This window comes from Coenobita brevimanus, chromosome 71 (genome assembly GCF_032717465.1).
Source record: "Coenobita brevimanus isolate Jiangsu-jjx chromosome 71, ASM3271746v2, whole genome shotgun sequence".
Classification (NCBI taxonomy): Eukaryota; Metazoa; Arthropoda; class Malacostraca; order Decapoda; family Coenobitidae; genus Coenobita; species Coenobita brevimanus.
In genome coordinates this window covers 1,108,938-1,348,937 of record NC_137024.1, presented here as the reverse complement: position 1 = coordinate 1,348,937, position 240,000 = coordinate 1,108,938, and the positions used below count along the sequence as shown (strand labels likewise).

Here is a 240,000-nt window from a genome sequence, read left to right as displayed (position 1 = left end):
CGTGTGAGTGAGTGAGTGAGCGTGTGAGTGAGTGAGTGAGAGCGTGTGAGTGAGCGTGTGAGTGAGTGAGCGTGTGAGTGAGTGAGTGAGTGAGTGAGCGTGTGAGTGAGCGTGTGAGTGATCGTGTGAGTGAGTGAGTGAGCGTGTGAGTGAGTGAGTGAGCGTGTGAGTGAGTGAGTGAGCGTGTGAGTGAGCGTGTGAGTGAGCGAGTGAGCGTGTGAGTGAGTGAGTGAGTGAGCGTGTGAGTGAGCGTGAGTGAGCGTGTGAGTGAGTGAGCGTGTGAGTGAGCGTGTGAGTGAGTGAGCGTGTGAGTGAGCGTGTGAGTGAGTGAGTGAGCGTGTGAGTGAGCGTGTGAGTGAGTGAGTGAGCGTGTGAGTGAGTGAGCGTGTGAGTGAGTGAGTGAGTGAGCGTGTGAGTGAGCGTGTGAGTGAGTGAGCGTGTGAGTGAGTGAGCGTGTGAGTGATCGTGTGAGTGAGTGAGTGAGCGTGTGAGTGAGTGAGTGAGCGTGTGAGTGAGCGTGTGAGTGAGCGTGTGAGTGTGAGTGAGCGTGTGAGTGAGCGTGTGAGTGAGTGTGTGAGTGAGCGTGTGAGTGAGCGAGTGAGCGTGTGAGTGAGTGAGTGAGCGTGTGAGTGAGCGTGTGAGTGAGTGAGTGAGCGTGTGAGTGAGCGTGTGAGTGAGCGTGTGACTGAGTGAGTGAGTGAGCGTGAGTGAGCGAGTGAGCGTGTGAGTGAGTGAGTGTGTGAGTGAGTGAGCGTGTGAGTGAGTGTGTGAGTGAGCGTGTGAGTGAGTGAGCGAGTGAGTGTGTGAGTGAGCGAGTGAGTGAGTGAGCGAGTGAGTGTGTGAGTGAGCGAGTGAGTGTGTGAGTGAGCGTGTGAGTGAGTGAGCGTGTGAGTGAGTGAGTGAGTGAGTGAGCGTGTGAGTGAGCGTGTGAGTGAGTGAGCGTGTGAGTGAGTGAGCGAGTGAACGTGTGAGTGAGCGTGTGAGTGAGCGAGTGAGTGAGCGTGTGAGTGAGTGAGTGAGCGTGTGAGTGAGCGAGTGAGCGTGTGAGTGAGTGAGCGTGTGAGTGAGTGAGCGTGTGAGTGAGCGAGTGAGTGAGCGTGTGAGTGAGCGTGTGAGTGAGTGAGCGTGTGTGTGTGTGAGTGAGCGAGTGAGCGTGTGAGTGAGCGAGTGAGTGAGCGTGTGAGTGAGCGTGTGAGTGAGTGAGCGTGTGAGTGAGTGAGCGTGTGAGTGAGCGAGTGAGCGTGTGGGTGAGCGTGTGAGTGAGTGAGTGAGCGTGTGAGTGAGCGTGTGAGTGAGTGAGTGAGTGAGTGAGCGTGTGAGTGAGTGAGTGAGCGTGTGAGTGAGTGAGTGTGTGAGTGAGTGAGTGAGCGTGTGAGTGAGTGAGTAAGTGAGTGAGCGTGTGAGCGTGTGAGTGAGTGAGTGAGTGAGCGTGTGAGTGAGTGAGTGAGCGTGTGAGTGAGTGAGTGAGAGCGTGTGAGTGAGCGTGTGAGTGAGTGAGTGAGTGAGTGAGCGTGTGAGTGAGCGTGTGAGTGATCGTGTGAGTGAGTGAGTGAGCGTGTGAGTGAGTGAGTGAGCGTGTGAGTGAGCGTGTGAGTGAGCGAGTGAGCGTGTGAGTGAGCGTGTGAGTGAGCGAGTGAGCGTGTGAGTGAGCGTGTGAGTGAGTGAGTGAGTGAGCGTGTGAGTGAGTGAGTGAGTGAGCGTGTGAGTGAGCGTGAGTGAGCGTGTGAGTGAGTGAGCGTGTGAGTGAGCGTGTGAGTGAGTGAGCGTGTGAGTGAGCGTGTGAGTGAGTGAGTGAGCGTGTGAGTGAGTGAGCGTGTGAGTGAGTGAGTGAGTGAGCGTGTGAGTGAGTGAGCGTGTGAGTGAGCGTGTGAGTGAGTGAGCGTGTGAGTGAGTGAGCGTGTGAGTGAGCGTGTGAGTGAGTGAGTGAGCGTGTGAGTGAGTGAGTGAGCGTGTGAGTGAGCGTGTGAGTGAGCGTGTGAGTGAGTGAGTGAGCGTGTGAGTGAGCGTGTGAGTGAGTGTGTGAGTGAGCGTGTGAGTGAGCGAGTGAGCGTGTGAGTGAGTGAGTGAGCGTGTGAGTGAGCGTGTGAGTGAGTGAGCGTGTGAGTGAGTGAGCGTGTGAGTGAGCGTGTGAGTGAGTGAGCGTGTGAGTGAGTGAGTGAGCGTGTGAGCGTGTGAGTGAGTGAGTGAGCGTGTGAGTGAGTGAGCGTGTGAGTGAGTGAGTGAGCGTGTGAGTGAGTGAGTGAGCGTGTGAGTGAGTGAGCGTGTGAGTGAGTGAGTGAGTGAGCGTGTGAGTGAGTGAGTGAGCGTGTGAGTGATCGTGTGAGTGAGTGAGTGAGCGTGTGAGTGAGTGAGCGTGTGAGTGAGTGAGTGAGCGTGTGAGTGAGCGTGTGAGTGGGCGAGTGAGCGTGTGAGTGAGTGAGTGAGCGTGTGAGTGAGCGTGAGTGAGCGTGTGAGTGAGTGAGTGAGTGAGCGTGTGAGTGAGCGTGTGAGTGAGTGAGCGTGTGAGTGAGCGTGTGAGTGAGTGAGTGAGCGTGTGAGTGAGCGTGTGAGTGAGTGAGTGAGCGTGTGAGTGAGCGTGTGAGTGAGTGAGCGTGTGAGTGAGTGAGTGAGTGAGCGTGTGAGTGAGTGAGCGTGTGAGTGAGTGAGCGTGTGAGTGAGTGAGTGAGTGAGCGTGTGAGTGAGTGAGCGTGTGAGTGATCGTGTGAGTGAGTGAGTGAGCGTGTGGGTGAGTGAGTGAGCGTGTGAGTGAGTGAGTGAGCGTGTGAGTGAGCGCGTGAGTGAGCGTGTGAGTGAGCGTGTGAGTGAGTGTGTGAGTGAGCGTGTGTGAGCGAGTGAGCGTGTGAGTGAGTGAGTGAGCGTGTGAGTGAGTGAGCGTGTGAGTGAGCGTGTGAGTGAGTGAGCGTGTGAGTGAGAGTGAGTGAGCGTGTGAGTGAGCGTGTGAGTGAGTGAGTGAGCGTGTGAGTGAGTAAGTGAGCGTGTGAGTGAGTGAGTGAGCGTGTGAGTGAGTGAGCGTGTGAGTGAGTGAGTGAGTGAGCGTGTGAGTGAGTGAGTGAGCGAGTGAGTGAGTGAGCGAGTGAGTGAGTGAGCGAGTGAGCGAGTGAGTGAGTGAGTGAGCGAGTGAGTGAGTGAGTGAGCGTGTGAGTGAGTGAGAGAGTGCGTGAGCGAGTGAGCGAGCGAGTGAGTGAGTGAGTGAGTGAGCGAGTGAGTGAGTGAGCGTGTGAGTGAGTGAGTGAGCGAGTGAGTGAGTGAGCGAGTGAGTGAGTGAGCGTGTGAGTGAGTGAGCGTGTGAGTGAGTGAGCGAGTGAGTGAGTGAGCGAGTGAGTGAGTGAGTGAGCGAGTGAGTGAGTGAGCGAGTGAGTGAGTGAGTGAGTGGGTGAGCGAGTGAGTGAGTGAGCGAGTGAGTGAGTGAGTGAGTGAGCGAGTGAGTGAGCGAGTGAGTGAGTGAGTGGGTGAGCGAGTGAGTGAGCGAGTGAGTGAGTTAAACCAATTGACACCTTAATTCCAAACTCAGTAACTCATAAATATGTGTGTTTTTTGCGATAATTCTAATGTTTGTGTGTTTGTCCCACAGTTCGCTCTCGCCACAGTGGGTGTGGTTGAAGGTCTACCACAAGAACGCGCTGCCATCCTCCTCCCAGACACCAGGATTCACTTTGGGAATGAGGTGAGAGGCGGTCCGAATTCTATACTCCTTTCCCTTAAACTTGGCCCAGATTTTCGTCCTTTTGGAGTCTTTATTTTACATGGTTAATTGGCAAAAAAATGAAAAAAAAGAATATCCTATGTAGTTTTAGGATTTAAGATGGTGATGACCCCGCCTGACCCTACCTGACCTCACTTGACCCCCACACAACCCCTTATGACCCCACCTGACCCCCACACAATCCCCTGTGACCCCACCTGACCTCCACACAACCCCCTGTGACCCCACCTGACCCCTTCACAACCCCCTATGACCCCACCTGACCCCTACACAACCCCCTATGACCCCACCTTACCCCCACACAACCTCCTATGACCCTACCTGACCCCCACACAACTCCGTATGACCCCACCTAACCTCCACACAACCTCCTATGACCCCACCTGACCCCCACACAACCACCTATGACCCCACCTGATCCCCACACAACCCCCTATGACCCCACCTGACCCCCACACAACCCCCTGTGACCCCAGCTGACCCCACTTAACCTCCTATGACCCCACCTGACCTCCACACAACCCCCTGTGACCCCACCTGACCCCACACAACCCCCTGTGACCCCACCTGACCCCCACACAACCACCTATGACCCCACCTGACCCCCACACAGCCCCCTATGACCCCACCTGACCCCGTATGACCCCCCGCTGACCTCTTACAACCCCCTCCCCCCAGAGCCTCTTCCAGCAGGCCCCCAAAACTCTGCGGACCATGACCCCCCCACCCTGCGCCACTGGGGGTGTCGAGCCGGAGGAGCCGTGTGTGGAGGACGCCGAGTACAACAACCACGTCAGGTAGGTGGTGAGGCAGGTGTGTAGGCAGGTGTAATGATAATAATAATAATAATAATAATAATAATGATGATTATAGGAAGGGTTAGGCAGGTAGGTGGAGTAGGCAAATATGTGGGTGAGGCAGGTGTGTTAGAAAGGTGTGTTTGATAGGCAGGTGGTGATACAGGTGTGTTAGGTAGGTGTTGAGGCAGGTGTGTCAGGCAGGTGGTGAGGCAGGTGTTACAAGCAGGTGGTGAGGCAGGTGTGTTTGATAGGCAGGTGGTGAGGCAGGTGTGTTAGATAGGAAGGGTTAGGCAGGTAGGTGTGTTAGTAGGTGGATTAGGCAGATATGTGAGTGAGGCAGGTGTGTTAGGCAGGTATGTGGGGTAGGCAGGTATGTGAGTAAGGTAGGCGGTCTAGGCTGGAGGTGAGGTTAGGAGGATAGGTAGATTTATCATGGTTATAAGTTAGGGAGGAACGTGAGTGTGGTTAGAGAGGTAGGCAAGTGGGTGAGGCTAGGTAGGCAGGTGGGTGAGGTTAGGTAAGCAGGTGGGTGAGGTTAGGTAGATGGGTGGGTGAGGTTAGGTAGGCAGGTGGATGAGGTTAGGTAGGTGGGTGGGTGAGGTAAGTGGGTGGATGAGGTTAGGTAGGTGGGTGGATGAGGTGAGGTAGGTGAGTGGATGAGGTGAGGCTGGTGAGTTAGGAGGGTGATATGTTTTTGTAGTTAGAACACACACACACACACACACACACACACATTTCAGAGTACTACATTTTCCTTTTTTATTTTTCCAGTGGCTACGTTCAATATCTTCTCGCGAGGGATAAAACTGTCAACTCTCTAGTGAAGGATCCGGAGCTAAAATTTTTACTGAGTGACGTGAGTATAAGGGGCGATGGCGATGGGGGTGGGAAGGAGGAAGAGGAGAAATTGTGGTAGGAGTGGTAGGAGATTGTGGTATGGTGAAGGAGGGGAGGGGAGAAGCAGGATACGGTACGAGTAGACGGTGGGAGGTAGTGTGATGATTTGGTGGTGGTGGTGGTGGTGGTGGAGGTGGTGGTGATGATGATGATGATGATGGGTAGGTACTTTCTCTTCACTGGATGCTTTCTTCAGTGAATGCTGTCTTTATTCATGGTCTTTAATTCATTCGTACAAACTCCCTCTTTAGTAGTCATCATTACTGTCTCTCTTTCTCTCTCTCTCTCTCTCTCTCACTCTCTCTCTCTCTCTCTCTATTTATCTATCCACCCATCCATCCATATCTATTTTCCCAGCTGTTTGTCTATCCTTCCATCCATTCTTCTATCAATATATGTAATCTGCCTATCCATCCGTCCATCCATCCACCCATCCATCCATCCGTCCGTCCGTCCATCCATCCATCCATTCATCCATCCGTCCATCCATCCATCCATCCATCCATCCATCCATCCGTCCATCCATCCATCCATCCATCCATCCGTCCATCCATCCATCCATCCATCCGTCCATCCATCTATCCATCCGTCCATCCATCCATCCGTCCATCCATCCATCCATCCGTCCATCCATCCATCCATCCATCCATCCGTCCATCCATCCATCCTTCCATCCATCCATCCTTCCATCCATCCATCCTTCCATCCATCCATCCATCCATCCGTCCATCCATCCGTCCATCCATCCATCCGTCCATCCATCCATCCATCCATCCGTCCATCCATCCATCCATCCATCCATCCGTCCATCCATCCATCCATCCATCCATCCATCCATCCATCCGTCCATCCATCCATCCATCCGTCCATCCATCCAGCCGTCCATCCATCCATCCATCCGTCCATCCATCTATCCATCCATCCATCCATCCATCCATCCAACCATCCATCCATCCGTCCATCCATCCATCCATCCATCCATCCATCCTTCCATCATCCATCAATGTGAATCTGTATCTTCCTTCCCATCATCCATCCGTCCATCTTTCTATCTATTTATTCGCATATCTATCTATCTATCTATCGCTCTATCTATCTCCCCCACAGTCCACAACCAGCCTCCAGGACCTCTCCACCCGCTTCGCCAACTTCCCCCAAGAGAGTCCAGTTTGTGCTGCCCAGGAGACTCTGATCCACCCTAAGAGAGCCAAGGTAAATAAATCAGGAGTCCAGGTATACAGGTAGGGCCCAGGTAAGTTCATTAGAAGACCAGGTAAACTCATTAGCACTAGGAGACCAACTATTCAGGTCGGGCCCTTGTAAGTTCATTAGCACTAGGAGACCAGGTATACAGGTGATGTGGTTTTGTATGTTTGTAATGATGATGATAATAATAATAATAATAATAATAATAGTAGTAGTAGTAGTAAGTAGTAGTAGTAGTAAGTAGTAGTAGTAGTAAGTAGTAGTAGTAGTAGTAGTAGTAGTAGCAGTAGTAATAATAATAATAATAATAATAATGATAATATTAATGATAATGAAAATAATAATGACGACGAGATGAGGGCAATTATGATGAAATAATGACGATGATGACTAGATTGATAATGATAATAGTGATGATAATGATAGTGATGATGACAATAATGACGATGATGATGATAATGATGAATAATGACGATAATAATGATGATGAAGATTATGATATTAACAGTGATGACGAGGACAATGATGATGTTGACAATAATAATAATAATGATGATGATTGGGACAGCGCGACTTGGAGGCGATTTGTTTGTGGCCACCCCAAACGGGATTGAGGCGTCTGGCAATAGATAGATAGATAGATAGATAGATAATGATGATGATGATGATGATGATGAACCCCTTTCCTCAGAACCCCCTTGGCGAGTGGATCTTCGTGGTGAACCAGGACGAGGTGAAGCAAGCCATCAGGGTGGAGAAGTGCATCAGGTGAGTGGATGGCCATAACACCAGCCCTTTACCGATTTCGTCCGCATATCATACCTTAACTTTGTCTATTCGTAACACCTCTCCCTTACCGATTTCGTCTGCATATTATACCTTAACTTTGTCTATTCGTAACACCTCTCCCTTACCGATTTCGTCTGCATATTATACCTTAACTTTGTCTATTCGTAACACCTCTCCCTTACCGATTTCGTCTGCATATTATACCTTAACTTTGTCTATTCGTAACACCTCTCCCTTACCGATTTCGTCTGCATATTATACCTTAACTTTGTCTATTCGTAACACCTCTCCCTTACCGATTTCGTTTGCATATTATACCTTAACTTTGTCTATTCGTAACACCTCTCTCTTACCTATTTTGTTTGCATAATACACCTTAACATTATTTTTGTTTTTATGATTCTAAATAGCATATAAGCGTAACATTTTTCCCATAGCGATTATCTTCATATTACTCCTATACATTATATTATAGGAGGCTACTTAGCACCTTTTCTGTAGCGATTTAGCCTCGATCTTAAACCCGTCTTTTTTTCAACAGAGAGGGGAGCCCGTGCAACATGGGCATGAAGCTGCCGAGCGGTGCAACAACAATATGCCGCCAGAAATACGTGTACCGGAGACTGCTGACGGTGGGCACGAACAAACTGCAGCCGGAGGAGGTGTTAATGCCGTCCTGCTGCGTCTGCTATGCCAAGTGAGGGACAGCACTCAGTTTTCCTCATTTCCTTGTCACGTTTCCTCTCTCGTCTGCTTCATTTCCTCTTCGTCGTCATCGTCTTCGCAGTATCTTCCTCTTCTTCGTCGTCGTCTTCGCAATATCTTCCTCTTCGTCGTTGTCTTCTTCGTTGTCGTCTGCTTCCTGTATCGTCCTCTTCGTCATCGTCTTCGCAGTATCTTCCTCTTCATCATCGTCTTCTCTGTATCTTCCTCTTCATCGTCGTCTTTCTGTATCTTCCTCTTCGTCATCGTCTTCTCTATCTTCCTCTTCGTCATCGTCTTCTCTGTCTATTCCTCTTCGTCATCGTCTTTTCTGTATCGTCCTCTTCATCATCGTCTTCCTGTATCTTCCTCTTCATCATCGTCTTTCTGTATCTTCCTCTTCATCATCGTCTTCTCTGTACCTTCCTCTTCGTCGTCGTCTTCTCTGTCTCTTCCTCTTCGTCATCGTCTTTGTTGTCGTCATCTTTGTCATTTTTCATTATTTTCATCTCATTTCCTCTCGTCTTCATTTCTTTAAATCTCCTCCTCCTCATCATCTTTTCATTTTTCTTGTTTTTTTTTTTATCCTCATTATTTTTAGTTATTTTAGTACATAATCCCTAATTTTCTTTCGTCTTCAGTTACCTCTTGCGAGTTTTGAGGAACAAGGAAGTTCAAAATATCGACATTGATTATATTTTGGTAATAAGCATGAATTGTGTTTTAAATAGATAAGTGAAAATAACTTTGACATAATAATCAGTGTTCTGCTTCGATTTAGTTGTAAGGGAGATGATACGCATTTTCTTTTCCGTACTTCACCTGCAGTATCTGTTCTTCACCCCTGCTATAAGTAATCTCCAGTACTTCACCCTTGCTGTATGTAATCTTTTGTACTTCACCTCTGCTATATGTAATTCTTTGTACTTCACCCCTGCTATATGTAATCTTTCGTACTTCGCCTCTGCTATATGTAATTCTTTGTATTTCCCCCCTGCTTTATGTAATCCTTTGTACTTCACTCCTGCTATATGTAATTCTCTGTCTTTCACCCACACAGCCAATCTGAGTTCGATGTAATCCTTTGTATTTCACCCTTGCTTTATGTAATCCTTGTACTTCACCCGTGCTCTATGTAATCCTATGTGCTTCACCCCTGCTTTGTGTAATCCTTTGTACTTCACCCCTGCTATATGTAACTCTCTGTCTTTCACCCATGCAGCCAGTCTGAGTTCGACATCACCTCCCGTGTCGCCAACGCCACTGGCAGTGCCAACGAACCCAACCCCTCCCCGGAGCCCACCCTTGCCCTCTCCTCGCCCACCAACCCCAGGCAGCCCGTCCTCCCCGCCGCCGGCAGAACTGCACCTGTAGGCTTCCCGAACAACCTCAACGACGGCCGCCACTCCATTACGTATCAACGGGACCCTGTGCCTAACCCCGGGGGCTCGCTCTTTGGCATCCACGGTTAAAAATAACAGACTTGTGGAATCCGGATTCAAGAACGGATTTAAGATCATCCCCCGCTTGTAACTCGTATTTTTATTTGTAGGAAGAACAAGGATTTAAGTTTTGTAGGAAGAACAAGGATTTAAGTTTTGTAGGAAGAACAAGGATTTAAGTTTTGTAGGAAGAACAAGGATTTTCGATAGTAGGAAGAAGAAGGTTATTAGAATCATCCTTGTATTCATATTTTTATTTATAGGAAGAACAATTTTTTTGTTTTTTTGTAAGAAAACAAGGGTTTTTATTTGTAAGAAGGACAAGGCTATAGAATCTTCCCATTCCTTAGTTAGAGTTTTGTTCGCAGGAAGAATAAGGATAAACAGTTACTCCCATCTCCCCTGTTCTTGAAAAAAATGCCATCATCATCATCATCATCATCACCATCATCATCATCTAATCCCAGTTTGACCCATTCAAACAGGAGCATAGGGTTAAGGGACCCAGGTCTAAAAAAGAGAAAAGAAGAAAGGAAAAATACAAAGAAAAGGAAGCAAGAGGAATAACAGCAAGAGAAGAACAAGTAGAAGAAGGCCTGGTCAAGAAAGAGGTAAAGTTATTCCGTTTTGCGGGAAGAAAATGAAAATCTGAATCTTATTTTGTTCTTCCTACAATAAATAAATAAATAAGTTGATAAATATGTGTTACGACGGGAATTCGATCGTAAACACGTCAAAAAATCTCACCTTTGGCTCGTAAGTGGCTGTGGAGATTCTGTAACGTCTTTGCCATAGCGATTTATTCTGCGTGTTAGTATCCCCTTCATTATTATTAATGTAAACTAAATCGACCTTGAAATCGTAAAAGAGAATGTTAAGGTGTAACATGAAAAATACGTCGCTGAAAATTGGGTGCCACGAAGCTCCCTGAGTTCCTTTGCCACCTAGATTACGGGCCAAAACCAATACTCCTTTCATCCTAAATTGGCAGAGTGATCATGCTGCCATCCCTCTTAGCCCCCGACGCATATGGTCAGTGTACAATCAATGACAAAAGTTGGTTTGCAATTCCACTGCGTCTTCACACTTAGGGCATGTCTGTCACTTTCCTCCCTGATGCATCATATCAAAGAGAATCATCTGTGGCCAGAGAACCATTCAAAGTTTCTCTCAGCTTAGGATTGTTAGCCAGCCGAGGAAAGTGTGTAGTGCTGAAATACTGTAAGGTGAAATATTGTAACTTTAGCCAGAGAATCATACCAAGCTTCTCTCCGCTAAGGAATGTTATCCAGCAGAGGAGACATGAAGCAGAGGTGATACATAGGCTAACTGTTTGTTGTCTCGATTGTACAACTGTTTCTTATTTCAAATAATTATATATCTTTAGTGTACTTTATTCGTTTTAATATGACCCTCGATTTAGTATCCACAATTATCTTCATTTTCTGTGGCACACAAAGCACAGAAGTCGATGGAACAGGAAATGGAGTATTATATATATATATATATATATATATATATATATATATTGTATAATATGAAACAAGAAGGAAAGGAATCTGTGGGAAAGTAGCTAAGCAAATGAATGAATTCTGTAACTGGCATAGTTATCCTAATAATATACGTTTTCTGTGGTAGAAAGAAATATAGAAAACAATATGGAGCTATAACTTTTTTTGCTTCTATGCTTCCCGAAAAACAAAGCATACATAAAACGCCAGAAAATACAGTAGCTGAAGATCTGGATATATGTTTTTTCTCTAATTACTCAGCCTCTGTATATTCTTAATAGTTTTTTGTTGAGTATTCCTCCAAATATGATCATTCAAAAATCTGTTTTGACTTAATACATTGGCATTAATTAATTGATTGGTCAGGTTATATTTCATTTTATTACTAAGGTACTGAAAATAATAATGTGGAGAAAAGAAATTAGGATCCCTTTGAATGACATTATATTCATGATATTAATTACAAAATATTGGACTGGAGAAATGGCGACTGGGGTAGTGGATTAAGTACTTCAAGCTTTTACTTTTTTCTAATTCTTAGCGACTTTAATTCTTCTTCGCATTATTTTCACAAACTAGGATAAACTTTGAACTGGAAATAAGCTTATATTTAGCTCAAAATGCATCGTTATGGGTTGTACTGCGACGAAACGAAGGGAAATGGATCCGTGCACGTTTTTGGCCTGAGGTAATTATGTCATTGAAGGTCAGCAAGAGCAAGGTGATGGAGGAATCTTCAGCATCCTACAATCACACCCTTCGAGGTAAGACGTACTTTCATCTGTTTTGCTTATCTTGCATTTAAAGTTTTAATTACAACTCGGTGATATCCATTGGGCTTAGTGCCGTGGATCGGTGTCTCGTATAGAATCTGCTGTTAAATATCCAGTAATGGGTCAGTGCGGGACCAAAGAGTGAGATTTAAGTCCTTTTCGAATAAATACCATACTAGGACCGCAATATGGTTGTTAGGTATTTGGACAAAAAAAAAAAAAAATAGGTTTTATACGGCAAGTCTGAAGGTGAAAGATGGCCGGAGATTCTAGTATATTTTTCGACAGTCAGATCATGAAAATTAGTTGGATAGGTAAATTTTTAGAAGTAACCAACGTTTTCTTTTATTATTTTTTTTATGTTTTCCAATACAAAATACTGTGCTTTAATTAGTTTTGACCCTCATTTTGGGGGGAAAATCCCCCTTTTGGAATTCTGAGTAAGATTTCCAAAAGTGGGTTTATCCCCCAAAATCAAGATCAATATTAATTAAAAATACACTATTTTGCATTAAACTAACCCAAACTAACCTAACCTAACCTAACCTAGGCCTGATCTAGAGCCTGACATAGACCGAATGCACACGCCTGCACCAGCCAATATGGCGCAACATTCATCCGTTACTGAGCGACAGCCTAACCTAAGTCATTATATCACTATCCCTACAAAATTTGCTCCCCCAACTGAAACTAGGCTTAAAGGGTAAGTCTTAGTTAGAATAGTTCAGGGACGTAATATAATGAAAATTGGTAACGTTGGTTACTTCTAAAGTTATACCGTTGGATAAAAAAGAGAGACATAGAAGGTTTTGTTGAAGGTCACTCCTCTCGCACCCACGTCCAGATTTGGCAGAATTCGTCATTAAACTACATTGTGGTAGTGACAAGATCCTGGCCATAGTTAAAATAGAAATTAGGATGGGTGGTTTGATAGTGAAAAATCCAAAAAATGTTGAATTGTTATATGAAAGTTCACCTCGCACCCACACAAAACACATATGGTACCGAAAGAGTTATAGATGGAGGATGAAAGACTGACGAAGAGAGTGTATGTGAGTGAGGTGGAGGGGGGAAGAGGGAGGGGGAGGCCGAGGATGAGATGGAGGGATGGGGTGGAGAGGTATATGAGAGAGGGGGGTGTGAGTTAGGAGCAGGGCAGTGAAATGGCGAGGGACAGAGCGATGTGGAGGCAATTTGTTTGTGGCCACCCTGAATAAGATTAAGGCATCTGGCAATAGATAGATAGATAGAAGAGTTATAGACGAATAGTGACAAGGTTCACTGGGATCTAAATTGGAATCATAAGCACAATAAAACCCTGGTAACTATTTTTGTCAAAAGAATTTACCAAAACAGGTTCCATAGTCACTTTTTAAACACTGGCTCCGGGAAGTAGCCGCCTAATCGACATCTTGAGAAAAACACAGCATAACTTGGTAAGAGCAGACTAAAGCGTTGAGTGCTGGCATAGGAAGCCTTCTCTGACTATGGGTTGCCAGCCGGCCCTAAGGTACTGTACTTGTATTAATAAGGCCATGCACTTGGCTAGAAATACATATTGCAGAGATGAGGGAAGGGGTCTATCATAGGTAAAAATAAAACCCGATTCAATGATGCAGTGTATAATGCCCCAGTGGTGAGGTTATGACACTGGCAAAAAAGACCCAGACTGTTTTTTTCATTTTTTTTTTTTTTTTTTTAGTACCATGATCAGCTGGGCACTGTATTTATAGTTCTGCGGCTTTTATGTTTTCCTGTTCCTGTTTCTGGATTTTAGCCATCCAATTTTGAAGGGAAAATGGGTTTATGATAATTGTGGATGTAGAATGTCAACATAACTCTTTCTGTATGCAGTAACTTTCAATTAAATGTTGCCACCTGTTCCATCATACATAACTAGCCATCACAGGAAATGGCTGAATTAAATAAGATTCCCTGGTTAACTCTGTCTACAGGGGTTGGGTATACATTGTGTATGGTGTACAGTAAAGTACAGTGACATTTATAGCAGGGTGATTTCATTCTGTTTCCGAGCAGTTATACAGAACAGGTATATATAGGGTTTCCATCAGACACACCCTTGGCTGCTGAATGCCGGATACAAGAGAGTTTACAGTACGGAACAGTGCTGAGCAATACTTAACTTGTTCCTCCCTCCACAGTTTGCCAGATTATCAGTGAATAGCTAGACATCACTTAGGAAATAGGTTTAAAATGACGATTGTGGACATAAACCTTATCTATATACAGTACTGTACACACTCACTGGTACTAAACATTGCTTGCCTCTTTCCATCTCCACAGTGTATCATATTTTTAGTGAACTACATCAATTGCTCTGCAGGTTGTTAGAGAGGAAAGTATTTCCAGCTTTTTTTACTGGCTTAAGCTGGTTTTTAAAATATTGATTGTGTTATCTGGTGTTAAGTACACAATATTTGGATACAGTCCTTGCACAGTGTTCATGTAAACTAAATTTGATACAGGGATTAGGTAGGTAGTGTTTTACAGCATTTTAGTATTTTTAGTCACTTCAGGTTAGGTCAATTTATCCATTCTTTTATCCAGTTCTCTATTGCCATGTCAGGTGTGTAGGGATCTACAGCTAGCTGTTCATCCCTGATGTTTTTGGTGAGAGTTAACACTCACCTAACCCTGAGTGGAAGTATGTGAGCAGAAACCCTAAGACACCCATTAGAAAACCCTTATTAGCCTATCTGATTGGAGCTGTCTTAACATGCCAGGCATCCATACTTTGGTTAGCTACATATATATATATATATATATATATATATATATATATATATATATATATATATATATATAAAGCATAGTATACATTGTTTTCATGGGTCACAGAGAACTCTTTATCTTGTTTTTCCATGTAGAGTAACTCAAAGGTAGCATTACATCAGATCAATGGATGGTGAATGCCCCACTTACTGCTATTATCAGATCAAATATCCAACCATCCATCACCCAGTCCTCTTTTGCGTCATCAGGAGTGAAGGAGCCTGGGGCTAGGCTACTCAGGCAGGCATTTAAGGCATGGATGACCAATCTTTGTTCATCCATAAATGACATAGTGTGAGCAGTAAGCACTAACACTCTGACTGGAGTGCCTTAGCTTGCCTTGTCTTTTGGTTATATACCGTAGTTGCTATCCAGCGTAGTAAATGGTGTCATATTTTACTAGAAACCATTTGGCTTTCAGTCAGTATAGTCAACAAAGCAGTACTACATCAGAAGGGTGAATGGTGGATTTCCCCACGTATCAGATCAGCTCAGATATACATACTGAAAGATGTAAAACCATTCATAAGTTATATCAGTACAGGAAGTCAATTAAATTAGATTATAATGTTTCAGAAGTGGTGATATGTCTTTGGATATTATTGTTTTTGAAGAATAAATTTATTCTGAATAGATGTTACCGTACTCTATTTATATGGTACTTAGCTGATGCATTTCAAAGATTGGAAGCTACAGTTTTGCTAGTTATATATGTACAAGTAGGTTAATTATCAGTAAATATGCTGTATGTTATTCAGATAATGTCAGGTTGTCATTGAATTGACTTTTTTTTTTTTTTTTTTTTTTTTTTTTAGTCTAACCCTGTGTCCAAGTAATAAATGCAGATAAATAAGATGGGTAGCATCTAGGGGAAAAGAAAAAAAGCATAGGAGAGCGTAACAGTGGGAAATTAGTCACAGTAACCAGTGAAAAGACTCATCAGTTCATTAACTTTAATTTTTTTTTCCCTTCCTGTAAAACAAATAACTCAGAGTCAAATGGCCACCCCTAACGGGATTATGGCATCAGGCAATAGATAGATAGATAGATAGATTTTATTTATTTATTTATTTTTTCAGGTATTGCCATGTGGAGAGATTTAAGACTGAGAGATCGACTGGGAGAGTGTGCACCATGTCAACAACGGGAAGGAGGCGGCTGAAGATAAGGTGTTCCGGTAAGTATGGACTGTAGAGGTACATTCTATGAATAAAGGTAGCTTGAACTGGAGGGAGAGCATCCTGGTTGCAGAGTATATGGTGGCATGCTGGTGTTTTGTTTGTTTTCACCCCTTGTGGATATAAATGGATAGACTTTCATCAAACCTTTGAAATTCTTTGCTCATCATCACAGGCACACACTTTTTCACACTGTCTTCCATTTGATTTAGCTTCATTCTCAACACCTGTGAGGTAGAAACCACTGTGCCAAGTGTAATATAAGTGATGTAATTATTTTTGTGTGCATCAGTAATGGGGTGTACAAGAGCCTGTATTGCTACCAGGCACATATTGTACTTGTCTCTCCCCAGTGGTCTGTGTTTCACACTTGTGTTATGCTGGACTCAGATCAAAACCTGGCTGGTACAGTAATTAATTTGGTAAGTTTTGTACCTGGTACTGCATTTGCATTGGTTGACATCACTGATCAGTCAATTGATGTGAATTAAGACTTGGTTAGCAGTATGATCAGATGTGAGGTCCTGGTCTGAACTGGCACCATCCTTGTCCTTACTTCTTGGGGATGGACTGCAGGTTCTGTCACCCAGCATCCCCACTAGTGGCCTCCAGTGTTATGTTACCATGTGTGTGTTTTTAAAATGCCAGATTAATAACTAGGGAAAAAACAGCTGTGTGATAACATAGCTGATATAAAAATGAAGCCATGCTTCCTGTTAAGGAATCACTGAATTGGGGTTGGCTATGATGCAGCTGATGTTTTCTATGGACTGGAAGCTAAATCAAGTACCTAAACTGGCTTAATTACTTCCCACCAATTGCTGGATGCTGTTGGGGAAAAATCTAGGTGTATAATAAGCTTGTAACAATGTGAAAGTCTCAGCTTGGGCTTTGACTCTGTGTAGTCACTCAAAAGAAAGATCACCAATTGACCATACTTGTGACTGAATGTTTCCTGCCTGATAGTGATGATTGTGTGGCTAGGTACCAAGCTTGCAGCCACATCTTACTCTCATTATAGTTCCTCCCAGGGTCAGTGGTAGCCTTGCATCTACCACTTGACTAAAAGTAGTATAATGTGATATATAAAAACCAGCAGAGCTATCATGATCGCAGGGTACCTCTCTTGCCTCAGTGCTCCAGTGTTCATGTTGTACTGGGTCCAGGATCAGATTCCAGCTCCTACAGTGCTTAAAGTGATAAGTCTCTTTCAGCCTTTACACACCTCCATACATCAGTAGTCCACCCATTCATTCTTTGATCAGTTGTTTTTGTCTACAATATTAAACCATTTTCATTTCTTCCATAGCTGACATCAGTTATCCTTTCCAGAGTGGTGTGAAGCAGTGCACTTCCTAATGATGTCAGCCTGAGCATACTGAAGTACCAGCACTGTTTGACATCCCACATGTTTCTGCCTGAGCATACTGAAATGCCAATACTTTTGTGGCCAAGAGTGTCCAGATCACCTCACATCTTGCTGCAGTTGTCCCTCACAGTGTGAGTTCCATCAGCACCGAGACTTCAGTACAGTACTGAGCTCCAGGTAGATTAATATGGTGATCTTATCAGGTAAATACATTGTTGCTCTGTGGAAGACCTCAGTATGTCAAGGTCAAGGTAGGCTGATGACTAAATACACTGTTGCTTTGAATAAAGTTACAAAAACTAGGGAATGAATACAGTATGTTGCTTTTTCATCATATTTCATCTCATATTTCGTTAGCTCACTTTGATTGAGGTGGTCTAGTGGTTTAAGAGTCTCCAACAACTAGGCCACAAGAAGCCATTAATGTCTTCCTTTACACATACTGTACTGTGTATATATTTAGAACATACTCATCCATTTCAGATCCCCTACAGTAGGAGGAAATGAAGGTGGGATGATGATGATGATGATAGTTAACATATACAGTATATACATGTTTCTTCCATTGCTGATATTTGGATCATACTTACCCCTCTGAATTACAGTAGGCTAATGGAAACAAAGATGTGATGATGATGATGATGATGATTAATAGAAATCCTTTACATTGGTGTGGTCACATGATGATTGAAAGAATGACAGAATACAGTAGGTAAACTGACAATCCTTGTTTATAAGTCAGGATTGCACTCCAATATAATAACTGTTTTGTATGCAAGTCTATCTATCTATCTATTGCCAGACGCCTCAATCCCGTTTGGGGTGGCCACAAACAAATCGCCTCCAAGTCGCCCTGTCCCCCGCCATTTCACTGCCCTGCTCCCAACTCACACCCCCCTCTCTCATGTACCTCTCCACCCCATCCCTCCATTTCATCCTCGGCCTCCCCCTCCCTCTTCCCCCCTCTACCTCACTCACATACACTCTTCATCAGTCTTTCACCCTCCATCCTCTCCACATCACCAAACTACATGCACAGTACACACTACACTTCCTATTCAAAATTTACCAAAAATGGCATCAATTTATCAAGCCTCGGAGTCCCCAGGGGGGGGGACCATAAATGCCCCCACCATCTGCCCCTCTCCCGGTGATGACTCAAGGTGCCTGGAACCACAATCTGACTCTCTTCTTCTTCATTTCTGCAACATTCGCGGCCTTTCCTCTAACTTTCGCTCTGTTGAGCACCACCTCTCCTCCTCTAAACCTCACCTTCTTTTTCTAACGGAGACTCAGCTGTTTGAGGCAACTGACAGCAAACCCTTTTCTGTATCCTCCTACTTTCTCTATACTCATTTCAAAGCCAAAGGTGGCTGTTGTGTATATATACGCAACGACTTATCTTGCTCTCGTGTTCCTGAACTTGATTCTTCTGAATTCTCCACACTCTGGCTTCGGCTTTCCTGTCATTCTCTGACTAAATATATCTGTGCTGTTTACTTATCCCCTAATTCTACTGACTATCAAAAATTCTTCGACTATCTTCTACGATGGAACACATTCTATCCATTTCTCCTTTCTCTGAAATCTCCATTCTTGGAGATTTCAATGTTCACCACCACCTTTGGCTCTCCTCTCCTGTCACGGATCCACCTGGTGAACAAGCCTACATCTTTACTATCCTTAATGACCTAGAGCAGCTTGTACAGCACCCTACCCGTATCCCTGACCGCCTTGGAGAGAGCTCCAACATACTTGACCTCTTCCTCACAACTAATCCTTCTGCTTACTCTGTTAATCTTTTCTCTCCGTTGGGCTCCTCCGATCACAACCTTATTACCTTAACCTGTCCTATCACTCCGGTACGGCCTGTGGACCCTCCAGGGAAACGTCGTCTGTGGCATTTTGGAGCCACGAACTGGGAGGCCCTCAGGCAGTACTTCTTTGATTTTCCCTGGAATGATTATTGCTTCCATGGCTGTGAGCCATCTGAGTGTGCCTTGCGCATTACGGAGGTTATTCTCTCGGGCATGGAAGCATACATTCCTTTCTCATATCCTTTGACTAACGCAAGAAAGCCTTGGTTTAATCACGCTTGTTCTAATGCTGTGCGCAACAAGGAGAGGGCCTACAAAAGGTACTGGAGCCAACTCACCACTGAATCACATCATCTTTACGTTTCTGCCCGGAATCGTGCTAAGTCTGTTCTTCGCTCTACTAAAAATAATTTCATCCATACTAAATGCTCTCAACTCTCCAACTCGAATTCTTCCCGCTCCTTCTGGCATCTTGCCAAAAATCTTTCTGACAACTTTACCTCATCATCCTTCCCTCCTCTTTTCTACTCTGATGGTTCTTTAGCTATATCTTCTACTAATAAAGCAGATCTCTTCGCACAGACTTTTTCCTCCAATTCTACCTTAGACGATTCCGGTGCTGTTCCTCCATCACTTCCCCCCTCTGACTTCCTCATGGCTGACATTAAAATTTCTTCAGTTGATGTATTTTCTGCCATCACTGGCCTCAGTACTAACAAGGCATATGGGCCTGATGGGGTCCCTCCTGTTGTTCTCAAGAACTGTGCTTCTGTGCTTACACCCTGCCTAGGCAAACTCTTTCGCCTTTGTCTGTCAACTTGTACCTTTCCTTCTTGCTGGAAGTTTGCTCTCATTCAGCCAGTCCCAAAGACCACTCCCAACCCTCCAACTATCATCCAATTGCTTTAACGTCCTGTATTTCAAAAGTTTTCGAGTCAATTCTTAATAGAAAAATTTTAAGGCATCTTTCCTATCACAACCTTCTTTCCGATCGTCAGTATGGGTTCCGTCAGGGACGCTCCACTGGCGATCTTCTCACCTACCTTTCAGACTCCTGGTCATCCTCCTTTCGGGACTTTGGCGAAAGCTTTGCCGTTGCACTTGACATCTCAAAGGCTTTCGATCGAGTCTGGCCTAAATCTTTAATTTCCAAACTGCCCTCCTACGGTTTCTATCCTTCTATCTGTGCCTTCATCGCTAGCTTCCTTTCTGGTCGTTCTATAGCCGCTGTTGTAGACGGCCATCGTTCTTCTCCTAGATCTGTCAACAGTGGTGTTCCTCAGGGCTCTGTCCTATCACCAACTCTCTTCCTTTTATTCATCAGTGATCTTCTAAGCTATACATCTAACCCTATCCACTCATACGCTGATGACTCCACCCTTCACCTTTCCATACGGTTCCCGCAACGCCCATCTCAACAGTTACTTCAACAAACAAGGGATGAGGCTATGGCACACCTAATGTCTGACTTGGCTCATATCTCTGACCTATCAACCCGACAAAATCTTCCACAGACATACCCACTAATGTTTAATAATATTCAGCTTAATCCTGCATCATCCTTGAACATGCTTGGGGTTTCATTTACTCGGGACTTATCTTGGAAAGATCATATTACATCTCTTGTAAAATCTGCTTCCAAGAGATTGGGTGTGCTAAGCCGACTCCGCTCTTTCTTTACCCCTGCACAATTGTTGACTCTATACAGGGGTTTTATCCGCCCCTGTGTGGAGTACAACTCTCATGTGTGGGGAGGCTCCCCACATACAGCTCTTCTCAATAGGGTGGAGTCAAAGGCTTTTCGTCTCATTAACTCTCCTCCTCTTACTGACTCCCTTCAACCTCTGTCTCTTCGCCGCACTGTTGCATCTTTATCTCTTTTTCTATCGCTACTTTAATGGTCACTGCTCCTCTGAACTGTCTGCTTGCATTCCTCCACCTCTACGTCGGGCGCGTAGCACCCGTCTGGCAGCAAACTCTCATCCTTTTTCTGTCCAACTCTCTAATGCAAGAGTTAACCGTTACTCCCAGTCTTTCATTTATGCAACAGGTCAGCTCTGGAACTGTCTCCCTCTGTCTGTATTTCCTGCTGCCTATGATCTCCAGTCTTTCAAACGCAGTGTGTCCAGGCATCTCAAAATGATCGGATCTTGAATTTGGCTCTATATTGTATTTTGTTTTTCTCTTGGAGGGAACTGTTACTGCGGGCTCATGGCCGTTGGTTCCTTCTTCCTCGCATTAAAAAAAAAAAAAAAAAAACAGCTCTGTGTTTCTCATAACGCTTCCTATCACATCCACATCCACACCACAACGCTCCTTTATATCCTCATTCGTCAGCCTGTCTCTCCATGTGACTCCACAGGCTCCTCTTAAATAACTCATTTCCACTGCTCTCACTCTTGACTTGTGTCCTTCCAACAACGACCAAGCTTCACTTCCGTACGTTAGAGTTGGTATCACAATACTGTCATGTAGTAACTTTTTCACTTCCATGCTCACTTCCCTCTTTCTTATCACTGCTTTCAAAGAACCAGCAACATTTCTTCCCTGCTGTACCCTTTCAAGCACTTCACCCTCCAAACCTCCATCCTTACTCATCACACTACCCAAGTACTTAAACGTACTCACATTTTCCAATTCCTCACCATCCAACCTCGCTGTACATTCACTGACTTCACCTCTCTCAAAGACCATCACTTTACTCTTCCCTACATTCACCTTTAGATTCCGTTTCTTACACACTCTCAAACTCATCCACCAAGCCTTGCAGCTCTCCTTCATCTTCACTCAACAACACAGTATCATCTGCAAACAACAGTACAAGGAGTTTCCATACACTATCCTCTCTCACCAGGGCCACTCCAACATCCACTACCCTACCTTGTACCTCTTTTATTACCCCATCCATGTACAGATTGAACAACCATGGAGACATGACACATCCCTGTTTCAAACCAACTTTCAAAGAGAAAAATTCACTTAGTTCACCATCCACACGCACTGCAGCCTTCACACCATCGTACATACTCTTCACAGCATTCTACAACTTCCCATCTACTCCATATATTCTTAACACTTTCCACAATCCTTGTCTATCCACCCTGTCATATGCTTTCTCCAAATCCATGAAAGCCGCATATAACTTCTTTCCCTTCTCTAGAAAGTTTTCCACTAAAGATCTAAGAATGAATATCTGATCTACACAACCTTTTCCCTTTCTAAAGCCTCCCTGTTCTTCTCCAACTAATTTCTCTGTTCTTTCTCTAACTCTGTCAATAAGTATCCTACCATACACTTTTCCTATTATACTAAGAAGACAAATGCCCCTCTGATTACCACACACTTCTTTTTCCCCTATTCCTTTGTACAAGGGAATAATTATACCCGACTTCCAATCCTCCGGGACTCTACCTTCCTCCCAGGCCAATCTGCACATCTTCCACATCCATTCTACTACTATCTCTCTCCCATGCTTCAGCATTTCACCACACACTCCATCAATTCCTGGGGCTTTCCCCGATTTAACTTTCTTCATTGCTTCCACAACTTCTATCCAACTGATTTCTTCCTGTCTTATCACCTCCCTCCTTCTCCCTTATACTCACATTACTTCCATCCTCTACGCTCAACAATTCCTTAAAGTGTTCTCTCCATCTGCTCACTTTTTCTCCCTTCTCCACTAGTAATCTACCATTTTTATCTTTCACTCCCCTGCTAACTTCACTTCCACCCTGTCTTACTCTTTTCACCTCTCTCCAGAACATTTTCTTACAGTCCCTCCACTTTACACTCAAATTCCTTCCAAATTCCTCATCCACTCTCTTCTTACTCTCTCTTACTAATCTTTTCACCTCTCTCTTTCTTTCTGCATATAACTCTCTCTTCCGCCTCTCAACTTCTTCCACGCCCCTATTTCTCATCCATTCATTGTATGCTTTCTTCTTTTGTGCCACAGCCTGTTTCACCTCTTCAGTCCACCACGCTGTTCCTTGCACCCCCCTCCGTCTTCTCTTCCTTCCACGCACCACATCACGTGCTGCACATATTTCTTCTGTAAATATCCTACACACACCTTCCACGTCTCCCATCTGCTCCAATTCATATTTGCCCAATTGTTCCTCCACTTCTCTCTTATACTCTGCCCTTTTCTCATCCTCTTGTAACCTTTCCACTCTCCTTGCAACTACTCCTTTCTCTCATCTTTCCCTTCTTCTATTCCTCCATCTTACTTGAATTTTAAATTCTGGCCACCACCAGGTAGTGGTCAGAAAGTCCACTCCCCCAACCTCTATAAACTCTTGCATCCATTACACATCTTCGCATCCTTTCATCCACACACACATAATTAATCATTGCCTTCCTTTCATTCAGTTCACCACCCACCCTTCTCATCACTCGCCATGTATACCTGTGGATCATTTTATGCCTGAAGAGGGTATTGGCTATCACCAACCCCTTCCCAGCACAAATGTCCACTAACGCACTCCCATTCTCATCTATCTCAGCAGGCACACCCCACTCACCAACTATTCCATCCACCTTCACATTCCCAACTTTACCATTCATATCACCAATCAAAAACACTCTCCCATTCCTTCCAAACTTTTCCATGCACACTTCTACATTTGTCCAGAACTCTTCTCTCACTCTTCTAGCACTGTATGCAAGTGATATTATGAAATGCAAGAAATTGGCAATTGAGCTTCATAAGTGGCAATAGCACTTAAATAAGCACTTCCTCTTTAGTATACTGCAAAGTTAATACCAAACAGTGTCAAAAAATGCAACTTTAATGAGGATGTAGAGTATTGTAGTGCGTTAGGTTAGAGGAGATGCAGACTGCACAGGTGGAAGGGTAACACTAGGGTGTACTGTACTGAGTGTAATGATGTACCATGAGGAGGAATGGTAAGGTTTGGGTGTACTGTTATGAGTGTAGTGTTTTCCTGTGAGTGGGTTGCGTGGGATGGAATGAAGAGTCGCAATTCAGTAAGTCAGATGATGCCATGCTTCTGCCTTAAGGATCCGCACATTGAGGTTGGCTGTGGTACTACCCATTTCCCTCTATGGATTTTGAAGGAGAGTCTGATGAATCTGATGGAAATGACACTAGCCACATAAAGTTATCAGTTTCAGTTGCTATGGATTCATGAGGCTGATTATCCATGGAGAGAGAGAGCCATGAGAGGTGACTTTTTTTTTAATGTATTTTTTTTATTTATTTTTTTTTAGGTGATATTTTCTGTGGACAGGAAGGTAACCAATTGCCATAAACTAGTTAAGTACTTTCCAAACATTTGCAGGAAACCATCGATAAAAGAGAAATTTCAGGTGTGTGATTCAATATGTAACTGCATATACGGCTTAACATAGGCTTTCACACTCTTTACTTCTGCCTAAATGTTTCCTGCCTGAAAGTTTAGAGGATGAAGTGCATGAAAGGGTATAGCAGAGAATTAAGGTTGCTGGTTCACTGAAAACTGATCAGGAATAGGGAGGTAAGTACTGTATGGAAGTTGTGTGACAGTACCTGTACTGGCATGCCTGTTGTAATGTGTGGGATTGAAACCTGGACTGTGCTGCAAGGACATAAGAGTAAGGGCATTGGAAAAGAGTTAGAGAGGAGAATGAAGAGACAGACAAATGAGAAAGTACCATAAAGGAGCACTGTGTCATCGATGTGTGACGGTGTTAAGAGATTTTCTCGTGAGTGATTTGGACGTGTGTAGAGGATGGAGGATGAAAGTCTGACTAGAAGGGTGTATACAGTTTTAGTATGGTGCAGGGAGGAAGGAGAGAGAGAGAGAGAGACTGAGGATAGGATGGAGGGGTGGAATGGAGAGATATGAGAGAGGGGTGTTTGTGAGTCAGAGGAACTGTCTCCCTCTGTCTACTTCCTACTTCCTATGATCAGTCTTTCAAACGCAGTGTGTCCAGGCAACTTGAATTTAACGGATCTTGAATTTGGTTCTGTTTTATATTGTTTTTGTTTTATGTTTTTCTTGGAAGGAACGGTTTGCAGGCTCCTGGCCTTTGGTTCCTTCTTCCTTGTAAAAAAAAAAAAAAAAATACAGGGCAATGTGGAGACAGTTTGCTTGTGGCTGCCCCTTATGGGATTTAGGCATCTGGCTTTAGGTTGGTAGGTAGACATTACTCCCTTAACTGATTGAGTTGAGAGGACGCATGACATATTTTTAATGTGATAGTAGTGTAAGACACATCTAACCCATCGACTATGAAAAATCTCATCTAACAGAACAAGCTTTATGGAAGGAGCAAGAATATAGGAAAAGCAATCATCAGGCTTAACATCATGGGTATAGATTCTAGGGGGCAGGGAGAAGTTAAATCTCCCAGCAAATAGGTCAGGAGAATATCCATTATTATCATCCCTTCCGATAATTTATGCTCTTGAAAGTATATGCAAGGTTAACCATACAATTTCCTGCAAAACACACAATCGTGACACTGAAAATGCAGTTATTTCAAAACAGGAGAAAGAAGAAAGCATAACTTGATCCAGTGTACCATGCGAAGATTTAAAATGGATAGCTCAGGAACTGCCATAACCTCCATCCCCTACAATCCCCTTGACCTACAACCTTCTGTAAACTTACTCAGAAAAATAGCAGCAATGAAGACCACTATGTATACAGTGGGGCACCAATTTTCGCGCCTAATTGGGTCCAAAAATAATGCGCGAAAGTGGAATTAGCGAAAGTTGGGGCATTGTCTTTATGGCAAAAAGGCTAATTGGTTCCCAGTTATCCTAAAGTAACATCAGATTTTCATTTTCACTTGCAATACAGTACATCAAATCACTATTGTACATTGCATTGTGAGATACAAACAATAAAAACTGTACAGTATACATTATATGAGGAGAAACATACCACAGCGACCAGGTTGAGGTGTTTAATGGATGTTGGGGGTAAGTATCCGAGGCGCGTGGCAGGCTTATTTAGCCACGCCAGACATATTGGCGCCACCTCTTGCTGCCTCGCTACCACCATGCTGTTTCCTCATACTACGCACTGTCGATTCTGGGATGTTAAATATACGGCAGATTTCACTGTTTTTTGCGCCCTTGTCCATGTGCTCAACTATCTTCCTTTTCAGTTCATTATTATACTGCCGTTTCTTCACTCCAACACGATACTCTCTTTTAGCCTTGGCCTTTCCTCCCGACTTTGAATGTCCCGGCCACTTTTCATCACCACCACTGCCTCCCGGCCCTCCCCCTACACCACCAGGCTCTCCCCCCACACCACCAGGCCCTTTCCCCACACTACCAGGTATAGTAGAGGCCATTGAACCGTGAGAATCCAACACAATGGAGCTAGCACGCTCGTACACAATGGCGGGAATGGGTGGACAGAGTGTTGACATGACGTCATTCAAGATGGCGGTGGGTTGCGGGCGGGCGGTGCAGGAAATTCAAAGTTCAAAATATTATCCCAAACCCAAAATTTGTGCGCGAAAATCGATTTTTTTCAAGCGAAAGTGGAAGTTAGGGAATATTTGGTGCATGCCGCGAAAGTGGATTCCGCGAATCCTGCTGTAGCGAAAGTTGGTGCACTACTGTATTGCCTTAAGGACTGGCAAGCCATCAGGTACCTACTATAACTACTGTTTAGCGAATTCTGTGTAGCATATTTACTGACCGTGAATTGTCATATTTTCAGAAAGTCACCAGTAAAGCAAGGCGGACTGGGTGGTAAGGAACGGACTCGATCTTCTTTTCCCTTCAGTTACAGTGTTCAGTACAGCCTGGATGGTGGGAACAGAATGGAGCAAAGTTGTACAGTCGAACAGCCTCTTCTCTTTGTTCAGTCCAAGGGCCTCCAGTACTACAGGAAGTTGAGTAGAGTTTTAAAAAGTGAACAGAATGTAATGGTGTCATCATTATCTGTAGCCAGTCATCAACACATACAGGTAGAGGAAAGTGCAGTATGAAGGTTACATTACTCGTGATGTGTTGTATGTATAGCTTAGTGCAATGCCATTCTGTAAATTGCAATAGGACAATATAATGGAAAATGAATGGTTAGAATTCCAATGCAGTTTAGCTGATTGGTAACTCAGGGATGGAGGGAAAGGAACGGGCAGGCAGAGAGCAAGATGGTGAGAGGAGAGTAGGATGTTTGCTGGGATTGGATTGCACAGGCTAACAGCCAATAAGTCATAGTAATTAAAGTTTGGCAAGGCCTTGGTCCAGAAGTAGACTGACTCTGGTTGATGGTGGTGGTGATGATTGATGTCACCATAGACTATCTTGAGGTTGGAGTAACTGTCAGAGTTATAATGATAGTGTTGAGAGAAAAAGACGGGTAAGAGTGTAGAGGAATTGGAGAGTAGAGTGGCACAAGAAAGAAATTTTACCAGTATTGTGAAGGCTGATTAAAAAAAAAAAAGAAAAACAAAAAACAGAGACTGCAAGAAAACTAGGGAAGCACGGAAGGTCAAGGAGGTAGATGTACAAGTATGTGGTAAATGTATTGCAGGCAGTCTCATAACTCCTACAGCACGGTAGTCATCTACAAAGATCATGTCAGTGATGCTGGCTGCACTTTCACCCTCAAACGCCCCATCTCACACCTTCGGGTTCACGCTAACCCACAGGGTCGTATTTTGGATGGCATAGGAGTCTTCAGAGCATTTCATCTTAGTTATTTGTCTTGTATATTACTCCTTAACATTTTCTTCTGTGTTATGTTGTTTTTTCGTAAACATAGCATCAGTTACATACAATATTGGAGTTTAATATCCAGAATATATTGGTAAGGAGTAAGGCCCATATTCACATCAACTAAGGGAGCATCTTACCACCCTCTCAAGTGATTTATTTTGTTTATTACACTTCACTCTCCTCTTCAGTATTACGTGAATCCTTCCATTGTCGCCATATTCTGCATTAGTAACGTACAAAATGATACAGTATTAACTAACCACGTCCAAATATAAATTGCTAAGGAAGAGGTGTTAGGGAGCTTCGTTAACCCATGAGAATTTGAGCCAAAGTGTTAAAAAATTGCCTGAAAGGTGCTTAGAATAGCCTACTCCTATTTACATTGCAACCACAGATGTTGTTCTCTTTACTTTTTCCATCCATCCATCCATCATCCAATCCTGTGATGCCCCATGAGGAATGTAGGAGCCCAGGGCTAGGCAAATTGGTCCTGTCATTTAGATGAGAGTGACCAGCATCACTCATCCCTGAGTGTCATTACATGAGCAATAAACCCCAACCACCCCATGGATATAAACCTGCCCAGGCTCTATCTGATTGGAGTGCCCTAATTACCCATTATATCGCCAGGTGCCATAATTTGGTCACATGGTTACCACCCATCGTAGTACAGTAAATGGTTTCCTGGTGTACCGGAAGCCATTTGGCCTGTCACTCAATGTAGAATCACCCATAGACAAAAGGAAGAGGAAAGAATGAAGGAAAGAAAGACAGAAGAGGAAGGAAGAAAGGAAAGGGCAGTTACCCAAGAGTAGCACTACTTGAAGTGAGTGGATGGTGAGCACCTCCACCTACTGTTTCATATTAACATATTTCATATTAAGGATGGCAGTTGAGTGTGGCTGGTGAGAAGTGTGAATGTCGTGGGTAATGTTACAAGAGGCAGACTGAAAAAGACGTTGGACGAGGTCATAGAGTGTGACCTCGGGGATAAGAGACTGAATGGGGAGGCTGCCAGATATCAAGCAGCATATGGAAAGCCACCATTAGGTGACCAACCCAGTGTATATAAGCAGCTTTGGAGCCTTTATAACGATATGATATTAAGCACCTGGTGTTGTGAACCCCCTACTCAGAGATACGGTCAGCCTTAAGTTTTTAGAGGTGGGTGGAGGTTTTGAAATCATGTAATGCCATTGAGGGAAGTTGACTGATCCATTACCCATATAATCTGGAATTTGGTAGCCAAGTTTTGAACCCCTACATCTCAGAGGAGGTATAATGACCTGGTTAGTGGTGTTTACGTTGTCATGGTTCACAGCAAATCAAAATTGTCGACACTTGTGAATGAGTGTATTTTCCCCTTCATGCGTCATTGTTCTTACTATGTAATTTTTCTCACCAGTAGCTACCCATCATAGTCACTCTCTCTCTCTCTCTCTCTCTCTCTCTCTCTCTCTCTCTCTCTCTCTCATTTATACCCCACTGTGTACCTCTCGCCTCCCTTTGTTATTCCCTTTCGTTTTCCTTTCTCGGTATTTTTTTTCCCCTAGTGTCTTGATTTCCTTCTTTACCACTATGTTGCTTCCTCTCCTCTCATTCTTCTCTTCCTCATTTACTTCATGTCACTATCTCTTCTTATATTTTTCTTATGTTCTCCCTTTTTATTTTCCCCTCCTTAACTTCCTTATGCCTCCTCCTCCTCCATCTTCCCTATGCATCTCTGCTTCCTCCTTCCCCTCCTTTTCGTTTCACATTCCTCCTCCTCCCCTTGCACATCTTAATGTCATCTCTCTCCTCCACCACCTTTTACTCATCTTCCCCATATCTCTCCACCTCCTTCTTCCTCTCCTTATCGTCTAATCTTTCTTCCTCTTTTTGCTTCTCCTCCTCTTTCGAATCCATTTCTTCATCTTCCTTTTCCTCCATTTCTCCTCCTCCTCTTTTGAATCCATTTCTTCTTCATCCTCCTCTTCCTTCTTCTCCTCCCTCCTGATCTTCCCTTGCACTCGTCTTCCTGTTCCTCCTCCTTTTCTTTTCCTCTTGTCATCTCTCCATTCCCTTTTATCCTTCATATACCTCTCCCACCGCGTCCATTATATCTTCCTGTCACGCCTCCTCCTCCTCCTGCTCTCCCTCCGTTTTTAGTTTCTCCCTCCTTCCAGTTCGCTTTATCTTCCGCACATCCTCCTATCTTCCTCAGATGCTCTCTCTCTCTCTCTCTCTCTCTCTCTCTCTCTCTCTCTCTCTCTCTCTCTCTCTCTCTCTCTCTCACGTACAGTACCTCTTCCTCATCTCCCATCTGCATTTTCTTTAGTACGCTTCTTAATCCTAGTTTTCTCCCAACCACGCTTCATACCTCTTCACATCATTTTTTTGGTTTATTGTTGCTGCTTCCAGACTGTTTTGAAAGGGTTAATAAGAATGTATCTTTAATAATGAATGTCTCTAACCATTTCAGTTCGGGAGGAAAAAATCTGAAATACTGTACAATAATACGGTAGTCAGGAAAAAAAAAATGAAAAAGCAGTATTCGTGCAAAAGGGGTTGTCATCTAAATACTGTACTTGTTTTAAGGTCACAAATAAAATTAATAAATTATACTACTCTGTTTTATCCTCAGTTCATTTTGTACTTTGATCCTAGTTATATCTAATAATCACCATGAAAAGTTGGAAAGGAGTACAAAGGAACATGTCAAAGAGTATGAGTGGTGCCATGTATTGGGTCATGCCACCTGGTGGGATTATTTTAGGCAATTAGTTCACATTTTTCCCACCAGATAGCAGCACCAGTCTTCTCAGGAACAGCAAAACATAAGACCCCTTCCCTGTACAACGGAACATAGTTCAAAGGTTCTCCAATAGATGGCGCCACCAACATTCAAGGTGGGTCTGGAAATGACTGGTGGCGCGATCTATTGGGGAACTTTTGAACTATGTTCCGTTGCACAGGGAAGGGGTCTTATGTTTTGCTGTTCCTGAGAAGACTGGTGCTGCCATCTGGTAGGAAAAAAAAAAAAAAAGGGCAATTAGTTCGCATTTTTCCCACCAGATGGCAGCACAAGTCTTCTCAGGAACAGCAAAACATAAGACCCCTTCCCTGTGCAATGGATCATAGTTCAAAAAGTTCCCCAATAGATGGCGCCACCAGTCATTTTCAGACCCACCTTGAATGTTGGTGGCGCCATCTATTGGAGAACCTATGTACTATGTTTTGTTGCACAGGGGAGCGGCCTTATGTTTTGCTGTTCCTGAGAAGACTGGTGCTGCCATCTGGTAGAAATATTTGAACTAACAATGTCCTCCTCATCCTGTGTTCTCGTGGTTATTGCGCCACTAGCTTATTTTCGTGCCAACTTATCGTTCCTCTGAAAACTTCATGGAGTCATTTAATGCTTTTATAGAGTTTTCTCCATGCTTGTCTATTGTATCAGCATGGAAAATGGTACATCATGTAAATAAAACATTGTTACCTGAACATTTTATTTTTCATATAAAACGGGATAATTAAGAACCTTTTTTGTGTGTCATAATATTGAAAGCATAACTGCTGGTAAGGCGAAATAACAATATTAATAGAACATATAGAGAAAATAAGGGGAATATGAGGAGACAGAGGATATGAAAACGACGTGGATAAGATGAGAAGAGAGGATAAGAGGAAGAGTGCAGCAAATGATGAATAGGAAGAAGGTACATATGGTGAGGAGGAAAAGGGTACACATGGTGAATAGGACGATATGGGGAAAGGCACAAGGGGCAGAGGCTGGGCATTAGAAGACAAGGAGCACAGACGGAGGGGGGTGGGGGCAAAAAGGGGATGAAGGAGAATGATAAGAGAAGATATGGGGAAGGGGATAAGGAGGGGGATAGTGGAAAGAGGAGAGGCATAACGGGAGGAATAGATGAGGGAGGGGAGAGGGGAAAAAGAAGAGGAGAGGAAAGACAAGAAAAGAAGATGGGAAATACCAAAAGGGGAAGGAAGTGTACAAGTGGGAGAGTAGAAGAGGTGGAGTAGCAGTAGGAGAAAGAGGAGCGCAGGAAGGAAGCAAGAGAGGAGGAGGAGGAGGAAGGTGAGGGGTAGGAGGAAGATGGGGAGGGGTAGAAAGAGGGGGAAGGGGAAGAGTATGAAGAGGGGGAGGGGGAAGGGGAAGAGTATGAGGAGGAGGAAGGGGAGGAGGAAGGGGAGGAGTACAAGGAGGAAGAAAGGGAGGGGTAGGAGAAGGAATGGGATGAGTAGGAAGAAGGGGAGGGGTAGGAGGAAGAAGGGGTGGGGTAGGAGGAAGACGGGGAGGGGTAGGAGGAAGAAGGGGTGAGGTAGGAGGAAGAAGGGGAGGGGTAGGAGGAAGAAGGGGAGGGGTAGGAGGAAGAAGGGGTGGGGTAGGAGGAAGAAGGGGAGGGGTAGGAGGAAGAAGGGGTGGGGTAGGAGGAAGAAGGGGAGGGGTAGGAGGAGGAAGGGGAGGGGTAGGAGGAGGAAGGGGAGGGGTAGAAGGAGGAAGGGGAGGGGTAGAAGGAGGAAGGGGAGGGGTAGAAGGAAGGGGAGGGGTAGGAGGAGGAGGAAGGAGAGGGATTGGAGGAGGAGGAAGGAGAGGGATTGGAGGAGGAGGAAGGGGACGGGTAGGAGGAGGAGGAAGGGGACGGGTAGGAGGAGGAGGAAGGGGAGGGGTAGGAGGAAGAAGGGGAGGGGTAGGAGGAAGAAGGGGAGGGGTAGGAGGAGGAAGGGGAGGGGTAGGAGGAGGAGGAAGGAGAGGGATTGGAGGTGGAGGAAGGGGAGGGGTAGGAGGTGGAGGAAGGGGAGGGGTAGGAGGAGGAGGAAGGGGAGGGGGTAGGATGAGGAGGAGGAAGGGAAGGGGGTAGGAGGAGGAGGAAGGGGAGGGGGTAAGAGCAGGAGGAAGGGGAGGGATAGGAGGAGGAGGAAGGGGAGGGGGTAGGAGCAGGAGGAAGGGGAGGGATAGGAGAAGGAAGAAGGGAAGGGGTAGGAGAAGAAGGAAGAGATGGGATAGAAGAATGGAGAAGGGTAGGAGAAGGAAGGGGAGGGGTAGGGGAAGGAAAGAAAGGGACACGAAGGGGAGAGGTAGCAGGAGGAAAGGTAGCAGGAGAAGGAGGAGGTTTTGAAACATAAACCTGGTGGACAGCAAGCTGATGTCGCCCTTCGGCAGTGCTCCATCCCCCATCAAGGGTCTGGGAGTGGAGGTACATTTGTACGAGTAAAACCAGGCAGGACCCCCAGGCTATATTGATACCTCTGCACGAAGGCATCCTTCACCCACACCAGAGGATCACTAATAAACTGTACATACAGGAAAAACTAATCTATGGTCACAGTTTACACCTCACTGCTGCCACCAATACAGTCAACAGTATCCTCTCTAGATGGGAACTCTTAATATTTCCAATAAACAGATGCATTTTATATCGGATATGGGCTAGGAAACTGCTGAATTTAGATATTCTCCAAAAGGCAGGCATCCGTACAGGAGAACTGCCTAAATGAACCAGTTAGAGCAACACACTCTACAAGGACATGTTTGTACAGTAACTATGGGAAAACAAATCCAGACAGTGAAAACTGATGAAGATAAATCTACCTAAATCAGAATATACCAGGATTAATAAAAATACTACACATTATTCTGCCAGTGACAACACAGCTACAGCAGGAGTTGGTAAAATGTTCAAACACAGAGACATACTACTTCTCAGTCTATGACTCACAAAGAAGACTACTAATGGTTGGTTATGGAGGCTCCCTAATGCCTTTCTTTCCTGCTTATTTCTGTATCTGGTACATTAACATCATCTGGTTTTATAATGAAGTTTACAATATGTCACTATAAAAAAAAAAAAATCAAACAATACACAAAAGAATAAGCATATGCAATAGGAAAAATAAATTAAGCAAGAAAGTGAAGTGACGAACATCCATCACCAATGAAAAAACAGACTTAAGTGAATTGTGATGCGACAGGCAAGCTCCCAATTATTTCCAGGATGAAAGTTTCCATCAGTCTGTTTACACTCTACAGGCTGCAGTTGTGGAATCATTCTGACAACTGAGTATTGAATGAATCCTCCCCACATGATGGTGAGTCCTCATCAGAGTTGTCAACACGTAAGAGTTAACCACAACGTCTCAACTGCCAATTTTTCATTTACAGGAGTATAAGAATCCACTGGTATCAATGAAAAGAGTATTCAAAATGCAGTACTTTAAGCCTTCATCAAAATTTTTATACAACCCATGGGAAATCAACAAATTCCAAAGATCTTTAAATATGTGCCTGTGCTGCTGCCTCATTAAGTATGGGAAAGCAATGGGTGAGGGGTAAAGATGTGCAGTAGGTGTGAGTGTGGGTGTGGGTGAGTTGGTGAGGGTGAGGATGTTGGAGTGGGTGTTGGTGAATGTAAGGGATTTTGATGATGTGGGCATAACTGTGGCTGTGCGTGTGGGTGTAGGTGTGGTTGTGGCTGGGCTGCAACTGTCGCCATGGGTGTCACTGTGACTAGTGTGGGTGAAGGTATGGCTGTTAGAGTGAAGATGCAGGAGTGATTGTGGCTGTGAGCGGGGTGTGTGGCTGGGGGTGTGTGTGGGTGTGGCTGTGAGTGTGGGTGGGTGTGGTTGTGGATAAGGGTGATGGTATGATTCTGGCTGCAAGGGCTGATGGGGCTGTGGGTGGGTGTGGTTGTGAGTGTGAGTGGGTGTGACTGTGAGTGAGGATGATGGTGTGATTATGGCTGCAAGAGTTGATGAGGCTGTGGCTGGGGTTGTGGCTGTAAGTGTGAATGTGGATGTACCTGTGTGTGAGTGTGGATGTGACTGTAAATGCTGGTGAGGGTGTGGCTGTAGCTTAGTGTAGGTGTGGATGTGGTCGTAAGTGTGGGTGCAGCTGCTAATGAGGGTGTGACTCTGGCTGAATATAGGTGTGGCTGTAGCTGTGTGTGTGGGTGTGGGTTTTCAAGAACTTAAGGTTGTGGGTGTAGGTGAGGGTGCTGGTTAGGGTTACCTTGCATCTTCATACCTCCCAGCAATAGGATTACATAATCTACACGTCACAAAACACACGATGAGCACATACAATGAATCTGATGGACATGACAAGGATCATATGCATGTTCTTCTTGGGATCCTACCATGGCAACATACAGCTAGTATATGATCTTTGCACATGGCGATGACAGAACGTCCCTGATTTCTCTACACTGTTCACCGACTACCCTGTGTAGTGTAGAACGCATGTTAATCACACCTAATAAAAACAAACATTCCATAAGTACAGTAAGTATAAAATTTGGGGCCTGTCTTCTCTGCTGCTATTTGAAGATTATGCATACATTCATAAAATACACAAGTCCTGACCTTCCCACGTTGTGTGGTGTGACATAAGTGCAGGACGTTTTCAAAGTTCCAGGGATGCCCAGTCACAATTATGATCAAATATGATAACAGTAAGTGCAATAATGATGATAACATTTACTAAAACAAGTTCGCATTACAACAAAGATACTATACGAAACTTCAAAACATCATCATTATAAATTAACCCTTACAATGATTAAAAAAAGACTGAGGTACAATAATTACAGACAATACCTTCTTTGGTCAATTATGAAACTCTTACTCAACATTCTGAAAAGTGCTGTGCCCTATAAATCACAGCACAGCACTGGATTTTCAAAGTCACTGCTTACTACCATATCTTGTTATTTTTCATAAAAGAGTGTACTGATATTTAAGTCTGCAGCAAAATTATTGGCAAAATTAAAATCTCTATCTACCTATCTATCTATTGCCAGACACCTTAATCCCATAAGGGGTGGCCACAAACAAATTGCCTCCATGTCGTCCTGTTCACTGCCATTTCACTGCCCTGCTCCCACCTCACATTCCCCTCTCTCATATACCTTTCCACTCCATCCCTCCATCTCATCCTTGGCCTCCCCCTCCCTCTACCCCCCTCCACCTCACTCACATACACTCTCTTCGTCAGACTCTCGCGCTCCATCGTCTCCACATGGACAAACCACCTCAAGTAAAATGCAGTACTGTATTTTAAAACAAAGAAAAAGGGTAAATGCTAATCATCATCATCGTCATCCAGACCTCTTTTCCCAGCTTACGGCAGGGTGAGGAGAAGCAATATCCAGACAGCCCAAATTTGTCCAATCCAATGGGCCACACTTCCACTCGCTCACTAATGCTAATGACATCACAAATTAATTTTAAAATGCTGCAGATCTTGAAAACTGCAAATAAAGTACACAGTATAACCAAGGCTACTTCGGGCTCCCATAAAAGATAACATTGCAAGTTTAAAACTGGAACAAAAACAAAACCAGAAAAAAAAAAGGTTGGACTATTCAACCCTGTCACAAAAATGATATATATATATTTTATTCTTGCTAACTCCAGGTGAATCTGTGAAGCAATGGAGACTATTTTTAGTGACAGACAGGGAAAACACCTACATTAACCCCTTCACAACCTGATTCACTCTCTACGCTGCATAAACTAACCTCAAAGAAGCAAGAATATGGGTGGACAGAATAACCTTGATATTTTCATATAACCTACTTTTCTTTATGCATTCCCTGACTTGTGTCTCTCATATATACAATCCACAGGCAATGCTCATTCAAGTTTAGGATCTGTGCAGAATAAATGTTGCATTAAGTGAAACAGCTGTATGTGGTAACAGTAAAGCCCTCTAGTCAGAAATTACTGCAGCTATGAGTTGTGTCCCAGAGGCTTCCAGAGGTTTTTAAATCATGTAAATGCTACCAGGGACACAGCTAAGTCTCCTAATCTTAAATGATCTGGAGTAAGGTGGCCTAGTCTTGGGCCCTTATCCTCCAACATGAGCAACTTCGGAGTCACAGTTTACAGTAATTACACTCCACTGGTTCACATCGGAGTGGATTCAACACAAGCAACAATTATTCTGAATTCAAAATATCTTCACACTTAGTTCTGACCATCTTCAACTGAAAAAAAAAGGAGTGGGGAAAGTAATGATCTCGAGAACTGGAAAACGCCCAAATGGTCGGATATTTACCTCAAATGATATCCAGGTAACTTTGTCTACACTAAAGCCTAATAAAAAATAAATAAATAAATAAATAAACATTGTTACACTGGCTACACCACATCAGGGTATTTACAAATGCCAAACTGACACTGCAGTTGATCAAGCTCCATTACTGACACAACTTCTACACTGAGGAAAAACATATGCAGCCTCCTCCTTGACTATGCCATACTCAGGACTGTAACCCCTGAAGTGGGGCCTGAAGGAGCCTGGCTGGTTAAACATGGCCTTGAGCTCCTTTTGCTGCACTTCTCCATGACCACCTAACTGTGCACATGAACGACGTGACGGCATGCTACAGCTCACTGCCACCTGTGGAAACAGAAAGATAAATAATTACTCTTTTTCCCACCTAAAAAAGAAGGAAGTCTATCAATAGCATTCCCACTGAAATGACCAAAACAATCTTCAACACATTACACAAACCTCAAGAATCCTGGCTCCACTTCACAAACCACACCAATATCATCATAATTATCCTTTTCCCACCTACGGATGAGGTGAGGAAGGATCCAGGAAAAGAACACGAAAACTTGTATGTGGAAGACCTATCAGCAACATAAAGTGTGAAATGGGCCAGTCATTCACACATCATTTAAGCTCTGAGAATAAACAACAATGCAAAATAGTCAAGTAACCACAAAGATGGATACAGGCAGCTCTTGTCAAATGTATGCATCAAAACACACACACACACACAACATTTTCTATACTACTTGTACTGTAAACTGACGGAAACTGGCAAAGCTTTATGGGTATCCTTCATGCCAGGCAACTCGTTCATACACCTGTATCTGTAGGCCATCATCCAGCACTCACAGGTCAGTTTGAAATTTGTGAATAAATATGAACAATGTGACACAGACCACATTTTATCAGCAGGAAGAAATTTACCCCTGCCAATCAGAGACAAGTGTTAGGACAAGATGTGAATATAATAACAAGTTGGCTAATATGGAGTATAACAACAGACCTTTAACAGACAAAACATTTGAACTTAAAAGTGGCCTTGTCCCCTTCAATCCAGCAATGCACTGTATTATTTTGGGGGTTGTGAATAGACAATACGATACAGTTAAAGGAAGAGCTCTTGTAATGAAGGGGTTAATACTGACAATACCTAACCCTTCCCGTTAAAAAAGTATCCTAAAGGGAAGAAAGACATCTGGAAAGAGTAAGAATAATGAATGTACCAAGAGAATGAAGGAGCTGACAGAAAAATATACAATGTCTAAAAGCTGACTTACAGTATATGGAGGGCCTATAGTAAATCTAACAGCTTTAATCAATCAACCAATCAGTTCAAAATAATCCATGCTTCTTCTTTCAGGGATTCTCATACTGAGGTATGGCCGTGGTAAGGCTAACATTCTCTATGGACAGAAGCTAAACCAAGTGCCAAACCCAAATGACCACCTCCCAACAATTCCTGGAAACTGTTGGTAAAAAAAAATAATAATAATAAAAAAAAAAAAATACAGAAAAGTCGCAACTTGTGAGTTAGCTTAGAAGCTGACTCAACTATCAAGTTATTAAACACACACACACACACACACACACACACACACACACACACAAACACACACACACACCACTTGCTGGTGCAGTGGTAACGCTCTCGCCCAGCATCTGCTAAGACGGGGGTTCGCGCCTTGCTTGGGATGCGAAAAGCTTCAATGACAAAGCAGGTGGTCACTGTCCTCCTTGAGCAGAGGATGGGTGTGTGCGTGTGTGAAGGTCAAGGCTTTGCCCTTAGATCGGACTATATGAGCTCTCAGCTCTCTTCCGGGAAGGTAAAATGCCGATGATCACAAACCATCACGTGATCCTGACCGACCCAGTGAATTACACACACACACACACACACACACACACACACAAAATAAAATCTGCTCCAAGCTCACCATTCATAGGTATTCTTTTGTCTGAGGCAAAGAACAATGACTTGGTATTTGCCATACTGTTGCCTGCCACCCCCTCCTCCAGCACCACCACTGCCAAACTCTGTCAGTAAGGCACCGCTATGGCCTGCTCCTCAGTGTCCTGGGTGTGTGGGTTCAGGTCAGGCTCTCTGTGGGAAATTATTACAACAGTCAAATTTTACTCTTCTTAAACCTTTCAACACAATGACCCACTTCTCTAGTTTATTCATGTTAATGAAGAGATTTTTAGTGACCAGAGAGAAAGATAACTGGGAGTGAGAAGATTAACTGGACTACAAATGGTTTCTCCAGTCAACAAAACTGTCCTGGGGTCTCAAATGTATAATGAAAAAATATGTCTTTGAGTTAACATGGCTCTACAGAGAACTTAGGCAAAACCTACAGTCACATTACAGTATTTGTAAATATGCTGATATCTACAAGGACTCCTTTAGTCATGTAACATCTTCAGGGACGAGCACAAAATTACTCAGGAAATCCGGAGTTTAATTCTCTCTTATGAACCTCAACATGTTTATGAATTTAATACACCTATTGATTTATTTGCACTGGTTAATTCTATAATAATTTAAGGTGCTGGTGAGGGAAGCCTTCATGAGGCAACTCCATAAAACAGGACAGACTGCCTCATTATACAAATGTCCCTCAACCCCCTGTCTGTTCCCTGAAAGGAGGATGGTGGACTGCAGGAAAAGAGCTACTTCAGCCTACGATCTATTGACCTCATGTTGTAATAAGCCTAGCATCACACCAACAATATACATTTACCAATTTAACATGAATATGTTAAAAAATACAGCAGCTTCAATATAACTATACCACAATGCATAATGCATTTAATAACCTGAATCTGGAGGCAGCACTGCAAGAATTTGCATGGTTATTTCTCTGAACCTAATCTACTACAAAAATTTGATAAAGAGAGCACTGAACATGAGAAAACAGTAATTCCCAACTCAAGTGTCTTGGAAAAGTGATATCACTTTAAGTGATACATGTCTCCAACTCATGTTTACAGGGTTACAACTATGCACAAACAACTTACAATAACTCTACACCATGTGTACAGAGTATTATAACCAACTTTATGTGAAAACAGAAACCAACTTATAAGCAAGTTAATCCATCTGAATTCTTTATCATTCAATCAAGTCTGGTCAGGTTGGGTGGGATGTGTGTTTCAGGATCCTGGGTTCCTATTCCCCACTACACTCCCATTCAGGTGTTGGAGAGGGTCAGCTTCACATGGTAGCACCATCATAAGCGGGCAGAGAATCTCTCTCAGTGCTCTCCGTATCCCTCATAAAGAGGATGGTCAACTGCAGAGGAAGGGCAACTTCAGCCTGCACTCCACCAGGGAGTCTAGGGCCACAACAACAAAATCCCAGGGCTACACCATCTAGTCCAGATATTTAAGGATAGGGTGAAAAATGACATGACCCTGAGAAGCACTGTGAACAATAAACCTCAACCAACCCTTTGACTCAAACCCTTATGGGCCACATTAGCTTGGAGTGCCTTAACTCACTACTGTAAATCAACAGGCATCCACTTACTGATCAAATTATTACCACCTACCATAATACTGTATCATAATTAAAAATCTTGACTACCTCCAGAATATTTCTCCAAAACATTTTATCTCTGTCAATCCAGCAATGGGATTTACTAAGTTATTTCACCCCAAACCCCCCCAGCCCCTCACGGGGCTCGAGTACCTGGGAGTGGCTTCGGTCGCCCGGGCAAGTACCACATCTCCCAACACAACACACACAACAACACCGTTTTTTCTACACCGAGAAATGACTCCCGGCTGTCATTTCTCAACGACTTCTTCTAGCCGAGGACACTGAGAGCAATCCAGGACCCACCAACAAATACATATGTCCAACATGCTCAAAACCTATCATGTCAAGCAGACAGACAAAGGGTTCAGTTCAGTGCAATTCATGCAAGAACTGGACCCATTACTGTACACCTGCACAACATTTGCATCCAGAAAACACTACACAAACACCTGGACCTGCTCCTTATGCTCCTTCCCCCTACCCACCAACCCCCCTACCAATCCTACTCCTACTTCCTTCACACCTCCACAGCCAAACCCACCGATCCTTTCCCCACCATCCAGTCTCCGAACTCCTCCCATTCCAACCCATCCCAATCCACCTCAACCCTTACCTACATCACAACGTCCTCCTACCTCTTCCCCTCCACCCACACCACCTCCCCCCCGTGCTGCAGCAGCCAACACACATCGCACACACAACATAAACATCCTTCAGTTAAACATAGATGGCATAAACACCAAAAAACAAGAACTCACACAATTCATCAAACAACAGAACATACACATTGCCATCTTACAAGAAACAAAACTACAGAGCACAGAAAACACCGACATTTCATAACTTCACCACCATTCGACAAGACCGTGCCGACGACAGTGGTGGTGGACTCGTCAACATGGTACACAAATCCATCAACTTTGCAGATACCAGTGCACACACAAAGTCACTCCTCCCCCCACATGACACCACAATAGAAATACAATCAGTTAAAATAAGCACTGGTAACAAATCACACATAACAATCGCTAACACATACATTCCCCCCCCAGTTGTCCCTCATAGTACCACACACTTACTCTCCACAGATACACCACATCACTAACATACCCAACATCATCCAGGGTGGTGATTTCAATGCTAAGTCGTCAGCCTGGCATGTCAACAACCCTGACACAGACAGAGGGCTGGTACTACAATCCCAGACAGATCATCTTTTCATACTGAACAATCTAGACCAACATACCCATATCCCATACCAAGCCCTCTTCCTCCCATCATCTCCAGACATCACTTTCTGCTCCCCAAACCTCGCCCTCACTACATCATGGAGAGTGGTCAAAACCCTAGGTTCTGATCACCTCCCAATCATCCCTACCAAAACCAGAATCACCCCAGCTGGCCACAAACAAACATACAATAATTATAAGAAAGCCAATTGGGAGGCCTTTGTAACTGAAACAGAACAACATTTTGAAACACTAAACAGTACACCCATCACAAACATCAACACCGTCATGCACACTTTCAATACAATTATACAAAACGCAGACAAAAGACACATCCCTAGAGGCAACAGAAAGAGACACAACCCCAACTTCACACCAGAAATTCAAGGCCTCATCAGACAACAGGACACACTGCGACACTCCCCAACACCCCACACACAAGACACCATACAACAAATACAAGAACTCAACACTCAAATAAACAATAAAATATCAGAACAGCAAACACTAAACTGGAAAAATTACCTCCAAACACTTGACCACAAAACAAACATCAGCAAACTCTACAAAACACTAAACAGCATCACACTTTCCAACAGCAACACCACACAATCACACGCTGCCATCACAACAACAGACACCATACCCTCAAACAAACAACAAGCGAACATTCTCATCAATCACTTTTCACAAGCCAGTCATCTAAACCCCCATCCCGAAGACCGATGTATCATCCAATGTAAGAGACAGTTCCCCACAGACCCAGACTACGCACCTTTCACTTACAACCAGACGAAGCACATCATTAACAACCTCAAGCACTCATCTGCCTGTGGACCAGACAACATAAGCAACATTCACCTTAAACACCTTGGACCACAAGGCACACAAGCACTCACCAATGTATCAAACTACAGCTACTCACACAACATAATACCCAACATCTGGAAACATGGCATTATCATCACTACCCCTAAACCCAACAAAGACCCCATGTCACCCTCCTCACATCGCCCCATCACACTCCTCTGCACCCCCTCCAAAGTCACTGAACGACTGGTATTACAACTAGTCACACCTCACATTCCCCTAGCCCAGTCACAACATGGCTTTAGGCCACTACATTCCACAAACACCCTTCTTACAGACCTTATACAGTTTTCGATGGCATGAAATCAGCTAGGCCACCACACAGAACACTCCTAATCACACTAGACATTAGCAAAGCATTTGATGCCATCTCCCGCCACAACCTCACAAACAAAATACTCAACACAAACATGCACAATAACACAAAAAGATGGCTGGAAAACTACTTAGCAGGCAGATGTGCACACGTAACATTTGCCAGTCAGTCTTCTAACATCAGAAACTTCACAAACGGTGTCCCCAAGGATCTGTTTTGTCCCCTACACTCTTTAACCTATACATGCACGACATACCCACACCCCACACACCACAGATACACATAGCTTCCTATGCAGATGATATAACACTTACATGTATGCACCAAAACGCAAACACAGCTGCACACATCATTCGACCTTACCTCAACACACTACATGAATGGTTCACCACAAACAGGCTCAAAATAGCCCCAGCCAAATCTACAGTGACCCTTCTCACAAACTGGATAGCAGAACACAGTCACATCCCACACCTCACCATAAACAACACTCCCCTACCACACACACACACACACACACACACACAAAATCCTTGGTGTAACGTACAATACATCAATGTCCTTTAAACAACACATCACAAACATTAAATATAAAATAACACCAAGACTCAATGCTTTGAGGTCACTTGCCCATACAACATTCGGACACAACAAAGAAACCACCACCACAGTATACAAACAATACATACGTTCAGTGATGAATTATGCAAGCCTTGCCTGGGCTTCTAACCTCACCAAAACACACTACAGACCATACAGAACAAGGCCCTAAAAATAATCACAGGCTGCACAGCTACTACACCCATAGACCACCTACATCAAGAAACCAAAGTCCTCAAAGTCAAGGATCACCTAGACATGAGAGGCATCCAGTTTCTTGCTGCAGCCTCCACAAACCCACAACATCCACTATACAGTATTACATGGCAGCACATCCACCCACACCAAGGAACATCAAAACAACACCCAGCACACGATACCATACACAAATACTGTCATCTCTCCCCCCTCGCCCACCTCAGACCAGCTTCCAGAAGCATATCCACACTCAGATCACTTGCCGCTCCATTCAGTCACTTAAAGACAACACACAGCTGCATGCACGGCCTCCTGACATCCACCCTTCTGAATCCTATGTCCCTCGTGAGGACAGGGTCCACCTGGCCAGGCTGAGATGTGGGCACCATCCAGCCCTCTTAAGCTACCAAAAGAGGCTGGATGACTCCGTCACTGATGCCTGTCCTGGATGAAACACAGCACCCCATACTATTAAGCACATCATGGAAGACTGCATTGCACACCATCACCTACACCAACAACACAAAATACACTCTTTGAGAGCTCTGTGGGAAAGCCCAGTCTCGGCCACGGCCTTCCTAAGGGACTCGGGGCTGTTTGGCCAGACTACCTAGGGAACAACTACTACTACTACTAAGTTATTCTTTCTACCTTCATATGATTCTATTCAGCTCTCTCTAGCAACACCTCTGTAGGCAAAGGGGTAATGAAGTCTATATTTAAACCCTCCAGTTCATAAAGTCTCCCTTGAGCTTAATAAAACTGTTTGGATACAGCGAGAGTAAAATTAAATTAGGTCTTCAGATTGAGGGGGTTAACCTTTTCAAGCTGATAACATAATTACATTTTATTCTTGCTACAGCCAGACAATTTTACACAACATAAGCCCTCTATGTGGTGAAGGGAAGAAATGAAGGCCAAACAGTATCTAACCCCCAGTTTAAAAGGCTCTCTCTTAAAAATAAAATCATCTGGACATACTGTAATACAGTAAGCTTAAACAAACAAAATACATAAATGGAATTAAGGTTATGTGTTATTATGAGAAAAAGTTTGCTGACTATCCACAGCCAGCATTATGTCCTGCCCTTTATACAGTATTTCTCATTCCTCCCTCAACATCAGTCTCCTTCCTTCTTATACTTTTGGTGTGTGATTCTTCTTCATATCACCAAAATATTTCAAGCAATACCCAGGGCTCTTGCTAACTGCCGATGCTTGCGAGCCATCTGGGTCCTAAGGTTTCAGATTTACAAGCCAAATAAATTTTTAGTAGCCAAACTGTCTACGAGCTGAAATATTTTACAAGCAATAAATATATTTATTTATTTACTCATTGTGATTATTAAAATCACAGAATGAGGTTTTAAACATTCACAATGGCGACAAGAAAAGACTTGATAATCCATCACAACATGCTTTTTTGTTCATTTAAGTGAGATTTACTTATTTTGTAGTTTACTGGGTTTTGAAATGGATGTATTTTCTCCTCGCCAAAGGGCGACGTGCATGCAAAATTTGTTCGCCTAAGGGAAAAAATACTCGCATTTGCAAGCTATGGCTCGCCATACAAGAGTCCTGATGCCTTCCATCACCACAGCCAGGGCAGAAATGTCAGTGATCTTTTGATCACAACAGTACAGTATGTGAATCAGGGACACATTGAAGGTTGTAATAGAATAATGTTGTTGCTGTTATGGCATTGGGCTCATATGAATGTGAACCTCATGAACTGCAGGCTGAAGCTGCCCTGCAGTCCACCATCTTCTTGTCAGGGAACAGGGAAAGAGCTGAGGGACATTTGAATACCCAGGCAGCAAAACCTCCCAGTTATATCAGTGCCACTCTCTGAAGGTGAACAAAAGCATCAGCACCATAACAAGACAAAGATACTGACCTGGAGTCTGCTCTGAGTGACAAGATGGCGTCCCTCACCAACTGTAGCACCTCCCTCAACCCACTTCCTCCTCCCCCATGCTCTCCTGGACTCCACCACACACACCACCTCTCTTCCCATCCTGCAATGGAGAAAGACAATCATCATCATCGTTATATCTAAACCACTTTTGTGTAGTTCTCCACAGCCTGTCTACTCAGTTCACAATACAGACAGCAAACAACACCAGGATTTCAACTGAACCAGTCATCACCTTCATTATATAATACTGTACAGTCATGGCCTGGTTTATGTGTGACAGTTTGGTATGCAATAAACTGACAGAATGATAAAAGGTTATGCCCAGTTTCAGGTTAATGACAGCAGAATTTGTTAATACAATAATTGCAGTGACCACATACAATTGCCCGGTGTGTACACAGTGCTGCCAGCTCAAGCTGACAGTCAGCAGTTTGTGCCAAGATGGCTGCCCAGGGTTTAAAGGCACTGTGATCATCTCCCTTTCATTTCCTCTTGCAAATGCACGGCCACTGAAACACCACTGCTATCATAAAATAATAATGCAAGTGTGCAATGACTAGTCTATTTATCTATTGCCAGACACCTCAATCCCATACGAGGTGGCCACAAACAAATCGCCTCCACGTCACCCTGTCCCCCGCCATTTCACTGCCCTGCTCCCAACTCACATCCTCATCTCTCACAGACCTCTCCACCCCATCTCTCCATCTCATCCTCGGCCTCCCCCTCCCTCTCATCCCCTCCACCTCACTCACATACACTCTCCTCATCAGTCTCTCACCCTCCATCCTCTCCACGTGGCCAAACCACCTCAGTGTGTTCCTCCTAATGCTTCCTATTACATCCACATCCACACCACAAAGCTCCTTTATATCCTCATTTGTCAGCCTGTCTCTTCATGTGACTCCACAGGCTCCTCTTAAATACATTCATTTCCACTGCTCTCACTCTTGACTCGTGTCCTTCCAACAACGTCCATGCTTCACTATAGTGCAATGTGCAATATAACTTTTTTGTGTGAAATACTGACACTCGTGATTTGGAAATTATCTCTGGCAAGGATGCTACCCCTAGTGGAAAGCACGGTGCCACTGAGGGCACTTATGGCATGCCTAAGAGTAAGGTTTTTTGAGAGATGGGAGTGTGAGCTGGGAGCAGGGCAATGAAATGGCGGGGGACAGGGCAACATGGAGGCGACATGTTTGTGGCCACCCCTTACGGGATTATGGCGACAGGCAATAGACAGATACATAGGTTACATGGCCCTTGACTCCCAACATATCCCCACTGAACCTATGTTAAATCATTATGGATTTACGATAAATCAGTATGCAATAGGTTTTCACTTAACGTAACTCCAATGCATAACAGCTCGTGACCGTACAGTATCTGAAGTGTGCGCAGTAAGGTGCACAAGTGCTCAAACAAGCCATTACAAATAAAAAACAATACAAAATGCAGATGTGTATACTAAAGTACAAAAATATATATATCACCATTAACATCAACTGTAATGGTACAAGCTCAATGAACAACAAAGGAAGGTTACAGTGTTATTCTCATTTCACCACATAATCAATCTGGTTATTTGTGACTGTCCTATAGTTAGATCTCATATGTGCAAACACCATTTCTTCTTTAACACTTCTATAACAAAATATACCTGTACAGCATTTTTTAACCTTGCCAACTATTGGCAACCAGGAAGAGTCATATGATATATAGAGTAGTACTCTGGCCAACCACCAACTGAGTTGCTGCCTGACCCTGCCCTCTGTGAGTAATGGGCACTCTCCCATTCCTGCTCTTGTTTTTCTGAAATATGAGCCTGATATCTAAAGTATAGCTGAAATTTGTTTGATAAGGACTGAACTGTCTGTGGTCTGGGTTAGAATAAATGGAGAAAGGGTTGTTTATGCATAAAATGGCTTGGACACCCTATTCAAGATTATGGCATCTGGCTATAGACAAATGGATACCAGTAGATATTCACTCATTTCAGTGGGTGGGGGATATATATCTATCTATCTATCTATAGCCCAACGCCCTAATCCCACAAAGGGTGGCCACAGACAAAACGCCTCCAAGTCGCTCTGTCACCCACCATTTAACTACCCTCCCCTCCCTCATATACCTCTCAACTCCATCCCTCCACCTCATCCTCGGTCTACCCCTCCCGCTCCCTCCCTCCACCTCACCTACATACACCCTCTTAGTCAGTCTCTCATTCTCCATTCTCTCCACATGTCCAAACCACCTCAGTGTATTTCTCCTACTCTTCTCAACCACATCCACATCCACTCCACAATGTTCCTTCACTTCTTCATTCGTCAACCTGTCCCTCCATGTCACTCCACATGCTCCTCTCAAGTAGCTCATGTCCACTGCTCTCACTCTTGACTTGTTACCCTCTTGCAAGGTCCATGCCTCGTTTCCATACGTCAGGGTTGGGATCACAATACTATCATGCAGTGACTTCTTAACTTCCATACTCACCTCCCTATTTCTCATCACTGCTTTCAGTGAACCAACAACCTTCCTTCCCTGTTGTACCCTTTCATGCACTTCATCCCCCAAAGTTCCATCCTTACTCATCACACTACCCAAGTACTTGAATGCACTCACATTCTCCATATCCTCACCATCCAACCTCACTGTACATTCTGTGACTTCATTCCTCTCAAACACCATAACTTTACTTTTGTTTACATTAACTTTCAGCTTCCTCCTCCTACACACTGTCCCAAATTCATTCACCAAACCTTGCAACTCCCATTCATCTTCACTCAGCAATACTGTATCATCAGCAAACAGCAACACCGGAATCTTCCAAATCTCACCCTCATTCATTAGAGCCACCCCCACATCCACTGCCCTACCTTGCACCTCCTTTACAACCCCATCCATGTATATATTAAACAGCCATGGAGACATCACACAACCCTGTTTCAGTCCCACATTGAGATCAAAGAACTCACTCAGCTCACCATCCACTCGCAACGTAGCCCTAGCTCCCTCGTACATACTCTTCACAGCACTCAACAATTTCCCCTCCACTCCATATATCCTTAATACCTTCCACATACCTTGCCTATCTATTGTTATAAGCTTTCTCCAAGTCCATGAAGGCAGCATACACTTTCTTTCCGTTCTCTAGATATTTCTCCACTAAACATCTTAGAACAAATATCTGATCTAAGCACCCTCTTCCCTTCCTAAATCCCTCTTGCTCTTCTCCAACTAGCTCCTCTGTCATATGCCTAACCCTATCAATGAGTATTTTACCATATATTTTACCAGTCACACTAAGAAGGCAAATACCCCTACGGTTACCACATACTTCTCTCTCCCTTTTTCCTTTGTATAAAGGAACAATTATACCTGATTTCCAGTCCTCTGGAACCTTTCCCTCTTCCCAAGCCAATCTACACAACTTCCATATCCACTCCACAACAATCTCACCCCCATACCTCAGCATTTCACCACACACTCCATCAATTCCTAGGGCCTTTCCCAACTTGATCTTCATTGCTTCCACTACTTCCACCCTACTGATCTCTTCCTCCCTCCTCTCATCTCTTCTTCTCCCAGCCATTCCCCAACCACTTATACTCGCACTGCTGCCACTCTCTACATTCAACAAATCCTCAAAGTGCTCCTTCCATCTCCTCAATTTCTCTCTCTTCTCCACCAACAATCTATTGTTCCTATCTTTCACTCCCCTACTATTTCCTCTTTCACACCGCCTTACTTTCTTTACCTCCTTCCAAAACAATTTCTTGCTCTCCCTCCATTTCACACTCAGATTCCTCCCAAACTCTTCATCCACCTTCTTCTTACTCTCCTTCACCAGTCTCTTCACATCCCTTCTCCTGCTCACATATACCTCTCTCTTCTCTCTCTCATCTTCTCCCCTACTTCTACTCGCTAACCATTCACTATATGCCTTCTTCTTTTGTTCCACAGCTCGTTTCACCTCATCATTCCACTATGCTGTCCCTTGCACACCCTTGCATCTCCTCCTTACTCCACAAACCACCTCACACGCTGCGCCTATCTCTTCCGTAAATATCTTACATACGTCTTCCATCCCGTCCATCTGCTCTAGCTCATAACTTCCCAATCTTTCTTCCACTATGCTCTTATACTCTGCCACTTTCTCACTATCTTGCAAAATCTCTACTCTTCTCACAGAAGCTGTTTCCTCCTGTTTTCCCCTTCGTCTCCTCAACCATTTTCTTTGCACCTTTACCTTGGCCATCACTAGGTGATGGTCCGAGACTCCATTCCCCCACCCTCTCCACACTCTTGCATCCAACACTTGTCTTTTCATTTGCTCATCCACACACACATAGTTTATCATTGACTTTCGTTCAACAAGTTCACCATCCATCCTCCTCATTACTCTCCATGTATATATATCTCCACACCTAAAATCTCCAACTGAAAAAAAGGTAAAATTAGAACATATCTAATTAAAAGATATGGGAAACAAAAGCAGATTCATTGTCAATTTGAATATGGACTGAATGAGAATATTACCCACGTTACTGTAGCTACCGCCTAAGGTGTCTACAGGCAAAAGTATTGAAGTAGTTCAATTTCTAGACACAAACTATTATATTCTTCTACGTGTCAACAAGTGGGTTGGTGAAGGGTTAGTGGCCCTCCCCGTAAAACAAATAACTCAAAGTCAAACGGCCACCCCTTATGGGATTATGGCGTCTGGCAATAGGTATAGGTAGATATCCACAGTGCATGCTGCACATACACCCAGTAATGCAATAAAACAGCCACACTTATTCCAATAACTTGCTATTAATTACCAGTATGGTCCATTCAGAATACCTGTACGGTACTGTACTTCCATGGACAAAAGTGGGCAGACATGTCATTCATTGGGTCTGACATTACAGTACAGTACAGTTAAGTACATGTACAAACTTGCAGTGACTACACACATTTGCACTGCATGAATGTTGCATGTTGTACAACTTAGCTCTTGGGTGGGCAACTCTTGCAAGAAGGTCAATGGTATGGTTGCAAGAGGCAGACTAAAACAGATGCAGTCAATAAATGTGACCTCAGGGATAAGAAACTGAATACGAAGGCTGCCAGAGACCGAGCAGCACAGAGTGCCGCCATTAGGTGACAAAGGTCGATGCAGGCAAGTACGTTGGTGCAATTATAAATGATACAATGATTTCAACCTTTTGACAGCATTTCTGACATCAGTGAGTGAGGGGCTCATGATATTTAAGCACCCATCAAGTGTTCCAGCTTGCAGCAAATGTGCTAAGAAAACAAGAAAAATACTTTGTGTATACAAAAATAAAAACCTTATTACATAAAACCCTTATTTCAAACTAGTACACACCCTCACAGCTAAAACATATTTGGATATTTCATCTTGATTGCTTTGTTTACATATTTTCCGAGCGACAATGGAATAATACGACACTTACAATATCAGGACCAAAATCACCAAAATGAAATGTTCAAAAAGCGTCATGGTAAGTTGATATAGCCTACTATTACCAGAAGGCAAGTTACTCAAAAATATCTGGAAAAAAAAAAAAAATCAAGGGAGGTGTTGCTCATGACAGCAATAATACACTTTTATACACACATTTTTGCAGGACACATGCCTCTTGCCACCAAATTTAATGTGCACTAAAAGGCTGCACTGTACTGGTACCATAATCATATAACTTTGTGCACATTATGGATATAACTCAAACAGGTTCTTCAACACTTGAGTCAGTGTACAGTGGGGCCGTGGGCAAAGTTGAAGGATTTTATATATTGGCTAAAACTTATCATTCAGAGTGAGTTTCATTCTGGACAAAACTGAGACCATTCAAGGGCTTAGAAAGTGTACTACCTTGGCTACTGGTAAAAATGAATCTATCTATCTATTGCCAGACGTAAAAATGAATAGCTGACCAAAAATCTGTCGACTACCCTACCAGCGTTTCTAGGTACTACATACACCTTGCCATTGCAGTACTATTACAACACACACGTTACTCACCTACAGTTTCAGCCTCGCGGTAATAGATATAATCCAAATGGTCTTCCTTTTCAGTTTTTCAGCACTTCTACAACACATTCCACAAGTCAAATGGCTCAGGTTTGTTATGGTCCGGATACCTCTATAAATCCGGCTTCCATAACCTAGTGATTGACAAGACTTTATTTATTTTGGATATTCTTCTTGGCAATGGCAGAAAGGCGTATAGAGGTCCAATGGGGGTAAAATATATGGAATCGTTTACAACATCCAATGAAACGAAATAAAGAGTCAGGGTGGTTGTGGTGGTGGTGGTGGTGCTTGGTGTGATGTTTCCATGGCAACCAGAGATGTGGGAAAGCAGAGAGGGATGGCGGCAATATTCGAGAGACTAAAGAGAGATGTAAAATACAGTAGAGGGCTGGAGGACAGTTGACTGCTTCATAAGGAGAGAAGGATGTTATCGTTTTTCCAGTCAACCAATATGGCCCAAGTTGTGACAAATGAAGGACGAGTTAAGATCAGAAGGCTTCAAATAGAGAGATGAGTGTAAAGGTGGATGAATGTGACTATAGGAGCTTAGCAAACACTTTAAAAAAGAGTTCGCCAAAGGGGGTACCCAGCTTAAACATAGGAAGGCTCAAGGAGAACATCTCGGGAGGTACCTATTGACCTCGGAAGTTTGGGATGGCCAGTGCAATAGTCAGACATAGATGAGGGATGATCAGAGCCACACATCTGACTACGCGAAGTCTCCTAGCAACCAGAGGCTGGCCAGCCTTGATGACACCTGTCTCACCTTCATCCAGATATACAGGTGTTTTCTAACAAAAGTAGAAGGCTTCGTTCCATACCTTCCTTAACGATTTAGCCTATTTTTACGTATTATGCCTCCAGAAGCACTTATAATGCGACGTATAAAAAGAAAACAATGAATATAAAGTGTTATACTTGTGAAGGTGTTAGGGGAGCCATTGGTGTAGGTGCTCACTCAGCGATGGTCGGGGCACAAATGAGAGTTTTGGATTGTATATTGACTCTGGACACGATTCTTTGGTGTGGCCTTTTGTACAACTTGTTATTGTGATCATTTCAACAGTTAGTTATTCTGTTTAAAGATATTTAAGTGAATTAGAGGTGAAAAACAGTGGAAGTCAGTGTTGCCAGGTCACAGATTCAACCAACATCGCAAGCAGTTCTCAGCAAATATTCAAAATAAACAGTAAACGATTTGTATTATATCTGCAAACTGTTCTTATCAAATAAAAACATTTTGCATTGCTTGATATGCGTTCAAAGGTCTTAATTCAAGCTTATAATTTCATATATTACCAACCCATATCAAGCAAGGATATGGCAGTCCAGGCTCCAGGTTGAATGATAGGTAAGACAACTCACTTTTGTTGCTAAGAAGGGTGACTGTAATTTGCCAGAATTAATTATTTACGTCACCTTTATGCCATTATACCAGCCTTAATTCTACCCAGTTATGTGACTGAACGCATTAGGATAATGTTGCCTGTGATATAACACCATAATGTAATGACAACGGAGTCTTGGATAAATTTCGCTATGATAAATGACTGACAAAAATCTAACGAAGAGCCGCTGTCCCACTGTCTGTTGTGGGCCCCGAGACGGTGATGTGACGTCATGTTGGTGTAGTTGCTATATATCAACACAAACTTCTCTTACAAAAGAAAAATATCATGTCTAGGCATTCCTGTATCGAAAATAAATCTTTTATCTACATACTTGTTACTTTTCCCAATGCACAATAAAGACGTAGGAATATATAAAGGCTTCAGATTTAGCCAGCTTGTTATCCAGTAAATGAGGAATTGATTACTTGGGGGTGTGGAGTTACCTTTTTGTGAATACTACGGTAAGATCTGTAGGTTTTTAATTTACCAATAGTAGTTTTGGGACGTTTTTGCTCACATGTGTCGGCATTAATTTCAATATTATAACACAATGGTTATATTCTTTTATGCGTAGCGACACTCAAGCAACTTCTTTGGACATGTTTAGCGACTTTTGTGGAGTCATTTGGCACCTCTGGAACCTCTAACCTCTGATGCATTGGGAGGCTGAGTGAGGAGGGGCTCTCATCGAAGGGTTAATAACCTAACTTTGACCCAAATCTCATATGTATATTGATTATTATAAATTTAGGGAAGGGTTTGGAATGGTACAAAGGCCTGAATGTGTCTAGTACGTAATATAATTGAGGGAATCGTGTACAACAAGGTGTGAAACAAAATGTGACGCATTGGTGATGGTGGTGGTGGGGGTGAGGGTGATGTAGCCATGGCAACCAGTGGAGATGTCATGGAGAGAGGGAGGAGAGATATGAACAGATGACCGGAGGGAGGAATAGAGGAAAAATTCGAAAGACTGAACAGAGAAAAGCTATGCATGGAGGAAAATAAGATAGATGAAAATTCCTCGAGGATGAAACGCTATAAATGCTGCGCAAGTCAACCAATATATTGCTCATAAAGATGTTAGGAATGAAGGATGAGTTGCGACTGGAGGGATACGAATGATGCGATCAGAGGGATTGAGGAAGGGTTGGTATGTAGGAGTGGAGGAAAGGTGAAAATGGTGGGATGGGAGTGGGAGTGAGGAGTGAGACTTGGGACGTAGCTACAAGTCGTGTGTGTGTAATTCACCTGGTCGGTCAGGATCACCTGATGGTCGTGATCGTTAGCTTTTTTACTCTCCCGGAAGGGAGCTGAGAGCTCATATAGTCCAATCTAAGGGCAAGGCTGTGACCTTCACACACGCACACACCCGTCCCCTTGCTCCAGGGGGACAGTAACCACCAACTTCGTCAGTGAAACTTTTCGCAACCTGAGCGAGGCGCGAACTCCCTTCTACCAGGTGGCAAGCGAGAACGTTCCCACTGCACCAGCGAGCGGTGTGTGTGTGTGTGTGTGTGTGTGTGTGTGTGTGTGTTGGTCAAGGGTTACCCAGCATTTATATTTCTTCAATGAGAAAACCTTACTGGGATATGTGGGTATTCTCTCGGAAATACTAGATGGCCAGGGAAATAGTCACATAGATGAGGAATGGTCAGTGCCACCCCTCTGGCTACGCCACTGAGTGTGACGTCTCCTAGCAACCAGAGGCTGGCCAGCGGGGATGACATCTGTCTCACTTTCATCCAGATATACAGGTGTTTTATAGTTGAAGTAGATGGTTTCGTTGCATATTTTCCTTATCGATTTAGCCTATTTTTACATACTATGCCTTCAGAACCATGTATAATACGACCCATAGCAAGAAAACCATGAATATAAGGTGTTGGTTGTGAAGGTGTTAAGGGAGCCATTGGTGTAGGTGCTCACTCAGCGATGGTCGGGACACAAATGACGGTTTCGGATTATATATTGACTCTGGACACGATTCTTTGGTGTGGCCGGCTGTAAAACTTGTTATTTTGATCATTACATCAGTTAGTTGTCGTGTTTAAAGATATTCAAGTTAATTAGAGGCGAAAAACAGTGAAGGTCAGTGTTGCCAGGTCACAGGTTCAACCAACATCGCAAGTAGTTCTAACGAAACCTTACAAATAAACATTAAACGATGTGTATTGTATCTCCAGACTGCTTATTATCAAATACAAACATATTGCACTGGTAGACATGCGTTCAAAGGTCTTAATTCTAGCTTATAATTTCATATATTACCAACCCATATTAAGCCAGGATATGGCAGTCCAGGCTCCAGGTTGAATGATAGGTAAGACAACTCACTTTTGCTGCTAAGAAGGGTGACTGTAATTTGCCAGAATTAATGATTTACGTCACCTCTATGCCTTTATACCAGCCTTAATTCTACCCAGTTATATCACTGAACGCATTAGGATAATGTTGCCTGTGATATTACACCATAATGTAATGACAACGGAGTCTTGGATAAATTTCGCTATGATAAATGACTGACGAAAATCTAACGAAGAGCCGCTACCCCACTGTCTGTTGTGGGCCCGAGACGGTGATGTGACGTCATGTTGGTGTAGTTGCTATATATCAACACAAACTTCTCTTACAAAAGAAAAATATCATGTCCAGTCATTCCTGTATCGAAAATAAACCTTTGATCTCCATGCTTGTTCCTTTTCCCAATGCACAATAAGGACGTAGAAATATATAAAGCTTCAGATTTACCCAGCTTGTTATCCAGTAAATGAGGAATTGATTACTTGGGGGTATGGAGTTACCTTTTTGTGAATACTACGGCAAGATCTGTATATTTTTAATTAACCAATAGCAGTTTTGGGGCGATTTTGTTCACTCGTGCCGGCATTAACTTCAATATTTTAGTACAATGGTTGTATTCTTCTGTGCGTAGCGACACTCAAGCAGCTTCTTTGGACATGTTTAGCGATTTTTGTGGAGTCATTTGGCACCTCTGGAACCTCTAACCTCTGATGCATTGGGAGGCTGAGTGAGGAGGGGCTCTCATCGAAGGGTTAATAACCTCCCTTTGACCCAAATCTCAAATGTATATTGATTATTATAAATTTAAGGAAGGGTTTGGAATCGTACAAAGGCCTGAAAGTGTCTAATACGTAATATAATTGAGGGAATCGTGTACAAGAAGGAGTGAAACAAAATGCGACGTCTTGGTGATGGTGGTGGTGGGGGTGATGTAGCCATGGCAACCAGTGGAGATGTCATGGAGAGAGGGAGGAAAGATATGAACAGATGAACGGAGGGAGGGATCGAGGAAAAATGATGCGATCAGATGGATTGAGAGAGAATTGGTATGTAGGAGTGGAGGAATGGTGAAAATGGTGGGCTTGGAGTGGGAGTGAGGAGTGAGACTTGGGACGTAGCTACAAGTCGTGTGTGTGTGTGTGTGTGTGTGTGTGTGTGTGTGTGTGTGTGTTTTCTTTCTTTTTTACGCAAGGGAGAAGGAACCAAAGGCCAGGAGCGCGCAAACCGTTCTGTCAGAGGAAAAAAAAAAATACAACAGAGAGCCAAAGTCAAGATCCGTTCGTTTCGAGATGCCTGGGCACACTGCGTTTGAAGACTGGAGATCATAGGAAGTAGGAAATACAGACAGAGGGAGACAGTTCCAAAGTTAACCTGTTGCATGAATGTGTGTGTGTGTGTGTGTGTGTGTGTGTGTGTGTGTGTGTGTGTGTGTGTTGGCCAAGGGTTACCTAGCATTTATATTTCTTCATTGAGAAAACCTTATTAGGATATGTGGTATTGCCTCAGAAATTTAGGATTACCAGTGGAATAGTCAGGCATAGATGAGGGATGGTCAGTGCCACCCCTCTGGCTACGCCACTGAGTGTGACGTCTCCTAGCAACCAGAGGCTGGCCAGCGGGGATGACATCTGTCCCACCTTCATCCAGATATACTGAACAGGTGTTTTTTTCGTTGGAGTAAGAGGCTTCGTTGGATGTTTTCCTTACCGATATAGCCTATTTTTACGTACCATGCCTTCAAAACCATTTATCATGCGACCCATAACAAGAAAACAATGAATAGAAGGTGATGGTTGTGAAGGTGTTAAGGGAGCCATTGGTGTAGGTGCTCACTCAGCGATGGTCGGGACACAAATGACGGTTTCAGATTATATATTGACTCTGGACACGATTCTTTTGTGTGGCTGGCTGTAAAACTTGTTATTTTCATCATTACATCAGTTAGTTGTCGTGTTTAAAGATATTCAAGTTATTTAGAGGCGAAAAACGGTGAAGGTCAGTGTTGCCAGGTCACAGGTTCAACCAACATCGCAAGTAGTTCTAACGAAACCTTACAAATAAACATTAAATGATGTGTATTGTATCTCCAGACTGCTTATTATCAAATACAAACCTATTGCATTGGTAGACATGCGTTCATAGGTCTTTATTGCAGCTTATAATTTTATATATAACGATCCCATATTAAGCCAGGATATGGCAGTCCAGGCTCCAGGTTGAATGATAGGTAAGACAACTCACTTTTCCTGCTAAGAAGGGTGACTGTAATTTGCCAGAATTAATTATTTACGTCTCCTCTATGCCTTTATACCAGCCTTAATTCTACCCAGTTATATCACTGAACGCATTAGGATAATGTTGCCTGTGATATTACACCATAATGTAATGACAACGAAGTCTTGGATAAATTTCGCTATGATAAATGACTGACGAAAATCTAACGAAGAGCCGCTACCCCACTGTCTGTTATGGGCCCGAGACGGTGATGTGACGTCATGTTGGTGTAGTTGCTATATATCAACAGAAACTTCTCTTACAAAAGAAAAATATCATGTCTAGGCATTCCTGTATCGAAAATAAACCTTTTAACCCCATGCTTGTTCCTTTTCCCAATGCACAATAAGGACGCAGAAATATATAAAGGCTTCAGATTTAGCCAGCTTGTTATCCAGTAAATGAGGAATTGATTACTTGGCGGTGTGGTGTTAACTTTTTGTGAATACTACGGCAAGATATGGATGTTTTTAATTAACCAATAGCAGTTTTGGGGCGATTTTGTTCACACGTACCGGCATTAATTTCAATATCATAACACATTGGTTATATTCTTTTATGCGTAGCGACATTGAAGCAGCTTCTTTGGACATGTTTAGCGATTTTTGTGGAGTCATTTGGCACCTCTGGAACCTCAAATCTCTGATGCATTGGGAGGCTGAGTGAGGAGGGGCTCTCATCGAAGGGTTAATAACCTCCCTTTGACCCAAATCTCAAATGTATATTGATTATTATAAATTTAGGGAAGGGTTTGGAATCGTACAAAGGCCTGAAAGTGTCTAATACGATATATAATTGAGGGAATCGCGTACAACAAGGAGTGAAACAAAATGTGACGTCTTGGTGATGGTGGTGGTGGGGGTGAGGGTGATGTAGCCATGGCAACCAGTGGAGATGTCATGGAGAGAGGGAGGAAAGATATGAATAGATGAACAGAGGGAGGGATCGAGGAAAAAAAATCGAGAGACTGAACAGTGAAAAGCTATGCCTAGAGGTATATACGACAGATGAATGTTCCGCGAAGGTGAGAAGCAAAAAAAAGTCCTCAACCAACCAATATTGCTCTTAGAAATGGAATGCATGAAGAAGGAGTTACGACTGAAGGGATACGAATGATGCGATCAGATGGATAGAGAGAGAACTGGTATGTAGGAGTGGAGGAAAGGTGAAAATGGAGGGCTGAGAGTGGGAGTGGATAAAAGTGACTACGGATTTAGTTTTTTTTTTTTTTTTTTTTAATGTCTTTACCAAGAGTTAGGCAGTATATAAATGGGGTGGCTCAAGAGGAAAACCCTATTAGGATATGTGGTATTGCCTCAGAAATTTAGTATTACCAGTGGAATAGTCAGGCATAGATGAGGGATGGTCAGTGCCACCCCTCTGGCTACGCCACTGAGTGTGACGTCTCCTAGCAACCAGAGGCTGGCCAGCAGGGATGACATCTGTCTTACCTTCATCCACATATACTGAACAGGTGTTTTTTTCGTTGGAGTAATAGGCTTCGTTGGATGTTTTCCTTACCGATATAGCCTATTTTTACGTACCATGCCTTCAAAACCATTTATCATGCGACCCATAACAAGAAAACAATGAATAGAAGGTGATGGCTGTGAAGGTGTTAAGGGAGCCATTGGTGTAGGTGCTCACTCAGCGATGGTCGGGACACAAATGACGGTTTTCGATTATATATTGACTCTGGACACGATTCTTTTGTGTGGCCGGCTGTAAAACTTGTTATTTTCATCATTACATCAGTTAGTTGTCGTGTTTAAAGATATTCAAGTTAATTAGAGGCGAAAAACAGTGAAGGTCAGTGTTGCCAGGTCACAGGTTCAACCAACATCGCAAGTAGTTCTAACGAAACCTTACAAATAAACATTAAACGATGTGTATTGTATCTCCAGACTGCTTATTATCAAATACAAACCTATTGCATTGGTAGACATGCGTTATAGGTCTTTATTGTAGCTTATAATTTCATATATTACCAACCCATATTATGCCAGGATATGGCAGTCCAGGCTCCAGGTTGAATGATAGGTAAGACAACTCACTTTTGCTGCTAAGAAGGATGACTGTAATTTTTTCTATTCTATTCTATAGCCCGACGCCCTAATCCCGCAAAGGGTGGCCGCAGACAAAACGCCTCCAAGTCACTCTGTCACCCACCATTTGACTCCCCTCCCCCCAACTCATCCCCCCCTCCCTCATATACCTCTCAACTCCATCCCTCCACCTCATCCTCGGTCTACCCCTCTCTCTCCCTCCCTCCACCTCACCTACATACACCCTCTTAGTCAGTCTTTCATTCTCCATCCTCTCCACATGTCCAAACCACCTCAGTGTATTTCTCCTAATCTTTTCAACCACATCCACATCTACCCCACAACGTTCCTTCACTTCTTCATTCGTCAACCTGTCCCTCCACGTCACTCCACATGCTCCTCTCAAGTAACTCATGTCCATTGCTCTCACTCTTGACTTGTTCCCCTCTTGCAAGGTCCACGCCTCGCTTCCATACGTCAGGGTAGGGATCACAATACCATCATGCAGTGACTTCTTAACTTCCATACTCACCTCCCTATTTCTCATCACTGCTTTCAGTGTACCAACAACCTTTCTTCCCTGCTGTACCCTTTCACGTACTTCATCCCCCAAAGTTCCATCCTTACTCATCACACTACCCAAGTACTTGAATGCACTCACATTCTCCATATCCTCACCATCCAACCTCACTGCACGCTCTGTGACTTCATTCCTCTCAAACACCATAACTTTACTTTTGTTTACATTAACTTTCAGCTTCCTCCTCCTACACACTGTCCCAAATTCATTCACCAAACCTTGCAACTCCCATTCATCTTCACTCAACAATACTGTATCATCAGCAAACAGCAACACCGGAAGCTTCCAAATCTCACCCTCATTCATTAGGGCCACCCCCACATCCACTGCCCTACCTTGCACCTCCTTTACAACCCCATCCATATATATATTAAACAGCCATGGAGACATCACACACCCCTGTTTCAGTCCCACATTGAGATCAAAGAACTCACTCAGCTCACCATCCACTCGCACCGTAGCCCCTAGCTCCCTCGTACATACTCTTCACAGCACTCAACAATTTCCCCTCCACTCCATATATTCTTAATACCTTCCACATACCTTGCCTATCTATTCTGTCATAAGCTTTCTCCAAGTCCATGAAGGCAGCATACACTTTTCTTCCCTTCTCTAGATACTTCTCCACTAAACATCTTAGAACAAATATCTGATCTACACACCCTTTTCCCTTCCTAAATCCCCCTTGTTCTTCTCCAACTAGCTCCTCTGTCAGATGCCTAACCCTATCAATGAGTATTCTACCATATATTTTACCAGTCACACTAAGAAGGCAAATACCCCTATGGTTACCACATACTTCTCTCTCCCCTTTTCCTTTGTACAGAGGAACAATTATACCTGATTTCCAGTCCTCTGGAACCCTTCCCTCTTCCCAAGCCAATCTACACAACTTCCATATCCACTCCACAACAATCTCACCCCCATACCTAAGCATTTCACCACACACTCCATCAATTCCTGGGGCCTTTCCCAGCTTAATCTTCTTCATCGCTTCCACTACTTCCGACCTACTGATCTCTTCCTCCCTCCTCTCATCTCTTCTTCTCCCAGCCATTCCCCAACCACTTATACTCACACTGCTTTCACTCTCTATGTTCAACAAATCCTCAAAGTGCTCCTTCCATCTCCTCAATTTCTCTCTCTTCTCCAACAATCTATTATTCCTATCTTTCACTCCCCTACTATTTCCCCTTTCACACTGCCTTACTTTCTTTACCTCCTTCCAAAACAATTTCTTACTCTCCCTCCATTTCACACTCAGATTCCTCCCAAACTCTTCATCCACTTTCTTCTTACTCTCCTTCACCAGTCTCTTAACCTCACTTCTCCTGCTCACATATACCTCTCTCTTCTCTCTCTCATCTTCTCCCCTACCTCTACTCGCCAACCATTCACCATATGCCTTCTTCTTTTGTTCCACAGCTCGTTTCACCTCATCATTCCACCATGCTGTCCCTTGCACACCCTGTAATTTGCCAGAATTAATTACTTACGTCACTTCTATGCCTTTATACCAGCCTCAGTTCTACCCAGTTATGTCACTGAACGCATTAGGATAATGTTGCCTGTGATATTACACCATAATGTAATGACAACGGAGTCTTCGATAAATTTCGCTATGATAAATGACTGACGAAAATCTAACGAAGAGCCGCTACCCCACTGTCTGTTGTGGGCCCGAGACGGTGATGTGACGTCATGTGGGTGTAGTTGCTATATATCAACAGAAACTTCTCTTACAAAAGAAAAATATCATGTCTAGGCATTCCTGTATCGAAAATAAACCTTTTATCTACATGCTTGTTACTTTTCCCAATGCACAATAAGGACGTAGAAATATATAAAGCTTCAGATTTACCCAGCTTGTTATCCAGTAAATGAGGAATTGATTACTTGGGGGTATGGAGTTACCTTTTTGTGAATACTACGGCAAGATCTGTATATTTTTAATTAACCAATAGCAGTTTTGGGGCGATTTTGTTCACTCGTGCCGGCATTAACTTCAATATTATAGCACAATGGTTGTATTCTTCTGTGCGTAGCGACACTCAAGCAGATTCTTTGGACATGTTTAGCGATTTTTGTGGAGTCATTTGGCACCACTGGAACCTCTAACCTCCGATGCACTGGGAGGCTGAGTGAGGAGGGGCTCTCATCAAAGGAATAATAACCTTCCTTTGACCCAAATCCCTAATGTATATTGATTATTATAAATTTAGGGAAGGGTTTGCAATGGTACAAAGGCGTGAAGGTGTCTAATACGTAATATAATTGAGGGAATCGTGTACAACAAAGGAATGAAACAAAATGTGACGTCTTGGTGATGGTGGCGGTGGGGGTGAGGGTGATGTAGCCATGGCAACCAGTGGAGATGTCATGGAGAGAGGGGGGAGAGATATGAACAGATTCACGGAGGGAGGAATAGAGGAAAAATTCGAAAGATTGAACAGAGAAAAGCAATTCATGGAGGAATATAAGACAGATTAAATTTCCTCGAGGGTGAAACGCTATAAATGCTCCAGTAGTCAACCAATATTGTTCATAAAGATGTTAGGAATGAAGGATGAGTTACGACTGGAGGGATATGAATGATGCGACCAGAGGGATAGAGGAAGGGTTGGTATATAGGAGCGGAGAATAGGTGAAAATGGTGGGCTGGGAGTGGGAGTGAGGAGTGAGACTTGGGACGTAGGTATAAGTAGTGTGTGTGTGTGTGTGTGTGTGTGTGTGTGTGTTGGCCATGGGTTACCCAGCATAAATATGAGGTTGCTCAAAAAGATAACCTTATTAGGATATGTGGGTACTGCTGCAGAAAATAGGGATGACCAGTGGAATAGTCAGGCATAGATGAGGGATGGTCAGTGCCACCCCTCTGGCTACGCCACTGAGTGTGACGTCTCCTAGCAACCAGAGGCTGGCCAGCGGGGATGACATCTGTCTCACTTTCTTCCAGATATACTGTACAGGTGTTTTTTCGTTGGAGTAGAAAGGTTCGTTGCATATTTTCCTTATCGATTTAGCCTATTTTTACGTACCATGCCTTCAAAACCATGTATAATACGACCCATAACAAGAAAACAATGAATAGAAGGTGATGGCTGTGAAGGTGTTAAGGGAGCCATTGGTGTAGATGCTCACTCAGCGATGGTCGGGACACAAATGACGGTTTTCGATTATATATTGACTCTGGACACGATTCTTTTGTGTGGCCGGCTGTAAAACTTGTTATTTTCATCATTACATCAGTTAGTTGTCGTGTTTAAAGATATTCAAGTTAATTAGAGGCGAAAAACAGCGAAGGTCAGTGTTGCCAGGTCACAGGTTCATCTAACATCGCAAGTAGTTCTAACGAAACCTTACAAATAAACATTAAACGATGTGTATTGTATCTCCAGACTGCTTATTATCAAATACAAACATATTGCATTGGTAGACATGCGTTCATAGGTCTTAATTGTAGCTTATAATTTCATATATAACCAACCCATATTAAGCCAGGATATGGCAATCCAGGCTCCAGGTTGAATGATAGGTAAGACAACTCACTTTTGCTGCTAAGAAGGGTGACTGTAATTTGCCAGAATTAATTATTTACGTCACCTCTATGCTTTTATACCGGCCTTAATTCTACCCAGGTATGTGACTAAACGCATTAGGATAATGTTGCCTGTGATACAACACCATAATGTAATGACAACGGAGTCTTGGATATATTTCGCTATGATAAATGACTGACGAAAATCTAACGAAGAGCCGCTACCCCACTGTCTATTGTGGGGCCGAGACGGTGATGTGACGTCATGTTGGTGTAGTTGCTATATATCAACAGAAACTTCTCTTACAAAAGAAAAATATCATGTCTAGGCATTCCTGTATCGAAAATAAACCTTTTATCTACATGCTTGTTCCTTTTCCCGATGCACAATAAAGAAGTAGGAATATATAAAGCTTCAGATTTAGCCAGCTTGTTATCCAGTAAATGAGGAATTGATTACTTGGGGGTGTGGAGTTACCTTTTTGTGAATACTACGGCAAGATCTGTATGTTTTTAATTAACCAATAGTAGTTTTGGGGCGATTTTGTTCACTCGTGCCGACATTAACTTCAATATTATAGCACAATGGTTGTATTCTTTTGTGCGTAGCGACGCTCCAGCAGCTTCTTTGGACATGTTTAGCGACTTTTGTGGAGTCATTTGGCACCTCTGGAACCTCAAACCTCTGATGCATTGGGAGGCTGAATGAGGAGGGGCTCTCATCGAAGGGTTAATAACATCCCTTTGACCCAAATCCCTAATGTATATTGATAATTATAAATTTAGGGAAGGGTTTGGAATGGTACAAAGGCCTGAAGGTGTCTAATTCGCAATATAATTGAGGGAATCGTGTACAACAAGGAGTGAAACAAAATGTGACGTCTTGGTGATGGTGGTGGTGGGGGTGAGGGTGATGTAGCCATGGCAACCAGTGGAGATGTCATGGAGAGAGGGAGGAGAGCTAAGAACAGATGAACGGAGGGAGGAATCGAGGAAAAATTCGAAAGATTGAACAGAGAAAAGCGATGCAAGGAGGAATATATGACAGATGAAAATTCCACGAGGATAAAACGCTATAAATGCTCCAGTAGTCAACCAATATTGCTCATAAAGATGTTAGGAATGAAGGATGAGTTACGACTGGAGGGATATGAATGATGCGATCAGAGGGATAGAGGAAGGGTTGGTATGTTGGAGTGGAGGAAAGGTGAAAATGGAGGGCTGGGAGTGGGAGTGAGGAGTGAGACTTGGGACGTAGCTACAAGACGTGTGTGTGTGTGTGTGTGTGTGTGTGTGTGTGTGTTGGCCATGGGTTACCCAGCATATATATGAGGTTGCTCAAAATGATAACCTTATTAGGATACGTGGGTACTGCCTCAGAAATTAGGGATGACCAGTGAGATAGTCAGGCATAGATGAGGGATGGTCAGTGCCACCCCTCTGGCTACGCCACTGAGTGTGACATCTCCTAGCAACCAGAGGCTGGCCAGCGGGGATGACACTGTCCCACCTTCTGACAGGTGTTTTTTCGTTGGAGTAGAAGGGTTCGTTGCATATTTTCCTTAACGATTTAGCCTATTTTTACGTACCATGCTTACAAAACCATTTACAATGCGACCCACAACGACAAAACAATGAATATAATATGTTGGCTGTGAAGGTGTTAGGGGAGCCATTGGTGTAGGTGCTCACTCAGCGATGGTCGGGACACAAATGACGACTTTAGATTATGTATTGACTCTGGACACGATTCTTTGGCGTGGCCGGCTGTAAAACTTGTTATTTTGATCATTACATTAGTTAGTTGTGGTGTTTAAAGATACTCAAGTTAATTAGAGGCGAAAAACAGCGAAGGTCAGTGTTGCCAGGTCACAGGTTCAACCAACATCGCAATTAGTTCTAACGAAACCTTACAAATAAACATTAAACGATGTGCATTGTATCTCCAGACTGCGTATTATCAAATACAAACATATTGCATTGGTAGACAATGCGTTCATAGGTCTTTATTGCAGCTTATAATTTCATATAACCATCCCATATTAAGCCAGGATATGGCAGTCCAGGCTCCAGGTTGAATGATAGGTAAGACAATTCACTTTTGGAGCTAAGAAGGGTGACTGTAATTTGTCAGAATTAATTATTTACGTCACCTCTATGCTTTTATACCGGCCTTAATTCTACCCAGGTATGTCACTGAACGCATTAGAATAATGTTGCCTGTGATATAACACCATAATGTAATGACAACGGAGTCTTGGATATATTTCGCTATGATAAATGACTGACGAAAATCTAACGAAGAGCCGCTACCCCACTGTCTGTTGTTGGCCCGAGACGGTGATGTGACGTTATGTTGGTGTAGTTGCTTTTTATCAGCAGAAACTTCTCATACAAAAGAAAAATATCATGTCTAGGCATTCCTGTATCGAAAATAAGCCTTTTATCTCCATGCTTGTTCCTTTTCCCAATGCACAATAAGGACGTAGGAATATATAAAGCTTCAGATTTAGCCAGTTTGTTATCCAGTAAATGCGGAATTGATTACTTGGCGGTGTGGAGTTACCTTTTTGTTAATACTACGGCAAGATCTGTAGGTTTTTAATTTACCAAGAGCAGTTTCTTGGCGATTTTGTTCACTCGTGCCGGCATTAATTTCAATATTATAGCACAATGGTTGTATTCTTCTGTGCGTAGCGACACTCAAGCAGCTTCTTTGGACATGTTTAGCGATTTTTGTGGAGTCATTTGGCACCACTGGAACCTCTAACCTCCGATGCACTGGGAGGCTGAGTGAGGAGGGGCTCTCATCGAAGGGTTAATAACCTCCCTTTGACCCAAATCTCAAATGTATATTGATTATTATAAATTTAGGGAAGGGTTTGGAATGGTACAAAGACGTGAAGGTGTCTAGTACGTAATATAATTGAGGGAATCGTGTACAACAAGGAGTGAAACAAAATGTGACGTCTTGGTGATGGTGGTGGTGGGGGTGGGGGTGATGTAGCCATGGCAACCAGTGGAGATGTCATGGAGAGAGGGAGGAGAGCTAAGAAGAGATGGACGGAGGGAGGGATCCAGGAAAAAGTCGAAAGACTGAACAGAGAAAAGCTATTCATGGAGGAATATAAGACAGAAAAAAATTCCACGAGGGTGAAACGCTATAAATGCTCCACCAGTGAGCCAATATTGCTCATAATGATGTTAAGAATGAAGGACGAGTTACGACTGGAGGGATACGAATGATGCGATCAGAGGGATAGAGGAAGAACTAGGATGTAGGAGTGGAGGAAAGGTGAAAATGGAGGGCTGGGAGTGGCAGTGGATGAAAGTGACTACGGATTTAGTTTTTTTTTTTTTTTTTTAATGTCTTTACCAAGGGTTAGGCAGTGTATAAATGGGGTGGCTCAAGAAGAAAACCTTATTAGGATATGTGGTATTGCCTCAGAAATTTAGGATTACCAGTGGAATAGTCAGGCATAGATGAGGGATGGTCAGTGCCACCCCTCTGGCTACGCCACTGAGTGTGACATCTCCTAGCAACCAGAGGCTGGCCAGCTGGGATGACATCTGTCTCACCTTCATCCAGATATACAGATGTTTTCTCGCTGGAGTAGAAGGCTTCGTTACATACCTTCCTTAACGATTTAACCGACTTTTACGCACCATGCCTTCAGAACCATTTACAGTTGAATGGGAATATAAAGACTATACAGTACTGCAGCTATACATACTTTCCATAGACAGCACTTCCTCGTGACTAGCACCATATTCCAGTGTTAGTGTCTTGATACATCTTATTGGTAGATTAAGACAATACTACAACTCTGCACCCTTTTGATAACACTTCTTCGTGACTGTGACCAACTCTAGTGTTAATTTCTTTGGCAGCTCAGTAGTAGAAAATGACACTGCTGTTGTTGCCTTACCAGAACATCTTTTATATAGCTCTTCTTTGTGACTAACACCGTATTCTGGTGTAAATCTCTTAGTACTTCAGAATTCAAGAGGAAGCGATGGCAATTTTAGATAAAGTGGAGAGAGTATATTATATTATGTAGGTATTTGATGGCAACTATCTATCCGCTCTCTGTCTGTATGTCTGCGTGTCTACCGTATAACCAATTTAATCTTGGAAGGGATGGCCACAAATGAATCACCTCCCTGTCATTCTGTTCCCTACCTTCAGGCTGTCTTTTCTCCAGCTCACATCCCCTCCCACTCATATACCTCTCCACTTCTAATATACTATAGCAGTAGGCGTGTGTGTGTGTGTGTTTTGGGCAGCCGAAACTACACATTCAAATAGCACCAAAATTGGCATAAAAATCGCAAAAAATTCGCTGATGTGAAAAAACTTGGTCCCATCACGATTGAAAAACTTTTACTATATTTAATGCGCGATCACATTTTGACCAAAAACGACGCTTCCGAAGCCCGGCATAGGATCTCCGTAGAATTTTTTGCCCACAGGTACATCTAAAATAAACTGGGTTCCATTCCCGAAGCTGCAAATAACACGATCGACTGGTTAGCTGCAAAAAATCCAAGTGACAACGTTACACTACTGTAGAACAGCACATGAACGCAATAGCCCTCCGCAGGAGCAAGTGCGAGGGGTCCGAAGGGCCCACGAGCACTTGTAGTCTCTACATCATTTGTCCATCACATCCTTTGTCTCCTCCTTCCCCCCCCCCACCTCACTCACATACATCTCCTAGTCAGTCTCCAAGATTCTACACATGACCAAATCATCCCAAAGTACTTGTCCTAATGCTTTCCAGAATATCCTCATCAACACCATAATGCTTCTTCACTTCCTCTGACTCCCTCATCTGACTACTCATGTTCCTCTCAAATATAATACATAACCACCTCTCCCACTATTGTTTCTTGTCGTTTCAACAGTTTCACATGTTAGAGTTGGGATCACATTACAATCATGCAGTGACTTTTTTTTTTTTTTTTTTTTCCCATTCTCACTTCCCCATTCCATAACACGTAATTTTTCAGTAGACGTGCAACCTTTCTTCCCTGTTGTACCCTTTCATGCACTTCATCCTCTAAACTTCTGTCTTCGCTAGAGGCAGATTAAGAGTTGTGGGGGCCTTGGGGGACAGCATCTTATGGAGGCTCCTTAATAGGCCGAGAAAGTGTGAGCCAAAAGGTTACTGGTTCTGGGATATGTGAAACTCCCCGTGTGTGGGTCTACGGCTCTCCTCTATCCACAGATGAGTATGGTATTTCGGAGATGAGTCTGGGGTGTTTTAGGAGAGGGGAAGTACAATTGTTTCCTTAATCTGTACGGGTACAAGTACACAATTTTCTCCTTAGACACGCACCACATTTTAAGCTACCTAGCCTGAACAGGACACACAGCAGTGAAATTTCTAAGATAAGGATTCAATCTTGTGGAGGCCTCTTATGTGAGGGGATTCCCAGAGCTATAGCCCCAGTAGCCCTCCTCCCTTAAAAAAAAAAAAAAAAAAAAAAAAAGTCTTGTCACATGCCCTTTGGCAAATAGAGATGGAGTAATATATATTTAGTAGATCTAGTATATGCTATAAAATATAAAGAAATTCGTAAGATATATCACATACAAGACTGCGAAGTAGCACCAATACACCTTAATATTACCGTGTATTTCATATAATGTTAAAATCAGCATAGTTTGCATCAGCAACATATAAGAGGATGTTGAGGTGTAATATATATATATATATATATATATATATATATATATATATATATATATATATATATATAAAGTATTGTCCTCATTGTGAAATATCTGTATAGAAACAAACTTATTACGCTGACCGAGCAAATTTCGTGGTTAATCAATGAAAATGTGTTAATTTTTATTCTCCGTGAATATCCTGAATTTGTTCCAAGGTTCTAGAAAGCATCACATGCATTGCATGTATAGTTACATATACAAATAGCTGGTATTCTTCAATCGCTCGTATACTGACACCGTGGACAACGGCGTCCATGGCCTAGACACAGCCGCTCACAAATATACTGCTTAAGCCAGTATAAGAGTAAGCACTAGAGTGTACCCGTGAAGGACATGTATAATTAAAAAAAAAAAAAATACAAACAGAAGTTGAGAGAGTGAGAGAGGGTGATGTCATGTAGGTAGGTGTGCTTCGCCAACATTCACCGACACCATATAACGTAGTGACCCATCAGGGCCTCTGATATGACCCAGTGATAAGGCAGTGTGATGTCATCCCAGGCTGTGGCAAGTGCTGCTGTACTTATGCTTCTATGCCGCTCTAGGGGTACTTGTCTCTCCTGTGTGTGATATATCTTATGAATTCCTTTACATTTTACGGTATATACTGTGTGTTACTCCATGTCTATTTACTGAAGGGGTGTGTGGTAAGACCCACTGTTTCCCTTTGTTGTATATGTTCGGTACTCTATACAGCAATAAATAATTTAATCAGTTAAATAGGGAAGAGGTGATAGGACGCTCCAGGACCAACCATATGATCCTCAAGGCCATATTACTGTACTCTGCGTACTTCAGCTAGGCCTAAAATTGCCATCTTCACATCTTAAATGCTGAACTACTAGAACAACTAAACACTAGAAAATGATGCTAGTCATGAAGAAGCATTATGGAAAGGATGTAGACCCGTAGCACTCTTATTTTGCCATTGAACTACAGGAAATAGGCTGCGAGATGACGGAAATATGGGCCAGGTGAAAGTGAATAATAGTTGGCTTTGATGACTTCGTAACGCCTTTTCCGTTGCGATTTATTCCCAACTAATTTCTTGTTTGTTTCTCATGTAAGCTTTCTCGACATTAATTCCAAATATCATGCAAGAGAAAGCTGAGGAATAGGTGTTGCGGACCCTCCTGTACCACCGTCAGTCACAGAGGCTACATGGGCGTCCTTGGCGAGACTTCCACGCATCATCATGACAAGCGCGTCTCATCACCCTGACTTGCGTTTTTGTGTTTTGTTAATCAGCTGTAGACCTTTCACCTTTACTTGGCCCATATTGTCATGCTTATGTAGCTTTTTTTCACGTAACTCAGTGGTAGAAACGGACACTAGGCTGCTACCAGTTTACTTCCTTTCCATAGCACTTCTGCGTGACTGTCATCATATTCAAATGTTAATCTCTTGTTGCTGTACTGTACCCAAGATGGAGAGATGGTAATTAGGGTCATGCTAGAGTGATGAGAGTTTATTTAGTGCATCTGTCGCAGCGTCACAGCGTTCACCAACAGAGCGCCACACAAATTATGCTCGTTTAGTTAGATCGTGTTTATTCCCCGTTTAGAAGTGTGTGTGTTTGGTAAGATCCTGTATTCCCCGCTCAGAAGTACTGTATGTTTGTTTGGTAAGATAATTCCCATTGCAGAGTGAGTCACGCCCCCAGCTCCCTTCCCGTATGTGTGACCTTGGTAACATTAGTGCCATCCTGGGGCGTATCTATAAACATTTTTAATCCTTCTGGGGGAGGCTGCTAAGATATCGTTACATCTTTTCCATAGCGATTTATTTTGAACATTGCGCCTTAGTATCCGCTTGTGTACTCTTGATACAAACTACTCTGTGAAAACTATATAAATAACACATGAGGATATGTTAAGGTTTCCTAAGGGTCCTATTTTAAGTTGCGCGGGATGGTTCGTAGCACCTCCTCCTCAGTGATTTATTTTGCATATTACGCTTTAAAATTCTCCTGAAAGTTATGGTTTGCTTTAATACCGGCGTAGCTCGAATCAATAATGTACCGTCGGATATAAGGGGGTGATGTGCAGAATAAATCGCCAAGAAAGATGCGTTACGTAATCTCCATAGCCTCTAATATTACGACCCCTCTTCACTTACACAGCTGCCCAACATTTGTATTTCTGTAATTTAGGAAGCTGTCTTGTCTATACTGTATATGAAATGTTGTTGTTCACTCGTTCGGTATCAGATGTATTGGTGTTTGAAGGATGTAGGCGGCTTGAAAGAAAATACTGAGGTTTATTGCCAGGATAAACCGCTAGAGAAAAAGTGTTAAAAGCAATTAAGTCCCCTAGATAGTCAAGAGTGCTGGCGTTTTATCTAATCAAGTATCGTAACACACACACACACACACACACACACACACACACACACACACACACGACGTACAAAAGGATACTAATCACACACATCCAAAAATAAATCGCTTAGGAAGATAGAGGTTTTACGGAGCTTCTTGAACCGACGAGAACACCAGAGCGAGTGAACAGTATCCCCAAAAGCATCATTAATACTGTGCGAATACTTGTAAGCGACTTGTAAGCGTTGTGTGTGTGTGTGTGTGTGTGTCCACATTTGACTCCCTCGGATTTCGACGCGCCATACATCAAAAGACGCTGAACGCCGAGCAGGCAGTGATGGTGTAAATTTTAAATCCGTGCCAGCCACCCCCACTTTTGTGCCCGACTTTTCGCCAGACATTGGGAATCCTGTACAGGCCATACCGCTGGGAAATGAGACTTCTCTAGAGTAATGCACTGTAAAATATTCAACTCTGACGTGTTTACCCGTGGCTCCTTCCCCCTTCTTCCTCAGTTTACGCTTTTATCTCTACCTTTATATATTTTTGTAGGTTAAATATCCAACAGTTGTCGATATAATGCAAGGGGATAAGAAGTTATGCAAAAAAAAAAAAAAAAATCGCTGAGGATGACGTGTTTGGAATCTCTAAGTTGATGAGATCCGACCTTTGAATACTAGCCTCAAAGGTCGATGGATATTCAGAGTGCCTTTTCCGAGCGATTTATTTTGCTTGTCGCACCTCAATATCCTCCTGTATGCGACTGTTACAAATTATTCCGATATTAAGTAGATACAGATAACACACTAAAGACTTTAAAGTAAAAGGAGAGATAAATCGCCAAGGAAAAAGAACTGCAACAACTCCAATGGCAGCTGAAATGAAAAAGGCACGCTTGGCAACTGTCCTCCTCATCTATGGCCTTGGTGGTCTCACTTCTCAGCCTTTCACTGTCACTGGAGCCGCGGACGCAGGGAGTAGTGCAACGCGACATCTCATTGCCACTAGTCAAAGAGTAAGTGTAGCAGTTATTTGAGTGAGGCATATTACGTCACATCACGGCGCGAAAGTGTAATGTCTGCTGAAAACTTAAACTTGTCATATTTGCTGAGATAAACGTAACACATAATTAAAACAAGGATGCATGTTGTTTTTACGTACTTTGCACGTTAACTGCTCACATTAGTTTTGTTGCGCAAGTGAAGAGAAACGTATACACAAACAATCTTTTACAGCGTAGGAGATTAATTATGTGACTCATCTACGGTTTTCACATTAACTGGGTCGAAAATAACCTCTTCGTCTTCAGTGCTGAAATTTTGTAGCAACAGATGAACCCTAGAGTAGGCTCTGGTGCTAGTCAGGACGATGTAGAAAGGAAGTGATGTAACCACATGAGAGCCGAAGTATTTTCCTACTCTGCCACTGAGCTACGTGTTCCATGATACAAAATGTGGAAATCTGGCCAAATGATGATGAATGAAGTCTAGTTATGATATTGAACTGATCGTAAGTATTTTTGTGAATACTAGGGAGGGATTCTTAAATAAACTTGCAGTCCCTTCGCAGTAGTGATGCAATTTGTTTTGGCGGAAGTGACGTAATTTGTTTCGGCTGAGTGACTCAATGTCTGGCGGGAAGTGCGGGGACGTAGAATCTTTGCTGCGAGAGGAAAATATACGTGAAAATACTGTATAATTTTAGTAGGAAGGGCAAGGGAAGGAGAGTTACGAGGGCGATTCGACCGTATGTTCCAGAATACCACGTCTGGCCCTTGTTGGCGGCTGTTGTGACGGAGGCAAGGGACGGAAATGGCAGGGTTTCCGATGGTCGAGTAGTGGTAGCAGTAGTTGTGGTGGTATGGCGGTAGTAGTAGTGGCGGTGGTAGTACTGATGGTGGTGGCGATAGTAGTTTTTTTTGTTGTAGCCCCAGGTTCATCTGGAATGTGAACCCAGTGGGCTACAGGCTTGAATTTTCTTCCTGCAGTTCCCCATCCTCCATTTGTGCGATAGAGAAGTAGCTGAGGGACGTATGTATAACCGAGCAGTTGAGCCGCCTGGTCATATCAGTGCCACCACGTGAAGGCGTCCCTCTCCAGCACCTTTGGTTGTCGAGAAAATAATTTGTGAAATATATTATAATGTAAATACTGACGGCTGTATTTTAAGTGGCATTTTGGACTCCGTAGTAGCCTACCTTTGTGCGATTTATTTTGTACATTACGCCTTAACATTCTCGTGCATAAAGAGTCGTCCGTAAAAAGCGCTCCATTATGAGCTCAGCTGGTGGTATATTATACACAGCGAGAATGGCTCTGGCTGCTGGTGTAGGGTGGGGTGTGTGTGTGTGTGTGTCAGTGGATGTAAAAGATCGTTCGATGATATGTAATATGAGAACAATCGGCTGGAGGTCAAGGTCACAGGGCAACGGTCATATTTGGCAATTAGAACGAGTTCAGGGCATGGGTGTTGCACTCGCTGCCCCTTGTGCGTTCCGAAAGTAATGAATATCTGATTATTATTATTATTATTGGCCAGGCCCATGCTGCCCTTATTATTAGTTGCATTTTCTTTCATCTGTTCTTTATTTCTTGTTTAATTGTGGCAGGCACTTCTACCCTTCAGAATTAACCAATTCCGACCAAACTCGGACATAATGACCAGCCTATGACCTAGTTGTATCCGCAAGATTTTGGTTACTAGGCAACAAGTAGTTGCCTAGCAATCGCCGAAAACCCGCTGTTTTCGTACTTTTCACGTTCTGAGCTGTAGAAGCATTACTAATGGGCATAGAATGCTCTGACTTCTTTAAGCGTAATCTTGAGGTCTTTTCCTATCAGAAGTGTGGCATCTATTTTTCCCTTCTCTCTAGTTTTCGAGTGCCAACTCTGCAAAGATTGGCCTCAGAGACCCTAGCAACCAGTACTGGTTTTCAGAAATGCCTCTTAGTTCCTCAGCAGCTTGATGGAATTGAATGAAACAGCATGCTTTTAGGTACTGACAAGTACTACAACTTCCTATTGTACACCTATGTGCTACATGAACCAGGTCAGGGGTCAGTGGTCATCAAATGCAAAAATGGTGAAAATGGCTAAATTCACGACTATGTTCGTGTGAACTGCTAAAGCGCCGAAGATTATTAAGCCAGGGTCATGATTCTTGGGTGGAATGTTGCACTGGAGTACCTCCATACCAAAATGACATATGGTGTCAAAACTCACTTCTAATTGCTGGCAGCGCCTCTTAGAAGTTGTACCTCTTGTGGGCCATTCCACAAACTTCAAGTTCCCTAGCTCCACAGTGGGAGGATGGAATCGAATGAAACTTTGCATGCTTATAGAGGTTAATGAGTACTACAAATTTGCTTCGTACATGCATGACCTAATTCAGCCAGGTCAGGGATCAAAAGTCATCAAGTGCAGAAAATACGAAAAGCGCTAAAATTAAGACCTTCCTTGCGTGAAATGCTAAGGTTCCAAAGATCATTAAGCAAGGGCCATGATTCTTGGGTGGAATGTTGCACTGGAGTACCTCCATATAGAAATGACTTTTAGTGTCGAAACTCACTTCCACTCGCTAGCAAAGCTTGGTCCACTTAGAGCTGGCCATCATCGCCTACTGGCTTGTTATTATTTTTATTATTATTATTATTATTATTATTATTACTATAACTACTACTACTACTACTACTACTACTACTGACACCACCACCACCACCACCACTACCATCACCCCACCACTGCTACTGTGACTTCTACAACTACTACTACTACTATTACCACTACCACTATTACTACTACTTCTACTACTACTACTACTACTACTACTGCTACTAAGGTTAACATGATCTGTATAATTATGAAACAGATATTGAACTGCTTAGGCAATTTATGATTAAGGATGGTCTGTTACAGTAACTCAAAGGCAACATAAATATCACCGTTTATTATGCACATCCTCAGTGTCTGCGGCACCCACCACCAACAACCGATGCCTGGTGACGGAGGCGCTGGTGAAGGCCACACTGAAAGCAGACAAGGGGGACTCTGCCAGCTTGGTCTCCTTCAGGGTGGAGGATTTCACGAAGAAGGGCGACAACTATGCGTGTATCGTGACAGGCGTGATGGTGCGGTACAGAGAGGGTGAAGAGGAGAAGGAGACCAGTTACGTAGCTAAAATCACACATCCTTTGCCTCAGGACCAGACTTTCAGCATGGGGGACATGATACATGATATATTCGTGAAGGAATCGACGTGCTACTTGGAAATAGCGGGAAAACTTAATGAGGCTTTGAGACAGCATGGGATTACGGACCTACGGTAAGAATTTATTATTATTATTGTTATTATTATTATTATTATTATTATTATTAATATTATTATTGACATTTAAATTGTTTTCCAGTTATTACAAGCTCTATGATGTTTTTAGTTAATGAAAGTCATATTGAATGTGGCAAAACGATATAAATCTATTAAACAAAAAACTGTGTCCCACGGCACTGTCAGGTTTCCCAGGGGGTTCGCCTCGTGTCTGGAGAAGTGGAAGGAGGCAATAATGTTGGAAGATTTACGGCCTCGAGGATTTAAGATGTATGACAGACGGCGAGGGATGGATGTGCCCCACGCCACGCTGGTGTTGCAGGAAATGGGTAAGCTACACGCTGCGTCTGTCCTCATGGAAGCAGCACTGCCCAACAAAGACATGCAGAAAACTTGGCCAATTCTTGTTGACAAGTGGATAATGGATGAGAGTATCCACGTGCTTTTCAAGAAAATGATGGAAGGGCAGATGGAAGCTGCAGCTATGATTATGGAAAAGGTTAGTATTCCTAATTGCTCTTACCCTTCTCTCTTTCTCTCTGTTATTATTATCATTATTATTATTATTATTATTATTATTACTACTACTACTACTAATTCTGGAAATGAAGTATGTAATGTTGATCTTATATTACAATTTTGTCACATAATATTTGTGTATTTATTTATTTATTTATCTGAACACAAGCTACACAATTTCGTCTGTTGTTGAGGCCACTCAGATGCTCTCACTGGAAGGTTTAAATCACCTCTCACTTTTTACACTCATTTTCCATTTCTTTCCAGTTATTATTTATTTTGTCTTGATTGTGTGTGTGTGTGTGTGTGTATCTGTGTGTGTGTGTGTGTGTGTGTGTGTGTGTGTGTGTGAGAGAGAGAGAGAGAGAGAGAGAGAGAGTTTGTGTGTATGTGTGTGTGTGTTTTTTAAGTGAGAGTTCCATACAGCAGCATGTATAGGTATTGGTTAAAATTTTCCTGGAGTTGTAGCCATCCACTCTTCTGCTAAAGCGATAATCTGGTGTCTTTGGTTCTGTCCCTGCATTAAAAAATAAATAAATAAATAAAAAGGCCTAAAATATCCATCTCTCCAATTTGAATTCTGAGCTGCAACACTAGAGTAACTTTAAATTCTGGTGCTAGTCACGAAGAAGTGCAAAGGAGAGTATGTACTGTAGAGCCGCAGTATAGTCCTTTCCTGGCACTGAGCTACGTAACTTGCGAAGGGAAAAAATTTGAGCCAAATTAGATTTAAAAAGTACAACGAATTTTCCTATCAGTGATCGGAAGCTCCCTAACACCATTTTCTAAGCGATTTATTTTGTTTATTACACCTTACTCTTCTGTGATATATAAACCCTTCCAATCTGGCCATAATCTACGTAGGTAAATTACAGAAAGATATTAACCAGTCATATCCAAAAACAAATCGCTAAGGAAGAGGGGTTAGGGAGCTCCCTTATCCAATGAGAGTATGAGGCCTTGTTCACGTTATCTTATCCAATCAATTACCAGGGGCAGTAGTCTCGTTGAGTAAGGAGGCTCCCTATCACCTCTTCTTTAACGATTTATTTTCCAAACCCATTAATGTGCTATGTTCTTGCTGCATATATCTTTCCAATATCGATATAGATTGCACGAATAACACACAGGAATATGTTGCGTGGCAGAATCAAAACTAAATCGGTAAGGAAGAGTTGTTAGTGAGCTTCCTAACAACACGAGAATACCGCCTCAAGACTGATAATTCAACCCCTTGACGTATCACTTATGCAAATTTCGTGACGCCTTTTCTGTACCGATTTACTCTGCAATCGGTTATCCTCTCATTATCCTCTTGTTTGAGAATACTGTATCGCACTATACTCCGTTCACCTTAACCCGGTCTAGATTTTCGTCCTGTTGTAGCAGCCTATATAACTCAGTGACAGACGAAGACAGTGCTGTGGAGTTAACATCCTTTCCATAGCACTTCTTCGTGACTATACTCTTTTTACTCTAACTTGCCCTAAAACTGCTATCTCCCCGTCTTGAATGCTGAATTGTAGCAATAGATTAGCACAAAAACATGGTCTTAGTCACGGTACAGTCCTGTGGAAAGGATGCAGAGCCGTAGCATTGTCTTTTGTCTGCCACTGAGCTACGGGAAATAAGCCGAAGAGAACGAAAATCTAGGCCAAGTTGGAGTAAGAAGAGTATAGCAACATATTCTAACATTAATCTGTACCAGTAAATCAGTATTCAAGACTGAGAGATGCCAGTTTTAGGCCAAGATAAAGAAGGTATATTTGTGTGTCTGGCTATAATTTCTTCATCTTAATTTGACAGATTTTCATACAGTATTTTTTCCGTACTTCAGGGAGAGGAATAACAAAAAACAATACTACATCTCTGCGTCTTTTCCATAGCACTTCTTCGTGACTTTAACTTGACCTAGATTTTCGTACATATGCGGCTTTTGTTTATGAAGCTCAGTGACAGAAAAAAAAAAAATGCAGTTCTTCCCAGTAATATATTTTTTCTCCCTCGAGGTTCCGAATTATGAGAACGTGGCGAAGTGGATCAGGGACACCAAGGAGGCTACTATGGATACATTTTTGGAATTGTTTCATGTGGATTCCAAGTTTGCAGTTTTAACACACGGGGACTGCTGGAACAACAATGTTTTGTTCAGGTACGAAGCATCGGCATCATCGTTACCATCATCATCGTCGCTGTTGTCTCCGTTATCATCATCATCATCAACACCATCATCGCCATCTTTGTCATCACTGCTATTGTCATCATCATTATCATCGTCGTAGTCGTCGCCATCATCGTCACTATCATCATCTTCATCATCATCATCATCATTATCATCGTCGTTGTCGTCATCATCATCATCGTCATCGTCGTCGTCATCATCATCATCATCATCATCATCGTCGTCGTCGTCGTTGTCGTAATGATCAGCATCATCGTCACCATCATCATCGTCATCGTCGTTGTCATCATTATCATCGTCGTAGTCCTCGCCATCATCATCGTCATCATCATCATCATCATCATCATCATTATCATCATCATCTTTATTATTATTATTATTAAGGGATGTCCACGAAGTTGAAGTCCTGAATTTTCATACTACCAACCTTGCCTCATGGTTCTTTTGAGGATGATAGGCTATAGGAAAGTGTCTCGATGATATTGGTCAGTATTTAGAGGGGATCCGAGTATTTTGAAATTCGTTGATTAACTGGCAAACTGCAGCAACCCCAAAGCAGAATCTTATGACTGTTGAAATCAAACATTTTCAAGTATACGTGCAACAGATAGGAAGCAGCTGATTAGCATTTGGGTCCCTCCCCCCCCAAAAAAAAAAAAAAAAATAGATGCTCAATTGGGTGTTCCATAATCGTAAACACCACGGAATGTAGGTGTTGGGTGTACAAGGCAGTGCTGGGACAACTCTTCCAGAAAAGAACCAAAAGAATTGGAGCTAGTGTTCATTCTTCATGTGCCGTCCACGGTGCTCCTGATTCAGTACAACTCCTCAGTCATCATCATCATTCTGAGTATTTCTTGTCCCTTTACATACCTTTAATTTTCTCCCCAAGTTTCCGGGTCGTCATGCAAGTATCCCAGTGGAATCTGCGGTTTTTGTAGTAGCATTTTTGAACTGACTTACAAAAGACTCCAGTGTAGTCCTTGGAACACAACCAGGTGCACCCACATCACTCACGTAAAAGCTGCGTGGACAGGTGTGCCGTGTACAAATGCACCCACACAGCTCCAACACACATTACCAGCTGGGACGTGAACCAGCCACATCGCACTTGCTTCACCTACATTGGATGCGCCTTGATCGCCCGCTCATACTGTAGGTGTCTGCCTCCACTGAGTGTAGGTGTGCCCACCTTGCCAAAGGTGTGGGCAAAACTCACGTGGCTGCCGCCATGCCTCGCTGGCAGTTGGAAGAAGATCAATCAAGCCCATAGCCACCTGGCAGGGAGACTCCTCCTCTCACCTTGTCGAAACCCCATCTCCTGTCAGCCCCCCACCCTCGTTGACCAGACCATATCCAGCCCTATGAATGAATGAATAGACAAGGGGAATTCTTTCCCACCCTTTCCCACCTACCATTATCACTCGCTTCCTTTCTGTCTCATGCACATTCATGCTCATGATTTCTCTCACACACGTTGAACTCACCAGATATGTATCCCTCAGTCTCAGTTTCATCTGCTCTTTATCATTCTCATTCACTTGATTGTTTGTGCTCACACTTATCCTCATTCACTGACGCAACGCTTATTCACACTTTTTTTTTTCTATCTGCGGTCACCCAGTCAGTCATAAGTACTTACAGACACAGATAAAACCCCACATTAATTTTTCAACTTGTGCCCGCCAGATATGATGATGATGGTAAACCCGTGGAGGTGATGCTGGTGGACCTGCAGGTTATGCGAAAAGTCTCTCCTGCCCTCGACCTTAACTACTTCTTGTACTCCAGCTTCAATGGCCCTGTTCGTAAAGACAACCTGCAGGAGTTCCTCAAGACCTACTACGATTCGTTCAGTGGGGTATTGGCCGATGCTGACTTTCCTGTTCCCTTTACGCATCAAGAGCTTCAAGAAGAGTTTCGGCGCCGGATGATCTTCGGCTGTTTGTCTGGGTTATTCCTTATTCCAATTGTCTTAAGTGAACCTGAAGACGCTCCTGACATGATGAACATCACGGATGAAAGTATAGAAAAGTTTTCTGAGGAAAGAAAAGACGTTATGCTGAAAATGAGTGAGAGGTCTGATGGACTGTTGAGACCTCGATTCCTTGACATGTTCGACGAAATGATGGAAGCTGGAATTATAGCAGCGTAACTTAACAGGGGGACATAAGCTGTATGTCATTTGACAGGAGTGTGTAATTTGCGGGGAGGGCAGAGAAATGGCAGGGGACAGGGCGATGTGGAGGCAATTTGTCTGTGTTCACCCCTTACGGGATTGAGGCGCCTGACTGTGGATAGATAGATAACAACAACGGCACACATATATAAGCAATAATGTATGTGTATTTAGATTGTAGTTCTGACTTAAGAAAATGTTTATATATTGAAATTAAGAGGGCATTTTTGGCATGAATGCTGCATCTACCCAATTGTTATCTCTACACAAGTAAAAAAGACTATAACATTTATACCAGTAAATATATAACAACATATTCTGAAGAGTATGCCTCGATATCCTCTTGTTTGTTATCAATATGAACTATATCAATACTATTTTTTTTAATTCATTGAAGAAAAAAACCAAAGGCCAGGAACCTGCAAATTGTTTCCTCCAAGAAAAAAACAAAAACAAAATAGCAGAGAGTCAAATTCAAAATCCGTTCATTTCGAAATGCCTGGATACACTGCTTTTGAAAGACTGGAGATCATTGGCAGTAGGAAATGCAGACAGAGGGAGATAGTTCCAGAGTTAACCTGTTGCATTCATGAAAGACTGGGAGCAACGGTTAACTCTTGCATTAGAGAGCTGGACAGAAAAGGGATGAGAGTTTGTTACTAGGCGGGTGCTACGCGCCCGTCTTGGTGGTGGAGGGATGTAAGCAGACAGTTCAGAGGAGTAGTGACCATTGAAGTACCAATTGAAAAGAAAGGAAGATATTAACCACACATATCCAAAAATAAACAGCTGAGGAAGGGGTGCTAGGAAGCCTCCTCAAGCGACCAAAATACTGGTCATAGAAATGTTTTGAACACTGCTTTCCTGGTCCTTCTTTCAAATGATAATAATAATAATAATATAATGGATACGACAGGGAACTTATTGTAAATACCTTTGAGAATCCCGCCTCTATCATCACTCCTTAGCTTTCTCGTCCTGCTCTTAACCTTTCCCAGGAACCAGACGGCAAAGGACTTTCTGTATCATATCAGCAGTGAGTTTAGAATATTATTCCCTTATAAAAATATGAGCATATAAGGTATATCCTCATAAAAATATAAGGAGGATGCCATCTGGTGCTAGCAGACTCACTGTTTGTTCTGGTGCCATTATTGTTTCCCATGACTAGTTGTAATTTCACACTATTGTTGCATATAAAGTTGTTTATTCAATTAACAATATGCAACATAGTATGAATGATAAACAACAAACGCCATTTCACTGTAAAGTGTGGCTTGGGATAGGATGCGCAGTCAGAACATCTTCTTTTAATCAAACCCTAGAGTAAAGGGAAGGCGATAGGGAAATATGAACTGTATATATGTTTAAAGTCTTGGGGGGAATATTTGCCTTGTTTGTATACTTTAATGTAATCAATACTATTTTATTGAGGTGTATAATGTACATGGTATAGTTATGATGCTTCTATTCATGTATAAATCCCTGTTGTCTGTGGAGGTTTAGCACCTCTGATTTAGCTGATTCGGCGCCACACCCAGAGGGGATGGCGGCCAGCTAAGGCAGAACGCATTTATCATTCAAACGAGAGGGACGTATAACTCTGAGCCCTCTCAGTGTCGCAGTTGTATCTTTCTGTGGCCAATAAAGACAGATTTAATTTGCTCAGTCTCAGTTCACCTGCACACGCTACCTTCTAAGTTCCTTCAACAGGATTCTACACCGATTCCCACCATCTCCAGTGTGTGAGAAGACGTTTTGGTGGAGTGTGTCAGCCGGAAGTAACTTCGACCAGGAGCAACGTTACCTTGCTTATCAACTGTGAGGTCACGACTCAGCTGATATATAAATTGGTGATCAGCTGTGGGGTTCCAAGCTGATATATTAGTGACTAGTTGAGAAATCCATACAGCCGAAACATATTTTTGGTGGTTGCAGTGGCGGGATTCCTGCCTGCTGTTACGTGTTGCACGGGCAGCTAAAACACCAGATTTGTCTTCTTAAGACAGGCCCCTTACTTCTGTGGTAGTAAAACGCACCAGATTTGTTCTTTAGACGGTTACCCATACTTCTGTGGTAGTAAAACACACCAAATTTGTTCTTTAGACGGGTACCCTTACTTCTGTGGTAGGCTAATTATCCCTCACTGCCCAACATTTCATCAGACTGCACTCGTTTTAACAGGTGCTGCGGATGGTTATGGATAATGACAGACAAATAAGGCTTTCCAGGCCAGCAGTCAACGTCTTGGATTGATTTTACCACATTATGCTGTGTGTCCTCAGGATTAACCTGAAGTACACTGAGGCCACTGTGTAGGTACTTCCCCACGTCTTGGTTTATGGGCCGATACTGGTGCCTTCCTGGGCTGCACTGGCAAATTAACATCTTTCGAAAACTAGTGTAGGTATTTTGTTGTTTGCCAGTTTTGTTTCACATCGAATGCACTTCATCAACAATGTCCCAGAAGTGATTAGGCATGATGTCCTCTCGGAAATCGGGCAACACAAATCAGTTCAATGTTCTCAGGATTTTTTTTTTTTTTTTCCCACAAAAGCACCCTCTTCAGCTTTAACACTTGCAATGGTGCTACGGCTACATTTCAGTTTAATCATTATATCAGCTGCATCTGGATGTGGGTGTAAGAGGAGGGATGCTCTGTTAACACGAAGGTCATAGAGTTGTCCTCTTTGACCCATTTACTTTTATCCTCGTTCTCATGGGCATGCCCGGGATGTCAAATCAGGACATGTCAAGTTTAGTGTCAGAGCGTGTCCATGCACTGGGAAGCCTGATAAGCGCTTGTGCAATACTACGGTGATCGATGGTTTCACAGCGAGGATTGTTGCACTTCCAAAATTTAGTTAGGCAAATGTTTTCGAAAGCACACTGTAATACGTTATATAATCTTGCATCTTATTACTGCAACACTGGAAATAATAATCGTTCACATTAGTAAGTGAGTGGAGAATATTTCATAATTTCAAGTATTTCAAAATGTTTAGACGGAAGAATGTAAGGAGAGTTCTCCAGGGCAATGCACTATAAAATATTTAACTGACGTGTTTACTCGTGGACTAAGAAGGCTCCCTCGCCCCTCTTCCTCAGTTTACGTCTTTATCTCTACGTTTGTATATTTTTGTAGGTAAAGTATTCACTATTTGTCGATATACAGAGGTATAATCCATACAAGGGAATAACAAGCAGTTATGCACAAATAAATCGCTGAGGAAGACGTGCTAGGAAATTCCAAAGTCGATGAGATCCGATCTTTGAACACTAGCCTCAAGGGTGCTTGGAGATTCAGAGCGCCATTTCCTTAGCGGTTTATTTTGCTTGTTGCGCCTCAATACCCTCCTGCAAGTGACTGTTACAAATTATGACGATATTAAGTCGATACAGGCAACATAGGCTACTAGGGACTTAGAAGTAAAAGGAGAGATAAATCGCCAAGGAAGAGGAACTGCAACACCTCAATGACAGCTGAATTACCGGCGAAAAAGACACACTCGGCAACTGTCCTCCTCATCTACGACCTTGATGTGCAGCGGGCTGGATGTGCTTTCAGCTTTTCATTGTCATTGGAGCCGTGAACGTATAGGGTTGTGCATCGCGATCTCTCACTGCTACTAGTTTAAGAGTAAGTACATTAGTTATTTGGGAACCGAAATAGGTTACGTCACATCACGGCGCGAATGTGTAACGTCTGCAGAAATTTGAGTATAATAAGGATGTGTGTTGTTCTTACGTATTGTACACGTTACTGCTCACTGCGCAAGCGGAGAGCAACGTAAACAATCCTATACTTCGAAGGAGGGTTGATAAACATGATCCATCTGCGATATTCACATTAACTTGAAATAACCATCACTGCGTCTCCAGTGCTGAGTTGTAACAATCGATTAACCCTAGAATATGCAAGTCAGGATGAAGCGATCAGGAAATCATGCAACTTGATCCTGCAGTATTTTCCAATTCCGCCACTGAGCTACGTGATCCAAGATACAAAATGAGGAAATCTGGGCCAAGTGATGGTGAATAAAGTACAGTTACGATATTGAACCGGTCGTAAGTATTTTTGTGAATACTAGGGATGGATTCTTAAATAAACTTAAAATTCCTTCGCTGCATGACGCAGTTTGTTTCGGCGGAGTGACACAGGCATGATTTTGGCGGGAAGTACGGAGGCGTAGAATCTTTCCAAATCTCTCATTTCCGAAAAAAAAAAAAAAAAAAAAAGCTACGAGAGGAAAATATTCTTGAAAATACTGTATATTTCTTTTAGCTGGAAGGGTAAAGGAAGGAGGGAGATTGGACCGATTGCTGGCGGCTATTGTGTCGAAAGCAAGGGGCGGGAATGTCAGGGTTTCCGGTTGTCGAGTAGCAGTAGTAGTAGTAGTAATAGTGTGGTAGGAAGTGTAATAGTTGTGGTGGTAGTGGTAGTAGCTTTCTGTTGTTGTAGCCCCAGGTTCATCTGAAATACGAACCCAGGCTTGAAATCCCCTCCTGCAGTTCCCCATCCTCCATTTGTGGGATAGAGAAGTAGTTGAGGGACGTATGTATAACCGAGCAGTTGAGCCGCCTGGTTATATCAGTGCCACCACGTGAAGGCGTCCCTCTTTGGTTGTCGAGAAAATAATGTGCAAAATAAATTATAATGTAAATACTGACGGCTGTATTGTAAGTGGCATTTTGGGCTCCGTAGCACCTTTGTCTGTGCAATTTATTTTGCATATTACCTCTAAACATCCGCCTTGTATACATGGTGGTCAGTAAACAGCGCCCCACTAAGTACTCAGCTAGTGATTAATGCGCGGGAGGATGGCTCAAGCTGCTGGTGTGTGTGTGTGTGTGTGTGTGTGTGTGATAGACATGCAGGTTTAAAGATCGTATGGTGGTGATGTAATATGAGAATATTCGGCTGGAGGTTAAGGTCACAGGACAAAGGTCATCGATTGACCCTTTTAACAGGTGTGGGGAGTGGGTGTTTACTTGCTTCTCCTTGTGCGTTTTGAAAGTAATGGATGTTTACCTTCGCCGAGGAGGTTGTATGTATTACCTGGCGTTTGTATTTTTGTTTGTCTGTCTGTCAGCAGGATTACTCAAAAATTTATGGACGGATTTTGGTGAAATTTTTGAAAGGGTGGGCCATGAGCCAAGGAAGAAATTATTAAATTTTGGGGCGGATCCGGATCCGGGTTCTTTGTATGCTGCACAATATCTCCAAAAGTTCTCAATGAATTTCAATGAAATATTGTGGAAAGGTGGACCATGGATCAAGAAAGACTTTATTAAATTTGGGGGCAGATCTGGATCTGGATCCGGGATTGCTAAAAAAAAAAACACTATGAACGGATTTTCATGAAATTTTGTGAAAAGGTGGGCCATGGGCCATGGAAGAAATAATTAAATTTTGGGCCGGATTAGGATCCGGAGTGTCCCACACAGTATTTCCCAAAGTTCTCAATTAATTTTAATGAAATTTTGTGGAAATGTGGGCCATGGACCAAGAGAGAATTGATTAAATTGGGGGGCAGATCCCGGTCCTACGCCCAAAGATCCTGATCCGGATCCATTTCAATGGCAGTCGCATTGGCGGAGGTATGCACTCTCTGAATGCTTTCTAGTTCATTATTATTATTATTATTATTATTGTTGTTGTTGTTACTACCACTACCACCACTGTTACTACTGCAACTACTTCTTGTCACATACTGCTACTGCTACTACGACTACTACTACTACTACTGCCACCATCACTTCCACTACCACTACTATTACGGCAAATGTTAACATGATGTGTATATAAAACATATATAAAGCTGCTTAGGCAAATTATTGGAGGACTAGCTGAAAAGGTCCGCCCTCTGGTCGGGCTTTTTCGGCTAGTTCCTGCTGAGGGCTGATTGTGCCTTCAGCCAATATACCTAATGTAACTTTTCAACATAAAATTAATCCTAATGAATTATATACCAAAGCACTCCCTGGATCATGCTGATTCAGAATATGTATCATATGTGGGGGTAGACCCTAAGGGAGTCCAGTTTATAGGTAACAAACATAAAAACACTTGCCTTTATTATTATATGTGTTTCAATGACTTGAAAGGCAACATAAATATCACCGTTTATTTTGCACATCCTCAGTGTCTGCGGCACCCACCACCGACAACCGATGCCTGGTGACGGAGGCGCTGGTGAAGGCCACACTGAAAGCAGACAAGGGGGACTCTGCCAGCCTGGTCTCCTTCAGGGTGGAGGATTTCACGAACAAGGGCGACAACTATGCGTGTATCGTGACGGGCGTGGCGGTGCGGTACAGAGAGGGTGAAGAGGAGAAGGAGACCAGTTACGTAGCTAAAATCACACATCCTTTGTCCCAGGTCCAGTCTGACACCATGGGGGACTTGGTACACGATATTTTTGTGAAGGAATCGATGTGCTACATTGAAATAGCAAGCAAACTTAATGAGGCTCTGAGACAGCATGGGATTACGGACCTACGGTAAGAATTTATTATTATTATTATTATGAAGATGATGATGATGATGCATTGTCTTCAGGTTATTGGAAGCTCTATGAATGTCATATTGAACGTGACAAAACGATATCCGTCCATTGCGCAAAAAACTAATAACTGTCCCACGGCACTGTCAGGTTTCCCAAGGGGATCGCCTCTTGTATGGAGACGAGGAAGGAGGCAATAATGGTGGAAGACTTACGGCCACGAGGATTTAAGATGTATGACAGACGGCGAGGGATGGATGTGCCCCACGCCACGCTGGTGCTGCAGGAGATGGGTAGGCTACACGCTGCATCTGTCCTCATGGAAGCAGCACTGCCCAACAAAGACATGCAGAAAACTTGGCCACTTCTTATTGAGAGGTGGATAGAAGATGAAGATTTCTTCCCAATTTTCAAAAAAATGATGGAGGAGCAGATGAAAGCTGGAGCTATGGTCATGGATAAGGTTAGTATTCCTAATCTCTCTCTCACTCATTATTATTACTAGCTGCAGTAGTTAAGCTGGTATTGTTTCCAGTTTGTCTGTCTGTTTGTCTGTCTGTCTGTTAGCATGATAACTTTGCAACTGCTCAAGATATCGTCACAAAATTATACGGGTGTGCCATAGGGATGAAAACCTCCTACGGGTTCGAAATTGGCGTAAGTAGGTCATGATCTGTGTGTCTGTTATAGTCGGCCTTGCGCCCGTAAGCGCCTGTGGTGTGGCTCGCACCTGTTTACAATGGTGCCACGTTTCCTCAACTTGCGATGTGAAACGGAAGCTATTTATGTACAAGGCATCACAAATTCGATAAATTCAGATGAATAAAACTTACACTTGTGTATTTTGATGGATGAATCAACAGTAATCTAATTATGCATAAAATATTTATACAGTAACACAGAAACATGGCATACATATTGTACAGTGTTGCTAAAAGAAATAGCAGTCACTTTTAATGTTTTTTAGCGTAGTTTTAGGGTGGTTAATAATATTACAGTTATGGATATAATAGAATGAGCCTGAAAAAAGAAGAAATATGCCAATATCCAAAGTAAAAGAAATAATTCATATAATTCTTGTGAGTGGCAGCACTGACAGATAGCTTCCCTACAGAGAGAGAGAGAGAGAGAGAGAGAGAGAGGCAGGAGAGGGGCATGCATTGAATGCATTGTCGGCATCACTAAATATAACAAAACCAAATTAACAAATGAAAGCACAATTATAAATAACTTATAAAAGAATCAAAAGTACTCAGGGTGGCTCACATTTCCCGCCATGTGGTAGGTGAATCTAGCCCCCCCTTCCCCTTTCCTCCCTTCTTAATCCCTCCTGGGTGTCTCAGGTCAAATCCCCCTTCACACTTCCCCTCCCCCCTGGACCACCACCCCAACAAACCCACATCCACACTCCCACCCACACCTACACCCACACCCCACTACGTCGGGGTGTATGAATCAGTAACGTAACAAACCTCTCAGCAGACAGTAACTTTGACACTCCATCTACTACTAAATATAACAAAACCAAATTAACAGATGAAAGCACAATTATAAATAACCTATAAAAGAATCAAAAGTACTCAGGGTGGCTCACATTTCCCGCCAGGAGAGAGAGAGAGAGAGAGAGAGAGAGAGATAACGGTATAGAAAACGTGGCAACACTGTACACAGGTGCGGACCACACCACAGCCGCAAACGTGCGCGAGTCCTACTATAGTATGATATTCGCAGCCGTTCAAGATATCATCACAAAATGTTACGGGTGTGTAGTAGTGATGAAAATCTCATACGAGTTCGAAATTGGTGAGAGTAGGTCAAGGCCAAGGTCATATTCTGAGCCGTGCTAGATATGTATTGGCTCGCAGCTGGTGTGATTTCCCCTTGGCCTTTGGTTATTATTATTATTATTTTACCACTATAGTCACGGCACATGACTCTGAGGTTGTCAGTATCGCACCCTGACAGCCTACCATTGAACAGTGTGTCCGATTTCGTATCATACACAAATCATATTATGCACGAATGTTATACACGAATATTATTATACACGAACATATTATACACGAATCACATACGTCTCATATTATACACGAAATCAGACGCACTTTTGAATGATAAGTCGCCAGGGCACGATAATAACAACCTTAGAGTCGTGTACCGCCACTGATGCTGGATGTGAAGTATGTAATGTCCGTCTTATATTACTATTTTATCATTTTATTTGTGCATTTCTTTATTTATTTGGGCACAAGCTACACAGTTTCGTCTATTGTTGGGTCCACTCTGATGCTCTCACGGGAAGGTTTAAATCACCTCTTAATTTTTACAGACTTTTCCTTTTCTTTCCAGTTATTATTTAGTTTGTCTTTTGTATTGTGTGTGTGTTTGTGTGTATGTGTGTGTGGTAGAAAGAGAGAGAGAGAGAGAGTTTTATGTATGTGCGTGCGTGTGCTGCAAGTGAGAGTTCCCTACAGCAGCATGTATAGGTATTGGTTTAAAATCTACCTGGAGTTGTAGCCATCCACTCATCTGCTAAAGCAGTAATCTGGGGTGTTTTGGTTTTGTCCCTGTTTAAAAAAAAAAAAAAAAATCTAGTCTTACCCTGGCCTGAAATTGCCATCTCTTCAATTTGAATCCTGAGCTGCAACATTAAATTAACACTAGATTTTGGTACTAGTCACGAAGAAGTGCTAAGGATATATTAAATCTCCCAGTACGGCCATAATCTGCAAAGATAAATTACAGAAAGTTGTTAACCAGCCATATCCAAAAATAAATCGCTACGGAAGAGGTGTTAGGGAGCTTCCTTATCCAACGAGAATACGTGGCTTATTTGTTCACGTTATCTTATCCAATCAGTTACCAGGGGCAGCAGTCCCGCTGAGCAAGGGGGCTTCCCATCACCTCTTCCTTAACGATTTATTTTCCAAACTACCCATTAATAGCCTATGTTTTTGCTGCATATATCTTTTTAATATCGACATAGATTGCACGAATAACACACAAGAATATAGCTACGTGGCAGAATCAGAAATAAACCAGTAAGAAAGAGGTGTTAGTGAGCTTCCTAACAACACAAGAATACTGCTCCAAGACTGATAAATTTGATAATCTACCCCTTGACGTAGCACTTTTGCTTGTAAACGGTGACAGGAGATTTCGTGACGCCCTTGCTTTACCGATTTACTCTACACAGTTCACCCCAGTATCCTCTTGTTTGAGAATATCACACAATACTTTGTTCACCTCAGCGTGGAGTAGATTTTTCGTCCTGTTACAGCCTATATCACGTGGCTGAATTACGGACACTGCTGCGGAGTTACTTCCATTTCATGGCACTTCTTCGTGACTAGCAACATATTCTAGTGTTAATCTTGACCAATAAATCAGTATTCAAGGCAGAGATGTTGTTTTACCCTAGAATGCATATGTGGGTGTGTCACACCCGATACTATCTTGTGTTTACGTGACCTACGCGTGGGTCATTGTCCCAGGCCGCTGCGTGACCCATATACCCTCATTGCATGAGTTGCTCTGGCAGGGAGAGGAACCGTTGGTACACTCTCTCTATAGGAAATTCCCAAAGTGACGTGTCTGGGCGTCTCACACCCGACATATGCACTGCCGTACATCTTTGACAACGGGTTTGTCAAACCCACTGTAAGTGTTAATAGTTTAGAGTAAGGTGTTTTTCCTTGATAGGAGTGAATATTTGTTATAACGGACAATTTAGTGCACAGACTGTAAATATGGCCCACCATTTGTGAGTGACGAAGAACTAGACCATACGATGAATACCGCAGGCCTTTTCGATGTAGTTGGTCGTGATGAAAGTGATCACGAACAGGAGGCCCATGATGATGAAAAAAGTGGCAGTGTTGAACATGCAGGGGTCCATGATAGTGACACTGATAAAGATTACGCTCCCTCATCTAGTTAGGAAAATTCCACTGACAATAACGAGCGTCCCCACAAACCTAAACAAAGGCGCACATCCACCCCAGTCAACCCACGCGTCATAGAATTCTTAGTAATTAATTCCCTTACGCCCCAAAATATAAAAGAAGTGACAAATAACAACAATTTTGGGTTAAAAATTAATATTTTTAGCAATTGGGAGGCATCAGTAGCATATTAACATTGTACACACCTCAAGTAATGTCCATTTACAGGTGAACGTATGTTTTATTTAAGTTACGCCCCCCCCAAAATAGGGGGAGGGTATGGTTCTAAATCAGTGGGATTAGCCCCTGGAACGTCCAAATACCATGTAGTGTTCAATTTCAGGGGCAAATGATTACATGAAAAATCACTATTTTTCGTTTGTCCGTCCGATCAGCGAAGTTAAGCAACGTTGGGTCTGGTTAGTACTTGGATGGGTGACCGCCTGGGAACACCAGATGCTGTTGGCATCCCTACGTGTCAAGTGGGGTTGGTGGAGGATTAGTGCCCCTCCCCGTAAAACAATTAACTCTAAGCCCTTGGCCACCCCGTCTGGGATACATGGCGTCTGGCAATGGATGGATGGATGGATTTTTTTTTACTAACAAATGTCGCTTTTTTTGTTGACCTCTACCACAGCCAGTTTGAGTCACTACAAGTTTTGGCGCAATGAGCTGCAGCGCCCTTGATCAAGGAGAGTGTGTGCAAGTGGAGAAGTCCACAGCTGCAGTGATAACCCTACCTCAGATTTTTTTTTTTTTTTCTTTCTTTCTTTTAAGTTGCATTGCACATGTTCCCCATTTTTGGTGTTTTCTTCTGAGTTACCCCTTCACCCTTAAGTTTTCTTTTACAGTCAATTATTATATGTGGAAATGCAAGTACAAGGCTTATATTTTGTATGTATATTTTTAGTTTTATTATATTTTGATCTAACTTCGGTGTTCTATTTTCCGAAAAATGGGTTTCTCACACCCACCATATGTATTAGTGACAATTTTTGAACGTATGTATTTAAGGGTTTGGGCCAAGTTAAAGAGGGTATATGTATGTCTTTATGGTTGTAGTATTTTCATATTAATTTGGCAAAGCTTTTTCATAAATTTGGAAAATCTTCTTTCTTTAACTTAGTGAGAGGAAGGAAAGGCAAAAAATATATAGCCTACATCACTACACCCTTTCCACAGCACTTCTTCGTGACTTTAACTTGGCCAAGATTTTCGTGCAGTTTTTGTTTATGTAGCATAGTGAAAAAAAAAAAAAAAAAAAAATTGCAGTATTTCTCAGTGCACTTTTTTCCCCTTGAAGGTTCCAAATTATGAGAACGTGGTCAAGTGGATCAAGGACACCAAGGAGGCTACCGTGGACATCCTTTTGGACTGTCTTCGTGTGGAGTCTAAATTTGCAGTGTTAAACCACGGGGACTGCTGGAACAACAATATTTTGTTCAGGTACGTAGCATCATCATCATCATCGACGATGATTCATCGTTATCATCATCATTGTCGTCGTTGTTGTCGTCATCATTGTCATTATCATTGTTATCATCGTCATCGCCATCATCCTTGTTGTCGTCGTCGTTGTTAACATTATCATCATCATGGTAGTCGTCGTTGTTACCATCATCATTATCATCATCATCATCATAATTCCACCAGTACAGTGCCACATTAGATCCCCTGCATAACCACATCACCCAGGTAAAAGCTGCGGGGACAGGTGTGCCGTGTACCTATGCATACCTACAACTCCAACACTCACTACCAGCTGGGACGTGAGCCAGTCAGATCGCACTTGCTTCACCTACATTGGATGCGCCTTGATCACCTGCATATAGGTGTCCACTGAGAGTAGGTGTCCCCACTTTGCCAAAGGTGTGGGCACATCTCACGTGGCTGCCACCAAGCGTCGCTGGCAACTGACAGGAGATAAAGCAAGCCCATAGCCACCTGACAGGCAGACTCCTCTTCTCCCTTCTACCCTCCACCTTCGCTGACTTAACCATACCCATCCCTATCTACCTTGCATTTACCTGCTTTTCCAGATGCACAATGAATATCGTTTGATAAGGGCGTCGTCGAGTACGTGAAAAATGCCGAGTTAGATAAGTTTTTATTTTTATCTTTATGACTAAATGTTTAAAATGGCATTTGAACATCAACATTAAATTGAAATAAAAAGGGGAATTCTTTCACACCCTTTCCCACCTACCGTTATCACTCGCTCCCTTTCTGTCTCATGCACATTCATGCTCACGATTTCTCTCACACACGCTGAACTCACCAGATATGTATCCCCCAGTCTCAGTTTCATCTGCTCTTTGTCAGTCTCACTCACCTGATTGTTTGTGCTCACACTTATCCTCATTCACTGACGTAATGTCACTTGAAAAAACTCATTCTGTAACTCTTATTACCACCGCCAAGGAGGTTATGCTTTCACTCCTGTCCGTTTGTTTGTTGGTTGGGTGGATTGTGAGCAAGATTACACAAAAACTACTGGATGGATTTCCACGAAACTTGGTACAAGAATGGGCCTTGGCCCAGAATAGACTCCATTAAATTTTGGTGCGGATCCGGATAAAGGTGCGGATCCAGGAATTTTTTTTCTCTTTCTTTAACATTGCGAGATAGGGAGTTTTTCGACATTTTCGTAAAATTTTCAGTGAATATTACATGGATCTTGATGAAAAAAATCAAACATATTTAGGATGTTGGAATCTACGAATGTGTACAGTTTGGTGCGGATCCATATAAAATTCCGGATATAGCGGATTTAAATATGCTTTTATAGGAAGGTAGTCTTTTTCCAGCTGCCGTACAGTAACAAATAGGACTTGATTGAATTAAAAAGAACTGCATGTTGGGCCCTGGGGGAAGTATGTGCTCTACTGAGTGCCATTCTAGTCTTGTTCACACTTTTTTTTTCCGTCTCAAGTCACGCAGTCAGTCATAAGTACTTACTGACATATAAAACCCCATATTAATTTTTCAACTTGTACCCGCCAGATATGACGATGATGGTAAACCTGTGGAGGTGATGCTGGTGGACCTGCAGATTATGCGTAAAGCCTCTCCTGCCCTCGACCTTAACTACTTCTTGTACTCCAGCTTCAATGGCCCTGTTCGTAAAGACAACCTGCAGGAGTTCCTCAAGACCTACTACGATTCGTTCAGTGGGGTATTGGCCGATGCTGACTTTCCTGTTCCCTTCACACTTCAAGAGCTTCAAGAAGAGTTTCGGCGCCGGATGATCTTCGGCTGTGTGTGGGGGTTATTGCTCATTCCAATTGTCTTGAGTGAACCTGAAGACGTTGCTGACATGATGGAAATGCTGGACGATAATGGAGATAAGTTTTTTGAGGAAAGAAAAGACGTTATAATGAAAATGAGTGAGAGGTCTGATGGACTGCTGAGACCTCGATTGCTTGACATGTTCGACGAAATGGTGGAAGCTGGAATTATACCAGCGTAACTTAACAGGGGGACGTAAGCTGTATGTAATTAGACAAGAGGGTGTAAGATGGGGGGAGGGCAGCGAAATCGCAGGGGATAGGGCGACATGGAGGCAATTTACCTGTGTTCACCCCTTACGGGATTGAGGCGTCTGGCTGTGGATAGATAGATAGATAACAAACAACAGCACACATATATAAGCAATAATGTATGTGTATTTAGATTGTAGTTCTGACTTAAGAAAATGTTTATACATTGAAATTAAGAGGGTATTTTTGGCATAAATGCTGCATCTACCCAAATGTGATCTCTGCACCAGTAAATAAAGACTATAACATGTATACCAGTAAATATATAACAACATATTCTGAAGTGTATGCCTCGATATCCTCATGTTTGTTATTAATATGAACTATATCAATACTATTGTTTTTATTAATTTAATAAAGAACCAAAAGCCAGGAACCTGCAAATTCTTTCCTCCAAGAAAAAATAAAAACGATAGCAGAGAGCCAAATTCAAAATCTGTTTATTTCGAAATGCCTGGACACTGCGTTTGAAAGACTGGAAATCATAGGCAGTAGGACAAAGTACAGACAAAGGGAGATAGTTCCAGAGTTGACCTGTTGCATTCATGAAGGACTGGGAGTAACGGTTAAATCTTGCATTAGAGTTGGACAGAAAAGGGATGAGAGTCTTTTAACTATGCGCCCGCCTTAGTGGTGGTGGGATGCAAGCAGACAGTTCAGCGGAGCAGTGACCACTGAAGCAGCGACAGAAAAGAGATAAAGGATATTAACCACTTATATCTAAAAATATATAGCTAAGGAAAAGGTGCTAGGAAGCCTCCTTAAGCGACCAAAATACTGGTCATAGAAATGTTTTGCACACTGCTTTCCAGGTCCTTCTCTCAAATAATAATAATATAATAATGGATACGACAGGGAATTCATTGTAATACCTTTGAGAATCCCGCCCGTATCATCACTCCTTAGCTTTCTCGTTAACCTTTCCCAGGAACCAGAGGGCAAACGCACTTTCTGTACCATATCAATGGTGAGTTCAGAATATTACTCCCTTATAAATATGTGAGCATATAAGGTGTGCCCTCCTAAAAATATAAGGAGAGGGTGCCATCTATGGTGCCAGCACACTCACTGTTGCCCGGACAGCTAAACGAGCCAGATTTGTGTTTTTTAGACGGACCCCTTACTTCTGTGGTAGTAAAACACACCACAGGTACCCTTGCTTCGGTGGTGTGTCACTCCCCACTGTCCAACATTTCATCAGACTGCACTCGTTTTAACAGGTGCTGTGGGTAATGACAGACAAATAAGGCTTCCCAGGCCAGCAGTCAACGTCTTGGCTTGATTTTACCACATTATGCTGTTTGTCCTCAGGATGAAGCTGAAGTACACTGAGGCCACTGTGCAGGTACTTCCCCACGTCTTGGTTTATGGGTCGATACTGGTGCCTCCCTGGGCTGCACTGGCAAAGTAACCTCTTTCAAAAAGTAGTGTAGGTATTTGTTGTTTCCCAGTTTTGTTCCACTTCCAATGCACTTCATCAACAATGTCCCAAAAGTGATTAGGCATGATGTCCTTTCGGAAATCGGGCAACACAAATCAGTTCAATGATCTCAGGATTTTTTTTTTTTTCTCCTACAAAAGCACCCTTCTCAGTTTGTACTTGTTATGCTGGGTGTTTTTAGTCCGACTTCTCGTCCTAAGAACACCAGCGACTGAGCGGGGTCCTCTTTCCGGACCGGAAGTAAAGCACCCACAAAGGAACAGGATATAAAAACCAGGCAGTACACCTTAACACATCTATTGCCTTAATTCCTACACCGTTACAATATAAAGCAGAGAGGTACTGGATATACAGTAGACAGGGACACAGAGTTAGCCTTTAACACCAAGGTTGACAGTTACACTTGAGACACAGTACTCTTCATTTGCACTTAGGTAATTAATTACAATATCGTGATACCCGTATTTCATATATAAGCAGAACTGGTATTATATAGTTTGAGTCCGATGCACTAGGAGTGGACAGGGCCAAGAGTTAGTGCGGTGAATATTACTATAACTGGATAGGGTGCGGGTCGCGACACTTGATGGAGTCACTTAGTTGCGACGACACTTATTCGTAGACTTTTAATTCTCCCACGCACCCTAGTCTTGGTCCACAATTTCTATAAGTTCTTTTGTCTGGGATTTAGGCTATTTCCTATTCTGCCGGGCATCGGGCCTTAGTAGATTATTGGTAACTTTGTCACTGGTATTATTCTGGCCCTCACTTTGTCACTGCTCACTGTTACCTTCCCGTCTCGACTGTTCACAACAACACAATGTCACTATTTACCCGTGTTTACTGGGTATGGTTCACTACAGCGTCCGGGCGTGAGGGGGAGGCCCTACGGGAAGCCTTCCTGCAGGGGGCAATACACTGCCCGGAGGGGAGTCACTGCCCGGGTCCTGGTCGTCGGTGGAGTGCAGGGAGGCCCTCCTGTCTGGGGGCCTCGACCTGAGAGGAGGCCCTCGTACTGTAGCCTCGTCGGTGGGGTGCAGGGACGGCCCTCCGGTCTGGGGGCCTCGACCTGAGAGGTGGCCCTCGGGACTGGGGCCAAACAGCTGTAGGAGGCGGGCCTGTTGCCTCTGGCTCTGTGGAGAGAGAGAGCCTGGGTTGCCCGGACATGGGGTCTGCTGGCCGAGCCTGGTGGTCCTGGAACTGCGGTCGCCTGTAGGGGGAGGCGCCGACAGGGGTGAGCTGCGGCACCGTCTCCATCGGGTGTCCAGCAGGGGCAGGGATTTCCCAGGGGTAGATGGTATGACCTGTATTGGGCCCACTCCACCACTCTGGCAGCACCTCCAGGGCAACACTCCCGGAAGGGGACAAAGGGCATCCCACGCAGCCAAGAGGGAGAGGGTCGGCCGCGCAAGGGACTTCCTGCGTTGGGAGGGCCTTTGGAATCACGAGTGAAGGGCGTACAGTGGGCGTGAGCGTGGTTTCGTGACTCCTAGGGCTCGCAGCTGAAGGGCGTACAGTGGCCGCTCCTTCCCCCACACGTACAGTGGCCGTGCTGGCGGTGCTGCTCCCGAAGGAGGAAAAGGCAAGAGAAGGGTACACGGAGTCCGCGCCCTCTCCAGTACATACTGAGGCCGTAGCCTTGGGTCTATCTACCCTAGTACGTACAGCGGCTGTAGCCGTTGGCCTATCCGCCCTTTGGGAGGCAACGGAAGGGCGTACAGTGGTCGCTCCTTCCCCGTCACGTACAGCAGCCATGAACGCGGTGTTGCTCCCGTAGGGGAGAAAAGCAGGAGAGGGGTGCACAGAGGCCGCGCCCTCTCCAGTACGTACTGAGGCCGTAGCCAAGGGTCAATCTACCCTGGTATGTACTTTGGCCATGGCCGTAAGCCTGTCTGCCCTTTGGGAAGCAACTGAAGGGCGTACAGTGGCCGCTCCTTCCCCGTCATGTACAGTGGCCGTGAACGCGGTGTTGCTCCCGTAGGAGAGAAAGGCAGGAGAGGGGTGCACAGAGGCCGCACCCTCTCCAGTACGTACTGAGGCCGTAGCCGTAGGTCTGTCTACCCTGGTACGTACTTTGACCGTAGCCTTGGGCCTGCCTGCCCTTCGGGAGGTAACTGAAGGGCGTACAGTGGCCGCTCCTTACCCGTCACGTACAGTGGCCGTGAACGTGGTGTCACCTGGGACTGAATCTAGTTCAGTCCCACCCCGATTCTAGTGACGGCTGTCCTGCTCGCAGGGTCGTTGTCTCTTCCCGCTTACCTGGTGTTGGGATAGTGCGGGGAAGAGGGACTCAGGACAGTAGTGTCCCGGTGACCCTCTTGTTCCGGGTCACTAGCCCGACCGTGGTGTCCTCCTGGAGTGGTGGTGTGGTAGCGGCTCGGTGGTGGGGTGGGGGGTGGCGGGGTGGGGGGTCCGGCGGCGGCGGGTATTTTAGTACTTTAACACTTGCAATGGTTCTACGGCTACATTTCAGTTTAATCATTATATCAGCTGCATCTGGATGTGGGTGTAAGAGGAGGGGTGCTCTGTTAACACGAAGGTCATAGACTTGTCCTCTCTGACCCATTTATTTTTATCCTCGTTCTCATGGGCATGCCCGGTATGTCAGAACAGGACATGTCATGTTTAGTGTCGTAGCGTGTCCATGCACTGAGATGCCCGATATGCGCTTGTGCAATACTACGGTGATCGATGGTTTCACAGCGAGCATTGTTGCCCTTCCAAACTTTAGTTAGGCAAATGTTTCCGAATGCGCACTGTAATACGTACGTTATGTAATCTTCCATCTTATTACTGTAACACTAGCAATAATAATTAATCGTTCACATTAATGAGTGGAGAATATTTCATAATTTCAAGTATTTCAAAATGTTATGACGGAAAAATGTACGGAGACTTCTCTAGGGGAATGCACTGTAAAATATATAACTCTGACGTATTTACTCGTGGACTAAGAAGGCTCCCTCGCCCGTCTTCCTCAGTTTACGTCTTTATCTCTACGTTTATATATTTTCGTAGGTTAAATATTCACTATTTGTCGATATAAGCAGATATATAACGTACAAGGGAATAAGAAGCTGTTATGCACAAATAAATCGCTGAGGAAGACGTGCTAGGAAATCTCTTAAGTCGATGAGATCCGACCTTTGAACACTTGCCTCAAAGGTGCTTGGAGATTCAGAGCGCCTTTTCCTTAGCGATTTATTTTGCTTGTCGCGCCTCAATACCCTCCTGCAAGTGACTGTTACAAATTATGACGATATTAAGTCGATACAGGCAACATAGGCTACTAGAGACTTAGAAGTAAAAGGAGAGATAAATCGCCAAGGAAGAGGAACTGCAACTCTTCAATGACAGCTGAATTACCGGCGAAAAAGGCACACTCGGAAACTGTCCTCCTCATCTACGACCTTGATGTGCAGCGGGCTGGATGTGCTTTCAGCTTTTCATTGTCATTGGAGCCGTGAACGCATAAGGTTGTGCATCGCGATCTCTCACTGCTACTAGTTTAAGAGTAAGTACATTAGTTATTTGGGAACCGAAATAGGCTACTTCACATCACGGCGCGAATGTGTAATGTCTGCAGAAATTTGAGTATAATAAGGATGTGTGTTGTTCTTACGTATTGAAGCCTACACGTTACTTAAAATTCCTTCGCTGCATGACGCAGTTTGTTTCGGCGGAGTGACACAGGCATGATTTTGGCGGGAAGTTCGGAGGCGTAGAATCTTTCCAAATCTCTCGTCATTTCCGAAAAAAAAAAAAAAATAGCCACGAGAGGAAAATATACATGAAAATACTGTATATTTCTTTTAGTTGGAAGGGCAAGGGAAGGAGGGTTAGGAGGGGGATTCGACCGATTGCTGGCGGCTATTGTGTCGAAAGCAAGGGGCGGAAATGTCAGGGTTTCCGGTTGTCGAGTAGCAGTAGTAGTAGTAGTATAACAGTAATAGTGTGGTAGGAATAGTAATAGTTGTGGTGGTAGTGGTAGTAGCTTTCTGTTGTTGTAGCCCCAGGTTCATCTGGAGTAAGAACCCAGTGGACTACAGGCTTGAAATCCCCTCCTGCAGTTCCCCATCCTCCATTTGTGGGATAGAGAAGTAGTTGAGGGACGTATGTATAACTGAGCAGTTGAGCCGCCTGGTTATATCAGTGCCACCACGTGAAGGCGTCCCTCTTTGGTTGTCGAGAAAATAATGTGCAGAATAAATTATAATGTAAATACTAACGGCTGTATTGTAAGTGGCATTTTGGACTTCGTAGCACCTTTGTCTTTGCGATTTATTTTGCATATTACCTCTAAACATCCGCCTTGTATACACACTGGTCAGTAAACAGCGCCCCACAAAGAACTCAGGTAGCGATATTTTATGCGCGGGAGGATGGCCAGTGTTACCATATCTAGCATAATTTTATTCTTTTAGCATAATTCTGATCAAACTTTCGAGTCTGGAATATTTTTTAGCATATTACAAGTTTTAGCATAATTTAGAATGGAATAGAATAACTTGGGAATAATTTTATAAAAGCCATAAATTAGAGAGAGAGAGAGAGAGAGAGAGAGAGAGAGCTGGGCGGGTAGCTGATTGGCGAATGTGTTGCCATACTGATACCTTAAGGACGATATTATGAGAGTACTCTGTACCTCAGCCAACCATCTATGAGAAACCATGAGGCAGTTGACTGCCATTCTTTGATTCTTTTTAAATAAAAAAAAAAAAGTTACACCAGTAGTGGAGTACCACTCCATGCAGTAACCTAGCTATTTCATAATGTCGGGCAAGAGGAAGAAAGTTTGTCAAGAGGATCCAGGATCTAGTACTTCAAAAGCTTCATTTGGCAGTGATTCCTGAATAGCAGTGACCATGATTCTGACGTACCCGAGAAGAAAAAAGAAGCTAGTAAAAAAAAGTTACACACACACGACGTACAAAAGGATACTAATCACACACATCCAAAAATAAATCGCTTAGGAAGATAGAGGTTTTACGGAGCTTCTTGAACGGACGAGAACACTAGAGCGAGTGAACAATGCCCCCAGAAGTACCATTAATACTGTACGAATACTTGTAAGCGTTTGTGTGTGTGTGTGTTCTTACCTAATTGTTCTTACCTAATTGTATCTTTACAGGAATGAGTCAAGCTTGTATTGTCCCGTGTCTTAGACCATATTTATCGTACATATCCTTAAATTTGTGAATTGTTTTGGCACACACTATTTCATTCGGTAGTGCATTCCATTGATCAATTGCTCTGTTTGGGAAACTGAATTTCCTTACGTCTTTATCACCTCTCTTCTTATGCAGTTTTTTGCAGTGTCCTCTTGCTGATGCTTCTCCATATGTTAAGTAATCATTTATGTCTATTTTCTCCTTTCCTGATATGCACTTATATAGCATTATCATGTCACCTCTTTTCCTTCTCTCCTGTAGTGTTGGTAGATTCAGTTTATTTAGTCTTTCTTCATAGCTTAGGTCCCTCAAGCTTGGTATCCATCTTGTAGCGGCCCTTTGAACTTTTTCAATCTTGTCCATATGCTTTTTGAGATGAGGACTCCAGACTACTGATGCATATTCCAGGGTTGGTCTAATGAATGATGTTATTATCCTTTTTAGCATGTCTTCATTTATGTATGTGAATGCTATTCTCATATTTGCAAGCAGTGTATACATGTTCCGTACCTTCTCGCTGATGTGGTCAGCCGGAGATAGTCTGTTATTGATAATCACACCTAGGTCTTTCTCTCTTTCTGATGTGTATAGGGTTTTATTTCCTAACTTATAATCCCAATCAGGTCTTTTTCCACTTTTACCAAACTTGATTACATGACACTTGTCCACATTGAATTCCATTTGCCATGTACTACTCCATTCATGAAGTTTATTTAATTCTTCTTGTAGCTCCCTACAAGAGTCTGTGCTAGTAATTCTCCTTTGTATTTTTGCATCATCTGCAAACATATTCAGATAACTCTCATTTCCAGTGTTACTGTTTATATCAATTATGTACACTAAAAACATGATTGGTGCCAGCACCGAACCCTGTGGTACTCCACTAGTCACTTCTTTCCATGATGAGTAGTTTCCTCTTAGTACTGTCCTCATTTCTCTTTTTATGAGAAAGTCTTGCATCCAACAAAACAGTTTGCCTCGAATTCCTCCTTGATGGTACAGCTTCCATAAAAGTCTTTGGTGTGGTACTGTGTCAAAAGTTTTCTTGAAATCTAAATAGATACTGTCCACCCATCCTTCCCTTTCTTGTATTGTGTTTGTTACTCTGTCATAGTAGCTCAACAGATTAGTAACACATGATTGTCCTTTTCTGAAACCAAACTGTCTTTCTGTTATCATACTGTGTTCTTCTAGATGATTTACCCAAGCTTTTCTTATAAGTTTTTCTAATACCTTGCTTACAACACTAGTCAGTGATACTGGTCGGTAGTTGAGAGGATTTTGTCTATTTCCTTTCTTGAATAAGGGGACTATATTTGCTTTTTTCCAAATATCAGGTAGTTTCCCTTGACTCAAAGATTTCTTGAAAATTAAAAATAATGGTTTACTTAACTCCTTTGCACATTCTCGTAACACCCAACATGAAATTTCATCAGGACCACTTGCTTTTCCTCTGTCTAATCTACTTAACTCCTCTTGTATTACTTTTTCTGCTATTTGTATATCTGGTAGTATGTGTGGACATGCGTGTTCCACATAGTCCCTCTCAAAATTTTTTTCTTCTGTAAAAACTAATTGAAAATTCTTATTTAGTGCTTCACAAATATCTTTCTCTTGTGTGTGATTCCCTCGTCCGTGATGGATTGTATTATATCTTTTACTTTGGTTTTGCTTCTGATATAGCTGTAAAACAGCTTTGGTTGATCACTAATTTTATTTATTATATCCTCCTCAAATTGTTTTTGGGCTTCCCTCCTTATTCTTGTATAGTCGTTTCTTGCCTGTTTGTAATTATTATACGCCCTTTCACTATTGTGTCTTCTGTATCTATTCCACAACAAATCTCTTCTTTCTTTTGATTTTTTACATTCTGTATTGAACCATTTCTGTATTTTCTTATCTGCTTCTTTGTGCTGTGGGATGTAATTCTGGACTCCTGTTTCATAAAATTCACACAATTTTTTATATACAACATTTAAAACTTGTCCTCTAAGCTCATTTTCCCAATCAACTTCTAAGAAATACTTCTTTAGGTCTTGATAATTTCCCTTTTTATAGTTTAGTCTTTTTTTGTAACTGTCAGTGCTGTTTACTATGTCATATGCTATCCTGAAGTTATAATTTAGTACTGCATGATCGCTTTTGCCGAGTGGAGGGTGATATATTAAACTGTCAATGTCATTTTCTTGCCTAGTAAATATTAGATCTAGCACTGAAGGTACATCAAGTCCTCTTTTTCTAGTGGTTTCCCTCACGTGTTGCGTTAAGAAAAACTCTTGTACGAGATCCAGGAGCATTTGGTCCCAGCAGCTTTCTTGGCTATTTATATCTAGAGTATTCCAATTTATATTTGTATTGAAATCCCCCGTTAGTATAATTCTTTCCGATTTCTCTTCCATTTTACGTAGCAAGGATCTTAAACTCTGCATTGTACTCTCTGCTAGGTCCTCATATTCGTCTCTTTCCCATGTGTTTGATTTGGGTGGCATATACAAATTGGCTACAATTACTTTACCTTCAGATGTGTCGATCTCTGCTGCAATCAGTTCTACTTGTGATGGTATATCTAGGTTTATTTCCTTGACTTTTAGATTTTTCTTGGTTAATATTATAATTCCTCCTCCTTTTTTTAAATTTCTGTCTCTTCTCCATATATTGTATTCCTCTAAGTTTAGTATGTCATTGGATATCCTTGGTGTTAATTTTGTCTCAGTTAGGCATATTATTTGTGGTTCATTTTCTCTGACATAATCATTCATCTCTAGTAATTTAGATACCATTCCATCCACATTTGAGTACATCAACTTTATCATCTTGTTTATATACTTGTCATGACATGGTTCTACTAACTTCCTCCTTTTTCTTCCATCCTGTTTGTGTACCACTTTCGTACCTGCAATCCTATTACTTTGTAAAAAAAATTTCTTCTTGTCCTCTTCTGATCTTCCCTCATTTTTTGTTTTTGATTCCTCCCTTTCTCTTTCAGTAATTCCAGTTCCTCTTGTGTTAGACATCTTTTTATCCATACATTTTTGAACTCCTCTTTTTCCATAAGATTCTTTGCATTTTTTAGTATCTCTTCCACAGTGTTTACACTCTGGAAAGTCACCTTTAGAGGTCTTGTCTTGCTTTTCTCGTATTTCCCTAACCTTTTGTGTTCCTCTATGTCTTTACTACAGATTTCCTCTGATACTTCTTTCAGTAAGCTCATTACATTTGCCATCTCCTTTTTGTCTCTAGTGATTTTGTTTTTAATTTCTTCCTCTTCTATACCAGTGATTACTGTTGATTTATTTATTTCTACTGAATCTCTGACTAACTTTGGATTGTTTTGGATTATTCTTTTCACTTCCTTTTTAATGCTTTTTTCCTCCACCCTTGTTTCTAAGTCTTTCTTTACTTTCACCATTTCAGCATACGTGATTTCTACATCATTTTTGTAGCTTTGCACAGCTTCATTCACCTGTGTTATCTTCTCCTCAATATCACTGCTCTGGTCCATAAGACTGCTTGCTTGTCTAATTGTCTCCGTGTCATTTTTTAACTCTTCCATAACACTCTCGTGATTGACTACTGTACTTCCCATTTCACTCACTTTCTTCCTAAGGGTATTCAATTCCACTGTTAGTTCACTGATGGTTGTGTCTTTCTTATTGGCCTCCCTTCCTAGTTTTTCTATCTCTTCCTTTTGCAAGTGCATTTGCTTCTTTATTTCATCCATTTCATTTTTGAAAGCCATTTCTAGTTTGTGTACACGTTCAACCAGTCTATTGTGAGTCTCCACTTCAACTAGTTCTTGGTAGAAATCATCATTTTGCTTTTTACTTTTATCCCTTTTCTTTTCCAAATTTGTTTTACTGAAGTATGTATCCATTTTGTAATACTAAATGAACAGAGTATGTACTTACAGTGTGCACGCTTTGCCTGTCTTTCTGTAGTATAAACAAACCCAGCTGACTCAACGCATCGTGGTTCTTTGTTGTTTGAAAGTCTTATTTAAACTTATTATTTCTTTTCCTTTTAATAATGAAAAATCATTTAGTCTAACCTGGTACAGAGCTTGACTCATTCAAAGATACTTATTTAGGTAATGCCTCTGGCCGTGTTGAGCTTGTATGGAGCGCCGGTACAGACGTCCACCTCCGACGATGCCGTGTGTGTGTGTGTGTGTGTGTGTGTCCACATTTGACCCCCTCGGATTTCGACGTGCAACGACGAGCAGACAGTGATGGTGTAAATTATAAATGCCTGCGAGCCATGCCCACTTTTGTGCCCAACTTTTCACCAGACATTGAGGACCTTATACTCGACCTGCAGGTAATTATAGGTCCATATGTTGATATATACAAATAAATATATATATATATATATATATATATATATATATATATATATATATATATATATATATATATATATATATATATATATGTAACAGGCAGATTGTGAAATTAGTGTTTGGAAACTCCCTGTACTGTTGTTTGCAGATGATACTGTGTTGTTGAGTGAAGACGAAGGGGAGCTGCAAGGTTTGGTTGATGAGTTTGGGAGAGTGTGTAAGAAAACGAATCTTAAGGTGAATGTAGGGAAGAGTAAAGTTATGGTCTTCGAGAGATGTGAAGTCAGTGAATGTACGGTGAGGTTGGATGAGGAGGAAATGGAAAATGTGCGTACGTTTAAGTACTTGGGTAGTGTGATGAGTAAGGATGGAAGTTTGGAGGGTGAAGTGCTTGAAAGGGTACAACAAGGAAGAAAGGTTGCTGGTTCCTTGAAAGCAGTGGTAAGAAGCAGGGAAGTGAGCATGGTAGTGAAAAAGTTGCTACATGACAGTATTGTGATACCAACTCTAACCTATGGAAGCGAAGCTTGGGCCTTGTTGGAGGGACCCAAGTCAAGAGTGAGAGCAGTGGAAATGAGTTATTTGAGAGGAGCCTGTGGAGTCACATGGAGAGACAGACTGACAAATGAGGATATAAAGGAGCGTTTGTAGTATGGATGTGGATGTGATAGGCGTTAGGAGAAACACACAGAGGTAGTTTGGCCATGTGGAGAGGATGGAGAGTGAGACACTGACGAGGAGAGTGTATGTGAGTGAGGTGGAGAGGGAGGGGGAGGCCAAGGATGAGATGGAGGGATGGAGTGGAGAGGTATATGAGGGAGGGGTGTGTGAGCTGGGAGCAGGCAGTGAAATGGCGGGGGACAGGGCAACGTGGAGGCGATATGTTTGTGGCCACCCCGTATGGGATTAAGGCGTCTGGCAATAGATAGGCCTAGATAGTGTTTACTCGTGGCTCCCTCCCCCTTCTTCCTTAATTACGTCGTTATCTCTACGTTTATATATTTTGTAGGCTAAATATTCAACATTTGTCGATATAATTCAAGGAGATAAGCTGTTATGCAAAATTAAATCGCTAAGGAAGACGTGCTTGGAAATCTCTAAGTTGATGAGATCCGACCTTTGAATACTAGCCTCAAATGTCGATGGATATTTAGAGTGCCTTTTCTTAGCGATTTATTTTGCTTGTCGCACCTAAACATCCTCCTGTATGCGACTGTTACAAATTATTCCGATATTAAATCGATATAGATAACACACTAGAGACTTAAAAGTAAAAGGAGATAAATCGCCAAGGAAGAGGAACCGCAACAACTCCAATGGCAGCTGAAATGAAAAAGGCACGCTCGGCAACTGTCCTCCTCATCTATGGCCTTGGTGGTCTCACTTCAGCCTTTCACTCACTGGAGCCGCGGACGCAGGGAGTAGTGCAACGCGACATCTCATTGCCACTATACCTCATACCAATTAATCTGGCCAGGCATGTATGGCAACATTGTTTCTGCCGAGATTCTGATTGGCTGGAGGTATTTGTTCGATTTCGTTGTTGCTAACACTGATACTCTTTTTATTATCAGATGTGATACTAAGTTTCTCGACAATACAATAGTCAAAAGCAATACGAAATCCGTTATATACTTATCAACAACGAATTTTTCGTAGGTATGAGGTATAGTCAAAGAGTAAGTGCAGAAGTTATTTGAGAGCGGCATATTACGTCACATCACGGCGCGAAAGTGTAATGTCTGCTGAAACTTGAACTTGTCCGTATTTGCTGAGATAAACGTAACACATAATTAAAACAAGGATGCATGTTGTTTTTACGTACTTTGCACGTTAACTGCTCACATTAGTTTTGTTGCGCAAGTGAAGAGAAACGTATACACAAACAATCTTATACAGCGTAGGAGATTAATTATGTGACTCATCTACGGTTTTCACATTAACTGGGTCGAAAATAACCTCTTCGTCTTCAGTGCTGAAATTTTGCAGCAACAGATGAACCCTAGAGTAGGCTATGGTGCTAGTGAGGACGATGTAGAAAGGAAGTGATGTAACCACATGAGAGCCGAAGTATTTTCCTACTCTGCCACTGAGCTACGTGTTCCATGATACAAAATGTGGAAATCTGGCCAAATGATGATGAATGAAGTCTAGTTATGATATTGAACTGATCGTAAGTATTTTTGTGAATACTAGGGAGGGATTCTTAAATAAACTTGCAGTCCCTTCGCAGTAGTGATGCAATTTGTTTTGGCGGAAGTGACGTAATTTGTTTCGGCTGAGTGACTCAATGTCTGGCGGGAAGTGCGGGGACGTAGAATCTTTGCTGCGAGAGGAAAATATACGTGAAAATACTGTATAATTTTAGTAGGAAGGGCAAGGGAAGGAGAGTTACGAGGGAGATTTGACCGTATGTTCCAGAATACCACGTCTGGCCCTTGTTGGCGGCTGTTGTGACGGAGGCAAGGGACGGAAATGGCAGGGTTTCCGATGGTCGAGTAGTAGTAGCAGTAGTTGTGGTGGTATGGCGGTAGTAGTAGTGGCGGTGGTAGTACTGATGGTGGTGGCGATAGTAGTTTTTTTTGTTGTAGCCCCAGGTTCATCTGGAATGTGAACCCAATGGGCTACAGGCTTGAATTTTCTTCCAGCAGTCCCCCATCCTCCATTTGTGCGATAGAGAAGTAGCTGAGGGACGTATGTATAACCGAGCAGTTGAGCCGCCTGGTCATATCAGTGCCACCACGTGAAGGCGTCCCTCTCCAGCACCTTTGGTTGTCGAGAAAATAATCTGTGAAATATATTATAATGTAAATACTGACGGCTGTATTTTAAGTGGCATTTTGGACTCCGTAGTAGCCTACCTTTGTGCGATTTATTTTGTACATTACGCCTTAACATTCTTGTGTCTAAAGAGTCGTCCGTAAAAAGCGCTCCATTATGAGCTCAGCTGGTGGTATATTATACACAGCGAGAATGGCTCTGGCTGCTGGTGTAGGGTGGGGTGTGTGTGTGTGTCAGTGGATGTAAAAGATCGTTCGGTGATGATGTAATAGGAGAACAATCGGCTGGAGGTCAAGGTCACAGGGCAACGGTCATATTTGGCAATTAGAACGAGTTCAGGGCATGGGTGTTGCACTCGCTGCCCCTTGTGCATTCCGAAAGTAATGAATATCTGATTATTATTATTATTATTATTATTATTATTGGCCAGGCCCATGCTGCCCTTATTATTAGTTGCATTTTCTTTCTTTCTTCTCTTCTTTATTTCTTGTTTAATTGTGGCAGGCACTCCTACCCTTCAGAACTACCCGATTCCGACCAGACTTGGACATAATGACCAGCCTATGACCTAGTTGTGTCCGCAAGATTTCGGTTGCTAGGCAACGAGTAGTTGTCTATCGCCGAAAACCCGTTGTTTTCTTACTTTTCACTTTTTGAGCTGTAGAAGCATTACTAATGGGCATAGAATGTTCTGACTTCTTTAAGTGTAATCTTGAGGGCATTTCCTATCAGAAGTGTGCCATCTATTTTTCCCTTCTCTCTAGTTTTCGAGTGCCAACTCTGCAAAGATTGGCCTCAGAGACCCTAGCAACCAGTACCGGTTTTCAAAAATCCCCCCAAGTTCCTCAGCAGCTTGATGGAAATGAATGAAACAGCATGCTTTTAGTTACTAACAAGTACTCCAACTTTCTATTGTACACCTATGTGCTACATGAACCAGGTCAGGGGTCAGAGGTCATCAAATGCAAAAATGATGAAAATAGCTAAATTCATGACTATGCTCATGTGAAATGCTAAATCGCCGAAGATTATTAAGCCAGGGTCATGATTCTTGGGTGGAATGTTGCACTGGAGTACCTCCATACCAAAATGACATATAGTGTCAAAACTCACTTCTAATTGCTGGCAGCACCTCTTAGAGGTTGTACCTCTTGAGGGCCATTCCACAGACTTCAAGATCCATAGCTCCACAGTGGGTGGATGGAATCAAATGAAACTTTGCATGCTTATAGAGGTTAATGAGTACTACAAATTTGCTTCGTACATGCATGACCTAATTCAGCCAGGTCAGGGGTCAAAAGTCATCAAGTGCAGAAAATATGAAAAGCGCTAAAATTAAGACCTTCCTTGCGTGAAATGCTAAGGTTCCAAAGATCATTAAGCAAGGGCCATGATTCTTGGGTGGAATGTTGCACTGGAGTACCTCCATATAGAAATGACTTTTAGTGTCGAAACTCACTTCCACTCGCTAACAAAGCTTGGTCCACTTAGAGCTGGCCATCATCGCCTACTGGCTTGTTATTATTATTATTATTATTATTATTATTATTATTACTACTACTACTACTACTACTACTACTACTACTACTAACACCACCACCACCACCATCACCCCACCACTGCTACTGTGACTTCTGCAACTACTACTACTACTACTATTACCACTACCACTATTACTACTTCTTCTACTACTACTACTACTACTACTGCTACTAAGGTTAACATGATCTGTATAATTATAAAACAGATATTGAACTGCTTAGGCAATTTATGATTAAGGATGGTCTGTTACAGTAACTCAAAGGCAACATAAATATCACCGTTTATTATGCACATCCTCAGTGTCTGCGGCACCCACCACCAACAACCGATGCCTGGTGACGGAGGCGCTGGTGAAGGCCACACTGAAAGCAGACAAGGGGGACTCTGCCAGCCTGGTCTCCTTCAGGGTGGAGGATTTCACGAACAAGGGCGACAACTATGCGTGTATCGTGACAGGCGTGATGGTGCGGTACAGAGAGGGTGAAGAGGAGAAGGAGACCAGTTACGTAGCTAAAATCACACATCCTTTGCCTCAGGACCAGACTTTCAGCATGGGGGACATGATACATGATACATTCGTGAAGGAATCGACGTGCTACCTGGAAATAGCAGGAAAACTTAATGAGGCTTTGAGACAGCATGGGATTACGGACCTACGGTAAGAATTTATTATTATTATTATTATTATTATTGACATTTAAATTGTTTTCCAGTTATTACAAGTTCTATGATGTTTTAGTTAATGAAAGTCATATTGAATGTGGCAAAACGATATAAATCTATTAAACAAAAAACTGTGTCCCACGGCACTGTCAGTTTTCCCAAGGGGTTCGCCTCGTGTCTGGAGAAGTGGAAGGAGGCAATAATGTTGGAAGATTTACGGCCTCGAGGATTTAAGATGTATGACAGACGGCGAGGGATGGATGTGCCCCACGCCAAGCTGGTGTTGCAGGAGATGGGTAGGCTACACGCTGCGTCTGTCCTCATGGAAGCAGCACTGCCCAACAAAGACATGCAGAAAACTTGGCCAATTCTTGTTGAGAAGTGGATAATGGATGAGAGTATCCACGTGCTTTTCAAGAAAATGACGGAAGGGCAGATGGAAGCTGCAGCTATGATTATGGAAAAGGTTAGTATTCCTAATTGCTCTTACCCTTCTCTCTTTCTCTCTGTTATTATTATTATTATTATTATTATTATTATTACTACTACTACTACAACTACTACTACTACTACTACTACTACTACTAATTTTGGAAATGAAGTATGTAATGTTGATCTTATATTACATTTTTGTAACATAATATTTGTGTATTTATTTATTTATTTATCTGAACACAAGCTACACAATTTCGTCTGTTGTTGGGGCCACTCAGATGCTCTCACTGGAAGGTTTAAATCACCTCTTACTTTTTACACTTATTTTCCATTTCTTTCCAGTTATTATTTATTTTGTCTTGATTGTGTGTGTGTGTGTGTGTGTGTGTGTGTGTGTGTGTGTGTGTGTGTGTGTGTGTGTGTGTGTGTGTGTGTGTGTGAGAGAGAGTTTGTGTGTGTGTGTGCGTGTTTTAAGTGAGAGTTCCATACAGCAGCATGTATAGGTATTGGTTAAAATTTTCCTGGAGTTGTAGCCATCCACTCTTCTGCTAAAGCGATAATCTGGTGTGTTTTGGTTCTGTCCCTGCATTAAAAAATAAATAAAAAAAAAAAAAGGCCTAAAATATCCATCTCTCCAATTTGAATTCTGAACTGCAACACTAGAGTAACTTTAAATTCTTGTGCTAGTCACGAAGAAGTGCAAAGAGTATGTACTGTAGAGCCGTAGTATAGTCCTTTCCTGGCACTGAGCTACGTAACCTGCGAAGGGAAAAATTTTTAGCCAAATTAGATTTAAAAAGTACAACGAATTTTCCTATCAGTGATCGGAAGCTCCCTAACACCATTTTCTAAGCGATTTATTTTGTTTATTACACCTTACTCTTCGTGATATATAAACCCTTCCAATTTGGCCATAATCTACGTAGGTAAATTACAGAAAGATATTAACCAGTCATATCCAAAAACAAATCGCTAAGGAAGAGGTGTTAGGGAGCTCCCTTATCCAATGAGAGTATGAGGCCTTGTTCACGTTATCTTATCCAATCAATTACCAGGGGCAGTAGTCTCGTTGAGTAAGGAGGCTCCCTATCACCTCTTCTTTAACGATTTATTTTCCAAACAACCCATTAATGTGCTATGTTCTTGCTGCATATATCTTTCCAATATCGATATAGATTGCACGAATAACACACAGGAATATAGTTGCGTGACAGAATCAAAACTAAATCGGTAAGGAAGAGTTGTTAGTGAGCTTCCTAACCACACGAGAATACCGCCTCAAGACTGATAATTCTACCCCTTGACGTATCACTTATGCTTTGGAAATTTCGTGACGCCTTTTCTTTACCGATTTACTCTGCAGTTCACCTCAATATCCTCTTGTTTGAGAATACTGTATCACACTATACTCTGTTCACCTTAACCCGGTCTGGATTTTCGTCCTGTTGTAGCAGCCTATATAACTCAGTGACAGACGAAGACAGTGCTGTGGAGTTAACGTCCTTTCCATAGCACTTCTTCGTGACTATACTCTTTTTACTCTAACTTGGCCTAAAACTGCTATCTCTCCGTCTTGAATGCTGAGTTGTAGCAATAGATTAGCACAAAAACATGGTCTTAGTCACGGTACAGTCCTGTGGAAAGGATGCAGAGCCGTAGCATTGTCTTTTGTCTGCCACTGAGCTACGGGAAATAAGCCGAAGAGAACGAAAATCTAGGCCAAGTTGAAGTAAAATGAGTATAGCAACATATTCTAACATTAATCTGTACCAGTAAATCAGTATTCAAGATTGAGAGATGCCAGTTTTAGGCCAAGATAAAGTGGGTATATTTGTGTGTCTGTGGCTATAATTTCTTCATCTTAAATTGGCATAGATTTTCATACAATATTTTTTCCGTACTTCAGGGAGAGGAATAACAAAAAACAATACTACATCTCTGCATCTTTTCCATAGCACTTCTTCGTGACTTTAACTTGACCTAGATTTTCGTACATATGCGGCTTTTGTTTATGAAGCTCAGTGACAGAAAAAAAACATGTAATTCTTCCCAGTAATATATTTTTTCTCCCTCGAGGTCCCGAATTATGAGAACGTGGCGAAGTGGATCAGGGACACCAAGGAGGCTACTATGGATACATTTTTGGAGATGTTTCATGTGGATTCCAAGTTTGCAGTTTTAACACACGGGGACTGCTGGAACAACAATGTTTTGTTCAGGTACGAAGCATCGGGATCATCGTTACCATCATCATCGTCTTCGTTGTTGTCATTTTCATCATCATCAACACCTTCATCGTCATCGTTGTCATCACTGCTATTGTCATCATCATTATCATCGTCGTAGTCGTCGCCATCATCGTCGTCTTCATCATCATCATCATTATCATCGTCGTTGTCGTCATCATCATCGTCATCGTCGTCGTCGTCATCATCATCATCATCATCATCATCGTCACCATCATCATCGTCATCGTCGTTGTCGTCATCATTATCATCATTATCATCGTCGTAGTCCTCGCCATCATCATCATCATCATCATCATCATCATCATCATCATTATCATCATCATCATCTTTATTATTATTATTAAGGGATGTCCACGAAGTTGAAGTCCTGAATTTTCATACTACCAACCTTGCCTCATGGTTCTTTTGAGGATGATAGGCTATAGGAAAGTGTCTCGATGATATTGGTCAGTATTTAGAGGGGATCCGAGTATTTTGAAATTCGTTGATTAACTGGCAAACTGCAGCAACCCCAAAGCAGAATCTTATGACTGTTGGAATCAAACACTTTTAAGTATACGTGCAACAGACAGGAAGCAGCTGATTAGCATTTGGGTCCCTCCCCCCCCAAAAAAAAAAAAATAGATGCTCAATTGGGTGTTCCATAATCGTAAACACCACGGAATGTAGATGTTGGGTGTACAAGGCAGTGCTGGGACAACTCTTGCAGAAAAGAACCAAAAGAATTGGAGCTAGTGTTCATTCTTCATGTGCCGTCCACGGTGCTCCTGATTCAGTACAACTCCTCAGTCATCATCATCATTCTGAGTATTTCTTGTCCCTTTACATACCTTTAATTTTCTCTCCAAGTTTCCGGGTCGTCATGCAAGTATCCCAGTGGAATCTGCGGTTTTTGTAGTAGCGTTTTTGAACTGACTTACAAAAGACTCCAGTGTAGTCCTTGGAACACAACCAGGTGCACCCACATCACTCACGTAAAAGCTGCGTGGACAGGTGTGCCGTGTACAAATGCACCCACACAGCTCCAACACTCATTACCAGCTGGGACGTGAACCAGCCACATCGCACTTGCTTCACCTACATTGGATGCGCCTTGATCGCCCGCTCATACTGTAGGTGTCTGCCTCCACTGAGTGTAGGTGTGCCCACCTTGCCAAAGGTGTGGGCAAAACTCACGTGGCTGCCACCATGCCTCGCTGGCAGTTGGAAGAAGATCAATCAAGCCCATAGCCACCTGGCAGGCAGACTCCTCCTCTCACCTTGTCGAAACCCAATCTCCTGTCAGCCCCCCATCCTCGTTGACCAGACCATATCCAGCCCTATGAATGAATGAATAGACAAGGGGAATTCTTTCACACCCTTTCCCACCTACCATTATCACTCGCTCCCTTTCTGTCTCATGCACATTCATGCTCATGATTTCTCTCACACACGCTGAACTCACCAGATATGTATCCCTCAGTCTCAGTTTCATCTGCTCTTTATCATTCTCACTCACTTGATTGTTTGTGCTCACACTTATCCTCATTCACTGACGCAGTATTACTTGGAAAGGATCATTCTGCAACTCTTATTCACACTTTTTTTTTCTATCTGCGGTCACCCAGTCAGTCATAAGTACTTACTGACACATATAAAACCCCACATTAATTGTTCATCTTGTGCCCGCCAGATATGATGATGATGGTAAACCCGTGGAGGTGATGCTGGTGGACCTGCAGGTTATGCGAAAAGTCTCTCCCGCTATCGACCTTAACTACTTCTTGTACTCCAGCTTCAATGGCCCTGTTCGTAAAGACAACCTGCAGGAGTTCCTCAAGACCTACTATGATTCGTTCAGTGGGGTATTGGCCGATGCTGACTTTCCTGTTCCCTTCACACTTCAAGAGCTTCAAGAAGAGTTTCGGCGCCGGATGTTCTTCGGCTGTTTGTTTGGGTTATTCCTTATTCCAATTGTCTTAAGTGAACCTGAAGACGTTGCTGACATGATGAACATCACGGATGAAAGTATAGAAAAGTTTTCTGAGGAAAGAAAAGACGTTATGCTGAAAATGAGTGAGAGGTCTGATGGACTGTTGAGACCTCGATTGCTTGACATGTTCGACGAAATGATGGAAGCTGGAATTATACCAGCGTAACTTAACAGGGGGACATAAGCTGTATGTCATTTGACAGGAGGGTGTAAGATGGGGGGAGGGCAGAGAAATGGCAGGGGACAGGGCGACGTGGAGGCAATTTGTCTGTGTCCACCCTTTACGGGTTTGAGGCGTCTGGCTGTGGATAGTTAGATAAATAACAAACAACAGCACACATAAAAAAGGAATAATGTATGCGTATTGAGATGGTAGTGATGACTTAAGAAAATGTTTATATATTGAAATTAAAAGTGCATTTTTGTCATGAATACTGCATCTACCCAACTGTTATCTCTACACGAGTAAAAAAGACTAGTTAACATGTATACCAGTAAATATATGACAACATATTCTGAAGAGTTTGCCTCGATATCCTCTTGTTTGTTATTAATATGAACTACAGTATATCAATACTATTTTTTTTTAATTCATTGAAGAAAGAATCAAAGGCCAGGAACCTGCAAATTGTTTCCTCCAAGAAAAAACAAAAACAAGATAGCAGAGAGTCAAATTCAAAATCCGTTCATTTCGAAATGCCTGGATACACTGCTTTTGAAAGACTGGAGATCATTGGCAGTAGGAAATGCAGACAGAGGGAGATAGTTCCAGAGTTAACCTGTTGTATTCATGAAGGACTGTGAGCAACGGTTAAATCTTGCATTAGAAAGCTGGACAGAAAAGGAATGAGAGTTTGTTACTATTTTAGACGGGTGCTACGCGCCCGCCTTGGTGGTGGAGGGATGTAAGCAGACAGTTCAGAGGAGCAGTGACCATTGAAGTACCAATTGAAAAGAAAGGAAGTTATTAACCACCCATATCCAAAAATAAACAGCTGAGGAAGGGGTGCTAGGAAGCCTCCTCAAGCGACCAAAATACTGGTCATAGAAATGTTTTGAACACTGCTTTCCTGGTCCTTCTTTCAAATAATAATTATAATAATAATAATATGATAATGGATACGACAGGGAACTCATTGTAAATACCTTTGAGAATCCCGCCTCTATCATCACTCCTTAGCTTTCTCGTCCTGCTCTTAACCTTTCCCAGGAACCAGACGGCAAACGGACTTTTTGTATCATATCAGCAGTGAGTTTAGAATATTATTCCCTTATAATAATATGAGCATATAAGGTATATCCTCATAAAAATATAAGGAGGATGCCATCTGGTGCTAGCAGACTCACTGTTTGTTCCGGTGCCAATATTGTTCCCCATGACTAGTTGTAGTTTCACACTATTGTTGCATATAAAGTTGTTTATTCAATTAACAATATGCAACGTAGTATGAATGATAAACAAACAAACGCCATTTCACTGTAAAGTGTGGCTTGGGATAGGATGCGCAGTCAGAACATCTTTTAATCAAAACCTAGAGTAAAGGGAAGGCGATAGAGAAATATGAACTGTATATATGTTTAAAGTCTTGGGGGGAATATTTGCCTTGTTGGTATACTTTAATGTAATCAATACTATTTTATTGAGGTGTATAATGTACATGGTATAGTTATGATGCTTCTATTCATGTATAAATCCCAGTTGTCTGTGGAGGTTTAGCACCTCTGATTTAGCTGACTCGGCGCCACACCCAGAGGGGATGGCGGCCAGCTAAGGCAGAACGCATTTATCATTCAAACGAGAGGGACGTATAACTCTGAGCCCTCTCAGTGTCGCAGTTGTATCTTTCTGTGGCCAATAAAGACAGATTTAATTTGCTCAGTTTCAGTTCACCTGCACACGCTACCTTCTAAGTTCCTTCAACAGGATTCTACACCGATTCCCACCATCTCCAGTGTGTGAGAAGACGTTTTGGTGGAGTGTGTCAGCCGGAAGTAACTTCGACCAGGAGCAACGTTACCTTGCTTATAAACTGTGAGGTCACGACTCAGCTGATATATAAATTGGTGATCAGCTGTGGGGTTCCAAGCTGATATATTAGTGACTAGTTGAGAAATCCATACAGCCGAAACATATTTTTGGTGGTTGCAGTGGCGGGATTCCTGCCTGCTGTTACGTGTTGCACGGGCAGCTAAAACACCAGATTTGTCTTCTTAAGACAGGCCCCTTACTTCTGTGGTAGTAAAACGCACCAGATTTGTTCTTTAGACGGTTACCCATACTTCTGTGGTAGTAAAACACACCAAATTTGTTCTTTAGACGGGTACCCTTACTTCTGTGGTAATTATCCCTCACTGCCCAACATTTCATCAGACTGCACTCGTTTTAACAGGTGCTGCGGATGGGTATGGGTAATGACAGACAAATAAGGCTTTCCAGGCCAGCAGTCAACGTCTTGGCTTGATTTTACCACATTATGCTGTGTGTCCTCAGGATTAAGCTGAAGTACACTGAGGCCACTGTGTAGGTACTTCCCCACGTCTTGGTTTATGGGCCGATACTGGTGCCTCCCTGGGCTGCACTGGCAAATTAACATCTTTCAAAAACTAGGGTAGGTATTTGTTGTTTGCCAGTTTTGTTCCACTTCCAATGCACTTCATCAACAATGTCCCAGAAGTGATTAGGCATGATGTCCTCTCGGAAATCGGGCAACACAAATCAGTTCAATGATCTCAGGATTTTTTTTTTTTTTTCCACAAAAGCACCCTCTTCAGCTTTAACACTTGCAGTGGTGCTACGGCTACATTTCAGTTTAATCATTATATCAGCTGCATCTGGATGTGGGTGTAAGAGGAGGGATGCTCTGTTAACACGAAGGTCATAGAGTTGTCCTCTTTGACACATTTACTTTTATCCTCGTTCTCATGGGCATGCCCGGGATGTCAAAGCAGGACATGTCAAGTTTAGTGTCAGAGCGTGTCCATGTACTGGGAAGCCTGATAAGCGCTTGTGCAATACTACGGTGATCGATGGTTTCACAGCGAGGATTGTTGCCCTTCTAAAATTTAGTTAGGCAAATGTTTTCGAAAGCACACTGTAATACGTTATAAAATCTTGCATCTTATTACTGCAACACTGGAAATAATAGTCGTTCACATTAGTAAGTGAGTGGAGAATATTTCATAATTTCTTCCAGTTTCAAAATGTTATGGCGGAAAAATGTACGGAGACTTCTCTGGGGGAATGCACTGTAAAATATATAACTCTGACGTGTTTACTCGTGGACTAAGAAGGCTCCCTCGCCCGTCTTCCTCAGTTTACGTCTTCATCTCTACGTTTATATATTTTTGTAGGTAAAGTATTCACTATTTGTCGATATAAGCAGATATATAACGTACAAGGGAATAAGAAGCTGTTATGCACAAATAAATCGCTGAGGAAGACGTGCTAGGAAATCTCTTATGTCGATGAGATCCGACCTTTGAACACTAGCCTCAAAGGTGCTTGGAGATTCAGAGCGCCTTTTCCTTAGCGATTTATTTTGCTTGTTGCGCCTCAATACCCTCCTGCAAGTGACTGTTACAAATTATGACGATATTAAGTCGATACAGGCAACATAGGCTACTAGAGACTTAGAAGTGAAAGGAGAGATAAATCGCCAAGGAAGAGGAACTGCAACACCTCAATGACAGCTGAATTACCGGCGAAAAAGACACACTCGGCAACTGTCCTCCTCATCTACGGCCTTGATGTGCAGCGGGCTGGATGTGCTTTCAGCTTTTCATTGTCATTGGAGCCGTGAACGTATAAGGTTGTGCATAGCGATCTCTCACTGCTACTAGTTTAAGAGTAAGTACATTAGTTATTTGGGAACCGAAATAGGCTACGTCACATCACGGCGCGAATGTGTAACGTCTGCAGAAATTTGAGTATAATAAGGATGTGTGTTGTTCTTACGTATTGTACACGTTACTGCTCACTTCAGTTTGGTTGTGAATGGAATTGCGCAAGCGGAGAGCAACGTAAACACAAACAATCCTATAGTTCGAAGGAGAGTTGATAAATACGATCCATCTATTATTTTCACATTAACTTGAAATAACCATCTCTTCGTCTCCAGTGCTGAGCTGTAACAATCGATTTACCCTGAAATATCATGCAAGTCACGATGAAGCGATCAGGAAATGACGCAACTTGATACTGCGGTATTTTCCAGTTCTGCTAAGAGCTACCTGATCCGAGATACAAAATGCGGAAATCTGGGCCAAGTGATGGTGAATAAAGTACAGTTACGATATTGAACCGGTCGTAAGTATTTTTATGAATACTAGGGATGGATTCTTAAATAAACTTAAAATTCCTTCGCTGCATGACGCAGTTTGTTTCGGCGGAGTGACACAGGCATGATTTTGGCGGGAAGTACGGAGGCGTAGAATCTTTCCAAATCTCTCGTCATTTCCGAAAAAAAAAAAAAAAAAAGTAGCCACGAGAGGAAAATATACATGAAAATACTGTATATTTCTTTTAGCTGGAAGGGCAAGGGAAGGAGGGTTAGGAGGGGGATTCGACCGATTGCTGGCGGCTATTCTGGCGAAGGCAAGGGGCGGGAATATCAGGGTTTCCGGTTGTCGAGTAGCAGTAGTACTAGTAGTATATAGTAATAGTGTGGTAGGAATAGTACTAGTTGTGGTGGTAGTGGTAGTAGCTTTCTGTTGTTGTAGCCCCAGGTTCATCTGAAATAAGAACCCAGTGGACTACAGGCTTGAAATCCCCTCCTGCAGTTCCCCATCCTCCATTTGTGGGATAGAGAAGTAGTTGAGGGACGTATGTATAACTGAGCAGTTGAGCCGCCTGGTTATATCAGTGCCACCACGTGAAGGCGTCCCTCTGGTTGTCGAGAAAATAATGTGCAGAATAAATTATAATGTAAATACTAACGGATGTATTGTAAGTGGCATTTTGGACTTCGTAGCACCTTTGTCTTTGCGATTTATTTTGCATATTACCTCTAAACATCCGCCTTGTATACACAGTGGTCAGTAAACAGCGCCCCACAAGGAACTCAGGTAGCGATATTTTATGCGCGGGAGGATGGCCAGTGTTACCATATCTAGCATAATTTTATTCTTTTAGCATGATTCTGATCAAACTTTCGAGTCGAATATTTTTTAGCATATTACAGGTTATAGCATAATTCAGAACGGAATGGAATAACTTGGGAATAATTTTATAAAAGCCATAAATCAGAGAGAGAGAGCTGGGCGGGTAGCTGATTGGCGAATGTGTTGCCATACTGATACCTTAAGAACGATATTATGAGAGTACTCTGTACCTCAGTCAACCATCTATGAGAAACCATGAGGCAGTTGACTGCCATTCTTTGATTCTTTTTTAAATAAAAAAAAAAAGTTACACCAGTAGTGGAGTACCACTCCATGCAATAACCTAGCTATATATTTCATGATGTCGAGCAAGAGGAAGAAAGCTTGTCAAGAGGATCCAGGATCTAGTACTTCAAAAGCTTCATTTGGCAGTGATTCCTGAATAGCAGTGACCATGATTCTGACGTACCCGAGAAGAAAAAAGAAGCTAGTAAAGAAAGTTACAATCAAAATTTTCGCCGAGAATGGCTGGCTGAAAGTGGCTCATCAGTTATAGGAAAAACAAAAGCTTTTTGTAAGTGGTACAACAGCAATGTTTCTATTCAGCTAAAGTTATGTGTCATCAAGGCTCGGAGAGAGAGAGGGAAATGTATTCTCTTATGTAGGGTTCAATTAAATATTTTCATAGTAAACACAATAAATAATTAATATGTAACACGAACAAATATAGAATTTTATCATTTAGCTTCAAGTTCGCATAATTCGTTTTTTACTTGGAATAATATTGCTCAATCTAGCATAATTTTTTTCATTGCCCTAGCATAATTTCGTTGTTCGGATATGGCAACACTAAGGATGGCCCAAGCTGCTGGTGTGTGTGTGTTCTTACCTAATTGTTCTTACCTAATTGTATCTTTACAGGAATGAGTCAAGCTCGTACTGTCCAGTGTCTTAAACCATATTTATCGTACATATCCTTAAATTTGTGAATTGTTTTGGCACACACTATTTCATTCGGTAGTGCATTCCATTGATCAATTGCTCTGTTAGGGAAACTGAATTTCCTTACGTCTTTATCACCTCTCTTCTTATGCAGTTTTTTGCAGTGTCCTCTTGCTGATGCTTCTCCATATGTTAAGTAATCATTTATGTCTATTTTCTCCTTTCCTGATATGCACATATAGCATTATCATGTCACCTCTTTTCCTTCTCTCCTGTAGTGTTGGTAGATTCAGTTTATTTAGTCTTTCTTCGTAGCTTAGGTCCCTTAAGCTTGGTATCCATCTTGTAGCGGCCCTTTGAACTTTTTCAATCTTGTCTATATGCTTTTTGAGATGAGGACTCCAGACTATTGATGCATATTCCAGGGTTGGTCTAATGAATGATGTTATTATCCTTCTTAGCATGTCTTCATTTATGTATGTGAATGCTATTCTCATATTTGCAAGCAGTGTATACATGTTCCGTACCTTCTCGCTGATGTGGTCAGCCGGAGATAGTCTGTTATTGATAATCACACCTAGGTCTTTCTCTCTTTCTGATGTGTATAGGGTTTTATTTCCTAACTTATAATCCCAATCAGGTCTTTTTCCACTTTTACCAAACTTGATTACATGACACTTGTCCACATTGAATTCCATTTGCCATGTACTACTCCATTCATGAAGTTTATTTAATTCTTCTTGTAGTTCCCTACAAGAGTCTGTGCTAGTAATTCTCCTTTGTATTTTTGCATCATCTGCAAACATATTCAGATAGCACTCATTTCCAGTGTTACTGTTTATATCATTTATGTACACTAAAAACATGATTGGTGCCAGCACCGAACCCTGTGGTACTCCACTAGTCACTTCTTTCCATGATGAGTAGTTTCCTCTTAGTACTGTCCTCATTTCTCTTTTTATGAGAAAGTCTTGCATCCAACAAAACAGTTTGCCTCGAATTCCTCCTTGATGGTACAGTTTCCATAAAAGTCTTTGGTGTGGTACTGTGTCAAAAGTTTTCTTGAAATCTAAATAGATACTGTCCACCCATCCTTCCCTTTCCTGTATTGTGTTTGTTACTCTGTCATAGTAGCTCAACAGATTAGTAACACATGATTTTCCTTTTCTGAAACCAAACTGTCTTTCTGTTATCATACTGTGTTCTTCTAGATGATTTACCCAAGCTTTTCTTATAAGTTTTTCTAATACCTTGCTTACAACACTGGTCAGTGATACTGGTCGGTAGTTGAGAGGATTTTGTCTATTTCCTTTCTTGAATAAGGGGACTATATTTGCTTTTTTCCAAATATCAGGTAGTTTCCCTTGACTCAAGGATTTCTTGAAAATTAAAAATAATGATTTACTTAACTCCTTTGCACATTCTTGTAACACCCAACATGAAATTTCATCAGGACCACTTGCTTTTCCTCTGTCTAATCTACTTAACTCCTCCTGTATTACTTTTTCTGCTATTTGTATATCTGGTAGTATGTGTGGACATGCTTGTTCCACATAGTCCCTCTCAAAAATTTTTTCTTCTGTAAAAACTAATTGGAAATTCTTATTTAGTGCTTCACAAATATCTTTCTCTTGTGTATAAGTGATTCCCTCGTCCGTAATGGATTGTATTATATCTTTTACTTTGGTTTTGCTTCTGATATAGCTGTAAAACAGCTTTGGTTGATCACTACTTTTATTTATTATATCCTCCTGAAACTGTTTTTGGGCTTCCCTCCTTATTCTTGTATAGTCGTTTCTTGCCTGTTTGTAATTATTATACGCCCTTTCACTATTGTGTCTTCTGTATCTATTCCACAACAAATCTCTTCTTTCTTTTGATTTTTTACATTCTGTATTTGTCACGGGGTTTTTATATCACGGTGTAATTTTGATATAAATGCTTAAATATTATTTAATTGATATTAATATTCAATAATATTAAAAAGCAGGGACAATGATTGTCTTGCTACATCAAGCAACGATTACTTTACGCTGGCTTAGCACGATTCTCTGAGAACGAGAATTTATAAACTTTCTCAACAGTACACAGCAGAGACTAATTACTCACAATTGCTGAATTACTGTACTGTTAGCCTCTGGAGAAAGTTACTTCACCCCTGACAATAAATAACTAATACTAATAATAATCAGGTCCTTGCTGATGCATTAACTCCTATGGCACAACGGATTTTAAGTTAATACAACAAGACTGGTCTAATTACCAGTTAAGAATAGTAAAACGTTTATGCAAGCTAGGAGCTATATGGAAAATAAGCTTAATTTGGAGAAATGAAACAAGATTTTACTTTACATTTAGCTCAAGAAAAAGAACTGTTAAATTTATTGATTACAAAAAATAAATTTAACGTTACAATTCAAATCAAATTAATGAGACGCACTCACTTACTCTCACAAAAGCTAAATACTTACGCCTAGGAAAAACACCTTAACTAAGCTCTTAAAACTAGGATTATACAAAAGGAAATACCGGTCGATGAATGCTATATATCACCCGGGGGGTGGGAGGACTGGATTAACTGTGAAGTGGAGTTTGGGTACTAGCTGACCTCTCACACTGCTGGCACAGGACCTCTCTCCGTCACAGCAAACACTAGACTGAATTCAAATAATGTATAGGCAGGACGCACAAGCCACCAGAAGAAGGCGTGGCTAACGGTTTAGGCAAGCAGAGGCGAACGATAAAGAAACAATTGTATTGCTCAGTAGAGCACTTAGTGACGTGCATTAAATCGGTCACTTTTGAAAGTGACGAATGTTTTGAAAAGTATACTCCGAAATGGAGAGAGAAACGGTTAACTGAGCGATACACAGTGAGCTTTCCACTAATAGTTCGTGGCTTCTCACAAAAGGGAAATGTCGCGAATTGATTCGTGACATTACGCCCTTACAAAGTTAAATTTTTTCCTTATGGGAAAAAATTTGTGTATATATATATATATATATATATATATATATATATATATATATATATATATATATATATATATATATATATATATATATATATATTATATATATATATATATATTATATATATATATATATATATATATATATATATATATATATGTACACATCCTAAGTCATTCGCACAAGATTCACACTGTGGTGTGTGTGCTATCCTGCTACAGGAGAAAGTCGCAGTCGCCAGTGAGCGAAAAAAAAAAACTCGTATTTACGTTAATAGAAGCAAGCTTGAGGGAAAAACTCCATGACGACGGTGAAAATCCTGTACTCAGGTCAAACTGAGCGAAAATTCGCTACATTTACACTGACAACTAATTGTTGTGTAGCGTGGTGTATGTAATACACGGTGTAGGTGTGACAGTTGTAGTGTAACTGTACCTACGTGTAAAATGACACAGTAAATAATAATATGGCGACGACGAAGGCAGAGAAGAGGCGGCAGCGTGCGGCAGACGATCAGCTGGCCCGCACAGCAAAACTGCTACACCCATTGCTGAACCTGTAAAACCAATTGAGGTGGAGCATCAAAAGTGTCAACGAGACAAAATTTTATCATGTTACCATTACTCTCTCTGCCTAGCAGTCAGTGCTACGACGTACATTCGAGGTCGCCATTAATTATAGCACACGATTATGGTCGGCAAGTTGAGAATCCTTGTGCAAACTCGGGTCTTCCATAGCCTCGAACTGCACACGGGTCCTCAACCTGTGCCTTAACCTACAGTTCTTATATTAATATCGGAGAGCTGAGAATCCTTGTGCAAACTTGGGTCTTCCATAGCCTCAAGTCGCCTCTGCGGAGTTCTCACTTCCCCCTTAACCTACAATACAATACTTATATTAGTACCGGGAAGCTGAGAATCCTTGTGCAAACTTGGGTCTTCCATAGCCTCAAGTCGCCTCTGCGGAGTTCTCTCTCGAACTTCCCCCTTAACCTACAATACTTATATTAGTATCAGGAAGCTGAGAGTTCTCACTCCCCCTTAACCTACAATACAATACTTATATTAGTACCGGGAAGCTGAGAATCCTTGTTCAAACTTGGGTCTTCCATAGCCTCAAGTCGCCTCTGCGGAGTTCTCTCTTGAACTTCCCCCTTAACCTACAATACTTATATTAGTATCGGGAAGCTGAGAATCCTTGTGCAAACTTGGGTCTTCCATAGCCACAAGTCGCCTCTCAGCTTCCCCCTTAATTTACGGTACATAATATGTATGTACAGGCCCTGGACATAATGTGTCCTGTGGGGCCAATGGGCGAGACGTCAGGTCTGCACCCACTTCACCACTACCCTGTCTCTCAACTGACTCAGAGATTACAGGTGTGGTTATGAACGGCACAGGAAGGACATGTCCCTGATCAGTGGTGATACTTTGGCACACACTGCAGGAACGGACAAAACTATCTATGTCCCGTCCCATCCCTGGCCAGAAAAAGTCAGCTCGGATACGGCCCTGGGTCTTCCTTTTCCCCATGTGACCTCCTGAGGCTGAACAATGACCCCATTGTAACACTGCTTGGCGGTACTTGGCGGGGACGACAAACTGCAGTCGAACCTCGCCCTCGGGTGTTCGTGACTCACGGTAGAGCCGTCCTTGTTTGCAAAGGAACTTGGCTCGACCTCCCCGTGAATACTTAATCACTCGACCCTTTTGTTTGTTCCGCATGGCAGCAAGTGTTGGGTCAGAATGTTGTTCTTGCACAAGTTGACTACACATCAGATCTTGCGGCGATTCAATGAACACTGGGGTGACACCATCTGGAGCCTCAGCCATGGCTCGTGTTACCGCAGCAGCCGAAGTCTGAGTAGCGTCATCGGAGCAACTATCCTTGATTCCATTAATATTTCCAATGATGAGTTCAAATAAGGGTTCTGGCATGACAACTGCAAGTGTCATACCAGTATAAAATGGAGATGCCACCTGGATACATGCCTCAGGGAACAATCTCACTGATCCATCAATAAGGCTTGCATGGATCTGTCGACCTGTATACTGCTCAGGCCGAACTAGACTCTGCTTGACAGAGCAACCTGAGGAACCATTGTCTCTCAGGACCTTCACAGGAATGCCTCCCACAAACCCTGGCTGAACAAGGAAGGTACTGTCACCTGTGGGAGGGCCTGTGGAGGAAGCAGCTAGCCACTCATGAGGCTGCTGAATTGATGTGGCAAACATTGTGCCTTGTGAATTATATTGGGAAGATGGAACATTGGCCATCTGTGGAGAGGGGTTCACTGTCACTGTGGGACTAGTGAACTGTGGGGAAGTACCCACACTGGTAGGGACGTGACCACCGTGCTGCTGCTGAGGAATGAAGGCTGCATTCGCTTCCTGCCTCTTTTGAGCTGGTGGTGAAAAAGTTTGTCCCGACGGTCGGTTACGTGGCTGATACTGCTGCTGGTTAGGGTACTTGTTGTACCGCTTCCAAGCAGGCTGCTGTGTATTTTGCCCCTGGTCCTTCTGTGGTTTTGGACCTTGGCCATTACTCTGAGAACGGCCTTGGTGCTGGGATTCAGTCTGAGACGGCTTCCCAGACTTGGCAGTATCTTTTCTGCTCCAGGTGTTTTGCTTACGAGCTTGATACCCGTATGCAGTAAAGAATGCATCAGCCTTTTCTGCCATTTGGCTGGCATCTTTCACCTGGCAGATCTTAAGCTGTGCTATGAGCTCAGCAGGCCACGACCTCTCTAGCTGTGTACGCAGCATAAGGTCAATTATCCCCTCACGCGTGGAAGGAGTTTCATCTTTCTCCATCCACTCATTTAAGTAAGCTGTGAGACGATCAAGGAACTGAACAGCTGTCTCCTTGTCTTGGAGACGAGCTCGCATGAACTGAACTTTGGCGTCGTCTACTGTGAGACCATACGCCTTAATGAGTGCAGCTTTCATCATCTCATATGTGAGATTGTCTCCACGAATTCTGTGGAGAATATCGAGGGCAGGGCCCTCAAATAGGCTAAGAAACTGAAGCCGCTTAGCTGCCTCATCCAGTTGATACATGTCTGCCATGTCCTCAAAACGGGCTATGTACGGCTCGATTCGCTCGCTTTCCTTGTATGAAGGAAGCTTGATGCGTGGGGTCGCCAGGACATGTGCAGGGAGAACGCTCGTGGAGCTTTGACCAACTGCACCAGATGTATCTGAAGCCAAGGAATCTCGCTTGAGCTTCATCACTTCAAGTTCATGTTTTTCTCGTGCCTCACGTTCGGCACGCTCGTATTCGCGCTGTTCTCGCTCGCGTTCATGTCGTTCACGCTCGTATTCGCGCTGTTCTCGCTCTTTTTCTAACTCGTGTTCGCGCTCTTTCTCACGCTGCTCTTGTTCATATGCACGCTGTTCTCGCTCATATTCGCGCTGAATCTTACTCTCTTCACGGGCATCATTCTCGCGCTGCTGCTCCTGATTATGCCGTGAGAGTATATACTCTTTAATTTCGGTTGGGTCCGAAAGACCCATATCTTTGGCTTCCTGTAAAAATACAGTAGTAGCCATGACGCTAATTTATTAAGCAAACCGAAATTGAGTACTGACTGCTTAGCGACGAATACTAATAAACACAAGTAAAGAGTACAGACACAAGCTAGTGGTGACCAGTCTTATCCAGTTAACTGGCAAAGAATAAATAAAAATGTAAATGACTGGGAAGACTCAATAATAAACACAATGGGTACGGCGACTTCCCAGGAGCGAATAAAATCGTCTGGCGTTACCAAAAATAAACTAGAGGTACGTATTCTATTGATTAATAAAGCAAAATTCACTTGCTAAATTAAGGGTAAACACCAGTAAGCTTGTGCCTATAAACTTTAATGATAAATACCTAAATATGAATGAGTGAGCACTATCTCGTGAATAGCTTTAGAGCTAGGAGTTAATATCCTGGAATGAGGTCGCCAATTGTCACGGGGTTTTTATAATATCACGGTGTAATTTTGATATAAATGCTTAAATATTATTTAATTGATATTAATATTCAATAATATTAAAAAGCAGGGACAATGATTGTCTTGCTACATCAAGCAACGATTACTTTACGCTGGCTTAGCACGATTCTCTGAGAACGAGAATTTATAAACTTTCTCAACAGTACACAGCAGAGACTAATTACTCACAATTGCTGAATTACTGTACTGTTAGCCTCTGGAGAAAGTTACTTCACCCCTGACAATAAATAACTAATACTAATAATAATAATCAGGTCCTTGCTGATGCATTAACTCCTATGGCACAACGGATTTTAAGTTAATACAACAAGACTGGTCTAATTACCAGTTATGAATAGTAAAACGTTTATGCAAGCTAGGAGCTATATGGAAAATAAGCTTAATTTGGAGAAATGAAACAAGATTTTACTTTACATTTAGCTCAAGAAAAAGAACTGTTAAATTTATTGATTACAAAAAATAAATTTAACGTTACAATTCAAATCAAATTAATGAGACGCACTCACTCTCATAAAAGCTAAATACTTACGCCTAGGAAAAACACCTTAACTAAGCTCTTAAAACTAGGATTATACAAAAGGAAATACCGGTCGATGAATGCTATATATCACCCGGGGGGTGGGAGGACTGGATTAACTGTGAAGTGGAGTTTGGGTACTAGCTGACCTCTCACACTGCTGGCACAGGACCTCTCTCCGTCACAGCAAACACTAGACTGAATTCAAATAATGTATAGGCAGGACGCACAAGCCACCAGAAGAAGGCGTGGCTAACGGTTTAGGCAAGCAGAGGCGAACGATAAAGAAACAATTGTATTGCTCAGTAGAGCACTTAGTGACGTGCATTAAATCGGTCACTTTTGAAAGTGACGAATGTTTTGAAAAGTATACTCCGAAATGGAGAGAGAAACGGTTAACTGAGCGATACACAGTGAGCTTTCCACTAATAGTTCGTGGCTTCTCACAAAAGGGAAATGTCGCGAATTGATTCGTGACAGTATTGAACCATTTCTGTATTTTCTTATCTGCTTCTTTGTGCTGTGGGATGTACTTCTGGACTCCTATTTCATAAAATTCACAAAATTTTTTATATACAGCATTTAAATCTTGTCCTTTAAGCTCATTTTCCCAATCAACTTCTAAGAAATACTTCTTTAGGTCTTGATAATTTCCTTTTTATAGTTTAGGCTCTTTTTGTAACTGTCATTGCTGTTTACTATGTCATATGCTATCCTGAAGTTATAATTTAGTACTGCATGATCGCTTTTGCCGAGTGGAGGGTGATATATTAAACTGTCAATGTCATTTTCTTGCCTAGTAAATATTAGATCTAGCACTGAAGGTACATCAAGTCCTCTTTTTCTAGTGGTTTCCCTCACATGTTGCGTTAAGAAAAACTCTTGTACGAGATCCAGGAGCTTTTGGTCCCAACAGCTTTCTTGGCTATTTATATCTGGAGTATTCCAATTTATATTTGTATTGAAGTCCCCAGTTAGTATAATTCTTTCCGATTTCTCTTCCATTTTATGTAGCAAGGATCTTATACTCTGAATTGTACTCTCTGCCAGGTCCTCATATTCGTCTCTTTCCTATGTGCTTGATCTGGGTGGCATGTATAAATTGGCTACAATTACTTTACCTTCAGATGTGTCGATCTCTACTGCAATCAGTTCTACTTGTGATGGTATGTCTATCTCTATCTATCTATTGCCAGACGCCTCAATCCCGTTTGGGGTGGCCACAAACAAATCGCCTCCAAGTCGCCCTGTTCCCCGCCATTTCACTACCCTGCTCCCAACTCACACCCCCTCTAGGTATATCTAGGTTTATTTCCTTGACTTTTAGATTTTTCTTAGTTAATATTATAATTCCTCCTCCTTTTTTTAAATTTCTGTCTCTTCTCCATATATTGTATTCCTCTAAGTTTAGTATGTCATTGGATATCCTTGGTGTTAATTTTGTCTCAGTTAGGCATATTATTTGTGGTTCATTTTCTCTGACATAATCATTCATCTCTAGTAATTTAGATACCATTCCATCCACATTTGAGTACATCAACTTTATCATCTTGTTTATATACTTGCCATGACATGGTTCTACTAACTTCCTCCTTTTTCTTCCATCCTGTTTGTGTACCACTTTCGTACCTGCAATCCTATTACTTTGTAAAAAAAAATTCTTCTCTTCTGATCTTCCCTCATTTTTTGTTTTTGCTTCCTCCCTTTTCTCTTTCAGTAATTCCAGTTCCTCTTGTGTTAGGCATCTTTTTATCCTTACATTTTTGAACTCCTCTTTTTCCATAAGATTCTTTGCATTTTTTAGTATCTCTTCCACAGTGTTTACACTCTGGAAAGTCACCTGTAGAGGTCTTGTCTTGCTTTTCTCGTATTTCCCTAACCTTTTGTGTTCCTCTATGTCTTTACTACAGATTTCCTCTGATACTTCTTTCAGTAAGCTCAATACATTTGCCATCTCCTTTTTGTCTCTAGTGATTTTGTTTTTAATTTCTTCCTCTTCTATACCAGTGATTACTATTGATTTATTTATTTCTACTGAATCTCTGACTAACTTTGGATTGTTTTGGATTATTCTTTTCACTTCCTTTTTAATGCTTTTTTCCTCCACCCTTGTTTCTAAGTCTTTCTTTACTTTCACCATTTCAGCATACGTGGTTTCTACATCATTTTTGTAGCTTTGCACAGCTTCATTCACCTGTGTTATCTTCTCCTCAATATCACTGCTCTGGTCCATAAGACTGCTTGCTTGTCTAATTGTCTCTGTGTCATTTTTTAACTCTTCCATAACACTCTCGTGATTGACTACTGTACTTCCCATTTCACTCACTTTCTTCCTAAGCGTACTCAATTCCACTGTTAGTTCACTGATTGGTTGTGTCTTACTTATTGGCCTCCCTTCCTAGTTTTTCTATCTCTTCCTTTTGCAAGTGCATTTGCTTCTTTATTTCATCCATTTCATTTTTGAAAGCCATTTCTAGTTTGTGTACACGTTCAACCAGTCTATTGTGAGTCTCCACTTCAACTAGTTCTTGGTAGAAATCATCATTTTGCTTTTTACTTTTATCCCTTTTCTTTTCCAAATTTGTTTTACTGAAGTATGTATCCATTTTGTAATACTAAATGAACAGAGTATCTACTTACAGAGTATGCACTTTCCCCGTGTTGCTGTAGTATAAACAAACCCAGCTGACTCAGTGCTTCGTGGTTCTATGTTCTGTTTGATCCAGTCTTATTTAAACTTATTATTTCTTTTCCTTTTAATAATGAAAAATCATTTAGTCTAACCTGGTACAGAGCTTGACTCATTCAAAGATACTTATTTAGGTAATGCCTCTGGCCGTGTTGGTCTGGTATGGAGCGCCGGTAACGGACGTCTTCGACGATGCCCTGTGTGTGTGTGTGTGTGTGTGTGTGTGTGTGTGTGTGTGATAGACATGCAGGTTTAAAGATCGTTTGGTGATGTAATATGAGAACATTCAGCTGGAGGTCAAGGTCACAGGGCAAAGGTCATTGATTGACCCTTTTAACAGGTGTGGGGAGTGGGTGTTTACTCGCTTCTTCTTGTGCGTTTTGAAAGTAATGGATATTTACCTCCGCCGAGGAGGTTGTATGTATTACCTGGCGTTTGTATTTTTGTTTGTCTGTCTGTCAGCAGGATTACTCAAAAATTTATGGACGGACTGTGATGAAATTTTTTAAAGGGTGGGCCATGAGCCAAGGAAGAAATTATTAAATTTTGGGGCGGATCCGGATCCGGGTTCTTAGTATGCTGCACAATATCTCCAAAAGTTCTCAATGAGTTTCAATGAAATATTGTGGAAAGGTGGACCATGGATCAAGAAAGACTTTATTAAATTTGGGGGCAGATCTGGATCTGGATCCGGGATTACTCAAAAAACTATGAACGGATTTTCATGAAATTTTGTGAAAAGGTGGGCCATGGGCCATGGAAGAAATAATTAAATTTGGGGGCGGATCCGGATCCGGAGTGTCCCACACAGTATTTCCCAAAGTTCTCAATTAATTTTAATGAAATTTTGTGGAAATGTGGGCCATGGACCAAGAAAGAATTCATTAAATTGGGGGGCGGATCCTGGTCCTATGTCCACAGATCCAGATCCGGATCCATTTCAATGGCAGTCGCATTGGCGGAGGTATGCACTCTCTGAATGCTTCCTAGTTTATTATTATTATTATTATTATTGTTACTACCACTACCACCACTATTACTACTACTACTGCTTCTGTCACATACTACTACTACTACTACTACGACTGCTACTACTACTACTGCCACCACTACTTCCACTACCACTACTATTACGGCAAATGTTAACATGATGTGTATATAAAACATATAAAGCTGCTTAGGCAAATTATTGGAGGACTAGCTGAAAAGGTCCGCCCTCTGGTCGGGCTTTTTCGGCTAGTTCCTGTGGAGGGCTGATTGTGCCTTCAGCCACTATACCTAATCTAACTTTTCAACATAAAATTAATCTTAATAAATTATATACCAAAACACTCCCTGGATCATGCTGATTCAGAATATGTATCATATGTGGGTAGACCCTAAGGGAGTCCAGTTTATAGGTAACAAACATAAAAACACTTGCATTTATTATTATAGATGTTTCAGTGACTTGAAAGGCAACATAAATATCACCGTTTATTATGCACATCCTCAGTGTCTGCGGCGCCCACCACCGACAACCGATGGCTGGTGACGGAGGCGCTGGTGAAGGCCACACTGAAAGCAGACAAGGGGGACTCTGCCAGCCTGGTCTCCTTCAGGGTGGAGGATTTCACGAAAAAGGGGGACAACTATTCAAGTAGCATGACGGCTGTGGTGGTGCGGTACAGAGAGGGCGGAGAGGAGGAGAAGGAGACCAGTTATGTAGCTAAACAAACACATCCTTTGTCACAGTTTCAGTCTGACACCATGGGGAACTTGATACACGATATTTTTGTGAAGGAATCGATGTGCTTCATTGAAATAGCAAGCAAACTTAATGAGGCCCTGAGACAGCACGGGATTACAGACCTACGGTAAGAATTTATTATTATTATTATGATGATACATTGTCTTCAGGTTTTTGCAAGCTCTATGAAAGTCATATTGAACGTGACAAAACGATATCAGTCCATTGGACAAAAAACCAATAACTGTCACCCACGGCACTATCAGGTTTCCCAAGGGGTTCGCCTCGTGTCTGGAGATAAGGAAGGAGGCAATACTGTTGGAAGACTTACGGCCACTAGGATTTAAGATGTATGACAGGCGGCGAGGGATGGATGTGCCCCATGCCACGCTGGTACTGCAGGAGATCGGTAGGCTACACGCTGCGTCTGTCCTCATGGAAGCAGCACTGCCCAACAAAGACATGCAGAAAACTTGGCCACTTCTTATTGAGAGGTGGATAGCAGATGAGGATTTCTTCCCGATTTTCAAACAAATGATGGAGGGGCAGATGGAAGCTGGAGCTATGGTTATGGATAAGGTTAGTATTCCTAATTGCTCTCTCTCTCTCTCTCTCTCTCTCTCTCTCTCTCTCATTATTATTACCAGCTGCAGTAGTGAAGCTGGTATTATTTTCAGTTTGTTTGTCTGTTAGCATTATAACTTTGCAACTGCTCAAGATATCATCACAAAATTATACGGGTGTGCCATAGGGATGAAAACCTCCTACGGGTTCGAAATTGGTGTAAGTGGGTCATGATCTGTGTCTGTGTGTCTGTTAGTACGATAACTTTGCAACCGCTCAAGATATCATCACAAACTGTTAAGGATGTGTAGTAGTCATGAAAATCTCATACGAGTTCGAAATTGGTGAAAGTAGGTCAAGGCCAAGGTCACATTCTGAGCCGTGCTAGCTATGTATTGGCTCACAGCCGGTGTGATTCCCCCTTGGCCTTTAGTTATTATTATTATTATTTTACCTCTATAGTTGCGGCGCACGACTCTGAGGTTGTCATTATCGCACCCTGCCACCCTACCATTCAAAACTGCATCCGATTTCGTATCATACACGAATCATATTATTATGCATGAATGTTATACACGAATATTATTATACACGAACATATTATACACGAATCACATACGTCTCATACACGAAATCAGACGCACTTTTGAAAGATAAGTCGCCAGGGCACGATAATAATAACCTCAAAGTCGTGTACCGCCACTGGTGCTGGATGTGAAGTATGTAATGTCCGTCTTATATTACTATTTTATCATTTTATTTGTGCATTTATTTATTTGGGCACAAGCTACACAGTTTCGTCTATTGTTGGGTCCACTCTGATGCTCTCACGGGAAGGTTTAAATCACCTCTTAATTTTTAGACTTTTCCTTTTCTTTCCAGTTATGTAGTTTCTCTTTTGTATTGTGAGTGTGTTTGTGTGTGTGTGGTACAGAGAGAGAGAGTGAGTTTATGTATGTGCGTGTGTGTTGTGAGAGTTCCCTAAGCCAGTATGTATGTATTGATATTGGTTTAGAATTTACCTGGAGTTGTAGCTATCCACTCTTCTGGTAAAGCAATAATCTAGGGTGTTTTGGTTTTGTCCCTGCTTAAAAAAAAAAAAAAAAAAAAAAAAAAAAAAAAACTAGTCTTCCCTGGCCTGAAATTGCCATCTCTTCAATTTGAATCCTGAGCTGCAACATTAAATTAACACTAGATTTTGGTGCTAGTCACGAAGAAGTGCTAAGGATATATTAAATCTCCCAGTACGGCCATAATCTGCAAAGATAAATTGCAGAAGGTTGTTAACCAGCCATATCCAAAAATAAATCGCTACGGAAGAGGTGTTAGGGAGCTTCCTTATCCAGCGAGAATACGTGGCTTATTTGTTCACGTTATCTTATCCAATCAGTTACCAGGGGCAGCAGTCCCGCTGAGCAAGGGGGCTTCCTATCACCTCTTCCTTAACGATTTATTTTCCAAACTACTCATTAATAGCCTATGTTTTTGCTGCATATATCTTTTTAATATCGATATAGATTGCACGAATAACACACAAGAATATAGCTACATGGCAGAATCAGAAATAAACCAGTAAGAAAGAGGTGTTGGTGAGCTTCCTAACCACACGAGAATACCGCTCCAAGGCTGATAATCTACCCCTTGACGAAACACTTTCGCTTGTAAACTGTGACTGGAGATTTCGTGACGCACTTTCTTTACCGATTTACTCTGCACAGTTCACCCCAGTATCCTCTTGTTTGAGAATATCACACAATACTTTGTTCATCTCAGCGAGGTGTAGATTTTTCGTCCTGTTGCAGCCTATATCACGTGGCAGAATGACAGACACTACTGTGGAGTTACGTCCTTTCCATGGCACTTCTTCGTGACTAGCAACATATTCTAGTGTTAATCTCGACCTATGAATCAGTATTCAAGGTAGAGATGTTTTACCCTAGAATGTATATGTGGGTGTGTCACACTTGATGCTATCTTGTGTTTACGTGACCTGCGCGTGGGTCATTGTCCCAGGCCGCTGCGTGCCCCATATACCCTCATTCCATGAGTTGCTCTGGCAAGGAGAGGAACCGTTGGTACACTGTCTTCATAGGAAATTCCCAAAGTGACGCGTCTGGCCGTCTCACACCCGACATATGCACTGCCGTACATCTTTGACAACGGGTTTGTCACACCCACCGTAAGTAGTAATAGTTTAAGTAGTAAGGTGTTTTTCCTTGTAGGGAGTGAACATTTGTTATAACGGACAATTTAGTGCACAAACCGTAAAAATGGCCCACCATTTGTGAGTGACGAAGATCTAGACCATACGATGAATACCACAGGCCTTTCCGATGTACAGTAGTTGGTGGTGGTGAAAATGATCACAAACAGGAGACTAATGATGATGACAAAAGTGACGGTGTTGAACATGTACGGATCCATGATAGTGACACAGATAAAGATTATATTACGCACCCTCATCTAGTTAGGAAAATTCCACTGACAGTAACGAGCGTCCCCGCAAGCTTAAACAAAGGCGCACATCCACCCCAGTCAAGCCAAGTGTCATAGAATTCTTAGTAATTAATTCCCTCACGCCCAAAAAAATAACAAAAGTGACAAATAACATCAATTTTGGGTTAAAAATGAATGTTTTTAGCAATTGGAAGGCATCAGTAGTATAATAACACTGTACACACCTCAAGTAATGTACATTTACAGGTGAACATATGTTTTATTTTAGTTACCCCCCAAGACAGGGGGAGGGTACCGGTTCTAAATCAGTGGGATTAGCCCCAGGGAGGTCCAAATACCATGTAGTATTCAATTTCAGGGGTAAATGATTGTATGAAAAATCGCTATTTTTCGTTCGTCATTATTTGACTTAAAAAAGTCCCTTTTTTTGTTGACCTCCACCACAGCCAGTTTGAGTCACTACAAGTTTTGGCGCCATGAGCTGCAGCGCCCATGACCCAGGAGTGTGTGTGCAAGTGGAGAAGTCCGCTGCTGCAGTGATAACCCTACCTCAGATTTTTTTTTTTTTTTAAGTTGCATTGCACATGTTCCCCAGTGTTGGTGTTTTTTTCTGAGTTACCCCTTCACCCTTAAGTTTTCTTTTACAGTCAATTATTTTATGTGGAAATGCAAGTACAAGGCTTATATTTTGTATGTATATTTTTAGCTTTATTATATTTTGATACTAACTTCGGTGTTCTATTTTCCGAAAAATGGGTTTCTCACACCCACCATATGCATTAGTGACAATTTTTTAACGTATGTATTCTAGGATTTGGGCCAAGTTAAAGAGGGTATATGTATGTCTTTATGGTTGTAGTATTTTCATATTAATTTGGTAAAGCTTTTTCATAAATTTGCAGCATCTTTTTTCTTTAACTTAGTGAGAGGACGAAAAAAAAAAAAATCACTACATCCTTTTCACAGCACTTCTTCGTGACTTTAACTTGGTTAAGATTTTCATGCAGCTTTTGTTCATGTAGCTTTGTGAAAAAAGAAAAAAGACAAAAAAAAAGTGCAGTATTTCTCAGTACTCTTTTTGCCCTTGAAGGTTCCAAATTATGAGAACGTGGTCAAGTGGATCAAGGACACCAAGGAGGCTACCGTGGACATCCTTTTGGACTGTTTTCGTGTGGAGTCTAAATTTGCAGTGTTAAACCACGGGGACTGCTGGAACAACAATATTTTGTTCAGGTACGTAGCATCATAATCATCATCGTTACCAATAGGCCAAGTAGGCCATTGGCCAAAGGCCCACCGGTATCTGGGGGCCCACTGAAACTAATTTGTCACGCAGTGTGCCAGCGTATAACCTTGTTTCAAGTGTACACCGAGTATTTCATTGTATAATAATTTCACAACTATAAGGGTCCCTGTACAATAAGCATAGGACCCGGAGTATGGGGCCCCTGTACAAGAACATGGGGGCCTACTGATGAGTTTGGCCTGGGGCCCATACAAGTATGTAAATCCGGCCCTGATCATCGTTATCATCATCATTGTCGTCGTTGTTGTCGTCATCATTGTCATTATCATCGTTATCGTCGTCATGATCATCATCATTGTTGTCGTCGTCATTGCTAACATTATCATCATCATGGTAGTCGTCGTTGTTACTATCATCATCATCATCATAATTCCACCAGTACAGTGCCACATTAGATCCCCTGCAAAACCACATCACCCATGTAAAAGCTGAGTGGACAGGTGTGCCGTGTAGAAATTCACACATACAACTCCAACACTCACTACCATCCGGGACGTGAACCAGCCAGATCGCACTTGCTTCACCTACAGTACAGTGGATGTGCCTTGATCGCCCGCTTATAGGTGTCTGCCACCACTGAGAGTAAGTGTGCCCACTTTGCCAAAGGTGTGGGCACATCTCATGTGGCTGCCACCAAGCGTCGCTGGCAGCTGACAGGAGATAAAGCAAGCCCATAGCCACCTGACAGGCAGACTCCTCCTCTCCCTTCTACCCTCCACCTTCACTGACTTGACCATACCCATCCCTACCTGCCCTGCATTTACCTGCTTTTCCAGATGCACAATGAATATCGTTTGATAAGGGCGTCGTCGAGAACGTGAAAAATGCCGAGTTAGATAAGTTTTTATTTTTATCTTTATGACTAAATGTTTAAAATGGCATTTGAACATCAACATTAAATTGAAATAAAAAGGGGAATTCTTTCACACCCTTTCCCACCTACCGTTATCACTCGCTCCCTTTCTGTCTCATGCACATTCATGCTCATGATTTCTCTCACACACGCTGAACTCACCAGATATGTATCCCCCAGTCTCAGTTTCATCTGCTCTTTGTCAGTCTCACTCACCTGATTGTTTGTGCTCACACTTATCCTCATTCACTGACGTAATGTCACTTGAAAAAACTCATTCTGTAACTCTTATTATCACCGCCAAGGAAGTTATGCTTTCACCCCTGTCCGTTTGTTTGTTGGGTGGGTGGTTTGTGAGCAAGATTACACAAAAACTACTGGACGGATTTCTACGAAACTTGGTACAAGAATGGGCCTTGGCCCAGAATAGACTCTATTAAATTTTGGTTCGGATCCGGATAAAGGTGCGGATCCAGGAATTTTTTTTCTCTTTCTTTAACATTGCGAGATAGGGAGTTTTTCGACATTTTCGTAAAATTTTCAGTGAATATTGCGTGGATCTTGATAAAAAAAAAAAACAAGAAAAGCATATTTAGGATGTTGGAATCTACGAATGTTTACAGTTTGGCGCGGATCCATATAAAATTCCGGATATAGCGGATTTAAATATGCTTTTACAGGGAAGTAGTCTGCCATACAGTAACAAATAGGACTTGACTGCATTAAAAGGAACTGCATGTGCGTGACAGAAATAAATGGAGAGAAATTGTGAATGAATAAGTGATGACGCAGCCCTGAGGGGATATTCTCCCGCATTTGGTCTGATCAGCTAGTCAGGTCAGGTGCGGGTAAGGGGATGAGTCTGTTATGATGTGGCAGGGGTAAACCAGCTCTGCTGTCGGGCCCTACTGCGGATGTCACTGATTGCATTGCGCAGTTGACCCTTGTGCGGTGTGGTGCGGTGAGGATCTGTCCCTTCTCCCCTTTGGGGCTAAGATGCGAATGAATGTGTTTGAATGGATGAGTAAATGGGGAGTGTGTCGTCCTGTCTCGGCTACCTCCCTTCCCTTGGGGGAAGCAGCCTACAGTAGGTATATAGATAGATAGCATGTTGGGCCCTGGCGGAAGTATGCGCTCTACTGAGTGCCATTCTAGTCTTGTTCACACTTTTTTTTTTCCGTCTCAAGTCACCCTGTCAGTCATAACTAGTTACTGACACAGATAAAACCCCACATTAATTGTTCATCTTCTGCCCGCCAGATATGATGATGATGGTAAACCCGTGGAGGTGATGCTGGTGGACCTGCAGATTATGCGTAAAGGCTCTCCTGCCCTCGACCTTAACTACTTCTTTTACTCCAGCTTCAATGGCCCTGTTCGTAAAGACAACCTGCAGGAGTTCCTCAAGACCTACTATGATTCGTTCAGTGGGGTATTGGCCGATGCTGACTTTCCTGTTCCCTTCACACTTCAAGAGCTTCAAGAAGAGTATCGGCGCCGGATGATCTTCGGCTGTGTGTGGGGGTTATTGCTCATTCCAATTGTCTTGAGTGAACCTGAAGACGTTGCTAACATGATGGAAATGCTGGACGAAAATAAAGAAAAGTTTTTTGAGGAAAGAAAGGGCGTTATAGTGAAAATGGGTGAGAGGTCTGATGGACTGATGAGACTTCGATTGCTTGACATGTTCGACGAAATGGTGGAAGCTGGAGTAATACCAATGTAATTGAACAGGGGGGCGTAAGCTGTATGCAATTTGACAGGAGGGTGTAAGATGGCGGAGGGCAGCGAAATCGCAGGGAACAGGGCGACATGGAGGCAATTATAGTCTGTGGTCACCCATTCCTGGACTGGGGAGTGGAGCAGTAGACAGATAGAAACAGTACCGTAATGTATATACTGCAGTGTGGTATCGTACAGATGATGTTTACTCTTGCCATTAGCGAAATAAGTGTAAACATCAAAATAACGATGTAATTTAGAAATATTTGAAAGATTACAGCTGTATTTATGTGAAGTTTGGTAACGTATAGGTGATGTTTACTATTACCATTAACGAATTAAGTTATAACCTTTTTACGTCAACTTGGCCTAGATTTCCGTCCTTCTACAGCAAATTTCATACTGCTGAGTGGCAAAAGACAATACTACGGCTATACACCCTTTCCGTAGCGCTTCTTCGTGTCTAGCATCATATTCCAGTATTAATTGTTACAACACTGCATTCATGATGGAGAGATGGCAATTTTAGGCCAAGTTTGAGTGAAAAGATTAGTCACCTCTGAGGCCATTGTCACAGCCTGTATTTCCTAGCTTATGGCTCAAAATTAATTCCAGTGCCTTTATTCTCGTCAGTTAAGGTAGCTCCCTAATACATTTTCCTTGGTGATTTATTTTCCGTACTACACCTTACTGCTGTCTTGTGTATTGTTTTTATCATGTAGGCACCAATATGGAAGGCAAAAATAGCACACAAGAGAGTATTAATGAGGTGTATGCAAAAAATAAACCGGCAAGGAAAAGTTGGTAGGGAGCTTGATGGGAATACGCGCCCAAGTTTTAAATATCTTGGCATCCTCACTCTTTGATCTTCCATGACTGTTCTCGGGTGCAGCGTTTATTTATTTATTTATTTATTATTTATTATTTATGTTGATTGCAGGGGTCAACTTGGGAGAGATTTTGCCATGATGGAATTCGGCACCCTTTCTTTAGCGACTTTTTCTATAGCGCTACAAATTATGGCAACACAGCACTTCATGTCTAGGTTTTCAGTGTTTGTGTCGACATTTACCTTATATAATAATCGTAATATATACACAGGAACACTAATAATAATAATTCATTGATTTTAGTGTTTGTAAATTAGACGTCAAGACAATGATAGCTCTGTAGGACTATCCCTTTAGAATCAAGCTTAGAATATTTTGCTCTCTCTCTCTCTCTCTCTCTCTCTCTCTCTCTCTCTCTCTCTCTCTCACAGATAAATAGACAAATAGATAGACAGGTCCATACATACATAATAAGCATACGGTAAACAACAGCACACATCAATCCACCAATAAGTAGACCACTTAATAAATATATCAGGAAATAATAATGATATATTCTGAAGAGTATGCCTCGATGTCCTTTTGTATGTTATTGATGTGAACTATATCGATACTGTAAACGATACAAAGTGACATGGAAGAGATAGTTCAGGTACAGTACGGTATATATGATAAATATCCAAGGAATGGGTGTTACGATGTCTCCCAAGCCACACAAAATATCCTCTTGTAGAAAGGTGAACACTTCAAACCCAAGTGCTGCAGCTGTGAAGGGGAACACAATGCCCACTCGCCCTTGTGTCCCCCAAATCCACGGACGACCCCGGCACCTCGGCACACTGCAGCTCCAGCCCAGGTACCACAGCCACCACCGCCGACGACAACCAGTGTCTGGGAGGCCCGTCCATAGGCCTCGCGTTTCCCACAACCGGGGGAAACAACTGCACCTGTGCACAGTCACACGTCCTTTAGCAAATAGACATCGAGCAATATACTGTATACTTAGTAGATAAAGTATATGCTATAAAATGTAAAGGAATTCATAGGATATATATACAAGACAGAAGTAGCACCAAAGCAAATTAACACTCCCTTGTATTTTATATAATTTTCATATTAGCATAGTTTGCGTCAGTAACGTACAGTACAAGAGGATGGTCAGGTGTAATATGCAAAAAAAAAAAAAAAAAAAAAAATTGTCCTCATACTGTGATATACCTGTATGGAAAGCCACAACTTACTACGCTGACTGAGCAGATCTCGTGGTTAATCAATAAAAATGTGTTAATATATATTCTCTGGATATCCTGAATTTACGCCAAGGTTCTAGAAAGCATCACATTCATATACAAACAGCTGCAATTCTTCAGTCTGTCTTACATTTGTCGGCAATTACGACTTTCATGATGTTACTCAATACTGTACACATTTCGCCTGTATATTTATGTCATAGACTACTTCCACAGCCTAGAGATACCCACTCACAAATATACTGTTCAAGCCAATGTAAGAGTAAGCACTAGAGTGTACCCGTGAAGGACATGTAAAATTTAAAAAAAAAAAAAAAAAAGCATACAAACAAGTTGAAAGAGTGAGTGAGGGTGGTGTCATGTAGGTGGGTGTGCTTTGTCAACACTCGCCGACTGCATACGACCTAGAGACCCTGTAGAGTGTCGAGTCTAATACGACCCAGTGATAAGGCAGTGTGAACTGTGATGTCATCGTCCCAGGCTGTGGCAAGTGCTGCTGTGCTTATGCTTCTATGCCGCTCTAGTGGTACTTCTCTCCTGTGCGTGACATATGAATTTCTTTACATTTTACAGTATATACTGTATATTACTCCATCTCTATTTACTGAAGGGGTGTGCTGCAAGACCCACTTTTTTTTTTCTTTTTTTTTTTACTACATGCACACATTTGTAACCAGTAACTGTATAACCGTGTTTGCTGAAGAGAGTGTGTAGCAATACCCACTATCTCCTTTTGTTGTATATGTAGGCCTACTCTGTATACCTGTACAACAATATATATTTCAATAAATAATTAAAGGGAGGAGGTGGTACGACGCTCCAGTATCAACGAGAATAATTATGATCTTAAGGTCATATTACTGTACTCTATTCACTTCAGGTGTGCCTAAAGCTTTCATCTTTACATCTTAAATCTAATATACTATAGCAGTAGCCGTGTGTCTGTGTGTGTGTGTATTTTGGGCAGTCGCACCTACACATTCAAATCGCACAAAAATAGGCACAAAAATCGCAAGAATTCGCTGATGTGAAAAAACTTGGTCCCATCACAATTGAAAAACTTTTACTATATAATTAATGAGCGATCAAATTTTGACCAAAAAACGCCGCTCCCGGCGCCCGGTCGCTTGCTGTGGCCGAGTGGTTAATATCTCGGACTTGCGTGCGGACAACTTGGGTTCCATTCCTGAAGCTGCAAATAACACGATCAATTGGTTAGCTGCAAAAAATCCAAGTGACAACGTTAGACTAGAACAGCACATAAACGTGACTCGGATTACCTGAAATGATCGCAACGCACGCGCGAACCGCGAGGAAAGGAGTGCGAAGCACGAGAAAGCGAGCGCACAGCGCGAGAGCCCTCCGCAGGAGCAAGTGCGAGAGGACCCGAAGGGCCCACGAGCACTTGTGCTGAACTACAGTATTAAAACAGCTTAGCACTAGAGAATGGTGCTAGTCATGAAGAAGCACTGTGGAAAGGATGTAGAGCCATAACATTCTTATTTTGTCATTGAACTACAGGAAATAGGCTGCAAGATGACGGAAATAAATCTCTTGCTTGATTCTGATGTAAGCTTTCTCGACATTAAAACCAATTATCATACAAGAAAAAGTTAATATGTAATATGCAGATAAGTCGCAAAGGAAGAGGTGTTGCGAACCTTCCTCTGCAACGTACCGTGAGCATGCGCGTCAGTGGCGAGACATGCACAGTGCATCATCATGACACTCGCGTCTCATCACCCTGACTTGCGTTTTTTTTTTTTTTTTAGACATGCACAGTGCATCATCATGACACTCGCGTCTCATCATCCTGACTTGCGTTTTTTTTTTTTTTTTTTTTTTTAACTCAGTGGCAGAAAATGACACTTGGCTGCAACCAGTCTGTTAGCATTTCTTCGTGACTGTCATCATATTCTAATGTTAATCTCTTGTTGCAGCACTGAATTCAAGACGGAGAGGTTGTAATTTGAGCCAGGGTAGGGTGGAAAGAGTTTTAGCCCATCTGTCGCAGCGTCACAGCGTTCACCGAGCGCTACACAAAGTATGTTCGTTTAGGAAGATCATGTTTATTCCCTGCTCAGAAGTATGTTTTGTAAGATCATTCATCTCTTAGAAACTAACTTTACCCTTCTTACGTATCCTGTTACTTAACCAGCCCATTGCAGCGTGGTACTTTCTTTAGCAGTACACTACTAAAGCTAAAACGATACACAGAAGAATAGCATGGATCTGCGCAAGGATGGCACGCAAAACCGTGACGCGTTCCCATTGAAGACTGATTCATAGCTGTCTCAGCTCCCCTCCCGCATGTGACCTTGGCAACATCAGCACCATCCTGGGGACGTATCTATAAACATTTTTAATCGTACTAGCGGGGAGGGAGGTTACCCAGCAACTCTAGTAGTAGTAGTACTAGTAGTAGTAATAATAGTAGCAGTAGTAGTAATAATAGTACTTACAAGCCAGGGTGCAGCCCTGGCGAGTCTCTCGTCAAGCAGTGGCATTTTCTCACAAATGAGGGGCCCGGCCCGGCCTTAATACTTTTGAGAGGCTTATATCTCAGCAACCACAGGGCCGATCACTGCGTGGTTTGCACCACATGACAGCCCAGTTCTTTAAGATTTGTTTTTGACAGGTTTCATCACAGCCAGGTGGTGCACGTGGCACGTGACACGCGCCAAGTGCAGCATGTCGAAAAATCCTCAAAAAAGGGCCACAGGCCAGAGTTTGTCGTAAAAGCACGAAACTTGGTAGGTAGATAGCCATCAGTATACTCTAGGTATCCTTGGGGTGTGAGGCGCCATTTCAATGCTTTCGGATTAGTGGCCTTGCTCGTACCTCGCCGACAAAGGTGTTTTACTTGTAGTAGTAGTAATAGTAACTGCAACCCCAGGCTCATCTGGATGTGAACGCGGTGGACTGCAGGCTGAAGTTGCCCGTCTCCTGCAATTTACCATCTTCCTTATGGGGGATAGGGAAGGCACTGAAGGACGTTTGTATAGCCAGGCCAGTTATATCGGTGCCACAACGTGAAGGCGTCCCTCTCCAGCACCCCCCTGGCGGCTTTTATGTCACGCACACATGCAGATCGTTTGTGAAAGATCATGATGACTATCTGTCTATCTATTGCCAGACTCTTTAATCCCAAACGGGGTGGCCACAAACAAATCGCCTCCACGTCGCCCGATCATTATGACAAACTTTTAAGTTTTTGTCCCTTGTCTTGGAAGCTTTCTTGTTTATTTCCGTAATTTAGGAAGCTCTCGTTTATTTCCGTAATTTAGGGAGCTTTCTTGTTTATTTCCGTAATTTAGGGAGCTTCCTTGTTTATTTGTGTAATTTACTAAGTTTCTTGTTTATTTCTGTGTATGAGACGTTATTATTCACCCGTTCGGTATTAAATGTATCGGCTCAGGATAAATCGCTAGAAAAAAGTGTTACAAGCTTAATTACGTCGAGAGTATTGGCTTTTTAACTAATCAGGGACCATTACCACAGATAAGCAAAACACACACACACACACACACATTACCCATGCAGAACAGCCTTGAAAATCCATTAACTCTGGGGCGTGTTATCAATGGCCATGGAGATTTCGTTGCACCTCTTCCTCGGCGATTTATTTCATACAGTACACCTTTATATTCCATTCTACGCCACAGAGGCAGGCTATGTCGATATTGAACATATATATACTACATAAAAATGCACATGAAGTTGTAACACTCATAATAAATCGCCAGGAAAAAGGTCCTACGATGCCAACAGCACCATTCAGAATTCGGGCATGTGCGCAACGTGTCCTCATTGGTTTATTCTTCATGGTACACATTTCATATCCTCTTGTCTACTGTTGCTAGAAACTGTTGTGCAATATAAATGATAATAAAAAGAGATACAAGGGAATGTTAAATTGTAAAATGCAAAATAAATCGCTATGGAAGAGATGCTACGAAGCTTAGTAAGAATATCCTGACAAATAGGGTTTTTTCTCGTAGGTGGAACAAGAGCAAGGGAATATTATGCAGTATAGTCTTGATCTTCCTGTAACAAAGAAATGGACGGCAGTTGTTGCGCTCAAATGCCCTTTCTCGTCGGTTATTGAAGCTCCCTAACACCTTTTCCTAAGCTATTTATTTTATTACACCTTATTTTCATTTTCCGTGTTATATGTCCTTTCAATGTCGCCAGACTCTGCGTAAATAACGTACAAAAGGATATTAACCACCTATATCCAAAAATAAATTGCTTAGGAAGAGATGTTACGGAGCTTCCTTAAAAACGAGAATACGAGAGCGAGTGAACAATGCCCTCAAAAGTATCAATAATACTGTGCTAATATCCGTAAGCGTTGTGTGTGTGTGTGTGTGTGTGTGTGTGTGTGTGTGTGTGTGTGTGTGTCCACATTTGACTCCCTCGGATTTCGACGCGCCATATATCAAAAGACGCTGAACGACGAGCAGACAGTGATGGTGTAAATTATAAATCCGTGACAGCCAAGCCCACTTTTATGCCCGACTTTTCGCCAGACACTGGGAACCTTCTATAGGTCATACCGCTGGGTGGAACGAGCTGAAAGTTCTCATGGGCATGCCCGGTGTGTCAAAGCAGGACATATCAACTTAACTTTATTATCGTAGCGTGTCCATGCACTGAGAAGCCCGATAAGCGCTTGTGCAATACTGTGGTGATCGATGGTTTCACAACGAGTATTCTTGCCCTTCCAAACTTTAGTTAGGCAAATGTTTCCGAATGCACACTGTAATAATTACGTTATATAATATCTATCTATCTATCTATCTATTGCCAGACGCCTCAATCCCGTTTGGGGTGGCCACAAACAAATCGCCTCCAATTCGCCCTGTCCCCCGCCATTTCACTGCCCTGCTCCCAACTCACACACCCCTCTCTCATATACCTCTCCACCCCATCCCTCCATCTCATCCTCGGCCTCCCCCTCCCTCTTCCCCCCTCCACCTCACTCACATACACTCTCTTCGTCAGTCTTTCACCCTCCATCCTCTCCACATGGCCAAACCACCTTAGTGTCTTCCTCATAACGCTTCCTATCACATCCACATCCACACCACAACGCTCCTTTATATCCTCATTCGTCAGCCTGTTTCTCCATGTGACTCCACAGGCTTCTCTTAAATAACTCATTTCCACTGTTCTCACTCTTGACTTGTGTCCTTCCAACAACGTCCAAGCTTCACTTCCATACGTTAGAGTTGGTATCACAATACTGTCATGTAGTAACTTTTTCATTTCCATGCTGACTTCCCTGTTTCTTATCACTGCTTTCAAAGAACCAGCAACCTTTCTTCCCTGCTGTACCCTTTCAAGCACTTCACCCTCCAAACCTCCATCCTTACTCATTACACTACCCAAGTACTTAAATGTACTCACATTTTCCAATTCCTCACCATCCAATCTCGCTGTACATTCACTGACTTTACCTTTCTCAAAGACCATCACTTTACTCTTCCCTACATTTACCTTTAGATTCCGCTTCTTACACACTCTCCCAAACTCATCCACCAAGCCTTCCAGCTCCCCTTCGTCTTCACTCAACAACACAGTATCATCTGCAAACAACAGTAGCCTACAGGGAGTTTCCAAACACTACCCTCTCTCACCAGGGCCACTCCAACATCCACTACCCTACCTTGTACCTCTTTTATTACCCCATCCATGTACAGATTGAACATCCACGGAGACATGACACATCCCTGTTTCAACCCAACTTTCAAAGAGAAAAATTAACTTAGTTCACCATCCACACGCACTGCAGCCTTCGCACCATCGTACATACTCTTCACAGCATTCAACAACTTCCCATCTACTCCATATATTCTTAACACTTTCCACAATCCTTGTCTATCCACCCTGTCATATGCTTTCTCCAAATCCATGAAAGCCGCATACAACTTCTTTCCCTTCTCTAGAAACTTTTCCACTAAAGATCTAAGAATGAATATCTGATCTACACAACCTCTTCCCTTCCTAAAGCCTCCCTGTTCTTCTCCAACTAATTTCTCTGGTCTTTCTTTAACTCTGTCAATAAGTATCCTACCATACACTCTTCCTATTATATTAAGAAGACAAATGCCCCTATGATTACCACACACTTCTTTTTCCCCTTTTCCTTTGTACAAGGGAATAATTATACCTGACTTTCAATCCTCCGGGACTCTACCTTCCTCCCAGGCCAATCTGCACATCTTCCACATCCATTCTACTACTATCTCTCCCCCATGCTTCAGCATTTCACCACACACTCCATCAATTCCTGGGGCTTTCCCCGATTTATCTTTCTTCAATGCTTCCACAACTTCTATCCTACTGATTTCTTCCTGTCTTCTCACCTCCCTCCTTCTCCCAGCCATTCCCCAGCCACTTATACTCGCATTACTTCCATCCTCTATGTTCAACAATTCCTTAAAGTGTTCTCTCCATCTGCTCACTTTTTCTCCCTTCTCCACTAGTAATCTACCATTTTTATCTTTCACTCCCTTGCTAACTTCACTTCCATCCTGTCTTACTCTTTTCACCTCTTTCCAGAACATTTTCTTACAGTCCCTCCACTTTACACTCAAATTCCTTCCAAATTCCTCATCCACTCTCTTCTTACCCTCTCTTACTAATCTTTTCACCTCTTTCTTTCTACATATAGCTCTCTCTTCCGCCTCTCAACTTCTTCCACGCCCCTGTTTCTCATCCATTCATTGTATGCTTTCTTCTTTTGTGCCACAGCCTGTCTCACCTCTTCAGTCCACCATGCTGTTCCTTGCACCCCCCCTCCGTCTTCTCTTCCACACACCACATCACATGCTGCACGTATTTCTTCTGTAAATATCCTACACACACCTTCCACGTCTCCCATCTGCTCCAGTTCATATTTGCCCAATCGTTCCTCCACTTCTCTCTTATACTCTGCCTTTTTCTCATCCTCTTGTAACCTTTCCACTCTCCTTGCAACTACTCCTTCCTCTCGTCTTTCCCTTCTTCTATTCCTCCATCTTACTTGAATCTCAATTCTGGCCACCACCAAGTAGTGGTCAGAAAGTCCACTCCCCCAACCTCTATAAGCTCTTGCATCCATTACACATCTTCGCATCCTTTCATCCACACACACATAATCAATCATTGCCTTCCTTTCATTCAGTTCACCACCCACCCTTCTCATCACTTGCCATGTATACCTGTGGATCATTTTATGCCTGAAGAGGGTATTGGCTATCACCAACCCCCTCCCAGCACAAATGTCCACTAACGCACTCCCATTCTCATCTATCTCAACAGGCACACCCCACTCACCAACTATTCCATCCACCTTCACATTCCCAACTTTACCATTCATATCACCGATTAAAAACACTCTCTTATTCCTTCCAAACTTTTCCATGCACACTTCTACATTTGTCCAGAACTCTTCTGTCACTCTTCTAGCACGATCTTGCGTTGGCGCATACACACACACAATCGCCCACATTTGTATTCCAACTTTCAACTTTACCCACACAATCCTTGACCCAACTGATCCATACTGTCTTATGCTCTTCTTCCATCTTTTAATCACAACTATACATACTCCTTCTTTTGCCCTCTCATTCACACCTCCTCCTGCACATATACCCCATCCATACCCCCATTCTCTCACACTTTCTCCTCTCCATTTTGTTTCAGCTATTCCACATACATCCACTTTCGCACCCTCAAGCACCTGGACAATCTCTCTCTCTTTCACCTCATCATTCGCTCCTCTTACATTCCATGTACCCATTACCAAGTCCTTTGTCCGGTCCTGGGTCGTCATCGTTTGGTCAGTCCTTGTCCGAGGCTTCTTGTTTGTTTTTTTAGTTAGTTGTTTTCCGGGGAGGGGCACTAACCCTCCGCCAACCCTTTTAGTCGCCTTTTACGACAAGCAGGGATACTGGGGGAGTATTCTTGAAAAAAAAAAAAAAAAAACTACCCCCAGGGGGGCGAATATTTCATAATTTCGTCCACTGTTTCAAAATGTTTAGGCGGAAAAATGTACGGAGACTTCTCAAGGGCAATGCACTGTAAAATATTTAACTGACGTGTTTACTCGTGGACTAAGAAGGCTCCCTCGCCCAAGATCCAAAGACCTTGCCCTCGCCCTTCTTCCCCAGTTCACGTCTTTACCTCTACGTTTATATATTTCTGTAGGTTTAGTATTCAAAATTTGTCGATGCAAATGGATATATAACATACAAGGGGATAAGAAGCTGTTAGGCAAAAATAAATCGCAAAGGAAGACGTGCTAGGAAATTCTTAAGTGGATGAGATCCGACCTTTGAATACTAGCCTCAAAGCTCGTTGGAGATTCAGAGTGCCTTTTCCTTAGCGATTTATTTTGCTTATCGCACCTCAGTATCCCCCTGTAAGTGACTGTTACAAAACATTACGAAATGAAGTCGATGTAGGTAACACAGGCTACTAGGGACTTAATTAGAAGTAAAAGGAGAGATAAATCGCCAGGTTAGTAGGGACTTAGAAGTAAAAGAAGAGATAAATCGCCAGGTTACTAGGGACTTAAAAGTAAAAGAAGAGATAAATCGCCAAGGAAGAGGAATTGCAACACCTGCAGTAACAGCTGAATTGCCGGTGAAAAAGGGACACTCGGCAACTTTCTTCTACGACCTTGACGAAGTTGACGTGCTTTCAGCCTTTCACTCTCACTGGAGCCGTGAACGCATAAGGTTGTGCATCGCGATATCTCACTACTACTACTAGTTTAAGAGTAAGTGCATTAGTTATTTGGGAGCTGAATTACGTCTTATAGTTACGATATTTTGAACCGGTCGTAAGTATTATTGTGAATACTTGGGAGGGATTCTTAAATAAACTTAAAATTCCCTCGCTGCAGTGGCGCAGCTTGTTTTGGCGGAGTGACGCAGGTGTGATTTTGGCGGGAAGTACGGATGCGTAGAAGCTTTCCATATCTCTCGTCCTTTCTGGAAAAAAAAAAAAAAAAAAAAGTAGCTACGAGAGGTAAATATACGTGAAAATACTGTATATTTCTTTTAGTGGGAAGAGCAAGGGAAGGGCTAGAGTTAGGAGGGGGATTAGGCCGTATGTTCGAGAATAGGCCTACCAAGGCCTAAAGAATATTCTTTAGGCCTTGGGGCCTACCATGTCTGGTCCTCACCTCGCTGGCGGCGGAGGCAAGGGGCGCTAATGTCAGGGTTTCCGGTCGAGTAGGAGTAGTAATAGTAATGATGTGGTAGTGGTGGTGGTAGCAGCTTTCTGTTGTTGTAGCCCCAGGCTCATGTGAAATGTGAACTGACTGGATTACAAGCCTCAATTTCCTTCCTGCAGTTCCCCATCCTCCATTTGTGGAATAGAGAAGTAGCCGAATGACGTATGTATAACCGAGCAGTTGAGCCGCCTGGTTATATCAGTGCCACCACGTGAAGGTGTCCCTCTCCAGCACTTTTGGCTGTCGAGAAAATAATGTGCAAAATAAAATATAATGTAAATACAAACGGCTGTATTGTAAGTGGCATTTTGGACTCCGTAGCACCTTTGTCTGTGCAATTTATTTTGCTTATTACCCCTTAACATCCGCCTTGTATACATGGTGGTCAGCAAACAGCGCTCCACTAAGAACTCAGCTAGCGATATTTCATGCGTGGGGGTGACTGCTCAGGCTGTGTGTGTGTGTGTGTGTGTGTGTGTGTGTGTGATGTAGGATAGATATGCAGATTTAAAGATCGTTCGGTGATTATGTAATATGAGAACATTCGGCTGGAGGTCAAGGTCACAGGGCAAAGGTCATCGATTGGCCCTTTGAACGGGTGTGGGGAGTGGGTGTTTACTCGCTCCTCCTTGTGCGTTTTGAATGTAATGGATATTTACCTCCGCCGAGAAGGTTATGTTTTACCCCGCGTTTGTTTGTTTGTTAGGATTACACAAAAAGTTATGAACGGATTTTGATGAAATTTGTTTGAAGGGTGGGCCATGGGCCAAGGAAGACGTGATTAAATTTGGGGGCGGATCCGGGTCCGGATCCGGTTCAGGATCCATTTCCATGGTAATGGCATTGGCGGAGGTGTGCGCTCTGTGAGTGTGTTCTGCTTTATTATTATTATTATTATTATTATTGTTCTTATTGTTATTACTACTACTCCTATTACTACTACTACTACTACTACCACTACTACTACTACTACTACTACTGCTACTACTACTACTACTACTACTACTGCTACTACTACTACTACTATTACTACCACAAATGTTAACATGATCTGTATATAAAACAGATATAAATCTGTTTGGACAAATTATTTTTAAGGAAGATGTTTCAATGACTTGAAAGGCAACATAAATATCACCGTTTATTATGCACATCCTCAGTGTCTGCGGCACCCACCACCGACAACCGATGCCTGGTGACAGAGGCGCTGGTGAAGGCCACACTGAAAGCAGACAAAGGAGACTCTGTCAGCCTGGTCTCCTACAGGGTGGAGGATTTCACGAAGAAGGGCGACAACTATGGGTGTATCGTGACAGGCGTGATGGTGCGGTACAGAGAGGGCGGAGAGGAGAAGAAAACCAGTTACGTAGCTAAAATCACACATCCTTTGCCCCAGGTCCAGTCTGACAGCACAGTGGACTTTGTACACGATGGTTTTGTGAAGGAATCGACTTGCTTCATCGAAATAGCAAGCAAACTTAATGAGGCTTTGCGACAGCATGGGATTACGGACCTTCAGTAAGAATTGATTAGTATTATTATCAATATTATTGTTATCCTTATTACTATTATTATTATTATGATGCATTGTCTTCAGGTTATTGCAAGCTCTATGAAAGTCATATCGAACGTGACACAACGATATCCGTTCATTGGACAAAAAACTAATAACTCTCTCCCACGACACTGTCAGGTTTCCCAAGGGGTTCGCCTCGTGTCTGGAGACGAGGAAGGAGGCAATAATGATGGAAGACTTACGGCCTCGAGGATTTAAGATGTATGACAGACGGCGAGGGATGGATGTGCCCCACGCCACGCTGGTGCTGCAGGAGATGGGTAGGCTACACGCTGCGTCTGTCCTCATGGAAGCAGCACTGCCCAACAAAGACATGCAGAAAACTTGGCCAGTTCTTGTTGACATGTGGATAACGGATGAGGAGGCCCACTTATTTTTCAAAAGAATGATGGAGGAACAGATGGAAACTGTAGCTATGGTTATGGATAAGGTTAGTATTCCTAATTGCTCTCTCTCTCTCTCTCTCCCTCTCTCTCTCTATTATTACCAGCCGCAGTAGCGAAGCTGGTATTGTTTTCAGTTTGTCTGTCTGTCTGTGTGTTTGTTAGCATGATAACTTCACAACCGCTCAGGATATCATCACAAAATTTTACGGGTGTGTAGTAGGGATGAAAATCTCGTATGAGTTCGAAATTGGTGAAAGTAGGTCAAGGTCAGGGTCGTATTCCGGGCCGCGCTAGATATGTATCGGCTCCCTGCTGATGTGATTCCTCCCGTGGCCTCTAGTTATTATTATTAGTATTTTGTTACTAGGCCTACTACTACTACTACTATGACGACGACGACTACTACTACTACTACTACTACTGATGCTGAAAGTACACTGCTATTTTATTACTAGTTTACTATATTATCACTTTGTTTGTGCATTTCTTTATTTATCTGGGCACAAGCAACACAATGTCATCTGTTGTTGGGTCCACTCAGATGCTCTCACAGGAAGGTTTAAAACACCTTAATTTTTACCGACATTTTCCTTTTCTTTCCAGTTATTATTTAGTTTGTCTTTTGTATTGTGTGTGTGTGTGTGGAGAGAGAGAGAGAGAGAGAGAGTTTATGTATGTTCGTGTGTGTGTTGTGAGAGTTCCCTACAGCAGCATGTATAGGTATTGGTTTAAAATTTGCCTGGAGTTGTAGCCATCCACTCTTCTGGTAAAGCGATAATCTGGGGTGTTTTGGTTCTGTCCCTGCACTATAAAAACAAAATTGAACTTCCAATTCCAACTTGGCCCAAAATTGCCATCTCCCCAGTTTGAAGGCCTAGCTGCAACACTACAGTAGATTCTGGTGCTAGTCACAAAGATGTGCTAAGGAGAAGATGTAGAGCCGTAATATTGTCTTTTTGAGCCACTGAGCTATGTAATTTTCAAAATTCTGGGCCAAATTAGATTAAAAACAATAGAATGAATTTTCTTAAGGGTGATTACGGTCGGGCCCAACCCGGCCCGACTGTAACGCTTTTGACAAGCTACATCTCAGCACCACTACGTCGATCACTGCGTGGTTTGCACCACTTGATAGCTAAATTCTTTAGGATTTGTTTTTGACAGGTTTCATCACACCCAGGAGGAGCACGTGGCACGTGACACTCGCCAAGCGAAGCATGTCGAAAATCTTCAGAAGAGGGCCACAGGCCAGACAGTTTGTCGTAAAGGCATAAAATAGGTAGATAGCCATCAGTATACTCTAGGCATCCTTGGGGTGTAAGGCAACATTTCGGTGCTTTCGGATTTAAATGGCCTCGCTCGTACCTCGCCGACAAAGGCGTTTTACTTTAATATTAAACCTTCCATTATGGCCATAATCTGGCATCGATAAATTACAGAAGGATATTAACCAACAATATCCAAAAATAAATCGCTAAGGTAGAGGTGTTAGGGAGCTTCCTTATCCGACGACAATACGTGGCATTGTTCACGTTATCCAATCAATTACCAAGGCCAGTAGTCTCGTTCAGCAAGGAGGCTCCCCGTCACCTCTTCCTTAGCAATTTATTTTCCAAACTAGCCATTAATATCCTGTGTTTTCCTTGCATATATCTTTTTAATATCGACATAGACTGCACGAGTAACACACAAGAATATAGCAACGAGACAGAATCAGAAATAAACGGGTAAGGAAGAGGTGTTAGTGAGCTTCCTAACTACACGAGAATACCGCCTGAAGATTGATAATTCGATGATCTACCCCTTGACTTAACACTTTTGCTTGTAGGCAGTGTCTGGAGATTTCTTGACGCCCATTCTTTACCGATTTACTCTGCACTGTTCACCCTAGTATCCTCTTGTTTGAGAATATCACACAATACTCTGTTCACCTTAACCTGGTCTAGATTTTCGTCCTGTTGCAGCTTATATCACGTGGCTGAATGACAAAGACACTAATACGGAGTTACATCCTTTCCACAGCACTTCTTCGTGACTTGAAATTGGCCTAGAGTTTCATGCAGCTTTTGTTTATGTAGCTTAGTGACAAAAAAAAAAAAAAAGTGCAGTATTTCTCAGGTGGAGGGGGGAAGAGGGAGGGGGAGGCCGAGGATGAGATGGAGGGATGGGGTGGAGAGGTATATGAGAGAGGGGGGTGTGAGTTGGGAGCAGGGCAGTGAAATGGCGGGGGACAGGGCGACTTGGAGGCGATTTGTTTGTGGCCACCCCAAACGGGATTGAGGCGTCTGGCAATAGATAGATAGATTTCTCAGTATTCTTTTTTCCTCCTTCAAGATTCCGAATTATGAGAACGTGGCGAAGTGGATCAGGGACACCAAGGAGGCTAACATGGACATCTTATTGGACTGTGTTCGTGTGGAGTCTAAATTTGCAGTGTTAAACCACGGGGACTGCTGGATCAACAATATTTTGTTCAGGTACGTAGCATCATCATCACCATCATTGTCGCCGTTGTTGTCATCATGGCCATCATCATCATCGTCATCTTCATCACCATCGTCGTTATCGTTGTTATCATTATTATCATCGTCATGGTCGTCGTCATCATCATCACCATCATCATTGTAATTCCACCAGTATATGCAGTGCCACATGAGATCCCCTGCAAAACCACACCACTCAAGTAAAAGCTGCGTGGGCAGGTGTGCCATGTACGAATGCACATACTGTATACAACTCCAACACTTGCTGCACCCACGTTCCATGTGCCTTGATCGCCCGCTCATAGGTGTCCTCTGAGAGTAGCTGTCCCCACTTTGCCAAAGGTGTGGGCACAACTCACGTGGCTGCCACCAAGCCTTGCTAGCAGTTGGAAGGAGATAAATCAAGCCCTTCGCTACCTGCTAGGCAGACTTCTCCTCTCACCTTGTGGAAACCTCCGCCTCTCCCTTCTATCCTTCACATTCGTTGACTTAGCCATATCCAGCCCCACCTGCCCTGCATTTACCTGCTTTTCCAGATTCACAATGAATATCGTTTGATAAGGGCGTCGTCGAGAACGTGAAAAAGGCCGAGTTAGATTGGTTTTTATTTTTATGTTTATGACTAGAAGTTTAAAATGACATTTGAACATCTACATTAAACTGAAATAAAAAAAAGAGGAATTTTTCACACCCTCTCCCACCTACCGTTACCACACGCTCAGTTTGTCTCATGCACATTCATGCGCTCGATTTCTCTCAGATTGAACTCGCCAGATATAATTATATCCCGCAGTCTCAGTTTCATCTGCTGTATATCATTCGCATTCACTCGATTGTTTTTGCTCACACTTATCATCCTCATTCACTGACGTAATGTTATTTGGGGGAAAAAAATCATTCTTTAACTCTTATTCACACCTTTTTTTTTCCCCTCTGCGGTCACCCAGTCAGTCATAAGTACTTACTGACACAGATAAAACCCCATATTAATTTTTCAACTTGTGCCCGCCAGATATGATGATGATGGTAAACCCGTGGAGGTGATGCTGGTGGACCTGCAGATTATGCGTAAAGCCTCTGCTGCCCTCGACCTTAACTACTTCTTTTACTCCAGCTTCATTGGCCCTGTTCGTAAAGACAACCTGCAGGAGTTCCTCAAGACCTACTACGATTCGTTCAGTGGGGTATTGGCCGATGCTGACTTTCCTGTTCCCTTTACGCATCAAGAGCTTCACGAAGAGTATCGACGCCGGATGATCTTCGGCTGTTTGCTTGGGTTAATAGTCATTCCACTTGTCTTAAGTGAACCTGAAGACGTTGCTAACATGATGGAAATGCTGGACGAAAAGGGAGAAAAGTTTTTTGAGGAAAGAAAGAACGTTATAATGAAAATGAGTGAGAGGTCTGATGGACTGCTGAGACCTCGATTACTTGACATGTTCGACGAAATGGTGGAAGCTGGAATTATACCAGCGTAACTTAACAGAGGGACGTAAGCTGTATGTCACTTGACAGGAGGGTGTAAGATGGGGGGAGGGCAGCGAAATCGCAGGGGACAGGGCGACATGGAGGCAATTTGTCTGTGTCCACCCCTTAAGGGACTGAGGCGTCTGGCTGTGGATAGATAGCTAACAAACAACAGCATACATATATAAGCAATAATGTATGTGTATTTAGATTGTAGTTCTGACTTAAGAAAATGTTTATAAAGGGCATTTTTGGCATGAATACTGCATCTACCCAACTGTGATCTCTACACCAGTAAATAAAGACTATAGGCTAACATGTATACCAGTAAATATATAACAACATATTCTGAAGAGTATGCCTCGATATCCTCATGTTTGTTATTAATATGAACTACATCAACACTATTGTTTTCATTCATTTAATAAAGAACCAAAAGCCAGGAACCCGCAAATTCTTCCCTCCAAGAAAAAACAAAAACAAGATAGCAGAGAGCCAAATTCAAGATCCGTTCATTTCGAAATGCCTGGACACACTGCGTTTGAAAGACGAGATCATAGGCAGTAGGACATAGTACAGACAAAGGGAGATAGTTCCAGAGTTGACCTGTTGCATTCATGAAGGACTGGGAGTAACGGTTAAATCTTGCATTAGAGAGTTAGACAGAAAAGGGATGAGAGTCTGTTAACTACGCGCCGGCCTTAGTGGTGGTGGGATGCAAGCAAACAGTTCAGCGGAGCAGTGACCACTGAAGCAGCGACAGAAAAGAGATAAAGGATATTAACCACTTATATCTAACAATAAATAGCTAAGGAAAAGGTGCTAGGAAGCCTCCTTAAGCGACCAAAATACTGGTCATAGAAATGTTTTGCACACTGTTTTCTTGGTCCTTTTCTCAAATAATAATAATATAATAATGGATACGACAGGGAATTCATTGTAAATACCTTTGAGAATCCCGCCCGTATCATCGCTCCTTAGCTTTCTCGTCCTGCTCTTAACCTTTCCCAGGAACCAGAGGGCAAACGCACTTTCTGTACCATATCAATGGTGAGTTCAGAATATTACTTCCTTATAAATATGTGAGCATATAAGGTGTGTCCTCATAAAAATATAAGGAGAGGGTGCCATCTGGTGCAGCACACTGTTGCCAGGGTTGCCAAGGTCGCGGTTTTCCCGCCAAATTGGGCTCGTTTTGAAGCTCTTCCGCGGGCAGATTTTACCGGTCGCGGGTTGCGGTTTTTTTGGCTGGTTTGAAAACTGTCGCGGTTGTTTGGGCTAGTATGGAGTTAAACCACATCACGACAATATACTGAGAGAGAGAGAGAGAGAGTTTAAACATATGGCGGAGAGAGACCCCCTAATACTCCCACAGGGACCAGTGGATGCAGCCAGTGCGGAGACTCCGGAGAGAGTTTTGTTTTATCCCAATTATCGTTGCCAGCAAGCACTTCTGCAGTAGAGAGGATTTTCTCTCAGTATAATTTAGTGAAAAGTAAATGAAGAAACAGACAGCAACATGAAACAGTTGAAAACACTCTTCATGTTAGAGCAATATGCGGACATAAAATCTGTTGTAATGATTTCACAAACAAAATTATGTTAGCAAATTTCACATATGACGTACACAGCAACGAAACACAGTGATGATGATCATATAGATTTTTGAATAATATAAGTGTGATGGAAAGTTGACTCAGTGGGAGAGAAAATGCCTTCACTTGCATGTTGTATTACCTAGTGTAATGATAAGTATATTTCAACAGAATCATTGTTGTTTTATGGGCAATAGTGTATTTATGGGAAATAGGAAAAGTTTAAGTGAATCAAGTGATCATTTCAGGCATTAATAGGGACCTATATATGAATTATTAATATAAAACACTAATTTCGCATAAATAGAGGATTTTTAAAATAATTATTGGTGTTGGGCTACTTTTGGGCTGGTTTTCAGTTGGGTTTCCGCGGGCAGAGCAGGGTGCGACTTGGCAACCCTGACTGTTGCCCGGACAGCTAAAACGAGCCAGTGTTCTTTAGACGGGCGCCCTTACTCCTGTGGTAGTAAAATACACCAGAATTGTGTTCTTTAGACGGGCCCCTTACCCTCGGTGGTAGTAAAAGGCACCAGATTTGTTCTTCACACGGTTACCCATACTTCTGTGGTAGTAAAACACCAGATCTGTGTACATTAGACAGGTACTCTTACTTCTGAGGTAGTCACCCCCCACTGTCCAACATTTATCGGACTGCATTCGTTTTAACAGGTGCTGCGGGTGGTTGCGAGCAATGACAGACAAATAACTAAATAAGGCTTCCCAGGCCAGCAGTCAAACTTTATGCTGTGTTTCCTCAGGATGTAGTTGAAGTATACAGAGGCCACTGTATAGGTACTTCCCCACGTTGTGGTTTATGGACCGATACTGGTGCCTTCCTGGGATGCGTTGGTAAAGTAACCTCTCAAAAACTAGTGTGGGTAATTGTTCTGTTTGCCAGTTTTGTTCCACTTCCAATGCACCTCAACAATATCCCAAAAGTGATTAGGCATGATGTCCTCTCGCGAATCGGGCAATATAAATCAGTTCAATGTTCTCAGGATTTTTTTTTTCCAACAAGAGCACCCTTTTCAGTTTTGACTTTAACACTTGCAGTGGTTCTACGGCTACATTTCAGCTTAATCATTATATCAGCAGCAACTGGATGTGGGTGTTAGAGGAGGAGTGCTCTGTTAATGGATGGATATAGAGTTTTCCTTTTTGACCCACTCATTTTTATCCTCGTACACATACTGTAAGCCCCTTGGAAACCGAACAAGGGATGCTTTACCTTCATTTATATTGTGCTTATTTTGCGAGTATTTTCTTTATTCGAGTACTGGTATCGAACACCCAAATGTAGACCCGGAGAATAAAAGACTCCGACTGGGTCTTAGCCACACCCGCCTCCATAGCTACCATTACTGGAACCTTAATTACGAGCAGATTCTTATCCAAGACGTAACTCACCGATCCGCGAGAGTAAACCTAATGAAAAACCCGAGTTGTAATGAAAATTTATGAGGTGTAAGATCATCTACACTGCGTAGCACAAAACCAATACGCGTTATCCAGAAGAAAAGGTTTGCAGGGCAAGGATCGAGACCCCTAGAGAGACAGCACTATCTCTCATCAGAAATGTTACCTCGAAGAGAGTGAAGAATGACCGGAGTGTTGAAGAATCCTGCATCGTACTGTCATTGCATTTAAAACGGCATGATATACAGCACACTGAGCCTGTCCTTATCCACAGATGCATTTCCTTAAGATGGGGGCGTGATTCCTGGGGCGCCCGTCCCTACGTTCCCCAATCCCCAATCCGTCTCTACATGTTCAGGTGGTTACAGTAGTTTCTATTTAGCACATTAATTTTAGGCTTAGGTAGGATATTTTATTTCCTTTGTCGCTCCACTGAATATTGAAATGCACAAGCTTCTTTACCTTTTTGTGACTATATGCTTTCTTTCCTGAACCGTATTCCAAAATATTACCATTATGCTGGAAATCGAACCCGGGACTCTCAGATATTGTTTTCTGTTCTGCTAACCCGTACTGTACTAGGAAACAAACGAAAATTGTTATTAATAAGATTTATGGTGACTCGTAAAATAAAACCAAGTTCTGTTTCGGAATATGAATATAGAAATTAGATTACCCGAACTCCGTCTTTACGATGTTATTTTGTTTTTTACTCGGCAAGAACAACTGATCTGACACTACTGTATGTTTTGGTTCAACTATTTATAGAAGACAGCACAGGAGGCCATGGCCGTGCGGTGGAGTAGTGAAAATGTTGTCGCTGAACACAGGGAATTACAGGTATGTAGAAAACAATGGCATCAATTATTTTGTGTGTGTGGTGATGGTTTATGAGTGGCCATGGATTCAGTCTCCAACCCACAGACGAACATTACTTATTACCCTGGTTAGGATGGGTGAAATCTAAGTGTCCGTATTTTAAGTCTCAGCAAAAATTGACCTGGTTTAGATGGAGCAAAGTATTTGTTAATGTGGTGAAAGAGTATATAGAAGAGGTGCCCGCAGCATGACAGCCCTTTGTAAAGATGCTTGGCATGGTTGGATGAACATCTTTATTACTGTGAGTGAAGCATTGCCAACAGAAGCGAAGGCCAAAATCATAGGAATCTTAAAATTATCGTTTCTACCAAGTCCTTATTTTTCGTTTCTTTCTTTTTATAAGAACCTTACGAATTTAGTGTTTCCTGTAAGATTTTGACTGTCAATTTTATCGTTTTCTGTGAGGCTTTGATTGTCAATTTCATTCAAATTACCCGTTTCGAGGTCCCCCCCCCCAATTTGGCAATTTGTGATAAATTTGACCATTAAAATTGTACAGAAATCACTAAAGTAGTAAGGTTCTAGACAGAACAATAAATTTGATTACCAATTTCATCGGAAATTACCAAGGCTGTGTGGTAAACCAGGCCTGCTGTATAAGGATTAACCTAACCTTGTAAGGCCATGCCCTATTTGAACTAACCTAACATAATCTTGTAAGGCCGTGCTGTTTTAAACTAACCTTAGGGCACTGGCTGTTGGCTTGCCAGTGTGGCTTGTAGGGACAGGCTGCAGCAAGAAAGTGGTGAAGTGTATTTGTGTGTTCCTTTAGGAACAGATATCTGTGGATTGTAGTTATGATATAGTATCACTACTTTAATGTATCCTACTAGATGTGATTGATATTCATTATTATTTTAATTTTTCAGGCCAATGCCATGGCCTTAAACTGGAGGGGGGAGTATGCTCTTCTTGCTGGGTAAGTTTATTTATTTATTTTTATACAACAAGGCTGTGTAGCCATTTATAAATTTGATTATCATGACTTCATTGTGAAGCAGTATTTTTGAATGGAAAAGGAAGGATTCATTGAAATTTTAGCTGTGTGTATTATTTTGCAGTCATACTACATCTCTGTACCATACCTCATGCATGTGAATGAGATGTAGCGATAGCTATATGCGTTTAAAAATATGACCTTAAGATTACAGCATATATAATTTAGTATCAGTACTAGACTGTGGGAGCTATTTGGAATATTATTGTGTTGGATTGATGATTTTCTCTTGCTGGAAATATTTTTGTCTTTAACATAAATACTGTACTGTACTTTAGCAACAAGTACAGTACTGTATTTATATAGCTAAAGTATCGTACATTGCATGCTGGTGACATATTGTAGATGCAGTGTTTTGATTTCCTGGAGTACCCAGTGATTGTCTCTAAAATATTGTTGTATTTTCTATCAAAACCACAGACGAAGGACACTAGCACTAATAGCTTTGGACAAGCCCTCGGAAGTGGTAAAACGAGTGAGCCGGTCACAACAGAAATATGATGTCACTGCAGCTGAGTGGAACCCCATGCAAGCACAGGGACACACCTTTGTCCTTGCTGTAAGTCACCTTGTTCTATTACTGTTTAACCGCTTGTTTGTAACATACCTCTTACGTACCTTACAGTACAGTTGTTCCAAACAGTACCAGTAACGTTACCTAGGTGATTAATAGCTTTACAAATCGCTGCAGATTGCTTTTTTTAATTAAAAGATTATATCTTGATTGTCACACCCTTTCCTTAATTGACCAATATGGTGTGGTACTGGTAGCTGGTAAAATAAAGCTAAAAAGAACATCATTGGATTCAAGTGGTTAAATGCAGTCAGGTGAGCGTGCTGAGATCTGCCAGTGGAGTGAAGGGAGCCTGAACTGCCTGACCTCACTCAAGGCCCATACTCGCACCATTACGGATCTTAACTGGCATCGCTCAGACCCCCACCTGCTGGCCACGTGCTCCATTGACACATTTGTTCACATCTGGGATACCAGGGAAACTCGGAAGCCAGTTGCATCACTGTCCTCTATAGGCAAGTAGATATCATTTACGTTATTATTACTACAATATAGTAGAAAGCTGATTAATTGAAAGGACCATACAATAGTCCTGGTTGGTATCTAATTTACTGAAGGTGTAGTTCATCCCAAGTCATGTTTCCTACTTTAATCTCTCAGGCAGTCAGGTGTTGCCATGCTTTGTAAGGAATCCCCATATTGAGATTGGCTATGATAAATGGTAAGGGGGTAAAATTTTAAATTCAAATAGGCCTACATGCAGGTGGTGCTGAACTGCTTATAATAATGAATATTTGCTGGCCAGTTCATAGTTTTTTTTAATGTCTGTGAGAGGCATGGTCCTATATAGTTCAAGTAGATAAGGGTACAGTGGTGATTGTAAAAAGATTGCCTCACATAGGGACATAGAGGTGACTTGAGAAAAACTAATTGGTTGAAGATTTTATGTACCTCTGTGCAGTGAAAGAAATGAGTGGTAAATATGTAAATGAGGTGGAGAGAAGTGAATGGTGTTTTGAAGGCATTAATACAAAACAAGATTAGGTACAGTACAGAAGCTGCATGAGACTCCATGAGCATGTAGTGGTGCCTACAGTGAGGTATGGATATGAAACTTTTAGTGTGGCCTGAGTGTGATGAGTCAGGAATGAGAGCAGTGGCAGTAGGACTTTACAGAGTACATGATGATGATGATAGATTATTTATGTGGGGGTCCCTTTGCAGCTGGTGCTTCACAAGTCAAGTGGAATAAACTGAACCAGAACTTCTTAGCATCAGGCCATGACTGTGATATCAGAGTGTGGGACAATCGCAAGATAAACCAACCGGCTCAGTATATTGCTGCTCACCTTTCAAAAATACAAGGGCTTGACTGGTCACCGAATCATGAGAACCAGCTTGTCACTTCTTCCAATGTAAGTTATTATTCCTTCAGTTCTTACTGGTATTCCTTGGTTATTCAGTAAGCATTGTATGATATAAGCTGTATCCTCTAAGTTAGTGCATCAAACTTGTTGAGTCAAGACAACTCAGTTGCAATTGTTTATTACTGTGAAACTTGCGGATGTTTTAATTTGTTCCATCATACATATAAAGTATCAAGGTATGAATAAAAAAATAGGTAAGATGCTGCTGTAGATCAGTGAACACAAAAACTATTCAGTTAAGATGATTGAGCTCAGGCAGTCAAGCATTCTTGTGGCTCAGTGAGCTCAGGTACCAAACCATGTTGTGGGAGGTCTTTCAGCTGTATGCTGTCAAATTTTTCCATTCATGTTTTGTATTTATCCATTTTTTTTTTTTTGGTAGATGGTGGTGATCCTCATTCACTCACTTGATGTAGTTCTGCCTTTTCCTAAGATTGCACTACACTGAGTTGCAAGCCAAATGGTTTCCTGAAACTTTGTGTGTGTGTGTGTGTGTGTGTGTGTGTGTGTAAGTGGAAAGTGGGTGTAGGGTAAGGTTGATAATGCTCTTACGTGCATGACTTTCTTTTTCAGGACTGTACTGTGAAATTTTTCGACATAACAAATCCTCGAAAGGCAGAAAATTTTATCAGTACCTTGTCTCCAGTTTGGCGAGCGCGTTACACGGTAAGAGTAATGATTGCTGAATTATGTACTTATAAAAGGAAGGTTAATACGGTATTTGAATATCTTTTATATGTGGTCTCAGTAGAGACAGTTCTTATATGAGGAATGTGTTCTGAAATATCTCAGCTTCTTCCATACAGTTGATAACATACATACATACATCCCCAAAAAATTAGGGGAAAATGGTAAATGAGCTGTGTAGGCAACAGTGAACTTTGATATGCAGGATTTTAGTTGTTTGCCAGGGGCTTCATAGAAAAAGGCTGAAAAAATAAATACCTAGATAACAAGGACATGCAGAAATGGTGCTGTAAAAAATATATTTTCCCTGTATTTGTTTTATATTAATGCTTACATGTCAGGTAGTTAGGGGTGTGAGGTGGAGCCAAGATTTTGGGGGCTTCTTGATGTGTGAGTGGATGTTTGGTTCATTTAACTGGGTAGCCTGTTGTAGTTCTCCCAGGTCTGTACTGTTGCTTTCCTTATTATCCTGTGCCTACCATACCCCATCCTTAGGCTTTAAAAATGGGTTAAATGGAATGATGATAATGAAGGTGATACTACGATTTGTTTTTGCAGCCATTTGGCGAAGGCGTAGTGACAGTGGTGGTGCCTCAGCTTCGACGTGGTGAGAACTCCTTACTCCTCTGGTCGGTTAATGATGTGAGCTCGCCCGTGCACACCTTTGTTGGGCATTCTGATGTAGTGCTGGAGTTTGAGTGGCAGCAGGGGCCCTCCTCACCGGGCATCCACCATCTGGTCACCTGGGCACGCGACCACAGCCTTCGTATTTGGAAGATTGACCAGCAGCTACAAAGAGTGAGTTAAAGTTTTTATTTTTTTATTATTACAAGCCAGTGTTAGGCCTGTGAGTTATCTAGGGGCTTAAATGATATAACAGTATGTTTTGAGTGTCTGGCCAATGTCACAGGGCATCCTGTTTATAGGTTTCACTTGTGCACTTTCTCTTGTTTTATGGAAATTACCTCACCTCATCCGTGGTGGGAAAAAAAGATCAGGATGGTTATCTTCAAGAGAAACAAAATCTCAAGGCTCATAACAAACAACATCTGTGATTCAGAATGTTGCACCATATTGCTTATGACCATGCTTTCTCACACACACATCTACCATGTCTATCCACATTCCTCTTAGTCTGCACCACCTACTTCCATTTTCAGACTCACATGTACCCTTTTATTCTTGTTTATAATCATTCTCTGTATATGAGTATACATTTTTCATCATCCATCCATAATCCAATCCTATGTTGTCCCATGAGGAGTGTAGGAGCTTGGGGCTTGGCAAGTTGGTCCTGGCATTTAAGATGAGAGTGACCAGCTTCATTCATCCCTGAGTGGCATTATCTGAGCTGATTTTTAAATTATAATATCCACTTTCTGAACTCCACACACATTTCTCAGTAACATCATTTCTACCGTACTGCTGTAACTCTTACTCTTCCATGCCACAGCAGTCACACACCTGTATGCTAATGTGAATACTAAAGCTTTCATCATCATCATCATCATCTAATCCCCTGTTGGCTTGTGAGGAGCGTAGGAGCCCGGGGCTAGGCAAGTTTGTCGTGACGTTTAAGATGAGAGTGACCAGCATAACTCATCCTTGAGTGGCATTACTTGGACAATAAACCCCAAGCATCCCATGGATATAAACTCACACAGGCTCAGTCCAATTGGAGCACCTTAATAATCCACTATCTTGATATATTTTCAGTAGTTTCATTGAACCATAGTTATTGATGAAATGATATTTTGATTTAGGAAGTAATCTATTGAAAATATGTTCTTACAGCTTTGTGGGCATGATACTGAAGAGGAAACTATCCTTGGAGAAAGCACAGACAGTGACTTTGCCACAGAAGTTCTCCTGACTCAGGGTAAGTAATGTATTGCCGGATGTCCTATTGGTAGTTATAACTTGACCTAAACTTGTTATCCCTCCATCTTGAATGATGAGCTGTTATAAGAGAATTATGATTAAAAAAAAAATGTGCTAGGCATGAAGAAGTGATATGGAAGGGATGTACTCTGTATTGCCACAATGTTATCTTATTGGTATTGAGCTACAGGAAATAAGGTGCAAAAAGACATACCTCAGCCAGATTCAGGTGGACAAACTGTAGGTAGATGGTATTATCCTTGGTGCTTCTCTAAGAGTAAGGGTCTGCAGTAAAATTACATACATATAAGCAACGTTGGGTCTGGTTAGTACTTGGATGGGTGACCGCCTGGGAACACCAGATGCTGTTGGCATAACGTTCTCCCTACGTGTCAAGTGGGGTTGGTGGAGGATTAGTGCCCCTCCCTGTAAAACAATTAACTCTAAGCCCTTGGCCACCCCGTTTGGGATATATGGCATCTGGCAATGAATGAATGTCTGAGGTGATACTGCCATACTGTGTACCACTGGAATGCTTAAACCGCTGCAGACAGCTCTCATCACTTACTTCTTTTAAGTCCTTGCCCGGTCCTGGTCATCATCCTTGCTATCCTCCCCGAAGCTAGGGGACGTGGTGCTCCCCAGCACTCCCTCATCCTCCTCAAAGCCCTCAAACCCCATCTCTGAGGAAGGGTTGGGGTTGGGGGGGAGTCTGGTTAGTTGGGGTGATGGTAGCTGGAGACTAATGTGATGGCTCAGGGGATGCCAATTCAGACTATTAGTCGATCTCCCTTTGATAATACCTTGCAGGACCCATCCCAAAGCCGGGGGTGGGCCTACGATAGGCAGGGTAGGGTGGTATTTCTACCCTCATTGCTAATCCACGGTATTGCGTAGCGGGGTGTCCATGTGTGTGTGTGTGTGTGTGTGTGTGTGTGTGTGTGTAGAGAGAGAGAGAGTTAAGAACACATCATGTGAGAATGAGCCATTAGTGGTACTCATTTTGTCATCATAAAGTGTTTTGTAACAACTGTCAGTACTTTTGCCTGTTGAGCTTGTAAATAGAGTTATTGCATATGGTTTGATTGGACCATTTTAGGCTATAGTCATTTGGGCCGTGATGCCAAGTTATTAGACTTGGGTGCCAGATCACCTTTGATTCTGTCCAGATTTTATATTTGAATGTTGAGAAACTTACCATTTTGGGGTGTATCTTACTGAGGAATATAGTACTCTAGAATTTTACTGGACAGTCATCCTTTGCCATACTTATGGGATGTGTTCAGATGTAGCACAACTGTTAACATACTATTTCATATGTAGCTTTTGGGAAAAAGTCAGTGTAATAGGTAACAGAGAAATGTGAATAGGTAATTTTCTTCACTTTACTAAGAGCTTGATAGCAAAAAAGCATAAAAAAAAAGGCAACTTATAACATGGACTGCCTGTATTTGTAATAGAATTTGTTCATGTGCAGAGACTGGAAAGTGGTAACATTAGAACAATCTAAATCCTCCATAATCCCATCATGGTAATAATGTACCTGTTTCTATTTTTTCTACCACTTGGATGAGTTTATTTACCTTTGGAGAGGCTGATATGAACATACAGTCTTCATTAACCCTATTAGCATTGTGACTGATATGAACATACAGTCTTCATTAACCCCATTAGCATTGAGATGCTTTCCTAAGCTGAGTAGAATCACCTGGAAATAACTTGTAATATTAGAAAAATAATAGTGTATTCATAGGGTTAAGAAATGAATTGACCGCTACAATCTAGGTGACGTCTTTTAAGTTGATTCACATTGCTACCAGACAATTTAATTAAACTTAGCAAAGGTCTCTTGTATTGGAGGGATTTATGAAGTGTGTATCTAGTCTCTGCAGTTTAAAAAAAAGAAATTCAGTCCAGATTGTTAAAATCATCAAGAAATGACAGGAATAAAATGAAAAAGACGTCCTTAGGCTCAGTAAGTTAAGAACTGAAGTTTTTTGTTGCAGGTGAAGCTGAAGAAGAGTTTGAGAGAGAATCTGAGGACACTCTAAGAAGAAGTGGTGTTGAGGAATCAGTGAGTGAGAGTGTGGAGGCAAGTGTGTCAGGGGACCAGCATCCCAGCCAGGCATCTTCAGCACTTTCATATACACTAGGTAACGCCCTTAACACCATCAGCCGAAGATTTTTTTTTTTTTTTTTTTAAACCTCAAAACAACTTTATTCAACTTAAAAAGTCTCTTGTACTGAAGAGGGCAGTGAAGGCTGATCCATTATGTAACCTCTCCAGTTTGAAAGGTCTGTCTTGAATAAAATCATTTAAAGATAAATGAGATCATGTTATTGTAGTGGTTAATTCGCCTAATTTTACAAGGCTTTTAACCCTTAAATTGTGAGACGTCATATATTTGGTGGCCTTGTCATGCTGGTATATTAGGTGAAGGAATGAATTTTCTTTAAGGGAATGACTTCTCTTGGTTTAGCTGTCAGTTGCAACCCTCCCCCACACCTCCCAGAGCTAAATGAGTTTGCTTCAGCTACCAGAATGCAAGACATAAATATTTCTCGTTCAATATATCTCTATTTATGCTGGTATGTCATGCAACCCCCCACCCCCCCAAACGAAAAGTAACTGGTGACAACAAACAAGCCAGCAACAAGATAATTGCTTTGTGCAGAGGAAAATGTGAACTTAATTATGAGAATCTTAGTTTTTGAGTTAATTATGACTTATAGATGATTAAGTTTTTGTTAAAATTTCTGCATCAGGGGAAGGAAGTGCTATCCTGTCCCCATTGCTTAAGAGTGTAAATTTGCTTGTAGCCTATTGTATGGTTGTTGGTAGTTGCTCCAAAAAGTGTCTTTGCCCAGGTAGTCAGTGGTTCAAAATGTATGTTGTTGCTGCTTGCATTTTTCCTATCTATTGTGGTAGGTGGGGGCACTCACCATCCACTTCCTCGATGTAGTGCTACTTTCAGATGATTGCCCTTTCCTCTCTCCCTTCCTTCTTTCCTTCTGTCCTCTTCCGTCCTTCTTTCCTTCATTCTTTCCTCTTCCTTCTGCCTATGGATGACTTTACACTTAGTGACAAGCCAAATGGTTGCCTGTACACCAGGAAACCATTTACTGCGCAGGGTGATGGCCATGTAACTAATTTATGGCATGGGTAACTAGGTGCTCCAGTCGGATTGAGTCTGTGCAATTTAAATCCAAGGAGTGGTTGGGGTTTATTGCTCATGTAATGCCACTCAGGGATGAGTGAGGCTAGTCACTCATCTTAAATGTCAGGACCAACTTGCCTAGCCCCCGGCATCTAAGCTCCTCATGGGGCAACACAGGATTAGATGATGATGATGATGGTCTGTCTGTTGCCAGATGCCTCAATCCCATAAAGGGTGCCCACAAACAGATCGCCTTCATGTCACCCTGTTCAATGCCATTTCACTGTCCTGTTCCCAGCTGACACACCCCCCTTTCTCATATACTTCACTCTATCCCTTCACTTTCATCCTCAGCCTTGCCCTCCTTCTCCCCTCCTCCTCCTCACCCACATACACTCTTCTTATCAGTCTCTTACTCTCCATCCTCTTCATATGACCAAATCACCTCAATGTATATCTCCTAACACTATCCATCATATTCACATCCACACCAAAATGTTCCTTCTCTTCCTCATTTTTCAGTCTGTCTCTCTACATAACTTCACATACTCCTCTCCAGTAACTCATTGCAAAGTTGCCCTTCAAGATATGTATGATACAACACTACATAATCTATCCATCTATCTATTGCCAGACGCCATTATTTCTGAAACTTGAAAATTGTTTACCGTTTCAGATGGTTTACCAGAGTCATCAGAGAATACAGAAAAAGCTGCCCCTGAGAGTTTTCCTGATTCATCAAGTACCTTGGATAAAGTTATGAATGACGATTTACCAGACTCATCAGAGATCACAAAAAAAAGCTCTCAGGAAAGTGTCCCAGATATATCAGAGGTCATGGATAAGGTTAATCATGAAACCTCTGGCAAAACTGAATCAGCTGCTGATCCCTGTGATACTGGAGAGGGAGATGCAACTGCTCAGCCTCAGAATAACAAGGATTTACAAGCAGATCATGCAGCACTTATATCTCAGCCAGGATCTGACCTTTTAAGTGGTAAGTTGGAAAATATTGTTTACTTTTCTGTCACTGTACTTCATAGCCTGTAAGTGAATAGCTATTTACAAAGCAGTATTCTGTACTGGAAGACCCACAGGTAGAAATGTTGGAAAGATAGCAACAATAGTTTAGGCTAAAACTGTTACATCACCCTAGTAAACAGTATTCCAGTGTGTGGGTATAATTCTTTCATTTAAACAATTCACCGCACTCTGGAGAGAGACATTAGGTGCAGAAAAGGGATGTTCATGTGTTGTCACCAATACCACTGAGCATCTCCTCTGCCCAATTATGAAAATAAATTTTAACTCTCTTCCAGTCCCTCGGAAGGAGGGTGGTGGAGTGTAGGATAAGTGCAATTTAGGCTTGCATTCTTGTATCCCTGCTTGTCGTAAAAGGCGACTAAAAGGGTTGGCGGAGGGTTAGTGCCCCTCCCCGGAAAACAACTAACTAAAAAAACAAACAATAAGCCTCGGACAAGGACTGACCAAACGATGACGACCCAGGACCGGACAAAGGACATGGTAATTGGAACTTGGAATGTAAGGGGAGCGAATGATGAGGTGAAAGAGAGAGAGAGATTGTCCAGGTGCTTGAGGGTGCGAAAGTGGATGTATGTGGAATAACTGAAACAAAATGGAGAGGAGAAAGTGTGAGGGAATGGGAGTATGGATGGGGTATATGTGCAGGAGTAGGTGAGAATGAGAGGGCAAAGGAAGGAGTATGTATAGTTGTGAGTAAAAGATGGAAGAGGAGCATAAGACAGTATGGATCAGTTGGGTCAAGGATTGTGTGGGTAAAGTTGAAAGTTGGAATACAAATGTGGGCGATTGTGTGTGTGTATGCGTCAACGCAAGATCGTGCTAGAAGAGTGAGAGAAGAGTTCTGGACAAATGTAGAAGTGTGCATGGAAAAGTTTGGAAGGAATAAGAGAGTGTTTTTAATCGGTGATATGAATGGTAAAGTTGGGAATGTGAAGGTGGATGGAATAGTTGGTGAGTGGGGTGTGCCTGCTGAGATAGATGAGAATGGGAGTGCGTTAGTGGACATTTGTGCTGGGAGGTGGGTTGGTGATAGCCAATACCCTCTTCAGGCATAAAATGATCCACAGGTGTACATGGCGAGTGATGAGAAAGGTGGGTGGTGAACTGAATGAAAGGAAGGCAATGATTGATTATGTGTGTGTGGATGAAAGGATGCGAAGATGTATATTGGATGCAAGAGTTTATAGAGGTTGGGGGAGTGGACTTTCTGACCACTACTTGGTGGTGGCCAGAATTAGAATTCAAGTAAGATGGAGGAATAGAAGAAGGGAAAGACGAGAGGAAGGAGTAGTTGCAAGGAGAGTGGAAAGGTTACAAGAGGATGAGAAAAAGGCAGAGTATAAGAGAGAAGTGGAGGAATGATTGGGCAAATATGAATTGGAGCAGATGGGAGACGTGGAAGGTGTGTGTAGGATATTTACAGAAGAAATATATGCAGCATGTGATGTGGTGTGTGGAAGGAAGAGAAGACGGAGGGGGGTGCAAGGAACAGCGTGGTGGACTGAAGAGGTGAAACAGGCTGTGGCACAAAAGAAGAAAGCATACATTGAATGGATGAGAAATAGGGGCGTGGAAGAAGTTGAGAGGTGGAAGAGAGAGTTATATGTAGAAAGAAAGAGAGAGGTGAAAAGATTAGTAAGAGAGAGTAAGAAGAGAGTGGATGAGGAATTTGGAAGGAATTTGAGTGTAAAGTGGAGGGACTGTAAGAAAATGTTCTGGAGAGAGGTGAAAAGAGAAGACAGGGTGGAAGTGAAGTTAGCAGGGGAGTGAAAGATAAAAATGGTAGATTACTAGTGGAGAAGGGAGAAAAAGTGAGCAGATGGAGAGAACACTTTAAGGAATTGTTGAACGTAGAGGATGGAAGTAATGCGAGTATAAGTGGCTGGGGAATGGCTGGGAGAAGGAGGGAGGTGAGAAGACAGGAAGAAATCAGTAGGATAGAAGTTGTGGAAGCAATGAAGAAAGTTAAATCGGGGAAAGCCCCAGGAATTGATGGAGTGTGTGGTGAAATGCTGAAGCATGGGGGAGAGATAGTAGTAGAATGGATGTGGAAGATGTGCAGATTGGCCTGGGAGGAAGGTAGAGTCCTGGAGGATTGGAAGTCAGGTATAATTATTCCCTTGTACAAAGGAAAAGGGGAAAAAGAAGTGTGTGGTAATCATAGGGGCATTTGTCTTCTTAGTATAATAGGAATTCCCTTGTACAAAGGAAAAGGGGAAAAAGAAGTGTGTGGTAATCATAGGGGCATTTGTCTTCTTAGTATAATAGGAAAAGTGTATGGTAGGATACTTATTGACAGAGTTAGAGAAAGAACAGAGAAATTAGTTGGAGAAGAATAGGGAGGCTTTAGGAAGGGAACAGGTTGTGTAGATCAGATATTCATTCTTAGATCTTTAGTGGAAAAGTTTCTAGAGAAGGGAAAGAAGTTGTATGCGGCTTTCATGGATTTGGAGAAAGCATATGACAGGGTGGATAGACAAGGATTGTGGAAAGTGTTAAGAATATATGGAGTAGATGGGAAGTTGTTGAATGCTGTGAAGAGTATGTATGATGGTGCGAAGGCTGCAGTGCGTGTGGATGATGAACTAAGTTAATTTTTCTCTTTGAAAGTTGGGTTGAAACAGGGATGTGTCATGTCTCCATGGTTGTTCAATCTGTACATGGATGGGGTAATAAAAGAGGTACAAGGTAGGGTAGTGGATGTTGGAGTGGCCCTGGTGAGAGAGGATAGTGTTTGGAAACTCCCTGTACAGTTGTTTGCAGATGATACTGTGTTGTTGAGTGAAGACGAAGGGGAGCTGCAAGGCTTTGTGGATGAGTTTGGGAGAGTGTGTAAGAAACGGAATCTAAAGGTTAATGTAGGGAAGAGTAAAGTGATGGTCTTTGAGAGAGGTAAAGTCAGGGAATGTACAGCGAGGTTGGATGGTGAGGAATTGGAAAATGTGAGTACGTTTAAGTACTTGGGTAGTGTGATGAGTAAGGATGGAGGTTTGCAGGGTGAAGTGCTTGAAAGGGTACAGCAGGGAAGAAAGGTTGCTGGTTCTTTGAAAGCAGTGATAAGAAACAGGGAAGTGAGCATGGAAGTGAAAAAGTTACTACATGACAGTATTGCGATACCAACTCTAACGTATGGAAGTGAAGTTTGGACGTTGTTGGAAGGACACAAGTCAAGAGTGAGAGCAGTGGAAATGACTTATTTAAGAGGAGCCTGTGGAGTCACATGGAGAGACAGGCTGACGAATGTGGATATAAAGGAGCGTTGTGGTGTTGATGTGGATGTGATAGGAAGCGTTATGAGGAACACACTGAGGTAGTTTGGCCATGTGGAGAGGATGGAGGGTGAAAGACTGACGAAGAGAGTGTATGTGAGTGAGGTGGAGGGGGGAAGAGGGAGGGAGAGGCCGAGGATGAGATGGAGGGATGAGGTGGAGAGGTATATGAGAGAGGGGGGTGTGAGTTGGGAGCAGGGCAGTGAAATGGCGGGGGACAGGGCGACTTGGAGGCGATTTGTTTGTGGCCACCCCAAACGGGATTGAGGCGTCGGGCAATAGATAGATAGATAGATTCTTGTGGGTTCATGTTTCAGATAAACCTAGGGTTGCAGCCACAGCACTCTGATAGTGTGACACATTTTTTTGTGCTCAGGTTTACTCTTGAACTGTGGTATGAATACATGATTTAACTCCAGAAACAATCTTTGAAAATTTTATCTCCTTGGTAGGCAAGTCATCATCTCAGCCTGATGCCTCTGGGACAGGAACAATATCAGCTGCATCATCGGGAAGCTCTGCCGCCACACAACCTATGAGTCTACAGCAGGAATTCTCTCTGCTTAACACTTCCCAAGACAGCACACAAGTCAACTCTGTGGAAGTTGTGGTAAGTGTACTGATGGCTGATACCACTACTGTACTGTATTGGTCTAAATCATCCTCATACAGACCTCTTTTCCCACTCTAGGGCAGGGTGATTAGTATATTTTTTAATTACTGCCAACCCTTTCATGGTGCCTAATTTAATATCCTTTTTATGTAGTCATGTCTACAGCAAATTGCAAAAACATTGCCTATTAAAGTTCTTTTGTTACTTTCAGGGACTCTTGCTTATCCAAAGCTTGGGAAGGGGTGGGGGGATAAACATGCTGGACATTGAGAGGTTCCAAAGTTATGAGTCAAACTCTTTAATGAGAAGAGGGTCAGGCACTGGTGCTTTTCCTGATCACTGAAGAATGAATCACTGATTCAGTGTGATTTCCAAGGCTGGCATGTCCAGTCCTCTTGGGGTTCAGTGCCTTTTTATAGCTTTGGTGGGACTCATGAAAAATTCCATTAGCTGAGGATGTTCATCTTTGCTGTTTGTAGGGCATTGGCAACCCTGCACAAAGTCTTCTGTCAGTTTAATCTTGTTCTTACACTGCACCAACCTGATAATGATTTCCTACTTTTGCTGAAAGTTAAGAACAATTTGCTTCCTCATGGATGCTGCTATGACAATATTATGGTTAGGCCAAGGTGGTAACCAGACTCATTTTTGGTGGCTAAGCGGTGTTGATAGGGTGAGGGACTAGAGTAGGAGGGACAGTGCTTCCCAGTGGTAAATTGCACATATGCCTCCCTCTACACACACACAACCACCACCACGAAAATGATGCCGGCATAATGAGACTGATAACTGGACTTAGTTCACCTGTACCAATCACGATAGGTGAACAAGAGTGATCACTTGCTTTGATCACATCATCTGTTGTCAAAATAATAATTATAATGGCAGACTGTGCATATGGTGCTGGCATTATAGCTATTGATGATTGAATTAAATGACGAAAACTGTGGACATGAGACTACCTTCTTCAACAGTACTTTTGACACTGCTGAAATATGCAGTTTGAATGTGATTTCAGTGCATGCTTTGTCTATCTATCTATCTATATACCTAGGCTGCTTCCCCCAAGGAAAGGGAGGTAGCCGAGACAGGACGACTCACTCTCCATTTACTCATCCATTCAAACACATTCATTCGCATCTTAGCCCCAAAGGGGAGAACGGACAGATCCTCACCGCATCACACCGCACAAGGGTCAACTGCGCAATGCAAGCAGTGACATCCACAGCAGGGCCCGACAGCAGAACTGGTTTACCCCTGCCACATCATAACAGACCCATCCCCTTACCCGCACCTGCTTTGTGCTAACAATAAAACTTTTTTTTCTCTCTTCTTATTTGCTAATAAATGTCTGTTCTTTTTATGATAATTTTTGTCTCAGATGAAACAAAATATCACCAAGCCAACATAACATAAAACTCCTACAAGGGTGATTGGGTAAATTTTCAGACTTAGACCCAACTAAGGACACTGAAATGAATTTCCTTATTACTGAACTTTAACAGTTGAAAAACTTTCTCTTCTATAAGCGTTTATTGCAAATGCTTTGTACGTACTAAGTAAAGAAGTTGGGGTGATTCTTCAGTTCCGACCTTCATCTTTTATTGCATCTTCATTAAAATTAGCTGATCTAACCTAACCATATTGAGCCCAATCTAGCCTAACCTAATTTTAATGTAGATGTGATAATGGACATTGGTATGACTGGACACCCCCTTCTCTTATTTACTGCCAAAAAGTACGGAAAAGTGCATTTTCAGTGGATATCTATAGAAAATTTTTCATGAATTTGCGTAAAGTAAATGATGATCATATTAATTTCTGTCTCTATTAGTTGGTAATAATAGGTACTGAAAATGCATTTTCAGTGGATGTCTATAGAAGATACAGTATTTCTTAAATGCGTAAAGTAAATGGTGATCATATTAATTTCTGTCTCCATTAGTTGGTAATTCCAAAATAATTCAGATGATTGAAGTTCTACTTGCAGTGGGTTTGTTTATTATTTAGATGACTCAGCATTGTCTTGCTAGCTAGCCACCTCACCAATATGATCGCTTTGCAACAATGAGCAAAGTGAATTTGATCGCCTATGAGAAGGCCAGCGGCCATTTACCACCGATCATATTAGCCTGTTAAGGTAGAGTGAATGTACCCCTGGGTAACAGTTAAACAAGAGTTCCTTATATTCATCTTATTTGCCAAAGTTCTCTTTGTACAGTCCTGAGGAGGGATTCCTGAACATACAGAATATACAGTTGATTCCCTGTCGTAACTGTGATTTGTTTTCTCATGAAGGACAAGGGAAAGAGAAAGCAAATCTGTCCATGTTTCACATTCCTCCTATTTTAAAAAAAAAATCTTAGTTATCCACTCGCTCAATGTAGTGCTGCTTTGGGTGTCAGCCCTTTCCTATCTTCATCTGCTTTTTGTCTTCCTTTCTTTCATCCTTTCCTCTTCCTTCTGCCTATGAGTGACTTTACACTCCTTTTTCTGTCTTTCTTTTCTTCACTCTTTCCTCACCATTCTGCCAGTGGGTGACTCTACACTTAGTGACAAGCCAAATGGTTTCCTGTACACCAGGAAACCATTTACTCCTCTGGGTGGTAACCATACAACCAATATATGGCGCCTGGTGGTTTAGTGGGTAATTAAGGCACTCCAGTCGGATTGAGCCTTTGTAGGTTTATATGCAAGGGGTGGTTGGGGTTTATTGCTCACGTAATGCCACTCAGATGAGTGAGGCTGGTGACTCTCATCTTAAATATCAGGACCAACTTGCCTAGCCCCGGGCATCTATGCTCCTCATGGGGTGGCATTGGATTGGATGATGGATGGATGGATGGACAAGAAGAAAATTGTCGAAAAATGTATGTAGTACTGAATTTGTTTTATATAAGTTTGTTTTTGTGAGAAAGACAAGGAAATGAGAGTGGAGTATCTTTCCATGTGTCTAGTCATTCCTACAAACACTAAGTTACAACACTGATACCCACTCCTGGGTGTCTAAAAAAAAAAAGAAAAAGAGAGAGAGAGAAATCTTAGAACACATCCTTAAGATAAAATGAGTACTGTACCTTCGAATAACATTGATTTCATCAGTGTCTTTATGTGTTAAAAGTATATAATTATCAACACGCTGCAGCAACATGGTATGAAATACATGTGCCAGGAAGATAGTTGGATGTCTTATCGACCTGTAGGTAACTATAGGTTGATATATGGATATATATAAGTAAAGATATATATGTATGTTACAGGCAGATTGTAAAATTTGTCATTTCATGAATTAAGGCTAGTTAAATTTAGGTTTATTTAGGTTAGGTTTCTCAAGGATAAGGTTAGGTTAGGTTAGGTTAATTTAGACTTAATAGAAAAGGGAACGGTACCTTCCAGCATAAAGTCACTCTGTGCATATAACACCGGAAATGCATAGAAGTGTAGATGAACAATTGCACGCAGGAACATTCAAGCCCAAGAGCAAGTTCAAGCCAGATAAATTCATAGATAAAGCCCACAAAATTTTGAAAAAAGACCAGAAAAAATTGAAAAATCTCGCTTTGAAAAATTCGGAGTATTAGGATTTTTGGATTATTGGTGGCTGGATTAGAGGACTTTTACTGTACATATATGATGTGATGAGGATGATATATATGAGGTGATGAGGATGACTTTGTCTGCTGGAAATCTGTTAGAACATCCTGGAATGAATGTGCTGCTGAAAATTGATGTCTGTTGTCAAAATGAATCCAATGCATAAATTTAGTCACCAACACTTTTTGAGGGATATGTTGGTGCTGTTATTCTGAACCTTACAGTAGACTCTGGTTGATATACTGGTTTTAGTTTTTTGTGTTTATTGTGCTTGGATAATTTTGCCATGTAAGTTTTTGCAGACTTTGCACATTCATTTCAAAGGTGTAGTGAATTACTGGAGCTGGATATTGTAAGACACACACCATTGAAGATTACCTGAAGATTTTTTGTAGTAGCTTATGCTTGTCACTTAAAGAACCAAAGTAAACAATCACAGTAATAGGTTCACTAGATACCTCTAAGTATTGATCAGTTTGAAATGGGAATAACCAGAGTCTACTGTAATTTTGCAGGCTGGTGGATATGAGGTACTGGCTGATGGTGGCTGTAGCACTTACAGTAGAGATGTGGGTGTCCTTGATGGCAGCAGCAGCCAAGAAGTCCATGCAGACTGTGGTGTGTGTGAAGAGCCTGAAGCTGATGATCATCAGGGCACATTTAACAAAGCTTCGACACAATTACCAACAGTTCTGTGTGATGTTGGAGGTCTAATGAGGGGTCAGCTAAGTGATATAAGTAAAACAACTAAAAGCTTGGAATTGAGTGGAACAGAATTTACAGATACTGTAAAACCTGAAGCTTTTTTAAAGGGAGAATTATGTAATAAGCAGAATCAGAATGAATTGCCAAAAACTGTGCTATCTTTGGAATCTTCCAGTGGTATGCAGTCTTTTACTGATAATTATTTGGAGGAATTAGAAAATTCAGCAGCTGGTGAAAGTTCGTTGACGAAAGGTATTTTTGATAGTGATACTCAGATTATTAAGTTGGAGTCATTGGATAACAACTGTCCCACTGAAAATGTTAGTGATGAAAAAGTACCCATGTCTAGTAGTGATAGTGTATTGGTGAATATAAAAGTTTATAGTAAAAACAGCAGTGTTGGTGCTGTGGAACAGATAGATGAAGCAGGTCAGTCTCTAGTAGCCAATCAAGCAGGGCTACTAGTGTCCTCTTTTGGAGTTTGTGGAAGCAGTTGTGATTTGTCACAACCTCCTGATATATCAGTTAGAAGTTTGACAAGTGATGATACCCCATTAGAGAGAAATTATGGTGAGGATGAGAGCATGGCTGTGAAGGAGGAAGTGGTTATTCATATTGATAGCCCAAATATGTCAAAAGATGATGTTAGTTCATATTGCAGAAACTCTCTTACTGATGTCGGATCAGTTTCACATAACAGCTTGATTGTAGAGACTGGTTGTAAGAGTCAGTTTCTTGTGAAACAACCAGGCAGTTCTGCTTCATCACCTCCTCCTGAGATGCAAACTATCCTAAATGCAGCAGTTATGACTGGTTCATTGATTTTAAATGACTGTACACAGGTGCCAGCAAAACTTATATATGTACCTGAAACCAAGGAGCAGACTGACTTTTCTGAGGAAGCATGTAGTGCATTGGCACCACAACTGCTGGAGAACAGTATTCTGACTCCTGGGGAAAACCTTATTATTCTTGGAAACCAGGCATATCTCACCCATGTTGAGATGCTTATAGTGGAAGGAGAAACACTTACAAAAATTTCCATGTCTCCTTTGACCGAGTCCTTGGAAACTTATCATAAGAGAGGAGCAAATTTTGTCATAATCTCAAGGGACTTTGAACATTATTTAGAAGCATCCTCCAATACAGCAGTGCCATATGTTAAGCTAAGCCTAAGCACTCAGCCGGGTAGGAGAACATTTTATCAGAATGCACCACATAGTGATGAGCCTGGACTCTTTCAGTGTGATAAATGTGATAAAACGTACAGAGTGCGATCTTCACTGAACAGCCACAAGGTAACCCATAATGCCGAGAAGATGTACAAATGTGATGAATGTGATAAGGCTTTTCATTATAGTACGCCACTGCAGGTACATAAACGCACTCACAGTGATGAAAGACCATTCAAGTGCCAATCTTGCCCTGCCTCATTCCGTGCCAGGACCAGTCTTCGGTACCACGAAAGGTTGCACACCGGGGAACGGCCTGTCCCGTGTCAGGAATGTGACCAGCGCTTTAAGGATTATACAGCACTCAAAAGGCATAGACAGAAAGCTCATGATGTACTGAATATGAAATGTAAAGTTTGTGGTGAAGAATGCAGCACTTTAGATATTTATACAAATCATCTGTGGCAGTGTCATAATATGCTCTATGTTGATAAGGTTTTAATCTGTGAGCTTTGTGGTGAGGCTCAGGTCAGTCAGAAAGCTTATAATACCCACATGGCAAACCACAGACAGGCAGAAAAGGCCATGCAAGGACCACAAAAGAAACTGGCTGACTATAATCATCGGTGTGGGATTTGCAACATGGTCTGCCAGAATAAACCACAAATGATTACACATATACAGGTTCATGCAGCAGTTAATAGATTTCAGTGTAAGTACTGTAAATGTGCATATATGTATCGCTTTCTTTTAGCAGAACATGTTAGGAAGGAGCATCCAAATGAGCCCCAGTGGTTTTGCCAACATTGTGATGAAACATTTGAGACTTGCCGGAAGCTGAACAGCCATAGTTGCCGTTCTTTAAAAGGGGAATATTTTTGCCCACATTGCAGTTTTCAAGCAAACTATCGCCATCGCTTGTTTAAACATATATTAAAAGCCCATCCAGAAGATGGAGCTCCATATCATTGTGAATTTTGTGGAAGTAGTTTTGAAAATCCAAGCAAATTACGCTACCATCAAAAGCGGGAACACCCTGACAAGATGCTCTTACTTACCATGAGTCGTGAAACATCAAGGCAGGCCATGGGAGATAGATCATGCTCTCCTGCAATTGATGTATCACAGATAGAAATGACCGTTGATGATAATACCATAACTTACTTCATACCTAAACATCTTCGAAATGATGAGGTGTTTAAAGAGAGAGTAAAATTTAAGTGTTATTACTGTGAATCAAAGTTCCCTGTGAAGCATGCAATGACACGGCACATATTGAAGGAGCATCCAAATGAACAAGCATATAAATGTCTGAAGTGTAATATATTTTTGAAATCTAATATAGAATCAAAAAACCACAATCGCAAGTATCACAAGTACTCGGCAACTGGAGGCCGTGACCCACTGAGAAATGAAAAGGCGCTGAAGAAGAAAGCACAGGATTTTGAAGAAAAGCTGAAGCAAGGTGATCCCCAAACAGAAAATGCTTATAAATTTCGTTGCCGCTATTGCTCAATGTTGTACAAGTGTAAGAGACCACTTATTGTGCATTACAGTAAGTGGCATCCTGATGAAGAGTGGGATTACTTTCCAGACAAACCACTTGGTTCCTCAAATGTTTCTCTCCCAAAGAAGCGAAGATTGATGTTCTTTGATTGCAGTTTTGATAAGGACTGTAATCGGGGTTTTGATGACTTAAAGTTGCTGACAGAGCACTTGTTCCATGCCCATAATGTCCCAAGTGAGGAGGCAGACAGGTATGTGAAGAAGAGAGTGGTGATAGAGAATGCCCGTCGTGGTAGACTGCCCAGGAATGTCATAGATTTTGTTTCCAGAATGGGTAGAGGGCACAAAAAAAAGATGAAAAAAATGAAAACTCAGCCAGATTCAGATGATGAGGAAGAAGTAGATGATCCATCTTACCAGACTGGTGAAGCAGATACAAGTCCACATGCATTTAGTAAAGAGACTGAGAGTAAAAGATCGGTGAATACTGAGAGTGATGAATTACTGGACAATTCAGACATTTTACTTAACCTGCCAGAGGAGCAGACTACGATGTCAGTCAGTAAGAAACCAGAGTGGGAGAAGAGAAAGTCAGATGATATTTATTCAGTCGTAGATGTTAAGAAGATTTTGTATCGCTGTAGAAGATGCAACTTATCTTTCCCTAATAAATCTGAGTATAGAAAACATAACGCTCTTTATTCTGATGCAGACTGTAGAGAAGCTTTGGACTTGGACATCAAAACAGAACCCTCAAGTGAGGAGGATGGAAGTGAGGAATTTGATGACAGTGATAACTACCAGTTATCCTGGGAAGATGAAGATGATACATCTGAGGAAGAAACTAGAATGGGAAAAGTGAAAAGATACAAGAAAAGCAAAAAGTTTTCTCCTCAAAAAAAATCTGAATGTGAACCCAGCATCAGGAAAAGTGTACGGTATTTCACAGGTGTTGAGACCATTCATGTCACAACTAAAGATGAAGACATGAGTGAGGATATAGTGAAGATTTTGACCATAAGTGCAAATGATTTAGGGCAGCCTGAAGTTCATGTGAAAATAGAGAAAATACCTCCAGAAACAGCAGATTCCAGGGCACAAACTTCCAGCAGAGCCAAGAGTAGTAAAGACTTGGTGGGTGTAACTGACTCTGAAACTCCAGTGAGGAATATTTCCAGTAAGGTAGATAAATCTCATCAGAGTGGAAAGGTGGAACCAGAAGAAAAAGGTGACAAGAAGCCTGTCCTGCCCAGAAAAAGAGGACGACCATCAAGGGAAAGTGGAGGTGGGAGATTGCAAAAAACTTGGTGTGCTTCATGTCACACAGCATTTAAAACAAGAGCTGAGTTTAACTATCATATGCGATTTTCTCATTAAGGTAGTTTTCTCTTCCTTTCAATTACCAGTGTACATTATTTGTAATAAAGTAAGTACCGTATTGTGATAATATATTTATGGTTGGAATTGTGTTGCATTTTATTCTAACCATTAAAGATGTTTTAAGAGGGAAAGTATACAGTTCCCAGCAGAAATATTATACCTTAAGTTTAACCTTTGTTCTTTGGCAGAAGTTGTACTATATTTTGTTTAAAAATTGAAATGTACCGGTATATAAAATGAGTGTCAGATTATGGAAGTTGGGACCTGTAGGCCAATAGATATTCCATCACGAATTCAGGTTATTAAAAAGACTCCCACAGTGACTTGCTGCTTTATTGGAAGAGGGCTGTCACTTACTTGATGTAGTGCTGCATTGGGTGTCTGCCCTTTCCTCTCTCCCATCCTCTCTCTTGTCTTTCTTTCCTTCACTCTTTCCTCTTTCTTCTGCCAACAGGTGACTTTACACTCCCTCTTCTGTCTTTCTTTCCTTCATTCTTTCCTCTTCCTTCTACCTATGGGTAACTCTGCACTGAGTGACAAGCCAAATGGTTTCCTGTACACCAGGAAACCATTTACTATGCTGGTTGGTAACCATATAACCACCTGATGGTTAGTGGATAATTAAGGTGCTCCAATTGGATTGAGCCTGTGTAGGTTTATATCCAAGGAGTGGTTGGGGTTTATTGCTCACGTAATATCACTCAGAGATGAGTGAGGCTGGTCACTCTTGTTTTAAATGTCAGGACCAACTTGCCTAGCCCCGGGTTCCTACGCTCCTCAGGGGACGACATAGGATTGGATGATGGGTGATTGAATGGCTGTGCTATGTTCTGGGAGTCAGTTGATCTCTGTCTCTCCTAATTTCTTAAGAAGAAATGTAAGTGAGCAGCTCTTTGCCATCATGTTACACTTGGTTGAGGAATTCTCGCATTTACACATGTAAAGCAGTCTTCTCAGCGTTCTCTTCCTTAGTCTGCATATTTGCATAGGAAACTATCACTCCAGTCAGCACATTCAGGCAAGGGTCTGGATCATCAAAACACGGCATCAAACATATGCACCCTTACTCTGCATATTACATTTTTCTCCCCCCCCCCCCACAGGTAAACAAAATATCTCCTGAATTTTAAAAAAAATCAAAATAATAGAACAACATTGATAATATAAATGGATAATAAGAAAATTATATGACAATATAGTATGCCATAAATTCATAATAAGAGCATACTAGTTAATTGGGAAATAGTTGACACAATTAGTGTACACATGGAAGAGAATAATTAGATCAGTTAATAGTATGATGGGCTGAGTACAGTAAATAATTATAAATGGTGTAATAACAAGGTTAGTGATGATACAAAAGTTATAAAATGGTTATATGATTAGAAAAAATACTGATATATGCTAAAGTGATGAATAATAAAACTGCAGTACATTTATATAATAGCTGGCTGTACAGGATTTACAGTGGCTTTGCATGAGAATAAGATCTCGTAATATCTAAATAATGTTGACATAATTAGTTACATGTCCACACATCTTCACACAAATCAGCACTGGATATGTAGAGATGAAGTTGCTTGGGGTGTAGTTGGTGGTTGCCTCTGGGCAGTGGGTAGTGGGCTGTCATGTTCCCACTCAAATTTCCTCAACTTCAGGATCAGGTTATGATTTCTTAACATAACTTTCAGATTTAACAAGTTTTGCTGCTTTTCTTGATTTCTATCCTGATTTGTTGGAGTCTTTTTCCATACGTTTAACAGCAGTGGACAAAAATCACTATGTTCAAGAGTCCTAAATGCAGTAGGAAAGTATACAAAATGAGGGCTAAAGAAAGAGTGATGAAGCGAGACATCTGAACACTCACAAAGTCAGAATTGTATAATCAATCATTTCTAGCTGAAGAGAGGTAATACATTATCAGTGGGGAAAACAGAAGAGATATTTATAGGTGCAAAAGTATCAAAGCTATGTGAACAGATAGCATAGTGTTGACGTGTTGGGAGTGTAGAGAGAGAATTTCCCTCGATGGAGCAATAGTCTGGAGCAGTGTAAGGACCAGATGCTTTGAGTGAGTTGACAGAAGTGTTTAGACGGGCAGTGCTAACAAATGATGGTGTATGGAAGTAAGAGTAATGTATGTGGTCCAAGTGAGTATGGAAAACAGATATGTTGGGAGCAGGTGTGAAAGAACTTGCAGAAGCAATAGTTTTAACGGAAGGTTGCATACTAAAGCATTCTCACATGGAGCAGCTGTGATAGGAAGTATATTAAAGAGAAATGCAGGACAGAGACAAAGATATTGAACAATGAAAGAACACAAGTGAGAGAAATGTGAGAGGACAAAAGCCATAGACATATGGTCATGAGTTGGGAGAAAGAATTCAGACTACACAGGTGCAGTGTAAAGAGGGCCATTGAAAGTTAGAGGGAAAGGAATTAGTTGGAAGAGATCAAATGTGACTGCAAAATGAACAGGCTTATGATCCATGAGAGTCAAGAAAAGGTAGCCTCTAGTACAGGATAGTACAATTCTAGACTTCAGAAAGGAAATTTTGGATCAAAACTAGATTTAATGGGAGCCCATTCCAAAAGAAAACTAAGATCTGACACTGGGACAAGGTCTGGGGTAACATGACCACTGACAGCATCTACCAACAGGTGAACAAAGTCCTTTACTTGTAAGATACATAAATCTCATCAGTGTAAAGGTGGAGCTAGAAGAAAAAGATGACAAGAAGCCTGTTGTGCCTAGAAAAAGAGGACGGGCAGTCATCAAGGGAAAGTGTAGCTGGGAGATTGCAAAATACTTGGTGTGCTTCATGTCACACAACATTTAAAACAAGAGCTGAGTTTAGCTGTCATGTGCGATTTTCTCATTAAGGTGGTTTTCTCTTGCTTTGAAATAATTATATATAAACTGTAATAAAGTAAGCACCATATTGTGATACTATATTTATGGTTGTATTTGAGTCGCATTTTGTTCTAACTTTAAGATGTTTTAAGAGGAAAAATATACAGTTCCCAGCAGAAGTATTTTGCACTAAGTTTGACTGTTGTATTTTGGCAGAAGATGTATTATATTTTATTAAAAAATTGAAATGTGTACTGTGTATAATAGTTTCCTCATATACCTTTACAGTTTTGGCAGAAAATGTTTTGCATAAGCAGTTCATTTTTCAACCAGAGAGTGTTGAAACAGATTGATTATCTGGTAATAGGGAGAATAATATTTGGAAATGTTACCTTTGCAGGTGAGGAGAGAACAGTGTGGAAGTTTGTTTGACTGCATGATTATTGCACAGTATCCAAGGTGAAATTGAGAGGAGCTTGGAAGATAAGAGGCAAGAAAAATATGTAGTGTAATGACAAGCTTAATGGTTTCTTGTACACCAGAAAACCATTTAGAACACTGGGTGGTAACCATATAACCATATTTTGGCACCTGGTGGTTTAGTGGGTAATTACAGCATTCCAGTCAGATTGAGCCAATGAAGATTTATATCCAAGGGGTGGTTGGGGTTATTGCTCATGTAATTCCACTTAGGGATGAGTGAGGCTGGTCACTCTCATCTTAAATGTCAGGACCAAATTGCCTAGCTCTGGGCTTCTAAGCTCCTCATGGGGCAATGTAGAATTGGATGATGGATGGATGGTTGTAAAAGATTGAAAGTGGAGCAGCTGAGAAATGAGTCAACTTCAGATAAGTGCAAAAGATAGTCAACTGACTGGGCTTCCAGATTTCAGAAGTTTGTAAAGTGCATACAAGCGGTATTTTGTTATGAATGCTGTTGCTCTGCATGTGATGTGGAGCTTTGATATATATACAATAGTAAGAAAGAAATTGTTGAAATAGGATGGAAATAAATTCAGATTAGAGGAAGAGTGAATATATTGAAATAGGAAACAGAGTTGGTTGAGATGGAAGTAAGTTCTGACGAGAGGAGTGAATATTTTGAGAGAAGGAAATGTGTATCGAGGATGATTTGGGAGTAAAATAAAAGTAAACGAATCAGAAAATGGAAAGCTGTCTCGGAAACAGGTGAGGAATATAGGAGTGAGTTTGGACCTCAAATTTTTCACTTTCTGACTCATGCCAAGAGCTAAGTCTCACACCCATACATAAGTACTAGTGCAGCTTCATGTAGTTTTCTTGCATCCTCCAGACTTGATCCCTCTCACCCCCCCCCCTCTCTCTCTCTCTCTCTCATACCAAGCATCTCAGTATCTTACGCTGTCACTGACAGTAAGGTGCCAGTGTGAGTGGAACCGTGAGACTGGTTTGTAATGTTCTGGTTAATTCATACATTTAGATCCAGTTTCAACCAAAGTGGGTGAAGGGGTTGAGGGTTAACCAAGGGCTTGACATGTTTTTTTTAAAACAATAGGTTAAAGTTAAGGTCACATTGCAAGCTCAACTCAAGCAGTTTTGATCTGATTTAGACCAAACCTGTTGGAAGGGTTGAGAGTAAGGCAAGAATGAAAGGGTATAATTTTGAAATTCAGAAATCAAGTTCACAGGTTAAGGGTACAGTTTGATCTATGTTTTTGTATGGGAATAAAAGAAGTAAAACAGTTTTACTCTGTGTTTGAGACCAATCAGTCAAAGCTTATGGTCACAGTGCCAGGTCTGCATAGTTTTTATCCAAGTTGCATCAGACATTGTGGATGGGTTCAGGGTAAGGCAAGGATAAAGGGATTTGATTTTATAGAGCAATCAACTGGAAATTAAGGTTGCAGGGAAAGGTCAAAAGTCAAAGTCGCAGGACAAAACTGACTCAGTTTTTATCTGATTTGGTTCGAACTTGATAGAAGGTTGAGGGTCATTTAAGGATAACCTCATTAGATTTTGAGAGCATCTCGTTGAGGGCCAAGGCCATAGGGCAAAGTCACATGCTCAGTTTTCAGATCATTTGGTGAGCATGGATGTTGTATTCTCAGAATGCTCTTGTTAGCACATGCTTTCATAAGCGAGACCTGAAATGATACATATCAAGTTGAACAGAAATGCCAAAAATGACCTGAAAGACTGCCATATCTCAAAAGCAGTTGCAGTGTTTGGGATTATTTATGGTATACACCTTCATAGGAGAGTGAATTTATACATCCCACTGTATCTCAGCATTGCAGCAGGTGGGTTGTTGCCGGAAGGGTACTTAGCGTAATGTCGTCTGCATAATAGCTCATAGGTCCGAACCCTGGAGTTGAAGTGACTTGAGAGCTCCTAAATGGACCTAAAATGACTGATACACGTTTGAGTTAATTCATCTATCTCTCCACATACCTGTCCATCTATCTGTCTGTCTGTCCATACAGTGATGCCTTAATACTGGAAAGGGTGGCCGCAAACAAAATCAACCTTATTTCACAGTCTTCTGCCATCAAGCTGCCCTTCCTCCGACTTACACAACGCTCACTCATAGGTCTGCTCACTCTATCCCTCAATCCCCTTGGCCTCCCCTTCCCCCCCTCCTTACCTCTTCACCTTGTATTTTCATAGCATGGCTAATGAAGAGGGGGAGGGGGGGAGGGAGGGAGAGAATTCAGACCTAGTTAATGAACATGAATGAGTAAGGATTTTAAGCACTTGGTGGGGGGCTTGTTCCTATGCATTGTCTAATGTTCATTACCTGTAATCCCAAATGTTCATTGATTTTTGTTCATGTTCCAACTTAAGGAAAGGTAACATGCTGCAGTTTTGACAGTGCTGCCAGTTACACTGGGGTAATATCAAGGATATGAAAGTTTGTTTAAAATGCAAGATTATTGTCCACAGTAACTTTTCTTAACAATAGGATCAGACTATGAATATGGATGTTCAAGTACAGTATGGTTATTGTTATGCATAGCACAATCTTAGAGAAAATTATGGTAATGGATAAGAAGCTGCATGGAAGTAGTAGTAGTAGTAGTATAACTTACTGGTATAGTGGTGTCTAGAGACCCTATAGATATGATCTGCACATGGACATATTATTATCATCAGATGTGGAAATATTAATGACCTTTTATATTAACCCAAATTGGAAAAGATGTAGCATTTTTCACCCAGTTGTAAAATTTTCTAATAACATTTGGAGTGCATTATTTTAGAAAATGATACTTTACAAATGTGCTCCCTGTGACTTTATAGACATACAGAAACAGACTATCGTAACTCAACAGGGTATTTCCCTTTGAAAGAGAATGTTGATCTGTAGGATAATATAGATTAAATTTGCCTGCTTCCTGTTGCTGAACCTGCAGTCACTGTGGCCTAGAGTAAGGTGACCAGCTGAATGCAGTGTTCTTGTTAGTATGTGGTTTAAGTAAAATGCAAGCACAATACACTTTATATTACATTGGCCTAAAATTGCCATCCCTCAATATTGAATGCTGGGCTCTAACAATAGATTAACATGAGAATATGATGCTAGTCACAAAGAAGTGACACAGGAAAGACGTAGGGCCACAGCATCGTCTTTTTCTTCCTCTGAGCTTCGTGAAATAAGCAGCAAAAGGAAAAAAAAAATTGCACCAAGTTAAAGTGAATGAACCATAGCATAGTTTGAATACTACATGTGCTGCAGTGTTGACACGTATTCATCTTGCTCTGTTTCCCCAGGTATACAACAAATAATTTCTCTTGAAACAGAAACCGGGGTAAAAAAAATATCCATTGCAAAATCCCAAAGTAATATTTTTAAATCTTGTTTTTTACCATCTTAAAAATACTTCCCCATAATTACATGTCAGCAGCCAAGTCATTAATGAGAACCGTTGAAATGAGTTACCACAGAAGTGCATGTAGAGTAGTAAGTGGGCATGTGAAAGGAGTCATGAAGAATTTTGTGTAAAGCTTGGTGTAGGAAAAATAAAAAGAAATACTGAGGTGGTTAAGCCAAGTGGAGTGAATGGAGAAAGATTGATTTAGAGAGTGTATGGGAGTGAAGTTGTTGGGAAGAGAAGAAAAAGACCAAGAATGAAGTAGAGGAAGATAGTCTGATATTTTGTAATGGAGGGTGGTGTAGGAAGAGGGGCCTAGTGAGTAGGGACTGAAAAGCCTGGAGTTTTTTATTTTGCCCATCCATCACAGGATGTTATGTTATTGTTAAGTGATGGATAGATATTGCAACAGCCAAAACCCTTGACTACTACTATCAACAGCTTGATATATCGTCATATCATTAGTGTTGGAGAGGGGAATGAGATGCATATGTTTTGATTAATGTAGGTGCATGCTGACCAGTTAATATACATTATTTCAAACTAGTATCCTACCATCAACAGGCTACTCCTCCTATGTGCAGTACAGTATTTGTGGTATTTGCAGACTGAGATAGAGAAGCGGCTATGCCAGGTGACAGCACAGCACCGAAACCACACCGTATGCCTCACCATTACCTTCCCCCTCACCTACCCTCGCCAACAGATGCCCAGCTTCAGATTTTCTTATGGCACTACACTTGACCATGCTTGCAAGGCAGAGTTATTAAAGGTAAAATGAAAGTTTCTCTTGTTCATTTGCTTTTGTTTCTTTAGTCACTCTTCAGGGACCTAAGGAAGAGTAGTTTAAGCTGGTATTTACCACACAAACAAGTACAGTTAGGCCTAGGGGATAATCTCAACTTGCCACAGCGTTGAGGAGAGATGCCAGAACTCCTCTGTGCTCATGAAGCTGACTAAGTAATTGTCTCTGGCATTCCAAGAAACTCAAAAGGTTTGATAAAATAGAAAGTAAAACTTGGAATTTCTTTTGGGCCCATAATTAATTCATGAGGAAACCATGGGGTTGGCTTGGTTTGGTTCAGCTGAACCCTGGTTCCATGCTTCTCAGAATCTTGTTGCTACATGTACTTGACCTGTCAAGACATAGACTGTGGCTGAGTATTGAAATTGAATCTGTACCTCTCAAAAAGTTGATGTAAGATTTTAAAGTGAGAGAGAGAGAGGAATACAGAGCCACATGCTGCCATCTAGAGAATAACTCTTTGCCCCTGCCCTTGAAGGAACCTAGGGAAGGGCATCTCAAGAACCACCATCTGAGGAATGCATATTATTTCCTGGTGTAATGCAGCAAAGGTGATTCTGTTTGGTTAAAGTGGACATTGTGGCAGCAGTGAAAGAGTGACCCACACAAGTTAATTGCCTGTGCCTGCAGACCTAAGGAGATCCAGTCACGGATGCATTGCTTTCTTTACTGGTATATGAGAAGCATAATTAAAGTTGGTCACTGTTTCCCTGACAGAATAAAACACATATTGTAATAGCTGGAAGTCTGCTAAGTTGCTGCCTCAATATAGGTTTGACATCTCAAGTAGACCCTGGGTTACCTCTGTCAGGATAAGCTGAGGTTCAGACAAAGCCATCATGTGGTGTTTGTGGGACATGTTTGAGTCTAGTAGTTTAAAGTCAGGCCTCAGTGACAGAAATGATCTGTGGCCATGAACATCCTTTTTCAAATGGGACTAGTAGCTTTGCAGGCACTAAACCTGAAGAAGCCAGTAAATTGGCAAGTTTTACGAGTATAATATGACTCTTGATTAATTTGCTCCATGATTTTTTCTCGTCTTTGTTGCCATTCTACCTGCTCATCTTCTCTCTCTCTCTCTCTCTCTATCTATCTTTCTCTCTCTCAGGAATATCACCAGAAACAACAGATGTATTAGGTGCACATAAGAAGGTTTCTTACAGCTGCAGCATATGGTATTGAATTGTTGACTTGATAAATGTTATATTCCTTATCATATCTTCATAAAATCTTCATATATATTTTAAAATGCATTTTTCATATTGGTTAGTAGTGTGGGCGTGTTTTTATTTTTTCATTTAGGTTGTTGTTTCAGATAATAATTTTTGATTAATGGTTATTTTGAGATCTTCATCTTTACTTGATTTTTCCAGACCGCATTCTCCAAGTTTGTACTGTATTCACATTTTGGTCTTTTTTAAGTTTCTTCAAATTCTGTTACAGTGCATGACATTTTTCTGAACTGAATTCCATCTTCCATTTTGGACTTCAGTCATATAGGTTTGTAATATCAGCTTGGCATTCTCGACAAGAATAATTTTTTAATGGGTCTGAATTATTTGTCTGTTAATATTGTAATTATGTGTTTTACTACTGTAATGCATATCAGTGTTCATTGATTTTCCTAACCTAACAGGTCTTGAAGAGCACAGCCCTCCAGTACCAGCGTAAGCGTAAGGCATGTTTGGAGCCCTGCATACGGGTGTTTGTCATGCAGCTGAAGGCTCTGCTGGTGAGTTAGGTGATATGTTTTATTGATTTATTCCTGCTGCCTCCAGACATATTTATTAACCTGTTGGGAGATATCTTTCAAGAAAGGGTTTATTTAGGCTATATCTACCTTCTCAAGTTCAGAAATTTTCCTCAAATCTAAATAGAATTGCCTGGTTGTAACAAGAATTATGAATGCAACATTGAACTGAAGGAGAGAATGAAAGCTCCAAAAATATGACTGTTGTATTATGTTTTATGGTGTACTGTATTCAGAAGGAGCTTATTGCAGTTGTAATCAGAGGAGAAGCAGGAGTGCCACAATACCACATGTATATTTCTGTATCATACCAGAGATTTCTAAAAGGGGTGGCAGTAGCATGGAGGTGGAGGTATCATCACGGTATACAGTATTTGTGTATAGATGTGCGAGTGGTTCTGGTTACTGCGTATGTACTTTGTGGTGTCAGAATCATGAGAGAGAAAAAAAGGTTTATTGGCCAGTTAGAGATTGATAAAAGACATGCTGAGGAGTTATGTGTACTGTATTTAACCTCGTCAGTCCAGTGGTGCATATTTTATTTTTGCTATCTTGAAATGATTTTGTTCAGAGTAGGAGAGATTTTTCAAGCTGAGGGATTTGATGGCCTTCAGTTAATCATTCATTGCACGGCATCTCCCCTAACCTGAACAGAGTTGCCAGAATGTAGCAGGAATTCAATAATATATTCTTGGAGTAGTGGTAGTAGTAATAGTAGTGTGTAGTGATGGTGGTGGTGATGGCAGTGGTGGTGGTGGTTTAGTAGTTGTAGCCCCAGGTTCATCTGAAACATAAACCTGGTGGTCTGCAGGCTGAAATTGCCTTCCTTCTGGAGCAAGTCACCATCCTCCTTTTGAGAGATGTGGAAGTAGATGAGGGACGTTTGTGTAGCTGGGCAGCTCCACCACCAAGCTGTATCAGTGCCAACACATGAAGGCATCCCTCTCCAGTACCACATCCTTGGAGTGAAGGGATTAATGGGTGATCTGAGTGAATGGTTTGGTGCAAGTCCTGTGAATTATTATGGCTGTCCATTTCTCTCTTCCTCCCTTCTCTCTTTTCTTCCTCTTCTGTCTTTCTTTCTTTCATTCTTTCCTCTTCCTTCTGTCTCTGGGTGACTCTACATTGAGTGCCAACCAAATGGTTTCCTGTACACCAGGAAACCATTTTGTACAGTGGGTGGTAACCCTGCAACCAAATTATGGTGCCTAGTGGTTTAGTGGGTAATTATGGCACTCCAATCAGATTGAGCCTGTGCAGGTTTATATCCAAGGGATGGTTGGGGTTTAGTGCTCATGTAATGCCACTCAGGGATGTGTGAGTTTGGTCACTGTCATCTTAAATGTCAGGACCAACTTGTATAATCCCAGGCTTCTGTGGTCCTCATCCGGCAACACAGGATTAGATGACGATGAAGATGATAATGTTGATGATGATGATAATGATTATTATTATTATTATTATTTTTATTATTATTTATTTATTTATTTATTTTTTTTTTTTGCCAAGGGAAACAGTAATGGGCATCAACTTAACCCCCTGATGCCAGTTCATGTCTGAGGACATTTTCATATATCGCGGACATGTTTCAACTTAAAAGTGTACTAGATTCACTGAGAGTGGTATGGCAGGCTCTCTCGTGCACCTGAGGGTACGGGGAGAGGCTAGCTGGGACAGATGTGGGGCATGGGAGGGAAATTGAGGGAGAGGCACCTCAAGAGGCACGGTACACTTATACTGATTCCAGTCAGCCACCCACATACTAGCAGAGGTATACGCCAGCAGAGGGTAAGTGCACGCTTTTTGTGTGTGTTTGTATCATTTGTGATTGATCATCATCATCTTTCATCATCAAATCCTACGTTGCCTTATGAGAAGCGTAGGAGCCCTGGGCTAGGCAAGTTGGTCCTGATATTTAAGATGAGAGTGATCAGCCTCATTCATCCCTGAGTGGCACCACGTGAGCAATAAACCCCAACCATCCCTTGGATATGAACCTAAACAGGCTCAATCCGACTGAAGCGCCTTCATTACCCACTAAACCACCAGGCGCCAAAATTAGGCTATATGGTTAACACCCAGCATGGTAAATGGTTTTCTGGTGGACAGGAAACCATCTGGCTTGTCACTCAGTGTAGTCACCCAAAGGCAGAAGGAAGAGGAAAGAAAGACAGAAGAGGGAGTGTAAAGTCAACCATAGGCAGAAGGACGAGGAAAGAAAGACAGAAGAAGATGGAAGGAAAGAAGGATGGAGGAGAGGAAAGGGTAGACATCTGAGACCAGCACTACATCAAGTGAGTGGATGGTGAAAAAAATAAAAATGGAAAATCCAAATTATGAAAATAAGCACGGGTGTGGGAAGGGGGATAGGGTGCAGGGAGCCCAGCAGCGGATGGTTAAGGGCATGTGTCATTAAAGAAAATTATGGATACTTTATTTACAGTTCACATATGTTGGTGCAAATTACACTTCACTCACAGAAGGCATCTGTCCATCATCAGTATATTTTATTCAGCTTTGGAAAGTGTTTGAAGTGGAGGAGTTAGGTAATATCCTTCATTAACCATATCACTGATAGAGGTCTGTCCAAATTGGAATAAAATAATCTGGTTGTAGCAAGAATGAAATAAAAATATATTCAGTGCCATCACACTGAAGGTGGTTAGGCAGTACGTACAGCAGTTTCTTCCTCCACACATCACTATGTATTTTGTATATTCCTTCAGTCTCATAATGTATTTTTTTTATTATTGCCTTTACTCGACAGTTTATCTAATTAGGGCTGTAACCTACCCCTCCAGTTTGAAAATTCTCTTCAAAGGTGGTTAAAGGCATGAATGAGCACCAGGAAGGAAATTATGAAATAGAGGCCATTGTATTTGAATAGGCTGGAAGAAGACCACCAGATTCAAGAGGTTAAAGGTGTACAGTCATAAGTAAAGTTTGCCAGTGTAAGGTGTTACATGAACTATCTTTACATGGTAACAGTACAAAAAAAAAAAAAAAAAAAAAAAAAGTATAATCTCTCTTGTCTGGAGAGGAATGAGAAATATGGAAGGGATGACACAATCCTGGCAGAGGATTGTTGGGAAACTTTGCTTATGGTTGTACAGTCAAAGAAATAAATATCTTCCCAATTTCATTTGAAGAATATTTACAACTGGCAAAGCGCAGTGAAAACTCTATCTCTGCTGCTACTTGTTGCAGATGCTTCAGTTTTTCTGCTATGTATTCATCAGACTTTGAGAAGATACTTGTTTCTCTTTCTGTACATTTGCAGCTTCTTCATTAACACAAGGGTACTGCTGTGCTCTGTTATAATGTTGGTTTTGGCAGGGAGATGAGAGAGTGAGTTCAGTGGAGACTCAGCTAAGCAGTGGGTACCCAGGCCAAGTATATGGCAGCTATCAGGACCACCGAGTGCCCTTCCCAAGAACTTCTGGGGCAAGGTTCTCCAGTGCAGGTTAGCTTCATAATTAATAATTGTTCAGCTTCTGCCATATATTGTACAGCTGTCCCTCACATAATCATTGTTGTGCTTGTAAAATTATTAAGCAAACACTGCATAGCATTGGTGGAATAGGTCTGTGTTGGTTTGGTCCCATTTGGTCCTTTGGGGATATACTTTTCTCCCATTCAGGTCCAAAGCCAACCTCTTAACCACCTAAAGCATCATATGTTGTAACTATAAGCCATTGTAGATGAATATCAATCATGTACAGTAATGAAAAAAGACACTTTAGGTAACGTACACTAAACTTTGTAACAGTACAGACTTACTAGGCCAGGCTACTTTCACATTACTCTTAGCACTGCCCTTATTTTATGCATATATTACTTACTTCTTTTCACTTCAGCATCTCAAAAAATATTAACATATGTTTTCCTTCCTGGGTTATTATTAAAAGTAAAAATTGAACATTTTTAGCTGAAAAGGATGTCCCAGAATTAGAATCAGTTGTTGTTGCCACTGTTGTTGTTTTTGATGTTGTTCTTGTTGTTATGGTTGTGTTTGAGTAACTTCAAGATGTCTGGTTGAACAGATCCATCAGCCACAGGCAAGCAACTGCTGCTGGAGGGCTCTCCGATGCAATGAACTGTTCCCTTGCAGTAGACAATGTCTCACCACAGCAAAGGACTGCAAGAGTTTGTATGTTTGGTTACCGATGGATGCTGCATTTGTGTGTCTCCTCCCAGTTAACAGGGGCATCATAGCAGTCTCCACATCACCCTGTTATTTGGATTATGTTTTTTTTTTTTTTTTTTTTTTTTTTTTGTGTCCGACTCTGGGCATAGGCTTCACAGCCTGCACTCAAGGCCCAGTAGTCCTCCTACATACCATACACCTCTCTACATGTCACCACTTCGGCGCTAACACCCACCGTCCATATTGAATACATGCTAGGGCTGTCTCATACAGGACTGGTGCATTGGTATTAGCGGGGGTACTTTTATGACATGTCGGCGGGTCATCTGGTAGATCAGGAAAGTCTGCTTTTATGAAATTCAAATCCTGAAACTGTTCCCTGCCCCAGCCGGGATTCGAACCTGGGTCCAACAGGACTGCAGGCCGCCTCTCTACCGATTCAGCCACCGCCTCCCCCAACATTGTAAATGGTGTGCTGGGTACCTGAACACCATTAGTCTTGTCACTTAGTGTAGAACTACCTGAAGTGGTAAGAAGAGAAATTAAGGTTGGCAGGAATGATGGGAGAAATAAGAAGAGAGGAGGGCAAACACAGAGAAAGAATGATAAACGTGAATGAAGAAGTAGGGTACAGCTTTTTTTTTCAAGCTAATGGGTGCTACACTTTGCCCAAGGGTGATCCAAGACCATGCAGGTCAGGGGTGTCTATCTTCTTTGAACCAGACACATGCTCTGGATGTGCCAATTCGTTCTCATTTTTTGCATTACTGGTAATATACTTTATGTGTGAAGTGTTGTCATGGAAATCATACTTTTTTTTTTTTTTTTCCAGAGCCAAGCTGGAAGACCAGTAATAGAATGCTAGAATAATAGAAGACGTGGAATAAGAGGCTTACATCATTTTTTTTTTCCTTCCATCTTCCAGGTATACTAGTTTGCTTTGCCCGGCCAACATTCCTAAAGAAAGGATCATCTCGTACAGAATCCTCAACACCACGCTCCCTTTCTGCATTAGGGGCCTACATCACTAATGTGCTGCCTCAGATCTCTGCCACCGTCCCTACCTCACCACAGTACAGTTATCTGTACTCAAGTCCCAGCCCATCAACAGACCAGAGCATTTCCATATCAAACTATTATTATCAAGACAAGGTAACAAAATAAAGTTTAGGTATGTAATTGTTAAGAAGTATTTTAATTGATTATGAACATTCTGCTACTAATTATTTATGTATGCATCTTATGTGGCAGTTAATCAGAAAAGCATTTTTCTTTTTCTTTGCCACGGAACTGTACATTTTCCATTTTTGAACTGAATACAGAAACTGCAAGAATACTACATGAATCTATGTTAGTGCCACAATCAGTACAATATATGGGTGTGGGACCTGTATGACCTGGGTTTGGTAAGTTGAGAGTGAGAGCAGTGGAAGTAAAGCTGTTATGGAATGCGAGTTGCATTGGCTGTGGAGGATAAAGGAAAATAAAAAGATGTGATGAAAGACATTGAGCAGGAAAGTCTTCTGATTGGAAGGTAAATGATGTGTGGTTGTGTAATAAATGAAAATGGGCAAACATTTTTTTTTTTTACCGAAGTATCTCTATGCAGTTACTGAAAAGAGAGGAAAGCATGTTACAGAAATGGTGAATAGAATGGCTCAAGAAAGAAAGGTGATGTGTTTCACTGGGCACTCTCTTGATACCCTCTTGTAATCTGTATTTCCATGTCCCAGGATCCTACCCCATCCTTCTTCTGTGAAATTTGGGAGTAGGGTTAGGATGATGATGAGATGATGATGATGGTAATGTTGTTGGCAGAAAGTGAAGAGCAAGCGAGGACGGAGTGAAGAGGAGAGAGGACGCTCATTCAAGGCTGGCAGTGTTGTGATCTATGATGTCAAGTGCCTCATGCCCCTCTCAAGGGAACTTGGAGCTTCATATGTGTAAGTATCTAAAACTGTAAATTAATATGTAGTATTAATAATGATGCTTTAGGTGAAAAGGGAGTACAATGTTCCAATATTGAAAATATATTTATTATGAAGATACACCAGTTTTGGCCTCTAGGGGGGCCAAAACCTGTTCACAGTATCTGTACAAAAAACACAGTTGTGGTACCGGGAGAAACCTTACATGTGGCAGTACCACTCTCCAGTTATATGAACATCTGCCAGTGCCATCCCCATCTCCCAAAAGGGGGAAATTTTAATATTGCACGTGATAATATTTCGTTTATGTGACAGGTTAGATGAACACGACATTGTAGGGACGTGTACACGCAACAGAGATGCAGCAGCAGCAGTTGGACGTAAAGATCTAGTACAGGTAAGTTTGTACCTTGCAAACTGAAGTTCACATTTAATTTCATTGTTGGTGTTATTGTAGCTCCAAGCTCATCTAGACATGATCCCTGTGGACTGCATGCTGAAGTTTACCTTTACCTGCAGTCCACCATCTTTCATTCAGGAGGTAGGGAGAAAGGGGAGAGATGTTGGTTTAACTGTTTCTTGGGAATCAGCCAACTTCTCAGTTTTGTCTGAAGATTATTTACAACCCGTCAAACATAACAAAATGCATATCTCAGTTAATGCATGTCATGGATGGTTCAGCCTTTCTCTAATGCATTCACTTAACCATAGAAAGGGACTTATTTCCCTAACTGTATAATACCTGTTCTATCATTTATTATTTTTAGTGATGCAAAAGGTGTAACTGTTGTGATCAAGTCTTATTTCCATGTGTGTATCTGTGTTAAAAATAACTCATGGATGTCTGATTCACTTTGGATTAAAACCAGTACACACAGTCCAAAAAGTTTCTTTACACTTTCCTGTTTTTATGTATTGAAACCATGGATGAACCACTTGAAAATGTTCTTCAGTCACTTTTTAGTTATATGTATGCCTGTTTTTACTATTAAGAATGAATAAAGTATGACAAGTATACAGCATACTGGTATATTAAAAGCTGCCATTCAAAACAGTTTGTATTAGGAAGAAAATGCTAACAGCAGCAGTCTTCATTGTGAAACCATAAATCACCTCAGTAAAGATGCCTTTTTGATTATGTGCACATAAATTTTGTGGTCTGGAAATAAGTGATTAACTTATGGTGCTGATCAGTCATATGTCAAGGTAACAGGTCAAGGTCAGATTTCAAGACACTGCATTATCTTATGAATGACAGATTCATTTTGAATCAGACTTGCCACATGCATTGTAGCTATGTGAGGAGAGGAAGAAGTGATCCCTATGCTACTGTTTGTGTAGGCACAATGGGACTGGATGTTGTTGTTTCAGTTTTGGTGCAGGTCAATCAAAGCTGGAGGTCATGGGTCAAAGCGAGCGTTAGAGTGTGGTGCCACCCTCCACTCTTAGTGCTTTCATCAACTTTATTTATTTTTTTTTTTTAATATTTTTTTTAAATGCTGATCAGATTCATTTAGAGGCTGGGAAGTCTTACTAAGAAGCAGAAACAGTTACAGAATACTTTTTTTTCTGGAAAACATCAGTTAATTTCACTCAGCTTAAGAAAGACTACCATGGACTGTAGTAGTTAGAAATAATTTCTTATGCTCCATCAGCTTTATTTAGTTAGTTAATGTTTTTTTCTAATGTTAAGAAAAGACCTCTCGCCTGTAAAGTTTAATTGCTTTTTACCCTCATTCCTTCCAGTTATTTGCATACTAGTTGTAAGGATTAAATGACTGATAGTTCTGTAAGTATCAGATGAATTTGAAATTGGGGTCACTAAAGCATCACTCATGTTGTAAATCTGTATAATGTGTGAGGGATTTGTTATTAGGTGTGGTCATTGGCTGCATACACTGCATCACTGGGCCCCGGCATGGATACCAACCCCTCAGAGTTCTCAGACCACCCCTGGCCACACCATCCTCTTGGACGCAAACTCATCAACTCCATGTTTGTTGACATTTTAATTTTTTGCTTTTTGTGTGGATAAAATTGCATGTGCTTTCAATTTGTTAATTACCACATAATACTGTAATGATGATGTAGTAATAATAATAATAATAATAATAATGCAGTACAGTATAATACTGTAAATACAGTGTTTGAAATGGATTACCGGTATATAGCACAGTTGGCACCATAGTGTGTACTTGGAGATGCTGTATAGAGTGTCACTTATGAAAGGATTGATCTTAGTGGTGAATATCTTCGGTTTATGGAAGATGTTTATTACTTGGGAAATGTTGTGTGCTGGAGGTGGGGCTGGAGCTAGCTCTGTGGCAAGGGTAAGGAGTGATTGGAGGACATTCAGGGAGCTGTTGTCCCTTCTGACATTGAGAGGGCTCTCCCACCGTGCTAAGGGATCTTTGTATGTGGCATGTGTTAGGAGTGTAATATTGTATGGTAGTGAGATGTGGACAGTAAAGGAAGAGGATATTCATAGGCTCAAATGTACAGAAACAACAATGATTAGATGGATGTGCAGTGCGTCCTTGAATGTGAGGATTACGATTGAAGGGTAGAGAGAAGGGATGGGGATTAGAGTGTATTGATGTTGTGATGAGGAAGGATAGATTGAGATGGTTTGGGCATGTGGAGAGGATTGAGGATGACAGTTGGGTACAGAAATATGACCTGTTAATTTGCTGGTCTACATGAACTGATTTTGGTATTTAATATCATTATTATAGGTCTTAATGTCACTGCCAACAGCGATAAAACCCACAGAAATACTGTAGTCACACAGGAAACCTTAGTGTGACACCAGTAACACCTCAGGAGACAGGGTTTAGGTGCCAAGTCTGGAAAGTTGTGGATGTTGCCAAGACATGTAACTAGCCAGCAACAACTCCTGCTGCCCAGTGGTAGCTCAATGTATCTTTTTATTTTCTCTTGCGTATTGGCAGGGACGCACCCAGGAATTTTCTAAGAGGGGGGCCCCATTTGCCAGTTTTTCATGTTTTGCTGTTATTGAAATAAATATATATATATAAATTTTTAAAGGACCCAGGGAGCTAAGGGTGGGGGGGGGGCCAGGCTCGGTGGCCCTGCCCCTGGGTGCACCCCTGCAGAGTGGTGTAAGTATACCTCTATCCAGGACTATGTGCCCATATCAGGATAGTTCATTGTGTTTCTGTGGTTAGAGTATTTGAAGTTGCTCCTTAGGTGCTTGAAGCATCTGCATGGAAAGTGAAGTAGTATATGTACCATATATTCTTAAATATATATGTCTGTGAACATGGTAATGAATCTGAGGAGTCCTGTGAATAATTGGATTCCGAACGGTCAGGGTTTTTTTTTTTTTTTTTTTTTTTTTTTTTTTTTTTTTTTTTTAATGCAAGGAAGAAGGAAGCAAAGGCCAGGGGCCCACAAACTGTTCCTTCCAAGAAAAAAATAAAAACAATACAGAAGAGAGACAAATTCAAGATCATCGGAACTCATTATAGTTGTAATTAGTCACATGGGAGTGTCTCACTACCAGTAGGAAATAAACCTCATTTAATAAAATATAAATGTGATTTTTAATGAGTTATGTATCCCCACAGCTTGAAGCACTACCTAGCCCTGCGCGATGTTCAGACAGCCACGATGTTGTGCTGCGTGTTTGGCACCAAGGCCGAGCCCCAGCAGACATCAAACCCAAGAAAGGGATGCATGGAATCCAGTAGTGTGAGTTTTGTCAATGTTCTTATAATTGTTTTGATGCTAAGGGTTTAATATTGTTACTATTCATTTCATATAAATGGGTGTGCACTTTTTTATTGACATACTATTATGAGCAGTACTTTTCTCTGTTAATTTTTCAGCATTTAGATTTATAAAAAGTTAATTAATTTGTGCACTTCAGAATTCATGCATAGGCCTGTCTGAGCTAATTCATTTGTCCATACCACATATATCTTTTCACATGAGTCCTCATAGAATTTTATGATACCGGTATTAATTTTAGTATTTCTGAACTGTACAGTAGAAAGGGTTCAGTGCACAGTAAACCTTTACAAGGAAATTTATGATTGTAGAATATTCTCTATTTAAGTGCTTTAAAATGTAATATGACAGTTTTTTCCAGTGCTCAAATGTAATGAAATATTTCAGCTTGAACTCAGGTTTACTAAATGCTGGTAGTATCTACCGTACCAGAATCTACATGGCATTGCTGTGTTTACTATCCCTCACCGTACATGCTTAGCTTGTAGATTCTGAGGATCCTCTTTTTCCTTTTATTCTTACCTTCACTTGACTGTTTCATTCAGGCTAGAACAGACTTTTCAGGCTTGGGGCATGGAATATATCTTAACTCCATCAGTCCAGTGATGTGTTTTTCTCTTCTATTCCTGCTTCCTCCAGATGATTTTGTAAGATGTAGGAAAGTTGTCTTGTACTGAAGTGGGTTACTGAAGGCTATATCTACCCCTCCCAGTTCAAAAACCTTCACTGTAATTGTGTGGTGATATACCAAAATAGGTCATAAAGTATGTCAGTGGGCTACATGAACCCCTTCAATACAAGAAGTCTGTTCTAAGTTGAATAAAATTGCCTGGAGATGGCAAGAATAAATAAGATATACACATCATAGGATTGAAGGGATTAACAGAAGGATATTGTGGTTGGTGGGGGCATTCACCATCCACTCACTCAATGTAGTGCTGCTCTCGGGTGTCTGCCCTGTCCTCTCTTCCATCCTTCTTTCCTTCCATCTTCTTCTATCTTTCTTTCCTTCATTCTTTCCTCGTCCTTCTGCCTACGGGTGACTTTACACTCCCGCTTCTGTCTTTCATTCCTTCATTCTTTCCTTTTCCTTCTGCCTATGGGTGACTCTACACTGAATGACAAGCCAAATGGTTTCCTGTACACCAGGAAACTATTTACTATGCTGGGTGGTAATCATATAACCAAATTTTGGCGCCTGGTGGTTTAATGGGTAATTATTGTGCTCTAATCTGATTGAACCGGTGAAGGTTTATATCCAAAGGTTGGTTGGGGTTTATTGCTCACGTAATGCCACTCAGGAAGGAGTGAGGTTGGTCACTCTCATCTTAAATGTCAGGACCAACTGCCTAGCCCCGGGCTCCTACGCCCCTCATGGGGCAACGTAGGATTGGATGATGGATGGATGGATGAACAGCAGGATATTGCTGGTTAGGGTCAGTACCTTTGTTTACAGCCATGTCAGCCGTACATGATAATGCAGCCGTGTGAGTGTTAGGTGTAGGAGTCACCTCGACTGTTTGTGTATATGGAATATATGCTGAGCCATCAAAAGTGCTCATAGCTGAAATGTATTTTGGAGAGTTATTTACATGATGATGATGATTATTATTATTACTATTATTATTATTATTATTATTTTTATTTTATTTTTTTTTTACACTGCTTTCATGTAAACAGTAGTATTCTTGTCTCCTCTTTCCATGTACTTTCAGTGAAATCATATCTTTTGCACAGAAGCATACCATTCAAAGTTACACCTGTTATAACAGTATATAAAAAAGAAAATCTAGCTCTTGGTAGAAAAACCTTTGCTTTATTTTATTGTGTCACTTTCATAGGAGGTTTACATTGTCTGGTAGTTAAAAAATTAAAATTACTGTTAATATCATATTACAATTTAATTGTAATTTAGATAAGTGAAAGTTTATTGACAGATATAACCTTTATTGATTTAATAAATGAGTCAAGAGAGGAAAGGAAGTAAGGTAATAATTCTTTACTTGAAAAGTCAGTATTCAACTAAAATTTGTATATGGTTTATATTAAAAGGATAGAAGCACAGAACAGGTGTTATTACCCACTAGCATTGGTCTGTGCAGGGCCATTACAGTGATGCAACGCATGAGAGCCGTGATGGTTGTATGACCAGTGAAATATGGCAGGGGGTTCTTTTATCAGGTGCTGCTTCCCCCCCCCCCCTAAAAACATTTAACAAAGATAGGTAGGAGACTGTGATATTCATTCAGATATTCAGTTCTGGGATAATTTGAGAAGGTCAGAATCCCAGCCATGCTGACCTAGGGAGGGTTAATTGTTCAGGTGTTTAGCTCCATAGGTGTGTTAGGGAAAGTCAGGCACATTATATTGTCATTTTGAGACAAAATACAGGAAATGCACATTGTAGTGCATGTATGGAGATGCACACATCAGTTGTATTGATTATTCTGATCTCTCTTTTAGCATCTCTTGCTGGACCGTTTTTGGCGTAAGGTATGTGATGCATGTTATTTTGTAGTGGTGTCCACCCCTGGTAACTCCGTCCCTCAGTTAAACTCACTCTTTTTGATAGCCTGGTGGAGATGTGTGTTGTTACATAATATGTAGCACTCAGTACAGAACTCTGTTTGCAGGTGTGACACTTATACAGAATTATTTCAACAGATCACTGATGCATTTCATGAGATCCTTGAAAACATCAGTTATCTAATCTAATATGGTTTCTGAACTTGTCAGTGGGTTTTTATATCAGCTAAAGACCGTAATGCAGTGAATATGGTCTTCTGTTGTTTATAATTTGGACTGTGTCTGTTAATTGCCATCAGTTCAGATAGATGCTGTACTAAAACAGTTGCAACAAGAGGATGTGATAGTAAGATTTTTTTTTTTTCTATTCATTTTTTTTTTTTTTTTCAGAGCAGTTATCTCTATTTACATTCACCTGCTGTGTAAATTTTAATGTGTATGCATGCATGCGTGCATGCATGCATGGTGTGATAATTCATAAAACAGGATAACAAAAATTCAATGCAGAAGAAGCCAAATGGTTTCCTGTACACCAGGAAACCATTTACTACGTTGGGTGGTAACCATATAACCAAATTATGGCGCCTGGTGGTTTAGTGGATAATTGCGGCGCTCCAGTCGGATTGAGCTGGTGAAGGTTAATATCCAAGGGATGGTTGGGGTTATTGCTCACATAATGCCACTCAGGGGTGAGAGAGGCTGGTCACTCTCATCTTAATTGTCAGGTCCAGCGTGCCTAGCTCCGGGCTCCTACACACCTCATGGAGCAGTGTAGGATTAGATGATGGATGGATGTGTGTATAATATATATAATATATATATATATGCATGCACGTGGAGTAGACTGTAGCACCAGTCGAGCAGGGCAGTACTCCCGAGGTGGATGGAAAGCTGATGACAGGGAGTGCTGGAGCTCCCGTTTCATCAGCCCTCAGGACTAGTTCCTGACCATCCCCCTTTGCTGAACTTTTTCAGTGTCTCAGTTACACAGAGAGTAGGCCAGCATGCTCTCCAGTACAAATTTCTCTATCTATCTTCACCAAACTACATGCACAGTACACACTACACTTCCTATTCAAAATTTACCAAAATGGCGTCAATTCACCCAGCCTCGGAGTCCCCAGGGGGGGGGACCATAAATGCCCCTGCCATCTGCCCCTCTCCCGGTGACGACTCGAGGTGCCTGGAACCACTGTCTGACTCTCTTCTTCTTCATTTCTGCAACATTCGTGGCCTTTCATCTAACTTTCGCTCTGCTGAGCACCACCTCTCCTCCTCTAAACCTCACCTTCTTTTTCTCACGGAGACTCAGCTGTCTGAGGCAACTGACAGCAAACCCTTTTCTGTATCCTCCTACTTTCTCTATACTCATTTCAAAGCCAAAGGTGGCTGTTGTGTATACATACGCAACGACTTATCTTGCTCTCGTGTTCCTGAACTTGATTCTTCTGAATTCTCCACTCTCTGGCTTCGGCTTTCCTGTCATTCTCTGACTAAATATATCTGTGCTGTTTACTTATCCCCTAATTCTACTGACTATCAAAAATTCTTCGACTATCTTACTTCTACGATGGAACACATTCTGTCCATTTCTCCTTTCTCTGAAATCTCCATTCTTGGAGATTTCAATGTTCACCACCACCTTTGGCTCTCCTCTCCTTTCACGGATCCACCTGGTGAACAAGCCTACATCTTTTCTATCCTTAATGACCTAGAGCAGCTTGTACAGCACCCTACCCGTATCCCTGACCGCCTTGGAGAGAGCTCCAACATACTTGACCTCTTCCTCACAACTAATCTTTCTGCTTACTCTGTTAATCTTTTCTCTCCGTTGGGCTCCTCCGATCACAACCTTATTACCTTAACCTGTCCTATCGCTCCAGTACGGCCTGCGGACCCTCCAGGGGAAACGTCGTCTCTGGCATTTTGGAGCTGCGGACTGGGAGGCCCTCAGGCAGTACTTCTTTGATTTTCCCTGGAATGATTATTGCTTCCATGGCCGTGAGCCATCTGAGTGTGCCTTGCGCATTACGGAGGTTATTCTCTCAGGCATGGAAGCATACATTCCTTTCTCATATCCTTTGACTAACGCAAGAAAGCCTTGGTTTAATCACGCTTGTTCTAATGCTGCCCGCAACAAGGAGAAGGCCTACAAAAGGTACCGGAGCCAACCCACCCCTGAATCACATAATCTTTACGTTTCTGCCCGGAATCGTGCTAAGTCTGTTCTTCGCTCTTCTAAAAATAATTTCATCCATACTAAATGCTCTCAACTCTCCAACTCGAATTCTTCCCGCTCCTTCTGGCACCTTGCCAAAAATCTTTCTAACAACTTTACCTCATCATCCTTCCCTCCTCTTTTCTACTCTGATGGTTCTGTAGCTATTTCTTCTACTGATAAAGCAGATCTCTTCGCACAGACTTTCTCCTCCAGTTCCACCTTAGACGATTCCGGTGCTGTTCCTCCATCACTTCCCCCCTCTGACTTCCTTATGGCTGACATTAAAATTTCTTCAGTTGATGTATTTTCTGCCATTACTGGCCTCAGTACTAACAAGGCATATGGGCCTGACGGGGTCCCTCCTGTTGTTCTCAAAAACTGTGCTTCTGTGCTTACACCCTGCCTAGGTAAACTATTTCGCCTTTGTCTGTCAACTTGTACCTTTCCTTCTGGCTGGAAGTTTGCTCTCATTCAGCCAGTCCCAAAGAAGGGTGACCACTCCCAGCCCTCCAACTATCGTCCAATTGCTTTAACGTCCTGTATTTCAAAAGTTTTCGAGTCAATTCTTAATAAAAAAATTTTAAGGCATCTTTCCTATCACAACCTTCTTTCCGATCGTCAGTATGGGTTCCGTCAGGGACGCTCCACTGGCGATCTTCTCACCTACCTTTCAGACTCCTGGTCATCCTCCTTTCGGGACTTTGGCGAAAGCTTTGCCATTGCACTTGACATCTCAAAGGCTTTCGATCGAGTCTGGCATAAATCTTTAATTTCCAAACTGCCCTCCTACGGTTTCTGTCCTTCTATCTGTACCTTCATCGCTAGCTTCCTTTCTGGTCGTTCTATAGCTGCTGTCGTAGACGGCCATCGTTCTTCTCCTAGATCTATCAACAGTGGTGTTCCTCAGGGCTCTGTCCTATCACCAACTCTCTTCCTTTTATTCATCAATGATCTTCTAAGCTGTACATCTAACCCTATCCACTCATACGCTGATGACTCCACCCTTCACCTTTCCATTCGGTTCCCGCAACGCCCATCTCAACAGTTACTTCAAGAAACAAGGGATGAGGCTATGGCACACCTAATGTCTGACTTGGCTCATATCTCTGACTGGGGTAAAAATAATATGGTTGTCTTTAATACTGTACTTCTAAGACTCAGTTCTTACACCTATCAACCCGACAAAATCTTCCACAGGTATACCCACTAATGTTTAATAATATTCAGATTAATCCTGCATCATCCTTGAACATGCTTGGGGTTTCATTTACTCGGGACTTAACTTGGAAAGATCATATTACATCTCTTGTAAAATCTGCTTCCAAGAGATTGGGTGTGCTAAGCCGACTCCGCTCTTTCTTTACCCCTGCACAATTGTTGACTCTATACAGGGGTTTTATCCGCCCCTGTGTGGAGTACAACTCTCATGTGTGGGGAGGCTCCCCACATACAGCTCTTCTCAATAGGGTGGAGTCAAAGGCTTTTCGTCTCATTAACTCTCCTCCTCTTACTGACTCCCTTCAACCTCTGTCTCTTCGCCGCACTGTTGCATCTTTATCTCTTTTCTATCGCTACTTTAATGGTCACTGCTCCTCTGAACAGTCTGCTTGCATTCCTCCACCTCTACGACGGGCGCATAGCACCTGTCTGGCAGCAAACTCTCATCCCTTTTCTGTCCAACTCTCTAATGCAAGAGTTAACCGTTACTCCCAGTCTTTCATTCATGCAACAGGTCAGCTCTGGAACTGTCTCCCTCTGTCTGTATTTCCTCCTGCCTATGATCTCCAGTCTTTCAAACGCAGTGTGTCCAGGCATCTCAAAATGATCGGATCTTGAATTTGGCTCTCTATTGTATTTTGTTTTTCTCTTGGAGGGAACTGTTACTGCGGGCTCATGGCCTTTGGTTCCTTCTTCCTCGCATAAAAAAAAAAATATTAATATATATATATATATATTTATATATATATATATATATATATATATATATATATATATATATATATATATATATATATATATAAAATGTGTGTGTGTGTGTGTGTGTGTGTGTGTGTGTGTGTGTATGTGCATACTGTATGTATATTCTATCAGTATTGGCAAGTCTTGGAGGGTAGATGATTTGTGAAAGTGTCATCTCCTCTAACACTGTCTCATGGACAATATGGAATGTTGTGGTCGTGGGCTTCAGTAATGCTTAGTGTAGGCCACTAGGAAGGAGGACTGCAATGCCCATTGCTTGCGTGCATCATATGTTCATATCCTTCCGGATATCTACTTTGTTCTTCCTGCTTGGATACATTTCTTATGCTTGCCAGAGGTAAGTTCCAGAATAGACTTCCCAGGGTTTCCTAGGGACTGCAAAGTCCCACTTCCTTAAACTACTGGTTTCGGTCTGAGTATTCGGATAAGGATGGAGATCTGGAAGACCTTTGATCCGTAGATGATTCCTCCTCCAGCTTTATTGTGCCCAGTAGTGTGTTGAAAAAGGGACTGGAGTTTTAGAAGCCCTGGGTGCACCTGACAACAGCATGCTGGATCAGCTGTTCCAGGCCTTTTTCCTTCTGAGAATATGCTTCAAGTCACCCTTTTCTTGCTCCAACCGTTGTGGAAGATGTATCGCTGTTCCCTTGTGTTTTGAATGTATTTGTTGATGAGTGCCTTTTCACTGTGGGCTGACTTAGATTATTCACATGGCCTTTGATTCCAGAACAGATCTGGGCTGTGTGGAGAATGTAGTTCACCTCTCAGTGACACTTCTCCTGGGCCATCTCTCTCTTCTGGTAGATGCTTTTCTTCAGGATTTGCAGTATGCTCATGGTGGTGTAGGGGAGTGGGGGTACCCTGTGTGAGATGATCTCTCACCTCACAACAAGTTTTGGCAACCCCCAAGTAGATGTATCTTGAGCCAGTGTGACCGTCTCCCTCTTCCTGCGGATGGACTCATCATCAGGAGAGGAGGGGATAACCATTTCAGCCTGAGGAATATCTTTTGTACTTGTTTTTCAGCCAGTCTTGTTCAGCAAAGACCCTGCAGGGCTGTAAGAGTTAGATACACTTATACCTTTTCAGCACAGGAACATCCTTATTTTGTCCTAACTAATGCAGAATTATTTTGTTCTGCTTGGAATAAACCATCCTGGGCTGTACATACCAGAAACCATCACAGTAACCCCTCAACTTAGGGACATTTTAAAAATTATTATTGTGGATAATGCCAAACAATTTATTCATCATAGGAATGACCTCCCTGGAGTTTTGGTCATGGAGGTAGTGTAGTTGGTCAGAAGACAAATCCACACTCATTGTCCCCTTTTGTGAATAAATAACATGTGTTTGTGTTGTCCATTTCACCAGAGACTCATTAGAAAGAATTACAGTTTCTTAATCATACTCACCTCATTCAAAGGTATTTGGAGCTGTGTGTAAAACTGCCAGTGGTACCTCTTCTTAGTTCCCATGCAAATTACAGACCTCAGACTGCCTGTGTAGAGGGCCTTAGAGACATCCTTGGCTCTTCATGTATGAAGCCTCCCTTACTGCTGCCTACCAGAGGATTTTTTCCTTTGTAGTCTCTGCAGCTTAGTTGGTGGAATGCCAGACTTTGACTCATACTCAGTATTATTCCTGCTGAACATCGTTACGACACTTCATGAGGAATTTGGGTCATTTCTGTCTGTTTCATAACAAAAATTTTTCCTCTCAGTCTTTTCTTCATTTTTACCAGGTCTCCAACTGCCTTCAGTCCTTCCACTTGTCATAGTTCACAAAGGCATTCAGGAGCTTCAAGCTGATCTCCATGCTTCGTCCTATGCGCTGCTAATTTGCAAGCTTGCCGTTTCTCTTCATTTTGTGAAAACTTTTCATTGGATGGCTTCATTTCCTTAGGTCTTTTGAATTTGTTTTCTCTATTGATATTGATTTTTTCATCTCATCTGACCCAAGGGTTGTTATCTTTGAAGGGACAAATATTTAATGCTTCAGACAGTTGCATTCAGTTTTGGATTATCTTGTCCTCCTGTGTAATTTCTGTTCATTATCAGGGTGTTGAACTGAGTTGTTGCTGACCACGGTATCTGTTTCTAGTAAGGCCTTTTTAATTGCATCTACTTGAGTTACCCAGTCTTCTCCACATTTGTACTTTTCCTTATGAGGGTCTAGGACAAGTGATAGTCCTGCCTGTAACTCACAAAGGTTCACTGTAATTATTTCCCACAGCCATTTAGTTAACAATTTGTATCACAGTTACTCCCATTGTCAGCTTTCTTTGTGTGTGCTTGTTCACCCGGCAGGTTGTTCTCTCTGTTCCTCATTGTATTTAATTCTGTATTTACTTCATCTTAGTGAGGTTTATACCCATGCTGGGTGGCCCTGTTTCCATTCATGTCATTTACCTTGCCTTGGTGACATAAACCTCCTCCCAACTTGTGGGGCTTTTTACTGATACTGGGTTAATGAGAGGCAGTTACATTGCAAGTGTTATTGCTCGAGAAGTGTGTAATGGCCTGAGGAGGACCAGTACCATGCAGTGTTCTCCCATAGCATGCTCTTTGTTCCTGCTTCCTCTCCACTTATCATTTTTTTTTTTTTTTTTTCCCTTTAAAATTATTGCTGTACCACTAAAATGCCCAGTTTCCTGCACTCCACTGGGCTCATGTCTTCAGCTGACCCTGGGGCCACTACAATAACTGCAACAGCCACATTGCTTTCAGGATGGCAACAAGGCATGCTGTTTGACAACCCCTTGAGACTAAGGGGGATTTAGTACCAAGTTTATTTTCCCACAGAAAGTGCCTCTTTTGGTGATCAGTGTCAGGGTCTGTCTGGGGATATTGTTCATCAGTGTTAAGTCTCCATGAGCCATCAGATAGGCACGTTAACACTTAAAACTATCAAGTTGTAGGTGAGAATGTCGGTAATGGAAGAAGAATGGTCGAATGAAAGAGACATGTAAGTTGAGAACTGTGTAGAGACTTATTTCATGGCTGTCCCTTTTTGAGGAGTTCCTTGTAGGAGGCAAGACACCATAAGTTAGATAGGAAGTTATATACAGTGCTAATAATTTTTTAAAAAGCTGAATTATTGTGTAGCGCACTTATGTACTTCATGCATAGAAGTAATGGTAAATTTCTTGCAGAAGCCCACAGAGTATTCTGTAATTTTGTTGGCCTTGGCTTTAGTTTGTTCTGTTGGGTTTCCTTGACAGCAAGCCCCTGAGTATGGCTCACTGAAGCGCTCGCAGAGACAGTCATTTGTATGGGCTAAGTTGGACCGCCTTAGCCTTCTCCGGGGTGGTAAGGTAATGTAGCAAGGAACTAACCTAGAACCAGTCTGCTTATGGGGAATAAGCTATATTGTGCTTAATGGCAATACTAGATTACTGAAGTATTTTTTCTCCTGCAGGTGGAACTCTGTAGGATGTTGTTGTTGCGTATACTGTAATTTCTGTAATGACTGTCTTGGATTCTGCCTTGGAAAATTTTATTAACATGAACATATTCCCAGTAACATTTGTATGAGTGTGTTTGATGGCCATTTAACTCGTTGAGGAGTAGATATGGAGATTTCCCCAAGCTAATTAAAAGTGTCTGGCAATATCCAGTTAAAAAATACAATGCCATATGTGACACCACTACTGAATGGGTACTAAGCATAGCTTTAACCCTTTTAGGAGTTGCGCTTTACCCAAGCTGGCATTAACCATAGTGAAATATCAGATATTACATAACCCCTGAATGGGTTGTGGCATACATGGGGAAAGTGCATCCACTACAGTGGACTGTATTACAATCAGTAATGATGATGTTCACCATCAGTAATAATGGTAGCATATAAAATAGTCTCAGAATGATTTTGTTACTCTGTAGAGTATGTTAAGGTACCGTAGTACAACATGGGACTGTTTGGCCTGTAACAGTTTCATGAATATCCAGTTATTATAGTGCTACAACAACCAGTGTAATCCTAACCCTTATTCCTTGTCATTTAAAATCTATAATGTCCAGTAGTATCTCATTTTCTATATTGCTACTCAATCAGTGTCTAAGTATGTCCCTTATTCCTGTACCGTATTGTATAACATTACTGTAGTGTGGTGTACCTGTATCATGTTCCTGGAATGTTGACCTTGTAGTGTTGCAGTTTTACATAATAATACTGGTTAAATGCCATCATGCTAGTGCTTTCATGGTAATCTGTCAGTGGCTACTTTTTACAAAGTAAGAAGTAACCATTACTCTGTACAAAGTAAAAAGGAGCCATTGATAGGTGGCTACTGACCGTTGAGTATCCGTCTTCAGTACTGTACAGTATACTGTGTTTTTTAGTCATATAAGTTTCAATATTTGTCTGTGTAAACACTCACTACTAACTAGCTTCATAAAGTACTTAAGTCATCATCATCATCATCATCTCATCATCATCATCATCATCATCCGGACCTCCTTCTCCACCCTAGGGCAGGGATTCCACCTCAGCTGAGCAGAGTTGTCCACATGATTAAATGTCAGATACTTAAGTGACATTATTCTTTACAAGGAGTCAGTTTCCAGGGTAAGGGAAGAAGAAATGAGTGGGGATGTTGGATTGAAGGGAGTAGGATGGGCCAAGGTGGTCATGGTGGAGCAGGGCAGGATGGTGACAACTTGTGAAGATGGATAATATATGAGGAATGGTGTTGGTGATGGAAGACTTAAGGCACATACATTTCTTTGGTTCAAATACACAGAAATTACAGTGACCAGATGGATGGTAATGCACCCTTGAATGCGAGGTTTGGGAAGGCTAAGATTATGATTCAGGAGTTGAAAGGAAGGGTGGTGGAATGTATTGGTGTTGTGATGAGGAGTGGATTGAGATGGTTTGTCATGTTCAGAGGATGGAGGATGACAGTTGGTTCTTGAAAGGTGGAAAGTGTGAATGTCGAGGGTAAGGTTGTGAAGGGCTGGCCAAAGAAGAACTGGGACGAGGTCACAGAGTGTCCTCAGGGATAAGGGACTGAATAAGGAAGCTGCCAGAGATTGAGGAGCATGGAAAGCCCTCATTAGGTGACAAAAGCCAATGCATGCAAACATTTTGTAGCCTTTATAAATGAAATTAAATGAAATGATACATGGAAGGATTTGGATGGGATAGAAAAAGGGTGGAGTGGAGGGAGAAGAGTGGATAGGATGAGCTGGTAAGTGCTGTACTATATGTCATGTTGTTATGGGCACTGTAGATTGGCTGGCAGTCAAGGCAGTGATTTTAATTATACTTACTGTCTCAAACCAGAAGTAGGTGGGGTTGGGTAAAATAGTGGTGAGTGATAGATAAGTATATCTTGGTTATAGAGCAGGACACCTTTTGGTGGTACTGATATAATCAGCCAACCCACTGCCCGGTTATATAAGCATCCCGTTACTCCCTCCGTATCCCAGAAAAGGAGGATGGTGGACTGCAGGAGAACTGCTTCAGCCTGTTGCCCACTGGGCTCACATTCAGATGAACCTGGGGCCACAGCAACAGAAGTATCAACAACAAAATATACTCTATGAAAATGTATGTTTTACATTAGGTAGGCTGACATGGTGTTAGTCAATGGTGGGAACCAAAGAAATGAGTTAGATGGGCAGCAAAACGCCTTCTTCCAGCTTTGGGTTTAGACTAGACGTGTGTTCCCTGAGCCCTTGCAATTCTCTTACATGTCACACACTTTCATATGTCACTGCTTTGGTGCTGATGCCCACCCTCCATATTAACTACATCTTAGAGCTGCCACATCCAGGACTGGTATGATGGATATTAGAGGGAATGATTTTATTATATTATATTTGTGGGTGTTGTGGAAGATCTTTTAAAACTGTTCAGCAAAAATCAAATGTGCGAGCTGTTCCCTGCCACAACCTAGGATTGATTTCATGCCATTTTGGACTGCAGTCAGGACTAGTACATCCTCTAAAGATGAGTATTGTTCAGAATATGGGGCAGTATTAGCAGTCAGAAAGTGTAGTCACAATTCAGTTGACCAATGGGGAGAAAAAAAAGTGGAGTAAGTGGAAAAGAATGGGTAGTAATTGTGTCAGCTGGTGGGGTTGGACTTTGCGAAGATAGACATTGTAGGTTGAAGATGGTTAAATCTAGTATTTTTCCAAGTAAAAGATGATGATGAAGAAAATGAACAAGAAATATTACAAGCAAGATAGCAAATGCCATTATAATATGCCTGGTGTTTCATGACACAGATAAAAATAAGAGAGTGTTTGCAGAGCCCAACAACCATTGTTCTCCTGTAACAAGTGGAAGGAAACCTGAGTTTGGGCAAAGCTTTAAACAAAAAAAAAAGACTGTGTTACCACCAGGCAATTTTGGACATGTGGTAGAGTCGTTTAGTATATAGTGCCAAGGCATTGGGTATTTTCAACTTCAGAAATGCCTTAAAAGGCAGAGAAACTTCTCCCAAGGTATCTTATGTGATGTCTGGACATCTGATTTCTCTTGCATAGGGTTTGATTCCTTCTGATCAGCGTGGTTCCCAACTTTCTGGCAACCCTTGTATTGAGATATGCTTTCAGCACCATCTCAACTAGGTGCTTTTTGTTTTGCTGTGACTCACTTAGGCTGGCATGGGAAGGAGGAGGGATGAAATTCCCTGGGTAGAGACACCATCAGCTGGGTGTCTCCATTCCATTCACTTGTTGTTGTGTCCCAGGCAGATCTGGGCATGACCCTAGTGGATTGCAGGCTGAGGCTGTCCCTTTCTGCAGTCCTCCATCCTTCATTCACGTAAAAGGGAGGGAGTTAAGGGATGTTTGTATTACCAGGAAAGCAGAGCTGCCTGGTTATGTTGGTGTTACCGTGTAAAAGCATCCCTCTGTAACACCTTTTCATTCAGTATAAAAATGGGTGTCGGGTTCTACAGACACCTATTTTTTCATACTGTGCAATGATATGCCCTGAACATGAGAGCTGGTAGTCATCTTACAACACCACTCAGCTGTTTAACATTGTTCTTGTTGTTGTTACCCCAGACCTGTCTGGACATGAACCTGGTAGATTACAGGCTGAAATTTCCCTTTTTCCTGCATACCCATCCTCCTTTTGGAGAATAGGGAGGAAGTTGAGAGATATTTGCTTAACTGAGCAGGAGAGCTGTGCCAGGTTATATTGGTGCCACCATGTGAAGGAATCCCTCTCCAGCAGCATTTAAAGTGGTGACAAGAGAGATCATCCCAGACATAAAGAGCTGAGAAGAGGATACATTGTTACTTGTGTCTAATTAAAATGCCACACAAGTCTAGGGACCTTTCTCATGGTCTTTGATATCTTGTCTGTTCATTTAAAATTATTATTCTTATGCATTAACAGTAATGTTTGGTCTTTTATTCCTCTTGTCTGTGCGTGTGCTGGTGTTCCTCTCCATCACGTGGGTAACCAGTTTTCTTGTGTAAGTTCCTCCAAACTTATTTATGTCAGTTTGCATTATAGTTTTTAGTGCTGTAAGTAGTATTTTGGCATCAGAAGGAGCCTTGCCCCTGACCTAGTGTGTAATAGATACGCTACATTGTGTGAGACTTTTTTTTTAAATTTAACAATTAATTTATTTAATCTAGTGGTATGCTTGTGATTCATGTATATTCCTATATGGTTAGTCATTTTTATTACTATATAGCACTAGTTTTGTGTTTCATATGTGATGTGCTCTGCAAGGTTTCCCCAGTTGGTGTGGGGATGCCCATTTAAGCTTGTTCTCTCCCACTCCTTATTTGGCTTCACCTCTGTCTAGATGCAGGGTTTGCCACCACAGACTTTGAGGATGCCTTTTGATATAACAATGACCGTCAGATTTAAATATACATTGGATTCACTGTAGAGGGCCACAAGTGCCACGTTACCATGATGCCTCTCAGGTTCAGCATTGCCATCATAGTTTTAACAAAGGTGATTACTGAGGTCTATAAAGAATGTATGCAGTGTGTTGGTTCCTCTCTCACTAAGATGACTAGCAAATTATTGCTCCCTCATTATTCTGTTGACAGTCATAGCAAGTCTCACCTTAACCATGGCATGGAACATGGGGCTTCTGATCGGTAAGAGTAAGCCCACTTGCATTAGCCAGTTGTATTGATACATTTATATGTTAACCTATGTACACACCCCGGCAGATCTGCTGATGACACATACGTTATAGTCACACTTCAACAGTAAAAAAAAATTTGGTTCTGAGATTCGCATGCAGCCTATGAAATTTGTGAATGTTGTATTATTAGAATATAGGCAGTTTTGGTTCTGACCTCTTGGCCAAAGTCCACGTTTTACCCCACTGACCCCATTTCCATCTACCAACAAACTTGGAATAATGACATTCTGAGATATGTTAGCCATTGGGCAACACACAGGTAATGTTAGTTTTTAATTATTTATTTATTTGTTTATTTATTACAGTCAAGCAGCATATATTGTTATTCCTGAACATTTTTTGAGCACAACTCACAGTAGAGTTTTTTGTGTGTGTGAATGTTTTCTCCCAAAGAATAGCAGTACTGTACTTTTTTTTTTTTTTTTTTTTTTTTTAGTAGGTAGGAAACTTAAATTTTACAGGATGTTAGATCTTCACTCATACAAGGTTTTAGGCTAGATGGGACCCCCAAGGGTCTTCCCCACTGGGGCAAAGCAGCCTCTGAGGGTTGCAAGCAACCCCATTATGCACTCCTATAGTATTTTGCTTAAGAAAATGAAATTTTGCAGTGGTACTGGTATGTTTCCTCCTGTAATGGGGTTTATAAATGCCCGCATTGCCCCTAGCAACGTGGGGATCCTCTGACAGTTTGTTAAGTTCCATTTCAGTTATCACACTCCCAGATCAGGTTTTAGGCAGGCTGTGTACCCCCAGGGACCATCCATCATATGCAGTGTCTTGACAATGTTCGTGTGTGAATATATGGGGATGTCTGTGAATGAACAGGTTTTTGCTTGCTTCACTGAAAATTTTTCATAACTGTTACTTAAGAGTCTGCAGTTGTGTTACTGGGGGAGCTTTTAGTATGTATTACATTCACAGTACTGTAATTGTATCGTTTATAAAGGCTCCAGCCTGTGTCTATGTGGTGACTGAAGCCAGCGCATGCAAGAATGTTGGAGCCTTTATAAACGATATGATGACAATGAATGGAACATCACATGAATGTTGAGACTCAGCTGTATAATAGCAACTAATCTTTCTGCTTATGCTGTTAATCTTTTCTTTCCATTGGGCTCCTGCGATCACAACCTTATCACCCTAGCCTGTCCCATCGCTTTAGTAAGGCCTGTGGACCCTCCCAAGAAGTGGTGGCTTTGGCATTTTGGAGCTGTTGATTGGGAGGCCCTCAGGCAGTACTTCTTTGATTTTTCCATGAATTATTACAGCTTCCATGGCTGAGAGCCATCTGAGTGTGCCGCTCGCATTACGGAAGTTATTCTTTCAGTCATGGAAGCATACATTCGTTTCTCTTAACCTGTCATAAAAAAAAAAAAAGTTTAATTACGCTTGGTCCAATACTGTCCTCAATAAATAAAGGGCCTTCATAAGGTACTGGAGCCAACCCACCCCTGAATCTCATCTCTTTTATGTTTCTACCTAGAATCATGCTAAGTCTGTCATTCGCTCTGCAAAAAATAATTTCATTCATACTAAATGCTTACAACTCTCCAACTCATATTCATTCTGCTCTTGCTGGCACCTTGCTAAAAACTTTTCTAACAACTTTGCTTCATCATCCCTCACTCTTCTTTTCTGCTGTGATGACTGTGTAGCTGTTTCTTCTACTGATAAACCAGAACTCTTTGTTCAGACTTTCTCCTCCAATTCTACTTTAGATGAATCTGTTGTCCATCACTTCCTCCCGTTGCCTAGTTCATGAATGACATTTCTTCAGTTAATGTGTTTTCTGCCATGACTGGCCTCAATACTCATCATCATCATCATGAGGAGTGCAGGAGTGTGGGGCTAGACAAGTTGGACCTGACATTTAAGATGAGAGTGACCAGCTTCACTCATCCCTGTGCAAGTTTCTATCCAAGGGGTTGTTGGGGTTTATTGCTCACGTAATACCACTCTTGGTCTGTAGATCCACTGAGGAGGGTGACAGCTGTTGCCAAAACTGTTTGGAAATACATCTTTTTTGTCTGCCAGTGTGGGTTTTCATATCCTATTTCATGTCCACGATAGTATGACTCTTCATCTGATCTCAAAGACTTTTGATCGAATCTGGCATAAATCTTAAATTTCCATACTGCCCTCTTACAGTGTCTCTCCTTCTATCTGTTCCCTCATCTCTAGATTCCTATCTGGTTGTTCTGTTGCTGCTGTTGTAGACGGCCACCATTCTTCTCCTAGAGTTATCAATAGCAGTGTTCCTCAGGGCTCTGTCCTATCACCTACTATCTTCCTTCTATTTATCAACAACCTTTTAAGCTGTACATCTTACCCTATTCACTCATACGCTTATGATTCCACCTTTCACCTTTCCATCCGCTTCTCTCAGCTTCCATCTCAACAGTTACTACACTTCAAAAAACAAGGGATGAAGCTATGGCACAAGTAATGTCTGACTTGGTTCATATCTCTGTTTGAGATAAAAGTAAACTTGTTTTTAATGCATCAAAAAACTCAGTCCTTACATCTTTTGACCCATCAAAATCTACTACAGGAGTATCCTCTAATTTTTAACAGTACCCAACTCAGTCATGCAATACCTTTGAACATACAGTACTTGGGTTTCATTCTCTCTGGATTTTTTATGGACATATCATATTACATCATATAAAATCTACTTCCAAGAGATTAGATGTGGTAAGGCGACTCTATGCCTTCTTTACCCCTGATCAGTTGTTGACTTTATACGTGGGTTTTATTCGCCTCTGTGTCGAGTACAACTCTCATGTTTAGGGAGGCTCCCCACATACTGCTCTTCTCAACAAGGTAGAATCAGAGGCTTTTCATCTCATTAACTCCTCCTCTTTCTGAATCCCTTCAACCTCTATATCTTCGCCGCACCGTTGCATCTTTATCTCTTTTATATTTCTACTTCAATGGTCACTGCTGCTCTGAACTGTCTGCTTGCATTCCTCCACCACTACAGCGGGTGCGTGGCACCCGTTTAGCAGCAAACTCCCATTCCTTTTCTGTCCATCTCTCAAATACAAGAATTAACTGTTGCTCCTATACTCAGTTTTTTTTATTGAGGCAAAGATGCACATGATAGGTTGGTGTCATTTGGCTAAATGCAACATGTCTGAATAACATTTACTAACCCAAATTTCCCCATCAGATATATGTTGCCAATTAATAATAAAGAGATTATGAAGTAATGTTACATTCAGCCAATCATCACCAATCTGTCAACTGCATCTTTGCTTCAATTAAAAAAACTGAGTATAGTCCTTCATGTGTGCAATAGGTCAGCTGATGAACTGTCTTCCCCTGCCAGTGTTTCCTAATGCCTATGACATCCAGTCTTAACACAGTGTGTCGAGGCATCTCAAAATGAGCAGTTCTTGAATTTAACTCTGTATTAAATTTTTATTTTTTCTTGGAGGGTACAATTTGCAGGCTTCTAGCCTGTGGTTCCTTCTCCCTTGCGTTAAAAGAAAATGCAACATCTCAGCCTTCATGGGCACCAATTTCTTGACAAACACCACTTCCTGATTTGTACATGGCCAATGTAGAGAATGTTAATTCTGGAAAGATTAGTATTGCGGTTGGTCTGTCATTGACTGACAGACATAGAACCTCAAAACCCTGGCACAACACAGTAATGGAAGATAGTAATCCAAGGAGTAACAACTGCAGCTAGTAATAAAGCAGATATAAGACAAGCATAAAGTAGGCTTAAGTTCTCCCTTATTTATAACTAGTGGAAAAAGCAGTGTAAGTGTTGTAATCTCAAGGATGTATTGCTTCTAAATACTAGTACAGTACCTCATGAACTAGTTGGGAGGTTTAGGGGGCCTGTAAAGAGTGACTGGGATTTTTTTTTTTCCCAATGGTCTGTCGGTCTCGTAATAGCTAGACACCATTATCCAGTGAGGGATGGTTGTTTGTCTTTTAATTAGTTGTTTTATAGGGAGGGGCACTAACCCTCCACCAACCCACTTGCTGACACATAGGGAATGTGTATGGGTTGGTTATATGGTTACCATCCAGTACTGTAAATTGTTTCCTGGCTTACAGGAAACCATTTGGCTTGTCACTCAATGTAAAACCACCTAAAAAGCAAAGAAGAGTAATAAAAAGTGACAGAAAGGATGGAAGAAATAGGAAGAGAGAGGGCAGATACAGAAAAAGAGTGATAAGGTGAAGGAAGAAGTAGGCAGCACTGCATCAGATGAGTGGAAGATGGTCGCCACCACCTACCACCTTCTCAACAGTGAGAGAAGTGTTTCATTCTCTGCCACATAGTGGAGTTCTCAGCTAACCTGTTTTTAAGTTTAGAACTGAAATGTATCATCTGGCTCCCAGGTTGTATACTGGCGCGTTTCATATTCCTTAGGGTGCTAAACGACAGTGTAGGAAAGTGAGGAACATAATTTAAGGCTGTGTAAGACTCCCCTCCCCACCTTTTTTTATGCGGTGTGGATTAGTGGCACAGCCTGTATCTCGGGTGGTGTCCTGTTTGAAATATTCTCCCCATCCCTGCAGTGTATGATGATGGTTTTATGGGCTTCAAAGCTGACCTTTCCATTGTTGATGAGCACTGTCCAGTGGAAGGGGAATGAAAAGGAGGAAGTAAAAATTGAGAGAGACAGGGGCTTGATTGACAAATTAACAAACACTTTCAGAATAGGCATGAAATAATCACCCTGATTTTTTTCACCCTCAACTACTATTAACCATCTCTTATTCTGAATTGTTAGTCGTATCCTTAGGCTGTGATTAATAGGACAAGTGGCCAAGAAAACAGTAGTGTTGTGATGGTCAAGGTAACCTGAAAACAGTATTGTCAACTAGATTTTGCCCAAGTGGGGTTTTTTCCTCTTCTGTCTTTCTATTCTTCACTCTTTCCACTCCTTCTGCCTACGGGTCACCTTACGCTCCCTCTTCTGTTTTTCTTTCCTTCATTCTTTCCCCTTCCTTCTGCCTGTGGATGACTGTCCACTAAGTGACAAGCCAAATGGTTTCCTGTACACCAGGAAACCATTTACTACACTGGGTGGTAAACCATATAACCAGTTTATGGCACCTGGTGGTTCAGTGGGTAATTAAGGCTCTCCAGTTGGATTGAGCCTGTGTAGGTTTATATCCGAGGGGTGGTTGGGGTTTATTGCTCATATAATGCCACTCAGGAATGAGTGAGGCTGGTCACTCTCGTCTTAAATGTCAGGACCAACTTGCCTAGCCCTGGGCTCGTCCGCTCCTCCTGGGGCATGGCACTGTAGGATTGGATGATGGATGAATGGATGGCAACACTTATCTAAGTTTTTAATTATGTGATGCTGTCTCTTCAGAAATGTTGCTTGTGAGTAGACAGGGTGAGCTAGAGATCATTTTAAACCTTCTAGAGTAGTTTGCCTGACAACAGTGTCTCCACTGTCCAATGTTGTGTTTTACAGGAAATTGTGTAAGGAGTTAGGGTAAAAATTCTTACTATGTGTCTTATAAAATAAGCTTGCTTTGCTATTTACCATGCTATATATTGGTAGCTTGATTTTTTTACCTGCTTACTATTAATTTTCAATAACATCAGCTTATCTTCTTGTATTACAGTTTTTCAGAATTTAGAGCTGGAATATGTTATCTTGTGCATATGTCACTACAGTATGTCAGCATACCTATTATAAATGAAGACAGTTCACTCTGTTTTAGATTATTTAAATTGTATCCTTATATTTACCTTACAGACAGGAGGGTCACCCTACAACACTATCCATGGCCTTAGCCTGGAGGGCTGGGACACCTGCATGGTGCGGCACAACAGGTGGGAGTTATGGTGTTGTCTGGGAATGTACTATTCAGTAGTTGGTTTGTTTTTACTTACTGGACCTGGACCATCCTTACAACGTAAATACAAAGTCATGGTTGTGTGAAATCCAATGAGCCATAATTATGATGATGGGATGAGTCTCCATAGATGCTATTCAAATTGACCCAAGACTCCAGTCTTACTACACTTGGCCATCAACAGAGCTGGAAGGTTAAAAATCTTTGTCAAATTGGAATAAACACTTTATATCAGGGATATCTTTGGATGCTAGTTCAAGAATGTCTTTTTTTTTTTCTTTTTCTTTTTTTTTTCTTCCAGTGACCCTTCATTCTTACTACTTAAAAGGTATTTTATTTGGCTTAGTAGAAAACTTTTTGTGCTTGCAGAGTTAGGTGTAGTCTCCATTATCTCTGAATGCTTGTGTGCTTTCCTAAACTGAATTAAATCACTTGGAGGTTGGAAGAACAGAGTACAATAACACATCATATGATTGAAGAGGCTACAGTGTCCTTGTGAGGGTGACCTACCCCCATTTGCAGCTGATTGGTTGATATTACTACTGGAAAAACAGTGTGTTATTTCTTATGTCTCTGTTTGACCTTTAGTCACATCATTTACTCATAGCTCAACATTCAAACTGTGAACCATGCATGAACATTCACACTAGGAAATTATAACACGGAGTCCATTGATTTTTATTGAACTTCATGACATCATTTAGTGATGTGACTACCTGATGTGAAGGATAGCCCACTTGAGAGTTATAGTTCCCACTCACCTTTCAAGCTGGAGGAAAGGCATGACTAAGGTTTCACACAGAATGAAGACCCATTGTTACCAGTTCAGAGCTTTTCTAGGCCACACGAGGCTGGTACTCATGTGACTGAACGTCATATTGTTTATAAAGGCTCCACCATGCATGCATGGATCCGCCTTGGTCACCTAATTGTGACTCTCCACACTGCTTGATCTCTAACAACTGCCCTATTCATTCCCTTATCCCTGAGATCACACTGAACTTCAGTAACTTAATTTAAAGTTCACTTCAGGAATTATGAAAAACCATTACCCTGACTTGATGTTCAGGGTGTCTCACTCACGTCTCTGATTAAATGGTTGATTTGTTTTCATCTGACCGAACTAGGCCTCTCCCACAACTCAAATCCTAAGTTGTAATTGTGTGGAATTTGAGGAGCCTTGAATATGAGGTAGGAATGTTGCCATGTTTACCTGTAAAATGTACCTTCCAAGCTGACCACACTTGGCCATCAAATGAGCTGAAAAGGGATCTGGATCTCCGTCAGATGAAATAAAACCAGCTGTTGATGGATTACGGTAAGCCTTCATTGTAAGTTGCCTTTTGCGACATTCTTTCATCTGCCAAGTTGTCGGTAAATTAACCGTTTTGCTGTGACATACAGACCTTGTATTTTATTCCCACTATCCCCAGATTATTCAGTTCAGCAAACCTGGCTGCTGCAAGTGGGTACAGTAGTCTGCCTCAACCCATACTCTGGAACAACAATCTTCACATGTAATTTTGGCCGACAACAATTTTACAAAGCTCAGGAAATCATGACGGAGCAAAAGCATTAAAGAAAGTTCATTCATTAACCCTTTTATTCCCATGACATATTTTTATATTTTATTTTTCCCATCTCTGCATAACATTTTTCAGCACTGGAGAGACCATTTGTAGTGAAGGGGTAAAATGTTATGTTCCACCTCCAGTTTGAAAGTACCCCGTATGGTAAATAGAATTGTTTTAAGAGTGTATGAAGAAAATTACATCATTGGTTTGAAGGGCTTAAAGTCTCATTGCTCCTTTTACAGATGATTGTTCAGTTGTCCCAGTTTGCAGTACAGGTCATCTTTGACCAGTATGCAATCATTCACTTATATAATCTGAACAGTTTAATACCCTTTTTCAACAAGTGATTGGTGTTTTTGCTAGTATGGTTGTTATAACGTCCCTACGAAGCACCATTTTCAATGAACGATTACCAGTTTTGCTTATGGTATTATGATTGCAATGATACCTACATTGGCTATACGATTTACTGTGTTCCAGTTGGTTTTCTAGGAATGTAAGCCAGTTCTTTAGCGAGGCTGACCTGTACCAGCTACTGTACGAGTATATGAAAAATCTGTGATATTTGGAACTTATCCCTGGCTTAAAGCAGCGACTGACGGAACTTTCTCTCTGACCAGATCCAACTCCGAGGGTTCACTGTCTGAAGCAGCACGGCCCAGCCCTGAAGTGGACCCGCCCTCATCTGAAGCTACTGACTCCCTCAACAAGAACTCTGCCAAGTATGTTGTGTATGTTGTAGGAATATGGACTGTAACATTCACTCTGATTTAGCCATGATGTGTGTGGCAGCTGTACGTGTATGTTGATGAAAATACAGTATACACTAATGGTCTTATACACAAGTTAAGCTTAGGTGAGATTATAAATGTAGACTTATGGACTGAGGTTCACGAACAACATACCATCAGCTCCCTCTCAAACCTCAGATGCTTTTTTACAGGAAGAACTAGAAGAATTTAGAATTTTCATATACCTTTTCGTTTTTCTCATACAAATGGCCACCCCTTATGCGATTATGGTGTCAGGCTATAGATAGATAGAAAAAATTTTTATGAAACGTGAATTATCATGCGCTCTCTTGTTTTTGTGGGAATGGCAAGTTAAGGAGAGTATAAAACATTCTTGTGTCTCTTGTTTTTCTTGCAACTGAAAATAAGAGTTGCAAGTGGGGATTGACTAAAAGTGTGTGAATCTGGTCCTTGGATTATGGTAGGCTAGGATGTTGTTGGGGGGACAACTTTGATCATTTGATTTTAATTCCTTAAATCCAGGGGCATTCCTTTTTATTTGGGGGAGAGGTATATTTTTGCTATCTCCTGATGATTTTATTGAGCTTGGGAATGACTTTTTGAACAGGAGGGAGTTATGTACACTTTGTTAACACCTTCAAGTCAAAAAGTCAAACTTAAACCGAATAAACTCATGAGTAAGTAGCAAGAATAAAGTGGAACAATATTGTCTCCCAGAAAAGGATAACTTGGATTTACATTTCGTATGAACCTGGGGCTACAGCTACTATTGCTTATTCTGAGAAGAAGGCCTGATGGTGATGCCGACGATGTGATGCTGTAAAAGTTATTACATTTCTGTCTGAAGTGCCTGTATTTCTTTCTGCATACAGTATACTTTTCATTGGTACTATATTTATTTATTTCTTACACAGTAAGTAACAGGCACTGATGAGGAGCTTACACATGGTGGAGTAGCTGTGGCATCCTACCAGGAGCCAGACCTAATCATATTTCCCTGCACCTCACCATGGGTAAGGACCCTGGTCTGATTCAGGTCAGGCACACATATGTGCCGGAGCCCTTCATGGTGTATGTACAATACTGTACAGTATCTCTAGGACGGCCCCGCAAAGCATTTGCCTATGATACTTATGGTTGACCATTCTGCTTGGCCAGACAGATGGCGGTTAAGCAACAATGAAAACAACAGTAACAATTCTTTATGGTAGTTGAGGGTACCAACCATCCACTCACTCGATGTAATGCCACCTTCATGCGACTTGACACTAAGTGATAAGGCAAATGGTTTCATGTACCCCAGGAAACCTTTCCTTTCTTGTGTGGTAAACTCTTTAACAAGTGGATACCAGATGGTCTAATGGGTTAAGGCACTCAGCTGAATGTGACCCATAATATGTTACGTCAGAGGGATGGCTGATGCTTATTAGCCACATAATACCACTCAGGGAAAAGCAACTGGTCATGCCTACTCTGAATATTGTGTAGAGAGTGAACTTAGGGATAAGGGACTGAATAGAGAGGCTGCAAGAGACTAAGCAGTGTGGAGAGCTGTCATTAGGTGACCAAGGTCGACATATTGCATTAAAGCCTGTTGGAGCCTTTATACATGAATGAATGATAAGTAGCGAAGCCCTGGGGGTCTGTGCTCCTGTTAGGGAAGGAGTGGATGATGGACAGTTAATATTAATGTGTTTCCTACTTTAAGATAATCCATTAGATCACAGTTACATAACACTGATATGATGTACACGTCAACAGGTTTATAGACTGTAATCGAAGTCAGCAGTTTGATGATCTGAAAAAATCTTATGCTGACATCCTGTACCGGTGGGGTCTTCTTGAACAACATGCAATGGTAAGGATTCTACACTGTGTCCTGCTGATTTCTTATCAAGTAGCAAAGGTAGATGAAAGATAGGTGATTGTGTTTGAATTTTTAGCTAAGCAAGAGGGGGAAACAGAACTCAGTAATCCCAGCAGTTTCATTTAAGTGGATTTTCACATATATCAAGCTTATACTCCTTTTACCATAAGTTGGCTGAGATTTTTCTTTTAGCAGTTTTTTTTTTTTTTTTCATGTAGTTCAGTAGAAGAATAAAACAATACAGTGGCTCTACTTCCTTCCTATAGCATTTCTTCATTACTAGCATCATAATCTTGTGTTCATCCTTGTTTCAACTCAGTATTCAAGACAGAGAAGGCAGTTTTAGGCCAGGTTTGAGTTAAACAAGTACAGTAGCTTTGCATATCTCAAGGGCATCTCCGCATTAGTTTTTCTTTGGTGCCCAGTTATCTCACATTAAAAGTACACACAGGGACAGTGATAATGACAAAATTGCAATAGTAATGCAGGTGGTGAATTAGTTGATATTATGCAGTGTAAGAGGTGGAGTCAGAATTCCATGAGCAAAGATGGTGTGTGAATCAGTGTCTGGCGCATTTCAGTAGGTGTGCTGTTGATAATTTTCGATGTCTTTACCCTGTCTCTTTCCTCGTGTGCTGGACCCTATCTTAAATGAGCAGAAAGGTCTGGGTGATGATGATGATGATGATGATGATATAAAAGCATCATCTTGTAATGGAATCTCAGGTGATGATGATGGTAATGATGATGATGACGATGTCAGAGCTTAATCATGTAATGGAGTCTTAGGTGATGATGATGATGATGATGATGATGATGATGAAAGAGCCTAATCTCTAAATGGAATCTGCAGGTGATGAACTACATTCACTCCCCTCCACCACCCCACAAGGGAGTAGAGTTCCAGACAGACTGTGTACACTGTGGCCAGTCCACGAAGGGGCCCCAGTGCCTCTACTGCCGCAGCTTCTCTTTCAACTGCTCAATCTGCCATGTTGCAGTAAGAGGTAATGGTGTAGTTTTCTTTGTTCACATATTGTTGTTTTGCACCTTTGCAGTAGTTTTTCATATAAGGCCTACTCTCTTGTGTAAAGTGTAGTGTATAATAGTAGAATATAGTTTAGATCACTATGTTGTAGCTGTAGTGGTTCATTGTGTCATGACAGCAATCAAAGCATTATTGTTTCCTTGTAGCTAAGAGATTCACGTAGACATGAAATCAGTGGACTAGGTACTGTAATAATTTTTGTTTTATTTTATTCTATTTTTATATTTTTATTTTTTTTCATTAAATAATGCAGCTTATATAACACAGCTCAGTGCATGAAAAATATTTCAAGCATCTGGTGGGTTAGTTTGAGTTCATCTCATGAGAGGCAAATAAATAAAATTGCTGAATTTTCCAGAAGGTCTGGAATTATTTAATAAATTCAAGATTTTTCTTATTTTTGAATTAGCAGATATGGTAGGTGGCCCTGGCTTGGTAGGTTGAGGCATTGTGATAGGTTGGAGCACCCACTATCCAATCACTTGATGTAGTGCTGCCTTTAGGTTGATTCTACACTGAGTGACAAATGGTTTTCTGTAACTCAGGAAACTACATACTATGTTTGGGGGTAGCCATTTAACCAAATTGATATCTGGTGGTTTAGTGGGTTAAGATACTCTCACTGGATGTGGGATGAAAGGGTTTACACCTAAGGGCAGGTTTGAGTTTATTGCTCACATAAATGCTGCTCAGAGAGAAGTGACAGGTCACTCAAACCATAAGTGTCAGCACTAAGTAGCATAGTCCAGGGCGTATATATTCCTGATGTGGCAGTAAAGGGGTCGATGAAGGATGGATCTGACATTATCTTAGTGGGTGAAGAATAAGAGGATGACTTTTTTTGCTTTTATCCTCCATCTGTGAGATAATGTTTGGCAGCCAAAGGAGGATGATTCAGTTTGCTTCCCATGCAGCCACCAAGCATTATGGGGTTGGGAGTAATACCTCACACTAGCCAGTAGCTATGGTAGTGTGAGCCAGAACAATCCTGTGTGTAAAAAGTCACATGAAACCTGCACAACATTTCATGAAATATCCTGTCAGCCTGGCTGCTGCTTGTGGAGGACCAAGAGGCAGTGCAGATTATTTGTTTCTCCAAGAGAGGTTGCTGAAATTGATGTTTCTGCAGCCCAGAGAGCAGTAAAATAAAAGACACTAAAAACACACATGGAGAACTGGAATAAAAAGAAATGAGCAGACACAATATAGACATGGCATAACAGTCATCAGTGTCATACCAGGGAAGGAGGTTAGCAGCCAACTAAAGAAATTTCCTGGAAGACTGCATGTTATAGAGTGGCAGCTCTCTTTCACAAACCCTTGGGAAATGTTATATGTCATATGCACATTAGAGGTCAAGCCTACTGTTTACTTCAGTTAGTGGTTGGTTTGAGAGTGTCTCCCCTCTCTTTCCCTTGCTTCCCATCTTCATAGTATTTGGTGGCAGGTGTAAGGCAGCTGAAATATCATCGTATTTGGTTGTTAGACACTTTCTGACTGAAGGGGGAAAAAACAGCATTTAACTTATATATTGGGTTCCTATAACAAAGACTGGTGCTTCCACAGGTGCTAGCAATTTCTGTGTGGTGTGTGGCCATGGGGGTCATGCGTACCATGTCCTAGAATGGTTCCGGGATCATAACAAGTGTCCTACTGGCTGTGGATGTGATTGTATCGAGGAGATGGAGCAGCTTTTCAGATGATCTCATTCTGGTGCTTATTGGATGTACTTATTATTTTACTTATGCTCAATAAGTGGCAAATTGCTGTTTCAGGAATAATGAACTTTTTTTTTTTTATGTTGTGTACTGTACTTACTTTGTATGTGAATTGTTTTACTGTCATTATAATTGTTTAGCCAGAATGTTAGCCATGTACAAATTCTTGCTGGTAGAGTTTGAAAAATGGGTGGTAGACGTACTAGATCCAATACACATCCGAAACTCATGTCACCTCTACAGTACTAGACAGAAACCAAAATCTGTTTATATATATATATATATATATATATATATATATATATATAAGCAGACACCTCGGTCCTAGAAGGGGTGGCCACAAACAAATCATCTCCTTGCCGTCCTTTGCCGTCGAGCTGCCCCATCTGCAACTCACACCCTCATTTCTCATATACTTCTCCACCCCATCCTTCTGTTTCATCCTCAGTCTATCCTTCTCCCTCCCCCAACTCCACCTCACTCACATACACTCTCCCAGTCAGTTCCTGATCCTCTGTTCTCCACATGGCCAAACCAAGCAGTGTGGTTCTAAAGCTTGCTAGCACATCTACAACACCACAGTGCTCTTTTACTTCCTTATTTTACCATCTGTCTCTCCATGTAACTCTACATACTCTTCTCAGATAACTCATTTTCTCTACTTACACTCTTGTGTCCTTTAGACAAGGTACAAGCTTCGTTTTCATATATTAGAGTTTTGCAGCAGCATTTTTGCTTCCATGCATACGTCACTATTCTGTTCCCTATCACTGCACTCGGTGAACCGCAACCTTTGTTACCTGCCATAACCTTTCATGCACTTCATCATGAAAACTTATCTCCTTGCTTATCACACTACCTAAATATTTGGCTGCACTCACATTCTCCATTGCCATTCCCTGACCATCCATCCCCACTGTGCACACCGTGACTTCATTTCTCTCAAAGACTATGACTTCAGTCTTAGCTACATTCACTTTTAGATTTCATTTCCTGCACAAACTTTCAATCTCATTCATCAAGCCCTGCCCCTCCCGCTTATCTTCATTTACTAGTAGAGTATCAGCAAACAACAGTAGAGGCTGTTTCCAAGTTCTGTTCTCTCACTAAAAACATTCCAGCATCCACTGCCTTACCCTGTATTTCATTTATGACACCATCCATATACATATTTTTAATGACTGTAGTTACACAGCACATCCTTGTTTCAGTATAGCATTCAAATAAGAAAACTCATTTCTGCTAATATCCCCTTCCTTAACCAAACATTTTTCATATACCAGGGACTGTGGTTATTTGTAATTATCGAATTTTTACTGTTTGATGCGGTGATGTGATAGCAAGCGGCCTCTTAGCTCATGTGGTAGAGCATAGGAGTGGGGAGAAAATACCCGGAACTTCCTTTTACTCATGATTTCATGTCCTCAAAGACAATCTTGTTATGGATCCATCCACCCCATAGTAAGAGATTATGATGATGAATGTATGTGCAGCATAGATTATATAGTTATTAGACTCTGTTGGGCATTATTGAGTTATTGGTTTAGATTTGAAATACTGTACATTGCATAGACAGTTAATATACTAGCTGAGAGTTGTAGCCACTTTATTTGATCTTTACTATCTGTGATGATATTAACCCTTTAAATCTAGTGACTTTTTAATTCTTGCTACCTTCAGGCAATTTTATTTAACTATGGAAAGTCATATAATAGTGAAGCCGTTAATGAAAGCTATTTTTAAACTTTTCCAATTTGAATTGTCTCTCTAGCAAAATAAAATTGTCTGGAGGTAGCAAGAATAAGTAGCAAGACTGTCACTATACTGCAGGGGTTAAGTGTACAATATATTACCAGTCAAGGAATTAAATGATTTTGACCCACCAAAATAGTTGTTACATCATGTTTTATATTGTACATGCTTTGGTTTAATTATATAAAAGAGTTGATCACTTTATATTATATCCAGTATTGTTACTACCTTCCACTTTTAAACTGTTGAAGTGTTGTGCTGAAAGTTGAGGTACATGTTAAGTTAGATATTAGTGGAATAGAGTATGTCTCAGTGTGAAGGTGTCATTTTGAATTAATTAAGATTATTTGTACGTAAAAAATGTATGGAAAGTGAAAGGCTGACAATGAGATTTCACTGTGTTAAGCTGTGATGTGGAGAACACCTGGCCAGAAGTATAGGCAGTGGCGTCAGGTGCCAGGGAAACCATGGTACAGGTGCAGGCTGGATTTTATATAATTAATAGTCTTCTAGGATTTAGTGCCTTTAAAGGTATATCCTATCCTTACAGTGCCTAGATTAAGCTTCCTTATCTCCTGATTGCTCTTATCCTTATTGCACCCAGAATAAGCCTCCTCATCTCCTACGGTAATTGCTGCTATCCTTACTTCACCTAGATTATGCTTCCTTGTCTCCTAATTGCTTCACTTGGGGAAAAAAAGAAAAAAAAAAGATAAATCACTGTGATGTAGGTTATGTAGGTTTAGCACATCAACCAGACACTTAAAGCAACCTTGATGTGACCAGCTCCACTCACCAAAGCATCCTTGTAAGTGAGACTCCCATATGCAGGCCAAATATCTGTCTCTCTCACTCACTTCGTAAGTGTGCCACTAAGCTTTTTTTATTTGTGAAGTTTGGTTCTTTATTGTGCAGTGCTGATGTTACTTTAGAAGGCATCATTATGGCCCTTCCCTCCTGCCCATGATGATTGTGGAGTCAGACAAGGGCCCAACCAGGCATGCTTAGGGCTGAGGGTGATGATATCATTGTGTTCCCTATAGTATTGGGTGCAGACATTGCTGTAGTTTGTGCATCTTAACTTTTTGGAGATTTTTGTCATATTTCAGGACATTCCCCTTAGCCCAGTGGCAGATTGAGACAGCAGTGCATCCTTATCATTGTACTTTTTTGTGACTAGCACCATATTCTAGCATTAATGTTTTGTTACAGCTCACCATTCAAGATGGAAAGATGGCAGTTGTAGGCCAGGCTAAAATAGACAGTGTATTACATGAAGGAGCTTTTAATGGGGTAGTGTATGAGGACAATCATTTGGAGGTGGTACTCAAAGGGCAATGCTTGTGGCTCAGGGTGACCTTTTTACATTCTTATTCCACAGGCTAATGGAGATAATAGAGAAATGCATCACAGGTATGGGAAGGCAGGTAGAGGACACATAAGCCATTGTAATGCGAGGTAAGAAGGATTAGTTGTTTACCATTACTGTGATTGTAATTCAGTGGGTGACCTAAATCACAGCAGTAGATTAAGGAGTGAGGTGCACAGTTTGTAGAGCAATGGCAAGGCAGGAGAGGGAGGAGGTAGCATTTGAAAGCTGAAAAGGGTAGCGAGGGAGGAGAAATGTGAGGGAGTGGCCTTGAGTAACGAAGGGAGGAGTAAATAGAAGAACAAGGTCAAAGAATGTAGAGAAAGAATACAACAATTGCAGTGGAATATGTACACAGCCAGTCCTGGCCACTGTAAAGATAGAACTGTGGATGAGAACTTTGGGTGTATGTACAGAGATGTGAGAGTGTATGAGCTTTGCTGAATGTAAAAGAATTTGCTAAGGTCAGAATTGCAAAGTAGTATCTCCAAACCTTCCAACTGGGAGGCAGCATCAACACTACCAAGCCACCCAACCACAAAAGATATGCCCAACATTACCATACTTGAAGGTAGACTTTTCCCACTGGGTGCTTAATAAACATCTTGCAGTCATATGGTATATGCAGTAATCACACAGTATTATAGGGGCAATATGCCATTCCCCTCTCTGTTAAGACATAACCAAATCTCTTGTCATCACAGTTCATCTACATTACTTTTTGCATGCATGACACACTAATGACCTATATTTGGGGACAAGCAAGGAAATGGGAAGTAATGTGGACTGCCTTCTCAATTAGAGGTCTTTGGGGAATGCTTTTTCATGGAAAATTTTCAGTGATGGAGAGAGATAGCTGTCTCATACTATATCTTCTAGGAAGATTATTTTAGTATTGCAAATCACCACCAGGAATATTCATAGGTGCAATCGTACAGAAATGACAATAATTAGATGCGTAGTGCATCCTTGAATGTGAGGCCTGAGAGAGCTAGGATTGCAATTGAAGAGTTGAGAGGAAGGATGGGATGTACTGATGTTGTGATGAGGAGGGATAGATTGAGATAGATAAGATTCAGAAAGTACGAAGGGCTGCTACAAGATGGGTACCAAGCTTAAGGGATCTAAGCTACGAAGAAAAACTAGAAAAAACTGAGTCTACCAACACTAAAGGAGAGAAGGAAAAGAGGAGACACGATTATACGATATTAATTCGTCTTAGGGAAAGAGAAAATAGACATAAATGAATATATAACCTATGGGGATGCAACAACAAGAAAACACAGCAAAAAACTACATAAAAAGAGAGGAGATAAAAACGTAAGGAAATTCAGTTTCCCAAACAGGGCAGTTGATCAGTGAAATGCACTACCGAATGAAATAGTGTGTGCCAAAACAATTCATAAATTTAAGGATATGTATGATAAAAGTGATTTAGTACACGGGACAGTATGAGCTTGACTCATTCCTGTTAAGGTATTATTAGGTAAGAACACACACACACACACACACACACACACACACACACACACACACACACACACACACACACACACACACACACACACACACACACACACACACACACACACACACACACACAATCAGGTAAACAACAAACTCAAAAAAGAATATGAATATGGACCCAGCACAAGGTACTTGAGTGATGGAGGGAAGGGAGGGAGAGAGAATAGGAGATAAAGGGAGAGAAAGGATGCGGGGAGGGAGAAAGACAGGGAGGGTGATAGGGAGAGGAGAGAAGGAGAGAGAGACGACGGGGACGGATGCAGGTGGGTAGGGAAAGAAGTAAAGAAGAGAAAGGGGGCTAGGAGGGAGGTAGGGAGAAAAACAGGGAGGACGATAGAGGGAGAAAGGAGGAAAGTAGAGAGGAAGGGTGGAAAAGGAGGAGAGAAACAGATAGAAGGGATGGAGGTAGGTAGGTTGGTTGAAAGAGAGAGGGGAGAGGGGTAAGGGTGAAGCAGGCAGGCCCCCCACAATGGCCTCAACTCGTGATGACTGATAGGCCGCCACCCACCCACTTTCCCGCCATCAGGAGTGCCCTTGTCGCTGCTCCTTTGCCCCGCCGCACCTCAAAAACGACCAAGGACCTTTTGTTTTATAACGAGTCTGAAAATGTGTGGTCCCGTGGCCTGAACAATCGGGCTGAGGGTTCCAGTACACTTGGGAGGGAGGTAGCAAAGCGTGGGGGTGTGGAGAGTGTTGTTGTGTGGCCAGGTAAGCGAGATAGAGCAGTCTGCCCGCCATGACGCCACCCCACTCATCTCGACATAGAAACTCATTATTAGTTTTTATTTATTTATTTTTTGAGGGGCATTATTGCGTAACGTTTCTTCTTCAACGATTTATTTTGTCATTTACGCTGCTGATGAAAGCCCTGTCAATAATTAAAAGACCTCGGCAACATGTAAGGGATTAAAAAGATCAAATCCCTTGGAGGACTTCAACTCTCTCGTCTCAAACATAGGGACGTTTTCTTGTTGGCTGTGGATATTTCGCAACACACCTTCGTCTGCGATTTATTTTCGACATGGACTGCTCCATGCCGTAAGTAACTCAAGGCAATTAAAGTTAGCATTACGTGGAGAGTCTTGTGGTCAGGTAAGAGAAACAGCAACTTAATCTTGGTCTTGGTCTTGCTGTTGGTCTTGAGTTCGTATTCACGTCGGTTAAGGATGCTCCCTAACAACTCTTCCATACCGATTTATTTTTGGATGCGGCTGGCAAATATCGTTTTGTACGTTATTTATGCAGAATGTGGTGATATTAGAATGATTTTAACACAGAAGAGGACGGCAAGGTGTATTAAGATAAACCGCTCAGGAAGAGGTGTTAGGGAATACGAGCCTTGGAGTGGGAGGCTGGTATTCTCGACAGGTAAGGAAGCTCCCTAAATCCTTTTCCTCAGCGATTTATTTTTGGTTAATATCCTTTTGTACGTTATTAATGCAGAGTACGGCGATATGGGAAGGATTTATGTAACACAGAAGAGCAGAGCAAGGTGTAATAAAAATAAATCGCTTAGGAAGAGGTGTTAGGAGCTTCGTTGGGTACTGCACAGTAAATTTCCCACTCTTTCCCATTCTACTCCCCTTCCCCTATACTGCATGAAACCTTTTGCCACACTTTGTCCAGAAACTTTTTTTTTACATACTGTTGCTACTCAGACGTAATAAAAATAGTGCTGCTCTCTCTCTCTCTCTCTCTCTCTCTCTCTCTCTCTCTCTCTCTCTCTCTCTCTCTCTCTCTCACACACACACACCTCTTTTCAGCTCACAAATGCAAGGGTTAATTAGTGTTCAAGTCACTTTATCCGTTACATTAACCACTCATATCCAAAAATAAATCGCTAAGGAAGAGGTGTTAGGGAGCTTCCATATCCGACAAGAATACGAGTCCTAGATATCGTATTTAATCCAACTGACAGATTCCAAACCTCTTTAAGCGCAGTTGATCGTATTGTAATCAGATTGGAGGGTTGATTTGTCTAGTAACCAAGGAGACTCATTGCTACCTCATAACCAAGGCTGACTCTCTCTCTCTCTCTCTCTCTCTCTCTCTCTCTCTCTCTCTCTCTCTCTCTCTCTCTCTCTCTCAAGTTTCTCTGGACAACTTTTTGCTGACTTTCGTCCTTGTGTTCTTCTGTTTGCATTAAGAAGGATGTGTGTGTGTGTGTGTGTGTGTGTGTGTGTGTGTGTGTGTGTGTGTGTGTGTGTGTGTGTACGAATATACCTGTATGTATCGATGTAAATTAGATTGGTGTGCTTGGGTATGTATGAAAGAGAGAGAGAGAGAATGTTGGATTGTGTAAATAGGGAAAATATAAAAGTAATGTGTGTGTGTGTGTGTGTGTGTGTGTGTGTGTGTGTGTATGTCTGAATTCATAACTAGTATTTTTTTTTACGCAAAGAAGAAGGAACCAAAGGCCAGAAGCCCGCTAAGATTGTTCCCTCTAAGAAAAAAAGAAAAACAAAATAACACAGAGCCAAATTCAAAATCCGTTCATTTCGAGATGCCTGGACACACTGCGTTTAAAAGACTGGAGGTCAGAGGAAGTAGGAAATACAGACAAAGGAAGACAGTTCCAGAGTTGACCTGTTACATATATGAAGGACTGGGAGTAACAGTTAACTCTTGCATTAGAGAGTTGGACAGAAAAGGGATGAGAGTTTGTTGCTAGACGGGTGCTACGTGCCCTCCGTAGTGGTGGAGGGATGCAAGCAGACAGTTCAGAGAAGCGGTAACCATTGAAGTAGCGATAGAAGAGATAAAAATGAAACAGTGCGGCGAAGAGACAGAGGTTGAAGGGAGTCAGTAAGAGGAGGAGAGTTGATGAGACGAAAAGCCTTTGACTCCACCTTGTTGAGAAGAGCTGTGCATAGGGAGCCTCCCCACACATCAGAGTTATACTCAACACAGGGGCGAATAAAACCCGTGTATAAAGTCAACAACTGTGCAGGGGTATGTGTAAAGGAATGTATTTGTGCAGATTTTATTGTGCATGTGTGTATTTGTGTGTACAGAGAAAGAGAGGGAGGGAAGTGAAATAACAAGAGAAAGACTAAACCCAGATCCCCCCCTTCCTCCCTCTGGCCACCATCACCACGGCCACCAACACCCCACACAGAAGGGATGAGAAATGGCGCCTTCAGGGTGGCCGGGCGCGCTAAAGTCATACATATATTAAATGGCTCTAAATGGCCAACTAGCCGAACGACAGAGCAGAGGGTCCAGCTTAGCCACCCCGAGTACCGCTGAAATGATGCATGGACCCCGTGACGAATCTCTTGAGGGGTGAAACGGGAAGGGGAGAGAGGAGGGAAGGAGGGAGAGAGGCAGGGAAGGAGGGGAGAAGGGCCTAGATGTATACAGAAACTCGCTCGATCTTCATTTGTTTATATGATCATTCGTTAATACGTAACTTGATTCATTTTTCTGTCAAACACTTCATATTTAGAAAAAAAAAAATCTTCATGAAACAGGCAAGGAAATATAATGATTCTCGATCATTTTTGGCTGTTTTGGAGAAACGTTTATCGAAAAAATTTGGCTAAGATTGTTTATGAATTTTGAACGGGGTCCGCGTAGGGGAGGGAGGGTTGAATTGTGGAGATTTACGCGCCATTAACAAATCTTGCCTAGAGTGTGTTTGAGTGCGTTTGAGTGTGTTTGAGTGAGTGTGGAAAGGGTCGTTCATTGCAAGAGTGTAGGGGTGTGTGACAAAAAAGGAGAGAAAAGAAAGACAGAGACGAAATGTGTTGATATAGGTACCTTGGACATAATTCAAAAATGATGTGAATGGAAAGGGTGTTTGAGTGGGTTTGCAGCATTTATTCATTGCACAGTGTATGGGTGCAAGGAGAGTGGTATGTATGGGGATGAGTTAGACGTTAGTCAAAGCAGGGTGAATGGAATGGGGATGTATAAGTGTGTCTGAAGTGGGTTATATATTAAAAGAATTGAAGGAAGTTTGGAGGAAAGGAGAGGCACGCAGACGGAACAGATATTCAAAAAAGTTTTATTTATATAGAGATGGTTGGCGCATGATTCAAATTACGGTGAATGGTTGGGGTTGTTTGAATGTTGAATATTTATTGCAAAATTTGGGATGGGGGGGGGGGGTTGAGAAAGGAGTGGTGATGTATGGGGGTGGTCGAGGGTAGGTGGAAAGGAAAATATTTATGTAGGGAAAGTGTAGTGGTGATTCTTAGCGTAGTTCTGGTTGCTCTTTATGCTGGAAGGGCTGACACATAACTCAAGCGTGTGTGAATGGAGTGGCACCGCTTGAGTAAGTTGCTTGAGCGCTCTTTCATTGTGGACTTGAGGGGTGGTTAGGAGAGGCAGGCTTGGGGGTAGTTGAGGCGTGTAGTAGTCTTGTTTGAATTGGTTGTTAAGAGTGATTAGCCATTGCAGGGTTCACGGCTGTTTAGGAAAGAGGTAGTTTGTACATAGAGGTAGATGAGACGTTATGAAAACCGGTCAGACTGGCGGATTCAGGTCGTTTCTCCCTATCTTTGTGTTGATGTGTAATAAAACTGATTGAATGCCCTAAAGATTGGTTTAATTAATAGGTGTGTGAGAGCAGTGGAAATGAGTTACCTGAGAGGAGCATGTGGAGTGACATGGAGGGACAGGTTGACGAATGAAGAAATGAAGGAATGTTGTGGGGTGGATGTGGATGTGGTTGAGAAGATTAGGAGAAATACACTGAGGTGGTTTGGACATGTGGAGAGAATGTGGAATGAAAGACAGACTAAGAGGGTGTATGTAGGTGAAGTGGAGGGAGGGAGAGGGAGGGGTAGACCGAGGATGAGGTGGAGGGATGGAGTTGAGAGGTATATGAGGGAGGGGGGAGTAAGCTGGGGGGAGGATAGTCAAATGGTGGGTGACAGAGCGACTTGGAGGCGTTTTGTCTCCGGCCACCCTTTGCGGGATTAGGGCGTCGGGCTATAGATAGATTAATTAATAGGTATAAAGTAGTATACACTTTATTATTATTATTATTATTATTATTATTATTATTATTGGTGCTGAATCCTTAGTAAATTAAAGAAAAAAAAACCTTTATTAATAGGGTAGTGAGATGGATGTGAATGATAAAAAATGAAGGAGAGAGAGAGAGAGAGAGAGAATAAAGATGGCGGTTCCAGATGCCCCCCTCGGCGTAACGGATGCATTAGCGCTTGTCCTTTTGTCCACCAGGGCGGCGCCACCATCGCCGCGGTGGGTGACACTTGAAATATTTTGATTGGAAGGACTCTGATTTGACGCGCCCGAG

The 240,000-nt window shown here is 41.9% G+C and overlaps 7 protein-coding genes and 1 non-coding gene across 9 annotated transcripts in view; all 8 read left to right on the top strand.

Annotated features, from left to right (window-relative positions):
• LOC145406611 (uncharacterized) overlaps positions 1-10,930 on the top strand; it is a 50,808-nt gene extending 39,878 nt beyond the window's left edge. The window contains exons 2-8 of the mRNA XM_080277687.1: positions 3,572-3,664; positions 4,382-4,500; positions 5,275-5,359; positions 6,508-6,612; positions 7,298-7,374; positions 7,937-8,092; positions 9,320-10,930. Coding sequence (XP_080133813.1) covers positions 3,572-3,664; positions 4,382-4,500; positions 5,275-5,359; positions 6,508-6,612; positions 7,298-7,374; positions 7,937-8,092; positions 9,320-9,569 — 885 coding nt within the window. The 3' untranslated portion in view covers positions 9,570-10,930. The remainder of the gene's footprint in view (positions 1-3,571; positions 3,665-4,381; positions 4,501-5,274; positions 5,360-6,507; positions 6,613-7,297; positions 7,375-7,936; positions 8,093-9,319) is intronic.
• A 61,707-nt stretch (positions 10,931-72,637) lies between these two features.
• On the top strand, positions 72,638-80,958 carry LOC145406888 (uncharacterized). Its single transcript, XM_080278002.1, has 5 exons — positions 72,638-72,652; positions 75,600-75,957; positions 76,147-76,459; positions 78,489-78,631; positions 80,351-80,958. Coding segments are annotated over exons 1-5 (1,281 nt in total). The 5' UTR covers positions 72,638-72,651; the 3' UTR covers positions 80,817-80,958.
• Positions 80,959-84,422: 3,464 nt separating this feature from the next.
• On the top strand, positions 84,423-95,064 carry LOC145406889 (uncharacterized). The gene is made up of 5 exons (XM_080278003.1): positions 84,423-84,480; positions 86,987-87,344; positions 87,497-87,809; positions 92,594-92,736; positions 94,294-95,064. Coding segments are annotated over exons 1-5 (1,281 nt in total). The 5' UTR covers positions 84,423-84,479; the 3' UTR covers positions 94,760-95,064.
• A 4,663-nt stretch (positions 95,065-99,727) lies between these two features.
• On the top strand, positions 99,728-140,321 carry LOC145406885 (uncharacterized). Of its 2 annotated transcripts, XM_080277999.1 has the most exons (5): positions 99,728-99,784; positions 110,404-110,761; positions 133,641-133,953; positions 137,486-137,628; positions 139,815-140,321. In XM_080277999.1, coding segments are annotated over exons 1-5 (1,281 nt in total). In that variant the 5' UTR covers positions 99,728-99,783; the 3' UTR covers positions 140,281-140,321. The 2 variants fall into 2 exon arrangements, with proteins under 2 accessions (XP_080134125.1, XP_080134126.1); XM_080278000.1 differs by lacking the exons at positions 99,728-99,784; positions 110,404-110,761 and adding an exon at positions 133,389-133,501.
• A 4,207-nt stretch (positions 140,322-144,528) lies between these two features.
• On the top strand, positions 144,529-144,633 carry LOC145406964 (U6 spliceosomal RNA). Its single transcript, XR_013898630.1, has one exon. It is a non-coding gene; the product is annotated as a U6 spliceosomal RNA (small nuclear RNA).
• A 6,441-nt stretch (positions 144,634-151,074) lies between these two features.
• Positions 151,075-157,644, top strand: LOC145406887 (uncharacterized). The gene is made up of 5 exons (XM_080278001.1): positions 151,075-151,126; positions 152,746-153,103; positions 153,279-153,591; positions 155,882-156,024; positions 157,043-157,644. Coding segments are annotated over exons 1-5 (1,281 nt in total). The 5' UTR covers positions 151,075-151,125; the 3' UTR covers positions 157,509-157,644.
• Positions 157,645-161,288: 3,644 nt separating this feature from the next.
• On the top strand, positions 161,289-230,151 carry Wdr59 (WD repeat domain 59). Its single transcript, XM_080277686.1, has 24 exons — positions 161,289-161,348; positions 162,257-162,306; positions 162,805-162,943; positions 163,209-163,413; positions 164,123-164,313; positions 164,899-164,991; positions 165,571-165,810; positions 166,807-166,891; positions 168,900-169,046; positions 170,728-171,048; positions 174,817-174,974; positions 190,647-190,811; positions 192,481-192,576; positions 195,931-196,057; positions 197,667-197,893; positions 198,560-198,684; positions 198,985-199,066; positions 200,546-200,664; positions 202,260-202,383; positions 223,025-223,101; positions 225,319-225,420; positions 227,212-227,308; positions 228,171-228,324; positions 229,932-230,151. The coding sequence occupies exons 1-24, from the start codon at positions 161,295-161,297 to the stop codon at positions 230,066-230,068; spliced, it is 3,315 nt and encodes a 1,104-aa protein (XP_080133812.1). The 5' UTR covers positions 161,289-161,294; the 3' UTR covers positions 230,069-230,151.
• On the top strand, positions 179,456-183,331 carry LOC145406578 (uncharacterized). The gene is made up of 2 exons (XM_080277656.1): positions 179,456-180,862; positions 180,971-183,331. The coding sequence occupies exons 1-2, from the start codon at positions 179,456-179,458 to the stop codon at positions 183,329-183,331; spliced, it is 3,768 nt and encodes a 1,255-aa protein (XP_080133782.1).
• Positions 230,152-240,000: the final 9,849 nt, after the last annotated feature.

Bases quoted from the DNA above. Each gene is read 5' to 3' on its own strand.
- LOC145406888 (XM_080278002.1), top strand. The intron at 75,958-76,146 runs GTAAGAATTTAT...CGGCACTGTCAG, and splicing joins CATGGGATTACGGACCTACG to GTTTCCCAGGGGGTTCGCCT. The intron at 78,632-80,350 runs GTACGAAGCATC...TGTGCCCGCCAG, and splicing joins AACAACAATGTTTTGTTCAG to ATATGATGATGATGGTAAAC.
- LOC145406889 (XM_080278003.1), top strand. The intron at 87,345-87,496 runs GTAAGAATTTAT...CGGCACTGTCAG, and splicing joins CATGGGATTACGGACCTACG to GTTTCCCAAGGGGATCGCCT. The intron at 87,810-92,593 runs GTTAGTATTCCT...TTCCCCTTGAAG, and splicing joins GAGCTATGGTCATGGATAAG to GTTCCAAATTATGAGAACGT.
- LOC145406885 (XM_080277999.1), top strand. The intron at 133,954-137,485 runs GTTAGTATTCCT...TTGCCCTTGAAG, and splicing joins GAGCTATGGTTATGGATAAG to GTTCCAAATTATGAGAACGT. The intron at 137,629-139,814 runs GTACGTAGCATC...TCTGCCCGCCAG, and splicing joins AACAACAATATTTTGTTCAG to ATATGATGATGATGGTAAAC.
- LOC145406887 (XM_080278001.1), top strand. The intron at 153,104-153,278 runs GTAAGAATTGAT...CGACACTGTCAG, and splicing joins CATGGGATTACGGACCTTCA to GTTTCCCAAGGGGTTCGCCT. The intron at 153,592-155,881 runs GTTAGTATTCCT...TCCTCCTTCAAG, and splicing joins TAGCTATGGTTATGGATAAG to ATTCCGAATTATGAGAACGT.
- Wdr59 (XM_080277686.1), top strand. From the start codon at position 161,295: ATGGCCGTGCGGTGGAGTAGTGAAAATGTTGTCGCTGAACACAGGGAA. The intron at 165,811-166,806 runs GTGAGTTAAAGT...ATGTTCTTACAG, and splicing joins TTGACCAGCAGCTACAAAGA to CTTTGTGGGCATGATACTGA. The intron at 228,325-229,931 runs GTAATGGTGTAG...GTGCTTCCACAG, and splicing joins CTGCCATGTTGCAGTAAGAG to GTGCTAGCAATTTCTGTGTG.
- LOC145406578 (XM_080277656.1), top strand. From the start codon at position 179,456: ATGCAGTCTTTTACTGATAATTATTTGGAGGAATTAGAAAATTCAGCA. The intron at 180,863-180,970 runs GTTTGTGGTGAA...CTTTGTGGTGAG, and splicing joins TACTGAATATGAAATGTAAA to GCTCAGGTCAGTCAGAAAGC.